Below are 272,259 nucleotides of genomic sequence, written 5' to 3' on the forward strand. Positions count from 1 at the left end.
CTCCCCTCTCCTCAGGGACCCCTGTCAGCTCTAGACAGACCTGGAACCTCCCTGCCTGCCGCAAAGCTCTGGGATCCCCTCTCCTTCTTCTCGATGAACACCGGCCCAAGGTGTTCATGACAAAGGGGGAAGGCGCCCTCCTGACTGCTGCACACCTCCTCGCCTCTTCCGCCCGAGTTCTCTCCACTCACCATTGTACCTGGGCAAACTGGAAGGAACATATCCATGGAACGTGACATGCTCTGAGACCTAAATCTTTCCTGGCCGCTTTCTGAGGGCTCCTTATGCAAACAGAACCAAATGTATCCTACCACAGTGGGTTGGAAAAGGATCATCGACAGAACGAGAGATCGAAAATCACTCCATGTTTACCTCACTCTTCATGAAGTACAACATGGTCTTCTTTCCTTGCCTTCCATTCCAATTTCTTTCCAAGCTGTGTTCGTTCCTTGGCTTCGCGGGTAAGATTTCATGATTTCTCACCTGCATAGAACACCCAGAGCTCATCACAGCAAAGACCCTCCCTGCCTGCCACCCAGGAGGAAACCATGCCATGGGAGGCTATGCAGAACCCTAGGAATGGAACAACCCGCATGCCTCCCTGAGGACACCCCCAACCTCAACGCCAACCTCCCCAGTCACAAACTCACAGCCTGACGTGCTTCCTGACCCCTGTGTTTGACTCAGCTCCCCGAGTTCTCACCTCAGCATGGGCAGATTGGGCCTGGATACCCCTAAACCCTAACCCAAACCCTACTTTGTGTGTTCAGGCTTCTGTGCCCAGAGAACTGGCCTACGAGCCCTCCAGATTGGGAACCCCTGAGCCACACCTGAGGACTCCGCCAGCCATCCGGGAGGAAATCCTTCCATGGAGAGCTGTCCAGAACCCTCGGACCATGAGAGACCCACAGGCATTCCTGAGGCCACCCTCACCGCAGAGGGCCCGCACGACAACAAATCCTAGAGTCTGACGTGCCGCTTGAGCCCATTCTGGACTCAGCCCGACAGGGAATCTGACTCAGCAGTGGCAGGTTGGGTCTGCCGTGCCCCTAGGCCATAACCCTACGTTGGCTTTTCTGGCTTCCATCCACAGAGAACTGGCCCCCGAGCCCTCCAGATTGGGGACACCTGATCCACACCCCAGCAGTCCACCTGCCCCTCAGGAGGAGACTGCAGCCACGCAGAACCCTCAGAAAAGAACAAACCCGCATGCTTCCCTGAGACCACCCCCACCTCAGGCAGCCCACCTGGCCACAAAACCACGAGCCTGATGCACCACTGGACCGGTGTCCTCGACTCAGGTACCCAGGGATCCTGCTTCAGTGTGGGCATATTAGGCCTGTCATACCCCTAGTCCCTAACAGTAACCCTAGGGTGGATTCTCAGGCTTCTGTCCCCATAGAACAAGCCACCAATCCCTCCAGATGGTGGACCTCTGAGCCACAGCCCAGGACTCTGCCTGCCATTCAGGAAGGAACCATGCTGCTTGGAGCTGTACAAAACCCTCAGAGTGGGAGAGACCTGCATCCTGAGGCCACCCCCACATATGGCTCCCCACTAGACCAAAAACATGCAGGCTGGTGCTCAGCTGGACCCTCTCCCTCAACTCTGCCTGTGGAGCAGGGGAGCTGCATGGGCCCAATCCATGTTCCTGGATGGCCACAACAAACACCGAGAAAGAAAGAGCTCTAGACTGCATGTGCCAGCATGGCCTGAATCACCACCCAATGCTGACCAATTCTCACAGCTTTCTGCCCAAATCGATATCAATGTGGGCAGAAAAAAATGTCAGATTTAGCCAGAAAAACCCAGCGAACTTGCATTTGGCAGCAGAGGCTGGCAGGGCCACTGCCTGAGCCTGGCACGGGGTCCCAAGTAGTTGTGGTCCAAACCCTGCTAGAAAGCCCTCTGTGAGGCAGGTGCACATAATGCCAACCACTCCCGCTACTCAACCCCTGAGGTGTGCACCCTGGCACTGGCATATCATATCTGCGATGACCCTAGGCCCTTGCCCTAAGCCTTGGTTGGGGTTTCAGGCTTCCATCCCCAGGGGTCTGTCCCCAGAGCCCTCCAGATTGGGGACCCCAGAGCCACACCCCAGGAGTCCCCTGCCACCCAAGAGGAAACCGTGCTATTTGGACCTGTGCAGAACCCTCAGACCGTGAGAAATCCCCATGCCTCCCTAAAGCTAACCACACCTCTGGCAGCCACCCCTGGCCACAAAAACCAGAGTCTGGCGCACTGCCTGACCCCCGTCCTCTACTCAGCACCCCTGGGATCCCACCTAAGAGCCATCAGATTGGACCTACCATGCCCCTAGGCCCTAATCCTAACCCTACTTTGGTTTTTAGACTTCTGTCCCCAGAGACCTGGCCCCCAATACCTCCAGGTTGGGGAACCCTGAGCCACACCCCAGGATTCCACCTGCCACCCAGGTAGAAAGCATGACGTTTAGAGCAGCGTAGAACCCTCAGAGTGTGAGAAACCTGCATGCACCCCGGAGACCACCAACACGTTCGGCAGATCCCCTGGCCACAAACCCGGAGCCTGAGGTGCCGCCTGACCCCCATCCTCAACTCAGTCCCCAGGAAATCTCACTTCAGCACAGGCAGATCAGCCCTACCATGTCCCCAGGCCCTCACCGTAACCCTAGGTTGGGTTTTCATGCTCCTGCCCCAGAGGCCTGGCCCCTAAGCCCTCTCTCTACATTGGGTACTCCTGAGTACATCCTAGGACTCCACCTTCCCTACAGGAGGAAACCATGCTGCTCAGAGCTGCACAGAGATCTCAGAGCGGGAGAAAACTGCATGACCCCTGAGACCACCCACTTTGTGCCCCCCCCCCCCGAGCACAAAGCCAAAGCCTGATGCCCAGCCTCACCCCCTTCCTAAACTCTGCCCCTGAGGAGCAAATCTCAGCAGGGACCCTCAGGCAAGTCCTGTGGGTCTGGCCCTTGGTTCCAGATGGTCGCAACATGCCCTTGGCAAGAAAGTGCTCCAAACACCATGCACGCACACCCCAAATCACTGCACAATGCCGGCCGATTCTCTTAATCTTTCTGCACAAATCGATATGGACTTGGACAGAAACCTCGTGAGAATTGGCCAGAAACCCCCCGGCAAACTCGCTTCTGGCACTAGGAGCCCTCAGGAGAGCCGATTGGGCCTAGCCGGTGGTCCCAGGGGTCACGGCCTGAACCTTCTGAGAAAGCCTCTCAACGACAGGCACTTGCTGGCCTGAATCACCCCAGAACGCTGGCGACCCCTGCCCTCTACGCAGGCCCCTGAAAAGGTCATCTCAGCACTGGCAGATCAGGCCTTCCAGGTCCTTAGGCCCTAACCCTAGGTTGAGTTTTTAGGCTCCATCACCAGAGGCGTGGCCCCCAAGCCCTCCTGACCGGGAACCCTGAGCCAAACCACAGGACTCCACACATTCCCCAGGAGGAAATGGTTCTGTTTGGAGCTGTGCAAATCCCTCCAAGTAGGAGACTTGTGCATGCCCCCCTGAGATCACCCCCACATTCAGCGCCCCCCCGGAAGAAAAGCCTCATCCTGACAGTCTGCTTGAACCCTGACCTCAACTTGGCCCCCCAGGGATCTTGCCTCAGTGATGACAGATCAGGCCTGGCGGGGCCCTAGGCCCTAACCCTGACCCTATGTTAAGTTTTAAGTCTTCCATCCCCACAGGCCTGCCCCCAAGCCCTGCAGATTGGGACACCTGAAGCATACCAGAGGATTCTGCTCGCCACCCAAAAAGAACTGTGTCATTTGCAACTCCATAAAGGCTTCAGAGTGGGAGAACTCCGCATACCACATGAGACCACCATCCACCTTCAGCCGCCTCATGGACACAGTCCTGGAGCCTGACACTCTGCCTGACTCACGCCCTCAACTCAGCACCCCAGGGCCCTTGCCTCTGCGCAGGAAGATCTGACCTTTGTGCCCCTACACCCTAACCCTTTCTCTAGCTTGGGTTTTCAGGCTTCTGTCCACAGAGTCCTGGCCCTCAAGCCCTCCAGACTGGGGACACTTGAGTCATTCCGTGGCATCGCCTGCCACCCAGATGCTAAGCGTGCCATTTGGAACTGCGAAAACTTCGTGGCAGGAGAAGTCAATATGCCCACCAGAGGCCAACCCCACCTTCACTGGAACCTGAGTACGAACCTGGAAACGGACATTCAGCCTGACCCATGGCCTCAACTCAAGCCCCTAGGGTGCTCCCCTCAGCACCAGCAGACCCTAGAGTCTGTGGTGTTCTTAAAGGTCTGTCCCCAGACACCTGACTCCCAAGGGACTACATACACAGGAACGATACCAGTGGACACCTCCTGCCACCCAAAAGGCATCCATGCCGTTTGTTGTTCCAGAAAAGATTCAGAGAGGGGGAAATATGTATGCCCACTTAACCCACCACACCTTCAGCGTCCTCCTCTGGACACAGAGCCTGATACTCACCCTAACCCTTGCCTTCCACTCAAGCCCTCGGAAGTGTCACCTCAGCACTGGCAAATCAGGCCTGCCATGCCTCTAGGCCCTAACCCTAACTCTAGGTTGGATTCTAAAGCTTCCCTCCCCAGAGTCCTGGCTCCAATTCCCCAAAGCCTAGAATATCTGAGCCATGCCAGAGGCCTCAGCATGCCTCCCAGAAGGACACCATGCCACTTTGAACTCAGCAATGGATTCAGAGTAGGAGTTATCTGCATGCCCCCTTGAATCCACCCCCAATTCAGCGGCCCCCTGGACACAAACCCTGTTCACTCCCGTTGACCCATGCCCTCAATTCAGCCCCCTGGGAAGTTCACCATACTGATGGAAGATCGGGCATACCATGCCACTAGACACTAACCTTAACCTTGGGTTGGCTTTTTCAAGAACCACTCCCACTGGTCTGGCTCTAAATCCCAGGGAATAGGACACCTGCGGGAAGCAGAGGACTCACCCCACAGCAAGGTCAAAAATCATACCTTTTCAGAACTCCAGAAAGGATTTAGAGCAGGAGAAATCTGAATGAAATCTTGAACCGATCCCTGCTTACTTCTACTTTAATACCATACTGACCATAATATGGAGACTCATACCCTCCTTATCTCTACACCTCAATTCAGAGCTTGTGAAGCTCTCCGTACCTAAGCAGATCACACCTTCCATGCTCCTGGGCCTACCCCCATCCCAGCTTAAAACATGGGTATATACATGAACACACCTTTCCACAAAGAGGACATTCGAGTGACCGACAGACACACGAAAAAGTGCTCAACATCAGTGGCCATGAGGACAACGCACACCAAAACCACAATTAGATACCAGCTTACAACATTTGGCATGTTTAAATTTATCAAGACAGGGAGCAACAACGGTTGGCAAGGATGCAGTGAAAGAGTAGCCCTCTTGCGCTTTTGGTGGGAATGCAAGCTCATACAGCCACTCTGTAAAATGGTATTGAGTTTCCTGAAGAAGTTAAAAATAGAGCTACTCTACGAACTGGCAATTGCACGACTAGGTATTTACCCTGAAGATACAGATTTAGTGAAAAATGGTTACACCTTCTCACCAAGGTTTCTAGCAGGAATATCCACTATAGCCAAACTACAGAAAGAGCCCAGATGTTCACGGGCAGATGAAAGCATAAAGATGTGGTTCATATCTACAATGGAATAGTATTCAGCCATCAGAGAGGATGAATAATTACCATCACATCGACCTGGATGGAACTAGACGGAACTATGCTGAGGGAAATAAGTCTATCAGAGAAAGACAATTATCATATGGTTTCACTCGTATATGAACTATAAGAAACAGCACAGAGGATCATAGGGGAAGGGAGGAAAAACTGAATGGGAAGTCATCAGAGAGGGAGGAAAACCATGAGAGACTCTTAACTACAGAGACAAGCTGAGGGTTGCTGGAGGAGATCACTGGGTGATGGGCATGAAGGAGAGCTTAGGATGCAATGTGCACCGGGGGTTATACACAACCGATATATTACTGACCACTACATCGGAAACGAATGACGTACTATAAGTTGGCTAATTAAATTTAAATTAAACAGAGAGAGCTCAAATAAACACTCCTAAAATTTGTAGGGAACCACAAAAGATACTGAATAGTTAACACAATGTTGAGACTAAAAAGAAAGCTGGAAGACTCACGATTCCAGATTTCAATTTCTACTACAAAGCTGTAGTCATCCTAACAGTGTGGTACTGGCACAAAAATACAACGACCAAGGGAATAAACCCACAATTATGAGGCCAACTAATCTTCCACAAAGCAGGTAAGAATATCAAAAGGGGAAAGGACAGTCTCTGAAACAAATAGTGTTGGAGAAACTGGACATCTATGCACAAAAGAATGAAATTGGACCACTTTCTGACACCATACAGACAAATAAACTCAAAACAGTTTCTGGACTTCATTGGGAGACCTGAAACCATAAAAACCCTACAAGTCAGCACAGACAGTAACTTCTTGACATGGAATAGCAATATTTTTATAGACTGTCTCCTGAGGCAAAGGAAGCAAAAGCAAGAATAAACTGTTGGGACTATATGAAAATAAAAAGTTTCCACACAGTGGTAAAACAATGAAAAAGTAATAATAAGATGACCTATGGAAAGGGAGAAGATATCCTATGCAACAAAGAGATACTGCCTAAAATATATAAAACTGATACTACTTAACACCCAAAAAAACAAATTGTCCAGTTGAAAAATGGGCAGAAGATACAAACAGACATGTCTCCAAGGAATACAGATGGCCGACAGAAAAGATGTTCACCACCACCCATCATCAAGAAGATGCAAACCAAAAGTACAATAAGATATTACCTCATACTGTCAGAATGGCTCACATACAGCACAAGAAACAACAGATGTTGGAAGGATGTGAAGAAAGGGGAACTCTCATGCTCTGTTGGTGGGAATGAACCTAGTGCAGCCACTCTGGAAAACAGTATGGAGGTTCCTCAAGATGTGGAAAATAGAGCTACCCTAGGATCCAGCAATCACACTATGAATATGAAACAGTAACTCAAAAGGATGCATGCACCCCTATGTTTCTTGCAACATTATTTACAAGATCACAATATGAAGGCAACCCAAGTGTCTGTTGATAAAGCGATAAATGAGATGATAGATGAGTACACACATACACACACAGAGAGAGTAGACTATTATTCAGCCATAAAAAGAATAAAATCTTGCCATTTGCAGCCACACGGGTGTAGCTAGAAAGTATTATCCTAAGTGAAATCAGTCAGTCAGAGAAAGACGGTACTATAGGATGTCCCTCTGGTGTAGAATTTAAGAAACAAACATACATAAATAAAGGAGAAAGATAGAGTACAATAGATCTATGCCTGGAATTCAAATTATATTGAATTCTTATACTATTTTTTATTTTATTTTTATTTTTTCAGTGTTCCAAGATTCATTGTTTATGCACAACACACAGTGTTCCATGTAATATGTGCCCTCCATAATACCCATCACCAGGCTCCCCTAAACCCCCACCACTTCCCTTCCAAAACCTTCGGTTTGTTTCTCAGAGTCCACAGTCTCGCATGCTTCATCTCCCCCTCCGTTTTCCCCCAATTCACTTTTCCTTTCCTTCTCCTAAGGGCCTCCATGTTATTCCTTATCCTCCACAAGTGAGTGAAACCACATAATTGACTCTCTCTTCTTGACTTATTTCACTCAGCTTAATGTCCTCCAGTCCCATCCATGTTGATACAAAAGTTGGGTATTCGTCCTTTCTGTTGGAGGCATAGCATTCCCTTGTATATGTGGACCATATCTTCTTTATCCATCAATCTATTGAAAGCATCTCAGCTTTTTCCACAGATTGGCGACTGTGGCCATTGTTGCTATGAACATTGGGGTATGGATGGCCCTTCTGTTCACTACATCTGTATCTTTGGGGTAAATACCCAGTAGCACAATTGCAAGGTCACAGGGTAGCTCTATTTTTAATTTCTTAAGGAATCTGAACACTTATTTCCAAAGTGACTGCACAGACATACATTCCCACCAACAGTGTAAGAGGGTTCCCCTTTCTCTGCATCCTCTCCAACACTTGTTTACTGTCTTGTTAATTTTGGCCATTCTAATTGATATAAAGCTGGGAGCCTGGGTGACTCAGTGGGTTAAGGCTCTGCCTTCGGCTCAGGTCATGATCTCAGGTTCCTGGGATCGAGCCCTGCATAGGCTCTCTGCTCAGTGGGGAGCCTGCTTCCCCCTCTCTCTCTCTCTGCCTGCCTCTCTGCCTACTTGTGATCTCTGTCTCTCTCTCTCTCTGTCAAATAAATAAATAAAATCTTTTTTTTTTTTTAAGGGAGATGTGGTTCATATAGACAATGGAATATTACTCAGCCATCAGAAACGATGAATACTTACCATTTGCATGGACATGGCTGGAACTGGAGGGGATTAAGCTAAGTGAAATAAGTCAAGCAGAGAAAGACAGTTATCATATGGTTTTACTCGTATATGGAATATAAGGAATAACACAGAGGATCATAGGGACAGGGTGGGAAACCTGAATGGGAAGATATCTGAGAGGGAGAAAAACCATATGAGACTCTGGACTCTGGGAAACAAATTGAGGGTTGCAGAAAGGGAAGCGGGTGGGGGATGGGATAACTGGGTGATGGTCATGAAAGAGGGCACGTGTGGTGAAAAGCACTGGCTGTTGTACTCTATAAATCAGGGAACTAATTGAATCATGAATAATGAATCATTGAACATTACATCAAAAACTAACGATGTATTATAACTTTGCCTAATTGAATTTAAATTTTAAAAAATAACGAACTTTAAAAAAAGGAATGAAAGATGATCCATGACGATGAATACCACAAAAATACAAAGGATCATCCCAGTACTATGAGCAAGTAGAGGCCAACACACTGGACAGCCTAGAAGAAATGGGTAAGTCCCTCCCAACAACCTAGAAAGACAGAACCAAGAAAGGGAAAAATCTGAACAGACTGATCACTAGTAAAAAAGATTGATTTGATAATCAAAAATCTCCCAAGAAACAGATGTCCAAGACCGAAAAGTTTCACTAAGGTGTTCAGCCAGACAGTAGAAGAATTAATACAAATCCTTCTCAAACTCTTTAAAAAATAGGAGAGGAGGGCATCCGTTCAAACCCATTTTAGGAACTAAGCATTATCCTGCTACCAAAACAGTTCAAGAAAAGGATTCCAGAAACATACAAGAAAAGGAAATGCCAATATCCCTCATGAACATAGATGTCAAAATCCTCAAAAAATTAATCAGCAAACTGAATTCAAAGATGCATCAGAAGAATCCAACAACAAGGTCCAGTGGGATTGATTCCAGTGTTGCAAGGACGATTCGACGTCTGCACATCCACCAATGGGATACACCACCTCAACCAAATAAAAGATAGAATCACATGATTGTTAAAATAGATGCAGAAAGAACTTCTCACAAGATTAAATATGCATTTATGATAAAACTCTAAACCATCTGGGTATAAAAATCCCTAATGATTCCACCAAAAAAACTGTTACAAAAAAACAAATTCAGTAAAACTGCAGGATACAAAGTTGACATACAGAGACCTGTTGCATTTCTTCTTTTAAAAGATTTTATTTATTTATTTGACAGAGGAAGCATGAGCACAAGCAAGGGGAGCAACAGAGGGAGAGAGAAATACAGGCTCCCCACTGAGCAGGGAGCCCGATTAGGGGCTCCATCCCAGGACCCCAGAATCATGACCTAACCTGAAGGCAGATGCTTCACAGTGGAACTACCCAGGTGCCCCAACTTGTTGTGTTTCTATATACTGAAGACAAACTTTCACAAAGAGAAACTAAGAAAGCAATGCCATTTACAATTACATGGAGAAAAAATATCTAGGAATAAGAGTAAGCAAGAATAAGAAAGACCTGGTACGGGCGCCTGGGTGGCTCAATGGGTTAAGCCGCTGCCTTCGGCTCAGGTCATGATCTCAGGGTCCTGGGATCGAGTCCCGCATCGGGCTCTCTGCTCAGCAGGGAGCCTGCTTCCTCCTCTCTCTCTCTCTCTGCCTGCCTCTATGCCTACTTGTGATCTCTCTCTGTCAAATAAATAAATAAAATCTTTAAAAAAAAAAAAGAAAGAAAGAAAGACCTGGAACACTGAACACATGGTGGAAAATAAAGGAAGTGCATGTGTGCATTGGGGTGGGGAGAAATGCATGGGTCAAAGAAATGGAAGATGACGCAAATAAACAGAAGTGTATGCCATGCTCATTAACTGGACATTAGCATGTTCATCATAGCCAAAGCACTCTAGAGATGTGATGAAATCCCTATCCGAATCCCAATGACATTATTCAAAGAAATAGAAGACAGTTCTAAAATTCAAATGGATTCACAAAAGATGCCAAATACCCAAAGCAATCTCGGGATAGAAAGCTGCAGTCGCCACACTCCCAGATTTCAAACTAGAATACAATGTTATAATCATCAAAACCGTATGGTACTGGCATAAACACAAATACACAGAATAGAATAGAACAAAATAGAAAGCTCAGAAACTAACCCACACATATATGGTCTTAACTTACTATACAGGAGCAGAAAATGTACAATGCGGAGAAGACTGTCTCTTCAGTGAATGATACAGAGAAAACTGGACACTAAATGCAGAAGAATGTAACCAGATCACAACACCGCACACAGAAATTTTAAATGGATGAATGACTTGAACATGAGACCTGAATCCATAAACCTCCAAGAAGAAAACACAGTAGTAAGTTTCTTGACATTGGTTTTGGCAAAGTCTTCAGATCAGACACCAAAAGCAAAAGCAACAAAGGCAAAAATAAACAAGTGGAACAACATCAAACTGCAATCTTCTTCACGGCAAAAGAAACCAACAAAAACTTAAAAGGCAACCCAGCCAGTGACAAAATCATCTGTAAATCATACGTGTGAGAAGAGGCTAATATCCAAAAGACACAAAACACACATACAAATCTAAACAAAAACTAAATAAAAATGGGAAGAATATGTGACTAGATACTTTCCAATGATAACATACATGTGGCCAACAGACAGAAAAAGATGTTCAGCATCACTAATCGTCATCAGGGAACTGTAAGTCAAAACAGGAGTCAGCTGTCACAGCTGTTGGAACAGCAATTGTCCCAGAGACAGACACCAGGTGTGGTCAAGCATGTGTAGATGAGGGGACCCAGTGGGCTGTTGGTGGGAATGTACATTGCTGCAGCCACAGTGGAAAACAGTAGGGAGGTTCCTGAAAATAATAAACACAACTGCCATGAGACCCAGTAACTGCTCTATCAAATATTTTTTGGAGCACACAAAAATACTCCCTCAAAAAGAGAGATGCACTCCCAAGTTCACTGGAGCATCATTCACAATAACCAGACATGGAAACAAACCTTGAGAGCATTATGCTAAGGAACGTAGACACAGAACGACAAACCAGATGCTCTCATGTCCAGTCCACATGGGCACAAAAACATAATGAACACATACATACTGGAAACAAATTGGTGGTTTCCAGATTCAGGGAAGCTGGGGGCGGGAAACAGATGGAGGTGGTCAGAGGCGCAATGTTTGCGTGATAAAATCTGCAGGTCATGGAACGTTCTGTGTCACTGGGAGACTAAAGCTAACCCTGCGGGAGGGGTCCAGGTTCCCCTGTTCTTTGAAAGTACATTTTTCCTAGGAAACCTTTCACAGCAGAAATTGTGTAAAGAATGAATTACCGTTAAAACGTACAGAAAAATTAGTGAGTATGATCGGACTCTAAAAATTTCTTCTCTTTGGCCTTTCTTCGGCCTCAGCACACAACTTCCTAATGGATACCCAAGATAAATGGAGATAAAGCACAACAGATATTCACAGACACAATTCAAAGCACTGGTGGCTGGATACAGAGAGCAGTGCCCAGGTTGGGGTGCATGCTGCCTCTGTAGCGGTTCCCCACAAAAGAGATGCTGAACGCAATGTCCACTCTTTGACTTTTTTCATAAGAAGGAAATCCTCTTCAGATTTCTTCCTGCTACTGAAGCTGGGTGAAAACGTAGATCTTTCAAAAGAGCCAAGTGTCTTACTATGAACTTTGAAAAAGTGGGGGAGACTTGTACTTGAAAGTTGCTGATGGGGTAGAAGTTCAGAGTTCTCCCAGACATGAACATCGGCAGGTCCACTGTGAAAGGCACCTTCCTCGGCATGTGGAACACAGACTCCCTCCTACTCCCAGAAACCTCCTCCTTCCCCTCACTTGGGGCAACCAACAAGAGCTGGGAGTTCTCTCAATTCCTCCTTTCTCCCATTCCCAATATCCAGGCCATCAGCAAATCCTGTGAACTCCATCTTCAAAATGTACCCAGAATAGGATTAACTACTCCTTCCAAGGCCACCTGTCTGGTCCACACTAGAACCTATCTCTTGCCTGAGTTCCTAGAAAAGCTTCATGATTGACCTCCCTTGTCTATCCTCAACACTGTGTTATCTATTCTCAACACTGTGGCCAGGATGGCCCAGTGAAACAAGGTCCCATGGGATCAAAGCCCCATAATGGCTTTCTATCACCCTACTGTCACCTCCCGGAGGTCATGTCCTAAGCTGTCTCCTGTGGCCACAGGGCCTTCTTGCTGCTCCTGGACATACCTGGTATGCTCCTGTCCCAGGGCTTTTGCACATGCTTTTCCTTCCATTTAGAAGGCTCTTGATGTGATATCAGTCACCTTCTTTAGATCTTGATTCAAGTATCACCTTCCTAGTGAAATACCACTTTCCCCCATGTGAATATCAACCAACACCCCACCTCCCTTTCATCACCCCGGCCCTGCCTCCTGCTTTATATTTCCAGAGCAGTTATCACAGTAACCAGTCCATTTTGGCAAGGGAGAAACAGAGGCCTACATGGATGGTTTCACTTCTGACTCACTCCAATTTCCGACTCCAGAGCCCTGGGGGAAAAGGTGACCAGAGCTCTTGCACAGTCAGGATGCCTGGGCCAAGGAGTCCACCTAATGCACCCTCCACACCATCAGGGAAATGAGCCATAAGGGGAATCCACTTGCACATGAAAACTGAAACCAGACACCTTCCTCGATTACAGGTGAGCACACACACTTCCTCCCCTTGCCTGATGAGCTCACCTGAGAAAACTGAGCAGAAAAGCATCCCAGGGCCTCAATCTCCCTCTGGTCCACGTCCTGGGAAACAGACATCTCTCCTCCCTACACCAGCTACCTGTGACCACAGCATCCTCCTGTGGTCAGGCAGAGCGCTGCACCTATCCCTCTTTCCTGGGATGTCATCACAAACCAGACTTTGGTGCACAGTTTTCAAGAAGGAACCTGCAGCACAGGAAAGTGGAGGATTTCTCAGGGGTGTGGTTTTGGAAGAAGTTCTTCTGCTGGTTGAATTCATAGACACCAGGCAGAGGACACCTGCTGCACCTCGTCCAATAAAGCAAGGGGCACCCGGGCAGGATCAATAAGGTTACCTAGGGACTACTTCCACCAACCACCCTGCTGAGCTGAGGGCATGAGAACCAAAAAAAGTAGCTTTCATGGTACATCTGCAGCAGTAGGGCTGGCCAGGAAGCAGAGCCCTGTCCCTGGAGCAGGATGGCCTGCCCTCAACAGTGATGGTCCACCACCATGGCCTCACAATCTCCCAGATATCTGATCTGACAATGCTTCCAGGCTCAGACCTGCTCACATGATGAGTCATAAGATCCAGAGACTGCTTTTCACCCTGGCTCAATGCTACTCACAAAGAAGCAAACTCCAGCCTCAGAAATGTGTTCATCATTAGTTCTGGAATTCCCTGGGTTTGTCTACACTGGCCCACCCAGGTGTCCCATCATTCCTCAAGTGACCTAGGGTTTCAAGCCACTTTCAAGCTGCCCTTATAAAGGCAGGACCTGGTCCGAGTAGAAAGACCAGCCAAGTGACTCTGCGTGCTGGAAACTTGGACAACATCCTCCCTGTACACCAACACCTCCAAGTCCAAGCTTCAAACCTTTGCTCACTGTGCACTGAGGACCGTGTCAGCGTGAACACTGCGCTGTCAAATCTCTCATCTCCCATTTCTTCAAATCGGAAACCAGGCTCCAGTCACCACTTCCTTGTCCCTTCAGAGAAGTAAGGAAAATGATAGAATAAAACACTACATGTGTGCGGCGCCTGGGTGTCCCAGTGGGTTAGGCCTCTGCCTTCGGCTCAGGTCATGATCTCAGGGTCCTGGGATCGAGCCCCGCATCGGGCTCTCTGCGCAACAGGGAACCTGCTACCCCTCTCTCTGCCTACTGCTCTGCCTACTTGTGATGTCTCTCCCTCTGGGTCAAATAAAATCTTTTAAAAAACACACACACGCGCAAGATGGCGGAGAAGTAACAGGCTGAGACAACATCGGCAGCAGGAGACCAGCTAGATAGCTGGTCAAACCATTGCGAACACCTACAAACCCAACAGGAGATCAAAGAGAAGAAAAGCAACAATTCTAGAAACAGAAAATCGACCACTTTCTGAAAGGTAGGACCTGCGGAGAAGCGAATCCAAAGCGATGGGAAGATAGACCGCGGTGGGAGGGGCCGGCTCCCGGCAAGCGGCGGCGGAACAATGGAGCACAAAGTCGGGACTTTTGAAAGTCTGCTCCACTGAGGGACATCGCTCCAGAGGCTTAACCGGGGTGAAGCCCACGCGGGGTCAGCGCGGCCCCAGGTCCCGCGGGGTCACAGAAGGATCGGGATGTCTGAGTGTCGCAGAGCTCGCAGGTATTAGAGCGGGGAAGCCGGCTACAGAGACAGAGCCGACAGTGAGCTCGCAGCTCGGGGTTACCTTGGACCGGTCGCAGGCTGGGTGAGCTCGGAGCATGGCTGGAGACCAGGGAGACGGGAGTGATTGAGCACTTTTCTCTGAGGGCGCACTGAGGAGTGGGGCTCCGGGCTCTGGGCTCCTCCAGGCTGGAGACCAGGAGGCCGCCATCTTCGTCCCCGTCCTCCGGAACTCTACAGAAAGCGTTCAGGGAACAAAAGCTCCTGAAAGCGAACCCAAGCGAATGACTTAGCCTGGCCCCGGCTAAGGGCGGTGCAATTCTGCCTCAGGCAAAGACACTTGAGAATCACTACAACAGCCCCACCCGAGAAGATCAACAAAAAATCCAGCCAAGACCAAGTTCACTTACCAAGGAGAACAGCAGAATTCCAGAGGAGGAGAAAGCAAAGCACGGAATTCATGGCTTTCTCCCCATGATTCTTTAGTCTTGCAGTTAATTAATCTTTTTAAATTTTTTTCTTCTGCTATTTTTTTAACTTTTACCCTTTCCTCTTTTAATGTTTTTTAACTAGTTTATCTTAACAATACCTTTCATTAAAAAAGATAATCATAATCTTTTTTTTAAAGATTTTATTTATTTATTTGACAGATAGAGATCACAAGTAGGCAGAGAAAAAGAGGAGGAAGCAGGCTCCCTGCCAAGCAGAGAGCCCAATGCAGGACTCGATCCCAGGACCCTGGGATCATGACCTGAGCCAAAGGCAGAGGCTTTAACCCACTGAGCCACCCAGGCGCCCCAATCATAATCTTTTTGAACCTTTGTTATTATAGTCATATTTTATCCTTCATTGTATCTAACTTTATTTTTTTTTTTTTTTTACACAGAGGATTTTTTCTTCTAAAAAAATTTGGGGTACAACTTCTTCTAATAGATCAAAATATACCATAAATCTAGCTCCAGGCCTGTTCTAGTCTTCAGCCCAAGCAAATTCTCTCCACTTTCTTTTTCTTTATTCTCCCAACCAACTTACTATATCAACTCTTTTTTTAGAAATTAAAAAAAAATTTTTTTCACCTTTATGGGCATGTTCCGTCCCTTCATTGTGTTTACCCTTAAATATGTTCTTCATTCTTTAAAATTTAGAAAGGCAGTTTCTTCTAATAGGCCAAGATACTCCCAAAATTAAATGGGTGAACCTGTTCTAGTCACCAGTCTAGTACATATATATTTTTAATCCAGCTTCCAGGCCCCCAACTGGGGAAGCTCCTGCAGGGTCCTGACCGGCTATGACCACCAACCCCAGGGCATGAGGCACAGTGCTGAAGTTGGGGGACTACTCTGAGGATTGTTGCCACCACACCTGTGCCTGGGGGAACAGGGACCTGGAGGACCCTTCTGCACAATCCTGACAGCCTATTGCCACCATCCATGAGGGACACAGGGAACAATGCTAAAATTAGGAGATGCCTCTGGGGCATCTACACCTGTGCCTGGGGCGGGAGACAGGAACCTGGAGGACCCACCTGCATGATCCTTGCGGGCCTTTACCACCATCTCCAAGGGACACAGGGCACAATGACGTTGGGGGTTGGCTCTGAGGCTTGGTGCTGCCACACTTGTGCCTGAACAGGGGGGCCCTGCTGAGCTGAAGGTGCTGCTCAAGGTCCATTACCTGCACTGTGTCAGGGACCAGGGTGCAACCCACTGACGTGGGGACTGTGTGCCATCCTGGCATCCCAGTCTTCCAGGGGAACACTGGGACACCTGAAATGTCCACAACTCATCCCACAAAACCAGGGGTGAGTGGGCGTCCTAGAGTTCAAGGATCTGGGGGGTATGGCCAATTAAGGGATATAGGGCAGAAGGGACTTTCGAGGGAAAAAGGAGAACTCATCTGAGTTCCCAGGATTAGCTCATTCCATGCCCCCTTCCAGTACCACCACTTCCCACATGGAGCTCAACCTACCACCCGCGTCCCCACCCCGGCCCACAGCGTGTACTCACCCACCAGGGAACCCCCACAGGTCAATCTCACTTTCTCCTGCCTCACTGCTCTATCCAGGGGCAGCTGGGGGCCCACCCACAGAGAGGTAGCTCCACCCCCACATGGTGACTGGTCAGGGAGGGTGGTGCCCCAAGCCCATTGGTGGCTACACCTGCCTGCATCCAAGCACCAGAACTTATGGGTCCTGGAGGCCCTTCCCACCTGTACAGCTGGCTGCAGCTGGCTGGGCCGCACAGGCATTGGCGGAGTTTGGGGCGGGGCCCCCACAAACAGGGCCCCTTCCCCGGATTCCTCAGGCTGCAGACCACCCTCAGAGCCTTGCCCCTTCCCTTCCTGCACCAACACTTCCTGAGGAGCTGTGCCTGGCTCCTGACAAGGTCAACTGTTCTCAGACCTTCTGAGGCTTGGGCTTCAGGAAATGCAATGGTTTCCCACATTTCCAAGACAATTTTAAGACCCAAATAGTAATGCTCCAAGTGGGAAGAACTTCATTTTCTGGTCTAACCCATGGAGTGGATAGTGCTTCTTAGACCTTCAAAACACCCTTCTAGGATGAGCCCATTTGTGATGGAATATATATTCCCAATTAAAACTCTTCAGAGTGTAGGGATAGAGGAACATTCCTCAATTTCATAAAAAAACACCTATGAACAGTCCATGGCACATGTCATTCTCAATGGGGAAAAGCTGAGAGCTTTTCCCTTAAGCTCAGGAACACAACAAAGATGCCCCATTCTTGCCACTATTTTTCAACATAGTACTAGAAGTCCTAGCATCAGCAATCATAAAACAACAAGAAATAGAAAGCATTCAAACTGACAAAAAAAAGTCAAACTCTCTCTCTTCACAGATGACATGACACTATATGTAGAAAACCCAGAAGACTCCACCCCCATATTACTAGAACTCATACAGCATTTCAGTCATGTGGCAGAATACAAAATCAATGCACAGAAATCAGTTGCTTTTCTATACACTAAAAATGTAACTGTAGAAGGAGAAATTAGGGAATCAATTCCATTTACAACAGCGCCAAAAACCATAAGATACCTAGGAATAAACCTAACCAAAGAGGTAAAGGCTATATACTCTAGAAACTATAGAAAAGTAATTGAGGAAGACACAAAGAGATGGAAAAATATTCCATGTTGATGGGTTGGAAGAATAAACATTGTCAAAATATCTATGCTGCCCAGGGCAATCTACACGTTCAATGTCATCCCTAGCAAAATACCATTGGCATTTTTCAAAGAGCTGGAACAAACAGGAACCAGAAACGACTCCACATAACAAGGGAAAGGTTGAAAAAGAAAACCAAATCTGGGATCATCACATCACGATGCCCGACGTCCAGCTGTATTACAAAGCTGTGAGCATCAAGACAGCATGGTATTGGCACAAAAACAGAACATAAATCAATGGGACAGAGTAGAGAACCCAAAAATGGATCCTCACTTCTATGGTCAACCCATCTTTGGCAAATCAGGAATGAATATCCAATGGAAAAAGAACAGTCTCTTAAATAAACTGTGCTGGGAAAATTGGACATCCACATGCAGAAGAATGAAACTGGACCATTCTTTTACACCATACACAAAGATAAAATCAAAATGGATGAAAAACCACAATGTGAGACAGGAATCCATCAAAATCCTAGAGGAGAACATAGGCAGTAACCTCTTTGACCTCAGCCACAGCAACTTCTTTAAAGACACATCTCTAGGGGCACCTGGGTGGCTAGGTCATTAAACGTCTGCCTTCAGCTCAGGTCATGATCCCAGATTCCTGGGATCAAGCCCCACATCAGATTCAGCAGGAGGCCTGCCTCTCCCTTTCCCACTCCTCTTGCTTGTGTTCCCTCTCTCCCTGTGTCTTTCTCTGTTTAATAAAAAATAAAAATCTTAAAAAGAAAAAGACTTGTCAAGGGAAACAAAAAAAGAAATAAATTTGGGGGACATCATCAAGATGAAAAGCTTCTGCACAACAAAGGAAACCGTCAACAAAACTAAGAGACAACCCATGGAATGGGAGAAGATATTTGCAAATGGCATTACAGATAAAGGGCTCGTATCCAAGATCTATAAAGAACTTATCAAACTCAACACCCAAAAAAACAAATAATGAAGTCAAGAAATGGACAGAAGACATGAACAGACACTTCTCCAAAGAAGACATACAAATGGCCAAAAGACACATGAAAAAGTGCTCATCACTAGCCATCAGGGAAATTCAAGTAAAAACCACAATGAGGTGCCACCACATTCTAACACCAGTTAGAATGGCAAAAATTAACAAGACAGGAAACAACAAATGTTGGCAAGAATGTGGAGAAAGGGGAACCCTCTTACACTCCTGGTGGGAGTGTCAGCTGGTACAGCCACCTTGGAAAACAGTATGGAGGTATCTCAGACATTAAAAATAGAGCTACCCTACAACCGACCAATTGCACTACTGGGTATTTACCTGAAACATACAGATGTAGTGAAAAGAAGGGACATGTGCACCCCAGTGTTCATAGCAGCAATGTCCACAATAGCCAAACTGTGGAAGGAGTCGAGATGCCCTTCAACAGATGAACGGATAAAGAATATATGGTCCATGGGGCGCCTGGGTGGCTCAGTGGGTTAAGCTGCTGCCTTCAGCTCAGGTCATGATCTCAGGGTCCTGGGATCGAGCCCCGCATCGGGTTCTCTGCTCAGCAGGGAGCCTGCTTCCCCCTCTCTCTCTGCCTGCCTCTCTGCCTACTTGTGATCTCTCTCTGTCAAATAAATAAATAAAATCTTTTTAAAAAAAAAAAAAGAATATATGGTCCATATATACGACGGAATATCACCCAGCCATCAGAAAGGATGAATACCCACCATTTGCATCAACATGGGTAGAACTGGAGGGGATTAAGTCACAGAACTGGAGTGAAGTAAGTCAACCAGAGAAAGACAACTATCATACAGTTTTACTCATACGAGTAACGTAAGGAATAACATGGAGGACCACAGGGGAAGGAGAGAAAACTGAGTGGGAAGAAATCAGAGAGGGAGACAAACATGAGAGACTCTGGATTCTGGAAACCAAACTGAGGCTTACAGAAGGGAGGGGAATGGGGTACCACAGTGATGGGTATTAAGAAGGGCACGTGTTGTGATGAGCTCTGGGTGTTATACACAACTAATGAACCATTGAACACTACATTGAAATCTAATGTACTACATGTGGCTAACTGAGCATAATAAATAAATAAATGTGCTTTCTACATGAAAAACAACAATGGGAACAGAAGTTCAGATTTGTAAGATGTAATGTTCAGATTATAAGATGAAACGTTCTCAAGATCTGTTTCACAGCAGTGTAAACACACTTAACACTGCCAACTTTATACTGAAAATGCTAAAAATGGCAAAATCAATGTTCAATTCTTTATAATTTTTTAAAAGTACATTCTGTACGATGCCATTTTATATTTTACTCATTTATTTCGGAGAGAGAGTGTGGGGCATGAGAGTGGTGGGAGAGGCAGGAGGGGAAGAGAGAATCATGAGCCCAAACTACACTGAACACAGACCCTGCACTGGGCTCGATCCCACATCCTGAGCCAAAATCAAGACTCCGTGGCTTAACTGAGCCACCATCCACCTCCACAGGCACTAGCATTGTTTACTCCGCTGCTATCTCCACCACCGCTGTGTTGAACTCTGTTGAAAATACATCTATGAGGGGCACGTGGGTGGCTCAGTGGGTTAAAGCCTCTGCCTTCAGCTCAGGTCATGGTCCCAGAGTCCTGGGATCAAGCCCCATATCGGGCTCTCTGCTCAGCAGGAAGCCTACTTCTCCCCACCCCCCCAACTGCCCCTCTACCTACTAGTGATCTGTCTGTCAAATAAATAAATTAATCTTTTAAAAAAATACATCTATGAAAAACTGTGCCAGAGCTTCCAGGGGTGAGTCGGAGTATAAGCACTGCCAGGTGACGGGTGCACCTGTGGCCTAGGAAGGGTGCTGCTCACCATTCTCCCAGACAGGGGTGTCCGTCACCCTTCTCTCCAGGGGAACTGCAGGAGACCCCCTGTCCTCAGGCACCTGAGGTCCACCTGACCCAGGAATTCACCTTCTCTAGCAGAAGACAGATGGGGCTTCCTTCTCTGGCTAAGAATATGAACCTTGGGGGCGCCTGGGTGGCTCAATGGGTTAAAGCCTCTGCCTTCAGCTCGGGTCATGATCTCAGGGTCCTGGGATCGAGCCCTACATCGGGATCTCTGCTCAGCAGGGAGCCTACTTCCTCCTCTCTCTCTGCCTGCCTCTCTGCCTGCTTGTGATCTCTCTCTATCAAATAAATAAAAATATTTAAAAAAAAAAAAAAAGAATATGAACCTTGATCCTGCGAAAGGAGAGCTCTGCTGGGACTCCAGGCCTGGTAAGGAAGCTGTGCCCGCTGTGTGTGTGACAGAGCCAGAGCAGCTGGGCATGGAGGGAATGAGTGCCTTAAGTCAGCCTTGTGTGCGGCAGTGTGGGAGCAGCAGCCCCTGGTTCCTGGGTAGCAGTGATGTGTGCAAAAGGAGGGAGGCAGGGGCACCTGGGTGGCTCAGTGGGTTGAGGCCTCTGCCTTCGGCTCAGATCGTGATCTCAGGGGCCTGGGATCGAGCCCCGAGTCCGGCTCTCTGCTCGCCGGGGAGCCTGCTTCCTCCTCTCTCTCTGCCTGCCTCTCTGCCTGCTTGTGATCTCTCTCTGTCAAATAAATAAATAAATAAAATATTAAAAAAAAAAAAAAAGGAGGGAGGCAAGGGTGGAGGCTTCTAAGCCACACCAGTCTCACCCTTGGTCCTGAAACCAGCAGGAAGAGAACGCTGAAGACAGAGACTCCAGGGGGATTCCCATCCAGGGAAAGGGGGTCCGCTGGAGGGCACTGAAGCTGCCAGCCCCGCCGACCACAGGCCATTGGCACAGGATCACCTCTGACACTTCTTTAGCATGTTGTCCGTGTTCATGTGTGGATAGTGATTGACCCACTGGTGCACTTCCAGAGTCAGACTGGAAAACTTCCAGTGCCTGCTCATGGGTCAGAGGACCCCACGCCCAGAGAAGCAGAGGATGTCCCTCTTTCTCCAGAGCTGGAGAAGGCAGCCACCACCCTGGGGCAGGACCCGGTCCAGGCATATGTTCTTTCTGAAGCTCCCACTTTCAGTGGGCATTGCTGCACCTGAGAAAGACCCCCTCAGCCCCAGAGTCAGGAGCTGTAAGGGGCTGTCTCCCATTCTGGCCCAGGATCATGACTAGAAATAATCCTGTCTTTGAGATGACGGGTCTTCTTCAGGAGCCAGAGAGGACTGGCCCCTCCCCCTTCCCAAGTCCAGGACGCCCAGGACCCTGCGAGAGCTCTTCATTCAAGGAGGAGTCATGGAGAGCGTGTGTGTCTTGTCAGCCCAGCAAGTGAAAGAACCAAACCCCAGTTCTCAGGTTCTAACAGAAGCAGAATTTCAATGTACTGCTAGGGGGCAGCCACCTCCCCTCTCACATGGCCTTGGGGGACCCCAGGGGAAGTCTTCCTTGCTCTCCTGCCCTCAGAGTGAGGAGATGACCCCGTGTTCCAGGACTCCACCCTGTCCCACTGATGAGGAAGAGCCACACATAGGGACCTGGTGTCAGGAGTGTGGTCTCCAAGGGGCTTGACAGCTGCGTAGAAGGGCTGAATGGCTTTGGGAGGAGGGGTGCTCACTGGCAACACTGTGCACCATCCCCCGCAGCACTCTGCAATCCAGACTCTGTGCCCACAACAGGTCAATCACCAGCATCCCACATGTTCCTGCCACGGGAGTGATTGATCATTCGGGATCACTGCATTGCACAGAGGCAGAGTGAGGCCCAGAGAGGGGAGGCAAATGATTCCAGTCACAGGGCTGCTCAGCAGAGGGGCTGGAAGGCCAGCCCTCCCGAGCCAGAGCCACCGTTAGCCCAGCCAGGGATTCCCTGAGCCCAGGGCGAGCTCTCCCCTGCCTGCCCGGCCACACACCGGCCCCTGAGCTGGATGATGGGCTGTTCTTGGCTCTGAGGGTATTGCTGACCAACTAGGAGAGGGAGTCCAACTGGCAGGACAGGCTGTAGCTATAGGACAGAGTGACAGTCTGAGCTAGCACAAGCCACACTCTGGTTTCCCTCCCAGAGCCTGCCTGGGAGCTGGAGTATGGGTGCCCTAGGGGCCAGCACACAACAGGGTCTGTGCAGACCAGGGAGCCATGGCCCCCAGGGAGAGTCCATTCTGCCCTCTCCCTGCACCTGTGCCACATAACCTCTCCTCACTGTGGGACTCCAGGACCTAAAATCAGGCCCCATAGGGCTGGCGCGGCTCCAGCTTGTAAGGAGTTTCAAGCCTCCTGGAGCAGCAGATTTCCTGGGGCTGGAGGGAGGTCTGGCTGTAGACGAGAACTGGGCTGGGGGAAATGCGGCCTCATGGAAGGTGAAGGAGGGGGCAGGGGCCGAGTCCTGGGGCCACAGCTCACGTCTAAAAAGGGCTGAAATCCATGCATGTCCACAGGGCCCCTCATTACGGTAACAACACCCTCAAACTTGGGCATCCTGGTGGTGACCCCCTCCTGCCTGCCCTCCTTCCCACCCCTCTGACTCTAGCCAGGGCTGAATCCAGGGACAGGCTAGAGCTCTGTCCCAGGGCACAGCCGGGAAGACAAGCAGAAGGAGGAGAGGAGAACTGAACGGGGCGGACTGATCTCCCTGCCCTGACTAGGCCTCCACTGATGTCTCCAAGTCCTCTGGCTCAACCCCGCATTTAGCTGGACCCTGTAATGGAGTCTGAATTCCAGACCAGCTGGGTGGGGGGAATTCAGTGACTTTCGCATCCCCAGATGTCCAACCCATCTGGCCTTGCACCCTGAGCCTTGCTTCCCAGGGTAGGCATGGTTCTGGTGCTCAGCAGACTTCGGGGCCACAGAGCACCTGGCAGTGATGAGGGAACATGGGGGACCAGTCGGGGACAGTGCCATGGTGGGTACGCATCCACCACAAGGCTGGGTCAGGGGACAGGTGCTGTGTGCAGGTCTCCTGGGCACACCTGGCCCTCTCGGAATGGAGGTCTGTGTGCCTGGTGCACCTTTCCTCCACCTCCACCTACGCCTGGAGGAACAGCCATGGTTCAAGCATTTCCATGTCCAACCCTCAGGGACAGTTGGGAACCTGGGCTCAAGAGAGGCAGCGACTGGCCCAGGACAAAAATCGGGTACAGAGTCCAAGGGGCAGTGCTTCCCTCCAGGCCTAGGCAATTCCTGACCCTCCCAGGAGGTTTGCTTTGAGGGTGAGAACTCCTCAGATCCTTGGGGAGAGCTACCCACCCCATCCCATGTGGGGACATGACCTCGGGCATCCCCAGACATCTACAGGAATATGTGTCGGAGCGTGCATATGTGTCTGACCCTAACACTAACACTAATCCTAACCCCAAACCCTAAGCCTGACTCTGAACCAGAACCTAACCCTGACCCTGACCCTAAACTGGAACCTAAACTGAATCCTGACCCAGGCCCTAAGCCAAACCCTGGCCGTGACCGAAACCCTGACCCTGACCCTGACCCAGTCCCTAAACCTAACCCTGACCTAACCCTGACGCTGACCCTAACCCTAACCCTGATCCTGACCCTAAATTGGAACCTGACCTGAACTCTGACTCTGACTGATCTAACACTAACTCTGACCCTGACCCTAACCCTGACCATAACACTGACCACGACCCAGACCCTAACCCTAACCCTGACCCTGACCCTAACAAGGACCCTGACTAAACCTAACCCTGATTCTAACCCTAACCCCAACCCCAAACCCTGCCCTAACCCTGACCCTAAACCTGTCTAACCCTATCCTAACCACAACCCTAACCCTAACCTTAACCCTAACCCAAAACCCATCCCTGGCCCTACCCAGACCGTGAACCTAACCCTAACCCTGACCCTACCCTAAACTGTCACCTAAACTACCCTGACTTTGACCCTAAACCTAACCCTGGCCCTGACCTGAACCGTCCCCTGACCTTGACCCAGTCCCTAAACCTAACCCTGACCCTAACCCTGGCCCTGACCCTGACCCTGACCATAACCCTAAAACTTACCCTAACCCTGACCCTGAGCCTGACCCTGACCCTGACCCTAACCCTAACCCTAAGCCTAACCCGAACCCCTAACTCAACCCCGAACCTTCCCTGTCCTCCTTCCCACCCACCGACTCAAGCCAGGGCTCTATCCAAGGACAGGCTGGACCTCTGTCCCAGGGAACACCCAGGAAGACCCAGCAGAGGGAGAGAGAAGTGGAAGGGGCCCACTGAGCTCCCTGCCCTGATTTGGCCTCCACTGATGTCTCCAAGTCCTCTGGCTCAAGCCCACATTGAGCAGGACCCTGGGAGGGATCCTGAATTCCAGGCCAGCTGGGTGGGGGGTACTCGATGACCTTTGCATCCCCAGATGTCCAACCCGCCTGTCCTTGCACCCTGAGCCTTGCTTCCCAGGATAGGCACGGTTCCGGTGCTCAGCAGACTTTGGGGCCACAGAGCACTTGGCAGTGGTGACGGAACATGGGGGACCAGTCGGGGACAGTGCCATGGTGGGTCCGCATCCACCACAAGGCTGGGTCAGGGGACAGGTGCTGTGTGCAGGTCTCCTGGGCACACCTGGCCCTCTCGGAATGGAGGTCTGTGTGCCTGGTGCACCTTTCCTCCACCTACCCCTGGAGGATCGGCCAGGTTCAAGCATTTCCATGTCCAACCCTCAGGGACAGTTGGGAACCTGGGCTCAAGAGAGGCAGCGACTGGCCCAGGACAAAAATCGGGTACAGAGTCCAAGGAACAGAGCTTCCCTCCAGGCCTAGGCAATTCCTGACCCTCCCATGAGGTTTGCTTTGAGGTTGAGAGCTCCTCAGATGCTTGGGGAGAGCTACCCACCCCATCCCATGAGGGGACATGACCTTGGGCATCCCCAGACAGCTAGAGGCATATGCGCACACACACACACACACACACACACACACATACCCCACTCTGCCCAGCTAGGGGTCAGAGGGGGAGACACCCTGGGAAAATGGTGGGTAACAAGGGGGAAAGAAGAAAGAGGTTGGAGACAGCTGGGCCATGGGGTCGGGGGCATCAGGACTCCTGGCAAGGGCCGAGATCCAAAGCATGGGGAGGGGAGACAGGACAGGCTGATGGTCAAGGGGTCCCCAAGGGGCCCAGGGGCTTTGCCAGGGCACTGGGTGATGACAGGGTCTGGGGCCTGGTGTCCATCACCACCCTGGACTACTGGAAGTAGGAAGAGGCACCCCCCCCCCAGTGTGGACAGGGCTACAACACCGAAGGCCTCCCCTTCCTCTTCTACCAGTGGGGCCATAGAGACAGGGTGTCCCTAGTCTCCCTCAGGCTTACAGAAGAGCCTGTTGGCCTTGAATCTCTCTCCCTGACCCACTGTGCTCCCAGTCTTGGGAAAATGCTTTGGACTCCCTCAAGGTCCTTCTGAGCAGTAGACAGCATGGGGACTCGGGGGGCTGACCTTGTGGGCTTGCAGAATGTGGCAGAGCACTGGACCCCTGGTCTGGGGACCCAGGGCAGGACCCTCCTTGTTGCAGCCTCAGGGTCCCCACTGGGAAGAGGTTCCAGAGTCAGAGCTCTGCTCGGGGTGAGAAGGCCTTACTTAGCAAGGAACCGAGCACCAGCCCAGGAGAGGGAAACAGGGACAAGGGAGACTTCGGAGGTTTCTCCCCTCAGCCCTGGAGCCCCCAGATCCGGCTCCTGGGAGACACCCACGAACAGAGACAGACGCAGGCACAGAGACAAAGACAGAGGCAGAGACAGACACTGAACCCAGGAGAGAGGGAACCAGGAGAAGTCCCAGACTTTCCTCCATCGGCTGGGAAATGACAGCCACACATTGTGTCCCCTTCTCAGTCCCACGGGCCATCCACCCTGGGAGGACGGATTCGGGAATGCCCGGGGTCCCCCGTGGGGGCTGGCCAGCACATGGGCGCAGACGAGGCCCTTGGACCTCAACCTAATGGGAGCCCCGGGAAGCCTGTGTCACCAAGGTCAGAAGCCATGCACTGCCACCTTGCCACGGGGGATGGGACCCAGGCAGGAGGACGGTGGCTTTGCCTGGATCCCAGAGCAGATGCAGGCCCCTCGGGGCCGTGTTCCATGCCCCCGCCCAGCCCCTGGCTCACCCGTGCCCGGCCAAGTGTGTGCACCAGCCTCCTGGGAGAGCGGGGATGGAACGTACGCAGGGGTCCTACCCCTGATGCCATCCCTAGCGGGAGAAGCCAGGACACCCCCAGTGTGCAGACGGGGAGCCTGGGGAGGCCCTGAGAGCCACAGGGTGTGTGCGGGCTCACAGTCCTGGGCAGGAGCAGGAGCCCGGTCTGAACCCAGCGCTGGGCCCTCCCAGCGGGGACAACAGCTGCACCCAGGCCGCCCAGGGGCTGTGGGGAGGCTGTGTGGGGGTCACTGGATGGACAGGGCACGGGGTGGAGGGTGAGCCTTGAGCAGCTGGGGGAGGGGCACCCTCAGGGAGCTCTGGTGGGAGCAGGAAGTCCGGTAAGGAGCCCCCAGGCAGTGGTGACCTCACTTCCCTGACGACAGAGCCCAACGGACTTGGAACCCACGTATCCAGGCACCCACATTCCAGAGAAAACCCCCCTGCCCAGCTCATTTCTGGGCAGATCCTGAAGGAAGCGACATGTTCTGCTGCTGCCTACCGAAGCCCAGAGGATGCAGGCAGAGGAGAGCTCGCCCGCCAAACACGTCCCCTCACTGGGCAGGTCGTGTCAGGCTTCCCCGACGACTCTGGCCCTTTGGCAAAAAGAATCAAAAGGTGACACCGGGAGGCTCAGAGTCAGACGGCCCCACACCTTCTGACCGACACGTGTAGGCCTAGGTCTCCTCCCCGTGTGTGTGTGTGTGTGTGTGTGTGTGTGTGTGTACAGAGAGCTCATCGGGGATGGAGATGCCCCGAGCAGGAGCAGGCTGATGAGGGGTCAGATGCCTGGTGGGCAGGTCATGTTCACACCCCAGGTTAAGGCTGGCTAGGTGGGACGGAGTGTGGGGGCTGCACCCTTCTGCCCAGGGTTGATCCCGAGACCCTTCAGGGACGGGTCACTGACCCAGGTGCGGGGCTGGGCACGCTCAGGTCTGCGTGAAATCTGGGAGAAGCAGGGGCACTGGGCAGGAGCACGGTGGGTACGGCCGGGCAGGGCTCTGACGCCTCTTGCACACTCCCCGTCTCTGTCTTGGCAGGCCACGGATGAACTAGGAAGGAGGCGGGAAGACACACACCCCTCCCCGACCCCGGAGTCCCCGGTCCTGGGAAGGCACCCACTACCTCCCAGACCACTGTCTGTGGTACTCCACTGGATTGTGGTCCTGGACACAGAGCCCACAGAGGCTAAGTCCAAGGGTGAGAAGGCTGGGGTGGGGTGCCTGTGGCTGTGCAGGGAGGGGTCAGTGCTGGGCCCCACAGGGAGAAGCCCCCACAGGCTGGTGTGGGGCCAGGAGCCACGACTTGCCTGGAGCACCCAGGGGCTGGACTGCAGTCGGGGAGACGTCCCCGGGAGGGTTCCTTCGTGGCTGCGGCTTCTCTGGGAGGCCCCGGTCTGTGCTCTGACTCTGCAAAGCCACAGGGAGAGGCAGGCCCACGGGTGACCTTCTCTCCTCTCCCAGCTTCTCCAGTGGAGGAGCTAGACCCACTCCCAACTTCAGCAACTCCGGAGGGGCACATGGTGTCTGGAGTCACTTCGGCGGGAGACCGGGAGCCCACAAGTGCCCGGGCGCCTGCCCACAGAGATGCTGATGCTGTCCGGGGAGAGCTGGCTCCTGCTCCTGCCCCCACCCCTGCTCCTGCCGCTCCCCCTGCCCCTGCCCCTGCCAGAGCGACTCCCACTTACCCTGCTCCTGCCTGTGCTCCTGTTCTGGGCCTTGACCCAGATCCTCCCTTCGTCCCTCCCCTTCCCCGACCCCTCCCTGGGCCCCTGTTCCTGCCCCAGACCCAGCTCCTGCCCTTGACCTCGCCCAGGCCATCACCCCTGCCCTTGCCCCAGCTCCTGCCCCTGCCCCTATGCCTTCGCCTTTCCCTGCCAGGGCCACTGCCCCGGCACCTGCCCCGGCACCTGCCCCAGACCCAGGTCCTGCCCATGCACCTGCCCGTACACCTGCCCCAGACCCAAGTCCTAACCCTGTTCTTGCCCCTGGCCCTGCCCCTGACCCTGCCCCTGCCAGGAAGGCCTCCACGTTCCCCGCCTGGACCCCTGTTCCTGCCCCAGACCCAGGCCCTGTCCCTGCGTCTTCCCCTTCAACTGCCGTCACCCCTTCCCCTGGCCCTGCCAGGACCACTGCCCCTTCCCCTGGCCCTGCCTAGGCCCCTGTTCCCGCCCCAGACCCAGTCCCTCTCCTTTGCTCCTGCTCCTTTCCCTGCCCTTGCCTGGGCTCCTGTTCCTGCCTCTGACCCAGCTCCTGCTCTGGATCCTGCACTGGCCACTACTGCTGACCCTGTCCCCGCCCCAAGCCCAACCCCTGCCCCAACACCTTCTCCTGCGGGCCTCCCAGACCTGCATCCAGAGCCCACAACTCTGCGGGGAGATCTTCCCAGAAAAATGCCGTCAGTTCCATCCCCTGACCCCGACATCCCCCCAGAATCTCTCATCCCCTCCCCTTGTGTCCTTCCTCTCCTGTATGGAGTCACCGTTCTCGTCGCCGTCCATCTCCTCTATGCTGTGTATTATTTATTTTAAATAAAAGTTCTTGTTTCCCTTGAACACGTCATGAGCATGAAGTGCATTCCCAACGCTGTGCCACCACGCCCCAGAACATCGTTGCAGGCTATCTCCTTCCCCAAACGAGACCCTGAGCCCAAGCCCTCCTGCCCATTGTGCCCCCAGGCTGGCCCCTCGCAAGCCCTAAGCTGCTTTCTCTGTCTGTTCCTGCACGTGTTCTGGAGGTTTCTGGAAGTGGAATCCCTCAATAGGTGACTTTGTGTCTGCACCTATTTTCAAAGGGCACTCGTTTTGTTTTTTTCTCTGTTGGACATAGAATTGCCCTTATTGGATGTTGAAGCGCCCAATGCATTACAGAGGAGATGTCCTCCTAGGGACCCCTTGATGAATTCTGGGCACAATCTCGGGGCCAACGCCCCTGCTCCTGCTGGGACACCACAGTCGGTCCCCAGACAGGACACGGCTGTTTCCTCCTGTGGCCCACACAGAAACCAGGGAAATGCAGAAAGCTGGAAGACACACCGCGGAGGGCAAAAGCATCGCTCACAACCCTAGGCCAGAGAAAGGTCTCCCATGGGTCTGCTCCACTCCATGCTCCAAGTCTCTGGGTCCCACAGGGACAGAGACAGGGACAGAGACTAGACACGTTCAAGTTCAAGGGGGAGGAGAAGCACACAGGGAGTGTGTGTCAGGAGATGCGGGAGCTCCCGGGGAAGGATTCAGGCAAAGGAAACCCTGGGGAGGCAGTGCTGGTCACCCTCAGACTGGCAGGTGTCTGGTCTGGGGACCAGCAGCCCTGGGGAGAACGTGAGGAAGCAGAGGTCCGATGCAGGGCCCCTGGAGAGAAGGCGGACAGGCACCCCTGTCTGAGACAACCGTGAGCGGCACCCATCCCAGGCCACAGGCCCACCTATCACCTAGGAGGGCTCAGCCTGGGACTCACCCCCAGAAACTCTGGCTCGGTGGGCCACGGATGTGTTATCAGTAGGATTGGGCACAGCAGTGGTGAGACAGCAGGGAATGGAACAGTGTTCGTGCCCAAGGAGATGGAGGGGACCCTGATCCCCGTCCTCCTGACACAATGTCCTGGGGCTCCTTTCTCAGTGGTGTCTGGGGCACAGGATCACGGCAGGCCCTCTGAGACCTCACTCCTGCCCCCCTGCTCCTGGGGACATTCATAATAGTTTAAGGAGGACGTAGAGAGGATCCAGGATGACAGACGGCCAAGGACAAGGAAGGGCAGCACTGGGAGGACAGATGGACCAGCCCCGAGCCACCACCCAGGGCCTGAGCTGTGGTTCCCTCACGTCTCACCCAGAATACCGGCTCCTGATGTGTGACCGGCTTCCGTGGATTCACTCCCTCCCTCCCTGCTCATTTATTCGCTCCATCACTCATTCCCCCAAATTCCCTGCCACCAACCCTTCCCTCCCTCAGCCCATCCCCCTCCCTCCCTGCCCCCGTCTGCCTCCCCCTCCCCCTCCTCCTCCTCCTTCCCTGTCTCGCCCTCCTCCCCCCTGCACCCTCCCTCCCACCCTCCCCCTCCCCTCCCTCTCCCCCCTCCCCCCTCCCTCTCTCTCCGCCTCACTCCCATCTTCCCTCATTCAGCAGAGGACCTGGGGTCCCTGCTCTGTCCTGAGCACTGGGGCTTCATCAGTGCGCCCCCCTCACCCATGGGGTCATATCCACTGTGGGAGGGGACAGGGGTCGTCCTCAGGGCTCGCAGCGGTGATGAGCACCAGGAATCTGCTCCTGAAAACGAGGCCCATTTCACAAAGAAAAGAATGGAAATACACATGCTTAGCATTTCCTCAAGAATAACCTGGTCCTGAGAAATGATGAAAAGTCAATATATCCCAGACTTCATGCAGTGTGAGTTCTACTGGCTCATACATACTGATTCCTAGAAGCAACAAAGAGTAACTCATTCATTATTGACTGGGGGTTTGTGACACAACTTTTCTGCCCAAATGACAGCATTTCAGCCCACATCTCCAGGGCCTCTGAGTTTTCCCAAGAGTCTCTGTGATCCTCTGACTCTTCCTTTGACCTCCGGAGAAGCTCCGTCCTGTTGCCTTCCTTGTCTCCTGCCTCTTCTGGGACCCTTCCATGTCCTCCCCCACCCCCCGCCAGGGCCTCCCCTGCCAAGACTCCCAATGCCCTGTGGCCAGATGCCTGAATCCCGTGCTGGGTGCCATGAGCCTGGTGCTTTGCACAAGGCCTGTGTGCTCCCTCTGGGGTCACTTGGCATTTCCCTTGCAGTGCCCTACATCTTTCTGCACTGGGTCTCCTCAGACAAGTCTGTGAGGCCAGCCTGTGCCCGTGCCTCTGACATGGAAGCTCAAATCTGGAAGGTCCAGACGACCTGCTCCCAGTCCCAGCCTGTGGAGCCCGGGACAATGATGGTCCCCAAGCAGAGGAGAACTTGGGTCCAGGGACCCTGAGGGAGGACGTGGCACCGTGAGCCCACAGGAGGACAGTGAGCACTGTGAGGGCCTGGTGCTCGAGCCTGCTGGGAGACCATGTTCCACCTGCACCGGCTCTGTCCCCTGGGCTGGAGGTCATCGGGGTATCTACCCTCTCAGGCTGCAGGTCAGCAGTGACCGGCAAGGGAGGAGGCACCACTGGAGCAGGAGAGAGCCCTCCGCAGAGAGCAGGGGTCAGGGGCTCTCCCAGCAGCAGGTGCACTGGGGTGGGCTGAGGGGGCATCAGGGGACAGCAGTGTCTGCAGCTGGGGTCTCCACACAGACCCCCTCCTCAGGCTCGGCACAAGCTTGTCTGGAGGCCTTTGTGCCCCATACGCCAAGTCTGGCCCAGGACCTGCCCTCAAGCTCCCACTCCCAATCCTTTGTACTCAGCTCAAGTGACAAGAAAGGGCCAATAGTTTAGGTGGTGTTGGGTGCACAGAGACATGTGTTTTTCTGGCCCGTGTTCTAACGCTGCTGGCATTTGAAAGATCTCAGGGCTTTGATTCAAACACGGTAGGATGCTGGGGACCCCAGACACCTTTCGGGAAACCTGCCTCATGCCTTGAAGTCCCCCCAGCTCTGCTCAGAATCCCTCAGACCACAGTCCCACAGTCTTGGGTCCGCAGATGGCCCAGATGATGTGCCTCCTAAAAGCGATCCAGGTGTGGCAGCAGGACACGCTGCAGATTCCAGCAACTCCACCTCCCAGAAAGTGCGGGTACTGCTGGATGAGACATCCCAAAACAGCCAGGTCAGGGTTCCAGGAAGACACCACAGGCTCAGGAGGCACTGAAATTGAGGCAGGGACAGTCAGAGCTTCCAGGCCCTTCTTCCCTAAAGTTCCTCATCACTCAGCCTTTCTTCCAGTGATTCTATTTGCCCCAGCTGGTATCCATGGCCCTAGGCAGCAGAGACTCACAGATGCCTTTAAATGCTTTGGTTATTGAATGCCCTCCAGTAGCCACCTGACTACTGGGAGAGTTGGTGGCAAGCAAGAAGTCACAGAGGACTCCAAGGGTCTGGACTTGGTGTTTCCCTCTCCCGAAATGGGGACACCTGTGGGAGGAGCGGGGTGGCCAGCTGGTGGGGGGTGCAGGCACCTGACATGGACAGATGGGGTAGGTGAGGCCCAAGACCACCCACATCTGGACTGAACAGTCTTCAAAGCTCAGATTGGTTGGGATCACCTTCAGGCTGAGGAGGAAGAAGAGAGGAGCAGAGGGGCTTGGCATAGACAGGAAGGGGCTGAGCCACGCCTTTGGGGGAAAGTGGGTCAGCTCCAGACTCATAGGACAGACCTTGAGGCCACTGTGCTATGTGAAATAAGCCAGTCCCTAAAGGATGATACTGGAGAAAGCCACTTGTGAGGGATTGGGAGCAGGGAATGGAGGGTTAGGGTCTCATGGGTAGAGGCTCCGTTTGGAGTGATGACAAAGTTGTGGCAACGGATGGAGGTGGCAGGTGCAGAAGAGTGAATGTACTTACTGCCACTGAACCGCCCCTGAAACATGCTTAATGGTATCAGTTGTATGTCTGTTTTGCCACAATAGGAGAAATTAAGGAATTGGTCCCATTTACAATTATACCCCCAACCATAAGATCCCTAGGAATAAACTAACCAAAGAGGTAAAGGATCTGTACCCTGAAAACTATAGAACACTTATGAAAGAAATTGAGGAAGGAACAAAGAAATGGAAAAATGTTCCATGCTCATGGACTGGAAGAATAAATATTGATAAAATGTCTATACTACCCAGAGCATTCTACACATTCAATGCAATCCCTATCAAAATACCATCAACATTTTTCACAGAGATGGAACAAATAATCCTAAAATTGTATGTAACCAGAAAAGACCCTAAATTGCCACAGGAATGCTGAGAAAGAAAACCAAAGTTGGCGGCATCACAATTCTGGACTTCAAGCTCTATTACAAAGCTGTGATCATCAAGACAGTATGGTACTGGCACAAAAACAGACACACAGGTCAGGGAACAGAATAGAGAACCCAGACATGGGCTCTCAACTCTATGGTCAACTAATCTTCAACAAAGGAGGAAAGAATGTCCAACAGCAAAAAGACAGTCTCTTCAACAAATGCTGTTGGTAAAATTGGACATCAACACGCAGAATAATGAAACTGAATCATTTTTTTTTACACCATATACAAAAATAAAATCAAGATGAATAGAAGACCTAAATGTGAGGCAGGAATCCATGAGAATCCTAGAGGAGAACACAGGTAACAGCCTTGATATTGGCCACAGCAACTTCTTGCTAGACACGTCTCCAAAGGCAAGGAAAACAAAAGCAAAAATGAACTTTTGGGACTTCATCAAGATAAAAAGCTTTTGCACAGTAAAAGAAACAGTCAACAAAACCAAAAGACAACCTACAGAATGGGAGAAGATATTTGCAAATGTCTTATAAAAATAAAGGGTTAGTATCCAAGAACTGTAAAGAACTTATCAAACGTAACACCCAAAAAGTAAATAATCTAATCAAGAAATAACCAGAGGACATGAACAGATAGTTCTGCAAAAACATATAAATGGCCAATAGACACAAGAAAAAAGTGCTCAGCGTTACTTGGCATCAGGGAAATACAAATCAAAACTACAATGAGATACCACCTTACACCAGTTAGAACGGCTAAAATGAAAAAGTCAGGAAACAACAAATGTTGGCAGGAATGTAGAGAAAGGGGAACCTCCCACACTGTTGGTGGGAATGCAAGCTGGTGCAGCCACTCTGGAAAGCAGCATGGAGGTTCCTCAAAAACTTGAAAATAGAGCTATCCTATGACCCAGCAATTGCACTCCTGGGTATTTACCCTAAAGATAGAAATGTAGTGATCCAAAGGGGCATGTGCACCCCAATGTTTATAGCAGCAATGTCCACAATAGCCAAACTATAGAAAGAATCCAGATGTTCATTGACAGATGAATGGATAAAGAAGATGTGGTATATATACACAATGGGATACTATGCAGCCATCAAAAATGAAATCTTATATTTGCTACAATGTGGATGGAGCTAGAGGGTATGACCCTAAGGAAATAAGTCAATCAGAGAAAGACAATTATCATATGATCTCACTGATACGAGGAATTTAGAAACAAAACAGGATCATAGGGGAAGAGAAGGAAAAATAAAACAAAATAAAATCAGAGAGGAGAGAAATCGTAAGAGACTGTTAACTCTAGGAAACAAGCTGAGGGTTGCTAGAGGGGAGGGGGATGGGGGAATGGGGTAACTGAAGGGCAGGCATTAAGGAGGGCATGTGATGTAACAAGCTCTGGGTATTATACGTAACTGATGAATACGCATTCATCTACCTCTGAAACTCATAATATACATTATGTTAATTAATTGAATTTAGATAAAACACAATTTAAATATTTAAAAAAACAAGCCAGCTCACATATTCCTCCCCCACTCCCAACACAAATCTAAACCTGACCTTTGCCTTAATCGTCGCCCTCAAACCGTGGCCCTCTGGGGAGGTTGCCACACTGCTGGCAGATAGGACATTCCAAGCTTCTGGGCTAACCCTAACATTAGTCATGGCTCTGGCACTAACCAGGCCCTAAGCCTAGGTCAGAAAAACAGAGGACTGAGGACACCAACCCAACACCAGAAGACTCAGCCAGCAATGCATAAAGAAGTCCTGTCATTGGAAGACTGGAATGGAGGTGGCACATGAGTGTCCTGAATGAAAACCCAAGCCAGCCAACCCGTCCACCCACGGTACCTTCACACAACCCCTAACCATACCCTATTCCCTAACCACTAACCCTAACCCTAACCCTAACCCCTGACCCTGACCTAGATCCTAGCCCTGACCCTGCTGCCCCAGCCCACGACCGTCAGCCGTCCTCTCAGGCCCAGCCGTGCCTTCTCTGGCCCTCTGTCCTCCCTGCACCCCCGTCTACCACGTCAGGGCAACGTTAGGTCAAGGCAAACTGTGTCCTCACACAGCCCCACCGTGCCACCTCCCGTCTCACCCACCTCTGGTCTTGCTGGGCCCAAAGCCCCAGGGGAGACCCCCGACCAAAGACTATAACTGGCTCCCAGCTTTTCAGCCCTCCGGGGTCCCCCCAACACACCCCGACAGCGGAGATGGAGATGCAGCTGGGATGTGAGCTACGCCGTCTGCTCATCTCACCTTCGCTGAGAAGGAAGGAACTCGACCCATGAAACATACTGTGCATTTACGCTCTTTAAAAAAAGAACCAAAAACATTTTCTTGGGAACTTTTATCCCAAAGTGTCTTCTCTAAGGCCAAAGTTCAGTAATGAACTTTCAGCACATTTTCCTTTTACGCGAGTCCTTACATAAGTCCTTAGAGCAGGTTGTGCATGAAATGAGGTGTGCAGCTGGCCATTTCTCTGAAGTTCGGGCCGCCGGGGGCAGAGCACACCTGACGTTCAGCATTGTTGATTTCGCACCAGGTTGAGTTTTCCCGCCGTTATCTCAGACCCAAGGACAGTGAACAAAGGCAAGATGAATCTACACACTTCGAAGCCTCTGCAGCAATCTTAAACCAGGTTCCCACGGAAGTGAGCTGCAGGTTAGAGACCTGAGTGATGAATATGGGGGGAAGATAGCAAGTATCCAAAAGAAGGTGTCACGGTGTCTGCGACCTTCCCCACCTGCTGAGAGCCAGCCACACCCGACAGAAGGGAGCCACACCTGGGCTTCCCCCTCTGTCTGGGCGGCACTCAGTTGTCGCAGCGGCTGCACGGAGCCAAGGCTGGAGGGAGCCAAGGCTGGAGGGAGCAGCTGGCCATGGAGGCCACCTATGGGACCAACTCCCAGTCCGCAGCTGAGGTTTGACAATACTTGTAATTATTTGTGTATTTACTGTGACTGGAAATGTGCTCAGTGTTTTGACTACATTCTCTCCTATTTTATCTTTTGAAACCACTTTATGAAGGTATAACTGACATTAAAGAAAACCTGTAGATAGTTAATGTATGCACTGATGAGGTTGGAGGTGGGTTCTACCTGTGGAACCGTCAGCGCAGTCTATCCCATTAACACACCCATCACCTCCAGAAGCGCCCTCCTGCCCTGTTCATCTTCACCAGCACCGTCACCTTCATCATTGTGTGCGTGGTAGAACTCTCAACACAAGATTCATCCTGTTAGAAAACTTTAGCTTTGCAGCCCAGCATCATTACCTGGAGACGCCCTGTGGTACGGATCTCTCAGGACTTACTCATCTAGCCCTTGCAGGCTTGGCCGGCTGGCTCCTCTCCATTTCTGCGGGACCTGGGGTGGAGGAGGGGCTGCTTCTCCCTGTCCTCACAGCGGGGACGTAGCAGAGGGCTGTGTCCTCCTGGTCTGCGCAGAGTTACACGCCGGTTGGGAGCTGCTCTTCTCCTGCCCCTGTTCCCTCAATCACACACCCGACCTCAGCCTGCCACGTAGGACCGCCCGGGGGTTGCAGAAACCTCTGTCCCATGGGCCTCCCTCTGTCTCCTTTCTCTTAGCACTCTCTTCTCCCTCGTTCCAGTGCCCCTCCTTGCCTTCCCGCTGAAGAAAGAGTCGGGCGGCAGGAGTAACGACACGCCTGCAGGTCCCTCTGGCTGCAAGGGGGCTGCTCAGAGCGCTGACTGCTCCACACATTCAAGCCTCCTAACAACCTTGGGTGGGCAAGTACCACTATTATACAGCCTTCACTTCACAAATGAGGACACTGAGGCAGAGCGGGAGGCAAGCGTCCAGCCGCACACACGATGAGTGGTCAGAGCCGCAAACAACCCAGGTATTCTTAACCCATGCGTCACCTACAAGGAAGGTTCTGGTTCCAGCCACCCCCCCCCCCCCCCAGGAAACGCAGCCACATCCCATCTCAGGTCCTAGGAGACCCTGCTGGATCCTTACCATAATTCCACTCAAGGCTTTAAGTCCTCTACACAGCCGAGTTACTCCAACCTAAGACGGCAGGTCTGCGAAACACCGCGAACAGACTGGGAGAGCCCGCGGGAAGGAAGAGGAAGGAGCCGCTGCCTAGCACAACAGTGGGAGAACTCAGGAAGGGAGGAGATGCGTGTGGCTGGGTCGGGAGAGCTTGCGGACCCTCGCCTGCCCCTTCTGCACTCAAGCACAGACTCTCACCTAGTCCAAAGCAGCACCAGGACTCTCCTCAACCAACGTCTGCCAAAGGAAAGGAACGGAATGGCTGGTGTGTTTGAATCACTGAGGCTGAGCTGTCAGAGGCAGACACCTGCACCCTCTGCTCTTTTCTCCAGCAGGTGTGTGCTCCGGGAGCCATTCTGGACACTTGTAGACGTTATCTGCCCTTTCTCTCCACAGAGGAGGGAACTGAGAATCCCAGACCTCAAGTCCCCCGACGAGGATCACGCCCAGTCTACAGTCAGAAGTTCGGAATGTCAGCGTCCTAGGGGGTTACCACTGCCGATGAAGCCATGGCTGAATGTCCTGGTCAAGAGCCAGACAGGACCCTTTGGCAAAGCTGGGAACCTGCAGTGAGCTGCCTCATTAGTAGGTTAGTCACTGCAGAGATGCATACTCAGGACAGGCACTGCAGAGTGCAAAAGGCTATGGGGACGGCAACCCCCCACCCGGAGACTCCACCCCAAGAGGTGCCCCCGGCTCACCTACGGACAGGTCTCCTTCAGCCTCGAGCTGAGCTACTCTGACCAGGAGCTGCCTCTGGAGTGGACACCAGGCCACACACTGCGTGTGTCTGGACCTCCTGGGACACAGCTGCACAACACGCTGACAGCCCAAGGGGAGGTGTCTGTAGCAGGGTGGGGGGTGCTTTTGGGGATGCGGACAGGGTTTGGAGGAGGAGTGCGAGGCTGTGTCTTCACCAGCCTCGGCCATGCATCAGCTCCACCGCTCAGGGACGGGCACAGAGCCGCCGCTGCCTCGTTGGTAATTGCTCTGCTTCGTCTCTTTCTAACCCAAACACCACAGCCTACACCACCCGTGAGACCGACGCCAAACCTGCTATAGCATGAAAGTATTAAAGGCAGCGGCCACTTGACAAGTTCTTCAGACCCCGCTGCACAGCTGAGGGGGGAGGGGTGGGGGGTGCCTGCAGACCTGGCCTGGCCACTTGGCTTTGTCTACACCCAACCCCCACACAAGCCTGAAGCCAAAAGAATCACCTTCAGGTTCAACCTGGAGACTCGGGCTCCTTCCACATGCATGTCCTCCTGCTGATCATCTCAGTCAAGTTTGTAGAAGACTACAAAGTAGGGGCACACAGACCATGGTGGGGAGGGTGCTTTTTCAGGTGCAGATGCCGCTTCAGTGGGTCTGAGTGGGGTATTAGTAACAAGCGCTGGGCCTTGGCCTGCACTGGGCCCCAGGCGTGAGGGCAATGGTCTCACTTCCACCAAGGACAGAATTTCGTAGCTTCCCGCCCTCCCTTCTCCCCATCTCCAAGCCCTGAGCTGGCCAGTGGTGCCCTAACCTGCCCCATTAACTCCCATGCTGTTCACCTCCATCAGCCCCTTGTCCCTGCTTCTTAATAAACCCTGGGGGCTCTCCCACTACATGACTATTCTCAGCGACGGGCAACAGCCACAGACCTCCGTGTGGTTTAGGGGACTTCTCTTTGAAAGAAAGTCAGCACCTCTGTGCACAGTGTGTATCTCTCTGACATTTAAAAAAAAATTCTACTTGAGGGGCACCTGGGTGGCTCAGTGGATTAAAGCCGCTGCCTTCAGCTCAGGTCATGATCTCAGGGTCCTGGGATGGAGCCCTGCATCGGGCTCCCTGCTCAGCCGGGAGGGGAGCTTGCTTCCTCCTCTCTCTCTCTGCCTGCCTCTCTGCCTGCTTGTGATCTCTGTCTGTCAAATAAAGAAATAAAATCTTTTAAAAAAATTCTCCTTAAAATTTATTAAAATTTGCATTGATAATAAACCACTATACCACGTCTTTTGGAGCTTTCAGAGCAGAGGACATCCTAAACCTTTGGTCTGGAATGGCTTTTTTACTGACTTTCTGTGGGAATGTCTTGGCATTTCCGCCTTAATTTGGAATTTGGTCTATATGTCTGGACCTCTGGCCAGACTGGTGTTCCTCCTATGGGCAGGGCTGTAACTGTGTGTCTCTGCGGTTGTAGTCCCGGGCAGGTATGTAACAGGATATTTAATGAAATGAAGTAAAAATCAGATTCAGAGTGTCATGGTTTGGCAATCTGTGTTAAAGGCTGTGTGTGCTCCATGGCATAGCAATTCCATTTTTTGGCGTCAGTGCTAATGAAATAATTAGACATAAGTGAATTCAAGAAACACAATATTTTATAAAAGCCAAACATCAGAAATATCTTGTTTATCCAAAATGGAATGATTAAAAGTCCATACATGCAGCTCTTAAAAACCGTATTTCTTGAGAACACTCAATGAATATGCTCCTTAAATAACAAGAGATGAAAACAGCAGGTCACAGAACTGGTTAAAGAGCATGATCACAATTTTGTAAAATATATGAATATATACACAGAAAACGGAACAGAGAGATATATACCGAAAGTTTAACAGAATTGATTGCTGACTAGTATGATTATAGGTGACTAACGTTTGTCTTTCAATCTTGGTATTCTCCAGATCTCTTACAATGAATGTGTAACAACTTTACGATTATATAACGTACTTACAGTAAACTTTGTAATACTTTTAGGTACCTAATGGTCCTGTCTTCTTAGCTTCATCCCAAATTCCTGAAGGAGTTTCAGAACCCTCTAGGAAAGAGGTTCTCCGTGACGTTGCTGACAACCGACCCCATCTTTCTCCGGAGACACTCTTTCCAGCGGCCTTGCGGAAGGCTTCCCTGGGCATCAGCTCGGCCTTGAGGTGCTTCCGACCGGCTCCGCATCCCACCTGTGCGGAAGCGCGCCCGAGCCGTTCGCCTCTCCGCAGAACCTTCGTCGGGGACCATCTACCGTCCGGCGGCGGGCACGGAGGGTGGCCCGAAGGAGTCCGTCAAGCCTACACTGGCTCCCGCATCATCCAAGAAAACAGCAACGATCCGCCCAAGTCAGCCTCCGGCCCCGGCCGCTCCGGGCAGGTGAACAAAATCAGGGCGGAGGCGAGCAGGAGAGAGAAGTTTTCAGCACCCGGGGGGGAATGAGACGCCCGGGGTTGGTCCAGGCTGCTTTCCCCTGCTCGGGACCGCGCAGACCCGAGCGCGCACCCCACGGGGCCTCAGCCGCTTCGGGGGCGGGGCGCGGGGCGGGACCAGGGTCCTCCGGACTCGGGAGGCGGGTCCTCGGGGAATGGGGCGGGGATGGGGGGGCGGGTCCTTGAGGCGCGGGACAGGATCGGGTCCCTGAGACTCGTGGGGTGGGTCCTTAGGGCTCGGGGCGGAGATTGGGGAGGCCGGGCCCTCGGGGGCGGGTCCTCGGGGCGCGTGGCGGGACGTGGGTTCTTAGGACTCGTGGAGCAGGTCCTCGGGGGCGGGTCCTCTAGGCGCGGGAGGGACAGGGTCCCTTGGAGCTTTGGGGGCGGGTCCTGGGGGGCGTGGAATGGGGGGGGGGGTGGGCGGCCGGTCCTTGGGACGTGGGGCGGGACCTGGGTCCTTGGGGCTCGTGGGGCGGGTCCTCGGGGCGCGGGGCGGAGACTGGGGGCGGGTCCTCGGGGCGGCGCGCGCGGCGTCCCCAGCTCCTCCCGCGCGCGGCCCCTGGAGTCCCGAGGCGCGCGGCCAGCCCAGCTCGGGCCGCCGCACTCGGAGCGGCGGGGCGGCCGAGCGAGCGCGGCTTCTGGCTGGGTCGGGGCCTGGGCCGGGGCCCGGGCCGGGGCTGGGGGCGCCGCCCCCAGCATCCTCCTGCAGCCCCCGGAGCGAGGAGCCGGGGCGAAGGCGAGGCTGCGCGGGGCCGGAACCATGAACCGGAGTTTCCACAAGTCTCAGACCCTGCGCTTCTACGACTGCAGCGCGGTGGAAGTCAAGAGCAAGGTGAGCCGTCGCCGGCGCTCTGCACCCCCGCGAATGAATGGGCGCCCCGCGGGGGCGGCTGGGCGCTGCGGGGGGTACGCGGGCTGGCGGCAACTTTGGAGCGCGGGCGCGGCGGCGGGATGTGCGGGGGTCCCGCCGCCCTTCCCGTCCCCGCACGGACACAAAGCCCGGCGGCACGATGGGTGCCGCTGGAGCCCGGCGCTGGGAGGGCCGCGCGGGCTCCGGACCCCCGCAGGAGCGGCTCTTTTGTTCCACGGGCGGGAGACGACCCGGCGCGCCGCACGGTGGAGGGGCGGCGTTTCCGGGGCGACCCGCGAGCTGCTCCGAGTGGGGCCATTGGGGATCCTGGGGGGCCCGGGCCGGGGGGAGGGCCGGGCCGCGCCTCCTCCTTCGCCGCGGAGGAGCCTCGGAACCCGCGAGGGGTGAGCGGCAGCCGGCCGGGACCCCCAGCCCCGCCGGCGCGCCCCAGGCCCAGGCTCTCCCGGCGCGCCCGGCCGGCGGCCCCTCCCGCTGCCCGCGCCCCGGCCCGAGCGTGCCCCAACTTGCGGTGTCTGTGCGCGTTCGGCTAATTGGCTGATAGGATCTGGCGCTTCTGCCCTTTGCGGGGGCGGCTTCTTAGAGGCTGACGCTTTTGTCTGCGAGGGTCTTGGTTGTAGTTGTTCAGGGTCCCAGAGGAGGGGGCTCCTCCGGCCCTTCGCTGCTGCTGCCTGGAAGTCGGCCCTCTCGCCCTTTCTCTGTGCCTCCCGCCTCCTGGAAGACAAGGCGGAGCAGCCTGAGGGCTTGGAGGGGGCTGGGCCAGAGGGTGGGCTCAGAGCCCCCACTCCGTGCGGGGCGATTGAGCCTAAGGAGCTGAGTCGAGCTACCCCCCTGCGCAGGCCGCCTCTGCGGGTCAAGGGCCGTAGGGTTCCTTTGGTAAGGGGTTTACAGGGCCTCCAACGAGGACCGGGGCCGGTTTCTCCGCAATGAACCAGTGAGTTGGATTTCATTCCCATCTTGGGGAGAAGGTCTTTCTATGAACTCCTCCTCACAGCCTTCTCCCTACGCTAATTCTGTGACCCTTGCCCAGGACTCATCTCCTCTGCAGCCCGAGAGTGCCCCCGCCCTCCCGCATCGCATGTGAGTTTGGGGAGGAAAGAACCACAGGCATGAGTGGGAGCTCCAGACAATTGTTGGTGTCTTCAGCTGGGTTGGGAATGTGGCTGATCAGAGTTCTTTGACCACTCTCATAGGCACTGAGCACATGTGGTGGGTCTTTTTAACTTGTTGAAATCATCATGGCGTCACAGGCAGTTGTAGGAAACAATGTAGAGTGCCCCAGGAGGGTCCGTTTTTATACTGGGGACGTGGTCACACGCCTTGTTGGGTGTGCATTCCTGCCATTTCCAGCAAGCACAGTGGACACACAGAGCACTTACAGCAAGGGGCCCTCCTGCTGCCTCTCCAGTGGCCCTTTGATTCTAAGTGTAGATTGGCTGACATTAAGCACTTTTCCTGAGTCACACAAGCCACATTCCTAGTACTCCAAAGCCACATGCACCTTGCGGCTGTCTGATGACAACAAGCTCCAGACCATCTGTCTAGAAGGGTCCCTCTGGAGGCTGGGCCCACAGCAGGGCTTATGCCCCATTCTGGGCTGGTGGCCTCCCATGCAGGCTGCTGGGAGAGGGAGGGGAAGAGCCTTTGCGTCCCCTCCAGGAGGGCAGTGGGGGGCTGTGGATGTCCTGGCTGGCCCGTGGGCTGCCCCAGACTACCCTACCCCTCTAACTTCCCAGTGAAGAAGGGTGCTTGGGCTCAGGTTCAGATGTATTGACTGTTTCCCTGGAGGTGAGGGCGGAGCTGGAGTTTTGGTTGAACTTTGGGCACCCCTAGGAGAGCCACACCACCCTGGGTGGGCCCGGCTGAGCTGGCTGGTTCAACACACACACACACACACATACACACACACCATTTTGGGTGCTGGGACTTGCCTTGTTTGTTCCGAGAGTCCACTTGGCTCTTCCCTCCGTACACAGCCTCCCACTGGCCCCCTTAAAAATTAATATTTGCTACCATGAACCCATTTCTGCCAGGAGCCTTTACTGCAGCTGCTGTTGTCAAAATACAGGAAGCAAAACTTGATGACAATGAGGTCTCTGTTCATGTTCAGTGAAGCACCAGAACACCAGGGTTTTCAGGTGGCGAAAATGGTGCTGGGGGCTGAGTGCAGCCAGGTCTGCCGCCTCCTACTCTTTGGAGCCTTCAGGAAAGTTATTTGACCCTTCAGAGCCTCTGTTATTCTATCTGTAAAATGGGCACTGTTCCTGTTCCTCTCACCTCCCAGGACAGAATGAAGTGATGACTACAAGAGCGTGTGGAAGGCCACAGGCTGCCCACAGGCGGAACGGTCCGTCCCCACAGTTCAGGGTTCTGTGGCGTTTCAGAATATTGGGTGTGAAACTCACCTCTCCTGCTCCCAGAATTTCTGGCCATGTGCCACAGCCACTCAACTTCCAAAGCCTCAGGGACATCGTCTTTACCCGGTGGTTCTCCCCCATCACACAGGCCCTTACGTTCCCCAAACATTTCTGCTTTAATACTTGTGAGTCATCTACTCCTCCCCAAACCGGCGGAATGCACTTCTGCCTTCTCAGTTCTGGCACCGGGGCTGCCATTTGCTTGACTTTTGCCTCTCCTCCCATTAGAACTGCCGTGGGGAAGGAGGGGCTGTGCATAGGTCTCGGGGAGCATGCCTCAGGCCCAGGGGAGCAAGTCTTGGCCCCTTGTAGGGTTAGCAGGAGGACTAGTGCTAGGGGAGGCGTCTACAAGGGGTGGAGTCATCACAGGTCTCCAGCTCTGTGAATGAGCACGCTACCCCCTGTCCGCAGGGTGTCCCCTCCGAGCCTCTGCCTTCTGGCTGGGCCTCACTCACGTTCCCTTAACCTGGTGGTCTGTTGGCCCTGGTTATGTGGCTTTCCCCCACCTGAAATGCTCTCTGAGAATCCGCCCTGGGCGCCGACCCTCTCCTACCCAGCCCATCAGAGGCTGTCACTGGGCCGAGCTCCCGCCGTCCTCCAGCCCCTGCTCATCTCATGGCCCTTTCCCAGCGCTGGCACAGGGTGACTGCTCAGGGCAGAGACCGAGGACCATGTGTACAGCCCCAGGTGTGCCATGTCCATTGTGTCTGGGGACAAGGTACTACTGAGGGTTTTAGTCTAGTGTGCTGCTTTGTTGAAATCATGTTGGAGGCTGTTCTGTACTCTTAAGAAACACTGTCATTGCTGAAAATTTAGAAACCACATCAGGCACAAAACGGGGTAATTCTCTCATCCGAAACTGAGCCTCTCTTGAGTGTGGCAGCCTGCCCTCTGGACCCTCTAGGTGCACACTTTTGTCTTCTGTAGAATCAGAGTCCTATTCTACAGGCATGTGACGGTCTAGCCTGAGTCCCCCTTCAAGTGTTTTGTCATGTCGTTAGTGTTGCTAAAGAACGCATTTTTAAAAATTACTACCTGTGTTCTATCTTGTGTGTAAACCATAATTAATTTAACCAGTATCCTTTTGGGTTCATCTCCAGTGTTTTCTATAATAAGCAATGCTGTGAAAAACATCTCTGTACTTACACGTCTACACAAACACACACAGAGTGGAGGTTTGTTACGTACAGGATGCGAAGAGCTCGCCTTTCGGGACGGATCCCAGAAGCGCACTGTCTGTGCTGGCGGAGCTCATGCTCTGAAGACTTGGACTACATGTTGCTGAATTTTCCTGCAGAAGGGCTCTTGCACAAGTTTCCCTACCGTCTCCTGTCTGTCCGTCCTCCTGTCTCCTGTCTGTCCGTCCTCTCTCTGCCCTCCTGCCCTCTAGCCCTGGGTGTTTTCTTATTCTTTCCCAGTCGGTTAAGTGGAACCCTGTCCCGTGGTTTTACTTCGATCCTCAAGTTATCAATGAATTGAAGATTTTTGTATTTGTGGACCACTCATCTGTTTCTGGCTGCCTCTCTCTTCCCTGCAGTGTTACTGTTCTTACTTTTTATGGAGTTATGGGACCTGCTTGACAACAGGTTTTCCAAGCAGTGATTTATGCCTGCGTGTTTCCCCGGGTCCTCAGACCCTGTGTCTGGCTGAGGCTCTCTGCTGCTGGGTGCTGCAGGGACACGTCTCTCCATCTGGTGGGCTGGGGCCTGGGCCAGGCCCTCCCCACGGGGTGGTTGAGCACTTGCCTCCCGTGGGCCGTTGAGAACCGCCTCACGGGGTTTGACTCACCTGTGCGTGTCAGCTACACCCTTTTAAGATTCTGGTTTGTACGTGTGCATATCTGTTCAAACAGGTTGGGTGACTTGAGGGAGGCTGCTGCTGGAGGAGACTCTCACCAGGGACCCCAGAAGCAGTTGGCAGGCTGGTGGATGCCAGTGGGGTTGATGTGGACCCCTGGCCTCGGAGCAGCAGAAAGCCCGATGAACTCTCCCGGGACAACTAGCCAGGGGTTCAAGCCCGTTCCTGGGACTCATGGCACTGAGCTAGAGTTCTCCCACCTTGAGGAAAGGGGGGTCAAGATTGGAAGGTGGAACCATTCACGGCATCAGAGGCTCTCACGTTTGTGAGCCATGTCTAGAATCAGCCTGACCCTTTCCCAGTGAAGGGGCTTCCCACACTTTTAGAGACAAGCAGGAAGCTTGGCATAGCAGCCACAGAAGCCGCCATGACCCCAGTGGTGAAAGGGAGCATCAGGGGTGGTGTCAGACCTGTCCAGCTGGCTGTGGACATGCTTACTGGCCCACCCCTTCCTCTTGACACATTTCTACTCTTCTGTGAACCTGGGGACCAATGGCAGGGACCGTGACCTTTTTTAGCCCCAACACAGCCTGCAGCCTTCCTCTGAGGCTGCCCCGGTCACGCTGGGGGGGTACAGATGGTCCGGGCTGAATGCTGCCTCTGTCTACAGGTTGTGCTCAGAAATATTTAGGATTATTTAACCGTTCTTCCCAGTGTATAAGCGTGTACACCTGCAGACGCTGCTCTAATACATTGCACTTGCAAATTTTAGTCATTAACCTCCGTCACAGCCCTGCAAGATGGGTTCTGTTACCATCACAGTTATACAAGAGGAGCACTGAGGTCCAGGGAGCTCTGTGAAGCCGCCCGAGGTCAGAGAGCCTGAGCAGTCTGGCTCCAGAGTGTGTGCTCTTGGCCATGAACTCTCAGTGGCCGCTGGGGAAGGAGGGATCCTGGTTCCTCCTCCAAGGACAGGTCCCGAGGTGCAGGTGCCGGTGTTGGTGCTGGTGCCGGTGTTGGTGCAGGTGCCGGTGTTGGTGCAGGTGCCGGTGTTGGTGCAGGTGTCTTTAGCTTGCCCCAAGTACAGTGAGACAGACCCCTCAGCTGCCTGCAGCTAGCGCTGCTAAGGGCAGCTCCTGTGCTTTGTGGGGGAAAGTTCTAGTCTTACGTCACCACAGCGGGTTCTGTGGCTTGGTCTCAAGGGACATCCTCTATTCGGTAGGTGTCCTTAAAAGTCGGATTCTGCCTTGGGCTCCGCCGTTCCTTTATTTTATTTTATTTTATTTTAAAGATTTATTTATTTATCTTTTTTTTTTTTTTTTTTTTAAAGATTTTATTTATTTACTTGAGAGAGAGACAGTGAGAGAGAGCATGAACGAGGAGAAGGTCAGAGAGAGAAGCAGACTCCCCATGGAGCTGGGAGCCCGATGCGGGACTCGATCCCGGGACTCCAGGATCATGACCTGAGCCGAAGGCAGTCGTCCAACCAACTGAGCCACCCAGGCGTCCCTTTATTTATCTTTTTAACAGACAGAGATTACAAGTAGGCAGAGAGGCAGGCAGAGAGAGAGAGAGAGGAGGAAGCAGGCCCCCCGCTGAGCAGAGAGCCCGATGCGGGGCTCGATCCCAGGACCCTGGGATCATGACCTGAGCCGAAGGCAGAGGCTTTAACCCACTGAGCCACCCAGGCGCCCCCGCTCCACTTATGAAGCGACCACTCTGCCGGGTGTAGGGCTTGTGCTGGGGGATGAAGATAGGTAAGATAGGTAGAGATATAGGGTCCAGTGGTTTGCTCTGGCAAGTGAGAAGACTGGTGTCCATAGTGTCCATAGTGTCACCAAACCCTGCTTCACATTTCCTGGAGCCCAGAGGTTTCCCCTGCCTCCCAGCCGGCCTGCTCGCCCAGCAAGGGCCCTCATGATGTCAGCCTCCAGGAATCGTTCCTGTCTGTTTCCCAGCATCAGCAATGTTGAAGTTGGCCATGATTCCTCGGAGATAAATCAGAGCACCTTCTCCCCTCATTGCCTGCACTTTTCTAGTCTGGGGGCTCTCCGCTGTGCTAGACTGGGAAGTCAGCTCAGAACACTAGCTGCATTTCTCAATAGCATGGTTCAAGGAAACCCTTGGCACCTACAGTGTGAAGAGCGGTGTTTTGCATACAGGAGGTACCCAGTAAATGCTGGCTGAGTCAAATTCAGGTAAGGAACAACTCCATTTTCCCAGGAGCTACTAGGTCAGAAGTTATTAGGGTGCTTTAGAAAAGAACTACTTTTTGAGGAAGGTGAGCAAAGCTTGACTCACCGATGGGATTATTTCCAGGGCACCTCTGAGAGGGGTCAGTGGCCTTGTTCATTCCCTGTGAGTGCCGTGGGGGACAGAGCAGACAGGAGCAGGGGAAGGATGAGCCGAACAAAACAAGAGAAACTTTGGAAGTCAGAAGGAAATGGACTGAAAAGTCCATGTTGCTCTTTCTGCCGGTGTGTGTGCTGACTTCCTCGGTGTTTGATTACAGGCCTCAAGCACAGCGCAGGGGGGCCCAGCCCACCACCCCTCTCTCTCTCTTCCCCAGGCTGCGTTCCTCACTGGGGCTCTGGGCAGGAGCTCGCCAGCAGGCTCCCCTCCTCACCCCCAGCCAGAGTGTCGGCTCTGTATTTTGCAGGGAGTGTGTTGCATTTCACTTGGAGGGAGGAAAAAAAGTTTTGTTGCTTACAGAGTTTGAAAACCACCCCTGGCCACATGCAGGGCCCAGCTGTTAAATCCCTGGTTTGTCTCCTCCGGAGCCAAGCTTCTTCCAACCCGCCCGGTCCTACCCTCGCCCGGCCTCAAGGCCGAGAGAGCGACTGTTCCAGGAGGCTGTTGCGGACCTCGTTCACGTGGTGGCCTCTCTCCCGTGGGATAGGAGCACACCCTCATCTCGGGCAGCTTGACGAGCTGGTGCGTGTCTGTTTGCACACCAGGTGAAGAGGTCATGGACGGAGCGCTCCCGGATCCAGGAAGGTTCCCTCATGTCCTGTGTGGTCAGCATCCACCCCTGGTATAGCCACTGTCAGGGTCTCTGTCACTGAAGGGGATGGTGCTGGTTCTCGGACGTGATGTCACGGGTTAGCCTCGTGTCCACAAGGGACACTGACCTGTGTAGATGGCGCCCCAGGCTGCGTGTGTGTCCCTGGGTGGCCGCCTCCGGTTTGGTTTAACCCCCACCCAGTGAGGCTGTTCTCGGCTCTAGCCCCAGACTCCACGGGGTTTAGTTGAAGTGGCTGTAGGAGGTCTGACCATTTGGGAATTCTGAAAGCCTTGAACCACAACTTATTAAGGGTTTATTGATTAAAAAAATAAATCAGGAAGAGATTCTTTGTCTTGTAGAATTTAAGGCCCCACCGCTGGTGTGTAAGGGGCTCTTACCCTCCGCCCTTTGGCTCTGTGGTTCCAGCTGCTGCTGTCTTCCTTGGCTTCCCTTTAGTCCACACCAGCTTCTGCGGGCCCCTCTGGCGGGCCTGGCGTCGTGGGAGAAGCTGAGACTCCAGATGAGCACAGGTGGGCCTGGGGGCTGCTCGACGGGTCGCAGGGCAACTGGTGCGAAGGCTCTCCCGTGAGAAAGGGAGATCTCGCCCCCGCGAGAATGTCTGAGCTTCGTGGCCGGAGCGAAGGCCTCATAGGCCGCCTGCAGCTTGCGGGTGTGGACCTGTGCGGGGCCAGCGTCAGACCGCCCGTGCCCTGGGACGTCTGCCGCCTCGCACACCCGCCCCCTCGGCTTGCTCACACACCCGCAGGTGCTACCGTCACCTCGCAGCCCCCACCCAGGGCCGTCCCACTGAGAGCCGCGAGTCTGTTCTCCGTTTTCTCCCATGGGCCCGCTTGCCCCAAGGCAGCTCAGGCGCCGGCCCGCCTACAAGGCAGAGCTCTCTTGGCACCTTTGCTTCTGAGACAGGGCAGGGACAGACAAGAGGCCTCTTTCTGTGGACACATGCTTCGCGGAAGGACCCCGAGGGCCCTGGGTAGGGGTTGCGGGAGGGAGACTTGTGAGGGCCATGCTGGAGGGCTTCGGAGACGATCGTCATGTCTGTATCCTGTTTTCCACGGCATGGGGGCCCGAGCCACCCGCTCCCCACCCACGGGTCCTGACCTCACTTCCCTCCCTGGTCTGTGATGATAATGGGGTGTTGCTGTGGGACAAAACAAACTTCTGTGTCTGTGTGATGGTCCCTCACGTGAAGGAGGAGGTGGCGCCCCGCCTCTGGGTTCTGGTCCCCTTGGGCCCATGGGCCACTGTACCCATGCAGGGTTAGGGGCACAGAGCCCGGGCTCCTCGGAACATGCTTCCGTGGACTAGAAGGTGACGGAGGGTCTCTGCAGGTCTGGGAGACCCTCCTGCAGGAAATGGTGTGTTGAGGACTCTCGTCCAGTCCTCAGGAGATGAGCTGCCCCAGGATCCCTTCTCCCCACGAGCTTGGCGTCTCCGGCCCTGTCTCTCCACCACACAGGCTGGGAGCAGTCTCCCCGGGGCGTGGCCCCATGGCTTGTCGGTCAGTGATGCCTCTCCTCAGCCCAGGCAGCAGAGGACTAGTCACGGCACGGCCTGGAGAGTGGCCCAGGGCTGTGCCACCGTGAATGCCCCACACTTGGCCTTGATTGTGTTTCTGGGAGGCACGTAGTCTCTGGGCTCCCTCCCAGCCCTGGGAGCCTCCACTAGCCCGGTGGGAGCAGCTGCCACTCGGTCACCACCCAGAGGAGAGTCCAGGCAGTGTGACCTGTGTTGAGCTACAGTGAGGTCTCGCGGTTACGGCCCCCTTTCCTGGAGCACCGGCTGTGTGCCGCTTTCTGCCAGCATTTGCACGGGCTGGGGAGAAGAGGACCCCGGGGACTCGCCCAGCCTGTCAGGTCACCTGACCAAGGGCCCGCCTTTTAAGTGGCAAAACCAGGTCTTAAACCCTCAGTTGCTTCCGATGTCTTTCATGTCATTCCCTGACTCCACCTCTGGAAAACAGACACCACCTGCCTGCCCGGCCGCACTCGGAAGTCATCTCCTCTACCCTGCACCCCCGGCCCCGCACCTCCTGGACACTGGCTGGGGGCTGTGCGACTCCCTCAGCGTCCAGCACGTACCTGTGAGAACCCCTCTCCCAGGCGGCCCTGTGGGTTCCGACTTTGCTGCGGAGACGGCAGGGACGGGGTGAACCTGACCAGCTCTCCCACGTCCTCCTCTTTGGGGCTGTGAGCAGAGTATCATGGCAACTCCCCTGCTCCCTGGCACACCTGGACATGTCCCTCAGCAGATGCCCCTTGAGTGGTATGACTACGGGTGCACAGCGAAAGGGCTGCCTTACTGTGTTGGCAAGTTTTGGTCTTTGAGAAGGGCTGAGACCACAGCCCTGTGAACGCCCATGTGTGATGCGTGTCTCCAGGCACTCTGGTGAGCATCGGCCCCTCTGCTTGGGACCGCACTCGCTCAGCATGCACATATATTTGAGTCTCACAAAAGCCCTATGAAAAATGTGTTTTTGTCCCTTTTTTTTTTTGAAGGAGGAAATATGCTCAGAGAAGTTTAAATTATCCAGAGGCACAGAGCCAGAAAGGGACAGCTGGGAACTTGCCCTGCAGGGCCTTGTGCCTCCTGACTCTGCTCTCCCATCTCTGTGGGTGAGACATAACTGGTCCAGACCGCATCCCACCTCAGCCCATCCCCGTCCCTGGAAACGGCCCCGTTTTGTAACTCTTGAGGTCATACTAGGATGTCACCTCGCTTCCTTAAGGGGCTTCCACTGGAGTGGATTTCCGCGTCCAATAAGTCCCATGGAGGCAGGGACAGGTGAGAAACCTGGCCTTCACCTCCTGCGTGCCTCCAGCCTGCCAGCTCCACCTCTCAAAGCCGCCAGGTCTCCTGCACCGTGACCCTCAGCTCCGGAGCAGCCAGACCCGCCCTCACGGTTCGCACCTGCCGGCAGCCCTTCTTCAGCCTGGTGGGCTCAGGCACCGCTTCCTACCTGGGGAGTCTGCTCCCAGTGGGGTGTCCCGGGGCTTGACTTCCGCCGTGGAGTCCTCAGCTTACCACTGGAGCTCGGTAGCTCTTTTCTGCATTCTCTCTGGCATCAGCCCCAGTTCTTCTGTTCACTCCCCTTGTGACTGTGGTCAGGGACCAAATCCTTCCAGGTCTCAGTCTCCTGGCCTTTAAAATGGGATCAGCGACACTCCTGGACGGTGGTTAGGGTTAAAGAGAGCTTGCACAGAAGGCATGGCACTGACCACGCCTGCTCGACCATACTGGAAGCCCCTGCCGGACAGAAACCATGGACCCTGTCCCTAGATCTCTGTGTCTTCCACTCACAGCCCTGCCCCACATCTCTGTTACGCAGGGCTGGGTCCATAGACACAGATCATGTGTGTGAGCAGAGGAGCACACGTGTGACCTGTAGCACACACACGTGCTCACTGAGGTGACCCAGGGGCATTGGGTTCTCCATCCCCAGCGCCCTCACAGGGATATTCCCCTGAGCCGTCCTGTGGCTGCCGGCAGGCCATCATCCCTGCAGGTTGGGGTAGGTGGATGGGGCCCAGGAAGGGGCCAGGCTCTGCTGTCGGCTACACCCCATCTGACTCACAGGTCTGTGGCCTGATTTTAAACTGTTCCAACACATCAGCTCAGGAAGTCATCCCACGGCAGGTCCCACGCTCCAACAAATGCCACATGAGAATAACAGCCTTTGCTTCCAGATCATTTTGTGAATGGAAGTCTTCCACCATTTTCTCTGGGGCAGACGCACGCACTCCTGCTCCTTGGCCCTGTCCCCAGCGGCCTGCTACGGCTGCATCACTGTACAGACAGGCGTCTGAGATCTGTGGCGTCTGGGCCTGCCTGTGCTCCTAACACCTGTGCTGCAGCCAAGCCGCTCCGTGCCTCTCTTCACCTGGGTGTTTCTTTTCCTTAGACACACAGTTCGAATCAGGGCCTGCGTCCTATAGTTTCCTTGTGTGCATTTCTCAGTTTGTAACTACACATCCACATGTGTGATCACCGCCCAGCACTGGGCTCTCAAACAGCCATCGGCCCCATGAAGGCCCTCGGCCCTGGCACCAGGTACCACGCACACCTGGCATTCAGTAAGGGTTTGTTCAAGGCACCAACCCTAAACAGCAGCCCCTAGCAGTGACTGGCGAGATGCCCCCTGGGATGGGTACAGCCCTGCTTTCCAGACTGATGTGTGCCTGAGTCACTGGGAGTCTAGTGACTCCCTTCTTAAGCCTGGGGCCTGAGGTCACGCATCTGTAGCCGTTCCCAGGTGGCAGTGATGCTGCTGGCTCAGGCACACACGTTGGGGAGGTCCAGCCCCAGAGAGCCTGGCTTCACTGGCGACAGGTGGGCCCGGAGTGCTTGGCTCCCTGGGCTCTCTTGGCTTAGGCAGGAGTCACAGCTCTGGGCTGGGCCTTGTGGCTTTGCTCCATGCTGCGCCCTAAGGATCACGCTAGATTCAACAGGGCTGGAACTCAGGACCCTGGGATCCTGACCTGAGCTGAAGGCAGAGGCTTCACCGACTAAGCCACCCAGGCGCCCCTCTAAGACAGCATTTCTTTTGGCTTAATTACATTTCATCCTGGGAAGGTGCTTCCTCTGGTGAAAATTTAACATTTTTGACAACTAAATATTTTGGTGAATGTTTTCCCTGAACATCTTTCTGATGGCTTCCCCCTTTGCTCTCACCTGAGGGGCCTGGAGGCCGGGCCTCCGGGGTGTGGTGGGGTCGGGGCCTCCGGGGTGTGGTGGGGGCGGGGCCTCACTGGTCACCGTGGGGAGTCTCCGTTGGTGGTGGCGGGGGGGGGGGGGGGGGGGGTGCGGTGCTGGCCTAGGACACCGGGTCCCTAACGCTGGGCCGGGAGGTGCCCCGCAGAGAGAGCTCGGGGGCGCCGCAGGGGGAACGGGATGGATAACCAGGGAGGCAGGGGTGCGTCAGCTTAAGTCTGCGCTTGTCGTGCGCCAGAGGACAAAGGAGTGTCTTTTACCCAAGACGGCACGTCCCTCCGGGAAACGACTCTAGGGACTCTGAGGCTTCGGCCTCGGGCCCTGGTCAGCGGGAGCGGGGTCCGAATGAGGCTCAGTGTCCAGGACCCTCCCGGACCCCTCAAGGTGACAGCAGTTTCAGGGTAACTGAGGCGTCTAGGCCTGGAGGGCATTTTTTAGGTAAAGCAAGTCCTCGTTGGTCAGTGCCGCGATCAGGAGCGGAGCGGGTGTGCGGGAGCCTACCCGCGCGCCGCTTCCTACAGCCTCTCAGCGGCCGGTCCTGCGGCCTGCGGGGATCGCCCCGTCCCCAAGCCCGGCCGCAGCGGTGCGGCCGCCCCCTCCCCGGGCTGTGTGTGGGAGACTCCGCGGTAACCCGCCGGAGCTGCGGGGAGACAGCAGGGGTGACCCGCCGGGGCCGCGCGGAGACAGCAGGGGTGACCCACCGGGGCCGTGGGGAGAGACCCGCCGGCTGCCTTCCCCGTGCGCGTGGCACCGACCGACGCGGGCGCTCCGGCAGGTACCACGTGCCCCGGCTCCCTGAGGCCGGTCCTCCCGCCCGCGCGGTTTCGGGGCCTCTTCTGGGCTGGGCTCCCCCGCCGCCTGGTGCCCAGAGCCGCCCCGCGCGCACGGACCCGCCGGCGACGCAGGAGCCTCGCGGGACCCTGGTTACTCCGCAGGTGGGTCTGGGGCCGCCGGACTGCGGGACCTGGGGACGGCGCGGCACGACCACAGACCCGGTTCTTTGCCTGGTGTGACTGGTGTGAGGCCCAGTGCAGGAGCGCGTCTGCGACGGGGACACCAGCTGCTTCCGCGCGCGCCTTCGGGCGAGCCCCGGGTCTCCAGCACCGGCGCGGACCGCCGCGCCGTGGGAAGTGGGGTCACAGGCTGCTTCCCGCACAGACGGCCCACATGGTTGGGGACCCTTCCCGGTCGCCTGTCCCCCGCTTGCGTGCAGATAGTCGTCGGGACACCGCCTCCTTGGGTCTGAAGGTGACCACGCCGCTTCGCAGTGACACCCGGCGTGGGGGAGGGGCGCATGATGCTGCGGTTCCGCCTCAGATCTAACCCGCAGACCTGGGCATGGGACCCGGCTTATGACTTCATGCTCCCTCTCCTCCTGTGCTCTTGTTTTGATTTAATTAAAACTCTAGAATTTTATTTTAAAACCAGTTAATAGAGGTTTAATTCCTCAACTGAGTGAAGACTTGCGTGCAGGAGCAATACTGGTCTAGAACAACCAGGCCTGCTCTGGGGCTGGTACCCCAGGCGGGAGCGGTGCTAGTTTGCTGCTTTCACTCAAGGGTAATTACAGATCGGTGGCTGCATTGGGTTTGGGAGGCATCTTAGAAGTGACTCGGTTACTAAACAAACTTCAGCTGGTAAGGAATCTACCTTAATGCCTGGCTCCCGTGGCCTTGCGGGGTGAGTCTGACAACACCCCGTCACGTCCCTGTGGGCCCAGTGACTTACCCTTCCTCACTCAGGGGCCTCTGACAGCTGGAGATGCCTCCTCCACAAGACCGCAAGCATCCAGAGAAGGAATGTTTTCAGATAAGTGAAAAAAAGCGCACAGAGAGGGCCAGTGTAGAGCGTGTATTACTGTGTGTTTAGAAAAGGACTGTGGATAGAGTTCACATACAATGCCTTCACATGGCTTTGAAGGGCACAGACAGCTGAAATCACTGGTTCCTGTAGGGAGGGGGCTGGGTGGCTGGGAGACTTTTTACTGAAAACCTTTTGAATTTTGAGCTATGTGGTTCTATCCCTATTCAAACCATAAAGAAAAACATACCAAGCAGTGTGGTTCCAATTCTTTCTTAAAGCATGCGTGTTGGAGGTATGCAAGTACACATCCTCACACACGGCTCAGGTCTCGGTCAGACAAGGGCTCTCACGAGCCGGCCCGGGCGCTGGACCAGCCCCAGAGCGGGTGAGCTCCGGGCTCCAGCTGGCACCCCAAGCCTCATACCAGATGCTAGACCCCGATTTTCCTCTTTTTTTTTTTTTTTTTTTGGTCTTGTATGAATCTTGCTGGTTTCCCCATGGTGACTGTGTTCACAGGCATGTATGGCCAACTTCTGTGCTATTTCAGAGCAAAGACTACCTTGCTTAAAATGCATAAGAAGGAAGAATGCTTTTTTTTTTAAAAAAACAGCCAGTTTTTTGAGGAAATGATGAAAGAGAGTAGACCTTGAGAACTAGAGAACTTGCCCTTCGATTCCCGTTTCTGTGAAACCCACCTGAAGAGGGAGACGAGCCGGGGGCAATCGAGTCGGACGCTGTGGCAAAGAGAGACCATGAACCCGCAATCGCACCCCCAGGATTTGAGCTGCCTGCCTCCGCGAAGGGATAAGACCTCTCTCCCAGGCGGCTGGAGATTAAAGATGGTGTATGCGCCTCCCCACGAAACTGTCAGAAGCACAAATATGAGTGAGGCTTCAGTCTTCAAGTGAAGTAAACAGAGAGGAGTCAGCCTCCCTGTCCTCTCTGAGCATGCAGGGACCTCACGAGGGGTTCAAGCCCCTAAATGCTGCCCGGAGCTGGAAAGACAGCCGTGGAGACGGCCTCAGGGAGAAGATGGTGCTCAGCTTGCTTTTCCTCTTCCCTGTGACTTCAGCCCTCGCAGCAGGGATGACAATGAGCCAGAGCTGCCTCTCGGTCATCAAAAAATGTGCCATTTTAGAGTTTTAAGGAAAACAGCACCTGAGCGAGTTTAAGAGGAAACCTGGGGACCATGTTTTCCATCGTAGGAAGAATGACTTTTCGGTTAGCTTGGAGTGGTAGCCACTTAGTGCTGCAGATGTGAACTGAATCAGAGTCAGGAAATGGGGTCTTTTTTCCAGCCTGGAATCCAGGTGCTCCGTGACCTTGGGCAGACGTCTCACCCTCTCTGAGGCCCTCAGTATGGAAGTTGGAGGGGCCCTTCCAGTGGGGAAGCTTAAAATTTAATTGTGCACATGAAGACAGGCAAGGCCAACATGTGCTCCGCCATGTTCTACAGAAAACAGATTTTTTTGTAACATACAGAAAGTGTACAGAGATCTCATTAGCTATCAAGAAAAAGAAAATTTTACATTTTTAGTATTTTTAACCTGGAAAATAAGAAATAATCCTGGTAGCGCTCCTGGAGTCCCGTGACACTGAACGATGAGAACAGACTGGAACTGTCTCTTGTGGCTCCAGAAGTACCATCTGAACGGAGTTTTAGTTTCTGAAGAGAAGAGGGACTGAGGGCCCTTTGCAGTTTGGAGCAAGGGAGGAGATGGGTGTGAGGGAAGGCAAGTTCTACCCTGCTCCGAATGCCCGCCTTCTGTCCTTACCAGTTCAACACCGCGGGACCGATCCAAACTGGAAAATCCTGCCCTACCAGCTTGGACTGTGTCTCACATCCTGTTTCTGTTCTGCAAACCCAGCAGTGATGGGGAGGGGGCTTCTCTGAGTTCTTAAGTCTTTATTTTCTAAACTGGTGTAGGCTGACAACACATGCCTGGTCACTTGGTCCCTTAGGGTTTCCTATGTGCCAAGAGCAAAAGCAGGGTCCTCATTGAACCCGTCTGATGTCACTCTCTGGGCTTTCTGTGTTTCCGAATACAGCTTCCAATCAGCCTTCAATTGGCTATTTTAAAAAATCATTCTTTGAGGTGAAACTTAAAAAAAAAAAAAGGCTCTATAAGCTATAACTCATGTGAAATAAAATTCACAACTTCAAAGTATAAATTTAGAAGTTTTTAGTATATTGACAGAGTTGTGCAGTCATTACCGCTATCTAATTTGGGAACATTTTCCTCACCCCTAAAATAACCCTCCTACCCATTAGCAGCCATTCTCAATCCCGTCTCTCCCCAGCCCCGGGCAACCAGGGGTCAGTTTGCTCTCTGACTCTGCCTATCTGGTACCTTGCACGTAAACAGGCTCATACGTGAAAAAAACCTGTATCTGGTCTTTTGTGTCTGGCATCTTTCACTTAGCATGTTTTCAGGGTTCATCTTTATTGTAGGACATGTCGGTACTGCATTTTGGGGGACAGTGTAAGGCCAGGATCCACTCAGGAGAGCCTGGCACTGTCCAGGGAAAGCCTGCGGCCCCATACCAAATGTTACTGCTTCAGACCCTAGTCTTGCTGCAGGGTCAGTGTGCCTGGTGTAGACCAATAGAGGCTCCCAGCAGGTAGGAAAGCTGACTGCCTCTGGAGTTGTCTTTTAATCAGAAGAAACAAGTTACAAGCAAGCAAAAATACACTCGGACTCCCATTTATGTCCACCTCTGTAGTTCCATTCAGCGGTGCTGCTTGTTTTTACCGTGGATTCAAGTTCACGGGTCGTGTGCTGCTATTGCAGCCTGAAACATAGCTTTAGTATTCTTACAAGACAAGTCTGCTGGTGGCAAATTCTCTATTTTTGTGTGTTTCAGACTCTCTCATTTCTCCCTCATTTGTGAAGGACGGTGTTGCTGGGTACAGAGTTCTCACTTGACATTCTCTCCCCCAACCCCCGACGTGACATCCCACAACAGTTTAGCCTCCATGATTTCAGACAGGACGTCATTCATACACTTGCGGACCCTTTCTATGTAATGAATTGTTTTCCTGCTTTTAAGATTCTCTCTCGGACTTTGGATTTTGACAGTTTGCCTATGGTACGTCCAGGTGTGATCACCTTGAGTTTATCTTAATTATAGATTGGACTTTTCGGTATGTAGATTAAATCAGATTTGGGAAGTTATGGACTTTGTTTCTTCAGATATTCCTTCTGCCTTTTTCACTCTAGGTAACCATCCAAAATAAAGACTTAAAAAATCTTTCACTGAATGAAAACTGTTTAACACTCCACGAGGCAAGTGTGGCGTTGGCTCTTTCGCTCCTTCTTGCCATGAATGTCCACACTGGGAAGCCTTCGCTGGGCAGTGAGTTGATGCGACTGAGGGCTCTGAAGGCACACCAGACCCCAGCTCTTGGACTCTTACCAGGTCGTGTCTTCCTTGGGATGCATGGTAGCCGGCCACAGATGTCTGAGACTCTGTTCGTTTTTCTCTTTCTGCTCTGTAGACAGTACAGTCTCAAACGACCCATCCTCACATTTGCCAATTCTTTCTTCAGCCTCGTCTAAAAGTCTGTTGAGTCCCTCTAGGGAATGTCTTCACTTCAGTTATTATATTCTTCAATTCCAGAATTTCCATCCAGTTCTCTTTTTTTTAATGATTTTCATCTCTTTGTTTATAACGTGTTCCTTGCTTTCATGGTTTCTGTGAGCTCTGTAGACGTGGTTTCCTTCAGTTATTTGAACATAATTATAATAACTGATCTCAGACCTCTGTCTTGTGAGCACAGCCTCTGGGACCCTAAATGACTGTTTGCTGCTCACTTTCCTCTGCATGGAGGCCGTTTTTTTCTCTTTATAGATCACATAAATTTGTTGAAAACTCAACATTTTAAATAATATGATGTGGAAATCAAACCCTTTCCTCTGAAGGATTTGTGTTTGTTGCTGCTTTTTATTTAATGACTTCCCTAGAGTAATTCTGTAAAGTATATTATTGTCATGTGTGACCACTGTTAGGATCCTGGTCAGTTGGTAATTGAACCAAGATTTCCTGGAAGGATTTGAACTAGAGGCTGTGCTCTGAGGCTCTTGGGGCACACCTTTAACACTCCAGCTGCTTACAATTCGCCTTAAAAGCCTTCACTCCTGACTCACAGAACCCCAAGATCGGAGAGATTAGAGCCTTCTCGGGGCTTTCCTGATCACACTGACAGCCCTGCCTATGTGAGTGGCTCTCCGTATCATAGGGATGAATCAGAGCTTGTCACAGCCTCCTGCAGAAATCTCATTCCCCTCCATTTCTTTTACTGTAGTAAAACACACATCACATAAGATTTGCCACCCAATCATTTTATGCATGCAGTTCAGTGCCCCTAAGTACATTCACGATGCCGCGCAGCTGTCCCCACCATCTCCAGAACTCCTTTGTCCTGTGAAACCCAAAGTCTGCCAATTAAGCAGTGACTTTCCAGTTCTTTGCGCCCACCACCTGCTTTCTGTCTCCGGGATCTGACGGGTCCAGTGACCTCATCTGCGAGGATCACACAGCCTGGAGTGCTCCAGGCTCGTCTGTGCAGTAGCAGGGCCAGAACAGCCCTCCTGTTTGAGGCTCAGTAACACGTGTTAAGCCGCTGTGTGGGCGCATGCTGCATCACACTTAGCAGTTCCATACATTCTGAGCATTCTCCCTTTTTACAGGTTTTTATACTCCGTGGATCATGTCCTTTTTTTTTTTTTTTCCTTAAGACTTTATTTATGAGAGAGCGAGCAAGTTGCAGGGAGGAGCAGAGGGAGAGGGACAAGCAGACTCCATGCTGAGAGCAGAGCCCAATGTGGGCATGACCTCAGGACCCTGAGATCATGACCTGAGCTAGAACCAAGAGTCGGACGCTTCACTGACTGAGCCCCCCTCTGTGGACAATGTCTTTTGATGCAGGAAAGGCAGATTTCCCTAAGTACAATGTCTGTTTCTTCTTTTGCTACCTGTGCCTTTGGTGTCATATCCAAGAAACCATTGCCAGACCCAGTGTCCTAAAGCTTTTGCCCTAAGTTTTCATCTAACCATTTATAGTTTTAGGTCCTACATTTAGGTCATTTATCCATTTTGAAAGACTTCTGGTAACGGTATTGCCCAAGAATCCAACTTCATTGTGATAAAAGCATCTTATTTAAAAAACTAAAGGCACGGAGTACAAATCTTATATTTTTACTTGCCATTTATATCAGATCACACAGGTTTCCTCTAGACGTAATAATTAGCAGGTAGGATTCATTGTTATGTAATTCTTGGTGTCCTTACCAGAAATTGAGAAAGTGAATTGTGCCAAGGGTTTGGATAAGAAATCATACAAGCCAGTTTTTTCTAGCGCTTTGCTTCTAACAGCATTCAAAGTTGTCCTCATTAAATTGTCAGCTAATAGATTATCAAAAGTAACTTTAATGATAGAGCACTCTGTGATTATTTATCTTTGGCACACGACCTGGTGAGAGTCCGAGGGCTGGGGTCTGGCGTACCTTCGGAGCCCTCAGTGCCATCTCCTGGCACAGATGGTCAGTTTTATGTTCTGTGTATTTTGCCACAATAAAAATGTAGGGGAAATGCTAATATCCCATTTCATACCTCTTTTTGTTAAACTTGGAGGTTCGTTCCACATGTGAAGCATGTTTGCCATTCTGCGGGACCAACAAAGCCTCGTTATCAAACGGGTCAGAGTAGCTTTATCTGCAGTTTCATTTCACGTCAGCACAGTAGGAAGTATTTTGAAGGAAACTACTAGAAGTGAGAAGCAGCTTAGCTGTGTCTAGACCACATGGGCTTGTCCAACGTGCTGACTCTCCCTGCTCACGCTGGGATGTGGCCTGGGCCCCACAGGGGTGACAGGAGGAGAGGCAGCCCGACTGGCTCAGAGCACGTGCGTGGCATCCGGTCTGGGGACAAGGCGCGAATGTCACAGGTGCTCACTGCTCTCATCAGACGGGAGCCAACTCCCTTGACGTGTTTACTGAACGGGGGCGCATAGGGTTTCGGGCCACTCTGCAAGTTAACTGGCGTTGGGCCCGAGGTGGCACGGGGGTGCAGCTGCTGTTCAGACACACGTTCGTGATGGGACGGCATAACCCAAGCTGAGAAGGACCCCCCGGAGCGCATGCCGTAGGCTCGGCCCTGGGTGTCCTGATAAGTCTCGTGGCCGCCGGCTGCTGTCCCCGTGTGCAGAGGCCAGCCCGTGCAGCGTGCGGGGACAAATACGAAATCACACCTGTCTTTAAAGAACGCGGGGTGGGACTTTCAGGTTTGCTGGGCTGTGCACCCCGTGGCAGCAAGGGGGGAGCCCCGCCACACCCGCTTTACCCCGCGTGTGGGAGGCAGACCGGAGGAGCCGTGCTTCCTCACGGAGGGTGGCCGCTCCCAGACCGACGTTTTCCGATGTCCCGCTGTTGTGTGCCTGGAAGTGTTTTATTCCTGGGGCAGTGCGGGGTGGGTGAGGACCTTGTTTCCTTTGGTTTTTTGCTTTTGCTTTGATTCTCAGAGATCTGTGGGTGAGGAGATTGGGAGACGGACTCCCCTAAAATCGTGGGTTCCGTGTGTGCAGTCCCCAGCCCGACAGCACCCGCTTCTCCCGAGAACTTGTTAAAAATGCAGGTCTTGCGCTGGCCTCCAGGTCAGCACAGTCGTGACCTCGGGGGGCCTCCAGATGGTTCTGACGCCCACCCAGTTTGAGAGCCACACAGACCCATGCGGTGGGAGCGATTTGCCCTGATGGCTTGACATAATGTCTAGATGACGGAACGACTCGTTCAGTCTAAACTTCATTGGCCGTTTTGTTTATGTGTATTTTGGAATCACTGTAATGAGTTTTCAGTTACATTGGAGAGCACTCGTCTGTCCTGCCTGATGAATAAAGGCCTCTGTGGCCAAGTGAGGGACAGCAACCCACCCTAATCCGGAAAACCGTGGGCCCGACTGGCGGTGTCCTCAGAGGCCAACACGGTGCATCTGTGGGAGGTGACCTGCGGTCCTCTCCCCCGAGAGCTGCGTGGGCACCTGAGCCAAGACCAGGGACAGTCAGGTGTTCCCCAGAGCACACGGTGAAGACCAGCGTTTCTGGGGACAGACCTGCTCTGTCCTTCTGGCCAGTGCCAGGCCCCTCCCGAGACTTCTGAACCCTTTTACCACCTTCCTCCAGCCCTTCACCTTGGCTTCCGGCCTAACCCTTTTGAGGCACAGTCATTTGGTCCTTTAGAAATGCAAACCCTATCCAGTCCGTTCCTAGCCTAAAGTCCTTGCAGGACTACCCGCTGTCCTCAGGCGAATGCAGAGCTTCCAGGGGGCTCTTGCTTCTCTCCTGCCCCTGAGGGTCTGACCCTGCCTCAGGGCTGTCCGGACCCTACCCTGGGCCTGCAGGGCAGCCGTGGGTGGAGGCCCTCACCGAGGCTCCTGTCATTTCAGCCACCGTCCTGTGATTAGTTTTGACATTGCTCTTCCCGTCAAGACGGAGCCCCAGTGCCCATCCTGCCCACAGCGCTGGTGGAGCTGCTCCCCACACTCTTGTCTTTGCGCAAGCTCCGTGAGGACAGGGATACTGTCACATGCTTGTCTTCCAGGGAACAAGCCTTATTTCGGGCACCCTTCCCCACCACTCATTTACTCCCTGTCTCTCGCGCTGTAGTTTGGGGCTGAGTTCCGGAGGTTCTCCTTGGACCGCCACAAGCCGGGGAAGTTTGAAGACTTCTACAAGCTGGTCGTGCACACACACCACATCTCCAACACGGACGTGACCATCGGCTACGCGGACGTGCACGGGGACCTGCTGCCCATCAACAACGACGACAACTTCTGCAAGGCCGTGTCCAGTGCAAACCCTCTGCTCCGGGTCTTCATCCAGAAACGAGGTACGGGGCGGGGGTGCTGCCTACAGCACCTACACCTACACCTACACTGGTGCAGCACCCACTGTCGTCTGTCAGGACAGAACCACATGCTTCTCATGTCTAGCCCCTGGGCAGATGAAAGAAAGTGATGTTTGTTTGGTCAATGTTAATTTGTTACACGATTCAAAGATTTTTTTTTTAAGATTTTATTTATTTATTTGACAAAGATCACAAGTAGGCAGAGGCAGACAGAGAGAGAGGAGGAAGCAGGCTCCCCGCTGAGCAGAGAGCCCGATGCAGGACTCGATTTTAGGACCCTGAGATCATGACCTGAGTTGAAGGCAGAGGCTTTAACCCACTGAGCCACCCAGGTGCCCCTTGTTAGACAATTTTAAATGCATTTTCCGTCTTCACTAGTGTTGACTTCTGACGTCCAAATACTGAGGAAGGAATAATATTGACGCTGTCATATTTAACTGGAAGCAAGGAGTTCACTAACAAGCAGGCTTTAGCCGTAGCGCGAAAGTGAAGCTGTGGCTGCCGGTGTGTTCTCCACCGTCTTCTCAGAGTGGGAAAATGATGCGAGCTGTAAATTGTAACTTTGGTTAACTTTTCGGGCTCAGGACCTAGCTTTGCTGTAACAGTATCATTTTATGGGAAAACAGCTGCTCATGTAGGTTTCTGGTTAGGAGGGAGGAGCCCCTGAGCCACTCCCAGCTGCATTTTAGATGTTTGTTTCCATCTCAAACCTGGGAGAAACTTCCATTTCCCAGTGAAATACTGAGGAGAACCCCTGCAGGTGAGGCTCGACATTTGGAAAACGGTGCTTCCTGGGCGACTTGGTCATGACCAGACCTTCTGTGCCCCCAGCGAGCACCTCGGGGACCCCGCTGGCCGCCTGCACAGGGCAGAGCACCTCGGGGACCCTTGCAGGGGGACAATAGCAGCTCGCAGTGGGGACGGGGGCTGGGCACACCCTGTAGCCGTCACAGGGTTGGGGGCAGGAGGAGGCTGGGACCCTGGGCCATGTGTGGGGCCAGGAGCCCGGCTCTAAAGGCAGGCAGGGTCCCCGCGGCGCGGACAGCCGTCAGGACGTAGGTGCCGTCAAGCGGCCACACATCCAGGTGCCTGAGCGTGCTGGCCGGCAGCCCGTGCTCCGTGAGGACTCGCTGGGGCCGACTGGTTTGTGGGCTGGAAGGGAGCACACAGAGGGGGAACCACAGGAGATCTGCCGACCTCCCTTTCCTACGGGCCCTCTGGCATGAGATCACACAGCTTTGCCTCTGCCGTCTTGCTGAGCTGAGTGTCCCGCTGATGGTTCCCAGAAGCCCTCACAACTGTCACTTCCTCACGATGACGTCAGCTCCGTCCCAGCCCCCAGCGTGCTGGGCCCCCAGCTCAGCCGCCGCCTCCGGGGTCCTCCTGCTCTCATCCCCTTCCCTGGGACCACACCTGCCCCCCCCCCCACCTGGCAGCCTGTGCCGCCCGTGTCGCCCCGCAGCTCCCTCACACCACCCTCTGCCAGCGGCCCGAGCTGCTCTGCCTCATTCCCGCACGTCCCCCAGCTTCCCTGTGTGGCGGGTGGCTTCTGTCAGCTGTTCTCTGAAGGCCACACTCCACACCCCACGGCTCCGCCCTGGCCGCCCCAGGTCAGGGTGGGTGTGCGAGCTGCAGATCTGCACACGGCCCCGTCAGCCACCACACAGGCTGCCCTCCAGCGCGCGCGGGCCTGGGGACCGAGGCCCCACCAAGAGCACCCTTCTGGGCTGAGGGCTGGTGGCGCCCGGCACCCCGCGCTGCTGATTCACTGAGGCTGAGATGACGCGGGAAGCCCCGGGGCTTGTGTGTTTGCAGCTGGGCACGCGTCCGCTTCCCGAGGGAAGCTCCGATTTCTTTGAGGCCCTCCATCCTGTCTTAATTGTTTACTGTTCCTTCTCCACTGTCCTCGGACAAATAGCCCAAAGTTTAACCCCGCTGGCTTCAGGTTTCTGAGCCCCTGGGTTTGCAGTGTGAGCACGTTCCCTGCAGCAAGGAGCATGGGGGACCTCAGTTCAGACCCTTGTCACCGGCTCTGTGACCAACTGGTCCTCAATGTTGTTTCTGGTCTGTAAACTGGACAGCTGTGCCCACCTCACATAGCTGTCAGACTTGAGTAGGAACGTGCCCCTAACATTCATTCAGCCCAGCCTCGTGGTCCCATCTGTGGGGACACTAGGGCTCCATTCTTACCATCCTCAGTGGACGGTCACTGTGAGCACTGTGTCCCGGTGGGAGAGGCAAGGAGCTTGGGTTTTTGTGAACGGCAGGAAGCAGGAGCCATCTTCATGCCCTGCGTGTTCAGGATGGACTTGATGACCGGGGGAGTGTCCATCCGTGGGCAGGGCCTTGCTGAGGCTACCCTGCGAGGGGACATCCAAGTCCCCTGTCCTTTCCCTGCAGCACGGGTTCCAAGATGTCCGTCACATATGCTGTTCTCCTGGCTGGGCTGTGGCCACACACTCTGTCCGTCACATCCTGACCTTATGCACCTGGATGCGTCCTGTAAGAAAAAGCTCATTACTGTCCCGCGTGAAAAGTCCTCAGTTTTCCAACAGCTGTTGAAGTGAACCCACAGTTCGGTTTGGGAAAACTGCTTTGCCACTTACTAATCTCTTCCCCCAAACCTACACAGATGTCACAGTAAAACTCCAGACCCGTGTCCCTTCACCAAAGCCCCAGGGTGTGGGACTCACCTTCCCACACCAGAACGTGTGGGGGGCTGTTCACGGCAGCCATAAGTGGACAGCCTGGATGTGCCACGGGACAGGACAGAGGGGCTGAGGGGTCACGGACACAGCACACAGGCACCTTGGAGAGAACGGGAGGCGAGAGCAGCCGGGCGTCCAGGCTGCTGTCCTGGGGCTCTCCCACCCCCCTCCCGGTGAGGTCGCCCACATTCAGTACTCAGGGCACCCGTGGGGCCGTTCGCAGACGTGCAGAGCAGGGAACAGTCAGCGGCCGATGCGGCTGACGTCGGAAGGGCTCCGCTCCACCTTCCTGCATCTGCTCTCAGGCGGGAAAACGTCCTTCCCGTGGTCCACGCAGTGTCCTCTTTGTCACTTTCTTCTGCGTTTTCTCTTCTTTAATTGTGGCAAAATCCATATGACGTAAAATTTGCCATCGACCCGTTCAGGGACTTTAAAACATTCCCAGTGATGTACAACCAACGCCGCCCTCTGTCTCCATGATGATTTTCATCTTGTAGGACTGAGTCAGTCTGTCTTATAACGAACTCCCCAAGCTGCCCTCCCTCAACCCCCAGCACCCGCCACCCTGCTTTGTGTCTGTATGGTTGTGACCCTCCGAGAACCTCGTAGAAGTGGAATCCCACAGCATTTGTCTCTGTAACTGGCTCATGTCGCTGAACACAGTGTCCTCAAGATTCATCCACATTGTCATGTTGCACAATTTCCTTCCTTTGTGGGGTTGGCTACCATTCTTCCGTGTGGACAGAGCACATTTCGTTCATCAGTCATCCATCAGCAAACATGGGGGTTTCCTCAATGTTTTGGCTTTGTGAATAATGCAGCTATGAATGTGAGACAACATCTCTTTGAGACCCTCCTTTCAATCCTCCTGGGAACACACCCTGTACTACGTATGCTGCTGCTTCATGTGGTAGCTCTAGTTCTGATATTTTGAGGAACTGCCCTACGGTTCACCACAGGGGCTGCCCCAACTTGCATTCCCACCAGCAGTGCACAGGGGTCCAGTTTACCTACATCCTCTCCCATACCTCTTGTTTTTAGGATTTTCTTTTTATCTTTTTTCTCCCCCCCCCCCACAATGCTGGGCTTGAACTCACAACCCCCAGATCAAGACCTGAGCTGAGATCAAGAGTGAGCCACCTAACCGACTGAGCCACCCAGGTGCCCCTCCGATTTCTCAAGAGCAGCCATCCCAATGGGTATGAGGTGGGATCTCGTACTTTTGACTCCTAAGTCCCCATTATTTAGGGATGTTGAGTATATTTTCAGTGCCTAATGGCCACTTGTCCATCTTCTTTGGAGAGATGTCTGTTCAGGTCCTTTGCCCATTTTTGCACCAGATTCTCTTTGGTTGGCGAGCTTCAGGCGTTGTTCATATTCTGGATGCTCATCTCTTATCAGATGTATAACTGGCAAGTATTTTCTCTCATTCTGTGGGCTGCCTCTTTCCCCTGTGGGATTATGTCTTTTGATGTATGACATTTGTAATTTTGTACGAAGTCAAATTTGTCAATTTTTTCTTTCAGTAACTGTGCCTTTGCTGTCAAATCCAAGAAATCACTGCCAAATCCAACGTTCTAAGGCATTTGTCCTAAGTATTCTTCCAAGGCTTTTATAGTTTTAGGTCTTACATTTAGGTTTTTAGCTTTTATAACTGGCCACGTGTTAGCCTTCCCTGAGACCTTCCTCCATGCACAGCTTCCCAGGACTGTCTCCTGTCCTTCCCTTGCGCCCGTCCGACTCCCAGGAGCAGCTCTTGTAGGAGAGGCTCAGTGGGCACCCGACAGCCACTGCTTTGTCTGTCTGGCCACGTCTTGGTTTCTCTCTCACTTTGCTGCATGGTTTTGCTGGATAGAGGGTTCTCTGCTGACTGGTTTTTCTTCTTACAGCTTTGACCGTATTGGTACACCTTTGCTGAAACCAAAGTTTCTGATGAAAGGTCTGCAGATAATCTTACTGGGCATCCTCTCTTAGATGTGAGGACTCTCTTGTCTCTCGCTGCTTTCACGGCTCTCTCTTTGTCTTGAAAGTCTGGGTGTAAAGTATCTCCAAGTGGGTCTCTCTGACTTCATCTGACTTGGAATTTGCTGACCATCTGGAATTTTATATACTTGTCTTTCTGACAGTTAGGAAGGCTTTCTGCAGCCATTATTTCTTCGAATACTCTCTCTGCCCTTTTCTCCTCCTTCGATCCCCACAGTGTGTACACTGGTCCTCTTGATGGTGTCCCATGGGTCCCTTGGGCTCTGTTTGTTTTTTTTTTCATGGACTTTCCATTCCACAGTGTTAATCATTTCCACTGTCCCCAAAGATGTCCTGTCTTTGAGTTCACTGATATTTCTTCTGTCTGCTCAAATCTGTTTTGCGTCCCTCTAGTGAGCTTTTCATCTCAGTTACTATACAGCTCCAGACCTTTTTTTTTATGTTCATTCAGCCAGCATATGGTACATCATTAGTTTTTGATGTAGTTTCGTTAATTTCCTATAACACCCAGACTTGTTTGGGTTTCTTTTCTGATTTTTCAACTTCTTTATTTATATTTCCATTTTGTTCATACTTTTTCTTTAATGATTTTACCTACATCTTCCTTTAGTTCTTTGAACATCTTGAAGACAGTTGTTTTAAAGCCTGTCTAGTAGAGCTGACTCAGGTCTTTTTCAGGGACCGATTCTGTTGACTTCTCCTTTTCCTTTCAGTGGGCCAGACTCTCCTGTTGCCTTGTGTGTCCTGTGATTTTTTTCGCTGACTGACCACTGGACGTTCAAGTCTCATGATGTGGTGACTCTGGAAATCAGATTCTCCCCCTTCCCCAGGGTTTGCTGTTTTGCTCTCGAAGTTCTCTGGATTGTCGGCGGCGGGCTGTCTCTGTGCCGAGAACCAGCCTGAGGTGTAAGCTGCTGTCTCCTTGGGTCTCGTCTGAGCCTTTCCGTGGGCACGCACAGTCCCTCTTAATTCCCACCTGTGCAGCTGTTTCTGAATGTCCTAATGTGTGGCTCCCAAAAGGGGGCCAAGGGGGCCCTTGCCCTTTCAATGCCCTTGGCGTCGCTGGAGCTGGAGCTGGAGGGGTGACAGCGATGGCTGCCAGGCTCGGTGTCGGCACCTGTGTGATGGGAAGCCACCGTCCGTGTCAGAGCGTAGACCCTGCTACTGGGAGGACAGGTCCTTGCCCACCTGGTGTCTGCAGGCTGTTCCAGAAATACGTGCACAGCTGCCTGCAGCGTGGCTGGGTGGCTGCGACCATGCTGAGAGCTCGGAGAGACCCACACTGACAACTTCCCCTGCCTTCGGCAGATCCCACAGTCCCCAAAGAGTCCCATCAGACAGTCTGCCCCTGGGGTCGTTGCCTGGGTGGGGAGAGATTCCTGGTGCTCCCTGCTCTGCCCTCTTCCCAGCATCCTCTGTACTTTTCTTATGATGTCCCTGTTGAAAATGACCCCAGGCATAGTGCCAGAGTGCTAGTCTTCCTCAGTGCAAGAGGGATAGCGTGTTCTCTATGTAGAAAGTGCTCTTGGCTGTGAGCATACAATGAATTTGTGTCTTTAAACAGACACACACATAGCACAAGGATTTGTGTTGCTCCGTGGATAAAGACATGATCAAGAGGCTCACAGGAACCTACCCCTATATTTTCCCAGGAGTCATGGTTCCATGTTCCAGAGACTTTATAGAACATAACTACCGTGAATAATGAGAATCAACTCTATACGAGAAGTCCAGAACGGGACGATCCACAGAGACAGACACAGATTCGCGGTGCTGGCAGAAGGGGTATTGGGAAGGTTAGGGTTTCTTTACCGTACACTGGAAATATTCTGGAATTCAGCAGTGATGTTGACTGCTGGGCTTGTAAATATACTCAGGACCATTGAATTTTACTCTTTTTTTTTTTTTTTTAAAGGTTTTTATTTATTTGACAGATCACAAGTAGGCAGAGAGGCAGGCAGAGAGAGAGAGAGAGGAGGAGGCAGGCTCCCTGCTGAGCAGAGAGCCCGATGCGGGGCTCGATCCCAGGACCCTGGGATCATGACCTGAGCTGAAGGCAGAGGCTTTAACCACTGAGCCACCCAGGCGCCCCTGAATTTTACTCTTTAAGTGGGTAGATATATGGTACGTAAATTAAGCTTCAATAAATATATCTCAGTATCTCTGTTTGAAAAGTATGAGATTTAAACCAGACTCTCCTGGGTCTGAGCTTGGACCCTGGGTGATGTCTTTAGCCTTTGTTTCCGAAATTCAGCCATTTTCAATAGGTGTGAATACTTGCACTTTGTGATTAATTTCTGTGGCATCAAAACTCAAGACAGTGCTCAGGACCCTCCAGTTGGCTCCTGAGGGGCATGTGTTTTGGGCCCATTGGTAACCCTATAGGAACGTGACCAACCCTGGGCAAGGTCAGCCAGACCTGCCACGGTTGCCCGTAGAAATCTTGTTCGTTGTAGCCGATGTCTGAATGTGACTTGCAGTGATTGTCATTTTGAAGGAGTGGTACAGGTTGTTATTTAACACATTAAATAAGTAAGAAAGCACATATAGTGTTGTATCACCTATTTGCTGTCGGATTTTTATCATCTTCAAAATAACTTATTTCCTTTGTAAATACATGTGTTTTACTTACTGCTTTTAAGCATGTGATTCTGAGAAGCAGTTTCCCAGCACTGTCAGATTCCTGAGGGCCCATGGAGTGCTCAGGGTTAAGAACCCAGTTGTGCATAGTCTGCCCTTGGGAGCTCAAATGACAGGCCAGGAATGACTCAGACTTTGCCCCCCTGGGACTGAGTTGGGGACATCTTCCTGAGGGTGTGAGATGGCGTTTCTACCCTGCCTGCTAACCCTGCCTGTGGCCTTCACGTGCACAGGCTTCTCTCTCCCAGTATTTACCAGACATCTGCAGTCCTCTCTGTGGGGCTGGACTCCTGCTAGAAACTGGGGCTTCTCCCCATGGGTATATAACAGATGTCCTTACGACTTTCACTTGAACGCTTTGCCCATTAAATCGGTTACAGAATCAAGAGGGCACAGTGGGAGAATCTGAGCTCAGGTTTGGGTAGCACACTCAATGTTGAGGAGCCACTTTCTCTGTCCCTGTGGGCTCCTCTGGCCCTCCCTGAGGGCACAGGAACATTTTGGAAAGCTGGCCCAAACCAGAGAACATGGACAAGACCCACAGAGATCCTCAGAGTATCTCTATTTTTAGCAGAACAAACAGGAAGTGCAAACACTAACTTTTTACCACTTTCCATCACATAAATCCCCAACAGCAGCATTCCTAGCACTCTCATTATTTGAGAGATGGGCCTTTTGCCTCCCAGGCCCCAGCCCAGATCTAGAGCTTGAAGCCTTGTTGGATTTGGGGGCTCCTTTGTGCCGCAGGTGACTAGCTTCTGCAGACGCCACAGGAGGCTTGTGCAGACTCAATCGTGCCACAAGATTTTCAGCATGATTGGAGTGTTCTGAAATATCTACTTTTAAAGTACACGTAAACACTGCACATTTCCATGTGTCTGGTAACTGTTTCTGGCCTTCTGGCCTTCTCCTCGGTGCCTGGAATGAGGAAGACATGCACGTCTCATCTGTCAGAAGTTGCACGCATGGGGGTGGCGGGAGGTACTTGCTCATGATTTCACTTAAGTGAGTTGCCGGAGAAAGTACCTAAGGATGTTCTTCAAAGTAAGATGTATTTAATCATTGCGCATTCGGTTATACGCACTGGCAGAATCTTAAAGTGTTGGGCATAGGAGTCCTGCTTGGGATTGCTTCTCTCCACTTCTTCATGAAGTAGTAGGAGGCACGTGCGGCTTCTCGGCCTCGGCTCACGGCTCAGCAGGAGGCACTCAGTGTCTCCCACTTTTTCCAATGCTGTAGTTCTCTTTCCGCAGACACTGCCCAGGGTTTGAGGCTGTACGTGGTGAGGGCAAGTGTGGTTTTGCTGAGTTAACCTCATCATGTCCTTGTGCTCCTAGGAAGGGACTGACACGCTCCCACTGTGGAAGCTTTCTCATGAGACACATTTGCTTCTTTAATTGCCACTGATTTCTCCAAGTTTGCATATTTGGAGAATTTCCTTTTTTTTCTTTTCTTTTCTTTTTTTTTTTTTTTTAACTAAAAGAGGGCACACACTCTCCCACTGCTCCACCGTGGGAACATGCAGAAAACAAAATGCCTGGAGCCCGCATTCACCCCCGGAGTGGGAGGGGGTGGGGGAGAGAATGTGCTGATGTAGCTCATTAAAAAGAAAACAAAGCCAGAGCCACCCACCATCCAGAAGAATCCAGGGCTGGTCCTGGCAAGGCTAACCGTCCGTGCAGGGAGTCAGAGAGCATGCGGTCGGTGTCCCCAGATGCGGCCGGCGGGGAGCACCTGGGCCCTGGGCCCTCCTCTCCCCGAGCTGAGCCTTGGGAGAGAGGCGAATGCCCCGTCCCAGAGAACCTTGTACGTGAATGGTGAGAGGGAACCGGATTCCGCTCTCTTGTTTGTTGTCTGGTCCTGTTTACTTTTACACAGTCAAGCCCATGGTGTGCTTGTGATTTGGACTCATGCGTTTAAAACTCTAAGATATCATAAGCGTACCCTCTCATTAAACTCTTTGTAAGCCTTTTTGTTTTTAAAAAGACTTTTCTGCTTATAACACACTTGTAAAAGATATGTCAGACAAGGTGGAAACAAACACCACCGGCACCCCCAAGGAACCTGCAGTATGTTCCGGTGAGCCCCTTCCAGACTGCTACATCTAGCTAAACCAGCGGGTTTGTCTCATAAATCAGCTCATAATACACAAATGCTTTCAAAGTAATTTCAATGTTTAAATACTATTTTAAGGTAGTGTTGTATTTTTTACTTTTTTGTGGGTGTGTATAGATACACACTAGCCTTTTAACAGGAGATATCAGCTATATAAATATAACAAAACATAACCAGTCCCTTATTTTATATTTAAACTGTTCCAACTTTCTATTCTTAGAAACTGTGTTGTGCATTTTTACTTTGTGCTGAATTCTCTCTGTTGGTAAATTAGGGGAAATGTCTCGCCAGGTTAAAGGCGTGCATACTCTGAACAAAGGTACCTCGTGCCTGCGGTCTTCTTGTTAGCAGGGCGTTCGATGGACATTTGAATGGAATCTTTTCATACACATCTTTAAAAACTGTCCTTTTGTGGCATGAAAACTCGTGAGCTTTGACTCTACCCTCTTGAAGGCTACAGTGAAGGCCAGTGAGGGTCTGGCCAAAAGTGTGGGCTGTGGGCTGCTCTCCCATTAGGACAGCACCCAGGTGGGGACCCTGCAAGTCTGGGACCTCAGCTGGGACCTCATGGGGCAGTTATCCTACTCCACACACCTGGTGTGCCCCTCTCAGCCTGGCCTTGCTGGGTGGGAGTGGCAGACCCCTGGGCCTGGCGCTGAAAGTGGAGAGCGTGGTAGGTGCTCAGGCCCCACCATGCCTGCTAGAGCCTCCGTGCCCAAGTGGGGTCTGGCCAAGGGAGACTGTCTCCCTGGTTCTGATCTGTCATATCCCAGGGCTGGTCAGAGGATGACCAACATGTTTATATCTCAGCCAGTTCTCAAAGAGGGCGAGCTCACAGATGGCCCACGTGAGGCGGGAACGGCCAACCATGGAGGCACAGCATGGGGCTTTCTTTGCAGGGTTAGGCTGACAGGCCTGAGCCGAGTGACTGGCTGCCTATGTTAGCAGGATTTCTCTTTGAAACAGATCTTTTTAAACAAAAAGCAGCAAACTCCTCAATTAATAGAGCAGGACTTTTTCTGTTTCCAGGGTGACACAAGGTTCTGTACCATAGTCTAGGGTTAGAAGAAAGGGGTTCTTCGGCACTTTGGATGGCCTCCCGCTAAGCTGCACACCCTGACCCAGCCCTGTCTGGGTGCCTTTTTGGAAGTTGTCAAAGCTAGGAACTTAAGCACTTCCCATGGGAGGTGCCCCCGACCACAAAGACCCACACTCCAGTCTCCCCAACCTGGATTCACCAGATCTCAGGCTTCCCTTTAGCACCGTGGCAAGCAAACTGGAGACTCTTCCCAGTGGCTGAGGGCAGGTGTCTCCTGGAGCCTGTGGGCCGTGTAACAGAGCCCGAGAAAAAGGCCTGGCCCTGTGGCAGCCTGCAGGTTGTGTTGGGTGATGGAGAGCCGAGGGAAGAGTCAGCAGGGCCTCTGTGGGGCCGGACCCAGGTGTTGCTCTCGGGGGTGGTTTACGGGAAATCTGCCTAGCTTCCTTCTCCGAAGCTCGGGGATAACCACAGGCACCTGCTTGTCTTGGACCACACACACTCTGGGAGACAGAGGTGTTCTGAGAAGTGTCTCCCACATTAGGACCTAAGTTCACTTGGAACCTGCTTGTCTGGAATGGATAGAATCGAAACCTGATGGACTGTGTTAGGAAACGTAGCCAAAGGCTGACCGAATGAACTGCCAACTCCCTCGAGGCTTTGTGAGCAAGGGGTTAAGTCTGAGCTTTCTCGTCCGTGTTCGGGGGTTGGCTACCGAGGGATAACCTGGCCTCTAGTCCCTCCTGAAAGTGAGGTCCTTGCTACTCCCCTTTGACCATGACAATGGTACTGGGGGAAGTCAGCCAGCCCCAAGCTTTCAGCATGACTTATAGAGCCTTCCACTGAAGACTCACTTCCCGAACGTCACTCACAGCATCCCAGAACGACCAGCCCTTTCCAGCTAGCCAGTGTATGGACAGGCTCACCTCACTTATGGGCTTCTGCAACCCCACGTCCTGTCCAGGGACACAGGGACCACTCAGGGGAGCGTGCTGCGCAAGCCGGAACAGAAGGTCCAGGGGCTACGCGAGGAGGTGGTGACAGGCCAGGCATCAGTGGGCAGACCGAAAAGTCTTTGTGCAGCCCCGGGAGAAGCACGAGGCTGGGGCTCGGTCCAGAAGTGCCGGGCTCAGTGAGCAGTGGAAGAGAGGGTGGGAGGGCCCCAGGGGCTGACGTGCCCCCAGAGAGCCTGGTGATAGTTTCCTCACCTGCACACACACTAAGGAGCTGGGGAGCCCCTGGCAGAGGGCACCGTCGGCCACAAGGCCCTGCCCAGGACAGGCGGGCAGGCGTGGAGGACACACAGGGAGAGCACCCAAAGTGACGGGCAAATTCTGTGACCAGCGGCACGTCCCACGGGGACTCGGTGCCCGGATTACCGTGAGCTGAGACGTGTTTCAGCGTGTTTACGAAGTGGCTGCCCCGAGCGTCTTGCATAAGCGAGCGGATGCTGGTGTCCGTGTTAACTTGTCTTCTCTTCAGCACTCTGCATTTTGCACTGGAAGCATCTTTGCTGGAAAAAGGCACCAGGGTACTGAACACAGTGAAGCTCTTCTTCGTAGCCAAAGGCCAGCCCGGTGGGTCTGCCCCCAGATTGTGGTCTGATGCTCACAGCCCTGTACAAGTCATTTTGAACCCAATCAAATGCCATCCATTGGGACAAAACCTTCTTGGGAAGGAGTGAAGTTGCTGAAGGAAGTCGCTGTTGTCCCAGGAGGGCCCCCAAAGAAGGGACCAGACTGGGACGTGGTCCACCCAGAGGTGCGCACAGACGCTCTGGGGACCGGCAGCCCCCACTCGGGGTCACGGTGTCTTTTTCCAGGGTTTTCTCATCACAGGGGGCAGGTGTGGGAGGCCAGGAGCTGGTAGAAATCCAGGTGGGCTTGTCAAAGCCACACTCCCACTGAGATGTGGCCTCGGCAAGGTTCGCACGGGAGAAGAGGGAGTAGTCTCCCATCGGCAGTTAAACAGGGAAGGTTGTGTTTTTAAAAATGGTTTCCAAAGCCCGGAATGAAACGACAGGGGACCCGCCGTCTAGGCCCTTGGACTCCCAGCTTGGAGCGGGCTGCCTGCTTCATTCCTTTCTTACTTTCCTCTCTTTGTTACTCTTTCTGAACGCTGGCCTGTTTCCCTGCTTCCCGCACCGGCAAGTGGCCTCAGCCCTTCTGTGTCTGCAGCCCCGCTGGACGGGCCGTCAAGCAACAACTTACCTGCCCTGGCTGCGAGGCCAGAGATAAAAATTTCCACTGTGAACTTTTCTCTCCCAGAAGCGTAAGCAAGACTTGGATTTCCTCCTGCACAGTGGTCTGTCTTCCTGTTTTTGCCCGGTATCTCTATTTTCCAGCTCGTCCTGTGGGAAGGTGACTCAGCATGGAGGCCAGCAGCCCCAGGGCAACGCCGGCACCCCAGTCTCACTCTGGGCCCCGAGCCGTTTCATGGCACCTGACCCTTGCAGACAGAGCTGGGGTGAGGCTGGTGGTTGGACTGGGGAGCGCCGGAGCAGAAGAGCCCCTCAGGCTGCCCAGCCCATCCCCTGCCAGGCCGCGCTAACCCTAACCCTAACCCTCGTTAGACCAGGAAGGGCTGATACCACAGCACATGCTGACCGATGACAAAGGCTAATCTTTTATTCTGGAAAAACATACATAAAATAAAATTGACCATTTTAACCACGTGTAAGTGGGCAGTGCAGTGGAGTCCAGGGTGTTCCCACTGCTGTGGTCACCACCCGCCCCCCGAGCTCCCCAGCCCCCGCTGAAACTACACCCGTCAGAGCCTCATGTGTTGGCCAAGTTCAGCTCACACTCTGCCAGGGTACGTTCCTGTAACACGTCCACGGATGTCTGATGTCTGTCTGTCATCTGGTCAGAAATTTCAGGTCACAGGCCGAGAAAGGATACTTTTACCAAAGCAGCTTGTCACGTGCTGCTGGGCCACCACATCCTGCAGAGGCCCAGGGCCTTCCCAGGCCAGTGTCTGGGGCCCGCCCTCCTCACGCCTGGGTCTCAGGCACAGACACGCCAGGATCGGAGGCCGGCAGGGACAGCCGTGTTTCTTGGACTCTCAATGGCATGTTGTGAGTCTCAAGTCCCCCCAGGAGGAAGCACCTCCCGGACTCCCCGGACATACAGGGCATCGCAGGTCACTCAGAAGGGTTGGTCATCCTATCCCCGTTGGCTACCTGCTCGCGACCCCAACGGCGCTGGGCTTTCTCTGCCTCCTCCAACAACATGCTGCCCGCTGCCCGCGTGCTTCCCTCCGGACGTGTGTCCTTCCGCCTCCCAGACGCGGGGGCAGGGACCTCGAGGCGGCCAGCTCCCTCCCTGCCCCTAACAAGCCCAGAGGCTGTGCTGACAGACATCAGTGCAGGAAAACGGTGCGGTTTGGGACCAGAGACGGTCCTTGCCTCCATCCTGCGTCCTGCCCAGCCTCCTGCCGTCCATCCAGCCTCCTGCCCTGGCATTGCTGACCGCCGTTTGTCCAAGCAGCTTGGGCCTGCTCTCCCCTTGGTCCGGGTAGGCCCTCTCTGTGGGCCTCGGCCCACCCCTGTGTGACCTCAGCGGAGAGGTCAGCTTCTTCGGCCACCGGGAAAGCATGTGTTAATGCCCCTTGCCGGCAGGAGCACCTGGCCTGGGACAAGGCGCGTCATGCTGTCTGTGCTTAGAGGGCCATCTCCCCTGGGACCCGAACCCCTCCTAGGACCCCCCGTCTTCCCCCAGCGATTGCACAGAGGGGCTCGGTCCCAGAAAATGCACTTTCAGGTTCTGAGTCAGCAGCAAAAGCGAACAGCTTTGACCACCTTTAGGGTTCGGGCTTTGGGTTCTGGTTTCTCAGCATGAGGAGGGGACCCCGCCTGGAGCAAGGGGTCCAGTGTAAACTGTGCCTCCGGCAAACGACTCTTCCGGTGACTTAGCAAGCACTCACAGACCACTCACAGGGCTTCGACATTGCCGTGGGCCCTGGGGCGGGTGGTCCAGCCCCTGACCTCCGGGTGAAGACACACAGCCCCGTTATGCTGCGGGTCCTACAGAGCCGATTCCGCAGGAAGAGTTCTTGAGGGGACGAGGCTCCTGCAGATGCCCAGGTGCTTCTGGCGTTAGAGTAAGTCCTCTCTGCCCTCTGTTGCTGCAGACCCAACCGGATGTCCCCGTGCTGCCAGGCCTGCGTGGGGCCTGGTAAGTACTCCCAGGACGGCGGGACAGGGCCTGCAGAATGCCACGTGGTTCTCGGGTATCGGGGGTCTCTGATCGGCGGCACAGTATGCACACCCGGGCCCAGGTTCCCGCACGCGGATGGCGTTTTTGGTGGGTGAGCTGCAGGGGACAATGAGCGTCCCAGAGTTGTGCCGCTGTCACAGAAGCATCGGGCTGTCCTGGTCCACAGACCCTACAGCACCCTGTCCCCCTGCCCGCTGCCCCCCAAGCCCAGGAAGGCAGGGATGGACTGTCCCTTTCACAGAGGACAAACCTGAGCCCCAGGGAGCCACCAGGGTCAGGGTCCAGCCTGTGCCCAAGTCTGCCGCCAACGTCTTTGTGCTGGCGCGTCCACCCACAGCCCGAGTTGTGGGTGAAGCCGAGGGATGGCCTGCGGGTCAGAGTTCCCTCTCGCCCGAGGCGGAAACATCAGGAAGTGGCCAGGGCAGCACACTCCTTCAGACGGTGACGTCTGGATGGCCAGCGGACGCACAGGGTGGTTCCGGCCTGCAGAGCTCTGCCCACCGTGGGTGACCTACCCGGGACCCGAGGAGTGTCCCGGCCCCAGTGGCTGTTCCTGTGCTGGGACAGTGTCTCGGAAATGCCAGGAAGATGACGAGTTCTGTGCTTAAAATCCAGGGTCTTCAAGACGTAGTAAGTGGAAGACACTGGATTTGGAGGAGCATGTGTGCCCCATTCCCGTCTGGGGTAGAACGAGAGGGCGAGAGTCTGCATCCGCATTTGCTCATTTTTCCATAAAGAGACTCTAGACACAAAACCTACATGAAACAGCGCAAACCACAACTTTGGGTGGAGAGGGAGAGTGGCTCTGGGTCTGGGGTTTCCTTTCGGGTGACGGAATGTTCTGGAATTCGGCAGTAGTGGTGCTGGTCACACAGCTAGGCGAAGGCACCGGGAGCTGTCGATTTGCCCACGGGGAGCACTCTGGGAGATACACCGCGCCGCGAGTGATGTCAGTCCAGCCGTTGGAAACGTCTCCGGAAGCAGCAGAGCGTCTGGCTCGGAGCCAGGGACAGTCCTTTAACTCCAGCTGGGTTCTTGGTGCTTTGTCCCCCCAGAAGGAGACAGAGGTGAGAGGGGACCCCCGGGAAGCCGCGTCTCTGCAGGAAAGGGTGCGGACAGGGGCTGTACCCTGAGCACAGTGAGGACGGGGTGCCGAGCGGGGGTGCTGGGGTCCTGCTAGTATTTGCGTGCGGGGGCGAGGGGGGGACGCCAGGGACTGTCTGGGAGGAACGGAGGCGTTGGCGCAGGGGCTGTATTGAGGAGGGCTGGGCCTTGGTGGGGGCTTTGCCCACTGGCCTCCCTGGGATTCCTGTCATCTTCTCCGAGCGGAAGGAGGTTGGTTGGCCGGCGCGCCAGCCAAGCCTGGGCCGTGGGACCCCGGCCACGAGAAGCACGGAGGAGGTCCGCCCTAAGTACAGGCTTCCCTGCCAGTGGCTATTCTGGGCCCTTTGGATTATAGCTCTTGTCTCTGGTAACTGCCACCGTGTCCTGTAAATACAGCAGCCAGGCCCAGAGGGAGGACGCGGGGACAGCCCCACTCCTCCATGGACATGGTGACCCTGTGAGGCTTTTGGTGGCATCTCAGAGAAGGTGAAGGGGGAGCGCTTGGCGCAGCGCAGCAGAGCGCCTGACACGGATCCCCACACCCCTCCCCCGCTCCACGATCTGCGGGTGCGCAACGGCACGCAGCCCTGACTCCCGGGACAGCCCCGCCAGGCCTAGACGGGTGTCCGATAAGCAGGCTCTCAGCCCTGGTGGTCCCAGCATGGATGCCATTCTCCTCCTGAGCCGGGCTCGGAGAGGCTGTAGGAAGCCCGTCCCGCCCTCTCACTGGAGACGGGTTTCTTCTTTCCTTTCGGTTTTCCCAGCAACTTTCTCCGCCACCACAAATCAGATTTCAGCATGAGGGGTGGAAAACAGGGTGCTCCTTCTTGGAGAGGGGCGGGGGCCAGACGGGAGCCACTTCAGCCCCCAGCAGGGTTTGGTGGTCCTGGGGGGCCAGACCATGCTCTCATTCCCTATCCCCACTGACCACAGGCCAGCGGCCCTTTACCTGCCCTGGTTGGAACGGAGCTCCGGAGGGTGGTGTCCCAGCCGGGCTGGGGGTCACATGTCCAGCTCTGTGTCCTGGTGCCCCCAAGTTGTGCCAGTCCAGCCGGGGCCCAGAGGCCGTGGGAGCCCGCACACCCACTTCTCTGTGGTTTCTGAGTCTGGGTCGGGTGTAGGATCAGACAGTGCTCTGTGAGACAGCAGCCCTCTGCAGGGGGAGGGACAGACGGAGTCCAGGATACCCGCTTCGGGTTCTGGTACCTTTTGTGAGGTCTCTTGTCTGAGGTCAGCTGCCAGAACGCGAGTTTTTCTGAGTCTCGCTCCCTGGGAACGCCTGTCCTCCACCTCCTGGCCCAGCCATGGTCCTCGGAGGCGAAGGGGAGCCCCAGCCTCTCAGCCCGGAGCCACGCAACCCTGGGTGGCTCTCGTTTCTCCCGTACCTTAGCGTCCTCACCCATCAGACCTCGCAGGACAGCGCATCGGGAGGCGTCATGAGGGGCAGCCACGCTCCTTCCTCTCCCCGTGGCCTCTCGGGCAGTTGGGGCAGGGCTGTGGGTGCAGGAGGAGGGGTGCAGGCACCCCAGGACCTCCCTGAGTGCGAGCGAGCCACACTCCTGCCACAGCTGGTCCCCGGGCCTGCATGTGCACGTGTGTGCGTGCACATGTGCCCTGTTGGGACCCAGGGTCTCTGGTTGTGTCTGGAGTGACTGCGTCAGGATGGCCCGACGTTCAGGTAACTAGCTGTACGTTCAGCAAGATAGGAAAGACAAAGTTCGTTTACTTTAATTAATATTTGTTTTTAAATCACTCCTTCCTAACTTCTGACTTCCCAAATCCTAACTTCCTGTTGGAAGTTAAAACACCTTCTGGGACTGTCCCTGGCCCCGGGAGTAGAAACTCCATGCGTTTGCCCCTGTGGGCCCGAGGTACCTCGTTACTCACCCAGCGAAGCGGACCAGCTCCCACTAGACCTCCCCTAGCCCGGGTCATTGCCGGAAGCCGTCGGCTGCGCAGCGGAAGCAGGCAGGACCTTCCAGCCGGGTGATTTTCTAGTGACAGTTCGGAAGCAGCTGTTTCCTTGGGTCCGAGCAGCCCCTGGGAGGGAGTGAGCTGGCCTGGTATAGGCTCCCGTGCAGCCTCATCCAATTCTGAGCGTCTGCAGGGTGCCCACAGCCCCAGAACCAGGTGCCAATGGCGACAGGAAGTCCCCAGAGCAAGCCCAGCCAGGGCATCCGGGTTCAGCCTCTTGGCCGAGCCTCTGTCTTCACAGCGCCGGTGGACGGCTCGTCGCTGAGATCCTGCTCGTGCCTCTGGCTGCCGCCCAGAGAACTAGACCGTGGTTCTGACCCACGGGAGCCTGGCCCCCTGTGCCCCGGCCACCAGGAGGTGGGGTCTCGCCTGTTGAGTGGAGCTGCTCCCTGCGGGCCTGAGGAGGGGCACAGGCTCTTGGGGCTTGCCGGGGCACCATGTCACCGAGTGATGGTCGCCAAGGCAGCTCATCTCTTGTTCTCTGCACCTCGTTCTGGTCTCTTGCTGTAGCTCCTGGGTTTCTGCCATGTGCAAAATGGGGATCATTGTGCTTCTCCTGGCTTCTCTGATAGACGTGCCCTTGTGTTACCACAATATTGGCAGATGACTGAGAAGCAAGATCCAGTAGTTTGAACATCCCCCAAGCAGTGCCAACAGGGGTCCGTCCTGCTGCTCACCTGTCTTCTGGGGACAGAAACTAACGGCAGGCATTTGGGATCTCCTCCGCAAACCCTATTGTCTTCACCATTGCCCCCGAGACCCACACAGGCTGGGATGGAAGAGTCTGAAGGAAGCAGAGCTCCTATTCTGCCCCTTCATCACAGGGGATGTCTGCTGAGGTGGCAGAGACGCCCCCGTGCTGCCGTCCGGGGTGGCAGCCCCGTCCCTGTTCCCACGAGACCCTCATTCTGGGAATGGGAGGCGTGTGTGGAAATGGAGACACAAGCGTGCCCCGGGCGGCACATAGCCTGCGCTGGGTCCCATGGTGTGACTCAGTAGCAGTGACTGTTGTCCACTTGGGAAGGACCAGAGATGACCACTCGGGGAGCGTCAGCATCACTGGCAATCTCGTATGGCCAGGAGGCGCCCTGCCCAGGCCGCAGCGGGGGAGGACGCCCTGTTAGGCCAGTGGGGCCTGCGGTCCCCGGAGCAGGAAGGGACCGTCTCATCTCTCAGTACAGGTTGTTGAATAAAGACGCTACTGAGGTGTAGCTTATGTATCACAGAACTTACTGCTTTCAAAGGTGCAAGTCAGTGGCTTTCAGGATGTTCACAGAGCGGGGCGACCTCGAGCAGGTCAGCAGGACACCTCTTCTCACCCCAAAACAGGCTCTGCAGCTGTTCTGTCGTCCTGCCAGCCCCGGAAGCCCCAGCCCGCGCTCTGTCTGCAGGTTGGCCTGTCCTGGGCGGAGCACGTTACTGGAGTCTTGCACCCTGTGGGCTTTCGTGACGGTGGCTTCCCCTCCCCACCGTGTTCCTCCGGGGGAGCCGCGTGGCCCTGCGTGTCCGTGCCACGGTCCTTCTGTGGCGGGTACGTTCCGTTCCGTACGTTCCGTTGTGTGGATGGGCCAGTCTGTTTGTCCATTCCTTAGCTGATGGACACGTGGGGGGTCCCACCTTCCAGCTGCCGTGAACATTTGCGAACAAGCGTCTGCGGACGTGTGGGTTCCGTTCATTCCGGCTGCTCTCAGACGGGTAGACCCGCACTCTCCACGTGGCCCAGAAGCCCAGCTTGAGGGTTAGGGTCACTTTCCCGTCCCGTGCTGCTTCGGTCCTTTCCTCAGCTACCCGCCTGCTAGAAACCCCCGTGGGGCATCCTTGTTCTGTTCTGAGCTGGAGTGGGGAGCACTGTGGGCTCATCTGGCTGCACACCTAGCGTTTCTTCCTTATTCAGGGGCTCCATGCCCTGGGGGCAGTCTCTTGATTTCATCTTGTTTGAGAAATAAAATGACCAAGGAAGACAGAGCTACAGGCACTAATGTTTACCCAAAACATGACCATAAAAGCAGGAGTTAAAGCTCTGAGTGTTGACGCCCCTGGGGTTAGAGCTTGAGTCCGAGTCTGCACCTGTGGTGCTGTCCTCTGTGTGCTCAGCTCAGACCAGGATGTGTGAGCGGATTTCCTGACTTGGAGAACTTTAACTTTATGCCATAGCTTTATTTACAGGAGTTTGATTGGGGGGGGGGGGTATTTTCTTTTCTTTTTTACTTAAAAGTTATGTAAGGAGTCATCGAGGCTGGTTTTGATACAGAAAGCTCACTGTGACTGGTTTGCTAAATTCGGCTTCTGCGGCCTGGGCACCAGCGGGAGCTAAGCCAAAGGAATGTCTGCGTAAGAGCGCGGGTTCCTGTGTGTGATTCACAGCATGGGGACGGGGCACAGGATCTCGGGGTTTGTGTGTGAGTGGGGCTTCCCTGGGGTCGCTGTCCCATGCCCGCAGCCCCATGAGAATTGTCCAAAGGATGCTGGCTCTTGTTCGCCTTAGTTTTTATGGGAACCTTTGGGGACCCATGGCTTTGCCCCACGCTCATTCACATCTGGTTTCCCGGAAAGTCCTCAGCGCCACATCTTACCGACTGCCTGTCCTGCCAACAAACCCATGTGTATATTATGTCCAAGTGTGGATCCGGAGCCCATAGCTCCTCTGCCTCTGGCCCCTGGCCCTTTCCTCCAGGGCAAGCGGGAATGGGAAGCAGGGCTGCTATTTCTCGGAGCTGCTCTGCACGGGCTCCGAGGGGCCCAGGCGTTGCGGGAGGGACGCAGCCATGCGGGGTCAAGGCCAGCGTCACGGTGTGGATGCAGAAGGACCTCCCGCCCCAGTTTCCCTCCTAGCGTGGGTGAGGATGGGGGAGGCACACGGGTGTGTGAGAGCTCCGGGCTGCATGTGGGCCTCCCCCCTGCAGTGTGCACATGGCCTGCTTAGATGGCAGGTCCCCCTCCCTGGACAGCTTCACAGACGGGCACACCCAGCACAACCCCAGTGCTCCCCCAGGGCTTGCTTCGCGCATTTGTTCCACCCGGGGTGGGGGAGACCAGACAGGAAGGAAGGCCAAGGGCAGAAGGCAGCTCCCAATAGAGGCCACACCAGAACAAGGAGAACGGTCCAACCTCCTGCCCTGTCCTGCTGTGGGCCTGGGCCCTGGTCCGACCCCAGTGAGAACACCAGGGTGAGAGAAGGAAGCCCCTCTGGGATGCTCAGCAGGTGCTCTGGGACCCCCGTCAGAAGCAGGGTGGCTGGGGGTCCGTGCTCACAGAGGCTCCAGGCTCCGGGCTGTCCTGAAGGCAGCCTCCTGCCCAGGTGTGCGTGTCCCACTGTGTGTCATGGGACTCCCACAGACCAGCCAGGGCAGAGGCCAGCCACACCCGTACCTGTCCCTGGCCGAAGCCGGCCCATGCTTCGCGGACCGCGTGCAGGCCGGCCCATTTCTGGCCGAGCTCACACGTATCCTGTGGTGGCAATGCTGTCGCAGGTTCCACCATCATGGGGACGTCCTGTCTCAGGGGAGGACTGTCAGGACAGGCTGCCTGCTTCCCACCTCCCACCCCACAACTTGGTATCTCCAGCGCCCGCGGTAGCCTGTCCGATCTTCTGGCCCTGGCCCGGTGTGTGGCCTGTAGTTCCTGCCCAGCCTGAGACGGGCCTCCGCGCGCCAGCCGCCAGAGGCAGTGCTGGGCGTGCAGGGGGAGGAGGGAGCATCTCCAGGTGTGGTTCAGGTCAGACACTGTGGAATTTAGGGAAAGGGGGTGTGCTCACGTGCTCTTTGGGAGCAGAGAGAGGTAGTGGAGACCTTCCGCGGCAGCCTGCGGGCTCCCTGGGGCTCACGGCAGCATTTCACCCAGTTCCCTGGGGCCCTGGCAGGCCGTCCTCCTCGGGTACATGCAGGACATAGCCAGGGTGAGGACTTGAGCCCGTGACACCCCAAAGCTGAAGCCCACACCAAGTCCCGGAGGGGCTGCCCCTGCAGGACCCAGAGTGCCCGCCTGCATGGGGCCCTCAGAGCAGCCCAGCCCCACGTGGGTGCTGTGGGCTCACGCCATCCCCACAGGGCCCTGGTGCACATAGCAGCACCTCCCCTGGGTTCAGGCCAGCCTCTGGGCAGCTGTGTCTGCGGGGGCCGCACTCTAGCCCCAGGAGTGTGTGTGTGTCAGGCACTGCCCCCTGAGTACTCCTGACTCCTGAGGAGGCACAGTTCTGTGCCTTGTGGTCTGTTGGTTGGCACCCCTCACTGTGACAACCACAGGTGTCCCCTCATCACATTTCCCCTGGATGTCATTCTGCGTGCCGTGGGGAGGCTAGGGCTAGGCTGGCTGCCGAGGGGCTTGCTTCCCCGGGAGAGGCCCGGCCCCGGGTCTCAGGCACATGCCGCTGTGCTGGGGGACAGGCCAGAGCTAAAACTAGCCCAGTCTTGCTCTTACAGAGACCAAGAGTCCCCACCACACGGCACCCGTCAGTGCAGCGCGGCGGAGGCAGGAGGCTGCAGAAATGAGGTGGAACCTCGGCCGCAGGCTCTGCTGCACGTGAGCCTCACAGGGCCACTGGAGGAGGACAGGGACCTCGTGTGCTGGGGAGGCTGGCCCACTCAGTGTCCCAAGGGCCCAGCGTCTGTGTCTCTGGAGAGCACCCGGCCAGGCCTGGGTGGCCCTGGAACAGACGGTGGTGTGGCAAAGGGGTTCCTCCCACTCTCTGGACCCCTGGGGAGCCCATGTGAGGCCAGAGCCCTGTTCCCCGGGTAGAGAGCTGAGCAGGGCCCAGGCGGCCTGCTGCCCCCTGTACCTCCCTGCAGGTCCGCCCCACACCCCACCAGGGGCTCCCTGCACAGGAGCAGGAGGCCAGTGGGCCAGCTGGGACCATACCTCCCAAAGCCCAGATTGTGGGACCACCACCCTGGGCCTTCGGGTCCCTACGCATGGGCTCTGCACTCTCCCTTCTCGAGCATGACATCTGTCCCTGCCGAAGTCACAGCAGGCACTGTGCTCAGACATCGGCCCTCATCCACAGGGAGACAGCCAACCCAGCCCTGACCTGGTTTGTCCCAGGGTTGTTAGGTGGGGGCCAGGAAACCTGCCTCCACTCTGATGGTGGGAGCATCTGCGTCAGAGCCGCATTCCTAACCCTAACTCGCCGTGAGTAACATTGTTTCAGAATCTGTGTTGTCCCAGCCTGGGCTCTAACCGGGTAGCACCTGGGCTTGGCAGGCTCCCAAAGGCATACACCCTGTGGTAGCAAGACCACTGGACTTCCGCCACTGAACACACAGGGCGACCCTGCGTTGGTGTTTAGCCCTGGACTTGTTTACCCAGTGGGAAAGCGTGGCCTTGAGGGGGAAGCAGAGGCCGCCCTTTGGGGCCGCAGCCGCATTGAACCCCAAGCCCCTGGGGCGCCCTGCGCTCCTCTCCAGCCACCCCACAACCAACCCAGGCTCTGCTCCCTGCTGCTGGCTGGCTTCCCCCTAGATCGAAGCCCTGCTGGGAGCTGTGGCAAGCACAGCCACTGAGGAGACCAGAGCCATACCCGTCTCTGTGGACAGTGGAGGGGAAGCACAGGGCCTGTGGCCCTTGGCAGGGGGTGTTGGGGCTACGACCCACTAACAGCAGGACACAGCCCTGGCGAGGAGAGGAATCCCCCTGCGCCGGGCGACCAGGCCGGGGCGTGTTGCTGCAGCTTGAGGCCTGTGCCTGAATGATGTCATCCCACCCCAGCCCAGATGTGATCTCGGCTGCTTCCCTGATACACACCTGAGTGCTCCCAGCTCCCAGGGATTACTGTGTCAACACATTCCCCTCTACTTAACAAACGTGGCCCTAGTCCTCCTGCAGGCCTCCCTTTCAGAGGCCCATGGGCTGGATGCCTCGAGGTTTGGCGAGAAATTCTCCCACATGGGCTTGAGGCGGGAACAGCCAGTTCCAAGTGGGGCTTTGTAATCAGCCTTTGTGGCTTCTGCAAAAATGTAGGAAATTGGGTGGTTGCCTCTTTCCCTTGACTCTGCATGTTCTTACCGAACAGTCGGCCCAGACTGGACTCTTCCTTTGGCTTCTGGGTCTACCACACCTTCCCAGGGGGAGAGCAAGCAATGTGAACCTTGAAGGCTCTTTGGGGACCAGGAAGCGTTGGGGCCGAGGACAGGGAGGGAAGAGAAGACACTGCCCTGTTCGCGGCATTGGCAGGCCTGGCTCAGGGAAAGACGCTGAAGGAAAGCATGGTGAACGCCCAGAAGGCCCCGGAACCGGTGCCCCTCACCCCCTTTGTCTCAGATCCATGTCCCTCTGAGCAGCACAGAGAAGCCAGTCCCCAGCACCTTCCCACAGACACCTCTCTCCAAGGCCAACTTCTGTTTTCTGCCATGAGATCCCTGTAAATAAAGACCCTTGGGTTTTCCAGAAGGGCGTGACCAGAGAGCCCCACTCCCGGAGCAGCGCTGGCTGGGGCCTGTGTGTCCCTGCTGTGGGAGAGGCCCCAGGGCCGCCTGTAGGGCCAGTGGGGAATCCGTGTGTGGCCTTACCAGTATCCCCGGAACCCAAGGCTCTGGAGTCTTCCTGCCTAAATGCAGCCCCAGGGAGGGGTGGGGCCCCCAGACCACGGAGCTTGCAGACAGGCTCTACCACCCTGACTCCGGGGCAGGCCCCGGGACTCTGCAAGGTTGGGGTTTGTACCCACATGAGCAGTAATGTGGAGGAGATCGCCTGTGTTCAGCCCAGGCTCCCCAGCGGGGACGTCCTAGGGGACTGCAGCAGGACAGGATACCTTAATGCTGTCTGCCCACCTTGCTCAGCCCCCTGACTCCACTCACAAGTGTGTGCCCTGTGGTTTCTTACTGCGAGTCTCAGTGCTATCTGGTCAGATCCCACACACAGAAAAATCACCGTTGACCCTCAGTGGCGAAACATGCTGTGGCCTTGGACGGTGACTTACCCTGTGCCGGCTTCCTGGGCTCCTGGGGCCCGGGGCAGGGCCGTGTGCTTAGATCATGGTTCGCCTACGGCCTGTATCTGACACCTGTCAACACTTGCTCTGCCCTGGGGAGCTGCTCTGGGGCCTGGCTCCCCCAGTGAGTGGGATCCGCCTACCCAAGAGAAGTGGCAGCCTGGGCCGTGGGCCTGTGCTTTGAGTCCTTCCTGCCAGTCTCCTCCCGTTTCCTCCCGCCCAGGCCCCTGGAACCGGCCCTCTTCAGGCCGCAGCCCAGACCAGCCATGGCGTGTGCTCTGAGGCTTTGCCGCCTTGTGCTCTCAGTGTCGATGGGAGCAACAAATACACTTTATAAAGAGGATAACTGCTTCTGGAAAATTCTCCCATTTTCTGCATTCAGACTTAACCTATCGGGTGTGTCCATGAGTGTCTTCTCTGCTTGTGGGATTTTTCCAGGTGGAGATGTTAGGAAAAACTTGATGTATTTAGGCACACACTTCACTTTTTTATTATTATTGATTAAATCATCAGCCATTGGTGATTATACTCAATCTCCAGGCCTGCTGCCCTCACTGGGTGGGGGTTGGGAGACGGTCCAACCTGCTGGGCACATGGTTGGCTTCCCTGGCAACCAATCCCCACCTTTACGATACCTGAAGGCTTTCTTACCTTTCTTTTTTCATTTTAATTTTTTTTTTACATTTTTTAAATTGAGCTGATTAACATATAATGTATTGTTAGTTTCAAGGGTACGGTCTGATTCCCAGGGCTCATTACAACACTAACCCGCCCCCTCCGTCCCCGGTTCCCCACACCCTCCCCTCAACAACCCTCAGGTTGTTTCCTAAGACTAAGAGTCCCTATGGTTCATCTCCTCCTCTGGTTTCCTTGATGATGCTTTTCCTCTTTTCCCATATGATCGTCCGCTCTGATATCCGCTTCTCCTGTCCCTTTGGCCTTTCCCTCCTGCTTCCCGTACTTCTCTGTTAGATTCTTTCCAGGTGAACTGTGAGTTCCAACACTTGTAAGACGTGTCCCTTGGGCCCCCACGTCCCTCTGCTCTCCTCCAACCTTCTGTCTTCGTCATGACATGTGGCCCCTCTGTGTCCTCCAGCTTCTAGGCCATTCCTTCCCACAGACCCTCAGGGTAAAACAACAACAACCTGTCCTTCCCGAACACCTCCTCCAGGAAGCCTTTTGGGATATGCTGTCCTCTTATCAGAACAACATCACAGCAGGCTGCTGGTGGGGCTGGGCTGTGGGGACACTGGAATCAGATACATGGACTGTGGAGCCTTCAGGGAAACAGGCTAGAGAGCAGCGTACCATGTGCGGGCTCAGAGCTCAGCTTCACCCCCTTCTAGGTAAACATGGATGCTCAGGGGAGAGCGGTTTTAGGGTCAAACGGAGAAACAGAGGCACATCCCTTCTAAGTGAGGTCGAAACTGCTACGGAGTTAAGAGGGGTCTGTCCCAGGCAGACGGCAGAATAAGGGAGCCAGCTGTGGCCATGGGCATGGGCCGGGACGGCACTGCACCCCAGCTCCACACAGTGAAGACCTAAGCCCAGTGGGAGGGACTGTAGGAGGCAGTTAAGGCAAACTGTTGTTGGGGGCGGTCCTGGTCCTCACAGGATGAGAGGGAGCGCCATCGCCCTGACCAGAGCCCCTCCTCTGCACGAGCGTCTCGGGCAATCTCCAGAACAGACCAGCAGGTGTGTCAGCGGACCCAGGGCACAGATGCCCTCCCCGTGGGTGGGCATCGATTTTTCTCTCTCTGTGAGCTGGAGTGACCCTCTCTTCCCTTCAGACGTCAGAGCTCCTGCTTCTCGGGCCTTCAGACTTGGACTGAATCTCCCCACCCTCCACCCTGGGTCTCCGGCTCCCCTGCGGTCAAGGCTGGAGCCAGTTCCCAAGTGAAGCTCCACTTCCCCATGAGAACCCATTCCTGGGGTCTGTTTTTCTGGGATCACGGACTCTTGACACACAGGCTCCCTGCACCAGACAGTCTAGGGAACCAGGCACTGGACTGTGACAGGGGCTGGGTGACAGAGTGTGACGGGGCAGGATGACGTCCCCTTTGTGTACATGACCCCTGACCCATTCTGAGAGCACATGGTTGAGCTCTCCCTCCGCAGGTTGGTTGTTTGTTTTCATGAGCAAACAGCTGAGCGGAAGGTAAGGGGTTTTCAGCGAGGTCTTCTCTCTAGCACAGGCGCAGGTCTGACCCGGTGCTGGTGGCCTCAGTCGAAGGAGGCGGTCATTGGCTCCAAGGGCAAGGAGGACCCTGGAGAAAAGCTTGGGAAGCTCTTGTTTGGGCCCAACTTTCAGGAAGGGGTGTTCTTGGCCAGTGTGGCCCGTGGAGGCCTCAGGAGAGTCCCCCAGGAGTGGCTGCCTGGCCCACCGAGTCTGCCCTTTGTCTGTGGCCCTCAGGGATGCCAGGTTTGAGGGACTGGCCCTAGCACAAGGCCAGGCAGCCCCAGCAGGCATGAGGACAGCCTTGGCACTGAACTGCCTTCAGGCACGGTGTGTGCAGCCCTCTTTGTGTCCCCTGCTCAGGGTCCCGGGGAGCTGTGGGCCAGGGCTCAGGAAGGGAAGGTAACGCGCCTTCGGTTCCCAGGGCTGGGCTGTGGGCCGGCGACTCTCCCTGTACCCTGAAGCCATGAAATGGAATCAGACCCAGCGATGCACTCGTCACCCACTCCATGGCCGCATTAGTAACCAGGACCCTGAAATCGCCAGAGGGTGTCGGGGGCTGCCCAGAACTAAGGAAACAGGGGCTTCAGCATCCCTCACTAGGGGCTTTGAAAGTCCAGAAACCCCCCCAAAATGTAGACGTGGCAAGTTATTTCAGAGCTGACTTAACTTTTACTTTGAGATGCTTTCCAGAATGATGTGTTGTTTGAGGAAACTTTTAGCAGGGAAAAAAAAGTTGCTTCGTGCTTTCCCTCCCCACTTTTTTTTAAAATTTCATTTGTTTATTTGAGAGAGAGCATGAGCAAGGAGGGAGGGCCAGGGGTCAGGGTCCGGCTGAGCAGGGAGCCTGATGTAGGACTCGATCCGAGGACCCCAGGATCATGACTTGAGCTGAAGGCAGACGCTTCACTGAGCTCCCCAGGCACCCCACTTTCTCTCCCTTTTGCTCTGGGCATCTGCCAGAGCCAGGCCACCTTTTTCCAGGCAGGTCCAGTTAGTCTGGTCTGCGTCTTCTGCTCTCCTCCATGATAGAATTCTCCAGCATCTCAGAGCAATGCATTTCCTGGCACACATCACATTCCTGTGAACTTGGGGAACCTGGTAGCTGAGCTCAATGGTACTTAATTCCTTAAATGAGGACTGAGCACACCGCATAGCTGGTTGGTTCATTTCTACATCGTGCCGGTTCCAGACAGCTACTCTAACAGCTTGGTGTCCAGGGTTGGACCTCTGCTCCAGGGCAGACGGAAAGAGCTTGTAAGACCAGACCCCAAGCACAGGGCTTTATCTGTGTTTCTGTTCGTCTAAACTAGTGCCCTGGCTGCCTTGCTTAGAAGTGACCTGGGGAGGGACGCCTGGGTGGCTCAGTTGGTTAAGCGGCTGCCTTTGGCTCAGGTCATGATCCCAGCGTCCTGGGATCAAGTCCCACATCGGGCTCCTTGCCCGGCGAGGAGCCTGCTTCTCCCTCTGCCTTTGCTGCCACTCTGTCTGCCTGTGCTTGTGCGCTCTCTCTCTCTCTCTCTAACAAATAAATAAAATATTTTAAAAAAAAAAAAGAAGAAGAAGAAGAAGTGACCTGGGAGCAAAGAGGGACATGACTTTGGATTAAGTGATGACTTCCTAAATAGGACACTAAAAATGACCCCAAAATAGGTAAAATCGATTTCATCAGAATTTGAAACTTTTGCATCAGAAGATACTACCAATAAAATGAAAACAACCAGCAGAGTGGAGGAAGATATTTCCGAGTCACATATCAGTCTTCTATCTAGACACGTAGCGAACACTCACATGAGTATAAAAGGCAGAGAAGACATAGGGACGGTCCACAAACCCAGGGAAAGGGGAAAGGCCCGTGAAGGCCGAGGAGGAGAGATGCCAAGACGGTGCAGCCCCTGGGGAGAAGGGTCTGGACTTTCAGACGTGACACACGGAGCTTCCATCTGACCGGTGACTCCGTCCTGGGGAAACACCTGAGAAAAGCGAACACACAGCCCCACACCGACGTCCACGCAGCGTTCTTCACCATCGCCACGAAGTGGGAACAACCCAGCCCGTGGTGCCACGGGGTGAAACGTGGCCCGTCCACATGGCAAGTGCGGTCACTACAGCGTAGATGAGTCGTGGGGACATGGCACCGAGAGGTCAGACGCGAGAGCCCCGAGTGGTGTGAATATTCAGTTGGCAAAGCTGTCGAGACAGGAAGTGGTGTTTGCTCAGGGACGGAGAGAGGAGGGTGTGTAACGCGTGGGTGTCTTTTGGGGATGGTGGGGGTGATTATTGTGACGGTCCCACAACGTTGCTAATGCATTAAAGACAGGAGCTCCTGGGGGGCTCAGTTGTCAAGCGTCTGCCTTCAGCTCGGGTCATGACTGTGGGGTCCTGGGGTCAGGGGCTGTGATGGGCTCTGCGCTCAGGGGGAGCCAGCTTGAGATTGTCTCTCCCCCTGCCCCTCCCTGGCCTGCGCACGTGTCCTCTCTCTCTAAAAATGAATTTATTTATAATATATATGTGTTTGTATGTATACACACACACCAAAAACCATTGAACCATACAGTTTAAAATCGTGTGAATGGTGAATTTTACGTTGCGTGAATTTTATCTCAGTAAGTCTTGAAGGCAGATGCAGGAGGGCGCATGTGGGCCGGGACCCGCGTCCCAGAGGACTCCGCGTGCTGTGCTGACCTCCCCCCTGGCTGGGGCTGGGAGGGGGCCTGCACGTCCTCTGCCACAGAGATCTTCCGGGGAGCTGGAGACACACTGTACAGCAGGGGAACTGGGAGGAGGGGGCGGGGGAGCAGGGGGGCGGGGGGGGGTGGCGTGATCTTCCCGGGGAACCCAACGTGAAGGGATAGAGCAAAATGGTGATGGTGGTAACCTTGGGGTGCAGCTTTTAGATATTTCCATTTGTTTTTGTAGTAAATATGGATCCACAGTAAGTGGGGATCCTTTGAGTTAACTTTTTTAATAGAGGAAAATAATAGAGGATCAGAACCAAAACAAGATGCTTCTTAAATGCTCTCCGCTTCCTTCCCTGTGTGTCCTTGCCTGGGGCTGGGGGGGGGGGGCGCATTCCAGAAAGAGCACCCGGGGCTATAGCTCAGGACTAGAGCATTTGATTGCAGGAACAGGACCCTAATGTAAGTCAGGAATTTCGTGCCCTGAAATAAAGTGTTCTTTAGAAGTTACAGAAAACACTCTCTAGGTGAAAACTGGTATTGTGTGGGTTTTGTTTTCTTTTGTCAAAAGGAAAGCTTGTCATCAGGCCCCAGCCGTGAGGAGAGTTTATCTTGAAAGACTGTGTTTGAAAGTGAGTGGGAAGGAAGGCTCCAGGACGGGATCTCAGTGGTGGGTTCACTCTTTGTGACAACCAGGGCAGAGCTGCCTCCCCTCTGTCCAGCTTGGGAGTCCCCGGAGCACACCTGCATCCCAGCCTGGGGTCAGGTGCCCTTTGCTGTTTGGGCAGACAGGTGTGTCTCAGCCCAGCTGCCAGGCCGTTCCCTCTGCGGGTGTCCGCGGGCCCCGGCCTCTGGGCTCTGTCCTTCAGGGTCTGTGACACCTGCAGGCCCGCCCTGGGCTCAGAGTGGACCCGCCTCCCCTGACCCCACAGGCGGGCCTTGGTGACCCAGAGCCACCTGCTCCCTCCCAGATGGGGGTGGTGAGCTGACGGACTTTCACGCCTGCTGAGCGGCCCTCTGGGGCCCTGTGGCTGTGCTGCCGAGGGCAGCAGGTGTCCCGGGCTGAGAGCCCTCCATGTCCAGCCTGTGGCGCACACCCTAAAGCCTTGTGTTTGCCTTCAGCAATGGCCTCCATCACTCTGGACAGGGTCCTGGGACCACAGCGACAAGGACCCCGGTGGGCCTGCATCACAGGACCTGAGGGAGAGGTAGGCTAAGGGGTGTGCAGGGAGAAGTAGACTGCCCTGTGAGCGCCAGGCCCCCAGCTCCCGGCTGCCGCCACCGCACATCTCCTCCACTTTGAGTCGTTTTGTGAAAATGAATCTGGCTCCGAGCGCAGGGCCAGCCCTGACGAAGACCAGCACCGGTCCGGGACAGGTGCCAGAGCACACGGGCCACTGGGGGCAACGTGGCACCCGGCCCCTTCTGGCAGCCCGGGCTGGGGGCTGGGAGAGGACACAGCTGGCAGGAGGGCCCTGTGCCCTGGGGCTGGGGGGGCGAGGGACTGACCCCAGGAGCAGGGTGGTCCCCTGGAGCACAGGGTAAGCTGGGGGGGACCCGAGTCCAAGTCGGGCCCAGAGCCTCAAGGGGAAGTCTGGAGAAGGAGCCCTGCTGGGAGTCGTGGGTTCCTCTGTAACGTGGGTCACGTTTGTTTGGCAACTTAGGTAGCAGACGTTAACAATGTTGACGTTTCCGGTACCTTCAAGCATGAAGCCTTGTTCTCACTTGTTTCTTGATCCAGTGGCGCAGTTCTCCGGAGTGTTTGTTCTGTGTCTGCATGTTTGTTTCATTATGGAAAGGGGAGCTCTTTGGTCTTAGCTACCCTTGGGCAAGCGGGCACCGGAAGAGCTGTTTGCACACAGCTGTGCGATGGCTGGTCAAAGTCAGCCCTGCGTGTGCATCTGTCCCCACCAGAGCGAGAATCCCCCGTCCTGTCCCCGCCGCCCGCCGCCCCCCGCCCCCCCCCGCCGCCCCCCGCCGCCTCTCTCTCCTTCATCCCGTCGGCCTCCCTGTCCCCTCCCGCCTTCACTGTTTATTTCTAGAAGCTTCACCCTGAAGCCGGCAGGGCTTGTGCCTCCTCGATGACAAGTGGGGTCAGGGTTAGGGTTGGTGGCTTGTCCTGTGATCCTGGTATCGAGTCTGGCTGGTCAGTGAGCTCTTCTCTTCATGTCGAGAGAGGGAAAGAGCTTGTAGGGACACCTACAAGCCAGCAGCAGCACGAGGTTCGCTGTGGTAGGAAAAGCCTTGGTTTCTGTGTCTGTCTGAGCATGGCTGGAGGCCCCACGGGCCCAACCCCAGCCCTCACCCTGGCTGGTCCGTGCTTGCCCACGGTGTCCGTCCTGCTGCACGAGACCCTGAAGACATTCACTGCCCGGGGGCTGCTTGGCAGTGAGGCCTGTGCATAGGCCACAACCCTAACTGCTGCCAGCAGCTGCCCTGGGGCGTTGGCCCACGTTTCTGTGTCTGTGTTTGGCTGTGAGACCTGAGTGAGTAGGGTTATGCTGGGCACAGACACAGTCTCTGGCCCCTGACCCCACAGGCCCTTGGGACGCGCCCACCCTGCAGGTCCAGCGCGGGAATCTGCCTTGAGGAACAGAGATGCGCGCCGTGTCTTCCCCCCACCACCCCTGGCCATTCGTGAGACCGGGAAGGAAGAGCAGACGTCTGCCTGCAAGGGAGTGGCTTCAGTGAACTCCGTAACGTCTTGCGTTGAACCTTCTGTCATCTTGAAAAGTATCTCAAAGCAGTGTATTCACTGCAGATGTTTGTAAGCCATGACGTTAAGGAGAAAAACATCACCCCAGACCCAAGGTGTGAGCCCCCCCCCACACACATAAAAGGCAAACAACAAAGGTCAGAAAAATCACCCCAAATTGTGGGGCAGATGATCTCGTGAGGTCATGTACCCACCCAGCGTGGAAACCCAGCAGCGAGCCCGCGCTGCTTGCCCTCGGGAGGAAAAGAGCAGCGGTGGGGGAGACGTGCCCCCCGAGAAGCAAGGCCTCACGCCAGTGGGGGAGACTCGCCCCCCGAGAAGCAAGGCCTCACGCCAGTGGGGGAGACGTGCCCCCCGAGAAGCAAGGCCTCATGCCAGTGGGGGAGACGTGCCCCCCGAGAAGCAAGGCCTCACGCCAGTGGGGGAGACGTGCCCCCCGAGAAGCAAGGCCTCACGCCAGTGGGGGAGATGTGCCCCCCGAGAAGCAAGGCCTCACGCCCTTCGTGGGGCTGGAGCCGGGCGTGTGACCTGCCGGCTGCTCCCCTCAGGCGTCCTTCCACGTGATGGGGGGGCTCACACGGCGACAGCACCGGGCAGCTGTGAGGGTGCATGGTGCGCACGGGCGTGGGAGCCCAGCCCCAGGTCCCCTGTACACCAACGGCGCTCGGGCTGTCCGAGCCCAGCTCTGACGGGGGACACGGCCACTCAGAGGCCTTTCTGGGTGCCAACACCCAGGCCCTGCTCTTGGCCACTGTGTCATCCCGACGCGGGGCTCTTCTGGACCACACATCCCCCTGGGGCCGCGGGAATGGCTGAGGTACCTTCTGAGGGCACCAGGCTCTTCCTCCTCAAGTGCAGAAGAGCCCAGCTGCTTTGCCCTGTTATCTCCTTCCTCTAGATTGTGGGCGTTCCTGCTTCTAGGGACGCCCAGAGCAGCCGAAGCTGAGTGGGTCGCACACGTGCTGGTTACGTGGAGCATGGCTTTATTTTTGTGGATGACCAGCAAGACTGGTAACATTCACTTTGTCTGGCAGCCTTTCCGCCACTGCCTGCTGCCGGGGCCGACGACAGATGGGAGGCCCGTGTGGTTCCTCCGGGGAGCGGGTGCAAAGGGTAGGACTGCCCGGGGGCCGTGGCCGCGGCCCCACCATCATCTGGGGCTGGGAGGCAGGTGGACGGGCCCTGTGGTCCCAGGTAGGGTGGAGGGTGGGCAGGACGCTAAGGTAAGAAGCTGCCTGGCTGGACCCGGGCCGGTCTGTGCCCCAGGCCTGCTGCCCCGGAGGCTGTCCCTGTTTGCAGGGACCCCCTGTGCCCACCGTGTCCTGTCCACACCTCCAGGCTCTTCCCACCCTGGCACTGACCCTTGCTCAGCTTCTCTGCCCCCTGCAGACCCTAAAATCACCTTGTGGGGCCTGAACAGGTGGCCAGGATGCGAACGGCATGTTTTATCATTCTAGGCTCACGGATTTATTGATGGGGATTCAACAAGCGATTACTCTGTTTTGTAAAGTTCAAACTTTGACTTTCCAGTGAGGTCCTGCTGTCGCTGATTATGAGATAAATTCTTAATTAAGCGTGCCCAAAGGGGCTGTATGACGGATAGCTGGAGAGCTGGGTCTCCAGGTTCTTTGGTGGCTGAAGGGTGTATTGAGGGCCGAGGGCCCCCGGCAGACAGCTGTCCCTGCCCTCGGGGGACGAGCTCAAGGCAACTCCTTCCTGGGCCCCAAGGTAGCTGCTTCGTGGGTGAGGGGAGCAAGGTGCTTTCCATGGGCACCCCCCAGCCGTCCCGTGTGTGCCCGTGTGTGCGGAGTCCACCGTGCTGGGCAGAGGGAAACACGGAGTGGCGGGAGCAGCTGGGAACTCTTCAGGGGCCCAGGGACTGAGCCACCTGGGAGGGAAGGCCACCAGGATGCACTGGTGGGGAGGGGCTGGGCGCAGGGTAGTGACGGGACAAGATTCAGGGGCTCCCTTGAGGGACTGGAAAAAGTGTATGGTGACTTCTGGGCCCTCCCAGAGTCTCTGTCTGTCTGTCCCCTGCCCTCCCACATCCTGGAGGACCACTGCGCGTTACGGAAGGAGGAAGAAAGGCCGTTGGGTTGGCCCGTCTCCAGAAGCACTGAAGTGTATTCGTCTTGCGGTGCTGCCGGGCCCTCGGCTGTTCCCCGTCCGTTCCTGGCACGTGGGAGCTCTGGTCCCTCCCCAGGGCACGGGCTGCTCACTGCTGCTGCTGGCTGCTGGTCTGAGGCGGAGGCCCCTCCTGTCCCGGGCACAGTGGCCACAGAGGGGCAGGTGCTGGTGTGAGTGCCCATCCTCGGGCCTCTGGAGCGCCCTACAGCCCCCAGACAAGTCCCTGAGGTCCTGAGAGCCCGCACCCGGCCTGCTGCTTCCCAGCTCCTGTGTGGGGAGCTCGCCGGCATGGGTGGGTGTGCAGGGTGACACGTGGGAGCTGCGGAGACCTTCCCGAAGTTCCTCCCGCCGCTCTAGGGTGTGTGGCCGTTGGTGCCGCATTAGTTACACTAAGGGGATCGTTTGTTGTGTGTTCGTACTGTTTCGTGATCTTAGCCTTTTATGTTTTCAGGTATTTTAAAATTCTGTAGACTTAACTTTTTCAGTGCAGTTTTAATTTTATAGAAAAAATTGAGCAGAAATCACAGCAGGCCCAGTTTACCCCCGTCCTGCGCACACGCTGCTGCTCTCCTGCGACATCTCGCTGCTCTCCTGCGACATCTCGCGTCCGTGTGTGACCTCCTTGAGTCGATGAGCCCACACTGATGCATCAGCATTAACTAAAGTTCGTCGTTCACACCAGGGCTCACTGGGTGCTGCGCGTGCGTGCGGGCTTTCCCGAGTGCACGAGGTCACGCGTGCCCCGTAACTCTGCGGACGGCCCTGGAGACCGTCCGTGCTCGGCCCGCACGGCCCCCCTTCCCCTCCAGCTCCCGGCCACCACGGGTCCCCACGGACTCCATGGCTCCGTCTTCCCCACAGCGTCTTAGAGCTGGAGTCCTGGAGGACGTCGCCTCCTCAGACCGGTCCCTGCACTTACGCTACACGTGCAAGGTTTCGGTGGCTGGCACTCGTTTCTGCTCTGTGCTCGGTGCCGAGCGACACCCCGTCGTCCGGGTGGAGCCCCGTGCGTGACCCCTGCCTTCCGAGGGACATGTGGGGTGCTTCCGGGGTCTGGCAATTAGGAAGAAAGTGGCTTAAACATCCCTCTGCAGGTTTCTGTGTGGACATGGGTTTTCAGTTATTTGGGTAAAACCAGGAAACAGGCTTGCTGGACCGTACGGCGACAATCTGTCTAGCCTCACCAGAAACCGCGAGCAGTCTCCACCGAAAACTGTCTCCCTTCCTCGGCCTCTCTGTTCGCCGTCTCATGGCTCTAGGTGACTGCGCGCACCGGGACATCCCTGCCACGCGTTTCCCAGCACACGTGTCCCTTGTCCCCTGGGAGGGTGCACCCCTACCACAGCGCTGCTTCAGGATACATCTCCGTTGAATGGAAAGGACCCCCCTCCACCCTGCCGGTCCAGGGGGTGCCTCCTCTCGCAGGGGCCCCGGACAGGGTCCTAAGCCGACCTGCATCCTCCTTGCGAGGTCCCCAGGTCTGCAGAAAAAGGGACCCCCACACTCTGCTGCTGCCTCTCCACGCCCTGTGACCAGGAAGGGGGTGGGGGGCACTGACTCAAACAGCATTTTTGCAATAGTCTTTCTGTAATAGCAAGGAGAGAGCGAGTCTGCTTGTCGGCCAGTGATTCTCAGGCGGGCGTCTGACTTCATCTCCTGGATGCAGCAGGGAGCTCCTTCCCCGCGGCCAGTGGCTCGCCCAGCGGCTCCAGGTTGTATCCTGGCCGTGGTGTCGGCGTGTGTCTGTGGCCATGCTGGGCTTCCTTGGCCACGGCTGCTGGGCTCACCTGCCTGGTGTGCCTCCCAGGAGTCGGGCCCTGGCAGGAGCGAGTGCGTGCCTCTCGGCTTGCCTCATTTGCACTCATCCCTCAAAAGCTGTGACATCAGGGCTCTTGTCCACCTGCGGGGCTCAGTGGGTTAAGCCTCTGCCTTCCGCTTAGGTCATGATCTCAGGGTCCTGAGATCGAGTCCCGCATCGGGCCCTCTGCTCCGCAGGAAGCCTGCTTCCCCCTCTCTCTACCTGCCTCTCTGCCTATTTGTGATCTCTGTCTGACAAATAAATTTTAAAAAATAATAAAATCTTAAAAAAAAAAAAAGCAGTGACATCAGACATTTTCAAACTAAAGATGATTTCTGAGAAGCCTCTTCTCCCAGAGGAGTCCCCATGTGTGATGTATGTGTGTTCCACGTGGGTTGAAGCAGCTCCTGGCTCTGAGCTTGTCTCCTCGCCTGCGAAGGGGGCTGGGAAGTGGCGAAAACCTGACTCTTGCAAGGTTTTGGTGCCATCCTCACGACAGAACCTGTCGAGCCAGCCCTGGGCAGCGGGAGAGAGACAGGCAGGAGGGAAAGCCAGCACCTGCGCCCGTCTTCCCGCTCTGGCCTGCTCGGGAAATCAGGGCCAACGTCTCTTTCTCCTTCTGCCGAAGATCTCTGGAAATAGAAGTAGACAAAAGAGTGTAGTTTTGGTGGAAACGTGGATTACAATGGGGGGGGTGGACATTTACCTGAATCTGTGGACGCCCTCCGTCGTCGCTTTGTGGAAACCGGACGAGATACTGCTTGACAGAAAGAAGCTGTGGCACTTCTGCTCTTGGAAGAGGAGTTTCAGGGACGGGGTATTCTTTGTAACGAATTCTGTTCTTAAGATACTGGGAATTCTTGACCAATGAAGTGCAGATGCGATGGTCTTTGTGTGAAAAGGGGACGTCTGCACGGAGCTGGACGCCTCCTGACTGCGGCTCGCTGGAAAGCGGACGGACAGTCTGTCCCTTGGTGCTGAGAAGGGGGCCCGGGAGAAGCTGCAACCGGCCCACCCTCGACCCCGTGCTCTGTCCCTCCCTCCTCTCCAGAGGCTGCCTGCATGTTTGCACCGTAGGACCCTTACTCTCTGACCAACACCCAGAGGCTCATCAGCTCTTGGTTTTAACCATGGTTTGCCTACCGTGGAGGCACTCCTGACCGCATCAGCTCCCTTGTTCCTCCGAATCAGCCAGTGAACTGAGAGCCGCAGCCACCCGAGGGCTGAGGGCTGCATCCCAGACCCTGTGGGCAGACTTGCACGAGGCCCAGGCTCAGTGGGAAACACTGCATCGGCCCATTTACAAAGCAGGTCCTTGAAAATGCTTTGAACAGCCTCATCCTGGGCCACACGCCGGTACTCCTCACCTCTGGATCCAGGTCGCAGATGAGCCGCATCCTGAGAAAGAAGGTGGGAGCTCCTGAGCCCCAGGAGCCTTGTGGCGGCTGACCAACTGCCTGAGCGGCCTCAGATGCAGGCAGCTGCAAAGCACCTTTCTGGGCATGTCTGCCAGGGTGCTTCTGGAAGACTGAGTCAAGCAGATCTCCCTCTCCCATGTGCGTCGCCTCACCGGTCCCCGTCCGTTGGGGACCTGAATGGAACAGGAAGGCGGAGGAAGGGCACACTCCCTTTCCGCATGCCCTGGGACATCAGTGCCCCGGTTCTTGGGTTTTGGGGCTTGGTCCGCTGTTGGCTCTGCCCGGTCCGCAGCGCACCAGCGCAACTTGTACGTGACCCGGTGCTTGGTAAACCTGTGTATCTGTGACCTCCCCGCGACGCACTGGGGGCCCTGCCCCCGACACGTGCTTAGGGAGAGATGCCTCCCTTCCAGAGGGGGGCTCACGCTGGGTGAGGTGTGCAGGTGGCCACCACCCATCGTGGGGGCCGCTCTCGGGGTGCTGTCCCACCGCAAGGAGCATTCCCAGGTCTCTGGACCCATGCTCGCTGCTCACACATGTTTCCCGGGCAACGGGGCACTCCTGGAAGGGGAACCATAGCAGAGAACCCACAACATGGTAAGGGCCGCTGCTGGATCTGGGTCTTGCCAGCGTGATCAAGGTCAGAGGTAAGGAGGCCACCATGTGTCAGGAAAGAACCCCCGTCCGCCACTCTGCATATGTGACCAGGAGGATCAGTCTGGCTGGAGCGAGCACAGCCTCTGGCTGAGAGTTTTCAAGCCTGGCGCCCGCGTCCCAGACCTGTGCTTGTGCACAGCCCTGCTCCCCGAAGGTCACTGAGGACAGAGACGCGTTTTGTAAATGGGCAGGTGCCTGGGGGGCTGCAAGAAGCAGACACAGGCGGAAACGGGCAGGAGTCTTCCCCAGTCCTGGGCAACCTCCACTGAGGACATTTAACAGAACGTTTGGTTTTTAATTACTAAGCTGGCCCTGAGCCGTTGTGTTTTCTCGTCCAGCAGCTAATGACATCTCGTGATCAAGGGGCGGGGACCAGGGTCCCGCCTGGAACAGGGGGGCTCTAATTAATCGCTTACTGTAGGAACCCACTGGTCTTCAGACTGGAACGGAGGAGCAAGTATGTGTAAGTGCGCGTGTAATTGGATAATTAATACCAACGCTCAGTTTGAACATTCACCTGGTGGGGCTGGAGGACGTCACCATTGAAAACAGGTTAAAACACTGCAGTGTACAAGACGCTGTTCAAGGAAAAGTGTCAAAACCAAAATTGTGCCTAAAGAAGGATTAGAAACTCAGAAACTGCCAACTTCATGCTGATTAATAGTATTCTGAACAAAAAACTATGTGTATTATGTGGAAGTACAAGTTGGGTTTTGTGAAAGTAACTTTCTGACTGGCGGTCAGGTGAATATGAGAAATGGTTGGTATTTCTGTGCAGGAAGTGCTAGAAAGAGCAGCTCTCACTGACGGGCAAGTCTCCCGCTGATGGACAACACCACATGGCTCCAGACCGTGGACACGCTAGTGACTGCCCGTGCTGAGACCGCACGGTGCCCTCGGCCTTCCTGCCCATCTCAATAAAACCCAACGCCAGAACTTCCCACCGAGATGAGGAGTCGTCCGGGTGCCCCCCAGGCTGAGGGGTGGGTCCGTTCAGCAGCATCTGCCACACTCAGGTCCCCCAGACGGCGCTGTCTCAACGGCAGAAGGAAGCAGGGTTTCCCACACTCGGGGCAGGGACCGCCGGGCGCACGTCACTTGAGTGGGGGAGTGCGGCGGGTGGCAGAAGCATAGGAGTTAGTGACCAGGGCCAACTGAGCAGATGGCCTCGGGGAGCCGGGCAGGGCCTTGTGGGAGCGCTGTCAGCAGGCCTGTCTTCATTTCAGAGCAGAAACACACCAGAAGACTCAGGATTTGTTTACAAGTCCAGATGGTGACAGGGTGGTGGCTTTGTCACTCAGGAAGTAAGTGGGAATAAATGGTCACGTTTTCTGGCAGCTTCCTAGAGGGTTAGCAGTTCAACACCACTTTTTAAAAAGCACTTATTAAAATGTGAAGTTGGCTGGCGTTACACTTCGTATTGTTGTCAGGTGCATAAACAGCTCCCACCCAGTCGTCTGTTAGCATCCAAGAAGGCCCAGGGCTCCCCACTCAGGCACAAGGCTAGTGAAGAACAATATGGACCCAAAAGTATCCAAATATGGAAGTTCCATAAGCTGTATAGCCCTTGAGACGAGGAAACATCATGGAGGGGATGCCGCTTGACGTTTGACAGGTGTCCACTCCCAGGACGAGAGAACACGTGTCAGCAGTCTCGGATGTCATGCGGCAGGGAGTTGGGGTGGCTCCGTGAGCGCGTAAGGCAGATGGGGAGGAGAAGCCCCGGTGGAGCTGGAAGACTCGCCCTGCAGGGTTAGTGCTGGAGCAGCAGAGATGGTGCGCCCCGGTGGACCAGGAGCACAGATGGAAGCACAGCAGAGCAGCAGGGGCCCAGGACTCAGGGGAGGGACCAGGGGCCCAGGACTCAGGGGAAGCACCAGGGGCCCAGGACTCAGGGGAAGGACCAGGGGCCCAGGACTCAGGGGAAGGACCAGGGGCCAACGACCCAATGGAAAAGGACCATGGACCCAGTGGAGAAGAAGCAGGGGCCATGGACCCAGTGAAGACAGACCCAGTGGAGAAGGATGAGGGGCCATGCACCACTGGAGAAGGACCAGGGGCCGTGGACCCAGTGGAGAAGGACCAAGGACCCGGTGGAGAACGGCCACAGGATGACTGCGCCCCCAAGAGACTGTAACAGGAAGACCAAGCTCTTAATTTCACTGATTTTTTTTCTGTTGTTTCCCTTTCACAGAATCACTTCCTGTCTGTATTATTTCCTTCTTTCTATCTCTCCTGGGCTTGCTCTGCTCTCTGGGCCTGCGAGGCGAGATGATCGCACCTGGGACAGTGCCCCCCGCAAGGGTGTCCCACACACTGTCTAGTGCTGTTTCATTCTCACGCTGGTCAGTGGGGGTCTTTCCCTTGGAGATCATGTAGAAGAGTGTTATTTTCCACGTGTCTGGAGAGTCTCCTGTGTTCTCTCCGTATGGATCTTGCGTTTGAGCTCAGGAATCCGAAACGCAGTCAGAAAACAGCACAATTTCAGTTTGCAGGCGTGTGTTGCTGTGCGCCAGGGTGGGAGCGGGTCTGCCCTGGCATGTGTCCTGCAGGCACTTAGGAGGAGCCCCACTCCTTGGCTGCTCTGGAAATGCCTGCCCCGTCGGCCAGTGGCCCTGTGGGGTCACACCATGTGGCTGGTCTGCTGTGGACACGGGACGTCAGCCGCACATGAGGGTGGCGGTGTCCCCCCGACTCCCCTTCTGGTGCTGGCGCGTTTGCTTGGTCGTTAACTGGGTTGTGCGGCTCTGCGGTGCACGCGTCCAGCCCGTCCCGGGGGGTTGCCATTCGGGGGTGGGCCGCCCTCTGCACGACTCCTCTCTCCGACATCAGCGCAGCTTCCCCTGCCTGCTCGTGCCAAACGGCCGTGTGGTCTCACCTCTGCGCTGTTACTCTTGTGACCAGGGGGGCCTCGTGACCACCGGCCAGAAGGGGGCTCCCATGGGTCCAGGGAACTTTCCCATCACGGCCTTCACTGACCCCACAGGGGTCCTCCCGCAGCCTCTGCTGTGGAGCGTGGCTGTGGCTGTTTCTCCGCTGCATCTGGATGGCAGGGGTGCGCGGGGTCGGAAAGTCTCCCTTTCCAGCTGCCCTTTCCTGGCCTCTGAGAGCAGGCTCGTGTGGGTTCTCGTCTGCAGCGACTGGTACCCACGCCCAGAAGCGGGGCTTGGGCTCTGCAGGGCTCCCCGGGCCCCCCCGGCCTGCCGTCCTGTCCCTGGGCGTCTTCTCACCCAGGAGTCCCATGTGCAGCCCAGGGTTTTGGTGGAACTCAGCAGCAGGGGTGGGGAGATACACCCCCTCTTCTGGGAGCAGAGGTCCACGCTGGCTTTTCTGCTGTCAGGAGGCCTTGTCTGCCTAAGTGGGGAGCCCTGTTTGCCCCACTCTGTACCCCGACTTCCATGCTGGCGCTGGACGCACAGGTGAGGGGTCTGCAAGCCTCAGTCTGGTCAGCCACACACCACACCCAGAGTGTCCACACGCCATGGGCCCAGCCCTGGTGACAGACCCTGAGCAGGCCACATGGGGGGGATGTGCCCATCCGTGGGAGTCGGGTCAGCAGGGGCCCAAAGACAAGCAGCTTTGAGGGAGTGGGGGCTGCTACAGCTCTCACTCTGCCCGTGTTTGTGCTTAAACCCTCCACACACACCCATGCAGAGCTGTCGGGTGTCCTGGTCAGAGCTGGCCGGTCCTCCCTGCAGCTGGGGCCGGCCAGCATCCCAGCGAGGGCTTGGCCTCCAGTGCCGGGGTCCTGGGCAGCACCGGGGTCCTGGGCAGCACCAGGCCCTGCTCCCAGCTCCCCAGCAGCTGGGGCCCCCACAGGAAGGGACGCGGGCCAGTGAGCCTGGGCAGCACGCAGCCCCCCAGAAGTGTTTCTGGAGCCCCCGCACCGGCAAGATGCTCTGATCCGTTGTCCATGGAGATGCAGTCCGAGCCCCCGTCCATGAGAGCTGCTGTGTCCAGTGTGTGGTCGCCAGGAGCTGCCGTGAGGGTGAGCTGAGGCCCGCACTGGGGCTCAGGTCTTAGTCTGGGAGAGCACACCCTGTCCCAGGCCCGGAACCACACCCCAGCAGCAGCTTCAGGGCCCCCTGTGCTCCCAGCTGCATGTCCACCCCTACATCCCCCCAACCCCGCACGCTGCTGCCCTGGGAGCTGTGGCCGGGCTCTTCTCAGGCGCTTATGGAGCAGTTGTGCGTGGGGTCCCGCCGGCCTCACTAGTTCCACCGCTTCCTCAAGGCAAGCAGTTCCCTGAGCATCTGCTGACGGCGTCCGGTTCAGACAGGCCCGGTGACAGCGGGCACACACGCTGCCCGTGAGAGCAGCCGAGACCCTGCTGCACGACGACAGAGTCCAGGGCAGTGTGTGCAGCGGGACCCTTTCTATCAGACACCAACCGCACAGACGGCACAGGTGTGCCCCTGCGATGGGGACCCCAGCCATCAGTCCCGTCGCAGCGGACAGCACCACAGATCCAGCCTTTGCAAATATGACTGCAAACTCTCCTTTTCTCGGAAATCCTGGCCCTTGGCATATCAGTGTGGGTAAGAAATGACGGTAACTCGAGTGACTGACGGACTTGGCCATCCAGCTGGTGCCTGCCATGGCCTGGCGGAGGGCTGTCCCTGCTCAGAGGGCCCGGGCCTGTCCCTGCCCAGGTCCTGTGCCTGCAGCTCCGTGAGGGGCGCCGTGCCTGCCGACCACTGGGGTCCAGCTTGGAAGAACTGTCCCAAGCCGTCCGCCAGTGTCCGTGGCCCCCGGAAGATGTCACACGGTGCGTGCGGGCACTCAGCAGAGCCACCGTGCAGACCGTGCGGACCGTGTGGGCCTGTGGGCAGGCAGCCAAGCATGAGGGGGCCTGCCGTCCTCTCTGGGGCACCTGGCAAGGGGTGTGGTGGGCTCCTATAAATTAAGAGAAGAACTGCCCATGAAGAGAAGCGGTTTGACAGGCACGTACAGGCGCTCTGCTGTCAGCTCCCACAGCTGATGCTGCTCCTTCCTCGGTTTCTCTGACCCGGCTTTTCCACTCAGGTTCCTGGGCTGATTTCCTTCTGATCGGTCCGTATTCTGTTTCTCAGCCACGCGCAGGAGGAAGGGCCCAGGTTGACGTGCGGACTGTTGCGTGGGTGCCGGTGAGAGTCCTCACCACCACGGTGGGGAGGGGGCACCCAGCGGGGGAAGCAGCGGCCTTCTGCCAGGGGAGGGGTGCGGAGACGTTAGGGGAGCAGTGGCGCCCGCCCCCAGCCTGAGCGGCCGGACTGTCGGGTGCCGCAGAGCCCCGGGGATCAGGGTGCCCAGCGCGGACACAGCTGTGTGGACAACAGCTGGGAAGAGATACCACTTCCCTCTGGTCCCAGAAACACTTGCCTTGTGGAGCCCCACGTCAGAAACAGAGAGGCCTGGTGTGTGTGTCCACGTGTGTGTAAGAGAGAAAGAAAAAGCAAATGAACCAAGCTGTCTGACAGGAGGAAACACTTCCTTCAGGGTTTCCGAATGCCACCTGCCTGCTTCCTTCCTGTTCTTTCAACTTCTAGAACCTTTCCTGGCGGGTGATCCCCTTACTGCATCTCCCTGGCTGAGGAACCACCCCTCGGCCTTCGCCATGGCTGCCACGACCTCCTTAGGGTAAAGCACGACCCTACTCGGGCCGACCCAGCAGGTGCGTGCGGCCAGGTGGCCCCGGGGGGCCTGACCGCACACGCAGCCCCTGGGGCCGTGGGAAGGGGTGAGGCAGAGCACCCGGGCGGGCAGGAATCTGCCTCCACCTCCACGCAGGCCTGCAGGACTGTCGAGAGGAACAGACTTTTCCTACTAGTGCTGCTCCCGCTGCCCCCCCACCGCGTCCTGTCCCCGGAGTGAGGAAGGGCGGGCCGCGGGCTCTGCCGACTGCGGACTCCACCCGCAGCCCCACCGAGCTGCCGGCTGGCCAACGCCTCCGTCCTTGGGTGCTTGTTTCTGACCCCAGAAAGAGGATGGGGTCTCGGATTCACAGGTGAAAGACAGGACGGACATAGAATGTTTTCAGGAACTCAACTGGGTGAGTTCAGGGAGTCCTCGGGGCCAGCCTCCTGCCCCCGCGGAAGCTCCTGGTGCCAGAAGCCCTGCTGGGGTCAACGCCGTCCTCTGCGGGAGCAGTGGGAACCCGGAGGCTTGAGTGGGGTCCGTTCAGAGCGTCCCTGCGCCCCAGAGGCCCCCCCACCGCGCCCCGGACGCTCCTGGACGTGCTCCTGCAGCCAGGGCTGGGGGCCACCTCACGCTCAGACAGCCGCAGGGCTCCCCGTTCCCGGCACACGTGGCTCACAGCACAGACAGAGCCCTTCCCTGGCCGTGTGCAACCAGTGATAAAAACCCATACTGCGTAAGAGCAAAGGGAGTCGTGGCCACTGGCTGCCCCCCTGTAAGCCCACCCAGGGGACTCCAGGGGCCCAGGCTGGAAGGCAGTGACATGTACCGCTGTCATGCAGGAGAATTTTGTGGATTTTATTCAGGTTTTCTTGTTGTGGTAAAATGCCCAGAAAATTTACCATCTTCACCGTCTTTTGGTGCAGGAGGGAGTGGACTCCTGATTGTGCCACTGTCGTCACCACACCCCTGCTCTTTTCCTCTGGAAAAACTAAAACTCCGTCCCCATGAAGCCCTAAACCGCCTGCCCCAGCACCCCCTCCTGGCTGTCTGTGTGACTTGGACTCTCCTCGAAGGGCTTCGTCCACGCGGTACCTGCCGTCTCTGTCTTTCTGTGACGGGCTCGTTCCCCAGAGCACAGGGTCCTCCAGGCTCAGCCGCGGTGTAACAGGTGTCAGAATGGCCGTCCTTGTACAGGCTGAGGGCTTGTCCCTCTCCTGGCTGCAGCACAGGTCGGGGTGCTTCCACTCTTTGGCTATTGTGAACAATGACACAAGGAACATTTCCCTAATTATTAGTGATGTTGCGTGCTTTGTGGCCATTGGTGTGTTCTGTTTGGAGAAGTGTATTTCCCAACCCTTTGCCTTTTGTTGTTCTTGCCGTAGCCACGGCTGTGTCTTTCCGAGTCTGGAGTGCTCACCATGACACATGGAACTGCCGCAGCTGTGCTTTTCATTGAGCAACAGTCGACATACGTTTTATTAGTTCAGTTATACAGCTGGTGCACCATATGTGCATACTAGGTATACAGGAGTTCTTTGATATTTGTACAGATTACAAACTTTGCTTATTCCTGAATTGGGGCCCTGTGACTGAGTTTCAGGAGTTTTCTGTATTCTGGATATAGATCCTAGTCACACGTGCGATCTGCAAGCATGACCTCCCATTCCGCAGGCCACCTTTTTTTACTCTGTTAATCGCACTTTTGATGCACAGAATTTTAAAAATTTTTGTGGAGTTCAGTTTGTCTTCTTACTCTTGTTACCTGTGCCTTTGGTGTCGCATTCAGGAAACCACCGCCAAATCCAGTGTCCTGAAGCTTTTCTGTGCATTTTCTCTTGAGTTTCAGAGTTCCAGGTCCTACATTTAGGTTGAGTTTCGATCCATTTTGAGCTAAGTTTCGTGTGTGGCATCAAGTGGGCGTCCAACTTCACTTTTTGCCTGGGGATACCCAGTTTTCCTGGCGCTGTTAATTGAGAAGGTGCTCCTCTCCCCGCTGACCACAGCTGTGAGGGCTTCCCTGTGGGCTCTCCGTCCCCTTCCACTGGCGAGTCTGGCTCTACCCCGAGGGTCTGCTGTGTTGATTAACAGAGATTCGTGGTTAGTTCTAAAACCAGGAAGTGTAAGTTCTCCAGTGTTTCTCTTCATCTAGGGAATTATTTTGCCTGTTTTGAGTTTTCTCGAGATTCAGTATGAATTTTAGGGTGGGTTTTACTGTTTCTACAAAAAAAAAAAAAAGTCATTGGATTTTGAAGAGGTTCCCCTGAATCTGCAGGCAATTAGGGTAGTCCTGATGCAGAGCCATGTAAGTCTCCAATCTCGGGCCATAGGATGTTTCCACTTATTTATGTCTTAATTTCTTTCAGCTCTGCTCTGTAGCTCCCCTGGCACAGTCTTCACCTCCTTGCTTGAGTTCATTCCTGAGTCTTCTGTTCTTTTTGGTGATATCTTAAATGGAATTATTTTTCTGATTTCTTTTTCAGATCATTCTGCTCCTAATGTGTCGGCTTTGTACCCTGCTGCTCTGCAGAATTCATTTATTGGATCTAACACCTTTTTTATGGGGTCTTTAGCATTTTCTACATGTAAGATCATATCACCTACAAACAGAAATGATGATTTTACTTCTTCCTTTCCAGTTTCAATGTGTTTTATTTCTTTTCCTTGCCTAATGGCTCTGGCTAGGAATTCCAGTACTGTGTCGAGTAGATGTCATAAAAGGAAGAGTCTGTGTCCTTTCTGCTCCTAGAGGAGAAGCTTTTTTTCACCATCGAATATTGTGTTTGCTACATATGTTTCATACGTAGATGTAGATTTTTTATGTGGAGATAGTTTCCTTCTACTCCTATTTTGTTGAGTGTTTTTATAATGAAAGCGTGTTGTATTTTGTCAAATGCTTTTTCTGCATCAATTGAGATGGTTTTTCCCTTCATATTGTTGACGTGGTGTGTCACCTTGATTTTCACATTTAGAACCATCCTTGCTTTCCGGGGGGACATCCCACTTGGTCACATCCTTTTAATATACAGGTAAACGCTAAGTATTTTGTTGAGTATTTGTGCATCAGTGATCAAAGGAATATTGGTCTGTGGCGTTTTCTCCCTTGTGGGATCTTTGTCTGGCTTTGGGTAATGCTGGCCTTAGAATTAATTAGAAAGTGCTCTCTCTTCCTTGAATTTTTGGAAAAGTCTGGGAAGGATTGGTATTATTTCTTCTTTAAATGTTTGGTTAAATTCACAGGGAAGCCCTCAGTCCAGGGTTGTTTTTTGTTAAGAGACTACTGATCACGGATTCAATCTCCTCACTAGTCACGGAGCTATCCAGTTTTTCACTTCTTCGTGAATAGGTGGTGGTAGGTTTTGTGCTTCTAGAAATGTGTCCATTTCATCTAGATTATCCAATTTATTGGCATGCAGCTATACATAGTGCTTTCTTAAAATCCATTTTATTTGTGTAGAAATGGTAGTGATGTCCCCACTTTTATTTTTGATATTATTAATTTGCGTCTTCTCTTTTTCTTAGTTCATTTAGTTAAAGGTTTGTCAATACTGTTGATCTTTTTTGAAGAACCAACTTTTTGTGTCACTGATTTTTCTCTACTGCTTTTCTGTTCTGTTCTTCATATATCTCTGGCCTAATCTTCACTATCCCCTTCCTTCTGGGAGCTTTTACTTTAGTTTGTTCTTATTTTTCTAGTTCCTTAAGTTGTAAACTTGGGTTGTTGATTTGATCTTTCTTGGTTTTAATGCAAGCACGTATCACCATAAATTTCCCTCTTAGGACTGCTTTTGCTCCATTCCCTAAGTTTTGGTATGTTGTGATTTTGTTTTCATTCATCTTTCAGTATTTCTGATTTCCCTGTGACTTCTTTGATCCACTCATGACAAAGTTGTGTTCGGTTCTCACATTTTAGAGAATTTTCCAGTTCTGCTCATGCTCCTTATCTCTACCTCATCATGTTGTGGACCGAGAAGATACTTTGCATATAAGATATCTAGCTGTTAACATCTGTTGAGGCTTAATTGGTGGCCTAACATTCGGTCTATTTTGGAGCATGTCCCATGTGCCCTTGAGAAGATCACGCGTGCTCGTCTTGCTGCGTGCACTGTTCTGTATTTCTCTACTAAATCTACTTGGCTTTGCTGTGTGAAGCCCTCCTTCTGCCGACTTCTCTTGTCTGGTCTTTCTCTCCATTCCTGGGAGAGGAGTACTGAAGTCCCAGCTGTTACTGGAACGATTTCTGCCTCCAGTTCTGACAGGTTCTCCTTCGTTATTTTAATGGTCTGTCACTAGGTGTGTCAATGTTTGTAACTGTTCCATCTTGCCCAGTTGAACGCTTTGTTAGTCTATAATTCCTTTGCTTCTTGTCTCACGTGAGGGTTTTGTTTGGAGGCTGTTTTGTCCGGCGTTAGGAGAGCCGGGCCGGCTGTTCCCTGCATGAGCCTCTTTCCTTCTGTCACTTTCTACCTGCGTCATTGGGTCAGAGGTGAGCCTCTGGCTGATAGCATATTGTTGGCTCCTGTGTTTTTACTCATTCTGCCAATCTGTTCTTTGATTTGAGAGTAAAATTCATTTACATATAAAGTAACTGCTGATAAGAAGGGACTGACTTCTGTCCCTGTGCCCTTTGGCCTCTATATGCCCTGCAGCTTTTTTGTCCCTGAGTGACTGCATTTCTCTCTTCTTTCCCGTTAAATCTTCTGCAGTGTTAAGTCCCTTCCTAATCTCCTTCCTCTCTGTTCTGTAACTGTTTTCTTGGTGGTTACCAAGGGGATTCCATCTCACTTCCCATGGAAATAACATTTGAATATTAATTTATCACAGCAGAACTTCAGTAACAAAAGAAAACAGTTCTACCCCTTCTCTTTGAGTTGTTGGTGTCACAGAATTACATCTTTATACATTGTGTGACCAAGAACATAAACTGATAATTCTGGTAAATGCGTGAGTCTTTTACATTATGTAGAAGACAAGATTTGAAGTCACAAACCAAAGTCACAGTAATGCCAGCTTTGAAACGATGTTTCTCCTTAAATGTGTTAGACTCGAAGTCATGGAGAAGGAAGAAGAGCAGACTAGATTCCTGCATATTAGTTTTGTTCCTTGCACTTTTATTGACTTCATTTTCTAATAGTTTTTTGGTGGGGTCTTTTGGGTTTTCTATATATATGATCTTGTGATCTGCAAACTGTGACCGTTTTACGTCTTGCTTCACTACTTGGATGTCCCTTACTTCATCTTCTCGTCCGAATGCTCCATCTGGGGCTTCCAGTACTGTGTTGAATGAAACTGGTAAGTGGACATCCTTGACTTGTCTCCTACCTTACAGGGAAAGTGAAAATGTGACGTGAGCTGTGGGTTGTCATCTCTAACCTTCATTAGCTTAAGGTATATCCCCTCTCCGCCCACTTGGTTGAGTTTTTATCATAAGCAGAAGTTGAATTTTGTCAGATGCTCTTTCTGCATCCATTAAGGTGATCATATGGCTTTTATCCTTCATGTTGTTAATGCGGTCATCACATGGATTGATTTGCAGATACTGAACCCTCCATGCATCCCTGAAACAAAACTTGATCCTTTTCATGTATGGTTGAATTTGGTTTGCTAATATTTTGTTGAAGATTTTCACATCTATGTTCATCAGAGACATCTGTCTCTAATTTTTTTTTTGTTTGTTTGTCTTTGATTTTGGTATTAGGGTAATGCTGGCCTCAAGAATGAACTTTGAAGTTTTCCTTCCTTTTCCGTTTTTTGGAAGAGATTGCAAAGGACAGGTATTCACTCTTCTTTAAATACTTAGTAGAATTCACCTGTGCCATCTGGTCCTGGACTTACCTGTTTGTCAGGAGTTTGGTCATCAATTCAATTTCATTACTAGTAATCCGTCTATTCAGATTTTCCATTTCTTCCTGATTCAGTCTTAGAAGATTACATGTTTCTAGGAATTTATCCATTTCTTCTAGGTTTTCCAATTTGTTGAAATATAATTTTTCATAACAATCTCTTATAATCTTCTGGATTTCTGTGATGTCAGTTTTAAATTCTCTCATTTATGATTTTATGTATTTGAGTCTCTTTTTTTCTTGATGAGTTTGACTAAAGGTTTGTCGATTTTGTTTATCTTATCAAAGAACCAGATCATAGTTTATTGATCTTTTCTATTGTCTTTTTGGTGTCTAATTCATTTATTTTCACTCTGATCTTTATTACTTCCTTCCTTATACTAACTTTGGGCTTTTTTTAAATAGTTCTTTTCGTTTGGGGTGGTTTTTGTTTTGTTTTGTTTTGTTTTGTTTTTTGGTGAACATTTAGATTATTTGAGACTTTTCTTGTTTCTTGAGGTAGGGACTTCCCACATAGAACTGCGGGAATAGGGGCGCCTGGGTGGCTCAGTGGGTTAAAGCCTCTGCCTTCGGCTCAGGTCATGATCCCAGGGTCCTGGGATCGAGCCCCGCATCGGGCTCTCTGCTCAGCAGGGAGCCTGCTTCCTCCTCTCTCTCTCTCTGCCTGTCTCTGCCTGCTTGTGATCTTTGTCTGTCAGACATTTCTCATTAGACCAGTTTAGTGATTATGAACTCTTACTTCTCCTTTGTCTGGGAAACTATCTCTCTCCTTTAGTTCTGAATGATAACCTTGCTGGATGGAGTATTCTTGTTGTAGGTTTCTTTTTTTCCCTTTCAGCACTCTTACTCTGTCATGTTACTCCCTTCTGACCTACAAAGTTTCTGCAGAAATATCCCTTGTATGTAGCCAGTAGTTTTTCTCTTGCTACTATTAAGATTCTTTCTTCAACACTGTCATTTTAATTATCACATGTCCTGGTGTGCACCTCCTTGGGCCCATCTTGTCTGGGGCTCCCTGTGCTTTCTAGACCTGGATCTCTTTCCTTCCTAATTAGGGAAGTGTTTAGTACTATTTCTTCAGATAGGTTTTCCGTCCCTTTCTCTAGCTCCTCTCCCTCTAAGACCCCATACTGTGAATTTTAACGTTGTTGCAGAGGTCCCTTAACCAGTCTTATCTTTGTTTGTTTGTTTATTTAAAATTATTTTTATTAACATATAATGTATTATTTGTCCCAGGGGTACAGGTCCATGAACCATCAGGCTTACACATTTCACAGCACTCACCATAGCACATACCCTCCCCAATGGCCATCACCCAGCCGCCCTCTCCCAACCCTCTCCAGCAACCCTGTTTGTTTTGTGAGATTAAGAATCTTTTATGGTTCATCTCCCTCACGATCCCATCTTGTTTAATTTTTTCTTCCCTACCCTCCATGACCCTTCCTGATATGAGGAATCTGAGAGGCCCCGCCGGCCTCTCAGATTCCTCATATCAGAGAGATCATATGACAGTTGTCTTTCTCTGACTTATTTCGCTCAGCATAATACCTTCTAATTCCATCCACGTTGTTGAAAATGGCAAGATTTCATTTCTTTTGATGGCTGCATAGTATTCCATTGTGCATATGGATCACATTTTTTTAATTTTTATTATTTTTAATTTTTTTTATTTTTTTTATCTTTTATTTTTTATTTTTTACTTATCTTTGACCAGTCTCATCTTCCAGTTCTTTTTTCTTGTTGTTTTTCAGCATGGGTACTTTCCATGTCTGTCTTCCAGACCAGTGAACCATTCTGCATCCTCTAATCTCATTCATTTTCTGTGATATCATTTTCATTATACTTTCCATATTCATTATATGATGTAATTTTCTATCTCATTATTGAAGTTCTCAGAGCTTATCCACTCTTCTTTAAAGTCTAGTGAGTATCTTTATGACAATTACTTTGAATTCTTTATCAAGCAGGTTCTTTATCGCCATTTCTTTAGGTCTTTTTCTTTCTTTTTTTTTAAGATTTTTTTAATTTATTTGACAGAAATCACAAGCAGGCGGAGAGGCAGGCAGAGAGAGAGAGAGAGAGAGAGGAGGAAGCAGGCTCCCCGCTGAGCAGAGAGCCGGATGCGGGGCTCGATCCCAGAACTCTGGGATCATGACCTGAGCCAAAGGCAGAGGCTTTAACCCACTGAGCCACCCAGACGCCCCTCTTTAGGTCTTTTTCTAAGGCTTTGTCTGATTCTGTGCTTATTTCTATGTGTTAGGGTCCACCAGCTACATCTTCTGGTCTTGAAAGTAGTAGCCTCACATAAAATGCATCCTTTAGGGCCACAGTCCCCTCTGGTCACCAGAACCATGTGCTTCAAGGCTGTCCCCCGTGTGGCCTGCGTACCCCCTCCTGTTTCGATGGGGCCCTGACTGCTGCGAGTCTGCTGGTAGGTGGAGCTGAACCCCCTCCTTGGGGCAAGAGTCCCTCTGGAGGGCTGTCAGTTCCAGCTGGTGACTCCCCCTGGGGTGTAGCAGGTGGGGGCTGCTTGGTGGGGCAGGGGGGCCTGCCAGGGCAGAGGAGACAGAGCCAGCAGGTTAGACGGAGAGTGCTAGAAGTGGTGCCTGGCAAGCCATGTGGAAGGAGGCAAGCACAGTAGGGCCCGTCAGCACGTCCGTTCCCAGAGCAAGCTCCCGCAGATCCCCGCCCCTCCGGTACATGCCCTAAAACTCGTCCATGAAGCTCCTTCATGTGTGCTCCATGCACTTTTCAAACTGCTGTCTCTGCGCTGGTGCTGAGTGACCTAGGGCACTAACCCTTTCAGGGCAGTGGCTCGGCATCCTCTAGCTCTTGCTCTCCTGAAATGAGGCCCCACTTGTTTTCAAAGCTCCCAGGGTTAAGCCTCGCTGGTTTTCAGAGCTGGGCATTATGGGGGCTTCCTTCCTAGAGCAGGTCCCTAGTGCCAGGGGTGCCCCTGGGGCTTGATGCCCTCCGTCCTCAGAGACGAACCCTTCCGCCATGCTCTTCCTCACATTGGTGGGTCACGTGCCAGGAATCGGTTTCCTGGTCTGCCCTTCTTGGCTATGGAAGAGCCCTTCTGCCAGCCTCCAGTGGTTCTCAGGGTGAGTTGCTGTCTGTGTGGTGGATGCTCTGGTGTGTCCCTGCGAGGAGGTGAGCTCAGGGTCCTCCTACTCTGCCGTCTTACCCCACTGTCCCAGGGCATTTGTGTCAGAACCTGTCTAGTAGAGCTGACTCAGGTCTTTTTCAGGGACCGATTCTGTTGACTTCTCCTTTTCCTTTCAGTGGGGCAGACTCTCCTGTTGCCTTGTGTGTCCTGTGATTTTTTGGCTGACTGACCACTGGACGTTCAAGTCTCATGATGTGGTGACTCTGGAAATCAGATTCTCCCCCTTCCCCAGGGTTTGCTGTTTTGCTCTCGAAGTTCTCTGGATTGTCGGCGGCGGGCTGTCTCTGTGCCGAGAACCAGTCTGAGGTGTAAGCTGCTGTCTCCTCGGGTCTCGTCCGAGCCTTTCCGTGGGCACGCACAGTCCCTCTTAATTCCCACCTGTGCAGCTGTTTCTGAATGTCCTAATGTGTGGCTCCCAAAAGGGGGCCAAGGGGGCCCTTGCCCTTTCAATGCCCTTGGCGTCGCTGGAGCTGGAGCTGGAGGGGTGGCAGCGATGGCCGCCAGGCTCGGTGTCGGCACCTGTGTGATGGGAAGCCACCGTCTGTGTCAGAGCGTAGACCCTGCTACTGGGAGGACAGGTCCCTGCCCACCTGGCGTCTGCAGGCTGTTCCAGAAATACGTGCACAGCTGCCTGCAGCGTGGCTGGGTGGCTGCGACCGTGCTGAGAGCTCGGAGAGACCCACACTGACAACTTCCCCTGCCTTCGGCAGATCCCACAGTCCCCAAAGAGTCCCATCAGACAGTCTGCCCCTGGGGTCGTTGCCTGGGTGGGGAGAGATTCCTGGTGCTCCCTGCTCTGCCCTCTTCCCAGGATCCAATCAGGCACCTTTTAACTTTCCATCTATTGTCAGTTCTCCTGACTGCAGTTTCTTATTTCTGCTTCTAAGCCTTTCGGTCATTTTGTTGGTTTCCTGTGGGTGGTTTTGGAGAGTTCCAGAGAGCTAACTGTAGGGAGGCGATGGGACTTGAACCCTTGGGGCCAGCTCAGCAGATGCCAGGATTATTTGTGGACTCCGTGAAACAACTCAAAACATGACCCCAGCATACCATCCTGGAGGTTGAGGCTTCCCCAAAAAGTGAGGTTTGGTGACACAAACTGGCACCCCGTAGGCAGGGGGTGAGCGCCGCAGGGAGTTAGCGGACAGACGGGACCAGATTGTGGCGCGCTCCGCTCAGCGCTCCGCGGGGCCACAAGGCCGGTGCGGGAGCCCCCCTCGGGTCCGCGGCGGAGGCCGGCCCTGCGGGCACAGGCGGCCCCTGCGCGCAGGCGTCGCGGTGGCCCTGAGGGCTTCCCCACCCCTGTGGCCCCGTCCTGACCGCCCCGTCCGCCGTTGCAGAGGAGGCCGAGCACAGCAGCTTCGGGGCCGGCTCGCTGTCCCGCCGGAGGAAGGCGCTGGCGCTGCGCGAGGACGGCCCCCGCCGGCGCGCGCACCTGCACATCGGCCTGCCGCACGACTTCCGCCCCGTGTCGTCCATCATCGACGTGGACATCCTGCCCGAGACGCACCGCCGCGTGAGGCTGTACCGGCACGGCTGCCAGAAGCCGCTGGGCTTCTACATCCGCGACGGCACGAGCGTGCGCGTCGCCCCGCAGGGGCTGGAGAAGGTGCCGGGCATCTTCATCTCGCGCATGGTGCCGGGCGGCCTGGCCGAAAGCACGGGGCTGCTGGCCGTGGACGACGAGGTCCTGGAGGTGAACGGCATCGAGGTGGCCGGGAAGACGCTGGACCAGGTCACGGACATGATGATCGCCAACAGCCACAACCTCATCGTCACGGTCAAGCCGGCCAACCAGCGCAACAACGTGGTGCGCGGCAGCCGCGCGTCGGGCAGCTCCGGCCGCTCGTCGGACAGCGCGGCCAGCCGCCACAGCCTGCCCGCCACCCCCGCGCTGCTGCCCCTGCAGCCGGACGATGCCGACAGCGACGACGAGCCCGACGTGGTGCTCGAGGGCGTCCTGGAGCCGCCGCGGCCGGCGCCCCGGCCCCCGGTCAACGGCGCGGGCCCGGCGTCCGCGCGGGACGGCCCCGCGCACCGGCTGCTCAGCTCCCTGCGCGCCGACCCGCGCCACAGCCTGGCGCTGCCGCTGCCCCCGGGCGCCGTGGAGGAGCATGGCCCGGCCGTGACGCTGTAGGCCCCAAACGGGCTCGGGGCACTCGGGGCACGCGCGGCCGCTGTGCTCCAGGGGCGGGACAGGAGCCGACCGCAGGCCGCGGCGCCTCTCCCGCAGCCGGCGCGGCCCGAACCCCTGCGGAGAACCGAAAAAGGCTGCTTTCCTTCAGTTTCTCCGCAGACCACGGGAGGCCAGAGGCGGGGCCCGGCTCCCCTGGCCGCGCGCAGGAGGGATTTCAGCGGACTTTCATAAATGAAGCTTTAAAATGACCTTTTTTAAAGAAGAGTAAATCCGCGGTTTCCGTGTGACTCTGCAGACACAGCCCGGAGGTCAGCCCTGGGGGCCCGGAGCAGGCCGGTGCATGTGGGTGGTCGCAGGCAGCCGGTGTCCAGCCTCGGGCCGCGCCAGCGCCGCAGGACGAAAACACTCGTGTGGCCTTTCCCTGCGCCCCGACGGAGCCCGAGGCCGTTGTGAGGTGTTGGCCGTGGGCAGGACGGACGCGCCCCCACGTGCCTCCAGGGGCCCGGGAAGCTCGCGGTCATCTGGATGTACAGTCTCTGTTGTCTCTGGTTTTAAATAACAAGCCGCTTGGAACCTGATTTTTACGCAGATTAAATTCATTGTCACTTCGCTTTGATCTTCAGCAATATTTATAAATTTAGTCATTGTAAAGGTTTCCTCATTTGATCCAGTTTTATACGAACTCGGTTTGTTCGAGTCCAATGTCCAGGAAGAAACAGGACACCTTCACTTGGAGAACCGGGCTCGGGCCCAAGAAAGCTTTCCTACAAATAACGTGTTTTTCTAGGAGCCTCCGGGTGGAGACGCAGCGGCTCCTCCTGTGGTCCGGCACCACCTGCTGCTCAGTGGCAACTGTCCTGCCTCGGGAGGCTCAGGCCACCAAGTGGAAAACACAATCTCACCATCTTCATTTTTGCTGAATCCATTAAGTGTAAAAGCCAATTATTTTTCTTTTGGAAACTATTTATTGGGCAGAAATACTTTTTATTGAGTAATTTTGGTCTGCCACGCCTAGATTTGATTTTGCTATTTGTGCGCTTTTGTTCCTAAACACAGGAAAGACCAAAGGTGCTCTCTCTTTGTGGTCTGGGGCAAGAGCTCAGATACACCCAGATTGATGGGCGCCAGTGAACGTGGGAGCATCTTTTCTGGCACCCAAGCAGTCAGAAGTGTTTTTGTGGTTTTGGTTGTTTTGTTCTTTTGGTTTTGGTTTTTTGTTTTTGTTTTTGTTTTTTGTTTTTTTACTACAGTAAGTATTATAGAACCAAAAACCTAATGCTACTTACTATCACAATGAAATGTTCTTTTACTAAGTTATTGCTGGTTATTGAATATCTTGTTGAGTACTGGGATCTGTTACCAAGAAGGAAATTACGTTTCTTACCATGTTTGAGCTAAGCAAATGTGAATAATTTTTTAAAGAAAGAAAAAAAAAGAAGCCTCCTCTGAGACTTGTATTCTGTTGTTCATAATTTTAGGAGTTCTGAATTTCTTGGAACAGCTGCTTGAGTGTATTTTTGTACCCATATCTTCACTTCTGCCTTTTTCTTCTTAAATAAAAAAAAAAAAACTATGATGTATTACACATTAAAGTTTTCTTGGTTTTATATATCAAAGAATAAAAACTTTTTCATTACATTTAATATTTTTCACTTGTGTTCTAAGTACTGGAGAGATTATTAGTGTTAGTGATGAGGAGAGATACTTGCCCCTCAGAATGGAATTCCTCTAATATTTACCAAGTGCCTGTCATGTGCCCTATTTTTTTTTTCACTTAATCCTCACATGTGCTCCATGAGCCAAGCAGCATTACAAATGAGAACATGAGCTCAAACTCAAACAGGTAGTAGGTCATTCCAAAGAACTAAATTATAATTGTATTTGATGGGAGATGGATGTGTCTTAGGTCTAGGAACTTCTTAAGTCCTTTTGAAAACTGTTTCTAAATATTTATTATCAGCTCTTCCTAAACACACCCAGGCTTGCAAAATGGCCATTCAAGCTTTTTCGCTCTGACATCAGTAAACATACAGCGCATAGCATCATGATGTACTCATTCAATCATCCGATGCTATGGTGAGAGCAGCAAGCACCAGGAATTCCGGGAAGAAATGTGCTTTCTACAGGCATTCATCAATTTAACCCTTTCAGTGCCTTCTCTAGTTTATAGTTGGGGAACCTCCAAAAGCTGGCCCATCCCCCCGCACATTCCAAGGAGATGGAGCTGCCCGTGCGGGGGGAGTGGACGCAGGGCTTGCCTGTGTGTGAGGCGCACACCCCTGGGTGCACGGGGGGAGTGCAGGTCTCCCTGACCCAGCAGTCCACAAGGCCAACCCTGGGGCATATGGTGCTGTCCAGAGGAGCCCACCTGGCAGCGGGTGATGAAGCTGTCCAGGAATCAGAAGTTAGGTGGCATCTTGCAGAATGACACAAAGTGACCACACGGGGGGGGGGGGGGGGGGGGGTTCATGGCAAGCTGCAAAGGTACCTGGAAAGTACTGATTGTTTCAAAATCCAGTTGAGCTGAAGTCTGAGACAAGTCTTCCAAAAGAAGGCCATTACGTTATTTTCATGTCCCCATCAAATGTTTTTTGAAAACTCTGATCCACCTCCGGGGTCCTTATTTCCAAGATGACCAAGAAAAGGAGGCATCGCTGTCATGCTCGAAAGTGCCAGGGCTGCACATGGTCCCCCTGCGGCACCAGCTGCACCCGAGGACGCAGGAGGAAGTTGGCCGCCGTCGGCAGCGTTTCTGGGACGAGCAGGTACCCCCAGCCCCGTGAGCCTGCTTTGCTGTGGGAGCCTGCACCACAGTGAGGTGGTCAGCCCTGCCCCTCAAAGCACTGAAGGACCCGACACCCTGCTCCAAATTTCCACCTGCAGATGCTACCGCAGCGCCTCCACCAAAGCCCACGCAAGGAGCGAGGTCCTCAGGGACTGAAGGAAAAGTGTTCTCTGGAAGCAGGTGAAATGGAGATTGGACTTCAAAAAATATGTAAATGAATGAAATCTCTGATGCAAGTATGAACCAAACAAGCACTAGGCTTTGCTCCAGTGTGTTCTATGCTGGCATGGAGACCATTATGTGACACCAGGTGACCTGCATGTGTCCTTCCCACTGTGCAGAAACATTTCCTCTTCCCACCGTGCTCTACCCTCCATCTTGCCCCAATGTCTGATTCCCAGGTGTCCTCAGGATGCCTCGTTCCAGAAGACGCCCGAAGCCGACTTACAAGTTCTTTTTCCCTTTTTCCGTCTCCTCTCTCCTTGCCTTGTTTTCTTCCCCTTTATCTTCACAAAAAGAGGACTTCCGGGGACTGAGAACTGTTCGTTACTGAGCCAATTTCCCAAAGAGTGGAATAAAGTCTAATTATGTTAATAAAAAGCAAACAAATGATTTAACGTTGGTCTCTCCAGCCCAGGAAATGACTGCCACCTTCTAAATGCCTTTCCCCAGGGAGATTTGAAAGTGAACACATTATTTCTTGACCCAAACCCTCTTAGCCTCAAGCAATCATCCAGGGCAGTAAGGGACCCCTCATGGCTCTCATGGCTGAGCCAAATCCGGTCACTCACTCCTATGTGGCTGAGACAAACACAGGGCTTTCTGACTCAAAAGTTCATATCCCTGCACTGCACAGAACTGACAGGGTACCCTAGAAAAAGTCTACCCGACACCCGATTTCTCCAGGGCCTCCAGGTGTTCGGCGGGAGCCTGGGGACACCATGAGAAATCAGAGCCACGTACAGAGCTGACATCAAGTATCTTCATGTACCAAAACAGAATCTCCACCCTCAGACCCTGTTTATGGCCCCTCGTCTTCCCGGATACCCGTCCCAGCTACCCACAGAGTGCTCCAGAAACGCAACTCACAGACACACAGTTCCTGAGGAGGGACAGCTGTGTGGACATCCACATGGGTCGACACTGAAACAGTGTTAGGCAGTGTGACGTACAGAGCACAAAATATGGGCCGGAACCAGCTGTCTGGGAATGGGGCCGCAGACTTTTCCTTTCTGACTCTTGGAGGTTTTCAGAAAAATGCAAGCAATCCATTCTGAAGTCAGAAAAAGTGCAGAATCTCTCACTTAACAGGAAAAGTAAAGTAAGTGAAGCAGATGAGAATCGTCGATAAATCCTAGGACTGCGGTATGCTTGGAGGACCATGAGTGCTCTCCTTTGAAAGGCTCCTGGGAGACAGTGGGATTGTGTGGGGATTTTTTAAACCTTTTCCTCTGATTATAAATAAGTATATACACACACACACACACACACTCACACACATACATACATGTATATATATATATATATATATATATATATATATATATACATGTATATGTATATATTCTCATTCTGGAAAATCTGAAAAATAGCACGGACATGAAGAAGAAAACCACCCACAGTGATCCCAGCAGACAAAATCACGCTGACGTTTGAAGGTGCTTCCTTGGATAACTCAAGAGACGCTAGATAAACGAGAGACCCCCCAGCACGTTGCATTTGACTTTTTCCTGAAGCAATAAAAATTGTTCGAAGGCAGTATTTTTAATAGCTGCAAAATAGGAACTAAACCTAAGTTAAGTTGGCCATTTTCCTGATAGATACTACATTACTGACAGAGCTTAAATCACAAAAAGTATGTAAGCTTAATACATAAATTTTAGGTTGGGTTTCTGATTATTTCCTTAGGGCAGGTGGCTAGAAATGAAATCACAGAGTCAAAGGTTATGAACAGGGATGCCTGGGAGCCTCAGTCTGCTGGGTAACTGCCTTCAGCTCAGGTCATGATCTCGATCCTGAGAACGAGCCCCACATAGGGCTCCCTGCTTTGGGGACCCTGCTTCTCCCTTCCTCTCCGTCTCTCCCCCATTTGTGCACTTTCTCTCTTTCTCTCTTTCCCTCTCTCTCTCAAATAAATAAACTTTTTTTTAAAGTGGGGGGAGGGGGGTATGAACACTTTTAAAGTTAAAAAAAAAAAACCCTCACAGGAAAATTACAGCAAAATAGCTGAAGAGTAAACTGCCAGACCCCTGTAAACCCTCCTAGAGAACTTAGAAGGTGGCTTCTGTCTTTATGCTCTCTCTCTGCCATGCTCCAGAGTGCCAGCGTCTCTAGAGGGGAGCTCTTACACAGCTCTGACACCCTAGTTCTTCCATCTAGTGTCCCAGTTTTTGTGGCTGCCACCCTGGGACATCCCCATGAATGACTGGCTCTAGCGGCCAGGGAGCTTGCATTCCTGGGTCTCATGGAGCCATAACAGAGACAGTCCTTGGTAGGCTACCATGCGCAGGGCCCTACAGGCAACAGACTGGCACACACCCTGAGTCTCTCTGTAAAAGAGGCCTATCTGCTTGTCCTGGAGCTTCAGCCTTAGGGCAAACTTCAGGCTTGCCACACGTCTAGAAGCTACAGAGGTGCCCTCAAGGAACATGGGCCAGGAGACCTCCAGATCACCTGTTCTGGTGGCCAGCAGGGCTTATGTTTGTGGCCCCCACAGGACTGTACAGATTTGTATATTTTTAAAGCTGTTGCCTGAGTATCTGGCTTCCAGTCAACCTGGATCTAGGTGCTGACTGAGATCTCGCCCACTGGGACACTGATGAGCCTTGGCACACCCTCAGCAACTTGGAGCCATGAAAATAGGCTGCATGGATAATCACAAGGTACTAGACACAACAAAGAACTAGGGCAAGTTTGAATGATAATGTTCATCTCCCACAGAAGGCCACTCCTCAGAACTGAGACAGATGGCTGTTTCATCTAATACATAGAAACACGCGGAGAGAATCAAGGAAAATGAGGAAACAGAGGAATATATCCCCCCAAAAGAACAAGATAACACCTCAGAAAATAACCTTAATGAAATTGAGACAGGTAGTTAACCTGATGAAGAAGTCGAAGTAATGCTCACAAAGATGCTCACCAAACTTGAGAGAAGTGTGATGAACACAGTGAGAATGTCAACAAAGAGAGAGAAAATATTAAAAAGTACCAAACAGAAGTCACAGGCTAAAGAATAAAGTAACTGAACATAAAAATACATTGTCTGGGTTCAGTAGTAGGCTAGATGAAGCAGAAGAAAGGATCAATGAACTCAAGCACAGGGCAGTGGAGCTCACCCAATCAGAGCAACAAAAAGAAAAAAAAATGAAAAAAGTGAAGACAGCTTAAGGGACTTAAAGGATAACATCAATGGAATAACAGTCACATAATAGAGCTCCCAGAAGGAGGAGAGAGAGATTATGGGGCAGAAAATCATTTGAAGGAATAGTGGCTGAAAACTCTCCTAAACTGGGGAAGGAAACACATCCAGGTCCAGAGCCTAGAGAGCTCCAAATAAGGCAAACACAAAGAGACCAACACTGAGATACTGAGACACATTATAATTAAAATGTCAAAAGTTAAAGACAGAATCGTTAAAGCAACAAGAGAAAACTTGTTATATACAAGGGAACCTCCACAAGACTATCAGCAGATTTGCAGTAAAAACTCTGCAGGTCAAGGGGGGATGACACAGCATATTGAAAATACTGAAAGAAAAAACTCCAAACCAAGATTACTCTACCCAACAAAATCATCATTCAGAATCGAAGATAAGACAAAGAGTCTTCCAGACAGCAAAAGAACTAAAGGAGTTCATCGCCACTAAACCGTCCCTACACGAATGTCGAAGGGATTTCTTTAAGCTCAAAAGAAAGGGTGCTCATTAATAACAAGAAAATATATGAAAGTATAAAACTGACTGTAAAGGTAAATATATAGTAATAGTAGTTAATCACTTATAGCTGGTATGAAGGTTAGAAGACGAAAGTAGTGGGGTGCCTGTGTGGCTCAGTTAGTTAAGCATCTGCCTTTGGCTCAAGTCATGATCCCGGGGTCCTGGGATCAAGCCCCCCATCAGGGAGCCAGCTTTTCCCTCTCCCACCTCCCTCTCATGCTCTCTCTCATGCTCTCAAATAAATAAAATCTTTTCAAAGAAGACAAAAGTAATAAAAATTACTATAACTACAGTAATTAAAGAATACACAAGATAAAAAGATGTAAAATGTGATATCAAAAACAAAACGTGAAAAAGATTCATGATCATCTTAATGGAATGAAGTTAAGAAAATTAAGTTTTTAAAGTTTCTAAAAAACATAAAATTTGGTAGGGACTAAATATCTACAGCTTTAGAACATGTGTAAACAAATTATTTTCAACTTAAATTGTTATAAATATAGGTGATAATTGTTATAAATATATGTAAGCTTCATGGTAACCACAAAGCAAAGACCTGTAATAGATAAAGAAAAGAGAAAGAGAAAGGAATCTAAACATACCACTGCAGAAAAAAATCATCAAACCACAAAGAGAGAAAGAGAAGAAGAAACAGAGAACAACAAAACAGCCAGAAACCAATTAAAATGGCTGTAATTACATACCTATAGATAAATATTTTCACTGTAAAGGGACTAAATTCTCCAAAAGATATAGAGTGGCTGAATTCAAAAAAATTTCACTTGACAGAAATGTGGGTTCAAGTGCAACACAAGTCATGCACAAGAATGTTTATAGCAACCATTGCTAATGGTCCAAAACCAAAAGCATAAAATGCTCATCAACAGTAGAATGGACAAATAAATATATTTTACACATCTATGTATCTATATTTTATCTGTATTTATATGTCAATGTATAAGAACAATATATTCTTATGATGGGAATTTTTACAGGAGTGAAAACGAACCACAGCTATCTACTGCAACCCAGATGAATCTCCAACCATAATGTTGACCAAAAAGAGCTAAACACAAGGAAACATACTGACATATTCCATCTACACGAGGGTCAGCAGCACTCACTGATGGTGTTGGGAGGCAGAACAGTACAACCACCGAGGAGCAGGGTGGGGAGAGCGTCTGGGAGGCATCATGAGGACTTCTGGGGACTCATGTTCTCTTTCCTGTTCTTGGTGTATTTGTTTTGTAAAGAACCCACTGCACTGTGCATTTGTGATTTGTGTACTTTTCTGTATTTGAGTTTGACTTCAATAAACAGATTAAAAGTGATTTTAATGGTTAAAAAAACCAAGATCTATTCATAGGCTACCTATAAGAGACTCACATCAGATGTAAGGACACACACAGATTGAAAATGAAGGGATGGAGGAATGCAAACGGAAACCAAACGAAAGCTCGGGTAGCTCTGCCTCTATCACAAAAAATAGACTTTACAGGTGGCCTGGGTGGCTCAGTCAGTTAAGCATCTGCCTTTGTCTCCGGTCATGAACCAGGGGTCCTGGGATCCAGCCCTATGTCCGGCTCCCTGTTCAGCAAGAAGTCTGTTTCCCCCTCTCCCCTTGCCCCGTCCCCTCCCGCTGGTGCTCTCTCAAATAAATAAGTAAAAAAAATAAATATTTTTAAAAAATAAAAAATGGACTTTAAAGCACACTAATAAGAGACAAAGAAGAGCGCTACATAATGATAAAGGGGTCAATCTAACAAAAGATTATGTTTGTAAATATTTATGTACCCAACATAAAGGCTCCTAAATATATAACACAAATATTAACAGACTTAAAGAGAGAAATAGACAGTAATGCAAGAATAGTGGAGATATTTAATACCTAACTTTAATCAATGAATAGATCATCCAGACAGAAAATCAAATAAGGAAACATCAGTCTTAGATGAAACATGAGACCAGAAGGATTTAACAGATCTATACGAAACATTCCATCTGAAAGCAGCAAAATACACATTCTTCACATATCTTTTCTGAACACAGTGGTACAAAACTGGCAATCAATCACAAAATGAAACCAGAAAATTCACAAATGCTACTGAATAACCTAACAGTCAATGAAGAAATCAACAACTTGAGACAAATGAAAATGGAAATACAACATATCAAAATTTATAGGATGCAGCAAAAGCAGTTCTAAGAAGGAGGTTCATAGCAAGATATGCCTGCCTCAAGAAACAAGAAACATCTCAGACAACCTAACTTTACACCTCAAGGAACTAGAAAGAGAACAAGCATCGGAAGACTTCGTAGAAGGAGACAAAGTACAAAGATCAGGGCAGAGACCAACGAAATAGACTAACAAGACAAGAGAAAAGATCAATGAAACTGAGAACTGGATATTTGAAAAGATAAATTTGACAAACCTTTAGCTAGACTCCCCCAAGGAAAAGAGAGAGCTCAAGTAAATGAAATCAGAAATAGGAAAAGTTAAGATGGCCAAGGATTGAGGGGACCTAAGCTTGTCTTTTCCCTCAAACATAGCTAGATAGTTATCAAATCATTCTGAACACCCGAGAAACCAATCTCAAAGAATAAAAGCTGCAAGTCTACCAGTAGAAAAGCAACCACATTTTGGAAGGTAGCGGTGCAGAGAGTTGAGCTGGGGGAGATGTAGCTGTGGATACAGAATCAGGGAGGGGCCTGCTTATGGAGGCTACAGTGAAGTGTTATAAGCAGCAACGCACAGAATCAGAACGTTTAGATGTCTACTACAGTGGGGCACAAGCCTGGCTTAAAGGCACTCAACTGGCGAAGTGGGGCAGAATCCCAGGTATGACAGCACGGCCTCAGGATCCCCAGGGTTGCAAGAACGGGTGATGCCTAAGTGCCACGCTGTCCCCAGGCACAGGTGCAGGGAAGCCACTGAGAGCAATGGATCTAGGAGGGGCTTTCTCTTCTGTTTTGCCATAAAGTGTGAACCACTGCACAGGCATGTGACCACTTTCCAGGGACTCCCCAGCAAATGGCAAAAGTACAGCAAGACACACCGCACCCCAGCAGGAACAGCAGGGGTCCTCACCAGGAGAGTCCCTAAAATTTGCATTTTTGAAATTCCTGTGCCTGAGATAAAAAAAAGTTCAGATAAGGCAGGGTGAATGCAGGGTTCTCATGGAAACCAGGGACACAGAGTGATTGGCTGCTCTTCTGTGAGGGCTCACTGAAGAGTGGAGGGGGTGCATTTTCAGCTCCAAGGCTAGAGGACAGGTACAGCCATATTCATCCCACCTACCCATGCTGAAAGGCTTCAGTAAGCAAAACACTGCCACCTAGTAGAATCTGGAGCCATGTACACCAAGGCCTGGTTCTCTGTGTCCTGGAGGCACATTTCTACCAGGGCAAGTCCACCTGAGAATCAGCTCAGCCAGCCCCAACCCCAGAAGACCAGCACGAACAACTAGCTCGCACCAAGTTTGCTGATCATAGAGCGCTGCAAAGCTTCAGCTCTAGAGGAAATAGGATCTACTTCCCTTTATCCTTTTTTTTCCTTTTTTTTTTCTTATTCAATTTCTTTTCTTATTTTTATTAATCTTATTTAATTTGTATATATAGTTTATTTTTTATTTTCATTTTATTCTTTTATTTGGGGACCAATATTCTTTTTATAAAGATTTTACTTATTTTAGAGAGAGAGAGAATGCAAGCGAGGGGAGGAGCAGAGGAAATAGAATTTCAAGCAGACTCCATGCTGCACATGGAGTCTGATACAGGGCTCAGTCCCACAACCCTGAGATCATGACCTGAGCCAAAATCAAGAGTTGGGTGTTTAACCTACTGAGCCACCCAGGTGCCCCTGCGATCTAGATTCTTTTAACAAGGAGACCAAAATACACCCAGGATCCAGGTTTTTGTTTTGTTTTGTTTTGTGGTTTGTGGGGTTTTTTTCCTTCTTCTTTTCTCTTCTGGACAAAATGACATGACAGAGAAATTCACCCCAAGAGCAAAGCAGGAAGTAGAACTCAGTAGGAATCCCAGACAAACAAAACCTAAAGGCGATTTCGCACCAAACCAGCCCTGTAAAAAATTGTAAGGAGAACTCTGAGTGGAGAAAAGAAAGACAAGAGCAACAAAGACTACAAAGGACCAGACAGCATCATCAGAAACACCAATTCTACAGGTAACACAATGGCACTAAATTCATATCTTTCCACAATCACTCTGAATATAAATGGACTAAATACTCCAATCAAAAGACATAGGGTATCAGAATGGATAAAAAAACAAGATCCGTCTATATGCTGCCTATAAGAGACTCATTTTAGACCTAAAAACACCTGAAGATTTGAAAGTGAGTGGATGGAGAGCCATCTGCCATGCTAATGGACATCCAAAGAAAGCCATACCTATATCCAGCAAACTAGATTTTATTATTTACTGTTAATATTTTTGCATTTATTTATTTATTGAGAGAGAGAGAGACAGCACATGAAGGGGAAGGAGCAGAAGGGGAACAGAGAGAAAGAACCCCAAATAGGCTCCACATCAAGCACAGAGCAGGGTACAGGGCTCAGTCCCATGACGCTGAGACCACAACCTGAGCCAAAATCAGCAGTTGGGAGCTTAAGAAACTAAGCCCCCAGGTGCCCCAAGCAAACTAGACTTTAAAACAGACTATAACAAGGGATGAAGAAGGGCATTATATCATCATTATGGGGTCTGTTTACCAAGAAGACCTAACAATTGTAAATATACATGCTCCCACCTGGGACCACCCAAATATATAAATCAACTAATTTTAAACAAAGAAACTCATTGATAATAATAAAATAATAGGGAACTTTAACACTCCACATACAGCAATGGACAGATCATCTAAGCATAAAATCAACAAGGAAACAATGACTTTGAATGACACACTGGACCAGATTGACTTAACAAATATGTTAACAACATTAACATTAACAACAACATTCCATTCTAAAGCAGCAGAATATGCACTCTTTTCAAGTGCACAGGGGACACTTTCCAGAATAGATCACATACTGGGTCACAAATCAGCCATCAACAAAGTACAAAAATACTGAGATCATAACATGAATATTTTCAGACCACAACATTATGAAACTTGAAGTCAACCACAAGAAAAAATTTGCAAAGAACACAAATACATGGAGGTTAAAGAACATCTACTAAAGAATAAAGGGGTCAACCACAAAATTAAAAAAATAATAAAAATAAAAAAATACATAGAAACAAATGAAAATGAAAATATGTTTGTCTAAACCTTTGGGATACAGCAAAGGCAGTCCTAAGAGGGAAGTATATAGCAATATAGGCCTACCTCAAGAAGCAATAAAAGTCTCACACAACCTAACCTAACACCTAAAGGAACTAGAAGAGGAGCAGCAAAGAAAGCCTAAAGCCAGCAGAAGCTGGGAAATAATAAAGATTAGAGCAGAAATAAATGATATAAAAACAACAACGATATAAACCAGGAGAACGGATTAATGAAACGAAGAGCTGGTTCTTTCAAAGAATTAATAAAGTTGTTAAGTTTTATTCAGCCAGAGTTATCAAAAAGAAAACAGAAAGGACCCAGATAGATTAAATCATGAATGAAAGAGGAGATATTATTACCAACACTACAGAAATACAATTATAAGGAAATATTATGAAAAACTACATGCTAACAAACTGGGCAATCTTGAAGAAATGGACAAATTCCTAGAAACCTATAAAATGCCAAATTTGAAACTGGAAGAAACATAAAAATTTGATCATACCCATAGCCAGCAAAGAAATCCAATGAGCAATCAAAAATCTCCCAACAAACAAAAACCCAGGGCCAGTTGGATTCCCAGGGGAATACTACCAGCCATTTAAAGAAGAGTTAATACCTATTCTCAAACCATTCCCAAAAAATAGAAATAGAAGGAATACTTGTAAACTCATTCTATGAAGCCAGCATCACCTTGATTCCTAAACCAGACAAAGACCCCACTAAAGGAGAGAATTACAGGCCAATAACCCTGATGATTATCAGGGTGATTATCAAAAATTCTCAATAAAATACTCGCAAATCAAATCCAACAGGACATTAAAAGAATCATTCACCATGATCAAGTGGGATTTATTCCTGGGCTGCAAGGGAGTTTCAATATTCATAAATCAATCAATATGGTATACCACATGGATAAAAGAAAGGATAAAAACCATATAATCCTGTCAATAGATGCAGAAAAAGCATTTGACAAAATACAGCGTCCTCTCATGATAAAAATCCTCAACAAAGTACTGATAGAAGAAACATACCTCATTATAATAAAGGCCATATATGAAAATCCCAGAGTTAATACCATTCACAGTGGAGAAAAACTGAGAGCCTTTCCCCTATGGTCGGGAACAAGACAAGAATGTCCACTTTCACCATTACCATTTAATACAGTACTGGGAGTCTTAGCCTCAGCAATCAGACAACAGAAAGAAGTAAAAGGCATCCAAATCAGCAAGGAAGAAGTCAAGCTTACACTGTTTGCAAATGACACGATACTCTGTAGAAAACCTGAAAGACTCCACAAAACAAAACAAAACAAAAAAAAATCACTAGAACTAAAGCATGAATTCAACAAAGTTGCAGGATATAAAATCAATGTGCAGAGATATGCTGCATTTCTATGCACCAATAATGAAGCAGCAGAAAAGCAGAAGGGAAACCAAGGAGTTGATCCCATTCGCAATTTCACCCAAAACAGTAAGATACCTAGAACTAAGCCTAACCAAGGAAGTTTACCTGTCCTCTGAAAACTATCAAATTCTTACGGATGCAACTGAAGAGGACACAAAGAAATGGAAAAGCATTCCATGCTCAGGGACTAGAAAAGCAAATATTGCTAAAATGTCTATGCTGCCCAGAGCAACCTACACGTTTAATGCAATCCTTGTCAAAGTACCACCAGCACTTTTCGCAGAGCTACAACAAGCAATCCTAAAATTTGTGTGGAATCAGAAAAGACCCTGAACTGCCAAAGCAATTCTGAAAAAGAAAAGCAAAGCTGGAAGCATCACAATTCTGGACTTCAAGCTGTATTACAAAGCTGTGACGACCAAGACAGCATGGTACTGGCACAAAAACAGACACACAGATCAGTGGAACAGAATACAAAACCCAGAAATGGACCCACAAATATATGACCAACTAATCTTCAACAAAGCAGGAAAGAATGTCCAATGGAAAACAGACCAGCTCTTCAACAAGTGGCGTTGGGAAAACTGGACAGCGACATACAGAAGAATGAAGGTGGACCGCTTTCTTACACCACACACAGAAATAAAATCGAAACGGATGGAAGACCTAAATGTGAGACAGAAATCCATCAGAATCCTACGGGAGAACACAGGCAACAACCTCCTTGATATTGGCCACGGCAGCTTCTTACTAGACATGTCTCCCAAGGCAAGCGAATCAAAACCAAAAATGAACTCTTAGGATTTCATCAAGATCAAAAGCTTCTGCACAGCCAAAGAAACCATCAACAAAACTAAAAGGCAGCCTATGGGGTAGGAGAAGATATTTACAAATGATGTATCTGATAAAGGGTTAGTATCCAAAATCTATAAAGAATTTATCAAACTCAACACCCAAAAAACAAATAACCCTGTTAAAAATAACCAAACCAAAACAACAACAACAACAACAACAACAACAACAACAACAAAAGCCCCGGCAGAAAACAGGAGCAGACATTTTCCCAAAGAAGACATACAGGGGGCCAACGGACACATGAAAGATGCTAAAAGTCAGTCATCACTAGGGAAATACAAACCACAACCACGATGAGATCCCTCCTCACACCTGCCGGGCTGGCTACAGTGAACAACACAAGAAACAACAGGAGCTGGCGAGGAAGCGGAGAGAGGGGGGACCCTCTGACACTGCTGGTGGGAGTGCAAGCTGGGGCAGCCCCTGTGGAGAACAGTGTGGAGGTTCCTCAAGAAGTTAGAGCTACCCTCGACCCCGCGACTGCGCTCCTGGGTACTTCCCCGAAGGATACAAAGTGCGTTTTGAAAGGGCACCTGTACCCCAGTGCTTACAGCAGCAATGCCCATGAGAGCCAACCTGTGGACAGAGCCCAGACCTGCGTGGACCGATGACCAATGACCGCTGGAGAAGAGGCGGTGTCCCCACCACGGGATACTGCGCCGCCGTCAGAAATGAAATCCCGCCATCTGCAGCGACGCGGATGGAGCTGGAGGGTGCTGGGCCGTAGGACACGGGTCAGGGAAAGACAAATTTCCGATGGCTTCACGCGTAGTGGAAATTAAGAGACGAAACATGAACAAAGCAAACCCTAGACAGACTCCAGGACAGACAGAAACCGAGGGTGGCTGGGGAGGAGGAGGCCGGGGGCGGGCATGAGGGAGGCGCTTGTGGCGAGCACCGGGGGTCGTAGGGAGCGACGGACCGTGAATTCTCCTCCTGGAACCACGAGGGCACCGGAGTGTCAACGAACACTGGAAACCGAGAAAGCGCAGACGCGCGAACCCGGGCGGCGAGCACTGGAGCGGCTCGGGGGACCCCGGCGCGGCGTCCGCGGACAGGCCCGTCCCGCTGCCCCGCGGTCCGGGAGCCCGTCGACCCCGTGCTTCCGCTGGGGGTCTGTGGGGTCTGTGCTCGAAGGGCCCCGGACGGCTGTCACTAGCCACGCTGGTGTCCCCACAACGTGCCAGGCTGCGCCTTCGCCGACCCGAGCGCGGTCCGGGGCGCGTCGGAGGGGCGGGGGGCGCAGGGACCTTGACGCGGACTTCGGGCCCCAGGGGAGCAGCGCAGACGGGACCCGGCCCTTCCCGCGGACGCAGAACCTGTGCGGCCTTCGGGGCGCAAGCCCAGCCGGCCCTCGCGTCACCCACCTCGCAGGACTGCAGGGTCGCGGGACGGAGGCGCCCTGGGGCTCGGTGCCCCCGCGGAGACGCGCGTCCGGCCCGACCGTGCGCAACGCAGACGCCCGCCCAGGTGGACGTGGGGACCGGCCTCCGCGCTCACAGGGGCAACCGCTGGGGGTTCGCGGGCTTCCACGGCGCGGGCGGGACCCCGAGTGCCGCGTCCGCGACCGCAGCCCTGCCGCGCCGCCTTCCCTCTGCCGGGCCGCGGGCGCACGAGGACCCCGTCTTCCTCCGCGGGGTCGCCGGGCTTTGAAGCCGCAGGCCCGAGCCCGGGTTAGGGTCCGCTCCCGGCGCCGCCGCGGTTCTCCTCGGGGAGGGCGTCGTCGTTTCGGCGGGTAGAGGCCAGACTCTGATTTCAGGGCAGGGCGGTGGCCCCCGCGCTCACCGCGCAGCCTGCGGGTCCCGGTCGCCCCCGCACCGTCTGAGCGAGTGAGCGGAGACCCGCCCGCCTCGTGACCAGCCGCTGCCCTGCCCGGCGACAGGCCGGCCGCTCCCGGCTGCGTGCGGCTCCCGCCACGGCCCCGCAGGAAAGCCCCGGAGCCCTGCGCGCCCGCCGGCTCGTTCGTGCGGACAAAGCGGCGCCGCTTGCCCCGGACGGACGAGGCCCCGCTGGGCGCGCACGGGCCGCACTGGCGGCAACACCGAGCACCGCACCGACGTCTCGCGGCGGCTCTCGGGAGTCGTCCTGGGCGTTTCCCTGCGCCGCGGTGCCCCCGGCCCGGTGGTGCGTGTCCTCCCTCCGCCCCGGCGGCGATGCAGGCGCGCGCGGAGCCGTGTCTGTCGCCCCGGCTGTCGCCCGCCCGCGCTGCCGGCGCTCCCGAGGCGGCCGCGGGAGAGACACGGGGGTGGCTGTGCCGTCCACACGGCCCGCGCCGGGCACTCGTTCAGGCCGCCCGCACGCAGCCCGGCACGCCGCGGAGGCTGGTGATCCGCGCTTGGAAATGAGCGGGTGACGGGGGCGCCTGGGGGGCTCCGTGGGGTGAAGCTCTGCCCTCCGCCCGGGTCGTGGTCCCGGGGTCCTGGGATCGAGCCCCGCATCGGGCTCTCTGCTCGCCGCTTCCCTTCCTCTCTCCCTGCCCCATCTCGGCCTACTTGTGATCTCTGTCCAATAAATCATAAATAAACCCTTTCAAAAGAGCTCGTGATGGAGAGCACCCCAGCCCCTGCTCCCCCGTCCCCCCGAGGTCGCACACATGGCAGTAACGAGGAACAAGAAAGGAGCGAACCAAGTGGTCGCTTCTGTGAAGCAACTTCTGCTCTTGGAATTATCAAGCTAGTAACCGACGCCCTTTCTCTCCGGTCATCACAAGCTTTTCAGCAATTCAGTAACCAAACGCACAGCTTCAGTTAACCCTGAAGTCGTTTATTTCAGACCAAAGCTCTAGACGGTCTGGAAGCTCTTCGGATAGAGGCGACGAGAGTGCGGCTCGGCAGACGGTGGACACGGCCCCACCTCCCGCGCTGCCGGATTTAAACACGAAGACATGGAGTGTATTTGAATTACAGGCTATATGGAATCCAAGCTGTCTCCGTTTTCACGCTCCAACTGAATTTTCAAGGTGAGGAAAAACCTGTTTGCTCTATTTACTTTCGTCCCGTCTCAGGCTAGGAGCACCTGGCCAGAAACCACGGTTAGAATGTACATCTCTAGGAGCCTCCAAGTGGGTGGGTTGAGTCTCTGCAAGTTTTTCAGTCCAGCATTAATGACTGATTCTCACATATTTTGGAAGCCCACGTCATGCAGTAATGAAGACCTCGTTCGGCCAAACTTACATAGTCAGAGTGACTTCTTCTGGCCGCACCCTTGCACATACGGACCTGCAGCAGCTGCCGGTCTTGTAAATGGAAGGGTACCTTCCCCTGACCCGAGTGAATGAAGCAGACACGGAGAAGCCGGGCGCCCGATGTCCGGAAAGAGCCTGTGGGAAACCCACACAGAGTGTGTTCAGCAGCCGAAGCCCTTCGTCTTGTTTTACTGGGCTTCAAGCCACCCTTGGCTTCTTTCTTAGCATCTTGCTCCGCCCAGACATGTCATCTAAGTCAACATAAGCCTTGCGAGGCAGACACATGTATACAGCATAGACCCAGGGACATTTGGTCCAAATTTGCTTTAGGAAGAAGAGATGCGATATTATGCCTATAGTGAAATATTTACAAAATACTGTAACATTGCTGATAATCTCAAAGGATGCCCACAAAGTTTTAATGAGAAAACACCATTGGAGGAATAGAACATTATCACATTAAGGGTAGCAGCATAATTTTTAAAATAAATATTAAATTTTAGTTATTTTTTAAAAGACTTTCTCTTTCTCTCTTTCAAGGTAGAGAGTGGAGGTGGGAGGGAGGAGCAGAGGCTCAGATACCGAGCTGAGCCCAGAGCCCAACTCTGGGCTTGACCTCACAATCTGAGCTCATGACCCATCTGAAACCAGGAGTCAGACACTTTGTCACCTGAGCTGCCCAGGTCCCCCCTAAATATTAAATCTTGAAGGAAGGAAAATTAACCATTCTGACCCTCTTCCTGTACACTGTTACCGTCATAGGCGGGCAGACCTGGTCAGTGAGGGGGTGCAGAGAGGAGCAGGGAGAGAAATCTCCTTGATTTTAATGATTTTTCCAAGATTTTCATGCTAATCCAAGTAGTTTGATTTATGCAATGCAACCTGACAACCTGGACTGAGGCAGACTCAATGTCAGAGAGCAAGACGACTGTTACGGGGCCGTCTGGCTGGCTTGAGGGGAGAGCATGTGACTCTTGATCTTGGCGTCCTGAGTTTAAGCTCCACGTTGGGCACAGAGCCTGCTTTAAAAAAAGCAAAGCCACAAACATGGTTATGGAGAATATGCCATGTTCCCAACTCTTTGCATCTGCCTGTCTAGTCTATTATATTTTGTATATAATATGTAATTCTTTTAATACTTTATTTGAGGGAGAGAGTACACACAAGCAGGGGGAGGGGCATCTGAAGCGGACGGCACAGAGCGCAGAGCCAGACGCGGGCTCCACCCCACCACCGAGACCATGATCTGAGCTGAAATCCGGAGCTGGACGCACAACTGACTGAGCGCCCCCCACCCCCCGCCTCGTGCCCTGTGTCCAGTCTTTTTGTGCAGCCCCTGGCAATCCTGTGGGAAAGCAAGTTACAGGCTGATTTATCCTTACGCAGGGCACTGCAAGTAAGCAGCTTGCTAATGAAGGTTTAGGAAGTGACAAAGACCCATTTGCTATTTCTAGTGCATGGAAAACAACTAGGATTATACTGAGACCGTTTCTGAAGAAACACAGAAGGCAACACTGTCCCTTCCCTTGCCATTTTGTAAATGGAAAATCCCACATACGGGACAAGAACTTGGCATCCGTTCTCACATACAATATGATTAAAGTAAGTTCATTTTCAGAACTTCTTAAATATGGAGAAATTAGACAGGGGATATTGTTTAAGTTATACTAAGTCCCTCAGACATTATGGTAAGTATTTTGGATCCAGTTCTAAATGTACATTTAAGGATTTCTTTCTAAGTGGGAATCAAACAGATTAGAACTTACACATAGGGTAATGTCCCAAAATCATTAAACTTTTATTACTGAGTAGGTCTCACATTGAATTTACCAAGTTTTTCATTTTAGTTTTTAAAACACTGAATTGACTCATTTAATATTTCAGTAACAATAAATCTATTCTTAGTATCTCCCACTTTATCTCTAGTCATCAGATCAGTCGGCGCAGACTGTACGCAGACACCAGAACAGCAGGAGCTCGGCTAGGAGGCGGTGGGAGCGTGTGCCCGCATGTGACTCGCGCTTCCTGCTCACCTCGGGGTCAGAACCTTCCTGGGTGAAGCGGCCACGACCACCACATGCAAATAAAAATGAAGTCCACAGTGAAATAGACTGAGCCCCGGCGACGGAACCCTCGAGCCGCTGTAGAAGCAATGTCAGTTCATACAAGGTTCTTAATTTTCCTTAAGATTTGGTTTATTCATTTGACAGAGAGAGTGAGGGCGAGCACACAAGCAGAGAGGGAAGCAGGCTCCCCGCCAAGCAGGGAGCCCCATGTGGGGCTCAATCCTGGGACCCTGAGACCATGACCTGAGCTAAAGGCAGACGCTTCACCGACGGAGCCACCAGGCGCCCAACGTTCTCAGTTTTCTAAGTCACTACAAGAGCACCTTGGAACTGAATGTAGCTGAAAGGCCTTTGTGGGTGCAACATGGTGTCGTGTCGTGTGACCGGAGTGGGGCGGCCTGTCCCAGGCTGGGACTGACCAGGGGCTCCTCCAGTAGGTCCGAAGCTCCCGCGTCCATTAGCAGGCTTCCACTTGTGCGAGCTACCTTACTGACACATCTTCGCTGCACTCAGTCCTCTGAGAGCACATATAAACCCTAGACAAAGTGTGTTTTATTCATCTGAGAGAGCACGTGCAGTGTGTGCGAGGACACAAGCTGTGCAGAGGGAGTCCGACCGGGGCTGGATCCCAAAACCCTGGGAACATGACCTGAGCTGAAGGCAGGCGCCCAAGCCACTGAGCCACCCAGGCGCCCCATAGTTTTCAAAAATAACCAGAAATCAGCTTCCCTCCAAAGTGCGTAATTCCCTTCAAATGCCCTCTTCTGAATATCCCATTTTCAGAAGTCCTCTTCCACAAACAGCCAACTTTAGATGTCTCCTGCCCTTTTTAGGACCGAAGACACTTTCCTCTAACAAGACCCTAAACCAAATCTGCTTGGAAGCTCTCTCCCACGCCCACGGACACCGTCTGGGGCGGTCACACTAACACACGCGTGTGGGTGCTGGGAGCGTGGGCGTTCCTGCTTATTCTCCGAAGCTTTTCTCTGGGCCACTGTTTCATAGTGCAGGAAATTCCGTGTCTTCAATCTCCATTTCTGAAAGCTGCTTCGGAGGAGGTTGGGAAGCAAAATGAGACAACTTATCTGTAAACCGGCAAACTTTTTTCTGGATTTTATAGCTCAACTAACACTATTCTCTTTTCAGATAGAACTGCATACCTATATGCAAAAGTTGTCTTAAGAAAAACTGAGCCATTAAAACCTTACTATCCGTTGCTATTAGTCATTCAATTTTCTCTAGCTTACTTGTAGATAAATGGTAAATTATTTAACATTATATCAAACTTCCCAGATCATGGATTGTAAGCTATAAACAACCGATTTCTGAAAAAACATATTCATTCATGACAAAGAATTCTGAATTTGTATTTGAACAGAAGACCACACAATCTTAGTTTACTTGTAGTAAATATGCTTATATGGTTGCCGAAGTTTGGTTTATAATTTCAATTTTAATAAAATTTTAAATTTTTATTGGAAAACTTCCCTCCTGAAAAGGATTCCGTATATTTCTTTTATTTAAAAATAAACATAAAGCTCACGATTTTGAGTGGGACAGAGAAGAGCGGTCAGGGAACACCTTCTTTAAAGGCTATGAAAAGCTCCCCTGAGCTACTACTTAGCACCTTCTAGACGGTCGACCCTCAAAATGTGTCCGCAGATCACCTGAGCGAATGAATGGCTGGTATCAGCGTTCGTTCTCAGTATGACAATACGGTGGACACACACAACATGTTTTTAGTCTGATTTTGGTCAATTTTCTAAGGTTTTTCTACTTTACCAGGATGCCCTAGAGATCTCGGGACACGAAGAGCCAGGCCTGCGTCTGCAGACAGTAGGCAGAGTATGAGGCAATGTGGCACTACTGTTAGGGACGGGGCACTCTGGGGAGTAAATGGGGCTTCAGTGGGGTGATCAGCTTGTCCATGCTTGCCCGGAAGGGACCGCCAGAGCAAACTGGGCCAGCGGGTGCCTCCACCTCTGACCCCACTTCTCGGCTGTAAAATGCAGATGAAGAGGCGACAGTCTCACCTCCCAGCACGACGGCTGCCCTTCTACCATCTGGCTCCCTCCCTACGCGTGGCCCCCCATAGGCGCCCGTCTCCGCGTAAGACGCAGGGGTGCCGTGAGGACCAACCGTTTAGGGCGCAGAGTGCCCTCCAGCAGAGCCCAACACAGTGGCGCTATCATGGGCGCTACCATTCAAGAGTTCAGCCCATTTCCTAGCGATAGCAACAGCTGACAAGTGTCTAGAAACACGGCTTAAAAACTAGAATAAAAACCAGGCTGGAGTTTGAGGCCTCATTTCTCTTCTTTTTCTAAGAGTTCTGTGTCGCTTTGTCTAGTGAGCGATTAAGAATCTAGACCCACGCGGTAATCACCGGGCGCAAGGGGCTGTCGGAGGAGGGCGGGAGAGCAGGTGGGCGGCTGCCCCACGGCTGCACTGGCCTGGGAGCCTGCCAGGGCCCTCGCCCGGGCCGCTGCCTCTGCGAGCAAGACCCTCAGAACTTGACAAAGAACAAGAACTGCGCGCACCTCTGCAGGGAGACTGAACTGGCCTGGATTTGAGGGAAGGAGGCGTGCACCCAACACCCACGAGGCCGGTGGCACCAGCCCTTTCCTGATGCAACGTCCTAGGAGAGCTCTGGGAAACCATCTCTGCCCAGAAATGCCAGTCCAGTGTGGCGGCACAGCAGCTCTGCAGGGTCTCTGTTTCTGGGGTTATCTGCTGGCGTGTGGACAAGGGTCTTCCAGCTCCCCACTGGCTGTCTGGGACCAGACCGGCTTCTTCACCGCTCCGTGATGGGGGTGAAGGGCCGGCGTCCGTGCCACGGGCCAGCTCCTCCTCTGCACCTGCGGCACCCGTGCAGGGACCGTCCCTGGGTGCTGCCCTGGGCTCCTGCCCACCTGGGCTGTCGGGCCCAGCCCTGCACGCTCCCAGCACGGTGCCGCCTGCCGTCAGAGGTTCGCCCCAGGGCCCGTGTCATAGAAGCAGCTAAGGGCAGCCCCTCCCTACAACCCCGTGGCCGTCGCCCTGCCTTCTGAGCTGGCAGCCCTGGGGGGGCTGCCGTGCCGCAGTGCTCTGGGCCTCCTCCAGCCCCCTGCTGCGTTCCAGCCCACGCATCTGCCCTTCCCAGGCCGTCCACTCGCGGCTTTTTGACGAGAACGTTCGTGAGCCTTCTGGTGAGGCTGAGACCCAAGACATCGCGTCCAGTTCCCTCAGCTGCGTGAGAAGCCGGGAAGCGGACCGACGTGCCTCCAGAGAGGGTCTGACCCGGAGGCACACAGTCCCCGGGGGAGGCGGCATGCTGATGGGGGGGGGCAGGGGGAGCGATCATAGGAGCGTCCACCAGCAAAGCGACCGGCACAACACCCAGCACACGGACCCTGCCCGGCGCAGCCTCGACAAAGCCACGCTCGTGGCTCCCCGACATCCGCTTCGACCGCTGGAGGCCAACATTACAGAAGCATCAAGAATCTCTAGCCACGTCTCTTGTGGGGACAGAGGTGGCTCACTGGCCCTTCTGGGTTATGCTTTCACAGTGACAAGTAATGTTTTTAGCCAATAAAGATTGCTCTTGAGTCACAGTGACGTACCTGTTGAAGAAATTAAACGGTTCTGTTTGCAGTGATATAACAAATTTTAATTCAAAATAGACACTCTGAAACAATAGGTTAAAAAAAAAATAAACTTCGACAAGCTCTTTTTGGATTTACAACAGAGCACACCAATCACAGACCAGTTTCACAACTGCCTCAAAAATGCACATTATAGCAATTACATGCAAGTATTCTATGTTTTAAAATCCATATGGTGACATCATCTTATTTCCCAGAGACTGTCACATCCTCTGAGTATGCTGGACAGGTGCCTCTGCCGGGTGTGACCAGGAATAGGACTTAATCTACGCTGGCTGGTCTCGACTGCTGGTTCTGGGCCTTTCAGTTCTTCTGCGTGGGGAGGGAAAAACCCGGGCAGCTTGACCGCGCATAGGACAGCAGCACCGCGGAGATCCGGAACGACGCCGCATCCCGTCGGGCCAGACCCCTGGGCTACAGGAAAGCCCATTTCTCCAGTACAAATGTGTTCACCTCTAGGAAACGGTCCTAAGATGTAATACACCAACACGGACACAGCCCTCCCTCTACTCATTTCACTTTGTCCCGCGAAAACCTATGTCTGCATTTCAGTTAGTAGCGCACTCAGGGGTAAAACTGGATTCCTGAGTAACGTGGTCCTTCCCTCCACTGGTTCTGTCCACGTCCCGGTCAGGAGGAACGTGTGTTCAGCATTTATGCTAAAGGCACTAAATTTATTGTCTTACTTTTGAATGGAAAAATGACTCATCACCATATAAAAAGGGGGAGAAGTCTACACCAAAAAGCATTTCTGCACCCACCGAATTGCTTTATTTGTAAAATTACTCTTAGGGGCTAAATAGCGGGCTTCAGATTCGGCACAATCTTAACAAAGGAAACATTTGGTTTTCTAGGATTTATAACAAAACGACAGCTGCTAGGACAACCCTGAAGAAGTGTAAATCAACATCACCACCTAGGAGCTAGCCAGTACCTCGCGAAGAAGCAACCAGCGTCAGTTACTGCGTCTCAGCATCAGCGGGTGTGAACTCGCTTCTCAGCACGGACGCTCGCCACTGGCCGCCGCGCGTGAAGCTCACGGAGGCAGCTCCAGGCGGTTCCTCAAGTCCCTTCAACGGAGACACAGACAGATTTCCGCTCTCATCCTACCATACTGACACTACTGGGAAACAAGACGTGCATGAAAGATCCAAGGATTTAATTTACATGACGGGGAAGAACTAAAAATACTTGTTACAAAATCAAACTGCAGGAAACAACAAATCTGAAAGAACTATTGGCTTCTCTTACGCAGAAGTCTTTCCGAGCACCTGAAATAAATCTACAGAGCAGCATAAAGACCACTGAAGTTGATTAATTTGACATACAGTGAAGAAAATAACATTTTAAATCTCGATTGAGAAAAACCACTAATTATCTAGCACTTTAGATTGCCTAATTTGTTTTTTTACAGGTTTTGTGGCTCATACTCAAAGTTCAACCTGTGTTTAACATTTTTAAGTTCAGACATATCAAAGCCTAAAAGTACAGAAGGCTTGTGATTTTTTATTGCTTTCATGCAAATGTATCTTCTTTTTCCAAAAAACGAAGCCACGTCGATTTTCCACACCCACAAGAGTGAAGAAAGAAGTTCGATTTCCTTTTTACTAGGATATGGTCTCTTGTGGAAATAGTCTCTAAGAAACTGCTTTTTTTCTTCATAGGAACGGTCTTCGTATTTCTTGGGGTTTAAAGCTAAAATCTGGAGCGCGTCTTCGCTAACGAGCGGCCCCTCTGTCCTCACCTCACTCCTTTGTCTTTTCAAAGGCACCGCACTCGCCACCTTCTCGGGGGCCGGGGCCGCGTCGCTGCTGACGGCGGGAGGTCGCTCCTCCGCCCCCCTCTGCTCTTCCGCCCCAGAGTGGCCGTCGGGCAGCTTTCTCTTCACGGAGAAACTGGAGTCGTGGACCACCTCGCCGTTGACTAAGAGCACCTGGCCGTTCTCGATGAAGCCGGGCTGGACCTGCAGGTCCGAGCTGCTGTCCTTCGGGGCACTCCGGCAGCGCAGCAGGTGGATGGCGATGGCGGCCAGGGTCATGTTGCCAGTGTAGACCCCACAGCAGTGGATGCACTTGAACGCCGGAGACTTCAGGATGGTGTGGACCGTTGGTGTGATGTGGTGCCTCTCCTTCAAGTGCAATTCATACGCCTCGGTCGTCACCAAGGTGCCAAAGCAAAAGGGACAAGTCAGCGCTTGTTTGCCGGGGCTCCCGGCGGCGGCCTCCGTCTGGGGCCTCACTTTTATATACACGGGCACAAGGGACTTGGAGTGTATCCCCGCCAGCACGGCCAAGTAGACTTCCCGCTCCCCAAGCTCTTCCTTCGGCAATATGGTAATGAAATCAAGATGGGGGAACATCAGGTTGCCGTTAGCGTCGAGATCCAACTGGAAACCTCGGTTGCTGTAATCCACAGGTAGCTTCTTCTTCCCTCGGTGCACAGTCCGACTGTGCTCAGAAAGGCCTTTGATGTCATGGAAAGTGCAGGGACAGAACAAGCAGCCCAGGCCATGCATTAGCAAGTGATGGATGAGCTCTTCCTCGGACACCAAGCACTTACAAGAGAGACACCGGACCGCCTTCTCTCTCATCCACTTTAAAAACGGGGCACACGCGGCCAGCTTTTCAGGCTCCAGTTTCTCCACAGCCTTGGACTCGCTGTGCTTGTGGGCCACCTCCATGTGAACCTGGTAGACGTTGGAGGGGAAGAGCTCGTTGCAAACCGGACAGGTTTTCCACTGCTTCGCCTGTTTGAGCGCCTGGCTCGCTTCTGCCGCCGACGGAGAGGCCTGAACAAACATACTCTGGGTGGCGCTGACCACCACCGGAGGCGACGGCATGCTGGCCATGGAGCCAGCCATCTGGGCAGCCGTGCCCGACTGCAGGAGCTGGAGGGGCACCTGGGGCGGGGGGACAGTGGCAGCGCCTCCCGGAGGCACAGGCAAAGTGACAGACACGGGGGCAAGCGTGTACGTGGGAATCCCATTCACCTGTTTCCCTGTAGGAATGAGCTGTCTGAGGATAGAGCCCGACGTGAGGAACGTGGTGTTCTGAGAAGCGCCCGGTCTCACCGGCTGGTTTGTAGGCAGAATGCTGGTGCTCACAGACTGGTTAAGCTGGAGGACCCCAGGTCTCACTGGCTGGGCCACAGGGAGCACACCCGACACGACCGGCTGACTAAGCTGAAGAACCCCAGAATTGACACCCGGGCTCACAGGCAAAACACCTGACGAGACTGTCTGGTTGGGAGAAAGGAGCCCAGGAGGGACCACCTGGCCTGCAGGCAGCACCCTCAGCGGGACGGTCTGGCCGGGAGGGAGAACCCGTGACGGGACCGTCAGCCCAGTGGGGAGAACCCCTGAGGGGGCCGTCTGGCCAATGGGAAGAACCCCTGACTGGACCACCTGGCCAGCAGGAAGAACCCCAGAAGTGGCCGTCTGTCCCGAAGGGATCACTCCAGCAGGGGTCATCTGGCCTGCAGGAAGGACCCCCGATGGGACCGTCCGGCTCACGGAAATCACTCCTGGTGACACTGCCTGAAGAACGCCGGGGGTGACAGACGGATTGACAGGAAGGACGCCGGGCCCGGCAGGCCTGCTGACGGAAAGAACTCCAGGCCCAACAGGCTGGCTCAGGGGTAAAGCCCCGGGGCGGATGGTCTGGCTTACGGGGAGGACGCCAGCTCCAACACGCTTACTGACAGGCCCCACTGGCGGACTCAAGGGCAGCACAGGAGGGTTTGCTGACTGAGTAAGCGGGACTCCACGAGAAAGAAAGACGGGCTGCGGGGCGGCGGGAGGCAGGGGACTGGAGACCAGAGTCACGTGGGACTGAGCCGCGGCAGGCGGAGAATGGGTGAGGCTCGCCGAAGTGCCCACGGCCACCGTCCCTGGCGGGACCGGGCCCGGCACAGGCTGGACCACGGGCTGGCCCTGGCTGCTCCGAGGCACAGAGAGGCGGAAACAAGGGGATGCGGCCGCGAGGCCCGGAGCGCTGCCGTTTGGCGGCACAGCCAAAGGGGCCGCTGGTTTGGGAGCGATGTGCATTTGCTTCAGGAGTCCAGGCTTCTTAATATGCTCGGAAATCACAGATCTAAGCTTATTCTCCAAATCCCTGTGTGTGTCCGCTGTCAAGATATGATACATCAAAGCGTCCTGGCTACTGGCCTTGGCGCAGCACTTTTTACAATAATACTTGTCGGACGGGGGCACCTTCTCGGCAGCAAGGCTGTCCTCAGCTTTCGGCTGCTCGCCCGTTTCCTCAGTCCGCAGGCCAAAGTAGGAGCTAATTAAGTAGTGGAAGTGAGCCACCAGCACGTGCTTCTTCATGCTGTAGTACAAGGTGTTCGAAAAGTTACATTTTAAACATGTAAAACTTATCACATCACTCCTCGAAGATTTCGTTTCCCCTAAAATATTCACTGTGTAGTTCTGGACTTTCCGAACAGGTGCATGGAACATTCTGAAGTGCCGTCCCACGGTTTTGGGTTGAGAAGAGAATACGCAGTTCGGGCAGGGGATCACCAGCTCCTGGTCGATGTCATCCTCGTGGCACCGATGTAAGTGGGTCTTGAACGAGGCGAGCACTTTCGTGGAGTATTTACAGAGGCTGCAGCAGTACGGCTTCGTGCGGTATCTCTGTTTAAACAAAAAAGACAGTCAAGCAGACGTCAATAAAAGTCAGGTCCTACACCCTCCAGAGGTCAAAGCCTAGGGTTCTTCTTCACTGACTGTGCTGCGTAACACGACACGATCACCCCTCCGGGAAGAGTGCTTCTGTGAAACCAGGGCAAGCTCTTTCTTCAAGGACCAGAGAGTAAACACCACCTCTACGCCAACTCCTTGGTGTTGCCATCGTGACCCCAAAACTCCCACAGACGACATGCCAACCTAGGAGCGTGGCTCTGTGCCAATAAAGCCACAGACACGAATTCCAATTTCATGGAGTTTTCACGTCACAAAACTATTCACTTCTTTCTTCTCGAGCATCTAAAAACGCACCAGCTATTCCCGGCTGCCGACCGTACACACAGGACCCGGCCCCCCGAGCCTGGCTCCGGACCCCTTCCATGCCATCTCCTGAGCCACAGTCTCGTCATCCCAGGACAAGAAACCCACTCCGTTCTCCGGGACAGAAAGTTCATTTCTCCCCTTCTCATCCCCTTCCCACAGTTCCAATGTTGTTTTTACTCCCAACTCTAAAACCTTTAGAATTCACCTGCAAGTAACCTAACGTGCCAATGGTTAAACCTTCATTACCTTTACTTCGCTCACTCCCAGAGGAGGTAAGAGCCAACCACATACAGGTGTCCAGTAAACTACGTGACGATGGGAAGGAACAGGGCTGTACCTAAGGCACCACGACAGTCCTGAGCGAGTTCCAGGCTGGAACACAGACCACGAAGGCGAAGTCCTCTCTAGGGCGAACGGGGGATTCCACAAGCTTGGGGTATGAGGACACACGTCTGGACAAGAGCCGGCCAGCTAAGAAATGGGAAGTTAAACAGCCAAACATTTGCACGTTTGTGAAGGTTTGAGAGTCACAAAGTCTCTGGTCTCGAGGCTCCAGACCCTAGAGCTGGTGAACCACAGAACGCCTGGCTCTGGCTTCATGGAGCAGAAAGGGAAGACCTGGGCCCACGGAACGCTTCACCTAAGGTCCCGCCATGGGTGGGGGAGAAAGACCTCCTGCGACACCGCTGCTTGCGAGCACAGCGACTCTTCCCTCCTGCCTAAGCCTGTGCTCAAGGCCCCCGCCCAGTGGACCTCAGCGGCTTCTGTCTCTCTCTTTGCTATTCATGCGGTTTCCCTCTTGCCACAAGTCAAGAAATCACCCAAACGTGTTCAGACGACATGGAATCACCACTTCATTCCACCATTTCTCACAGGGTCTAGAATAAACCTACGGTAACGGCGGATACTAGACCACAAACCAAAACAAACAATAACCCATATTTCACTGTTTCTAAAAGACCTTTTCCCCCTATTTTTCCAGTATCTTACTATCTCAGAAATCTGAATACACTTTACAACTAATACTTCAGTGTTACCAGAGTAACACAGCTTAAATGAAGTATCGCTTTAGCTTTATTAGAAGTTCGTTAGAAAATGGTGTCTCAGAACATGGTCAATAATTTAGTAGTAGCGCATGGCAGCAGACGGTAATCAAACGGATCGTGGACAGCACTGAGTTCCTGAATCACAGCTGTACATCTGAAACTAATACAACACTGTATGTCAACTATACTTGAATTACACATTTTTAAGGGTTATTTATTATTTAAGTTATCTCAACACCCAAGGTGAGGCCCAAATTTACAACCCAGAATGAAAAGCGGCTCCACCAACACGGCCAGCCAGACCCCCATGATACCTTTTTCTAAATGGTGTGTTTTACACTCAATGAAATACTAGAGTGAAAAACCAGTCAGTCAATGAAAATTACACTCCATGAAAGAGCCAACAGAAATTACTAACAGGTGTATGTTACTGTTAACGCTGAACAGATCTTTGGGTGAGGGAAAGAGGTTTCAAATATGAAAACATCAACATGATCTACACAAGAAAAAAATCGATAAACTGGGTCTCATCTAAGAAAGCTTCTACTCTGTGAAAGACACTGTTTAAAAAATAGACAAGCCACCAGCTAGGAGACCGTATTTGCAAACGTCACACCTAATAAAGTATCCAGATACATGTAGGCATGTTCAAGTCTCAACACGAACAAAGAACCCGATTTTTAGCAAATGGGCCAACGATCTGAACCTTTACCGAAGAGGGCCTCTAGAGGCCAAATAAACAGGAAAAGATGCTCAACATCCTTAGTCACCAGGGAAACGGACACCAGAGAAGGGGCCACTACACACCTACTAAAATGGAAATGAAGCGGGTGAACCCGTAAGCACCACAACCCAGCAGAGCTGAGTCCAGCCGGGCCCTGGAGGCAGAGTAACCAGGCCTCCCTCATCACTGGGGGAAAAGCAAAACGGTAAAGCCGCTCTGGAAAACAGCCGGCAGTCTGTTCTGCAGGTAAACCGTGTGCTTACTTACCACGGGCCTTCCAGCACGTTCAAGCCCAGGCACTCACCGACGAGAAGTGACAGCCTGTACTCCCCTTAGAGCGCGCTGGGAAAGCTCGGGGATGAGCGATCGCTCGGGAGCGGGGCGATGCGGGCAGCAGGGGAAGCACAGCCCGCGGCGGACCGGCAGAGCGAGGAGGACCCGGTGCTGCCAGCAATCCTGCCCCGGACGCAGCGCCAGCCCCCGCCCGCCTGTCCGGCCGCTTCCTCAGGTCCACACTAACAGAGCTCCACAACCGTCTCTGTCCCCAGAACCCAAACGTCTAACAAACGTCTGCTCTCTTGAACCCTGGAGGACCTCGCCGCGGCACGAGCCCCGCACTTCAGCCTGCGGCACGAGCCCCGCACTTCAGCCTGCGGCGCTTCCGCCGTCCGGGAACAGCGGGGAAGTGAGGCACGGTCTCTGCCACACCGGGCAGCGGTGCTCTTCCTGAGCACAGCACCCAATCAACAAATTCAATCTCTACCATTTCAAACGGTTATGCCTGCGCCCTCTTCACCCCAACACAAACAACCTCCTTAAGCGAACTACCTGCGCTGTACCATCTGCTCAGGCGCGCAGAAAGCTTCACCTGGCTTGTCGCAGGTACTCCAGAGGTGCTTCTTGGTGAAAAGCTTATAATCGTATATTATACTGCGTTTTACTTTATAGGATCTTCCGAGAATTCACAAGAGAAACATCAGTGAGACATGAAAGATTCAAGAAGTCAAGGTCTTCAAAGCAAGGTGTAACGGAGCAGCCACGTGCTGAGTCTAGCGGAACAACCGAATCCGTGGTTTCGAGTCATCCTGTGTCTGCCGGTAGAGGGGAGTGCTGGAGCAAGGAGCACAGGAGACCAACAGGCGGGACACAACACAAAGGCAGAAGTGGAACTCGGGAGGGCGGCTGGCAACAGAAATGTGAAAGGGGCACCTGGGTGGCTCAGTTGGTGAAGTGTCTGCCTTGGGCTCAGGTCATGATCCCAGGGTCCTGGGATGGAGCCCGGTGTCCGCCTGTCTGCTCAGCGGGGAGCCTGCTTCCTCCCTCTGCCCCTCCCCTGCTTATGTTCCCTCTCTCACTCTGTCAAATAAATATATAAAATCTTTTTTTTAAAGTGTTTTTAAAGAAAACTGTGACAGAAGAATGACTGACTAGTAACAGGAAAAATGTTTTTAAAGCCAAAAGTTCCACAGCCAACACGGCTTGAACAAATGGAGGGGAGAGTGGAGAGGGGCAGCGTGGTGGAGACTGGACAGTTATGTCAGATCTGGGACATGCTGAGCTTGATACTGAGGGGCTCATGTTACGGCGGCTGGGTGGTAGGAAAGGTTTTCTAGAAGAAAACACTTTAATAAGGAGAATTTAGCTTCAATCTGCTCAGGTTTGAAGTCTCAAATTATTATAAATTGTGTTCCTCATCTCGAAGAGCCATTCTTTTTTTTAAAGATTTTATTTGAAAGGGAGAGGGCGAGCGAGCGAGCACATGTGCACATGAGAAGGGGGAGGGGCAGAGGGAGAAGCAGCGGACTCCCCACTGAGCAGGGAGCCTGATGCGGGGCTCGATCCCAGGACCCAGAGATCATGACCTGAGCTTAAGGCAGATGCTTCTCCACTGGCTGAGCCCCCCAGGCGCCCCACCAAAGATCCGCATTTTGAATGAGCTTTCCGAAACCAGGATGAACCCTCAGCGCATATGACAGGGCAATCCCTTTTACTCAGAACAGTCATGAATCCAAGGCCCTTCTTACACGAGTGGCATCTTATGATCAAGGACAAACAGCAGTTTCACTCCATCACATTATTAACTTTATACACAGAAAACTCTCAAAGTAACAACTTTATACTATACAGCGTTTAACTTGGTTTTTCTTTCTCCTTCCCTGAATGTCTGCATGACAAGCCTCCCCCGTATTCATCAGTGACCCCAGTGTGCGTGATGCTCCTCAGAACTGGAGTGACACGTAACCCCAACTTCTGAGGAAATATAAAAATCAAATACAAAAATACGTACCACTTTCTTTCCAGAAGGTTCCCAAAGAGAAATATCTCCCCATGATGTGTTAAAAAAGTACTTCTCTCCTGGATCAAAGCCTTTAAGGTCCTTTTTAAAAACGGAGAAAAAGAGAGATCATTAAGCAATTTCAGAAGGTGATATTTAATAACCCGAAGGGATCACTTAGCACCTATGAAACCCGCGTGGGAAACTCAAGTGAGGACACAGCCCAGGAGCAGACTGTGGCGGAGCTCCCAGAAAGCAAGAGAAAGGAGGAAAAGGCTGAAACAACCCAATTAAAAATTCAAGTTTTAAATTATAGTTAAATATTATAGTTTTATAAGAAATAAAAGAGATTTCCCACCCATAATTTTTATTTACTTATTTATTTTATAAAGGTTTTATATATTTGACAGAGAGTGACACGGCAAGAGCGGCACACAAGCAGGAGTGGGCAAGGAGAAGCAGCCTTCCCAGTGGGCAGGGAGCCTGATGAAGGGCTTGAACCCAGGACCCCGGGACCTTGACTTGAGCCGAAGGTAGATCCTTAAGGACTGAGCCAGCCGGGTACCTCTCCCAACAATAATTTGTAAAAGAGCAAAGTTGCAAGAGTGAACGTCGTCTTCTCTCCGTGGTGAGCACACGGGAAGATCTGCCAGCGAGAGTATGAAGTGGGTGCTCCTGGTGTGTGCCCGACCGAGGACACCTGAAGTCCACCCTGCGGAGGACGGCGTGGACAAGGGTGTGGCTAACCCAACAGAAAGGGGGTGAGAAGGGGGGTGTTGGACACCGAGAACTGAACAACCAGATGCAACGGGGTTCACGCTGAACCCTGGGTTAGACAAACCAAGTGTAAGACATCTGGCGGCAACTGGAGCTACGAGCATGGACTGGGTGTTAGACAAGAAGGATGAACATTTAATGGACAGAGAAAGATGAAAGTAACTGAAAAGGCAGTAAAAAAGCATGACGGATATGAGCTGTGGAGACCACACCCGCCCACGCGCAAGCAGCTGCTGAACGAGATGTTAATAGCCGTGATCTCTGATCGGCAGGAACGTGACTTTTTAAATTTTATTTCCTAAAGAAATGACTACCTGTATTTTCTAACTTTCACAGTTTATATTGCTGTTTAAAGATTTATAATATAAAAAGGAATTAGTTAAGCCAGATAATAATACAACAATTGCCTTCAAATATGCCTACGCTAATACACTGCTTAACAAGTCAATTCAGAACCAGAGAAAAGTACAATTAGAAGGACTTAATTTGCAAATAACGTATTCTGAGGTTCGTAGCATACATAGAAATAAAACGCACGGTAACAGTAACTCAAAGGCTGGAAAGGGAAACAAAAGCCTAGTATTGTAAGGTTTTCTTTTTTTTTTTTTTTAATTTTGTTTTTTAAGTAATCTCTACACCCCACATTAGGCCCAAACTCATAACCCCAAGATCAAGAGTCGCACGCTCCACCAACTGAGCCAGCCGGGAGCCCCTTGGAAGGGTCTTGTACGTGAAGCCGTACATTAGAAAGGCAAACAGAAGCAGATAGCTAATAAGTTAAAAGTGGTGTTAAAACGGAATCATAAAAAATATTCAATATTTTTATGTAGTTTTTAAGTAGAGAAAGAATAAAAAAAAGAAACAGAAAAGACAAGTAAAAACAAACAGCAAGATGGGAGATTTAATAGCCATTAATTACTAGTAAGTAACAGGGGCTGGAATCTCCTCAAGTAAAGGCCAGAGAAGAACTGGTTAGGGCTTTGCCAGCCGTTCAGGCTCTCACACAACTCAAAGCCACCAGCATGCATAAAAGCAGCCATAAACACGAACAAGCATGGCTACATTCCAAGAAAGTTTATTTACAAAATAGACATCAAGCCAGGTTTGGCCACAACCAGTCTGCCTACCCCTGGTCCAAACATTCAAATTAAGAGGCAGACTGGGCAAACAGAAGGTCCAATTACATGCCGCCTACAAAACTCTCCCTGTAGGGGCGCCTGGGTGGCTCAGTGGATTAAGCCTCTGCCTTCGGCTCAGGTCATGATCTCAGTGTCCTGGGATCGAGCCCCGCATCTTTGCTCAGGGGGAGCCTGCTTCCTCCTCTCTCTCTGCCTGACTCTGCCTACTTGTGATCTCTCTCTCTGTCAAATAAATAAATAAAATCTTTAAAAAAAAAAAAAAAAAAAAAAAACTCTCCCTGGAAATACAAAGACAGGTGAGCGGTAAGACAGAGGTGTGTCATGCTATCCCTGTCAAAAGAAGGCTGGAGGAACTACATTAGCACACAAAGGAGATTTCAGGGGTAAGAAAAGAATACTAACGTGGACAGAAATTCACTTCCTACCGGTAACAGTGTCAATTCATTAGCAGAACAAAACAATCCAAACACGTATGCACTTTAGAAAGTACATGAGGCAAAAACTGAACTGAAAAGAGAAAAGTCAAATTTAAATGTATAGCTGGAGACGTCAACACACCCTCTTCCTGCAGTGAGTGGCAGAACGCGCACAAGAATCAGGAGGGCAGAAAGGACCAAACACAATCAACCAACCTGACCCACCCCCGACAGCCTCTCCACCCAGGAAGAGCAAATACACAGGAAATACTCACGAGCTTCTAAGTCCCAATAAATTTACAAGGACTAAATACGGTCTCTAACTAAAGCAAAATTGAACAGAAATCTGTAACAAAAGCTATCTAGAAAATTCCCAAATCCTAGGAATGAGACAACATACTTCTAATCCCTGGATCAAAGAAATCAGGAGCAAAATCAGACAGTATTTCAAAACTGAATGAAAGTGGAAACTTAGGAAATAAAATCGGTGGGACACTTCTAAAGCAAAGCAGAAGTACTGAGAAAACGAAGACCTAAAAAACAAGATCACTACAGCTCCTACAGAAAAGGAAATAGTATGAACTTTATGCCAATGAATACTACAGCTTAAGTTGAAATGGTTAAATTCCTCAAAAGACAAACTATCAAAGCCCCCAAATAATTAGGTAACATGACAGCCGATATCTAGTCAAGAAACTGAATTCATTCTTAAAATCCTCCCGCAAAGTAAGACACATGGGTGGCTCGGTCAGTTAAGTGTCTGACTCTCTATCTCCGCTCAGGTCAAGATCAGGGTCATGAGATCGAGTCCCCACATGGGATTCCAAGCTCAGCGGGGAATCTGCTTGAGATTCACTCTCTGCCCCTCCCCTACCTCCTACTCCAGCCTTGCTCATGCTCTCCCTACATACATAAAACATAAAACTAAAAACCAAAAGCAAACCCTTCCCACAAAACAAGTAAGAAACATTATCGGGGCGCCTGGGTGGTTCAGCCGTTTAAGCGGCTGCCTCTGGCTCAGGTCATGGTCCCAGGGTCCTGGGATCGAGCCCCGCATCAGGCTCCCTGCTCAGCGGGGAGCCTGCTTCTCCCTCTGCTGCTGCTCCACTTGCTTATATTCTGTCAAATAAATAAATAAAATCTTTAAAAAAAAAAAAAAAAAAACATTATCAATTTATGAACTTCCATAAAATAAAGAGGAAGAAGCAACTCCCAGTTCATTCCACGAGGCCAGAATGACCCCGACACCAAACCTAGACAAAGAGATTACAAAAAATTAAAACTTCAGACTACATCACTCAAGAATATAAATGCGAAGATCCCTAATGGAAATTGTACAAATCAATCCAACATATAAAAAGAACGAAGTAGCACTTCTCCCACAGATACAGACTGGTTTAAGAGTTTATTTTTTAAAAAAGAAAATCAAACCACGTTGTTCACTGTATTAGACTTAAGAAAGACAATTATCCTGATACAGAAAAATCACGTTCACAAAATTCAACATCCAGTCATAATTTCTGCTCTCAGCAAGGCAGGAATAAGGGACTTGCTCAATCTGGAAAAACAACCTGCAGAGAACACACAGCTGGCAATCACACCGTATGGTAACATAATGACACTCTGCTACTGTAATACAGCTTTTTTCCAAAAAATTTTTTAAAAATTCTATTTATTTATTTGACAGAGAGATCACAAGTAGGCAGAGAGAGAGAGAGATGGAGAAGCAGGCTCCTTGCCGAGCAGAGAGCCCGAAGTGGGGCTTGATCCCAGGACCCTGGGATCATGACCTAAGCCGAAGGCAGACGCTTAACCAAGCCACCCAGGTGCCCCGTTATTTCAAAATTTTTTAGAAAACCAATTCCAGGAGTGCCTGGGTGGCTCAGCAGGTTGAGCCTCTGTCTTCAGCTCGGATTATGATCTCTGGGTCCTGGGATCGAGCCCCATATTGGGCTCTCTGCTTGGCGGGGAGCCTGCTTCCTCCTCTCTCTCTGCCGGCCTCTCTGCCTACCTGTGATCTCTGTCAAATAAATAAATAAAATTTAAAAAAAAGAAAAGAGAAAACCAATTCCACAAATGGTAAGGGTACAACTGAAACCCTCACACAGTACCGACAGGAGTATAGAATCCTACATCAGCCATTTCCTATAAAACTAAACAGATGTTCACAAAAATTCTTTTATAAGGAGTAACTTACTCATAATAACCAAAAACTGGGAACAGCCAAGGTGTCCACCATCAGAAGAAAGGACCAATAAACTAACCCATCCATGTAACAGAACACTGTAACCACAGAGAATAATCTTCCACAGGAGCACATAAAATTCCACTTACATCAAACTGTAAAACAGGCAAATCTAATTCATAGTACAAAATTTCACAACAGTGGTAGCCAGTGGGGTGGGGACAAGGACTGACAAAACAGGGCTTGAGGAAAACTTTCCAAAGCAATGAACAGTCCTCTACTCTTCATTTTTAAGATTTTATTTATTTGTTTACTTGACAGAGAGAGGACACAGCAGGAGGGAGAGGGAGAAGCAGAGTCCCCGCCGAGCAGGGAGCCCAATGTGGGGCTCGACCCCAGGACTCTGGAATCACGACCCAAGACAAAGGTAGATGCTCAACCCAATGAGCCACCCAGGTGCCTAAGAACTGTCCTGTATCTCTACGGGAGACTTGTATTACTGGAGGACACGCACATCAAAAATCATCATTTGGAGAAACTTAAGTGCATTTCACAGCATATAAGTGTCTTTCCCCCGGGTCACCTGGGTGGCTCAGTGGGTTAAGCCTCTGCCTCCTGCTCAGGTCATGATCCCAGGGCCCCGGGATCGAGCCCCACATCGAGCTCTCTGCTCAGGAGGGAGCCTGCTTCCTCCTCTCTCTGCCTGCCTCTCTGCCTACTTATGATCTCTGTCTCTCTCTCTCTGTCAAATAAATAAAAAAGAAAGAAAATCTTTTTCAAAAAGTCAAGAGGCTCTGCCAGAAGGGCGTGGCAGTGACCCCGAGGGCTAGGGCGGCTGCATGGTCAGCGACTCTGTCCCCGGAGGCGGGGACACCAGTGCCCTGGCACAGGCCGCCTTTCCCAGCAGTTCCCCTACAGAGGAGCAGCGGTCCAGGGTCGCAGAGTCCGACAGAACCACCCGTCAGAGACCCTTGGGGAGGAAGAGTCGCGAGCGGAGACAGAGTAAGCCCCCAGGGTGGGTTCTGCGACCACTGCTAGCCCCGCTCACAGGAGGGACGAGCCTGAGACCGATGGCGCTGGGGTGACGAACAGAGAGGAGGAAGGTGTGGAAGTTACCGCCAGCTTCACAAGGAAAACTCTGGAAGTCCTGCACTGTGGACGGGCATCATCCCCAGCGAACAAGCCGACCCAGAAGGCATGACGGACCCGCAGAAAGATGCTAGACGCAGACCTCACTATAAACTGATTTTAGGTTCTGGCGATACCTTAGACTACTTCAGTGGTTATGAAGATTTAAAAAATAAGAAAGTCAGATTTGCTGGGCATGCTAAACGGAGGCTACAAGAACTTTCTCTTCAACTTTTACAATATTCCTGGTTTCATGGGACAATGACGGACAAACCTGGTGACCACGACCCCAAGACTCTGGAAGCAACCGCAGCAAATGCAAAAGGCTTGGTGGGACTGTCGGGGGAGAGGGTTTGGGAGGACCTGGACAAACTTACTGGTAACCACGCGGATCACTGCATTCAGCTATGATCTTGTCGTGGCTCCTTACACAGGCTAACCTACTAAGCCAAGTTACAAGAGTTTCACAACGTTAGGAAAACGTTGCTGGTTCTTCACCAAAGCCAATGACTCTCTTGGCCTGGTTATTCAAAGTACAGGCTGAGGTCACCAAATTGGATTTGAGGCTAAGACTTCAAAAGACGAGAAGAACCTTGGTATATTCATAGTTAAAAACAGGAAAGACTGAGTTAAAGCAACAGACAATTCAGAGCCGCTGAAACCCATCAAGACGGCATCGCAGGTGCGAGGGAACCTGACGCAAGGACCCGCACGTGGGAGCTCCTGAGGTACCAGGGACAGCACGGTCTTCCGCAGCAGACGCAGCAGTGGCGCATCCCTCCACTTCCTGCAAGTGGCCATGACATCAGCAACGTGGGCATTTCTTCAGGAAAAGAAACTAAGCCTGTTGCAGCAGCTGCAAGAACCGGGGAAAAAAGCAGCTACCAAATGGAGAAAGATGAACTCCGAAGTTACCTAAGAAGAGTGAAAATTGACGAGGGCTGGCACTCAACAGCAGAAAATCTGGGGTTAGGTCAAGCTTTCTTCTCTCCCTCTCAGTGAGGTTTAAGAGACTTCAATACACAGCGGAACGCAAGCTCAGAGGACCTTCCCAGACAACAGGGCTCTTCCGTGGTGAGTTTCGGGCAGGAAACTCAAGTCTACCTCCTCTTAATCTCACGTACACACTTGCAACCTTGGGATTCTTCCGGGATAGTTCTGCTGTGAACTGTCTAATTGGCTTCCCCTGTCTTCATCTGGGTAGGCATCCCCCCGCTACCCACGGCGCAGTGATCTACTGATCTTAAAAGGTGATAGTTATCACTTTATCTTTATCTTTATCACTTTACTTTATCTTAAGAAAATAAAGTACATGCCTGGGAGGCTCAGTCATTAAGTGTCTGCCTCTGGCTCAGGTCAGGAGCCCAGGCTCCTGGAAGCGAGGCCCGCATACGACTCCCTGCTCCGCGGGAAGCCTGCTTCTCCTTCTACCCCCCCAGCCCCCACCCCGCTTGTGTTCCCTCTCTTGCTATGTCTCTGTCACTCACTCTCTGTCAAATAAATAAATAAAATCTTTAAAAAAAAAAAAAACTGTTTAATGTTTGCAATTGAGTAAAAAAGAAAAATAAGTGAAATAAGCCAGACACAAAAAAATTCCACTTCCATGAGACATCTACAGTAGGCAAACCCACAGAGCGAGGGGAGATTGTAGGTTACCAAGGGCGGGGGTAGAGAGGATGGAGTTACTGTCTCGTGCTCAGAGGCGATGAAAATGTTGGAAACACAGTGGACCCTGAAACAACACAGGTTTGAACTGCATAGGTCCACTTAAACACAGATTTCTTTTTTTTCTCCAAAAAAAAATTACTATAAATGCATTTTCTCTTATTGTTTTTTCTCTTATGATTTCTTAACATTTTCTTTTCTCTAGCTTACTTTAAACACAGTCAGTATATAACACATATACTTTTGTTGACTACTGATGCTGTCAGTAGGATTCTGCGCAAGAGTGGGCTATTAGTAGCGAAGTTTGTGGGGAGTCAAAAGTTATACCCAGGTTTGACTGTGCAAAGGAAGGGGGGTCGGGGCCCCAACCCACCATGATATTCAGGGTCAACTGCAAATAGAGCAGACAGTTGCAAAACAGTGTGAATATTATTAATGCTAATGAACTGTGCACTTAAAAATGGGAAAGATGACAAATTCTTTATTATATATTTTATCATAACAAAGAATATCTTTCAATATGCTTGGAACATTTATGAGAAAAAAGTGCAAAATATTTCATTACTTACTTTATATTGACTGCATACTGAAATATTTTTAATGTATGAGGTTAAATGAACTAAATTATTAAATATTTTTAAAAATCTGGGGGCACCTGGCTGGCTCAGTCGCTTTAGCATCTGCCTTTGGCTACGCTCATGATCCCTGGGGTGTGGGTTCGGGGGTTCGCTCATCCCTCTCCCTCTGCCCCTCCCCGGCTCGCTGGTCCTCGCTCTCAAACCCGCTCTCTCCCATACGCACGCACATCCGCACACACCCTGTCAAATAAAGTCTTAAAACAAAACAGCCTGAGAAGGTCTTAGAAAATACCAGCGAGGGCTTCTCCAGAGGCACCAGACTAGTGAAGCCACACAGAGCCCTGTGCTCAGAAAGGCCAGTGCTGGGGTTTAACGCTCCCTTGTCACCGTATTGAAACTGTTAATAATTTTAAGTGTGAATTTGTATTTTAGAAAAGTAGTCTGATAGGACAGTGGGCCACAGGTCAGGAGCCTGGAGCTTCAGCTCACACAGGGTCCTACCTCCAGTGTTCCTGGGAAAGATTCTGCCCCGGCTCTCCATCTCCACTCACCCCAACCTCTCTCTCTGCCCTCATCCTGAAACCCCTCCCTCTCCCCTGCACCCCTTGCCACGGTAACCAAGCTGTCACATCCCGTCACCACCTCCACTGGAAGCCGAGCACAGACTGAGGGAGAGAAGGGGCAAGGTGAGGACCTCGAACCCCGCGCGGGTCCAGGCACCATGAGCACAGCACAGGTACCACAGGTCCCAGAGCACCCCAGCATGGAGGTGCTGTCCCTTGGGACTCCCCACATGCTGTGGGTGGGGACGGGACAAGAGGCCTGGGGGCCAGCCCGGGTCCACATTTTCACTGTGCACAGTGCCGTACAAATTCCATAGCCAGCCCCTACTTGAACTGGTCAAATGTTAGCTTTCAAAAAAATCACTCTAAAAAAATTACTCTAATGAGTAAGCAGGGTTTAAATCTACTTTTAGAAAAGAAGAGTCTTCTTTGCAAGAGTCTGTCTTCCCACAAGTTCAATTTTTTCTCAGACAGGCTTTCAACAAGAACTCTATAGCCTAAAATTTGAGGTCGTAACACTGGGGACAAAGAGAGTCCCGGACACTTTGGAAACTGGAGAAGGCAGAGTGACACCTCGCTGAAATCTGACTCGCTGGGTGAGGAAGTGGACAGGACCACGGAGAGACGTTCCCTCAGCTCCTTCAGGCTCCAGGGAAGGCTCCAGAGGCCTTGGGTTTCCAGAAAATTCCCTTTTGCTTAAGTTGGTCTAGTGTCGGTTTCTGTTGCTTGAAACCAAGAAATTCTAAGTACTATGGGGGATCAAGAATAAACGCATCTGACGTGGGAAAGAATTCTTAATATGAGATTCATGAAAAGACAAAACAAAGCTAGTCGAGTATCTCAGTTCACTCTCCCACTTAAAAAAATCTAGAAAGACACACAACAATGTTAACAATGGGTATTTTGGGTAACGGCTTACAAATGAGTCTTCTTGTATCTAAGTTTCTGCATATATTTTCTAAACTGAACTTCACCACTGCTTGAATTTTAAACAATTTAATAAAATAGAGAACTACAGATTTTAAAAAACAAAACTTCTCCCCCAAAAGAATCAGTAACATTTAACCCAATAGTTAAACTAACTTAACAGTTGTAAACCATTCAAATCTCTCAATTTTCCGTTGAGAAGTATGTACGTATCTGTGTCAGCACAGTCCAAGCAAATAAATCTTGAACAAATTCAGATGAATAGACACATTCTTAGGCTGACTAAGGAAGCGGAAGTTAGAGAGGACACTGCTCTATAGAGTCAAAAAAAAGGCTACCAGGATGAAAACTTTCAGTTATTACTAATGTTTTATCTAAGAACAAAACAAAACGAATTTCGGAACAGAATTCCATTTAAAAAGTCAATTCACGTTCAAGAGATGAAAGCAAGCGAGACGACAACTGAAGGCCATGCCTGGTCCTAGACTGGGTCCCTCCCAGACAGAGCAGAGCTATAAAGGATCAGACAAGATAAAAGTACCAGCTCACCTCAGCTGATAACCATTCCGAGGCGATGTAAGAGACCATCCTTACTCTGAAAACACACACTTGAAGTATCTCTCTCACACACACACAAAGTGAGAAAATGTTACAGCAAACAGAATAAAATAAGAATGATTGGTTAATCTTGTTAAAGGGTAATGTGTTCCTGAAATCACTCAGCCTGGTTGGATGAGGGTTAACCAACTGGGTTGTGGTTTTAAATTCCATGTTCCTGGAATACCCTTTCTAATTCTTTCTACTGGGTAAACCTACCCATTCTTTATAAACAAACAAAACTGTGGGCGCCTGGGTGGCTCAGTGGGTTATAAACAAACAAAACTGTAAAGGCTACTCTAGGGGTGCCTGGGTGGCTCTGATGGTTGGGTCATGATCTCTAGGTCCTGAGAACAAGCCCCGTGTCATCTCAATCCCACTGCGGAGGCGGGGGCATCCCCAGCTCAGAGGGGAGCCTGCTTCTCCGTCTCCCTCTGCCTCTCCCCCTGCTTGAGCTCTGTCTCTGTAGCTCTCTCAAATGTATAAATTTTTTTTAAAAACCTTTAAAAAAAAAAAAAAGGCTACTCTAGCTTCCCCAGCTAGAAGTGATCTTTCCCCATTTCCCACCAGTATTAAGTTTGTCTCTCAGTTCCTGCTAAACTGTCATCTCTCTAACAGGGGAGAGGATCCTAGTCCCTAATTCTCTCTATCCCTTCACTGTAATAAGGACACGCGCCCAAAGATAAACTGATTTGTCTAAAAGTACATAATTAGCTAAGAGCCAAGATTAAGATAAAAGGCATCTCTTTATCCCCCCCCCCCCCCCGTGACCCACGAACATTCTCCGTCTGTCTACTGAGGGGCAGCGCGATACCTTCAGGGGTCATTTTTGGAGCATCTACCACACGCCAGGCATCACTGTAGGGGGCTCCCATATATTACCACTTGAAATACCCTGTACCTACATACATACACTTGGGTTCTTAGCTTATTTATAAATATTCTCTACAAATACTACTTAAATACATGTACTTACTGTAAGAAAATGATTTATAAGAAAGTTGTAAGAAATGATTTATTTATAAGGTCATTCAGATGACCTGATATGTATTTCTCAGATAAATTTGGTCTTCATTCACAGTTTCTGAAAATGCTTCAAAGCCATAAAGGTGCAGTGGAGGTCTTGTTATTCATGACGGTGACTTGTAGATCCCACCCAAGAGCGCAAGTGGTTCCCAGGGGGACCAATCATGTGATGAGAGGGCTGGAACCTTCAGGCCTACCCCAACTCCTGGGGAGGTACAGGGGACTGCAGGCTGGATCAGTGAAGGACTTCATCAACCTTGACTATGTAAGGAAAGCTCCATAAGAACTTTATTCCCCACTTTGGAGAACTCCCACACATGGGAAACCAGGACTCCTCTTGTCGTGACAGAACTGGGTCCAGGAACTTTCCGCTTAACCAACTGAGCCACCCAGGCGTCCCAGGGTCCAGGAACTTTCCAAGAGTTAGCTCTTACTGATGGACTATGTCTATACCCACCTGCCCAATCTTATCTCCAAATAACTACCTTGCTTTCATTCTCATGCATCAACTATGACTTCTAAACAGATGCAAAGAACTCTGCGGCTCTTTTGCTTCCAGACTGTTCCTGAGCAGGAGGGCCTACCAAGAGCTTCCACTCTGGGATCTCCCCACCCTTTTATTTGCAAAGGACTTTCAGTAATAGTCTGTTATTAAAAGTACTGCTCTACTTGGGTTTCTACTTTTGTTCATTCATTCAAAACTTACCTGTTTAAATATATATATATATTTCATACAAATATTAAAATATGGATATACGTATATATATGACATATCTATGTGCCAGACCTCAGCTCTGATCACAGGTAATACAGTGGATTAACAAAACAAAGAGGTCCTTGTCTTCTTACATTGTGGGGGGGGGGCGGTTTGGAGACAGAAAATAAATACTGTGAGGTACTAGGAGAGCTTTGAAGCAAAACAGAGTAGTCAGGACAGCAGAGAGCGGAGAAGGAAGAGCTCTCTGAGGCGGCAGTGTCTGAACAGAGAATTACCTAAGGTCCTTCAGCCAGAAACTGGTACTTGTCCACTTGAGCACAAACATCAATCCTGGCCATTAATGAGGACCGTGGTAAGTACGAGCCTTTCAGTATCAGACCACCTTTTCATAAATAAAATCAATCTGGATGAAAGTCTGATATTTGAAAATTAAGAAACTGAACCTTCCCAGGCCAATACTATGAACTGAACTGTTCACAAGTCTAAAAAAAATTTCAAAGCAGACATGGTCCTAAACATGTAAAGAATCACCAATGGCTTTAAAAATGCACACCAAGCCTTACTTAACAATTTCTGACTCTTTACTCTAGATGCCAGCCATATATTCTCAAGTTATAAGGGAAAAAAAATTATGAGAACACAGCTTATCAGAGTATGTGAGTGTGACCTTAATTTTAAATTTTGCTAAAACTGCATACATTAAGTTCACAAGTCACACCACATGTGCACCCCAACTGGGTAACTACTCCCAACAACCCGGGGGTCACGTTAGGGTCTTCTTTTGACAAAATAACAAATAATATGACACATTCCCTTTGAAGAACAAAAACAAATATATCTGATAAATAAGAACTATAAAAAGACTCACGTAAAAGTAACTTTGAAAATTTGAACAGCTTCAAATAGCTCATTTAAGTCAGAAAGACATAAATAAGAACTAATTATGCTCTCATGCCCTCATCTGAAATATTAGCAATCTCCACCTTGAGGAGCACGCCCAGCTCAGCTCTCACCTCCACAAAGCCAACCCCGCGTCTCCAGTGTCAGGGTCTTCTCCCCATCTCCCACGTGTATTCTTACCTTCAGCAACTCCTTGCAGCTGTCAAGCCCAATATCCACAAGAATGCCTTTCACCTTTTTTCGTACCTTCCTGATGTTGTCAAGATTTTCCACAGGAATTTGAAACATTTTTGAATTTTTTCCTGAAAAAAAAAAAAGAAAAAAGAAAACAAAATTGAGTACCTACACTGACATCTAAATATTTAGCTGAGCCGGTAAAACACTAAGGACAGAGTAATTTTCAGGGCGCCTAGGTGGCACAGTCAGTTGGGCGTCTGACTTCGTTCCGGCTCAGGTCATGATCTTGGGGCCATGAGATCAAGTCCATCACACTCCACACTCCACACGGGGTCTGCTTGAGACTCTCTCTCCCTCTCCCTCTGGCCCTCCCCACTCGCCCTCAAATAAAGAAATTTAAAAAAAAAAAAATGAGAGAGAGAGAGGGAGAGAGAACAGAGTAATTTCCAACAAATTATGCTAGGACAACTGTGTATCAACATGCCAAAGAATGCAGCTGGACTCTTTCCTTCCATCACACACAAAAAATAACTCAAAATGGATCATACACCTCTCTACATAAGAGCTTAAACTTTTAATCTCTTAAAAGGAAACAGACATAAATCTTCATGACCTTGGATTTGGCAATGGACCCTTAGATAAGACACCAAAAATCACTAACAACTAAAGAAAAAGAGAACTGGAGTTCACCAAAATAAAAACTTGATATTTTTATTTATTGATTTGAGGGAGAGAGTGCAGAGAAAGCCAGCGCACACACACATGAGCAGGGGGAGCAGCAGCAGGAGAGGGAGAAGCAGGAGCCAGATGCGGGGCTCAATCCCAGGACCCCGGGGATCGTGACCTGAATTGAAGGCAGACACTTAACCAACTGAGCCACCTCCAATAAAATACTTTTATGCTTCAAAGGAAATCATCAAAAAAGCAAAAAGAGGACCCACAAAATGGGAGGAAACGTGCAAATCTCATTTTTAATAAGGAACTAATACCTAACATGTATAAAGAAAAGAACTCTTGTAACTCAATAATTAGAAGACAAATAACCCAACAAGAAGACAAATAACCCACCTTAAGCAAATTCCCGCAACCCAAGCATGGGACAATTCGGGCATCAAATAAGTGACAGTAATAGACTACAACCAAACACAATGCCACAGTACCTCCCACCTCACATGCTCTTTTATAAAAGAGCAGAATAGGTACGTGATCTCCAAGCACCTCCCTAAAAATTACTTAATAATAACCAAAGGAAAGGGGAGCCTGGGTGGCTCAGCCAGTTAAGCACCCAACTCACGATCTGGGTTCTGGTTATGATCTCCAGGCCGTGGGATCGAGCCTCGCGTCATGCTCCACATGCACCACTGTCCAGAACAGACAAACTTACAAAGACAGACAGAAAGTAGAATACTAGTTGCCTAGGGCTGTGGAGGAATGAAGGGGCTGGCTAAGGGGAACAGGACTGCTTTCTGAAACAATCACAATGTTCTAAAAGTCAACTGTGAATATATTAAACACCAGTGAACCATATACTCTAAACAGGTGAACTGTATGGTATGTAAATTACACCTCCAAAAAGCTGTTTTTAAAATATCTAAAAAGGCATAAAATTAAACTAAACCCTGTGGTACTTGGCCAGAATGGGAGGTACAGGGGTGACCTCACTGTTTTTAATACATGCATATACAAAGACCCAGTTGTCAGTGTGCGGGTATGTATTCCACAGCTTTGTTCACGAACAGTCCAGAAGCACTTACACCACCCTGGGCACCGAGTCTGCTTCAGGTTCTCTCTCCCTCTCCCTCGGCCCCTCCCCACCCACCCTCTAAATAAATACATAAATACATAAGCGAAGAAAAAGTAATTCACAGAAGTCTGGTAGACTTCTTAGCCCAAATTAATAGACACTCTACACAATAACGAGCCTGTAACATTCAAGGGTCCAGACCATACAAGGTAGCACTATCCACAGCAGCCAAACATGGAACAATGCTAATGGCCTTCGAATGGTAGACGGGAAGACAACACGGTGAACCCTTACAAACGACCGCTACTTGGCACGAAGCACGAGGGAGTGATGCACGCCACAACACGAATGAACCTCAAACCATTAGGCTCTGCCAAAGAACCCAGATGCAGCAGCTCTCACTCTCTCGGACTCCGTGTATGGGAGACGCTCAGGAGAGACAACTCCGCAGACACAGAAGCTAGGTTAGCAGTTGGCTCGGAGTGGAAACGGGTTTTCTGGAGTGTGCCAGAAATGTTCTGTCATTAGACCGTGGTGATGGCTACATAACCCTACGTGAATTACACACTTTTGAAAAAAAGATCATGGAAGGAACACTAAGGAACTAATTCCCACTGGAAGAGACTAAAATAAACGCCATGCGAAATTTTAAGTTCGCTCTTTCACCAGAAGTGTTACTGAGCCCTGGCAAAACTTCAGTGGGACCTGAGGATTTGATGATGACGACGTGCTGATTTCCTGATTCTGACAACTGCCCTCTGGATATGCGGGTGGACGCTCTTATCGTTGGAAACAGACAGTATTTGGGGTAACGTGGCATCTTGTTTGGCAAGTTACTCTCAGATGTTTCAGGGGGAAAGTTCTTCCCATTATACTTGCAATTTCTATGAATCTGCAACTATTTCCAAGTTTTTTTTAAGTGTAAGCTACCAAAGCTACAAAACCGTCAAATCAGATTAAAGAGCACCAGGTTAAAGTAACGAATGCCAACTTTTTATTATCAGAATGATAACTTGTAAAGACTGATCATCACGGGCAGTGAAACTAAGTAGAAAAATCATAATTTCTACATGCGTAGAGGGAAGCTTAGCCCTATCTCCCCAGATTTTAAATGACAACATCCGTGAGTCAGCACTTCCATTTCTGCAGCCTCTAGCGGCCCCTCCTCCCCCAGCATATACCTGGTGCCCCTCCCAGTTTATGCTGCTTGCATGGCACCGTGTTCCAATGTGTTCCAATGATCTATTTACGTATCTAGTTCTCCTATTAGACTTAACCCTTTTAGGGTAGGAATCATGTTTTCTTTGCACGTCTGGGACCCATCACCCATATGGGACCCATCCCATATACACCAAGTGTTCACAACAAGGGAACAAAAGCGATAAAATGAAACAGGGTAGAAATCGTAAGACATGCAGAAAGTGATGGGGCGCCTGCTGCCTTTGGCTCAGGTCATGATCCCAGGGTCCTGGGACCGAGCCCGACATCAGGCTCTCTGGTCCGCGGGAAGCCTGCTTCTCCCTCTCCCACTACCCCTGCTTGTGTTTCCTCTCTCACTGTGTCTCTCTCCGTCAAATAAATAATTTTTTTTTTTTTTTAAAGTGCTAAAAGGTTCAAAAAGGCTACGGGACCATTAGAGTTGGAGCCCAAAACAGTCTAGGCAAACAGATAAGCATCAAAAAATTACTTAGGTAAAGGAAAAGTCTCCCTATATTCGGCCAAAAGTAAGCAAAACCGAGAAAGGTATACTGGAATCAAACGGGCCGCTGGGGGGAGGGAGGGCCAACAGGTGAGAGAGAGGAATCCCCGCCAGTGCGAAGGAAACACAGAATTTCTTAGCAGCTCCTTGGGAAGGAGTGTTCCGAATCTCATTCTATGTCAAAAGCAGATCTTGGGCTCAGGAGGAGGAGAGACTGAAGGATCGTTCAGCGAGTTGTAACTGAAGAGTATTAAATCCTAGTAAATAAAGTAAAAAATTAATAAAATTACTAAAAATGAAATGCACCGAATTAGGTTCTGGCCTTCAAAAGCCCCACCGAGGGGGCTCTGGACGCTCAGTGGGTTGGGCCTCTGACTCTTGACCTCAGCTCAGGTCTCCACACAGGGTCACGAGTTCAAGCCCCAAAGCCTCACCTAACAGCGGAGCTGCCAAGACCGTCCCGAGGGTGTTCCCAAGGTCACCCTCCAGCTCACACTGGCTTCTCCGCCCGAGGAAGCCTCGGTAAGAACTGCCGCCGGCCGCCTTCCGCTCCACTCGACCCGGCTCGCTTTCCTGGCCTCCCCGCAGCCCCATGACCCTGTCTGCGCTCTGGGTTCTTCCTGCCCAGGGGGCGGTTACACAGAAGCGTCCAAGGTCACGACCATCACCCTCCTGCTCCGCAGCAAGGGGCTGCATCCGCGGCTTGCAGACCACAACGGGGCACGGGCTGGGCCGCGCTCTGGGGACCGCGACCTGAGCGGCGGGGCACGCGGGGCCTGGGCACGCGCAAGGAGCGGTCCGGGGCGGGCTGCCGGGCGAGGCCGGCCCCCGGGGCCGACGCAGGCTGCCCGGCTCTCGGGAGGGCACTGACGGGCGCCGTCCGCGGCGGGGCAAGCGGCCAGCGGCCCAGAGCCCCTTGTCCGGGGCTTGGGCCCGGGCCGAGGAGAGGTCGGTCCTCCTTCTCGAGGCCGGAGAGCGGGGCCGTCCCGGCCTGGGGCGTGAGCGCGCGCGCGCCCTCGCCGCTGACCCTGCGGCCCCGCACGCGCCGCTGCAGACGAGCCTCCGGCGCTCGGGCACCGCCGACCGCCGACCGCCGACCGCCCTCGCCCAGCAGCCTCGGCCCGCAGCCCGCGCGCGGCTCACGCGGACCGTCCGACGCGCGAGGACGACCCCCGCGGGCCCCGCCGGGCACGGCGCCGCACTCTGCAGAGGCCCGCACGCCGACGGCTCCCGCGACATCGAAGCCGCCCCAGGGGCTCCCGCGCGCCACCGCCGCGTCACGCCGCCGGCCGGAACGGTTCAGCGACGGCCCGTCCCGGTGGCGTCCGCCCCACAGCGTCCGAGCCGCGCACCGTCCGGCGGGTCACAGGGCGGCCGCGGGGGCTGCGGGGGCCGAGCGCGCGTGCAGAGCGGCCCGGCGGTGCCCGAAGACGCTCCGGCCCCGACTCGGGGAACGCCCCGACCCAGGCCCGCAGCTCGGCGGCTGAAGAACACCCGGGGCTCGCGGCGTCGACGCGCGTCCCGGACCGTCCCCCAGACACGGCCTCGGGCCTGCCGCGGGCGGCAGCGGCGCGGACACCGCGACCGGCAGCGCGGAGGGGCCGCCCGCAAAACGCGCGCCGCACACCGGGGTCCAAGGCGCCAGGGATCTCACGCCGCTCCCGCCCCGAGTCCGCCTCCGCGGCCGGGACCCGACGCCGCTCTGGGTCACACAGCGCGACAGGCGCCCGCGGTCCCGGCCGGCCCTCCTGCGCGCGGGGCGACGCCGGCCCCAACCCAGCGGCGGTGGCGCGCATCCCCGACCTCCGACCCGGGGGCGCCGGCGCTTCCACCGCCGGAGCGCGGCGGACCCCGAGGCGCAGCCCCGCCGCCCGCAGCCCCGCCGCCCCGCGCCCCCCGCGCCCCCGCTGACAGCCCGCAGACGGCCGCCCCGCAGCTCCCGCCGTGACGGCCCGGGAACAGCCGCGTCCGGGGCCACACGTCGCAGCGTCGGCGCCGCACACCCCCGGGCCCGCGCGCGCCGCCCTCCCCGGCCTGCCCCGGCCCGAGCCCCACCGGAGCCCCGCGCCCGGCGTCGGCGGCCACTCCCGACTGCTCCCCGCACAGGCTCCGGGGGCCCGCCCGCCGCCCGCCCCGCCCCGCCCCGCCCCGCGCCCCGCGCCCGGCCCGCCCCCCGCCCGGCGACCACCCCCGACGCCCACGTGACGCGGACGGTGACGGGCGCCGGCCGGGCCGCCAACCCCGCGCCCGGAGAGCGTCGCGGGCTTCGCGAGCGGCCGCGGGCCGCGGGCTGTGGGCGGGGCGGGGCGGGGCCGCCGTCGGGACTCCGCGGGCCTGGGCCGGGCAGGGCCGGTGGGCGTCGCCGCGGGACTGGGCCGGGGTCGTACCTACCGCTGGGCGCCCGGAGCGCCGCCGCCGCGTCCCCCGCCGCCTCTCGCCGCGCCGCTGCGGCCCGCCGGGGCCCCGCGCCTGCGCCCGCCTCCGCCCCGCTCGGCGGGACCCCCGCCTCGGCGCGCGCCCACCCCCGCGCGACCCCGTCCCCTCCTCCCAGCACGGCCAGAAAGAGAAAATGGCGCTCGATTTGCCTCCGGAAGTGACGCGCGCCCTCATTTGCATGCCAGTACAGCCAGCCAATGGGAGGGGAGGGTGCATGGGGCCCCTCCTCCGGGCGCTGCCCCACAGGACCCTTGGGGCCCCTGTCTGAAGCTGGACAGGAGGCTCGGGAGTGGGAGTGGGGAGGGTCCCCTGTTGCAGACCCCGCTCCTAACCCCCTTCCCGCCACACTGGGCGGGGATGGCAGCCTCTCCCTCTTATCCCTGCAAACTCTCGAGAGAGTTTGAGTGGGTAATGACGTCATTGGAAGGGGCGGGGCAAGGGCGTCGTTCACCACGTGACCAATCACGTGGGCTCACCAGCACTTTGACTTCATTTGCATGGCATGGGGGTGGAGCTAGTGGCCGTAGCAGGACAGGGTGGCCCCGCCCACATCTCAGAGCCAATAGGAAGGCGGTTGCGAGGAGCACGCCGCGCTGCCATTGGACAGCGCATCCCGGGCTCCGGGAGGCCGGGCCAGTGCGCCCGCGGAATTGACGCCTCTGGGGGTAGGCCTGGCGGGGGCCCCGACCTCCGGCCCTTTCCCGAGGAAGCTGGCCCGCTCTCCGGAGAAGTCTGTTTCCGGCGGGGGCCGCGGCCCGTCGCGGGGGAGAGGGAGAACCGCGCGCCGGTCACCCGCCGCCGGCCCGCGGGCCCCACCGCGCACAGCCGCTCCGGCCGCCGGGGCGCCCGCGACGCGCGCACGTGGCCTGGGCCTCCCCGCGGGGTCGGCCTCGCGCGCCGCCGGCACTCGTGCACCGCGACGGGGTCGGGCGCGCGGCCCCTGCAGACCCTGCCCTCCGCGTGCACGCGCCCCGGCGACGCCGGCGCTCCGCGGCCCACCTCGCCCCGGGGCACCGGGACCAGCGCCGCGGGCTTCCCCAGCCTCGCCCGCGCCCGGCACCCCCGCTTGCGCCGCCGCCGCGCTGACCTTGGAGCGGCTCCTGGGACGCGTCTGCCGGTGCTGCCCCGGCGCGTCCTCCCCCGGCGCGGCCCGGCGCGGCCCCTCGTGTTCGGTCGTCGGCCTCGCACAGCGGCAGCCCGTCCGCCCCTCCCGCGACCTCCTCCTCAGCACGGCCCGTGACCCGGAACGCGGCGGGCCCTGGAGAACCGGGTGAACCGGAGACGTGCCGGACTCCGGACTGGCCGCCGCGCTGGGCTCCGCCGTGGGGACACAGGTCGCCGCTGGAGGACAGCTTGGTCCTTCCGTGGAGTCGCGAGTTGCATCCAGTGGGAATCCCAGCCCACGGCGCGAGGACCCCATGTACCACCCTGACGCCGTGGCTGGGCTCAGAAGTAAAGCTGAAGCCTTCGGGGGCCTCTCGGTCGGATGCAGGTGCTCCCAGCAGAGCAGCGGGTCGCCGTCGTCCGCGGTTGCTCGCCCTCCCGGACTGCACAGCCTCCTGCGCTCAGCCATGGCCCTCACCACTCTGTAGAAACTCCTGGGTCACCAGCGACCCCAGAAGAGCGGGCAGTCCTCACCCCTCGTCTGGAATCCGTCTCCCCGTCCGGAAGCCCTGCCCCCCCGACCGCGCCCGGGCGTGCCCTTTCACCTCCAAGCGCTGACTGGGCCTTACCTCTTCCCCAGCTCCTCTCCCTCGGCCCACGCTGGACTGCGGGTCTCCAGGAGGACGCCCGCTTTCACTCCGTTCTCAACACATACTCACCCGCATCCTATGTGCCAGGCACTGTGCCAGCACAGGAAATGCAGTGTTACTCTGCTCTCCCTTCTGGATGGCAGTGGTAGATTCAAATGGCATCATGTCAATTCCAAGTCACTGTGTGCACCTCTTTCGTAAGCTTCACTTTTATTTTTCTAGCTGCCAGTGGGGCAGCCCCACTTGGGTTTCCCACGGGCACCTCAGATGTAGAATGTCCCAAACAGCCCATCAACCGTCTTTGTGTTACAGTAAGCGGCGGGCTTAACTGTCCTTCATGCTGCCATCTACAGTTTTCCAGTTTTACATCCTAAACATTCCTTAAATCTGTTGTCTCACCAGCACCTTGGAATTCAGGTCACCCCCTGACGAACACCAACACGAGCAGCCACCTTATCTCCAGCTTTGGCTCCTCAGGTTCATTCTCTAGGCAGCCATCCCAGAGACGTACCTAAGACTAACGGAACCCCGCCAACCCCTTCCTATCTTCAGCCATTCCACATCCTCCCAGGATCAAGCCCAGTGGTCAGCATGGCACCCAAGCTCTCCAAGCTTGACCAGTCCCAGCCCATCTCCTGCCATCAAAAATACCACACAGTGTCCATGGAGTGCCTGCCCTCCCCAACACCTGAACCAATTTTCATTCCACTGCCATGCGAAGCTGAGTTCTGCTGCCCTCTTTTCCAGGAAGATCTCCCTGACCGCCAGCACTCCACACAGAAACATCAGAAAATGTGCCAGGCACTTCTCCTTGCTGTTCCGGGACATTCTGTGTGTCTGTCACTGTACTTACTGGTTGTCCCATCACCATCTGCTAATGTGTTTGTGTCTCAGGAAGTCTCTGCCAGCAGGAACCATGTCTTCTTCGCCATTGTACTCCTGATGCCTAGGTTACCTGAAGAAATAACGTAAGTAAATATTTTAATAAATACAAGACAACTTTAATAAATGTTGAACAAAAGTTTTCTCCCAGCTTATTATTAAAAATTTTAAACATATTGAAAAGTTGAAATAAGTATACAGTGAGCACCATCACCAAGATCTTATCATTAACATTTTGCTCTATTTGCTTTACTTCGCAGCTACGTACCTCTTGATCCATCCTCTCTTTTCTTACATATACATTCAAAAAAAAAATTGCCACCATCAGTCCACTACATCCCTAAATACCTCAGCATGGGTGTGTAATGAATGATGTTTCCAACTACAGTCCACAGCTGTGAGGTTGAGAGGACTGTCCCTCCCCACCACAGAAGGAATGAGCAACGAGACCCAGTGGGACTGGTCGAGATGATGTCCAAAGAGTCGGGAAAGTGCCCAGCGGAGATGACAGCAACTCATTTCCCAGCACACGCATGTTTGCTTTTCCTTCAACCACTTGCCATCAGTACAAGGACAGATGCTTTGATTTTCGCTCTTTAAAAGTGAAGGCGCTATGCTGAGTCCTTCCTACTCTCTTATCTCGTGCACCCCATAAGCCGAATCAGCATTTGTGATGGAACTGTCCAGCATGACGAGAGCAGTCTGGGTAACCAGAGAAGAGAGGAGAATCATGAACTAGCCCCAGAGCCTGTGCTGCCCTTGTGCACATTTAGAAGCAGGGAAACCCTTGGGTCTTGTGCTGCCCAGAAGGTCCTAACCTGGGGACAGAAGTGTCACTATAAAGTGGCTTTGTATGTAAAGAGAGGAGGGGAAGCATCCTTTCCTCTGAGACACAGACCCAGGTGAAGACAGTGGGCTTGATCTCAGCCGCACCCGCTCCCGTGGCGGCTTGTCCCCACGTGGAGTCCGCACAGTGCCCAGCCACACCCGGCACCACTGGCTGATCTACGAACATGCTGTAGACAAGCTCATCTACGATAAAATATATTGCTGCGGTTCATCCAAAACCACTGGAATTTCTACAGAAAAGAGGGCAAGTTACACTTTGTGAACAACTTACATCTAATTATGCCTTTTTTGCCTATGTTCTATGTATACTTTTTGGGTGTCTACTGGGTGCCAAGGAGACAGTGATGAGCCGAAAACAAAAGCTTGGAATCCCGTGGAGGAGAACATCACTAGTGAAATGACTACAGAGTGAGACTTTAATTATACACTGAGGGAGGGGCGCCTGCGGGGCTCAGTCGTTTAAGCGTCTGCCTTCGGCTCAGGTCACAATCCCAGGGTCCTGGGACTGAGCCCTACATCGGGCTCCCTGCTCAGCAGGGAGCCTGCTCCTCCCTCTCCCACTCCCCCTGCTTGTGTTGTCTCTCTTGCTGTCTCTCTCTCTGTCAAATCAGTAAATAAAATCTTTAAAAAAAATAAGATAAAATAAGTGGAGGTGAACACTCCTGCAGCAGGTAAGCTCTCCACGAGTCTGCAATGCAGAAACCCGACCTAGAGTAGCAGCCTTGCGGGGGCAACAGCCTGAGGTCAGAAGGACGAGAAAACATTAGTGGATCAAGGCAGTGAGACATGGTGAGCGGAGGCCACTCCAGCAGCAGGAACAGCCCCTGCAAAGGCCCTGTGCCTGGGCAGACACGCCCCCGGCATGCTGATGAGAGAATCCAGAACGAGCAAAGTGCAGAGCCTGGGAATAAAATCACTACGAGAGTAGGTGAGGGACCAGATCATGAAACCACTGGTCCTAAGACCAGTGAGAAGCCCATTAAGGGTTTTCACCGGATGGGTTGATAGAATGAGATTTGGATCTGAAAAGTACCGGTGGCTACGGCGGAAAGACCCGAGGTGGGAAGATGTGGGCACAAGAGCCAGGAGCTTGCTGGACGGGCCCAGGTGGGAGAGCGGAGACTAGGGGAGGGGGAAGACCAAGAGAAGCAGACAGCTGTGAGAGATATTGAGGAGGCGAAGTGAGGAGGGCATGGTGGTAGTTTGGACCCTGCCGTGAGTGAGGAGTCAGGAAGGATAGCACCGAATAACTTCACACTAATCAGCCTGACTGAGTATGGGCAGAGGACCTGACCAGACATTTCTCCCAAGAAGACATCGCAACAGCCAACAGATACATGAAAAGATGCTCAGCTTCACGAATGATCGGGGAAATGCAAATCAAAACCACAATGAGCTATCACCTCACACCTGTCAGAATGGCTAGAATCAAAAAGACAAGAAATAACCAGTGTTGGTGAAGACATGGGGAAAGGGGAAACCCCGTGCACTGCTGGCGGGAATGCAGACCGGGGCAGCCCCTGTGGAGAACAGCATGGAGGGTCCCCAAAGTGTACAAATTAGAAATACCACATGACCCAGTAATTCTACTGCTGGGTATTTACCCAAAGAAAACAAAAACACGAACTTAAAAAGATATATGCACCCCTAGGCTTACAGCAGCATTATCTACTATAGCCAAGATCCGGAAGCAGCCCATGAGCCCACCCACTGACGAACGGACAGAGAGCATGTGCTGTAGATTTGCCTGCAGTAGACGTCAGCATAAGAAGGAATGAAACGGTGCCGTCTGTAACACGGATGGACCTAGAGGGTATGCTCAGGGAAGTAAGTCAGACAGAGAAACACAAATACTATATGGTTCTCTTACACCTGAATCTAAAAAGCAAAACAAATGAACACATCCATAAACACGGAGAACAAACCGATAGTTGCCAGAGGGAAGGAGGGGAGGGAAATGAGCAAAATGGGTGAAGGGGAGTGGAGACACAGGGCTTCCATTACAGAATGAATAAACTACAGGAATAAAAGGTACGGCACAGGGAATACGGTCAGTGTGTCATAGCTCTGCATGGTGACAGACGGTAGCTATTCCTGCACTGAGCACAGCCCACTAGAGAGGTAGTCCGTCATTACCACTGGAGAGATGGTCTGTCTTTACCACTGGAGAGATGGTCCGTCATTACCGCAGGAGAGATGGTCCGGCTTTACCACTGGAGAGATGGTCCGTCATTACCGCTGGAGAGATGGTCCGTCATTACCGCTGGAGAGATGGTCCGTCTTTACCGCTGGAGAGATGGTCCGTCTTTACCGCTGGAGAGATGGTCCGTCTTTACCGCTGGAGAGATGGTCCGTCATTACCGCTGGAGAGATGATCCGTCTTTACCGCAGGAGAGATGGTCCGTCTTTACCACTGGAGAGATGGTCCGTCTTTACCGCTGGAGAGATGGTCCATCATTACCGCTGGAGAGATGGTCCGTCATTACCGCTGGAGAGATGATCCGTCTTTACCACTGGAGAGATGGTCCGTCATTACCGCTGGAGAGATGGTCCGTCATTACCGCTGGAGAGATGATCTGTCTTTACCACTGGAGAGATGGTCCGTCTTTACCGCTGGAGAGATGGTCCATCATTACCGCTGGAGAGATAGTCCGTCATTACCGCTGGAGAGATGATCCGTCTTTACCACTGGAGAGATGGTCCGTCATTACCGCTGGAGAGGTGGTCTGTCTTTACCGCTGGAGAGATGGTCCGTCATTACCGCTGGAGAGGTGGTCCGTCATTACCGCTGGAGAGGTGGTCCGTCATTACCGCTGGAGCGGTGGTCCGTCATTACCGCTGGAGCGGTGGTCCGTCATTACCGCTGGAGCGGTGGTCCGTCATTACCGCTGGAGAGGTGGTCCGTCATTACCACAGGAGAGATGGTCCGTCATTACCACTGGAGACATGGTCCGTCTTTACCGCTGGAGAGATGGTCCGTCTTTACCACTGGAGAGATGGTCCATCATTACCACTAGAGAGGTGGTCCGTCATTACCGCTGGAGAGATGGTCCATCATTTCCGCACACCTGCAACTAAGCTGTGTGCCAACTGTGCTCAAATAAGACAAGTAAGTACATATTTTTTAATGCAAAACCTCCAAAGAGAGGGAAACAGACCGTGGAAACAGGAAAGAGAATGAGGGATCACAGATTGGTCTTGACCATGTTGGGTGTGGCTGTGAAGACCTCAAGGGGCTGGATCTGAAAGCCTGGGGGAGAAATATAAATTTAAAATCACCATAATGTAGTTGGTAATTAAGTTATAAACATGGAGGAAGAGAGCAAAGAACGGACACAAAGATTCTAGTACAGAAAAGGCACTGGTGGAAGGTTGCCTCTTGGAGTCACTTCTACCCTGGGATTCTATATTTTAACACAATAATGAAGGTAAAATACAAATCACTTTGTAGACACCCACCTTCCCAGGTTTATTATGACAATATAACAATAGGATAAACTTATAAATTACATGGTTGGTGTTGGTGGGGTTTTGGGGGGTGAAAAATCAGGATTTAAGGTTAGATTTCACTGGATGGACTCAGTTTGGATGATCCCAGGTTTGCTGGCAATATGCAAATCTTCACAGTCAGGAGCCGGGGGACACCTGCCTTCTGCTCTCCATCAGCCCTGACGGGGTGCAGACCTTGGCCACGTCAGTGTCACAGAGCTTCCTCACAGCCTGTTTGATGAGGGGCTGGTTGGCCTTGACATCTGCAGTGAACACCAGGGTGTTGTGGTCTCCAGTTTTCTTCACAGCTGACTCAGTATAGCAAAGTGATCCAGCTTGGTTCTCACGTGGGCTCTTTGGAGAATATCTGTGCTGCTTTCAGAGATGCTGCATCTTGGGCCGTGGGAATGTAGGGAACACACAGACCTTTTGTGTGTGTGACTGTGGATGCCTTTCAGCAGTGAGTTTTTGGACTTCAAAGCTCCTTTTCTTTGGCTCTGGCTTTGGAAGGGGCAGGGGATTCCTTCCTCGCCTTTCATGCCGTCTTCCTGAAAGGCTGATGTTGGTATTATTGTGTAATAGGTAAAGCATTAGATCCCATGCCAATGGAAAGTCATCCCATCATAATTATTTCTAGAAATCATTTCCTCCTAAGAAAGTTTTCAGATATGTTAATATAAATTATATACATGAACTACTGTAATCCTACAGGGAGGGTTGACAGGGTCAAGACTGGTGTGGTGCATGACCAGTAGGATTCAGCTTCCAGTGGTCTGGAAAACATAACCAAGTAATCAATGGGGTAATAACCAGTGGAATGGTGGTGTGGTCTGGTAACAACAGGAGGAGCAGCTTCCTCTCCATTGGGAGGAACTGGAGGGGAAGTCATGTCTATACTGAAGACGCAATCCAGTGAAGAGAGAAACAGATTGTTCCAGGTAGAAGAAATGGCCTGTCCCAAAGCCCAAAAGGAAAAGAGAGCAAGACGTGTTCCAAAAAAAAAAAAAAAAAAAAAAGTCAGTTTGGTTACAGATGCTAGAGAGAGAAGGCTGGAATACAAATCAGTGGTAGGTCATGTCCAGTTACAAAGAGCAGATTTATGCCAAGGGCAGTGGGGAGCCATGGAAGGTTTTAAAGTAAGGGGGTGATCTAAACTAGTGTATGCTTTGGGAGGTCACTCCAGTTTCAGGTTTTAGCACCCATTTGTCGCACACGCTCTCATAATCGACATAAATCCAGCTTGTCATGTGACATACATGAATGTCTCCCAAGTGAGAATGCACAGCTGCCTTTTACCCAGATCCTCCACTGACGAGCGAGTCCGCCACCACCGCTTGCGTCTGGTAGAAACTCAGTAGTGGGCAGGAAAGGACGCTCCGGTTGGAGGCTGTTGGCACAGGGAGGCTGGAAGTGGCTAAGCAGAGCTGTGACAACTTGTGTCTGGGGGCATACAGGTGTGGGGAGAATACGTTCTCCGGTGGCCCTAATTTGGAAGGGGAGAAAGCAGGGGATGCTGGCAGCCATTGACCAGGTCCTGCTCCTTCTGGGCTGATGGCTGCAGAGGCGATTTTCAGTGTCCATTTGTATGTTCAGTCTCCCAGTTCCCCTGCCCCCTGGGTCTTTCTGACACCTGTGAGAGGACGACCAGTTCATGGGAGGCTGGGGACCTTCACAGCTTGGGGACTGTCTCAGAACCTCCACAGCCAGTCGCATCTTGAGACGTGCTCTCTCTGTCACTGAGTCATCACGGCAACTGTCTAACCTGAGAGAGCAGCTGCCCAGAATCGTTCAAGGCCAGATAGGGTGCGACAGATCAGCATCATGACCACCAGGATAAAGACAAGAACAATTTATTGCCTTTTTTGCCTTTTTTTTTTTAAGAGGCAGTGGAGGGACAGAAGGAGATGGACAGAGAGAATCTCAAGTAGTCTCCACACCCAGCATGAGCCGGACACGGGGCTCAATCCCATGACCCCAAGATCATGACTGAAATCAAGAATCAGACACTTAACTGACTGAGCCCCCAGGCGCCCCCAATTCATAGTCTTGTAGGCTGCTTTGGAGCTAGGAACCCCATGTGCCCAAGCTAGACAAGAGAAAAAAATCCCATAGGCCATGAGGATTAACGTTGAAGAGACAAGTGGCTTTTCCTTATGGCAAGGCACGGTCTGCTCTGCTTCACACACTTCAGTGATGCCGGTAGAGCAAGGAGGACCAGCATGCACAGACACTGCCCTGACCAGCCGGCAGGGATGCTAGAGCAAGCCGTCACCACCTATGCCAGTCTGCAGCTCTTCAGGACAATGGTGGTCACAGCTCCTCTAGGGGAAACAGTAGCCTCCTTCTCTTTGTAGAGTTCCCACCTTCGAGAAGACTGCTCTGGTTGTTGACATCACTGTGAATCAAAAAGCCATCCAGGGAAAGTGCCTGAATAATCAAGGCACTCAATTAAGTGCCTCATTTGGATAAAGCCTCATTTTGGAGCTCATGTCTGAGTTAGGGTTTCCAGCCTAGTGGTCTCTAAAATTAGGGCCTCGGTGCACAGACAAGCCTCAGAGTACTTTTCCTAAAGTGAATAAGTTATTAGTCTGAGGAAAGCAACACCAACTGTCCTGGACACCCCCCAAAAAGTATTATCTAGCCAGGGCACATGGAGATCCAGGGACAGAGGGCTTGCCTGTGACATGGGGGGGTCTAGGGACAGAAGGCTTGCCCGTGACGTGGGGGATTATATACTATGAAGGCTACTGAATTAAAATTTAGAATTAGCTGGAGTTTGATCAACAGAGTTTAAATGATTCTTTATCTGGGCGAGAGGGACATGGGCAAAGTCACAGGCTAGGATGATTTATGATAAGGAACTAACTGATTCTCACCATTAAGGAAGCTGAGAAGTCCCACAGTCTGTTGAGTGAGCTGAAGACCCAGAAAGCCAGCGGCGCAATGCCAGTCCACATTCTGTTGGTAGGAATCCTGGTCTGAGGCCGGAGAAGACTGTGTCCACCTCACACAGGCAGGCAAGAAGGAAAAGAAGCTAATCTTCCCTTCCTTTTGTTCTACTCAGACCCTCAGCGCCCTGGATGGTGCTCACCCGTCCTGGGGAGGGCATTCTGCTTTACAGAGCACACCAATTCAGGAGCTAATCTTATCTGGCAGTACACTCACAGACACACACAGCACTCATGCTTGGTCTGCATACCCCATAATCTCCAGACATAAAATTAATCATCGCATTGGAACATCACCTGGAACCAAAGCCCCAAGGGCCTTTTAAATATCTTCAATGGGTTTTATCTGGCTTCCACCCTCTATGGGATCTGAATATGTTTTAGTTATTATATGAATATTTGCAGGATGGGTGGAACTATTTCCTTGCCAAGAAGTTTTAGCCCTTTACAGTGGCTAAAAACTTTGATTTTGTTTCCAACCAGGGGCATCCCAACTTTTATATCAAGTGATCAAGTCACACACTATAGGAACCATCATGAAAGAACTCTGTAAAGAGATACTACTTGCTCAAAAACTATATGGTCTCTGCTATCCGCAGTATTCTGGAAAGGCTGAAAGAGTCAAAGGCATCCTTAAATTAAAACTAGCAAAATTTTTGAAGCCCTGAGTGTCTTTGGCCAAAAGTATCCCACTAGTCCTTACAGCCACACAGGTTAGTCCCTCAAGGACACATCTGTCACCCTATGATCTGGCAATAGGGAAAGCCCAGACAGTTAGGGTCTTCACCTCACACACCAAGTCCTGCCCTGCTCCACACACACATGGCACAATAGTGCAAGGGTCCCACGTATTGGCGTTTCTGTCACTGGCAGGTGAAGGATGCCTTCTCACCAAATCTTTCTCAACAGCATCTTCATGACCCTAACCCAGAGGTTCTGTCCATGGGAAGACACATCTGAGTAAACTGCTCCTGAACTCTACTGGGGCGCCCTTACCATCGGTCACTAACAGCAAATCCAGCAGTAAAACTCAAGAAAGTCCAATTTCACAACTTGGTTCATGATTCACAACTAAAGAAGCAATCCAGAATTCCATCCAGCTAGAAGACTCTCTCAGTAAGGGACCTTGAACTTCACAGAGTCCCTAGAAGCAGCCTATTTTCAGAAGCAGGCAGTGGACCAGAAACCATTAGAGCAAGCTGATGACCTCACAGAGGGGAGGGCTTCCACCCAAGGTTGTAGTAAGTGTTGGGCCTTGCTGGAAGTTGAGTTAAAATGCCAATGGCTTGTCTGGATTGCTCTTCCATGAAGAGAGGATGGGGAATTTCATAGTCAGGAATGCCAGGGAACAAGGCTGGTGAAGAACCTTCCTCAGGTTCCAGAACGCCTGATCAGTTTTAAGCTCTAGAAGAAAAGGTCCCTCAGTCCCTCCCTGAGAACATAGTCAATTCATAAAGGAGGCATCACAATATCAGATAAAAATGGCCCCCATTGTCTGTCATATCCAGTTACACCTGGAATCCTCCCAAATGTCATTTCGTGAGGGGCCTGCTTTAAGATTGGCTAGTCTTTAGTCTATCAGAAGAGTGTCTTTTCCCTCCTGAGACAGGTCATGCTCTAAATAATGGACTCTGTTTTTCCAAATTTTAATTTATCTTTTGAAACTTTATGTCCCTTTTCTCGCAGGGCCTTTGGGAGAAGGAGCAGAGGAGAATGGAGGCCTTTTCACGGGCGTTCTCTGAGCAAATGTAAATGATGATCATCTACATATAGTGTCAGCAGTGACTCATGAGAGTGTGACTTAGGTCCTTTGAGTCTTGATTAAGGACCTGAGCACAATAGGAGGAAGGTCAATGAGCCCCCAACACATAACCGTTCAGGGGTACTATTGTGCTCCCCAGGTAAAAGTGAAAGGCACTGCATGTCTTCATCAAAGGGCACACTAGAAAGGGCAAAGACCCACCACATTGAACAAGTGGCTTCAGGAGGAACTGACAACAGGATGGTATTTGGGTTGGTGGGAAGGGGAAATGACAACTTTATTGATGCCCAAAAGCCTTGAGCATGTTGATATCCTCACCCATTTTGTTTCTTTACTGAAAGAACAGGAGTATACTCGGGCAAGTGTTTGGCACAAGAAGCCCATGGATGAGAGGACTTCAGCAAGAGGCAGGATATTTCCTTAGCTTCTGGCTTCAAGGAATATGAGGGAAGTTCAGATAATGGTTCTAGTTGAGGTAGGAGCTAGTTGAACTTTAATAGGTTCTGGTCCAATTATTTTTCCTATGTCCATGTCCATGGAATCTTCATACTTGACCGGTACAGCATCAAAATCCTTCTCAGGGTCTGCATCAGATATCACAGAGAAGGCAGACACAGCTTGGTGATGAAGACAAGAGTTGTCTGGGATTCAAGGAATAGTCCCTATAGTGTGCATTTATGGTCCAATTTTTACAGGAGATGTTTCAAGTATGGCTTTCAGGAGACGTCAACCTACTTTTCTGACTATCTTTGGACTGATTTATCATGTAAAGGGGGATCCTGTAGGTCCCTTTCCAGGTTAGTCCCATTGGCTTTTGCCATATAGGGTTTAGAACATGAAATTCTGTTGATATAGGTCAGACAACCCTGGGTCATATGGATCAAAAAGAATTCAAAATCATATGAATATTTGCTGGTCTTACTTGGGTTCAGAGAAATCCTTAATTACAGTTTTTAACTTGTCTTAGGTCCAAGGATTAATTCCATGGTTTCCTACATATCTGGCTTATGGAAGGAAAAATCTCTAGAGGCAACTGGTAATTTGGGGTTGTAAGAGAACTGTTGGGAAAGTGTAGGGGATCTGGATAACAGGAAGAAGAGGGCAGAGTCAATGGAGATGCAAATGGAGAGCAACCAGGGACAAGAGGGGACCTGGGCATAGGAGGTCCTCCCCGGGGTGACAAATTAGCTGGTTGTTGCTAAAGTGTGTCAAGTTGTTCATTAGCTTTGGTTAGATAATCTTCTAGTGAAATAATTTTCTATTCAAAATATAATTTGGAGGGCACTGCATACTAATCAAGCAAGGCCGCCCATTTGGGCCTAAGGAAACTTACCTCTTTTATTTTCTAAATACTTCTTAAAAGCACAATTTTTTTTCAAGCCATATGTTCCTCAGGCTGCCCCAAACCAGCCTTGGTGAAGTTACATCATTGAGAAAGACAGGCAGGTTATAAACAAGAGTACCTATAAGAAGTAGGAGTTGTCCTAGAGGAGAGGCTCTAGACTCAGCACCTGAGACCTAGTGAAGGCTGGTAGGTACATGATGGCCGTGCACCTTGAGTTTCAGCCCCCAAACTAACAGTTGACCTGGCAGGTAGAAAACCAGAGAATACGCTCTCTGAATCAAAGCCAGGCTCTCAGGACACAAGGTTGGCAGAAGGACAACCTCATCTGGTTTCATTGGTGACCCACAGCAGTCTATCCAAGAAGACACCAGTCCATGGGAACTACAGACCAGTGTGGTCAGTGAGGCTGGCTCAGACCACAGTCGCATGGGCCTATCCTGGAGTTCCACTCTGCAATTCTTATCATTATGACCAAAACACTTTTAGATAGCACAACACAAAGCCAGAATGCAGGGGCACATGGCTGGCTCAAATAGTTGAACACCTAACTCTTGATCACTGGGTTGTGAGTTTGAGCCCTTCTTTGGGTGTAGAGATTACTTAAAAATAAGGTCTTTAAAAAATAAAAAAGAAGAATGCAAAGACAACAAAAGGGAAGGAAAAGAATGGTCTGATCCCACCAAGGATGCCATACAAATAGGAATAAATAACAAGATCTGGGAAGAAACATGAGGCTAGCTTAGAAATTCCAGTCAAAGATTGCAGAGTTCAGACCCTCTGCCAGCTTACCACAGGGCCCTCTGTGGGGACTACACTTGGTCAGAGGTGGGGACTGCAGTGACCGTCAGGGCAGACTGGACCCTTGCAGAGCCTGCATAACTGTGGAAGTAAATGGAGACCAGGCGAATGGGAACACACAGAGGTTATTCATTCAAAGCTTGCTATGGCCAAGGGGTCAACCACCATCACTCGGTTTATCAGAGAACAAAGGACACCTCAGGTATGCCCCAGTGGAGTCTGTGGACCTGGGGATGCTGTAAGTGGCTTCTGGAAGTGAGGCATCCAATGTCATGGTTTTGGGGAGGAAATATGGCTTTCTCTGAGCCAGAAGCAGGCATGGAAAATGGGGCAGATGTAGTCACTGACCAAGTCCTATTGTCATATATGCTCTGGCCACCATCATTTGTGTGTATAGTCTCTCAGTCAGGATCTATAGCCATTGTTTCTGTTGATGTTGTTGTTGTTGTTGTTAAAGATTTTATTTATTTATTTGAGAGAGAGAGCATGATCAGGAGGGAGCCAATGTGGGATTCAATTCTAGGACCCTGTGATCATGACTTGAGCCAAAGGCAGATGCTAAACCAACTGAGCCACTGAGGTGCCCTACAGCCACTGGTAAAAGGACAAAATAAGCAATTTCTCAGAAGCACATAAAATCTCAGCAGCATGTGTGAGGAGGATACAGAATAATGTGAAGCAAATGAAGATGTTGGAGCACATGCCCCCCTTCCTCTCTCAAAGGCCCTCAAGTCCACGGGCTCCTTCCCACACCGCCACCACCATCCATCTCACTTCTGATCTTTGCTTTCCCCTAATCTGGGCTCAGGTAGCAGATGGTGAGTGAGGGTGAGTGAGAATGACCCAGGTATTAGTTAATCACACTTCTTCTTGAGGTCTTTACATTCTAACCCAGGGAAGTCTCTAAGACAAAAAGAATGAAGTGATAATGGCGGTCTAATAGTTTGAGATCTGCTTGTCTGAAATAAGGGGTTACATCTCCTCCCCCTAAGGCGGTTCCAACCTTCCTGACTGCTCACTAACATCCAGGAGCCCAGCAGCACTGTGCTTCTTCTGTCATGGACCTGAGCTGGGCAGTAACTGCTTGTGAGCTTGTGACTGCCATGTGCCAACTCTGCATCCTAGAGAGGGAGCAGCGGAAGGCTTGGCACACCTGCCGTTACCACAGAACCTCTTCTCAAAGTGATGGACCTGCAGATTTAGAAGTTACTAATGCCAATGCATTTCCCACAATTGAAGAGGACCAACTGTAAAACAAAGGTTTTTGTCATTAAAAAAACTTTGTCAGTAAAAACAAACACCACATTTTAAAAAATCTATTCACCCATTGATGAACATTTGAGCTGTTTCCATATTTTGGCTATTACAGACAATGCTGTTTTAAACATTCATGTACAAGTTTCTATGAGGATATATGTTTCATATTGTTTGGAGATGTATGTAGGAGGGAAACTGCTGAATCACATGGTCATTATGCCCTTTTTTAATTTTTTTAAAAATATTTTATTTATTTATTTGTCAGAGAGAGAGAGAGAGAGAGACAGTGTGCACAAGCAGGCACAGTGGCAGGCAGAGGCAGAGAAAGAAGCAGACTCCCCACTGAGCAAGGACCCCAGGATCATGACCTGAGCTGAAGGCAGCAGCTCAACCCACTGAGCCACTCGGGTGTCTCTCTCTCTTTTTTTTTTTTTTTTAAGACTTTATTTATTTGACAGAGAGAGAGAGAGAGATCATGAGTAGGCAGAGAGAAAGAAGAAGCAGGCCCCGTGCTGAGCAGAGAGCCCAATATTGGGCTCAATTCCAGGACCCTGAGATCATGACCTGAGAGGAAGGCAGAGGCTCAACCCGCTGAGCCACCCAGGCGCCCCATGTGTTTCCCTTCTTGAGGAACCCCCAAACTATTTTCCATAGCAGCTGCACTGATTTTCAGCAATATATGAAAGTTCTGATTTATTCATATCCTGGCCAATGCTTGTTATTTTTCATTGCAATAATAATAATAATAATAATAATAATAGCCCATAGCAATATTCTAAATGTCCAGTACCAGTTTTTGATGGAAATTTACAAAGCATACAAAGAAACAAGAATATATAATACATTCAGAGAGGGAAAAAAGAAATTGACAGTAAACATCCCTGAGGAAACCAAGGCACTAGATTTACTACACATAGACTTTAATTGTCTTAAGTGGGCTCAGGGAGCTTAAGGAAACCATGAACAAGGAACTAAGGGCAATCAGGAGAATGATACATGAACAGTAGGAACTATAAATAAAGGGACAGAACGTATAAAAGGAACCAAATAAAAATTCTGGATCTGAAAATACAGTAGCTCAAATTAAAAAAATTCACTAGCAAAGTCCAGCAGCAGATTGGTTCAGATCCTTTTGAAAGGATCAGCATACTTGACTACAGGGCAATTGAAATGATCCAGAAAGAAAAAAAGAATTAAGAAAAATGAACACAGTCTAACAAATTTATAAGACATTACCAGCTGTACCAATATACAAATTATGGGCATCCCAAAGAGCAGAAAGAGATAGGGAGCAGAAAATATTTGAAGAAATAATGGCCCAAAACGTCCCAGGTGTGATGAAAGACATGAATCTATACATCCAAGAAGTTCAATGAACTCCAAGCAGTATAAACTAAGAAACATACAATGGAACATGTTATAAACTATTAAAAGACAGAGAGAATCTTGAAAGCAGAATGAGAGAAACAAACCACAACATACAAGTGGTCTTCATTAAGACTAATACCCAATTTCTCATCAGACACCATGGAAGCCCCAAGGCAGTGGGATAACATATTTAAATAATGTCAACTAAGAACTTTATATCCAGCAAACTTACCCTTCAAGAATGAAAGAGAACTTAAGACATTCCCAAATAAACAAAAGCCAAGTGGATTCATTAGTTGTCCTACAAGGGAATGCTACAAGGAATTCAGGGTGAAACAAGAGGAATGGTGAAACAAGAGGATGGTGACACAAACCCATTCAAAGAACTAAAGATCTCTGGTAAACATACAAATACATATAAAAGCGGGTACAATTGTACTGTTGGGTTATAACACCTCTTTTTGTTTCCTATATAACTTAGAACCCACAAGCATAAAACAATAATTATATATCTATGTTAATGGATACACAACATATAAAGATGTAATTAGTGCCAAAAATAGCGTAAAGGGTGAAATGATGCTTGACAGGAGCAGAGCTGGTGCATACCATTGAAACAGTTTATTTCTATTCAATCTAGAGTCATATAAATTTAGGATTTAACTCTAATCCCCATTTAACTAAAAAAAATAACCAAAAAATTACAGAAAAGTAGGTGAAATAAAAATCAATCAAATATAAAAGGAGGCAGTATTGAATTTTTAAAAACACAAAAAACAGGGGCACCTGGGTGGCTTAGTTGACTTAGCATCTGACTTCAGCTCAGGTCATGGTCTGGGGGTCTGGGATGGAGTCCCGTGTCAGACTCCTTGCTCAGCGGGGAACCTGCTTCTCCCTCTGCCTGCTGCTCCCCCTGCTTGTGCACTCATGCTCTCTCACTCTCTCTTTCTGACAAATAAATAAAATATTTTAAAAAATTGTTACGAGAAAGAAAAAATGGCATTACACATTGATAAAAGGGTCAATTCATCAGGAAGATACAATAGTTATTAACACATATGCACTAAATAGAGGGAGCCAAAAACATACATAAACATTGATAGAATCGGAGGGAAAATAACTCTACATTAACAGTTAAAGACTCCAATAATAGAACATCTAGACAAAAGACCAACAAGGAAACAGAATTTGAATAGCACTTAAAAATTAATTAAAGAACAGGTATAGAGAACACACCACTCGCCAACAGCAGAATACACATTCTGAAGTGTATGTGGATCATCACATTTTCAATCAACAATGAATGTTTGCTCTTTGGATAAGTTGGATATTGGTAAGAAAAAAAAACCAGAATTACTTATTTGGGTCTTTGGAGCCATGTGCAGGCCTTATTTCTAATACTTCCAATGTGCTTTGAAGACTCAGCATTCAGTCTACTGTTAAGCGCAAACAAGCATTCCCTTGGGTCTACAGTTTCTTGATGTGCATGAAACCCATGTAGAATGAGTGTTAAGTAGAAAATTACATTTGAACTAAAATTACACTGCTGTTTTCCCAGCTGCCAACCTTCCAGGGGGAGAGGTATACCTCTCACATCTGGGATGGGAAAAGTTTTGTCTTTGACAAGTCCACGGTCTCTACTGATACCAGCATATTGAAGAAGCTCAATGTGACATACATTCCCATTGCTCATAAATGTTCTCCTCAAGAGCAAATGTTGATTTTGATATGACTATATTTATTTAGTCTACATTACTAGAAAGTAGGTCACAGGAGGAAAGCAGATTAGAAGATTTAAAAAGGAACAAAATAGAAGCTCTTTTTATCACTTTTGCAGTCATCCCTGTTTATTAGTTTCCAATAAACTGTGAAATATATTTCAGAGACTTCACATCTGAATCTTTTACCAAAAGAGTAAAACAAACAAACAAAAAAGTCCACCATTTGCTGAAATATTCACCTTTTTGTAATTGAGAGTTTGTTATATCTTGTTAAGCATCCAGAGCACAATTACTGAGCACCAGTAGCCCTTGTCTTTGAGAAGGAAGTCAGCGTGAAGGACAGTCAAGAGAATCCATGTTGACAACACACAATGATAATCTGCTGATAAATCTTTATACTGTATCTTCTGGGAGAAGGGCGCTGTAGGAAAACTTCCTGGAGACTATGAGGTCTGACTTGAATCTAGAAAATAAATGAAGGTTTAGACCACTACCACCAAAACAGGAGGGTAAAAGCCTTCTAAGTCAAGTCTTAGCGTGTGCGAAGACGGGAGGAGACCGCTTGTCTGTAACCACTCACACGGACACACATACACATGCTATCGCCATGGTGTCAATTCTCTAGATTTTTTAGTTCACCTACATCTCAAGAAAACCTTAATTTTTCTCCTTTTCATGTGTGCAGAAAAACCTTACCACCTTTTTTGGTTATATCCAAAATGAGCATCTTCTCCAGGATTTCTGGTACCCAAGGACAAAGCACTAACTAGGCTTGACTCTGGAATGCTGGATCAGGGATGCCCACCTCAGGACCACAGTCAGGCTGGGCAAGAGAGGCACCAAATTGGACATGCCCAGCAGCATTCCACTACCAAGTAGAAAATGGTTTATATAAGTTCTTCAAGGAGACTAGTGTTCCTTTCATTAATATATTTCTCCATACTTCGGTAAAAAGAATGTTTCAGTGCCCCCTTAGCAGAACCAAGAGAGAAAATGCATGAAGGGTATCACTCCATTCCATTATTATCATAAATCTATTCCATCATTTCTAACTTCTTAAGCCTGGAGATTCCTTCCTTTACAATAAATCAAGGAAGTTATGGATCTCAGATTCATTTAATGTGGACACCAAGCTATCAGTCAACCACAAAGCAAACCATACGAGTCACAATCAACTGCTCATGCTAACAATGAATCCCAAGTATTTGCTAAGTACATCTGTATCAGTAAATTCAGCTCAAGCCAACACTCTACTCCTTCTCGTATAATGTCAATAAAATCACTTCCAAATGTTTAATCCAAGATTCTTCTGATAACTACAGAAGAAAATATTCGTCCATGCCTCTTTACCCAGTTTAGATTTTGTCCTCACCTCCCATGGTGCGCGGGGAAGCGGTGCGCGGGGAAGTGGTCTGGAGGCCGCAGAAGGTGGGTGGGGTGGGCCTTGAGAGCGGCATTCTCTTTCAAGCTAATTGCTTCGATTGGAACATTGCAAAGCCTTCAGCAACGGAGGCCGACCTCAGGTGGGGAACAAGCACTGGATTCTAACGGAGAGAGAGGTGCAGTGGAATTGGAAGTTAGGGCTCTCGTATTCATCAGAATCCTCTCAAAGATCCCCACTCCAAGCGTAGGGCTCCACACTTCCCCAGTCAACATCCTAACTTTTGGTAAAATGCCTGGAGAGGCTGGGTGTCAACTTGTGTTGTTCTTCAACAGCTTGAAAGATAAGATTTGGGTCGAACACAAGCAGCTTGGGGTCCAGTCCACTTGCCCTTGACTATAAATGAGAACAGCTTATGAAGGTGTCAGCAGCTCGGTGTCTTCCGGCCTCCGTGCCCAGGAAATCCCTGCCTGGCCTGCGGAGCCCCTCACCCCTTGGCACTTGCAAGGCTCTGTCTGCCCAGCTCACGTTCCCTTTCGGCCCCTTTCGACAACCCCTGCTTTTATTACTCTGAGCCTCTTGATCTGAAGTCTCCTTTCTAGGTCGTTCCCCTTATTCATGTCCTCCGGTCTCCACCGTACCAGAGAGTCATCTGAGACAAACCTGAAGTTCCCTCACCCTTGAGGGGGGTCCTCATGGGGCTTCTCTTAGAGGTGTGTAAAGAGTTTCTCTCGGAAGCTCAGAGAAAACACACTTTTTTAATGTTGTCAGTTGAAGTGTTAATTTGATTTGCTTTGTTTGATTTCAAAAGCCAGAATAAAGGTCTGACCCTTTTAGGAAGTGAGATAGTAGACAAATTTGAGAAGAGGGGAAATTATGCTTCCCTTTAAAAGGAATTACAGAGCCATTCAGAGAAAAGAGGGAGCAGAGAGGTTCCAAAGTGGAACAGTGTTTCCGTCATCAGCAGTGACGGCGGTGGGGGGAGCGGCTAAGCATGAGGTGTGATGTTCGTAGCTCAGGGACGGGGAGCAGGTGATCAGCTCCCGCCTCACAGTAACAGCAAAGCTGAGCTGGAGCACACGGAGTAACATTCTTTTTTTTTTTTTTTTTAAGATTTTATTTATTTATTTGGCAGAGAGAGCTCACAAGTAGGCAGAGCAGCAGAGAGGAGGAAGCAGGCTTCCCGCCGAGCGGAGAGCCTGATGCGGGGCTTGAACCCAGGACCCTGGGATCATGACCTGAGCCGAAGGCATAGTCTTAACCCACTGAGCCACCCAGGGGCTGTGCTGTGACATTCTTAACAAGCATAGGGCTGAGCCAGGTTTGGAGAAGCAGCAGAGCTAGAGAAGAGCGCAGTCTCTCCGGCTTCTCGCAGCCCGACTTCCGTGGGCATGAACAGAAGCTGAGACCCGCTGCCGTCCACAGAAGCCTTTTAGCAGTGAGGCACGGGACGCTCATGAAGCGGCAGCTCGGAGAGCAGCAGCCCGTGTGTGCTCAAGGGGGCTTAGCCGGCTCCGCAGCCGTCAAGCTCGTCAGCTTCACCCCTCGGCTCACAGGGGATCGCTTCACGGCGCCCACCGGCCGCTGCACCAGTGCCCCAGCCCCGCAGGCGGAGCAGGCGGACTCTGCCTTCTTGGTCCAGCCGCGCTGGGACGTGCTCTCCCTGAGCTCTGATCAGAGCCGTGTTTCTTGTTGCTGTGGTCACAACACCTCTGTGCCTTTTCGTGGCATTCTCAGCGTTTAGAAAGTGCCCAGGTATACGCCAGGAAGGCGGCCCCTGCGGGAGAGCGTGTGTGCTCGACGGGCTGCGTTCGGGGGCTTAGGGCCCTGCTGGCTGTGGGTCCAACGTGGATGAACGGACGACACACGTTACTCCGGCTGTCTCCGAACGAAAACACCAAGAGATGGAGTCTGGTGCGGACTGCTTGCCCAACACGCGGGGGCCAGAGGCATGCGGGAACCTGACACGGCTTCCAAGGAGCAGCGGTGGTGACTCCCTCGTTCAGCGTGGACGGCTGCTTTAGAGTGGCGGCAGCCCAGCATTGCGAGAATCAGGTGTCTCCGTCTCCTCCTCCATCTCCAGAAGGATGCCCTCCCCTTTGGCGGGAGAGAAAACAGGGGCCGATGTCCAACCGCAGGGCAAGCGGGGGTTCATGGAAGCACAGGGCCTCGCGGGCTGTCACAGCCTTTTCTCCAGTGTTTCTAGTCTCTCTTCCAGGGATTCCCTTCTGCGTGGGCTTTCCCGAGTTCAGTCTCCCGGACGCTGTGGACCAGATTCACTTGCCTTAACAGAAAAATAACGGAACACCTGGAGTCGCTGGCCTCCTGGTGATCTTCTTAAGGTTTTCTTAGAAGAGGGATACAAATGTTTTCAGGAGAAGAAGGTCATCGTTTGAAAATTGGTTCAGAGACTCTCAAATCCAGGAAACACACTGAGGGTGTGGGGGGGTGGCGGGCAGGACGGACGCACACGAGGGAGGAGCCCTGGGAGGTGTACGACTCATCTGCCTCTGAAACTAGTAATACACTGTATGTTAATTAACTGAATTTAAATTTAAAATAAAAATTGGTTTACACTTGGGTTGTCTGGATGGCTCCATTGGTTAAATGACCTTCAGCTCGGGTCATGATCCCGGGGTCGGGTTCAAGCCCCGCATCGGGCTCCCTGCTCAGCAGGCGAGGCTCCTTCCTCTGTCCAACGCCCCCAGCCCTGCTCATGCTTTCTCTCTCTCTAATAAATACAGAAAATCTTCTTAGAAATTGGTTTACACTCAATATATGCCTGATCCCCAAAATAAAAAACGAACACATAGTTGTCATATAGTGTAGAGAAAGTAGAAGGAATTAACATTTAATTCTTGTCTGATTTTACAGAGGAGGAGCGTGCACCTCCGACCCGATGGCCCTGGGCCTCCACGCGCCCTGTCTTCCCACCTTTCCCGGAGAACTGCCCTTCCTCGCTGGGCTTGGGCCCCGGAACCGAGCCCGGCGCGGCGGAGAGCAGCAGGACTGCGGGCAGACCACGCACCGGGCGCCGAAGGAGCAGCCACCCGACACCCCAGAGCCCACAGGCTCACGTCACGCACTCTCGGTCTCCGATTACTGTGTCTTCCTCCCCCAACAGCGCCTCGTTTCTGGGTTTTGGACACGTTCTGAGCCACCACTGGATGACGTGGGGACTTTCTCACCACACCCATGCTCTCTTCCCTCCTGCCATACGCAGTTTCACATCATGACGCCGTCTGCGCCATCAGCCGCTGGGATTTCAAGAGTTTTCAGCTTCCCGCACCCCAGCTCCCTGCTCTGCCCGCCTCACCCCTTTCCTTTCCTTCTATCAAACGCTGGCCTCAAGCAGCTGAAACGGGGGAGATTTCTGTCCATTTACATACGACACACTTTGAGTTTGTTTTTAAACAAAAACAAGAGGGTACCTGGGTGGCTCAGTGGGTTAAGCCGCTGCCTTTGGCTCGGGTCGTGATCTCAGGGTCCTGGGATCGAGCCCCACATCGGGCTCTCTGTTCAGCAGGGAGCCTGCTTCCCTCTCTCTCCGCCTGCCTCTCTGCCTACTTGTGATCTCTGTCTGTGAAATAAATAATAATAATAATAAAAAACTGACTTCTGAATTATTTAGGGGAAAAGTTTATGATTTCATTTTAAAATTAAATATAGGGGAGGTTCACTTTGAGAACTCGCTCTGAACCTCAGCTAACTGTGCTCTTTCCACACGACACCACCCAGCTGCGTCCACACCCGCCTCTGTCTGCAGCACATGAGACACACAGGACAAGGAACTGCAGGAGCCCAGGAGATTACCTAATTCACTTGTCCCTTGTTTATCCTTTATTTTATTTGTCCTTTATTATGATTGCCGTGTTTTAATCAATTTTACTCCTTTTCCTACAAAAGCAGAATGCTCACTGTACTTCAAACAGGCCCCAAGCTTAAAACCTAGGCTTTAAGATGAAAACCACTTCCCCACATCCGTCTCCAGCATTGCGCATTTCACACACAGGCTCGTCTGCACTATTTCCTTCCTTACGTGGACAGTGCGAGCAGGGGAGGAGCAGAGAGAGCAGGACAAGCAGACCCCATGGGAAGTACGGAGCCCAACGTGGGGCTCGATCTCATGACCCTGAACTCAGGACCTGAGCTGAAATCAAGAGTCGAGTGCTTAAATGACAGAGCCACCCAGATGCCCCTCCATGCAATGTAATTTTATGTTGAAGTCTGTTCATGTCCTTTTGATTTCCGAGATTTTATCCTGGTCTTCTCTTTGGGCTTTACTGCCCTTTATCTAATTATAAAATTAGAAGTGAGAATCTACCCTGGCCTTGTCCTGGTGCACAGCTAGTGCTCAAGAATAACCAGTATGGGGCGCCTGGGTGGCTCAGTGGGTTAAGCCACTGCCTTCGGCTCGGGTCATGGTCTCAGGGTCCTGGGGTCGAGTCCCACATCAGGCTCTCTGCTCAGCAGGGGGCCTGCTTCCCTTCCTCTCTCTCTGCCTGCCTCTCTGCCTGCTTGTGATCTCTCTCTGTCAAATAAATAAATAAAATCTTTAAAAAAAAAAAAAAAAAAAAAAAAAAGAATAACCAGTATGAACAGACACTGTCCACTGTCCACTGTCCACCCCTTGTAAGGTTAAGGTTTGTAGTACTTATAAGACAGGAAAGACGTGCGTCTAATTTTGTGAGACAACAAACAATGAAATGACACGTGCCCAAGCATGACCAATGCAGCCAAGGAATAATTCTTACTGACGTCCCTCTCACAGAGCTCTCCTCTGGAAGACGGGCCCCGGGTCCCACGATCACGGGGTGTGCAGGGCTGAGCCCACGCTGCTGATCTGGCGGAGCAAGGACGTGGGCAGCCGCTGCCTACACCCTGCGTGCACCCTGCGTGCACCCTGCGTGCACCCTGCGTACACCCTGCGTACACCCTGCGTGCACCCTGTGTACACCCTGCCTACACCCTGCGTGCACCCTGCGTACACCCTGCGTACACCCTGCGTACACCCTGCCTACACCCTGCGTGCACCCTGCCTACACCCTGCGTGCACCCTGCGTACACCCTGCCTACACCCTGCGTGCACCCTGTGTACACCCTGCCTACACCCTGCGTGCACCCTGCGTACACCCTGCGTACACCCTGCGTACACCCTGCCTACACCCTGCGTGCACCCTGCCTACACCCTGCGTGCACCCTGCGTACACCCTGCGTGCACCCTGCGTACACCCTGCCTGCACCCTGCGTGCACCCTGCGTACACCCTGCCTACACCCTGCGTACACCCTGCCTACACCCTGCGTACACCCTGCGTGCCCCCTGCGTACACCCTGCCTACACCCTGCGTGCACCCTGCGTACACCCTGCGTGCAGCAGAGGCCCATGTCTGGCCCCCGTGGGGAGGGCAGCAAACGCCTTCCCCATGCATGGAGCCCACCTGACGACGAGTGCGGCCGGGACTGGTGGGACAAACCGGTGTTACAGTGATGCTGCACTGACTGCACGGAGGACAGTCACGGTGACGTCCCTGCGGACATGGCGGGTCTGTGACGCCCTCCCCAGCCGTCAGACCCGAAATTCCCAATCATACTCATGTCATCCCTGCCTCCTGATTTTAATGAACACATTTTCACTCAGAAATCCTGAAACTCAACCCTCACATAATTCTCCTCGGAGAACGTTCCAAGCAGCTCTTTGAATCCGCAGACACCGAGAACAAAGAAGGCGGCCTACCCCAAAGCTGCCCCACCTTCGCCGTCAGACGGCCCCCTTCTCGCTTCCAGCCCACCGGAGGGGCGGGGGGCAGACCGCAGACTGGAAGCTGTGGGCTCGGCAGAGGCGCGGGTGAGGACGACACAGCCGGGTGTGCACAGCTGCAGATCCCGGGCGCCACGGAGAACACGTCCCAGGCAGACATCAGCCTCTCCGTGAGAGTGTGGCGCACAACCGTCCGTCTCCACCTGCCTCTGGCCCGCGTCCCCAGACGCCAGACATCAGAACCCTGACCCTCAGGGGCACGTACGGTCTATTTCCACAGGTTTCAGACCAGACTTCTGCCTTTCCGTTTAAACTGAAGACCTAGGGGCGCCTGGGAGGCTCGGGAGGCTCGGGAGGCTCAGCGTCTGGCTCTCGGTTTCCACTCGGGCTGTGATCTCGGGGTCGTGAGATCGAGCCCCACGTCAGGCTCTAGGCTCAGTGCGGACTCTGCTGGAGCCTCTCCTTCTGCCCCTCCCCCCTCACGCACGCTCTCTCAAAAACAAATTAAAATCTTAAAAATTAAAAAACAAATTTAGGAGGTAGGGGGCTCACAAAATCTCAAGACAAAGTTCTAGTCTCGTGAATTCCACTGCCTTCAGAGCTACCCTTGGGAAGCACTTAAGGTCACGTGTTCACGAGAGTGGGCTCGGCTCCCGGACGCCAGTGGAGAGCGTCACGCGTCTGCGGTGGGACACGCTTCCACACACCACACTCTCCGCACCCCAGAGGCATCCTGAGCCACAGACCACCGTGCGCGGCTCAGCTGTCTTGCAGCTGACTCCTGACTGCACACAGGGCGGGCGCGCTCTAAGAGGAAAGCCTAATTTCAAAACACGAAATTGCTTTGGAGGTCTTGACAGTTTTTCTCTGAGCGCAAGATTAGGGAAAAAATCCTGATGCAGCTTACCTAATAGGTCCCCATATTTCCTGATACTCCTGATAATTTTTTAAAAATTCATCTGGGGGTGCCTGGGTGGCTCAGTGGGTTAAAGCCTCTGCCTTCGGCTCAGGTCATGATCTCAGGATCCTGGGATCGAGCCCTGCATCAGGCTCTCTGCTCAGCAGGGAGCCTGCTTCCTCCTCTCTCTGCTGCCTGCATCTCTGCCTACTTGTGATCTCTGTCTGTCAAATAAATAAATAAAATCTTTAACAAAAGATTCATCTGTTCATTTACATGGCAGCATTCTCCTCACTTCGTATTAGAAAACCAAGAGAAGCAGAAACTTTTCTGATCACCCACACATCTTTGGAGAATGCACGTCAACTCCCCAGCTCCCTCCAGCTGTAATCCCAAGTTATTTTTATGAAACGACCCATTTTCCATTATTTATTGAACGACACCCAAGCAAAAACTCCAGCGGCGTTCTCGGTCCGTTTTCGTCCCAGACTTGGAACAGACGTTTCGTCGAACACGCTGCTCATGCGAGGCCCGGAGACGAGGAGCCGCTCCACCTGCCCCTTGAGCGCTGGCGGACTCGGCGACGGGCTCTTCCTCCACGTTAGAAAGACACCGGGGAGGGGGCGGCCGGGACCCCGCGCCCCGACCCAGAGGCCCCTCCAGATGCCCTCGCACGTGTGGCCTCGCTGCCCGCAGACTCCTCTCCTTCGACTTTCGGCTTCACAACACGAGCGCACATTATCTCTCGTTTAAGAAAAACATGCCGCCTGGAAGAAAAAGCTCTTCTGGGAGTTTTCTGTGCTGGGTCCACCAGCCCACGGGACACAAGCAAAGCCTATGAGGCCCGCAGAATTCAGCCCTGCCTGGGTATTAGCTCTAGTACCAGTTTCAGATTTGACTCTTTATTTATTTATTTTTTTATTATTTTGTTTAGAGAAAGAGACTGTGCAAGCTAGGGGCAGAGGAAGGGGGAGAGAGAATCCCAAGCAGACGCCACACCCCACGTGGAGCCTGACACGGGGCTTGACCCCGAGATCAGGACCCGATACTCTTCAGGGCAGATGCCCATGTGCCAGGTGGGGGTCACGGAGGCGGCATCTGTGACCCCAGCAGACACGGGCAAGCTGCCCCCACAAGGACGGCCACCTGCTCCTCACCACCTCCTCCGGTGGGAGAACACATCCCCAACAAAGGTGCTTCCGCACATTTTAGTTGATTTTAAATTCAGTTAATTTAATCTAATTGATTTAATTTTAGTTGATTGTAATTGATTTAAAATCAGTTAATTTTCACTCTGTGCATTCCTAGTTTCGGAGGCAGAGTTCAGGGACTCATCCGTCGTGTCTGGCGCCCGGTGCTTGCTACATTACCTCCCCGCGCCCATCCCCCGTCCCCTCCCCCACAGCAACCCTCAGTTTGTTCCCTAGAGTTGAGAGTCTCTTACGGTTTGTCTCCGCTCTGATTCCGTATGATTTTATTTCTCCTTCCCTTCCACTATGACCCTCTGTTTTGATTCTTCAGTTCCACAGGAATGAAATCATAGGATATTTGTCTCTCTCTGATTTGCACACATTTGCATGTATCCTGTCCAACAGGAGAAAAATCATTCCGTTTCCTTTTCTTTAACTATGTCCCCTCCTGAAGCATTTACTCGTTAGACCAGGCCTACCACCGGCACTTGAGAGGTTCTTGGGCTGCCTGTCCTAAGCAAGCATCACCCGGACCTGCCTAGGGGGCTCATCCCAGCCAGCATGGGCAGGTCCAAGGGTAGGGCCACCCCACAGGCTCCAGCAAGCCTCCGACATGGACCAGGACACCGGAAAGCAAAGACAGTAACCACTTTGGAACTGGGGGAAAGGTCAGGCCGGTGCAGAGGAGAACCTCCACCTGTGGTTTCCATGGTGACTACAGAGAGCAAAACACGGACTCCTGATTTCAGCGTCCCCGCAACCACACTAAGGAGGGGACTGTCGTGTCCTTGATGATTGTGTGAAGTGGTAACATGGTGGGTCTTTTTGAACAGTATGTTTGGATAGGAGAAAACCATTTTAAATATTTGGTTTCGGTTAAATGAATATGTATTTAATTTAAAAACACAATGTCCCATCTGCTTTTCATCCCTCAAACGGAGCTCTTTACATGAAGAAAACAACACTTGACTGAAAATTCATCACTTTCCGAGCCAGACTGTAGAACATGACCCCCCTTCCCCACCCCATGTACAATCTCATCCTCCAGAAACAGCCCCTTCAAGGCTTCCCGAATCTGCCTCCAGACCCTCTTGTCTCCGAGGGAAACATCTCTTGCTGTGCCTCTTATCTGACCCCTTCCACCTTCCCGCCACCACCCCCAATCCCAGACCGACACATTGGGAGCTGTCGCGGGTCAGTAGGAGCTGCTGACCCCCACCCCCACCCCAGAGGCCGGCAGATCTAGCTCGGGCAGCAGCGGGAAGCGTACAGGCCACGTGTTTCCATTACAGGAAATCCGGGTTTCTCATTCCCAGGTCCCAGGATATACAGTGGCAAAAGAGATTTCAAATAAATAGTAAAATGGAAGAAAAAGAAACTATCATCTCCCATCATAAGGGGATTATATTTAAAAAAAAAAAAACGGTCTTTAAAATGTTGACTTTCAGAAATTCAGCCTGTGCAAAAACCGAACAGATTTCCATACGTTAGCAAGCCTGCAGGCACCACCGACCAGAGAGGGGCTGCCTGACCCAGTGGGTCCCGGCCAGAGAGGGGCTGCCTGACTCAGTGGGTCCCGGCCAGAGAGGGGCTGCCTGACCCAGTGGGTCCCGGCCAGAGAGGGGCTGCCTGACTCAGTGGGTCCTACCTCCGGCCCCTCGTGCTCCCCACTCCTCCAGTCCAGCCCGGGTTGCCCTGCCCTTCCCATCGAGCACCTGCCAGCTCTGCTGGCGGTTGTCTGCGCAGAGCTCCAGACCCGCCCTTCCCCCCGCCAGACAGCCTCCCCCACAGTCCGTGTTCTGCGCAGACTGCACGGCTCATCAGCGGGGGCTGGGCCGACCCCCTCCTGCATTCCCGTGGCCCCCTGTGCACCGGTGCGGCTGAACCCACACCAGTGTCATGACTGACCCTGGACTGTGTTGCTGGGGCAGGAACACGCGCTCCTCTCGCAGCCGGTCCTTCCTGTCCAGCCCCACAGGGGGTGCCCACGACGGCCCGGTGTTCAGTGCCCGCACATTCTCCAGTTTCTAAAGCAGTGGAGGGTCATCATGCAAAACGAGAAACGAGAAGGAGCGCCTGGCTGGCTCAGTCGTGAAGCCTCTGCCTTCGGCTCATGTCATGATCCCAGGTCCTGGGATCCAGCCGCTGCATCTCAGCGGGGTGTCCCCTGCTTCTGTTCCCTCTCTCTCGGTCTCTCTCTCTGTGTCAAATAAATAAATAAAATCTTAAAAATGATGATCGCACATGATCGTCAGGTGCCTTGGTGAACTGTGATTGGACTCAGGTAGGACGGGCCGGTGAGCTAGGGTAACGTGTGAGTCAATCACAGAGTCCTCTGAAAACACAGCCACGGGGCGCCTGGGGGCTCAGTCAGTTAACCTCGGCTCAGGTCACCATCTCAGGGTTGGGAGACTGAGCTCCCCACCAGGCGTGGAGTCACTTGAGAGTCCCTGCCTCTCACTCCCTCAAGAACAACCCCCCCCACCCACACACACACAGAAAACCCAGACAGGGCTGCCATGAGTGAGGACGAAGCTTCGGGAGCCGGCCAGCCCTTACTCCCTGGAGGTTCAGGCACTCTGCCAGCCCCGCCCAGGGCTCTCCACGAGCACAGACACCTCAGGGACCCCAGGTCAGTGCCCTGTGTCCTCTGGGTCACCCCCTCCAGGGTTGTCCGCTCCACAGTAACTTTCTATAGATTTTAATCATTTTAAAAACATCGCTTATTTGAAGCATCATCCTGGGTAAAGGCCAAATATAAAATATCACTCCCTCAACCCGTGCCACAAACCTGCCCAGGATCCGAATCCCCCAGCGAGGACTCCTGACCCCAAGAGGACTGACTCCTGACCACCAGCGAGGACTCTGGACCCCACGAGGACTCCCGACCACTGTAAACCCCCTCAGAGTTTCCCGTTGCGCGGTGCTGTTCAGTGGCCAGTTGGTCACCTTCGCGGTACCCGAAGCACCTGCAGGCAGGGTGGGGATCCCGAGGCCGCAGCAGGTGAGTCCTTCCACAGTCTGGGCCCTCCGCCCTCCCCGTGCCCCCTCGCACCCCGCTGTGCTCTGTCGCGGGTCCCACCAGCAGGACACCCAGAATCCCACCACTGACCACCTGCGCCTCCCGGCCACACTCCCGCCGGGGTCCACCTCCTCCTGCGGATCCGCCTGGCCAGACCCTCCGCCCCTGCCTCTGCCTCGCTCCACCAGTGAAGGCTCCGCCGCGATCCCACCTCGGGGCCTTTGTGGTCGCGACCCCCTCTGCCCGGGACACCCCAACACCGGCCTTCGCCACCGTGACCTCGGGGCGGCCCCCTCCCGCACACAGCACGGCCGTGGACCGGCGCCGGGCCTCCACCGTCTCTCTCTCCTCCCCGCACGGTGTGGGGGGCGCCCACGGCTCCGCTCCGCCCCCAGGGCAGGTGGTCCCGGCAGGCCAGCGGCTCTCGGGGGAGGCACCTGCGGACCTCAGCGCCCCGCGGACCGGGCCTCGGTGGGGGTTGGGGCCGGGGTCGAGAGCGAGTCTGGGGCGGGGGTCTTCCCACGGGGAGCCCCGCGCTGCAGCCCCACGGGGACGGCCGTCCGTGCGCACCTGCCGGCCGCCTTCCCGGGGCCGCCACTGCTCCTCGGAACGGCTCTCCCTCCCGTGACAAGCAGGCCACCAGCGTGTGCCGCACAGAAGAGGAGGGAAAGCCCCGCTTCGTCTTCCGGGAGCTGGGCGGCCACGGGAAGGCTGGCCAGGCGCGGGAAACAGCTTCCCGACGAGGATTTCCTCTGAGACCCGCTCCCTCCCGCCCCTGCACTCCTGCAACGCCCGCGCCCACCTGGCTTCACCCCCTGCCTCTTGGCCTGGGGCTCCAGGTCCCGGACCCCCAAAGCTGGGGGTTTACAGGTACTTTTGGGGACGCAGATGCGGGCTCCCAAGGCACTGCCGAGGGGCTAGAATGCCGAGCTCCACCCAGAATGGGCCGGCAGAGGCCACGGTTGGGAGCCCTGGGGTGCGGCCTCCTGCTCCCACAGCCCCACGACAGGAGAGGGAGCTCAGCTCCCCCCCAAACTCCCAACAATCCCTTTCCTTCTCCTTTACACTCTGAACCCCGTGTGGCCCCAGCCCAGAGCCTCACAGAGCAGGGAGGGGAGGGGCCCGGAGATGGAGCCGGAGGCGGGGCCTGGGGCGCTTCCACATGGGGCAGGGCGGCCCACCCCAACTCCACGGGGGCAGCAGCTCCCCTGCGTGGGACCCCAGGTGGCTCTCCGTCTGGCTGTTCATCTGTCTGTCACGCTCTTTATTATGTAATAAGCCGGTAAAGGTAGGTATGTGCGCAGCAGCCCTAGCGAAGCGTGGGACCCCAGGAGCGAGTGGTGGGAACCCTGATTCACAGCTGGTGGGTCACCCGTGGGGGCAACAAGCCAGGACCCCCCAAGTGTGACTGAGAGTCAGTCTGTGCGTGGGCACTGATTCTAGCAGTGAGCGTCAGCTCAGAAGTCAAGGGCAAGATTCCCAGATGGGTCAGAGAGTTGCAGGACTGGTTTGTGGGAGGAAATCCCAGACGGTGGTTGTCAGAAGAGCTATGAGTGCAGGAAACGGTGTGCCGCCCCACGCTCCCCCACGCTCACCTGGGTTCCTGGAACGACCTCAGACCCCATTCTGCTGCACCCACGCCTGCACCCCTGGGCCCTCCCCATCAGATAGAAAGATTGTTCAAAATAAAAATGTGCATGGACACAATGCTGTCCTTCTGAGTGTTCTACGAAGGCCTTCCTTTTGTCAGAACCTACCCAGAGGCTCCAACACGTCCCAGATGGAGGGTTCTAGACTTAGCCTTGGGGGGAGGGGGTGCCCCTCTCTGTAGGGAAGGGTCCAGGCCATAAGCTAGGAGTACTTCAGTAGTTTGAGCGAAGGGAAAGGCCTGTTCCTCCTGGGAGTTAACATCCCCAGATGCTAGGTAGGAAAGAAGACATTTCAGGGAGTGCGTCCTGCTAGGCTTACGTGGCCTGGTGCTACCTACACCTGCCAGGGTGAGCCCTGAGCTCTAGCCTGGAAGGGACCACAGAAATCTCAGGGTGTGCAGAAGCTAGGGCTCTTGAACAGAAAAGCTGCTCTCAGGAAAGCTGAGGAAAACACTCCAGAGCATCCCCACAAACCTTCCGTAGCCGGAAAGGGCCCTGAAGGAGCAAGACAGGGGATTGTGGGCTCTTGAGGCCAAAGTTCAGACCCACAGACCTGAAGTGCATCCCAAGCCCTGGGGGCCGGCTCCGATGTGGCAGGAATGGGGTCCCCCCTCGCGAGTGCCTGAGGGCTGAGCAGGGCGCTCACTTCCAGACCCCCAGTCGGACGGGCTTTGTGAGGGTAGAGAGACAGGGTGAGGAAAGTAAGGCAGATTCTCAGAAGGGTGGCGATTTGACAGCGTTACCCAGGCCCAGCGGGAAATCCGGGGGAGTTTTAAGAAGGATGCTCTGGGGAGAAATCCTTCAAGCTGACAATTGGGTTGCTTCCCACTCTTTCATTTAACTAGGGAACCGCGTCGTGAGGGCTCAGGAACCCTTAATGACTTTCCCAAAGCAGTGCTGGCCCCCAGCGGAGCCAGTGCCCTGTCTGCTGGGGGTGCCCACGCTCCCGAGGACTAGGGAGAGCTGCCGGGCGTGCGGGGAGGGGGAAGCCCAGGTCCAGCCTTGTTTCTGCTTATCTGATGCACCTACCTTGGTGTTAGGGGCTGGGACCCTAGGTGTTAAATGTTGGTTAACAGCTGATGGGTCCTGGCTGCCTCTAAGACAAGGAACACAAATGCTTTCCCTCATCCCTTAGAAACACACAAAGCAAAACATACCACCAACACCACAGTTTTCCCAAACTGGCCGCTGCTGCCCGGACGCCTCCGCTGTGCGGGGCCGGCGAGGGCCTGGAGTTGTCCCCGCGACACTGGCGACAGATGCAGGTTTGCAAGGGAACGGGGCTCGCTGAGCCCTGAGCCTGCTCAGATCACAGGTGCTTCTGGTCCCCTGGCGGCGGCCCTGAACCCCCGCGCGTGTCCACACTGAGCCCCCGGGGACGGGGGGCGTAAAGGGGAAAAGCGAGCTTCGCTGCGCCGGTGGGTGGGAGGCGTCTCTTTGCTCAGGTCACCTCTGTGCATGGGTGGCTGATCTCTGTTAGCATCTGGGGGTCTTGCCCTGGCCCACAAGGTGGGGTCCAGCTCCTGGATCCTGGCTCCGTCATTCTGCAGCGCCCACCCCGAGCTCTGGCGGGTCCCCTGCAGCGGCGGCGGCGGCCCGCACCTCCCCTGCCCCGAGCGTGCGGCCTCCAGTTGGGACGCCCGGGGTCGGGAGTGAGTCTTCTCCGGCCCCAGGACCGGGAGGGCAGCTGGAGGGGGTGCGCAATGTCCCGGCCGCGGGCTGCAGCCCCCCGGGCCGGCGCGGCTCCGGGCACCACGCGTCAGTGAAGTGGAACGTGCGAGGCTGATGGAAAACGCGACCGTCTTGCTTCGGAGAGAGCAAGTTGGCAGATCGCTTTCCCCCACCTCGGGAACGTCGGCCACGGGGTGCGGACTGGAACCCGCAGCGGCGAAGCCCATGGTTCGGTTCTCCGCCTGGACTCCCGCAGGCCCGCGCAGGGCCCGGGGTCACCAATACGCGGGGATGCGCCCGGCACAAGCCAGGGCGCGCTTCTCTGACCTGGAGATCCTAAACCCGGACCATCCATCGTGCCCCCGGGGCCGAGCGGTCTTGACTCCCGAACGCGCTGAAACGGTCAGTCCCGGGATCCAGCGGAGTCTGGGGCTGTGCCGGGAGCGGCGCCGCGTGCGGACCGGCTCTGGGACGGGTCAGGCAACACTCCTCGGGAGCAGAAACCAGTCCTCGCCGACTGAGTTTCACCTGACGCCAGGGCGTGTCCCCGGCCTGGGTCTGGGGCTGGGCGGGTCCCGCACTCTTCCCTTTAGGCGGGGCCGCAGGAGGGACAGGAGGGGCTGAGCCCACCCACGAAACGCGAAGACAGAGACTGGGGTCCTCCCGCTCGGGCCGGGAGATGGAAGCGGAACCAGATCAGGAGACCCTCGGGATTCTGTGGTTTTCCTTCATTGCTGCACTGGGAAGTAGTCATCCCTTGTCTTCCCCTAATATTAGCAGTCAACCTCTTCCAGAGAAAGACCTTGGGAGGAGGCGGGGGGCTTCTTTCGTTGTCAGCTTGAGTCGGGAGGTTCGGCTGAGCGGAGAGCCCCTAGGACCCCAGCTAAGAAAATGACTCACACCATCCAGAGCCCACCCAAGCCCCTGGCCTGCGTCGGCTCAGAGCGAGGGCGCCACTTAACAGGCTGTGAACAGGAGGAAAGGACTTCGTGGATGCAAATGAACAAACTTTTTAAAATTTTAGAAAATCAAAAAGTTTTGTTTGAGCCCAAGGAGGACGGCTGCCAGGAAGACACCACAGAGCGGAGAGGCTGGGACTTTCTGGTGCAGGGTCCTACGTGTCGTTGACACAGAGCTCCCAGTCATCACGAGGAAGGACATTCCCAGAAGTTACCGGCTTAGTTTATGTTTCTAGTACCTGCAGGGCCGTGTGGCTGTCATCTTATGGGGACCAGGGAGAATTTTTCGTTTTATCTTTATGTCTGGAATGGACCTTTTGGGTCATTTTTTAAAAAGATTTTATTTATTTATTTGAAAGAGATCACAAGTAGGCAGAGAGAGGCAGGCAGAGAGAGAGAGAGGGAAGCAGGCTTCCTGCCAAGCAGAGAGCCTGATGCGGGACTCGATCCCAGGACCCTGAGATCACAACCTGACCGAAGGCAGAGGCTCAACCCACTGAGCCACCCAGGTGCCCGGGTCTTTTTTTTTTTTTTTTAATGAAGCACAATGTGTGCTTGGGGCAGAAACACAGCCCACGCTTTCAGGTTCTGCTGAGAAATCCTGACCTCGGTCACGGTCAAAGTGCAGCCCCCCGGGGAGACCAGGAGCAGAAGGTTCCCTCGACCGGGTTGGCGAGGGCCGAGGGGCCGCAGGTGTGCTCCCTCCTTTCAGCCGAGCCTGCGAGGCCTCTGCTCCCTCACCTGGATCGTGTGGGCCTTGAGCCTTCTTCCTCTGTGTCTTCGCCCTCCCCCTGTCCGAGGTCGGTGCCCTCATTCATCCCTGAAGATACACCCGTGCCCTCTCCTTCTCAAGGGCACTGACGGCTTTACGAAGGGCCATTAACACCTGGGCTTTCCTTCCTGGAAACACAGTGGGCTAGAAAACTAGACTTCTGTCTCTCTGAGAGTGTCAGCCAGCGACTCTGTCCCAGAGGGGACAGGGAGACACCTGTCCAAAGCAAGCCCCCCCCCCCAGCAGGGACTCTCCACATGGCCCTGCCCTGAAGATGCCATTGGTGTGGGAGGGGCCCAGGGCCAGGGTCTTCACAGAGCTCCCCAGGGGGTTCGGGCACAGGTGCAGGGCGTCCAGGGGCTGACGAAGCCCCCCTCCTCCACCTCGGGGAGCCAGCGGCAGCTGCAGCACCCAGAGCACAACAGAAACACTGGTGAGCGATCCGAACCTGCCGAGGCAGCAGGGGCCAGGTCCGCCCCATTCGGCTTTACAAGCCCCCAGGACCCGGGGCTGAAGCTGGAGAACCCGACCTGCACCCCCAGTGACGGGGGGGAGATGAGAGACATAACCAGGGTGCCCCGAGCAAAGCCAGGGCACGGAGCGCCCGGCCTCACACTGACAGGCACTCGGAAGACCTAAGAGTGGAGAGAATGAGCTCATTAACACGTGCGGCTGGTTTGAGGGTTTCCCTAGATCACTGCTTCCCCAACTTCTCATGCATCCCATGGAAGTGAGGCACCCGGGGAGCCCAGAAAAGCCCCAGGTGTGGACTCCCTTGGGGCGGGGCCCCCCGGGAGTCTTCTCTGAAATGAGCCCAGGCATTGCCTCTTTGGTGGCTCTGTCTGGGTGTGTCTGCTTCCTGTTTGGAAGACGAGGACTGATCTTTCGAGCCGGCAGCCCAGCATGGTCGGGGCGCCTGGCGCTGGCTGGCCAGGGCACCATCTGTTTTCCCACATCCTCTGCCCGTCCCCTTTGTCTCTTCCCGAAATTTCTCCAGCGTGTTGTCCCCCTACTGCAGACCCACCATCCAGCACGTACGGGAAAGCTCCTGGAGAAAACACGAGACAACCACCTCTTTCGGTAACAAGAAAATTGCTAGACAGTAGCTCATCGGTGGGCCACAGACACACTGGACGCGAGGTTCCCCAGTTCCGGCTGCGGCCCGGCCCCTCCCCTTGCCGGGAGCCCCTTCCCCACGGCAGCGGGCTGGCCAGCGGCCGGCTGTAGGAGGCGGGTGTATGAGCCACAGCTTCTCCTCGTGAGGGGCTCCCTGGCCCACAAGTCGGGGGGTGCAGCAGAAGTGAAGACCGCCGGCTGACCCTGCCTCAGCATCCGGTTACACAGCAAGTCTGATAATGGTGGCACCTGCCTCCCAGCGCCAAGTAAGGCAGTGGAAGGGCTTCGAGTAACGCCACAGGCCCGGGGACATTAGCAGGTGCTGTTACTGTTCCTCTGGCACCGCACACATTGCTCTAGTCTGCTTCCCCAGATGACAGGCAGGCTGTCTGGACGCATCACCATTGGGCTATTAGTGGCTAACAGTGAGCGAGCCGAAACCCTTGCCGCCACAGCTGGGTTCCAGTCGGGGAATTCTCGGCTGTCGGGATGCGCTCTGCCGGATCCTTACCCGGATTAAGTGACGTTAAGATTCTTATCTCGCTGCATCTCGCCCATTAGGAGAGTGAAGGGAGTTCATTCTTGGTTCACACCCGTCCAGGCACTGTTCCCCACGCTGCCTCCCACCGACCAGGCTTGTCTCAAGCCACGGTGTCCAGAGGCAGGAAGGGGGGCCTTCTCCTCTCGCACCCTCACTTCTCACTGGCCAAGTGCCCGTTTCTAGACCCTGGCAAGGACAGAGCTGCCTCGATGCCTTGGCTCTAAGGAGGGACACGTGCTGCCCCAACTGGATTCTGGTTAGCAAGGGAGCAGGTAGGGGACCCCAGCACCCCCACTCGCTGGGATGCCTCAGCCCCAAGGAACACATCGTGAACGGTGCAGCTACGAACTGGCGGACAAGCCCAGACCCTCCAGCGGCCGAGAGCGCGGAACCTCGGCAGCGTCATCTGCATCTGGGCAGCTGTGGGGCCCACACGAGGTTGTCCATGGGAAGCGCCACCTGCACGGTCATGCCGCAGTCAGCAGGAAATGTCAACGAGTGTGATTATCACCCCCTCCTTTCCCCGGAGGTTTGCCTCTGGCTGAGCTACTTAGCGTAAATATTTCAGGGCTCAAGTGCATAAGTACTGATGGTCCTGATACAGCGTGTGGCCTCAGACCCCAAGGAGTCTGGATAACAGACCGCAGGCCTGCGTATTTTTTCCCAAAGTGCTTGCGCGTAAATAAGATGAAATGTTGTCTTCCTTTAACCACCGTATAAGAGCTATTTGTACACTTTTTCCATTTCTTTTTCTGCAGCATTTTTATTGTGGTAAAATACACGTAACAGAAACCTCACCGTTCTAAGCATTCTAGCATCCGGTCCAGTGGTCCCCGCACACCCCACAGTGCGGCCGTCAGCATCATCGTCCCCAGAATTCCTCCCATCTCGCAAAACCGGCCGCCTCTGCCCACCGAGCCCTCGCTACACCCCACTCCCCAGCTCCTGGCACGGCCACACGCCGTCTCTGACGACGGCTCCTGGAAGCACCTCACGTCAGCGCAACCCTACGGGACTTGTGTTATTGCGACCGGCTTATTTCACTTAACGTGACCATATCCTTGCCAATACTTGCATTTTTTTTTTAGTTTTTCAAAATTTTTAAATAACTATATTTTGTCACAAATATTTAGCAGAGAATATGGTTCCCCATGACCTCACATCACTTCTACATACAAGTTTCATGTTATGTGTGTCTGTGTTTAAGTTCTTCCCCCGATGTGGGGCTGGAACTCAGGACCCTGAGATCAGGAGTCGCATGCTCTTCCAACTGAACAGCCAGGGGCCCTTCTTTGCTGTTTTCTAAATAGTGGCCCCAATGGGTGTGAGATGGCACCTCACTGTGGCTTTGATCTGCACCCCCTGATGATGAGTGATGTAAGCACATTTTCCTGTGGCTGTTGGCCCTGTGTGTAGCAGCTTTGCAGAGATTTCTATTCAAATCTTTTCCTGTTTTTTAATTGAATTGTTCATTCATTGTTGCTGCTGACTTGTAGGCATTCTTTGTGTATTTTCAATATTGATTAGTTACCAGATCTATGATTTGCAAATATTTTTGCCCATTCTGTGGGTTGCTTTTTTACTGTGTGCCTAGTGTATCTGTGTGACATTTAAAATTTTTCATGAAACTTGTCTTTTTCTTTTGTTGCCTGTGCCTTTTATATCGTATCTGAGAAATCATTGCCAAATCCCAAGTCCTAAATCTTTTGACCTGTATTTTCTTTTAAGAACTTTATATGGTGAAGTCTTATATCTACGGCTTTGACCCATTTTCAGTTGCATTTTGTACATGGTGTGAGGGAAGGGTCCCATTTCCCCAGAACCACTTCTTGGAAAGATTCCTTCCCTGTTGAACGATCTTGGCGTCCTGTCAACACATGTGCAAGGGTTTATTTCTGGTCTCCTGATTCCAGTCCGTCAGTCGGTCAGTCTGCTTTTAGGCCAGAACCACAGTGTCTGATTACTGTAGTTTTCTGCGAAGTTTGAAATTGAGAAGTGTAAGTTCTCCAGTGTTTCTTTTCAAGATTGTTTTGGCTATTCAAGGTCCCTTGAGATTCCAGATGAGTTTTAGGAAGGGCTTTTCTATTTCTGCAAAAACATCATTGGGATTTTGATAGGGATTGGACTGAATCTGTACATCCCTTTGAGTAATACTGACATTAAACAATATTAAGTCTTCACATCCCATGAGCACAGCCTGTGTTTCCATGTATCTATGTTTTAATTTCTTTTTTTTAAAAAAGATTTTATTTATTTATTTTGACAGGCAGAGATCACAAGTAGGCAGAGAGGCAGGCACAGAGAGAGGGGGAGGCAGGCTCCCCGCCGAGCAGAGAACCTGACACGGGGCTCGATCCCAGGACCCTGGGATCACGACCTGAGTGAGCCAAAGGCAGAGGCTTTAACCCACTGGGCCACCCAGGCACCCCTGTTTTTATTTCTTTGAGTAGTGTTTTGTAGTTTTTATTGTACAAATCTTCACCTCCTTGGTTAAATTAATTCCTAAGTATCTTATTCTTTTTAATGCTACTGTAAATCAGTTATTGCTATAACTTCCTTTTCAGATCATTCATTATATACAGAAACACAACTGATTTTGTGTTGACTAAATCCTGCTACGTTTCAGAATTTGTTAATCAGATCTAACAGCTTTTTGTGAGGGCTTTATGATTTTCTACATTTAAGACCAGATTATCAGCAAACAGATAGAATTTTACTTCTTCATTTCCAATTTGAAGGCCTTTTATTTCCTTTTCCTGTTTAATTACCCTGGCTAGAACTCCCCACACTGTGTTGAATAGAAGTGGCAAAAACAGGCATCCTTGACTTGCTCCCGATCTTCCAGGAAAAGCTTTCTTTCACCATTGTTTGCTGTTTTCTTTTCACATACGGCTTTTGTTAAGTAGTTTCCTTCTATTCCTAGAAGGAAATGTTGCATGAAATGTTGTTGAATTTTGTCAAATGCTTTTTCTGCATCAAGATGATTGTGTTTTTCCCATTTTGTTCGATGGGGCATTTATTGATCACATTTATCAATTTTTGTGTGTTGACTCAACCTTGCGTCCCAGGAAAAAATGCCTCTTGGTCATGGTGTATGCTTGTTTTAATATGCTACATTGCTTGCTGATCACTTTATTGAAGATTTCTGATCAATCGATGATCATATGCTACATTGCTTGCTGATTACTTTATTGAAGATTTCTGATCAACCGATGATCATAAAGGATATTGGTTTGTTGTCTTCATTCCACGTAGTGTCTTTGTCTGGCTTTAAGGGGGTAATGATGACCTCCCAGTGTGAACTGGGAAGTGTTACCTCCTTCATTTTTCTTTTTTGAAGTCTGAAGACTGGTATTAGTTTCCGTAAATGTTCAGAATTCACCAGTGAACCCGTCAGGTCCAGGACTTTTCCCTGTAGAGATTTCTGGTTATGGTTACTGACTTAATCTTACTAGTTTTAGGTCTGTTCAGATTTTTTATTTTATTTTTGTGACTTGGGCTTGGCAGGTTTTGTCCTAGGAATTTGCCATTTCACCTAAGTCATCTAATTTGCTGGTGTATGAATGTTCATAGCACTCATAATCCGTTTTATTTCTGTAGAATTTATCATTTCTCCATTTTCTTTTCTGATTTTAGTAATTTCAATCTTTTGTTCTTCATCTGAAGTTTTGTCAGTTTTGATCATTTTGAAGAACGTACATTTAGTTTATTGATATTCTCTGATTTCCTGTTCATGACTTCATTTGTCATAGCTCTAATCTTTATTTTCCTACTTCTGCTAGTTTTGGGTTAGGGTTAATTTTTCTGTATTTCCTTAAACTGTAAAGCTGGGTTGTTGATTTAAGATCTTGGTTTTTTTTAATGTAAGCATCTGTAACTATAAATGTCCCTTCAGCACTGCTTTTGCTGTATTCCGTTAAGTTTTGACATGTTGTTTTCATTTTCATTCATCTCTAAGTATATTTTAATCTCCCTATGATTTCTTCTTTGATCTATTGGTTGTTCAAGAATGTGTTGATTTAATTTCGACATATTTGTGAATTTCCCAATTTTGTTACTGATTCCTAACTTCATACCATTGTGGTCATAGAAAATGGTAGAACAGCTGTTTTTAAATTCATTGAGACTTAATGTGTGGCCTAACATATGATCTATCCTGAAAAATTCCCCTACGCCTCTGAGAACAATGTGTGTGCTCTTGCTGGGTAGTGTCCTGACGTCAGGGTTAGTTAGCTTATTCTGTTAAATCCTCTATTTTCCTACTTCTGTCTGGGTTTTGTATCCTTTAGTACACGAAGGATATTAAAGTCTCCACATATTATTTTAAAACTATTTCTCCCTTCAGTTGTGTCAAATTGTGCTTCATGTATTTCAATGGCCTGTCATTGGGCATGTAAATATCTGTAAGTATGGATCTTGTTTTATGGACATTTTTGTTAACAGGCAGTGCCCTCCCTTATCTCTTGGAATTTTTTAAAATTTAAACTCAATTTTGTTTGATATTAGTGTAGCCGCTCCTGCTAGCAACGATTATTTGCATGGACACATTTTTATATCCTCTCAATTTTCACTCTATGTCTTTGGATCTAGAGTCTCTTGAAGACAGCATGTAGTTGGACAATGGTTTTTTATCCATTCTGCCAATCTCTGTCTTCGTTGGGAAATTTAATCCTTTTATATTTAAGGCAATTACAGATAAGGAAGGACTTCTGTTATTTTGCTATTTGTTATGTGCCTTACTGCTTCATTTTGTCTCTCATTTCTTGAATTACTTTCTGTCTGTTGTTTATTTTGGTGCTGAAACATTTAAATTCCCTTCTCATTTTCTTCTGTGTATATTCTGTAGCTATATTCTTTGTGGTTAATGTGGGGATTATATTTAACATCCTGAAACTGAAACACTCTAATCTGAATTTATACCAGCTTAATTTCAGTAACACTCAAAAACTCTGCTCCTTTAACATCTCTGTCCCCAGCCCTTTCAGTTGCTGATGTCACAACACATAAATTAACAATTCTGTTAAATGCACTAGTCTCTTACATCCCGTAGAAAGCAAAATGTGGAGTTACCAACTGCTACGACAATACTAAATTTTATGATCGGCTGTGTACTTTTCTTTACGGAGATCTTTCTCCCCCACACAGCTTGCAGTTGCTGTCTATTGCTCCCCGCCCCGAACCCTGCGGGAGCCCTTCACACACTTCCAGAAGGCAGGTCTAGCGGTAAAAGCACTCCTCAGCTTTTATTTAATGACCAACGTCATAACTTCTGCCTCACTTTGAAGGACATTTTGCTGAGTACAGAATTCTTGGTTGGACGTTTCTCTTTCTGCACTTCGCATGCGTCAGCCCACTGCTTCTGATCTCCAGTTTCGGATGGAAATCTGTTAACCTTACTTGTGACCCCTTGTATGTATTGACTTGCTTCTCTTGCCGCTTCAAGATTCTGTGCATTTGGCTTTTGTGTTTCTTACTGGGGGTCTCTGCGTTCATCTTAACTTGGAGTTCATAGAGCTTCCTGGATGTTTCCTCAAACTGGGGAAACTTTCAGCCATTTCTTCAAATACTTGCTCTACCTCTCTCCTCCTTCTGGCACCCCATAATGCATAGATTGGTCGGCCTGGTGGAATCCCACAATCCCTTTGGTCCCATTTACTTTTATTTTTTTTCTTTTTGTTCCTCTAACTCAAATTCCTTTGTCTTATATTACAATCCACTGTTTCCTTCTTGTGCTTAAAACCTGCCTCTGAATTCCTCTAGTGAGTTATTTCATTTCTGTTACTGTACTTTTCAGATCCAGAATTTCTTCGTGGTTTCTTTTTGCTTTCTCTTAGTGGATGGTTCCATTTTGTTCATTGTTTTGTCGACTTTCTCTACATCTTTCGTTAGTTGAGAGTCAAGGCAGTCGCTTTCAAGTGTCTAGTAGCTCTGCCATCAAGTCTTTTTCAGGGACAGATTTTCTTTTCTTTTCAATAGGCCATACTTTCCTGTTTCTGTGTGCCTTGTGGCTTTTTTTTTTTTTTGAAAACTGGATGTCTGAATCTAACCATGCAGGAACTCCGGAAATCAGATTCTCCCCTATCCCCAGAGTTTGTTTCTCCCTGTTGTAGGCAGTCTCTATGCCAAGGAGCCGCAAAATCTCTTCCCCAAGCCCTCTTTCAAGTCTGACACCCTCATGGCCTCCATTTACCACAAATGCACAAAGACCCTGTAAGAGGAGCAGTGTTGTGACCCAGGGATCAGGACAGACTCCAAACCCAACTTGTTACCACAGAGCCTGGGGAGGGGGAGGCGTGTCTAGACACTGCCATACATCAGAACATTTTCAACATTATTTCATTACAGAAAAGGGTTAGAACCCTCCAGTGTGTTGCTACCCAAAAAAAGTACAGCTTTTTAACCATAGAGGACCTGGTCTTCAAATCCTGCCTCCTCCCTAACCTTCATGGCTCTGAGACTTCGTAAAATGGAGCCTAAACCACAAGACAAATGGCAATGGCAACGGCCAGATAGCCCTGTTACGATGTTGTGCCTGGAGACCTCACAGTCTGGGACTCCTGGGTGGCTCAGTTGGTTAAGTGTCTGCCTTCAGCTCAGGTCATGATCTCAGGGGTCCTGGGATCGAGTGCCATGTCGGGCTCCCTGCTCAGCGTGGGGTCTGCTTCTCCCTCTCCCTCTGCTGCTGCTCCCCCTGCTCACGCATGCTGTCTCTCAAATACTGGGGGGAAAAATACCGCCTAGCCTAATGGCTTGTGAACAGGCATTCACACATCCATGCACTTGCACATGTGCAAAAAGAAGTGCACACACAGGCCTCCAGACACGGGCACACTCAGGCATGCACACATGTTCAGGACAGTGCTGAGGTTTCACGTGGCACACTTCCCAGCTCTGCTGGTTTCTATCAACAGAATTCAGGCAAGAATCTGCCACAGACCTTTTGTCACTTCTCAATGACATTCCTTATGATTCTTCCTCTGCTTTTCTCCTGGTAACTAAAATACACTCAATTACTTTTGGCTTTGTGACCAAGATTAACATGCTCTAACAACATGCTCTAAGAACACCTGCTTTGAAGACCCAGGAGCTGAGCATGGGGGTAGAATGGGGCCACCTGCCTCCTCACAAACCGTCCTGACCCTAAGGACGCGTGTGTGATGCGGCCCGTGCACCAGGCCTGTGCAGACTCCAGGCCTGAGCAGGGACCAACACCAGGAATTCAAAACAGAATCTAAACAGAAGGTCCAGCCCACAAACGCGGACACCACCATCCCGTCGGGCACTCTACTGGCTCGTTCTACAGAGCCTGCATCAGGCACCTTCCCAAACCTGTGTGCAAGCCGCCTGCACACAGTATGGCAGCACGGAGGCAACTGTATGTTTGGGGCTGAGCCGAGAGGACTGACGGGACACCGCAGAGTTTCCTGCACACACATTCTTCCTCAAACAGCCTACTTCAAAAGGCTGTGCCTCATCTCGTGGCTCACGGTGAGAGGTGCTTTCCTAAGCAAACTTGAAGATACACAGAAAATGGTGTTGCAGGGACATGAACTCTAAACAAAATGGTATAGGCTACAACGTTTTGTTCTGTCTTCGGTTACTGAAAACCCACTTTAAAAAATAAAAGGAAGGACGCCTCCTCGGTGGCTCAGTCAGTGACGCATCTGCCTTCGGTGCAGGTGGTGATCCAGGGTCCTGGGATCGAGCCCCGCGTCGGGGGTCCTTGCTCAGCGGAAGCCTGCTTCTCCCTCTCCTTCGCTCGTGGTTTGTCTCTCATATAAAATCTTAGAAACAAACGGAAACTAGACTGCTCCCCTCTGCAGCAGGTACTCTGGGTTTGAGCTCAGTGGCGTCTGTGTCCACTGCGTCCACTCTGTCCACTGCGTCCAGACGGCGTGTCATGCCAGCTTACTCTGCGGGAGACGATCCATGTCCACCTCCCAGCACAGGCCGCGCTGAGCTGAGACGGGCAGTCGGATCCCTGACGCCGTCTGGGACCATGTGTGCCCAGACAGGAGCAGAGTGAGACACCGGATGCTGGGAGCCACGTGTCTGCTGCGTGTGGTCGTCCCAGCAGGTGCCTGGGTAGCAGAATTCGTCCTTTTCCAGGGAAAGAAGCAGCATGGAAGCTGTGGCTTTTAAATTTTAAGGGACAAGTTCTGGGGAACTGGGTGTACCTATGCCCAAGGGAGACAGAACATCACTCCTGACATCTCACTTTGCCACAGTCTTGCGAGGAAACAGGCCTGTTTGTGCGGATCCTGTTCTAGGACGGAATGTTTGTGCGGATCCTGTTCTAGAATGGAAAAACCAAGACCCTGGCATTCGTCTCTCCCAGATCTGAAGTTCCAGAAATCAAGGCTCAACGGCAGGACGGCCACCAAGATTCCTGCAGAAACCACACAGACTAGCAGGGGCCAGGAGGTTGAAAAGGGAAGCTGCCCTGAAAGTCTGTTAGTGCGGACAGTTGGGGCGGCCGTGACTGCTGCGGACATGGGGGCGGCCGTGACTGCTGCGGACAGTCGGGGCGGCCGTGACTGCTGCAGAGGAGGCGCTCCCGGTGGGAGCCGCAAAGACCCAGCTCTGCAGTCAGGACCCAGAAGATCCAGTGAGCCTGTGTTCTCCCTGATTACGTGAAACCTCTTAAAACCTCAATTTTCTGCTACAACCCCAGGGACCAGTGGCTCCTTTGTGCTCCTGTTTCCGGTCCTGTGTCTGCCTTGCCTCAGTTTTTCTCGGGCCCAGAGTGAAAAGGGGCCCCAGCTGCACCTTCGTTCACTGCTCATGTGCCCCCCTAAGCCAGCAAGAACACCTGGCCCTGACCTTGGAGCAGACCCCAACAGTCCATTAGTCAGTCGATCAACACGTGCCACACTCTGGCCTGAGAAATCTTGAGCGAGAGGCAGGCAAGAGGCTGATTCAGCAGTCTGGCCGTGAGGCCTCAGCTGTGGGAACGAGACCTGCGGGTTCACAAAGGCTTCCCCAGGTAAGGCAGGAAAGGGGAAGAGAATGTGCCAAGATCCAGTCCGAGGAACAGGACTGAGCGCCGCACAACACCAAGGAAGGCCGCGGCACCTGTGGCGCCATCAGGGTCATAAGAGCAGCTGGCAGGGAGGCTGTGCGGCCGGGGGCTGGGGCTCACGTCTGAAAGGGGAAGGGGCGTCAAGCGTGAAACGTGAACGATTAGCAAGGAACCCGACTTGAACAGAAGGAACATCGCACGCAAACCCGCGGAGGCGAAGCGGACCGACGGGGGGCGGGGGGCGTCCGGGCTGAGAGTTCGGGGAGGGGGGCCTGGGACTCTGCCCTGCACTTGGCATCAGCGGCCCAGCCCTGGCTCCCTGCCAACACGGAGTAACCTCGCCACTGCGGGGGCCCTGCCTCGGCGTTCCCCTCCAGCGCCCCCAGGGCAACCTTCCCCACTACAGGGTCCTCCAGAATGCAGCTCCACAAACTGAGCGTCGGGCGCCCGCCTTGGGCACCGGAGTGTGGGCTCGGGCCAGGCCCCCAGCCACACCCCACAGAACCTCCCGGCCCCAGCCACGCCCCCGCAGCCAAGCCTGCCCCAGGCTCCGCAGGGGCAGGTGTTAAGCCCCATCGCAGGAACTTACGCAGATCCTGTCCAACTTCACTTGGTTTCGGTTCTTTCTCTCAAGCTACGGAAAGGCAACTTGGAGCTCTACTTGGTCGTAGGACACACTGTCCCCTGGGCTGCACTTTACATAATTCCAGTGACTCTCAATTAAGAAACGAGCAACCTGGGGTGCCTGTGGGGCGGGGGGCGGGCTAAGGCCTCTGCCTTCCACTCGGGTCATGATTCCGGGGTCCACATCGGGCTCTCTGCTGGGCGGGGAGCCTGCTTCCTCCTCTCCCACTTCTGCCTGCTTCTCTGCCTACTTGTGACCTCCGTCAGATTAATAAATAAAATCTTAAGAAAAAAGAAAAAGAAATGAGCGAACCCTGGGACACGGGATCTCAGCACCCAGTCCCCACGCCTCAACAGGCTGGTGCAGGGCCAGGAGGCCCGGGACCACACAGAGCAACGAGAGCCCTATTTCCCTCGAGAGCTCAGATGCGTCACGTTTAGCTGCGGTGCCCTGAACTTGCTCTGTGACAAATACTTTTATTTTTGAAAAAGCCCATGGATCACAAACTCTTCAACAGAAAAGATGCTGTAAAGAAGCAGATTTCCAATTCTCCCGATAGGACCCAGAAGGCCAAGACGGCAGACGGAGACTGAGGAGCTCCTGCTGGAGATCAGGGCGCTTCCAGACACGGACAAAGCTGTCCCCGAGGCCCCTCCCAGGGAAGCCTGTCCCCTTTTCTCCCCATTAGGTGCTTCAGTTGCTTAACGGTCCATCATCCTCAGTGGCTACTCGGTCCTTTCCAGGATCTCCAGTCGCTCCGCAGCAGGTTGGAGGGCTGGGCTGTGGTCGCGGCCAGGCCCCTGGGCAGACCGCAGCGTCCTGTGCAGAGGAAACAGCGAGACCAGCCAGAGGCAGGGCTGGGGAGGGCGCTGGGGAGCCACGCCCGCTCCCCAAACCTCTACGCACACCGACGCAGGAACTCTGTGAAGGGGACCTCCAAGTCCTCTTAAAAGCATCAGCGGTGAGGGGCTCCCAGGGGGCTCAGTGGGTGCAGCATCTGCCTCCGGCTGAGGTCATGATCCCGGGGTCCTGGGGTCGAGCCCCGACTCAGCGGGAAGCCTGCTCCCCCCCCGCCTCTGCTCTTGCACCCGCGCGCTGTCTAGTAAAAGTTCTGAAACAGCCGAACAGAGAGGGCCGCGTGCCAGCTATGTCCGAGTCCCTGCCCAACCCGTACACCCGGTCCACGCGGCCAACGGCACCTGTCAGGAAGTGCAGAGGTGGCCCGGCGGTCACGCCCCCTGGCCCTCAAGAACACAAGTGCTGGCGCTGCGGGGTGAGGGTCTGTCCCTGGAGGACCAGTCCGTGGAGGACACCAGCTCAAAACCACCACAGGCTGCTCCCGGCCTGAAAGCTCTGCTCCTTCTGCCTCTGCTCCAGCCCTGGCCCCAGTTCTGAGACGCAGCGATGCCCCCCGATGTGTGTGCCACACAACTCACAACCTCACGATCCCACTGGCCCTGGGGCCCCGGCACTTTGGGCAGCGAGGACGCACAGTGGCCATCAGTAAGCAGGCTGCTGGACGCCGCAGGGTCCTGGGTTAGTTTCTGATGCTCCGTGTCTGCAATGTTTTAACATCCTGGGGGCCTTGTTGGCGGGATGCGGCCCCCACCCTCCCAGGGACAGTCAACAGCTGACCCCAGAGCTCACCTTGGCGTACGCAAACCCACCAACCCACAGCCCACACTCCAGCCCCTCCTCTACCTGGTTCTTGCACGCCAGAGAGCACTTCCTCTGCCCCGCGTCCCCCAGGCCCAGCACCGCCCCCCCCACAGCCCGGAGCCTGCTGAAACTCCACTCCCCAGCCCACTCACGCCCGCAGAAGCCCCGGCTTCTCTCTGCGTCCTGACCAGGCCTGGGGCTTCCCCGAGGAGCCCTGAGCGGCGCGGCACGTCTCCGCCCCTGGGAAACACGGTGTGCGGCCCACTCTCCTCTCCAGGCAGCTGTCTCGAGGTCTGTCGCCCAGCTCCCCTGACTAGAGCCAAGCACACATATTCAGACAGGTGCAGCACGTGGCTTCTCAGGTCAGAAGAGGAGTCTCGTCAGCAAGCGCACTCCCGAGTGAAATGCTCGCTAGGCATGGCTACCTGCGTGCCGCGGGACAGGTGGGCTCACGCAGAACCCACCCCTACACCACCATGCCCCGCGCTTCTGAGGTGATCCTGCCTGTGACCTGTGACGTGTCCCTTCCATGGGGCCACTCTGCGGGCAAAGCCAGCACTTCCTGGTGCCACCTGCCTGCACACAGAGCACGGGGGGGGGGGGGGGGGCCGTGCCCACACGGCTAGGGGATCGCATGGCTAGGGGGATGGCACAGAAGTGCAAGTCATGCTCCCCAAGCAGCCAAGCCACCAGCGCCCTCGCCCCGTCTCACTCCCGCGAGTCTGACTGTGCGAGTTCCGGGGACACCCCATCAGCATTTGACACTGAGGACACCCGGGGAAGGGAGGGACCCCACACTCGGAAGACTTGGTAAGGGTTTATTCTACGTCCTTCCGACAGCACACACCTGACAGGGCACACCACGGAGCTCCTGTCCCAGGGACACTGGACCCTTCAGCAGACCGACTGTGAGGATGGCGTTTGGGGCACGATCAGACACCCGTGCAAACAAGGGGATGATGCTCGGCCGTCCCACCCATGAACTATGTGCGGGGGCTACACAACAGCCTCGAGTCCCCACGAGTCCCTCGCACGTCCGAGCAGGGTATGCACGTGCAGGCACTCGTGAGAAGGACCGACGGCGTCCGGCGTGCTGACAGACTGTCCCACGCTTCCCACGACCACCGCCCTTCTCAATGCAAGGTCCAAGTGCACCTGTGTGGGGGGCAGCACAGCCCCCGTGGAGCCCTGGGTTCTGCCAGCACGGCTGACATTCAGGACCCACCCCCTCCCCACCCCCCGCTCTCTGCCCCTGGCGGCCGCCTGCCCTGTTGCTTGGGGCTGCTGTCCATACCCTGGCGGCCCCCCAGGTCAGGGCTGGGGTTGCCGCCCGCTGCCCCCAGCAGGTGATTCCTGGGGCAGAGGTCCCCGTCTGCACAGGGTGTGGCTGCCACCTTCCCCTCTCTCGTCTCCGCCGCCAGACCAGCCGTCGGCCGCGACTCCTCAGGACTCACAGTCCTGTGCCCTTGCTTCCTCTTGTACTCCATGATCTGTTTGTGGAGCGCCTCATGATCGATCCCACACAGACTTGAGCACATGGCAGAGGTCGGGGTGCCTCGCGGAGCAGGAGTGTCCCAGGCCCTGGCGCCGCTGGAGAGAGAAGAGGCACCCGGTAAAGCACGAGAGGCGGCAGGACTGTGAGAGCCTAGGGCCACTGCTCCTCCCCTTCCCGCCTCCACTTGCCAGTGGGCTGCCCGCATGCGAGGGAAGCTGGGCCGTAGGGCACTGGGCTCCCCGGCCCAGAGCCCCTCTGCTAGTGCTGCCGGAGCCCGCGGGCGGGACAGGCCAGCACCGTCCCACGCAGCCCTTCCACGAGAAGGGCTTTCCATCTCTTTCCCCAGTTAGACACGGCTAGTGTGTGGGGCCCATTTCACAGAATTACAGCTGCAGCCTTTTAGATCTACCCCGCCGGTTCCCCGAGAAACCAAAGGAAAATATCTGACCTGGTATGACCCTTTCAAAACCCAAATTTGACCAAGTCATGCCTCTCACCCCTTTCCTGATCAGCTCTGGAAGGTCTCACCCCCACAGGCTGGGCTCCCCATGGCTTGGGGCCTTCACTCCTGCTCCATGCTCCTGAGGCTGGAGCCTGGGGGTCCCGCCCAAGGTCCCGACAGGCCCCCGGACACGGAGGCACTGGTATTAAGGAGCAGAGGCTGAGCGCCGGCGAGAGCTCTTCCCTCGCCTGCAACAGCCCCCAGCTCGATCGTCACATCTCTTTCTCAGACTGGGGGGGCCTGACTGAAAACCAGCGCTGCCCCCACCCACCCGCCTACCAACCCGCCAACCAGACCTTCCAGACCCACGACTGTCTGTGACTCCCCGGAGGCCTCGTCCAGCAGAAGGCGAAGAGCCCACTACGTGTTCCCAGACCCTGGGTGCTAGGACAGGACATAGTGCACCCAAGAAAACCGTGCTGAGTGGACAGAGAGGCTGAGGGAGGGCCAGCTGCCCTCCCTTGATGAGTCGCTGCGGCGACCAGAGGCCTTCCCAGCCACCATGCAGCTGCTGCTACTGGGAACGGCCACAGGCCTCTGACAGGCTGGAGGCCCCGGCAGGGTCGGAGGGCGTAACACACCTGCTGCAGCAACCCGCAGCCCCACACCCGGACATCTGTCCGAAGAACCAAGGTCACGTCCCCACGTACCCGATGTCGTCTTGCACGGAGTCTTCTTTCTCATCCCGGGGTCCCAGATCGGCCACAGCCAGCAGCCGCTCAACCTGAGGAGGAGGGACAGAGGGTGAGCCGGTGAGCCCCACCGCCCCACCCCGGCACCAGAGCCCGGCTCTGGTGGGCCACGCGCAGCCGCGCCGTGCTGGCTCGGACACGGGCCTCGGCCGAGACCTCCCGGCGGTGGTGCTTTCACACATCGCCCACGTACCGTCCCGTGTTCTCTGACGACCCACGGGAGCCTTCTTCAAACTGCACTTAGAGCCTGCGAACGTCGAACTTGTGAAAAAGTCAGGTAAGCGTTAGCTCAAATACCTAATTCCTAAGGAAGTGCAGAATAGTTCAATTTTGCCACAGAATTTGTGTTTGCAGAAAGAAAGCTTCCCGGCCCAGTGATAAAGTCACAGTCACGCAACTCCCAGCTCCACGGGGGCCGAGGGGACTCAGTGGAAATGAAAGCTCTCCTCGGTCGGGGCAGCGCTCAGAGCCCAGCTCCCTGGACACGGAGGGCAGCTCACCCCCTCACCCGCCGCCCTGCACACCCAGGACGTGTGCCCGAGACCCCACCCTGCGGTGCGGCACGCCCAGGGCGGGACCAGGGCCCGCCATTCCACAGCAGCACAAAGCGCCATCACAAACCGAGGATGCGCCAATAAAAATCACAAATGTGAAAAGCAGAACCAGGAGAAAAAGTCAGTCCACAGAAAAGACAGAAAAAGTCAGTCCACAGAAAAGACCAGAAACAGGACCAACAAAGCCACAAAACAAGCACTAACTGGACGTCTCCCGGGTTACTGCTCGCACCTGCCAAGGGACCTGTGCTGGACACACGGGCGTTCTGCACAACTCCACACTGCATACCTTCAAGAACGGGCCGAAGCCTGGAACAGACTTCACCAAACAAAGAATGGCCGACAGGCGCATGGCCAGATCCCCCCAGTACAAGTCGGCACACACACGCACGTGTGGCCGCCAGAGGGGCCACCACAAACGCAGCAGGACTCCTGATGTCTGCCGGGAGCTCGCGGTGGCCCAGACGGTTCCATCCCACCAACAGCTCCGGAAAGTCAGGCACGCCCGCCACTTCTACACACTGACCTAAACACGCAACGATGAACCATGTGTACACACGGTTCCCAACACCTTTACTCACCGCTGCGAAAAACCAGAAGAGACCAGTGTCCACGAAAGTGAACGGGTCACTTAGCAGTAGGGAACCCCTTACACGTTACACGTTACACGTTACAGCGCTGAGCAATAAAACCCAGTGTCGGGCGCCTGGGTGGCTCAGTGGGTTAAGCCGCTGCCTTCGGCTCAGGTCATGATCTCAGGGTCCTGGGATCGAGTCCCACGTTGGGCTCTCTGCTCAGCAGGGAGCCTGCTTCCTCCTCTCCTCTCTCTGCCTGCCTCTCTGCCTACTTGTGATTTCTCTCTGTCAAATAAATAAATAAATAATCTTTTAAAAAAAATAATAATAATAATAAAACCCAGTGTCTGCCTCTGTCTGCAGAGCTCCAGGAATCTGAACAGGAGAAACCACCTGACAGCCGCTGGTTGGGGGGGCCCCGCGGGCAGGGGTGTGAGGGCAGGGGCGGGGCAGGGCACAAAGGCACGCCGGCGGCCATCCCTGCACACTGCCTGGAAATCAGGCGTCACCAAAACTTCTCTTTGAAGCCTTTACCGAGCACCCCATGTGAAAGCAACCAAATCCCGACGTGTCCCCTCACGCTGCGGGGACGGGAGGCTCCGTGCCGACCTCTGAGACAGGACATGGGCTGCTGGGACACCCTCTCCAGGGAAGGCTCAGGCCCGACTGAACAGGAGCTGGCAGCCCGCGTGGGCTCTCCTGACACCTGCTTCTCCAGCCGGAAGACAAGCAAACGCGTAATAAATCACAAAGCCACTATCACAGTTTACGCATTTCAAGATTTTACGTTTTTCCCTTTAAAATCGTGGTAAGATCAACCTTTTTTTTTTTTTTTTAATTTATTTATTTGACAGACAGAGATCACGAGCAGTCAGAGAAGCAGGCAGTGGGGGGCGGGCAGTAGACTCCCCACCGAGCAGAGCCCGATGCGGGACCCCATCCCAGGACCCTGAGATCATGACCTGAGCCAAAGGCAGAGGCTTCAACCCCCTGAGCCACTGAGGCGCCCCTAAGAACCTTTTGAAAACCCTCTGATTGGAATGGAAGACACGGGGAAGCACACCAGTCGTTATGTGCGGAGCCCAGGGACACCTCCCCAGTGGACTGCACCCCCGGGCGTCCCCAGCGTCCCAGAGACAAACCCAGGAGCCTCTTCACGTCCCCCCCACTCACTTGCTTCCCCAGATGCAGCCCCCAGTTTGACTCCCGTCACCAGAGATGAGCCACACTTGGCTCAACATCCTGGAAACAGAACTGCAGGGAGCACGGCCTGTTCCCTGGCTCTGCATCACCTGCGAGGTGAGGGGAGCTCGTCCGCCCACCCACCTGTGCCCAGGGGTCTGACCCGTGCCCAGGGGTTCCGACGCATACCCGGGGATCTAACCTGTACCGGGGAGTGTGACGCATACTGGGCGTCTAGGAGCCTGACGCATACCCAGGGGTCTGACGGAGGGATTCCTGTCGCTGGCACCCTGGGTGCGTCTCTGGGGGCACACAGTCAGTTTAAGCGGCAGCGTGAGCGTGCCCTCAGCTCCCACTGCTAGCTGCTCGGCCCACAGCACGGAGGGGGTCCCGCGGCGTCTCTCTGGCCCGCTGTCTGCTCACTAGTGGAAACCCCTGGGGGAAGGGCGAGCCCGGCCTCTGTGAGGTTTTCTGTGCCGCTGGGCACCGCTGCGTGTGTTTACGGCACACCGGCACCCTGAGCACGCTTGAGGCAGAGCTCATCCCTGCTCTCTCCCAAGTGTTCCAGAGAAGGCAGAGTAAGCTGCCGCAACCACGGCCCGCCCCCCGCGCCTGCCACCACCGGCAACTTTTCAACGTGTGCAACCAACACAAGAGAGAAATAAGCTGACAGATACAGAACTCCAAGTTTCATCCAATACCCCCATTCCAAAGGCACGCGTCTATCCAAACTTCTTTACTACAGACTGACTTTAACCCCTATTTCAAAACACGCGGCCCTGACTTATGCTAGAGCCGATCATGACCGTGCCCTCAGTGAACAACCTGCCCCGGCCAGAGACCCCTCACGGCCCTGCAGCCTCTGCTTGCTTCTGACTACAGAACACGGACACCTGAGGACAAGAAGAGCAGAAGCTTAACCTTCTCTGACCCTAGCGCAGCAAGGACACAGGAGGACAGGCGCTGGGCAGGCCCAGGTGGTCTCCGTGGCAAACAGCCCACAGCACACTCTCTAGGGACAGAAGGGCTCTGGGGTGCTTGGGGCACTCCCTGCACCTCCCTCCTTCCAACGACTTTTTCTACAAAGGAACCCACAGAGCCAGACGGGCTCTACCTCCCCAGAGAGGGACCAGCCATGAGGGAAAGGACTCCCTGTCGCCGAGAGGTACCGCCTTCTGCCAGCTCCGCCAACCGTGCCTGGGTGAGTCCTGTGCGCGTACAGACCCAGCGCACCCCACGACCTGGGTTCTGCCCGGCTCTCTGAAGCTGGCGCTGGCCACGTCACTCTTCTCGTGAGAAAACCACGCCTCTGTCAAGGGTTTAACTTGTACGATACCTTCAGTATTGCTTAAATCACGAATAACAAAAAATGAAAACATCCTGTTAGATTGGTTTTCCTCTGTGGATCTAAATACCACCTGGTCCTGGGGCGCCTGCGTACCTGACTCTCGGTTTCGGCTCAGGTTGTCATCTTGGGGTCCTGGGACTGAGCCCCGAGTCAGGCTCCGCGCTCAGCGGGCAGCCTGCTTAGGATTGTCTCTCTCCTTCCGTCCTGTCACTCCCCACCCCCGCTCACATGCACCTGCCCTTTCTCTCAAGTAAATCTTTAAACTAAATAAAAAATTAAAAGCAAAGAAAAAGACACTATTTAGTCCTGTGGCGAGTAACAGCTACCTGGCTATACCATCACGATTGCTACTGACTGGGGTTTTCATAAATTTTTTTAAAGTATAACACACCTTAGTAACTACCGTTAACTACCACCCAGAAAGAAAGCACACGTAACCTTACAGCCTGTAACCTTCGTAATTAACTTACAATTAACAGAATGTAAATTCAGTGTAAGTAACGTAGGTCAAATCCGGAGAGAAAGGCAGTTTGTAAGTCAAGAAGCGGACACGTGGTTTCCTAGCTAGAGATTTAGTGGTAAACATTAAAGACCAGGAGGAGTGGTTACCGCTGGGGAGTCTGGCTGGGACAGGGGCCTGGGAGCCTCACTTTCCGCTTACACTCTTGGAGACTGATCACTCCTTGTAACTACACCCACGGTCGTTCCAGCATCTGAAGATGAACTACAACATCTGACTCGTCCGGTCAGCTTGTTCCTCGCAGGGAGTTCCTGCAGAGCCATACCTCTGCCAGAGCTGCGTTTCCCTTGTCCCGAATGAACACAATTGGCGGCACGTTCCTCAGGGTCTGCTGGGACATCAAAAGGTGCCTGGAGAGAGACGGTGCAAACGGTGCGGTTTAGCAGAAAGGAAAATACACATTCATCTCATGGAATAAAACAAGGGATCTACTATCACGTTATTCAAACCCGAAAACGTCAGCACCAGACACCTTCCTTCGCCCACTGCCACACCACACCAGGAATACGGAACACATCATAACTGCTTCACTGCCCAAACGCAACTCCTGAGAGCCTTACGAGCACCCTGATGTTGGCCTGGATGCCTCCTGGGCATCACAGCGGCCACGGGCTGCGTGGTTTGGGCGTGAGCAGTGGGCCCCGGCCTCATTCCTCCACTCGGTGGACATTCCCTGGCAACAAGGCCAAGACTCAGGCTCTGAGGGAGACGTACAGCCCGTGTGCACGGCCGCTCGTGCAGGCAGACGGACGCGAAGCAGCAGCATTAGCACCGGGTGAGGGCACTGCTGGGACAGCCTCTCGGCAGTGACAACAGGTCCTGGGACGCAATTATAGCCAAGCCTTTACTCTAAACCTCAGCTCAGCACAAGAGCCGGGAAAAGGGATGGTCTGTTCAGCTGGGTTTTCTGATGACCTAAAACTAATCAGAAAATAATACTGTTTTCGCCAACACTTGTTGGAGATCTTTCTCCTGTTACTGTTAACAAAGGAAAAATCAGATGAGCGCTCTCTGATGGAGGAGACTCCTCGGGCCTCCTGGGACAGACGTTAGGAGAAATGAAGCAGACGGTACGTAAAAACACCGGTTCCGCACAGGACTCCTCCCCTTCTCCGAAGAACAGAGTGCGATGGACTCGGGAGAGGTGAGGGGCAGAGAACGGGGAGAGCACGCATTCTGAGCGCCGGCTGGTTAGGTTTCTGCGTTTCCTCAGACCGAGGACACAGAGTCACCCTTTACTGCCGCCCAGCGCCACAGTTCTCCAGACGTCTGGTCTCAAGACCTCTTCCTACCGGTAAAGATCACCGAGGACAGCAAGGAGTTTCTGTCAACGTGCGTCGTATCTGTGCACGTCTAGCACACTATAAATTAAAACTCAGAATGTGAGGGGCGCCTGGGTGGCTCTGTGGGTTAAGCTGCTGCCTTCGGCTCAGGTCATGATCCCAGGGTCCTGGGATCGAGCCCCGCATCGGGCTCTCTGCTCGGCAGGGAGCCTGCTTCCTCCTCTCTCTCTGCCTGCCTCTCTGCTGCTTGTATGTGCTCGCTCGCTCTCGCCAACAAATAAATAAAACAAAAAATAATTCAGAATTTGAAAAAATATGCATTAGTTCATTTCAATAACAAACTTACAAAGTGGTCATGTGGATTTTTTTTAAAGATTTTATTTATTTACTTGACAGACAGAGATCACACGTAGGCAGAGAGGCAGGCAGAGAGAGAGAGCTCAACCAACGGAGCCACCCAGGCGCCCTCAAATAAGTAACTCTAAAAAAAAGGGGAGGGGCTTGAACTTTATCACTGGCGACAAAACAGTCCATTGTTTTCCCTGAAGTGACAGTTTCACTTTGCTCATTTTAGAGGAAACGTCTGCCAACTGCCCACATCTGAAACCACGCAGCGAGCCCCTTGTTCCCGCCAGCAAACGAGTGTCTGCTTCAGCTCGGGGGCAACCGCGCCTTTTCCCGAGGCGACTGTGCCATGCCAGCACGTGCTGTGAGCTGGTGCTCACTCTCGGTGACACAGGACACTGAGATGACATGTGCCCAAGGGTCAGGACAGAATGAACTCAGTCGCTTCTGCTTATTCAGGCTGTCCTTGCGAAAAACTGCGCTGCTTTTCCCCGCGAGCAGGTAGCAGGAAGCTGCAAGGACCAGGGGGCCGTCGGCGGCCGGGAGCCCCTGGCGTCTGGGCCCACACCTTGAGAACCACTGTCCTAGGTTATGTCCTGCGTGAAAATGTAAATTACACTTGGAAATTTAAGAGTACGCTTCCCAGAGTTTGCTCAAAACCAAAAAGACGCAGGCACCACGGGGAGACTGGAGAGGCAAGCAGAAGCCAGCGGGCTCAGGACAGGGGGTCTCACCTCATGTGGGCGGCACTCCTCTGCAGGACGGCCTCCGTGCTTGCATTCTGCTCGGTGGGGACCTCGGTCCTCCAATACACACGGCAGGCAGAGAAGTCTGCGGTCAGAGACACCTGAGACCCCCCACCGCAGCCGCTGGTCACCTCCAGTGGCCGCGCTGGCCTGCACACGGCATGCAGGAGCAGGAACAGCTTCAGGCACCCACCACACCCCTCCCCTCTCGCAGGTGCTCCAGCCCGTCCCCTCGCCGCAGGCCACCGGCTCCTGCAGCCCGAATACAATTCCTCAGCGTCCCCAACCCGCTCCCACAGCGCACATCACAAATGCCTGACCTGCGGCTTCTCAGCCTCCGTGTGTCCCTCTAGCTAAACTCAGAGCACAGGAAGGCAGGCGCGGAAGTGGCCACCCTGCACACCGAACAGCACTGTGGGTGCCCGCACCCCACACCTGGACACGCGCACCCCGTCGACACTACATTAAGTGGTGACACTTAACGGGGCTCCTGAGCTCTAAGACCTCAGGACCGACGCGGGGCCTCCTCCCCAGGCACCAGGCTGCCGGCCTCGCCCGGTCCCCACCCTCTGGCCCGAGTCTACCTTGGAGAGCTGCACGTTCAGGTCACAGATCTCCTGGCTCACTTGCGGGGTGCACAGCAGTTCCGTGAGCGCTTTGTAGAGGAGGCCGTTCAGAGCCCGCAGGCGCACGTGCTCGTCCCTCCTGGTCTTCTTCGCGGTGCTCTTCGTTAGGAACTCCAGCCGGGATGGCTTGTACATCTCCGTGCGGAACAGAAAGGGCAGCGTCACCACTGCGCACGGAACTTGCTCTAACCGAGGAGAAGGGGGCTGGGGAGGACTGCACACTTGGACCAACGAGAGCCGGCGTTAATGTCAGCCGTCTCGGCGTGTCACGCTGCGGTCCACAGACCTGGCCCCTAGACGTTACTCGCGTCCCCCCAAGGTAAAAGGGCTGTCATACATGTGTCTGCACCTAAAACAATCTTACATGGTATGAAATTCTCCTGCTTAAACAATTCAGGCTTAACATACGATGCACTTTTTCGAACAAAAGCCACTTAGTACGTAAACCCTCATGGTCTATCCGCACGTACAGACGCTGCCACCAAACGGACGTTTCCGCACTACTATTTGATAACACAGACGGCGTTCCAGGATACTTCAGGATAGTTTTTTTTAAAGGGCACCGGGTGACTTGGCTGAGCGTCCGACTCTTGGTTTTGGTTCCAGTCATGACTTCAGGGTTGTGACATGGAGACCTGAGTTGGGCTTGATGCTTAGCGGGGAGTCTGTCTGCGATTCTCTCCCTCTCTCTCTCTCTCTGCCCCTGCCCCCTGCTCACTCACGCTTTCTCCCTCTCTCTCAAATAAATAAACTCTTCTAAGAAGTAAAAATCCACACTGGCAGTGTCTCTAGTCCCGCCCCTGCAGACCCAGAGTCCTCAGATATGGAAATGGAAGGACTGCCAGGCTGGGGCTCTGCCCACTTCTGGACGCCTACGCCCACGCCCACCAGAGCCTGAAGCAGCCCCTCCAAGCCGCCGGGCACTTACCAAGTGAGACCCCAGGGAAGGACCTTCGTACCAAAACTTCTTTCTATGGGGAGAAAATAAACGGTGACACTGGTGGCAAATTGAGGAAAATACAGATCAACTCAACAGTACGATACCCCCATCCTTCCTAAAGGGCTAAACTTGCGCACAGAAACGGATGTTACCGCAGGACTAAGAAATTCAGAATTCGAATCAACACGGGCTGCGGGGGAGACAGAAGATAATTTTAGTTCAACCTTCTAACGTTCACTCAAGGTCTACCTCCAATCCCGAAGGCAGAGAGAGCACCTCAGAACACCTGCGAAATCGCAGGCGAGCCCCATACGCGGGGTGTGCGGCCCGCACTGGCTGGGCTGGACCAGGACAGCAGGTGGGGGGGGGGGCGGTCACTACTCCGCGGAGAGATTACAGATAAGCAAGGAAAGCTAGCTGCCCGAGCCCTGTGGTGTGGACTGGGGCTGGACATCAGGGTGGACTCCGGTGTCCCTGAGTAACATATACAGAGACCTTTGCAGCCGAGAGTACGTGCAGAGTTAACAAAAATACATTTTCTGCTTTGTCAGCTGACAAGGCCTAAGGGACAGGCACCCCAGCTCTCAGATTAACCTTTTTGTAATTTAAGATTTTATTTATTTGACAGAGATCACAAAAAAGCAGAGAGGCAGCAGAGAGAGAGGGGGACAGCAGGCTCCCCACTGAGCAGAGAGCCGGATGCCAGACCCCATCCCAGGACCCTGAGATCATGACCTGAGCCGAAGGCAGAGGCTCAACCCACTGAGCCCCCCAGGCGCCCCCAGATGATCATTTCTGACGCGTCCAGCAATAACAGCGCTTCTCAGAGCACTGCCGACTGCGGGGCTGGGAAAAAGTTTCTAGGGGAGCCTGGGTGGCTCCGTCAGTGAAGCGTCTGCCCTGCGCTCCTGCGCTCCGGTCATGGTCCCCGGTCCTGGGGTTGTCCTGGGGTCGAGCCGTCTGCGCAGCGGGGAGCCTGCTTCCGCCTCTGCCCCTCCCCACGGCTCCCGCTCGACCTCTAACAAACTTTAAGGGAAAAAAAAAGTTTTTCAACTGAAAAGCCACCACAGAACCCCGAAACGATGAGCGTGGCACAGAGCACAGGACCTGCACAGAGAGCTCCCCGGGGTCGGAGACCACCGGAGCGCGGCAGGGTTGCTGGCTGGACACGCCACGTCCAGGCGCACGTACGCACCCGCAGGGCAAGACCCGCACACGCGCCGGAGCACGACCCCCGCCCCGTGCGGCTGCCCGCCGGGCGTCCCCTAGAGCAGACAGGACGCCGCGCGCTGGGGGGCTCGACTCGGTGCGCCCGACAGACGCGACCTGGGGCGGCCGCCCTGGCCCGCAGCGACCGCCCGCAGCAGGCTCCGTGGCAGGAGCACGAGACGTCCCGCAACCCACACGGGGCACGCGGACAGCCCCCAGGGCCGCGGGACCGAAGCCGGGTCCAGAGGGCCTGACAGCCGGCTCGGCGGGACGCGGTCCGGAGGGGCCCTGCGGCGGGATCCGGGCTCCGGTCACCGAGCGGGCGCGGGGCCCCGGGAAGCCGTCTCGGAAAGCCGGTCTGCGGCGGGAGAGGCCGCGGACGGCGGCGCAGGGACCCTCCGCCCGGGACCCCCCGAGCCCGCGCCGGGCGCTCCGGCACACAGAGCCGTGCCCGGGCTGCCCTCCGACGACGCCCCGCGAGGACGGCTCTCGGGAAGCAGCGGGCGGGACCCCGGACCCGCGTCCACCAGCGACAGCGCCGTTACTGCCGCTCCTCCGCCGCCGCGACCGAACGAGCCGGAGCGGGGCTGCCCGCCCCGTGCGGCCGACCCGACGCCGCGCCCGGGCTCCGGCGGGGCCGCAGAGACCCCGCCCCGCCCCCGGTGAACCCCGCCCCGCGGACCCGCCCCGCCCCGCGAGCCCCCGTGACCCCGCCCCCTCGGGCCCCGCCCCTCACGACGCGGGAACCCCGCCCCGCCCCGCCCCGCCCCGCGGAGCGTCCCCCTGCACAGTGGACAGACCCCCCGCAGCTGCGACCTGCCCCCCCACCTGAAGTGAGTCGCCCTCCGCCACAAGGGCGCCGCCCCCCCCAGCGCCCCCGCGCGGACTGGGCGCGCATTACTTGGTTTTCGAAGCGAATTTCTTGAGCAGGTTCTTGCCGCAGGAGACCGGGGAGCCACGCAGGGCCCGCGCCCCGGCCGGAGGGAGAGCCGCGTGGCCACCGCGGAGGAACGCCCGGAGCCCCTCGCCAAACCCGCACCGGCGGGGCGTCACCGCCCACATGGCTGCGGCGGCAGAGCCGGCAGGGGCGACGCGGGGCGACGCAGGGGCGGGGCTGTGGGTCCCGGCGGAAGCACGCGGCGGGAGGGGCATGCGGCGCGCGGGGTCCTCGGGCGCCGGCGACCCGCGTACGCAGCGACGTCGGGGCGGGGCGACGTCCCCTCCCGCGAGGTGCGCACGGGGCGGGGCGCGCGGGGCGACGTCGGGGGGCGGAGCCTGCAGGCCGGGAGGGCGGTGCGAGCTACGGCGGGTCCGGCCGACGCGCGGGACAGGACGGGGCGGGACGGGGCGGGCGAGCCGGGGCTCCCGCAGCCTCAGCAGCCGCCCGTGCGCGCCGGACGGAGGCGACCCGGGACCTGCGGGGCCCCAACCGGCTCGACGCCCCGCGCCGCTCCCGCCCGCACCCCCGGGGCCGCCGGCCCGGCGCGAACGTGGCGCGCGGACGCTGGCGCCGGCAGGTCGGAGGGTCGGGGACGCTGGCGCCGGCGGCAGGAGGGAAGGCGGCCCCGGGGGTGCGGACCAGCCCGGGGTTCACCCGGGGGCGGACGTGGGGACGGGACCCCGGCCGCCGGCGCTACGGGGCGACCCCCCGGAGCCGCCCGGAGGCCGCCGCGGGAGCGAACGGCGCGCGGAGCTCTCGGCGGACCGCGCCCCCGTGCGCTTCCGTGACCCCCGCGCCGGCCCCGACAGCCTCCGACCGAGCCCGCCGGCCCCCGCGGCCGAAAGGAAACCTCAGCGGGCCGCGCGCCGGCGCCAGCCTCGGAGCCGACCGCGCACTGACCAGCCACGGAGAGCTTCGGCGGGCCCGGGGGGTGCCACGGGGACGCTCTCGGCGCCCGCGCGCGGCCCTCGGGGCGCGGCTTCACCGCAGGGCGCGGCCCTGGTTCCCGGGTGTCTCCGACCCCACGTTCCGGTCGGACGGGAGGCTGTGGAGGTCTCAGGGCACCGCGCCTCCTCCAACCCCCGTACGTGGGGGCGCGGCCCGGGCTCTCAGCACGACGGCTCGCCACGGGGCCGCCCCCACGACACCGGCCAGGCCGGCAGAAGAGGCCCTCGGGGTGCCGTGGTGCAGGCGCTCGTCCCGCAGCACGGGCCGGGCTCCCCGTGACGAGTAGCGGTGTTCCTTGGAGAAGGGACAGCAGGGGACTCCGCCCAGAGAAAGGACTGGTCGAAGGGCCGCAGAGGGTCTCAAACACGGACGCTGACCCTAGCCACCAGCACGAGGAGAGGGCAGCAGCCTGACCTGGCAGAGCCTCTTGAATTCTTTTTTAAGGTTTTTAAAAATTTATGAATTTGACAGAGAGGGAGAGATCACAAGTAGGCAGAGAGGCAGGGGGAGGGGGTAGCAGGCTCCCCGCCGAGCAGAGAGCCCCATGCGGGGCTCGATCCCAGGATCCTGGGATCATGACCTAAGCCGAAAGCAGAGGCTCAGTGGGTTAAAGCCTCTGCCTTCGACTCAGGTCATGATCTCAGGGTCCTGGGATCGAGCCCCAGATCGGGCTCTCTACTCCGCGGGGAGCCTGCTTCCCCCTCCCGCTGCCTCTCTCCCTGTGATCTCTGTCAAATATATAAATAAAATCTTGAAAACAAATACTAAGGCCAAAGCCCACACGCAGCCGTCAGCCTCCATGCTCTAGGAATCTTAGGGACCCCAAACCTGCAGGAATTCTCTGGGGACACTTGTAATTTATGTCGATGCGCCATGACTGTCCTTGCCTCCAGGCCTGACCCACGTGAGGCAGAGCCTGGAACACCCTTAGCGAGGGTGGGACCTATTCAGAAGGACACTCCAGCCCTGCCAGCAAGGAGGTGGGCCCTACCATCCCACAGTGCGAGGGACACCAGTCTCAGCGGGAGGTGACCCCACGACTCAGACTCAGAAACAGTCGAGTCCTGGCCAACTGCAACGGCCGGCCCACAGAATCTGGTGCCGGGCTGGACGAACCTGAACTGCACCAGCACAACATGGCAATGGCGGCGTTGTTGGTACTGAGGTAACAGGATGACCCTGATGACCTCTGGGGCAGACCCCTGGACTTGCCCTGTGACTTGTTAGTGAAGCCACCAAAAAAGCTGATTCGGCAGCAGACGAGCCCCAAGCTTCTAGGTTTCTGAGTAAGTTGATAACGGTCTAAAATCCTTGTGCTTCTTACCGGGTACGGACACGCGTCTGTTCTACGTTAGTGGTTCTCAAACATTTGGTCTCAGGTACACTCTTAGCTCAATCTTTTTGTTTTATTAAATTTTCTTTCTTTCTTTTTTTTTTTTTTTTAAAGTAGTCTGCGTGCCCAGTGTGGGGCCTGAACTCACAACCCTGAGGTCCAGAATTGCACATACTCCAACGGAGCCAGCCACGGACCCCAGGACTTCCTTACACTCTTCTTTAAGTTTTTTGAGATTTTGTTTGTTTTTTTTTTTTTTTTTTTTTTTTAAATTTTATTTATTTATTTGTAAGAGAGAGAGTGAGAGCGAGCACAGGCAGACAGAGTGGCAGGCAGAGTCAGAGGGAGAAGCAGGCTCCCTGCGGAGCAAGGAGCCCGATGTGGGACTCGATCCCAGGACGCTGGGATCATGACCTGAGCCGAAGGCAGCTGCTTAACCAACTGAGCCACCCAGGCGTCCCAAGAGATTTTGTTTGTTTATTCGAGAGAGAGCAAGTAAGGGGAAGAGGAGAAGCAGACCCCCCACTGAGCAGGGAGCCCCACCGGGGCTGACCCCAGGAGGCAGATGCTCAATCGACTGAGCCACCCAGGCCCCTTCTTTACACTCTTAAAACTGAGAACCACAAAAAGCGTTTTTATGGGTTTTATCTGTCCACATGTGTTGTATCGGAGGTTACAGAAACAGGAGCACAGCAGCACGCGCTGCGTTGGTTGTCCGCGACGCTGCCCGCAGGGGCACTGCCCTGCCCGTGAGGAGTGAGGAGGTCGCACATACGTTCAGTGAAGATGACGCCGACTGTACAGACCCTCAGAGCGTCTCCAGACCACATTCTGAGAACATATGCTAAATAAGCTTTTTTTTCAGAAACGTAAGTTCTGTGGTCAGTCTTGGTAAAGTTAGATATTAAATTCGGTTGTAATGTCAGACTTCCAACGGACAGTAATTTGCTTACTAGACACACAGCTGGAGGAATCAAACCTGAGAACCGCTACCTTCATAAACGACCCCAAGATTCGAGATAAACGACGTGACGAGACCCCGGATCGATGGGTCAAACACAGAAACATGAGCGCCTGCGGGGCTCCGTCGGTGGGCCCTGGATCGAGAGCCCCGATGGGCCTCAGGCTCACAGGGAGTCCGCGTGAGGCTCTCTCCCTCGCATCTGCCCCGCCCCCGCGCCCCCCGCGATGCTCCCTCCCTCTCCCTGATAGACGGACAGGGCGCCCCTGTGACTCCGTCAGTAAAGTGTCCGCCTGCAGCTCCGCTCACAGTCCGGGAGTCCTGGGATCGAGCCCCGCGTTGGGCTCCCTGCTCAGCGGGGAGCCTGCTTCCCCCTGCCCACCCCTTGCTTGTGCGCTCTCTCTCTGACAAATAACTAAAATCCTTTAAATAAAAATAAAATGTCCTTAAAACAAGACACAGAAGCAAATTGGGCAGAAATAAATGTAAAATTCCACGCATAAAAGACAATTGAGAATAATTTCGATTTCTGCTAACTAAAAATCTAACACGCTGCGCGTGAACGGGCCCGCCAGCAGCACAGGCCGCGGAACGCGCTCGCGTGCAGACCACAACACGGCCCGTGCGCGGGTCCTGCGAGCACATCCTCAGAGGACCTCCCGGACCCGAGCGCTGGAAGCGGGGCCGGGAAACGCCGCCGTTTCGGCTGTGACCGAAGGACCTGAGACCAGCTCAGATACACGGAGCCGGGGCAGCGGCTCTGAGGCTCCGGGAGGCAAACCAGGGCCACCGGGGAAGGCGAGGGTGCTTTGGCTGGACAGGAGCCAGGCCGGCCCGCCCCACGGGGGCCGCTGTCCGAGAGCCCAGAGCCCCCCCCACGCAGACGACTGGCCTTCTGCAGAACCGGATGGGACAGCGGAGGCCTGCCCCGGCCCCTGCACAGTCCAGACCCCCCCCCCCCCCCCCCCCGCCGCCCAGTCTGTGGCTTAACGGCTGCAAGGGCAGAAAGCAGTGACTGTGCAGAGCGCCCGAGCCTCGGGGGAGACGGCCATCCTGCCCGGCTCGCTCACGGGGCAGGGGCTGTGGGCGCACCACGTCCAGCGCCACCGCTTTGATGGCCCCGGTCTGGAGAGCTTCCACCTGTGCATCCTGATGCACCGACAGACCTGAGTTAATGGGACGAGGCCTCTGTGTCACTACGGTCGGGCAGGACCCGGGAGGGATGCCTTGGTCACTGTCGCTGCTACTGCAGGCCCGTCTCGATCCTGCCAGCGGCTGACCAGGAGCTTTATTCTGCCGGTTCCTCAGCAGATGTACATCAGACATAGCTCGGTGACGACAGGACGTCGATGAAGGGAAGTAGGTCCCAGTACAAGTTAGAGCACAGGCACCTGCTTCTGGGACCACAGAGCACCCCGATGTGGGCAAACGCATCTGGGTTTTGCAGAAGACATACCAGCAGAACCGGGGGGTGCCTGGGAATGCTGCTTCTCACACAGGGAGCAAGGCCCCCAGGATATGATAGAGGGAACCTTTGTGTTTTGCTTTGGTTCAGTCCTAACCCTGCTCTGGTCCCCAGACAGCTGGCTGCTCAGAGGGATTCCAAGGCCCAGAGGTTATAGGTTCCCGGGAAGCTGCCACAGCGCTACAAACACAGAATTCCAAATTACCGAAATTCTCCCCTAACAAGTGTTTGGGTTAAGGGACAGCCCCGAGGCAGGATGGTTGCCATGCCCACATCACACAGGAACCCTGGCGTCTCTCTCTGTGTGCCTGTGTTCATTGCCCTGAAGTCTCTCCACTGTCTATGGTGCAAACACTGGCTGGACACCCCATCTCCCAGCTCACCAGGCCTCCACGAGTTTCTCACCAGCTGGGAATGTGGCCCACAGGCAGTGGGAGGCCACTGAAAGGCTGTAAACAACATCCGTCGTCTGGCTGGTTTGCACGGAGGGCCGGAGGTCAAGAGCAGCAGGGAGAAGCCCCACAGAAGATGCATCTCAGGTGAGAAAGGACAGGGCCAGAGCCCGCGGCATCGAAGAAGTGAGAGAGAACAAGCGGGTCTGCCGCTGTGTGGAGACCATCGTAAGCCCGGGCACTGACGGAGGAAGGAGCCCGCGTACGTCATGGAGGGCTGACAGGACCTTCCGTATTACATGGATCAGGCGAGTTGCCCGGTGCTATGGCCCGCTTCTCCCTTTCACTTCAGAAATTGGAGCCTCTTTTCTGGTGAATGTTTTCAATAAAAAAAGTCTCAGCCACATTCCCAAGTACGCACAGCCACTTTCTCGACCGTCGTTCTTATTTTTTGGAGAGAAAGAGCAGGGGAGTCTTGTGACTTATGGGGGGATCCTACGTCCAAGCCATACTGAAGGCAGGGATGGTGTGTTAATCTCAGGTCCCTTCTGAATGTTCACCTGCATCTCCTGTTGCGGTACAGAATCCTCGTGTCCAACGCTCTGGCTCCCTGAGCCCCCTTATAGCCACTGCTGCCCACACTGACGATTCCCAGGGTGGCCCCGGTCACGTCCTGGCCCATCCAGTTTGTAGAAAATGTCTCTGTATCTGGCGCACTGGCCAACATATGACCTAAAATACAGAGGGGACAGAGTGAGCCGCGGGGCCAGCACCACACACAGAAAGCCGCGCCACACCCTTCCCACACCACAGACAAGGCTTCTGCAAGGCTGAAGGGACAGACGGAAGCTTCCTCCTAACAGCACCGGAGCGTCTTGGTAGAACGCCAACTTCTGTTACGCTAGGGAAGGCCTTCTGGTAGAAATGTCCGTGCCGGCACCTGTGTGCCCACGAAGGGCCTGGTTCTCGCTTCCTCTTTCCTCAAGCGCCTTTGCACCCAAGCTCACCAGGAGGGTGGGGCACCCTCCCAGGGAGGGCCAGGGCGTGCAGAGGCCCGGTGCTGCCTTCTCACTTGGAGGCCTACACCCCAGGACAGCTGCTACGGACCAAGGAAGGACCCCAAGGGCATTTCCACAGAGATGCTGAAATGACTTCAGGGGAACCATGGAAGCTTGTGGGGGGCAGACGTGGCAGCTGTCGGACAGACTGCCCGTGCCAGGTGCAGGCCAGCCGGGCTCGAGTCCCGGGTCGGCCGAGAGTGGCTCCAATGCCCAAGTGCAACCAAGCCCTGAGTTCAGCGTGCGGAGGTCAGGCCCCGGGAAGGCAGGAGCAGGTCACCGCGCCCGGGACTGTCCGGCACGCGCTCCTTGGAAAACCCGCAACTCCAGTGGCGTCCCCCTGCCGCGACCCTGCGAGCCGCCAGCAGTAGGGCCATCCCCATGTGGGCCCTGGGGCCGCACACGCCCGTCGTCCGTGGCCGCCTTCGCACCGAAGCCGTCCGGGAGCTTCAGGTCCGGGATGCAGACCTCCTCGGCGCCCTCCCGCCCCGGATATACGCGGTCTTTGGGCCAAACTGCATTTCATTTTCCAAAAGTTCCTGCCCGGTCACAGAGCAAAGCGTTTCCGCAGATGTCCAGCGCGACCTTCACGCGCCCCGCAGCACCTGCCAGTGCGGACGCCGCGGCCAGGCCAGTCCCCATCCGCCACGGCCTGCGGGACGCCAAGCGCCACGTCTGCTGCGCCCCCCCCCCCCCCCGGTCTCCAACGGGACGGTCAGGGCTCCCGACGGCCCTTCCGGGTTCTGAGCGCCCAGTTCCCAGCACGGCGGCGCCCCCGCCCTCAATTCCACGCCGTCCTCCGGGCACCAGCTGAGTGTCTGAGTGGGCAAGGGTCCAGCAAGTCCCTACGAGGACGGCGACAGCTCCCGCGGGCCGAGGGCTGAGTCCGCCGCGGCTGCCCCGCCCCCCCCAGCCCGCCGCTGCCCCGCCCCCCCCAGCCCGCCGGCGCCCCGCCCCCCGCAGCCCCGCCCCCACCGCCGGCCCCGCGCAGGCCCCGGGCCGCTCCCCGCGCTCCCCGCCGGCAGTTTCCGACCAGCTCCCCCGCCGGTTCCTGGCCCTCGCGAGAGCGGCGCCCGGAGCTCCGGGACGCGGCCCCCTGCTTGCAGGTCCTCAGGGGCGGCGACACAGGACGGGGCGACCGAGACGCCGACCACCGCGTTTCGGTCCCCGCGGAGCAGCGCCGGCCCCCGAGGGACAGTTCTGGCTCCCTCAGCGTGGAAGGTCTCCAGAAAGGCCCCCAAAGCTGGCCTCTGGGGGTTTACGGAGGCTTCGCCGCGGAGCCGGGACTGGTGAAACCACGGGCCTCTCCCCGGGGTCGGCGCGGTGGTCGCGAGGGGCCCGGCTGTCCCGACCCGTCGTCAGTCCCAGGCAGGCCCCGTCGGCCTCACCGCGGCGCCACGGTGCCCCGGGGGTGCGGAGGGGGCAGACCGAGGAGGTCCCCACCCCGGCCCAGGGGTCCGCTCTGTCCAGTCCCCCGCCCCGTCCAGGGGTCCGGTCAGGTCGGACGCGAACCCCACCTCCTTGGTCCGCCCAGCCAGCTGCCCCCTCCGCACCCCCGGGGCACCGTGGCGCCGCGGTGAGGCTGGGTCTGTCCGACGGGGCGAGTACAGCCGGGCCCGTCGCGACCACCGCGGCGCCTCGGAAAAGCGAGCCCGCGGGGTTCGCCCCCAGACCACCTACCGCACGCGCGCCGCGCGCCTGGAGCCCTGCGCCTCGGGTGTCGCGCGCCTCCCAGCGCCGGGCGCGCCCACCCACGTCGGCGGACACGCGCACGCTCACGTCGGCGCGCACGCTCACGTCGGCACGCACGCAGCGTCCGGCACGCGTCCACGCCCGGAAGGACCGCAGCGCGGGACGCTCTGGTCGGCAGAGGTGCGAGCGGCCGGAGCTGGGGGGCCGGGAGGGTGGTGGGGCGGGGAGGGAGGGGGCGGGAGCCGAGCGGGGCCCCCCCCCCCCGGGTTCTCCGCGCCGGGGCTGGGGTCCGCGGGGCGTCCGCGAGGTCCCGGCGCCCTTCCAGGGGCCGAGCGCGGGGTCCCGGCCGCCCGCGGTGGGGCCGAGGCCCTTTACCCCGTGCGCGGCAGCCGCGGGAAGGAGCGGGTGCGCGCACTTCTCCTCGCAGGCCCCGCCCCCGCGCCGCGATGTCGTACATGCTCCCGCACCTGCACAACGGCTGGCAGGTGGACCAGGCCATCCTGTCGGAGGAGGACCGCGTGGTGGTCATCCGCTTCGGGCACGACTGGGACCCCACCTGCATGAAGATGGACGAGGTGCTCTACAGCATCGCCGAGAAGGTAGCGCGGCGCCCCGGGGTCGGCCTGGGACCCGCGCGCGGCCGGCCCCCCGCCCCCCGCCCCCCACGGCCCCCGCCTGGCCCGCTGGCGCGGGGCTTGGAGGTGCGCTGGTCTGGTTCGCGCCCCAACTTCGGGCGCGGTCGGCAGAGGGAGGAGGAGGCTCCCGGACGCGTTCTTACCCTGCGACCCCGGGGGTGTCCGCGCGAGCTTGCGTCGGTCCCGGAGAAGCTTCGTGGTTCCCCGGTGTCGACGCGGTGGGCGCGTCCTCGCCGCAGGGTCGCGGACCGGACACACTAGTGAGCCGGAGCTTCGCGGACGGGGACGGTGCGTCCCTGGGGCCTCGTTTCCTGGCGTGCGAGCCCCGCGCCCTGCCGGAGCGCGCCCCCGGCCCCCGGCCCCCGGCCCTTCCGTCCGCCCCACGCTCTGCGGCGCTTGGCTGCGTCTCGGGGCGAGCGCGCTGCGGGCGGCGGCAGGAGAGGAGAGAATCGGGCTCCGGGTGTTTCCCATCCGGACTCCGGCTCGTGCGTGGTGGCGACGGGGCCGGGGCTGCGCGCTTCTCGGTAGCTTGGAGGTAACCTGGATTTGGATTTTTGCAGCTGTAGCCACAGGACAGAGAGCCAGTGGTAGGCTGTTAATGAGACTGCTAACTTACCGATATTCCAGAAATAATTTGAGAGGCCACTCGGAGGAAGAGTGACAGCCGTGGGGACATGGAAGCCGTGTTCTCTCAGGGTAAGGGGCAGAGGAACGCATGTAAGAGTGTGTCTTGCACTGAGGACAGGAAAACTGACCTTCTGGGACATCTGGCGGGCTCAGTCCGCAGAGTGTGAGATGCTTGCGGTCCTGCATCCAAGCCCCACATTGGGTTAGTTTACTTGAAAACAAACAACTGACCTTCCGCTGCTGATTTTTACTATCTCTTCCTGGGTAGGAGAGGCAGACTGCGGCAGGGGTGGTGGCACGGGGACACTGGAGACCGATCTGTGTCAGTCATCATGAGCGTCCCTTGGAATACTTGCTGAAGTTCTGCCGGTCTGGGGTGAGGTCCAGAAACAGCCCTTTTCAGAAGCCGTCCTGGCAGCTCTGATGGGACTTTGGAAACCCCTCAGCGGCGGTCAGGATCAGAGTAGGTGCGCTGTGGCTGCCCACCTCTCCCTCCTCCTCCTCCAGCAGCTTGAGAGCGTGCCCAGTTTCCTGACATGGGGATCCTCCCCAGCTGGGGCCCAGAGTCATCCGTGGGATGCCAGGACATCTCTCTCATGCCTTTGCTTAGGTTGTGGTGGTCAAGGGCAGACACAGCCGAGGTCCGTGCTGCCTGGGAGCACCTCTCTGAGGAACACATGGCAGCTCCGCTGACTCTGCAGCAGCTCGGCTGTGTGTTCTGAGTCCTGCGTTGCAGCTGGTGGTATGCACACCAGGCAGTGACCGGCTCCTGCTGCCCTCGGCACAAGGTCAGGATACTTAGAGATGGCAGGGTTGTTTTCATATCTGAGCAAAACCAGCAAAATGCTCTTAGCTAGAAGACAGATTTTGTGTGTTGATGTAAGCTTTTAGGGACTTGCGCAGTTCTTTTCTCATCTCTTCCTGTTGGTTATAGACTGAATCCCTGTATCAGTAGATGCCCTCTTTTTTTGGTATTGAACCTATTGATAATAGCTTAACTGGGCTCACTTTGAGTGTTTTTCTTTTTTTTAAGATTTTTCTTTTTTGTCCAAAAATTTGGATTTCTATTTATATTAATAAAGTTTCAGTAAAATATTACATAGTACAGTTATTAAAAATGCAAACTTGAAATGTGTCCCAAGATTATTGCTTAATTTTTTTCTTAGGATAAAGGCAGAATACGAGTTTATGATTCTGGAAGCCCTTTTTGAGGAAGCTCAAGGGGAATTTTTGAAATTTAAGGTTTTAGTACAAAGAACAACTTAACTCTCCATTTAGAAATCTCCCTCTGGGGGCGCCTGGGTGGCTCAGTGGGTTAAGCCTCTGCCTTCGGCTGGGGTCATGATCTCAGGATCCTGGGATCGAGCCCCGCATCAGGATCTCTGCTCAGGGGAGAGCTTGCTTCCCCCTCCCCCTCTGCCTGCCTTTCTACCTACTTGTGATCTCTCTCTGTGTATCAAATAAATAAATAAATCTTAAAAATAAAAATCTCCCTCTGCAGAAATGGCAGAGAGTGGGGGATCTTCCTCATATTCCCTGTTTGGGTACCCCAGCTGTTGTAGAGTGAGTAAAAGTTCCACTGTTTAGGCTGGACTTGATGCGATTGTTTCTCCTGGAACATGGTGCGTTGACTTCCCGCCCCCCACCTCGTGTGGGTTAGTTTTGAGCTGCACTGAAAACACAAGAGATCTGTGTGACGGTTTCACAGACGTCTGGAGTTTGGTAGAATGAGAATAACAAAGTTTCCTGTTCAGCTGGGTTTTTTTTTTAAGATTTTATTTACTTATTTATTCGTCAGAGTGCACAAGCAGGCAGAGAGAGAAGCAGACTCCCTGCTGAGCAGAGAACCCAATGTGGGACTCGATCCAAGGACCCTGGGATCATGACCCCAGCCGAAGGCAGCAGCTTAACCCACTGAGCCACCCAGGCATCCCTGTTCAGCTGATTTTATGCACAGCCTCAAAGAGAGACTGTTGTGTACCTCTGCTGTCTTGCCACTTTTTACGAACAGTTTGTCACAGCTCATCCCGTGATGGGAAAGAGTAGTTGGGACATTTAGATTTTTTGTGTTAAAAAAACTCATACAAATGAGTTTAAAATATGCAAAACCTCAATGGTATCATTGATTCATGATCATACATTCTGATATAGTTGTAAATAAGACAAATGTATGTATGGAACTTTTAGAAATGATTTAAGGGATCATTCTTAAGCTTTGCATAAAGTAAATTGAACCTTACTGGAAGTTGATGTTCAGTCAAACGAGATATCTTATGAGTCAGGAAGAAGCGTATGTGTGCTGTGGATTTGCGTGTCGGGTGTGACAGCCCTGAAGCTGGCAGCAAGCTCTAGGGGCCGTGTGGAGTGCTGGTTAAGAGCAGGGACCAGGCTAGCTCCTGCTACTTACTCCCTGTGTGATCTTAAATAACTTGTCTCTGTGCCTCATTTTACTCGTCTGTAAGAAAGGGACAGTAGTGTCTAAGTAGGGTAGTTGTGAAGATAGAATCACTAGAACACACTTCTGAACACTTTGGTCACACAGCCGGTCACGTATTCAGTAATCATTTGCCGCTCTTACGGCATCATCGTGCGCATCGAAACACTTGCAGGAGTTGCTGTGATGGAGCTACTCAGGCAAATAGTTGGGGAAAATCAAGTTATCATGCAGGTTTTTGCTGGCTTCTGCACGAATGACCTAAGCATTGGTTCCTCTGAAATAAAATACAGAGTGGCAATTGGCAGTCTAGAACACGTTTTTCCAGCATTTTACGTGGGTTCTTAGCTGGAGGAGGAGCTCTCTTACAAGGCTGGAAGGGTGGTTGGTCTCCTGTGCGGGCCTTCAGGATCCCTGGTTCGAACGAGTGACTTTCACTTGTGGACACATCCTGTAGAAGGGCTGCTGGGCAGCTTAGTGGCCTGCCGGAGGAGAAGGAGATGTCCGGCAGCAGGGCTGGAAAGGATGTTTACTGTTACAAATGATCAGCAGAGTATATACATTAAGAAACAACTTGAAAGTAGAAATGAAATTTGTACATAGAGTTCTTGGCTTTCTGAAAAATGCTAGGAACAACCAACTAAAATTATTGCAAATAGAGCTGGCAAATATTACTTTAGATCTAGAAGACTTAGGCAAGTCAGTTTGAAGTACCATTTAAGAAGATGACTCCCATGGGTAGAGAGGCAATGAACTTTAAAAAGAGGAAATTCTAATGGTCGAGTGAACTTCAGAGCCGTGCGCATGAGAACAGTACACACTGCTACTTGGACTCCTCAGAGATGAGAAGGTGTTTACTGTGGCGTGGAGAACGTTAATACTGATATTCCTTTGGCAGCTTGGCCTTGTTTGAAAAGCCTTAAGAACTCAGTTGTCCAAATTCTTCAGTAGGCAAAGTTTTATGCTCCACAGGACTTTTGGTATCATTTCCAGCAAAACTGGGAGCAGCGACTACGTCTGACGGTAGGAGAGCGTGGTGATGGCTGTCGTCTCTGGTTTTGGAACATTTAGATCAGTCACCTGGTCTGGTGGGACACAGACCTCGGCGTAGTCGTTGTGGGACCCACGGAGTAGGTGTGCCAAGTGGTTTGTCCAGACTCGGAAATGGAGAGTTGGGATTTGAACTGGGAATGTCCTCTTCACCGGATGCAATATTATGTGGCCATTAAAAATGATTTTCTAAGCTTTTTAGATACCGTGGGCATTTGTTGATGACGTTAGCTCGAGAAAGCAGAACGTATGTGATTTCCTCATGAGTGAACATGTGTGTCTGGGGAAAGGGAAACACTTTTCACTGTTAAGACACTCCTACTCTGTTAATTTTATTTGTCATATATTTTTAAGTTACATAACTTGTTAGAAGAACACAGGGCTGGAACATTGGGTTGGCTTAGTCAGAAGAGCACGCGGCTCTCAGTCTTGGGGTCGTGAGTTTGAGTCCCATGTTGGGGGTAGACTTTACTTTAAAAAAAAAAAAAAAAAAAACTGGGCTGGTCACAAGGCAGTGGATTTTCCCTTCCTTTTGTATATTTCCAAAGTGAGCATTTTTTAAATGGAGAGAATATCGTAGACACCTAGCTCCTTTTCAGTTTTCTTAAAAATACACAGGGTTGTAGTTAAGCACGGATTCCTTAATGGGTGCGAAATGTTGAGTAGAAATAGTTCGGGCCGTGTGGAAGGCGCCACGGCAGAAGCCACGTGGCCCGCGTTAGGAGCAGTTTGGACAGGCGGAGGCTTTTCCAGAAGAGGGAGACAGCAGGGAGGCAGAGGGTTGGTGGAAGGCCCCTGGGCACCGCCCGGCTGGGCCGCGGTACCTGCGCGGCGATTCCTCGCCAGCCTGTGTCCGGAGGAGGTGGCACCACCCCGGCTCTGAAGGCCAGTCTCTCCGAGCCCAGGGTTACGTAATTAAGCTCACGCTGTTCCAGAACACATTTTTAGTGACAATAATGTGTTCCTTGCATTTCAAAATACGAGTTTCTTGTTAGGAGTTCATGCAGCGAACATGACTCGTGCTTGTGAGTCGGGCTCTGCATCTGAGGGCACGTCGGTAAAGACAGACACGGCTCTGCAGGGCCATCGTGTAGCCCGCACGGGGGGAGAGAAGAACTAAGACCAGGGCACCACTTGGTTGTCTACTTTTGTTTTGAGAGGGCCTGTGAGGGGGGGAGCGGCAGGGGCATTCTCGGGCAGACCCCACTGAGCCCAGAGCCTGCCGCGGGGCTCACAGCCTGAATGGGATCGAGAGTTGGAGGCTCAGCCCAGCTGTGCCACCAAGGGGTCCCTGTCCTATTACTTCTGACGGAGCCAGTTCTCTTACTCCGCGTGGGAGGCAAGAGGAAATTGGGCCTCTCCTAAAGTCTCACGGTAAAGACCAGCATTTACAGTGTGACAGTTGTCTCGTCGAGCTGGGGTCGTTGAATGTCCTCGTACGTAAAATAGATGCGATGAATCTTGATCACTTTTAGGAGGATGTGGTTTCTCGTGTCAGTCTCTGCTCTAACTTGGGAGGTTTGGAGGTTCCAGGAACCAGAACCCATTGGCTAAAGAATCCACGTCAAGCCAGGAAGGTGCCCGGGCAGGGGATGGCTTGGCAGCAGGAGGCAGGCGTGCATCTGTACGCGTGGTTACACCGGAACGTAAACACCGTTCTTACGGTGCCTTTGTTTTATAAGTAAAAAGTAACAAAAGGAGGAATCTCTGCTTAGTGGAATTCAGGTGCAGGCAGCAGGTTAGGGACTCGCAGGGTCTGGTTTGCTGGGCCGGCTCTGCAAGGAATGCTGCCGCCCAGGGGCTGTGGGGACGTGGCGGGAGCTCTCCGCGCAGAGGCTGTTTGGACCAGGGCCGCACGGTGCACGTCACCGCACAGCTGCCTTCTCTTTCACCTGGAAACACGGGGATTGGCAGTGGCCGGGGAGGACCTGCCTCTCCAGCTGAGACCCTCGGTCACTCCCTCTTTTCACAGCCAGGCTCTCTGCAGGGCCTGTCTATCCTTCATACCTTGTGCGGGTCTTGCACGGTCACTGATGACCTTCCAGTAGCCAGAGTCACAGAACCACAGGCTTCGTCTGACGTGAGCTCTCTGGTCCCTGACCCAACTCCCTGTCAGGTGGGTCCCTTGACTTGGTTTGTGAGTGTGCCTCTCTGGCCACCCCTTCTGCCCTTGGCCCTCCCGTGGAGCGGCTGGACTGGCCGCTGTTGGATGCAGACGGCAGTGGTGCTCCGAGCACAGCCATGCCAGCGTTCCTTGTAAGTAAGCCCTTCTCCCTAGATGCTCCTCAGTTTTCCCAGGTCCCCGACCCCTCCTTGCTTGGAGACAAACAAGTAAATGACCCGAACTTGGGCCTCGAAGGGCCCTGTCTGTGTTTCCAGGCTCACGTTCCACCTCTGACCCCGCATCCCGGGCGCTGCCGCTGCCCTTGCCTTGTCCTCGCCGGCGTCTTCCTCTCGCACACGCTGCCTTTCTAGCCTGGCCCGTTCCCCGCCCCCCTCAGGGCCTCCTGTCCCCTTTGGGCAGCCTAATTCCTTCGAGACTTGGGTAGGAATCCCATCCAGAGGTTGCGCTCTGGAGCCAGACGGGGTGAGTCTCAGCTTTGCCACTTGCTTCCCATGTAGCTTGCGGTCTTTCTGACTCATTTCTTAGGGTCACTCTGTCTTCCTGAGTCTTACTTTCATTGTACACAAAACATTAACCATGTCTTCATTCGGGGGTTAGAGTTAGAAGTAAGGAGTGAGGAGTCCCTTGTAAGTGAGCTTGACGCACTTTGCTTCTGCTGGAATTCAGAGTGGGGGTTTAGACCAGACAGATCGAGACTTGTATCTATTTTTTTTTTTTTTAAGATTTTCATTTATTTGATAGACACAGCAAGAGAGGAAACACAAGTGGGGGGGGGGGGGGGAGAGGGAGAAGCAGGCTTCCCGCCGAGCAGGGAGCCCGATGCGGGGCTCGGTCCCAGGACCCTGGGATATGACCTGAGCCGAAGGGAGAGGCTTAATGACTGAGCCACCCAGGCGCCCCTAGACTTGTACCTTTAAACAAGTTGCTTTTATTAGTTGCCTTCTGATTATGAAATGTCCATTGATGCAAGTCCTTATGCTTTTAGAATTTTTTGCGTACAGCAGTTTGTCATGGCTCATGGATTTGCCCGGCACCTCATGTGTTCCGAGTGTGTTGACAGAGCACAGAGGCAAGAGAACTTCGAAGTTCGCTGTCGTTTACGTCGTGACTCGGGAAGTCTGTTGTGTCGCGGGCAGGACTTCAAGTCCACACACGATACTGGGAAGTTCGTGAAAACCAGGCAGTAGCCAAAGTTCCTGTCCTTGGGTACTCATGTGCTGAGGCTGACAGACCCTGGAAATGCAGTTTGAGGCCTCTGGGAGGGGCAGGGAAGGGGAAGCTTGAATTTGCAGAGTGGCAAAGCGAGTCTGAGGGACGCAGACGCCAGAGCCTCTTGGAGGAAGAGTTTGGTGACTGTGAAGTGGGCGGCAGTAATAATTTGTAAATTATTGCTAATCTTTTACGATTCTTGGTTTCTGGAGAATTATCAGTAAAGCAAAATAAAACAAAATTTTTTGCATACAATAAAAAGGACAAATTTATGATTTTACTTTTCTCTAAATTACATAATTTATAGCCCTGCCCATCTGATTTTTAGACTAACTGAATATTTACATGGTGATTCCCTAAGTTAATATTTACTCACTGTTACTGGTATCTATTTTGCACATCAGTCAACAAAGCAAGGCATTGAAGGGATAAAAACGGGTCAGGGTTACTGCCTGACGACTTTGTGTGTATTTGTACACGCTGACTGTTTTATAGTCTGAACTTCTGTGCTGCAGTTTCTGTTTTATTTTTAAATAAAATCAGAATACAGTTGATGAGTTAACCCGGAAAGTAAAACTGGGTTCTGGTGACCTGACCAGCACGTTCCCACTGTTGGCACCGGAGACTGGAGTTCCAGGACGGGGCTCGGCCACACGAAGGTGCTGCTTCAGGGCTTTCAGGACACAGTGTGTAGACCGCAGCGCGTGGCAGCGTCAGAGCCCTCGGGCAGAGAGCCGGGGCATGGTGGTGGCCAGGGTCTCTCCCGACCAGCACAGAGGCCGAAAGGAGTCCTTATGAGATGCCAGCTTTGTTTGGTGTTGGTAGCTTAATTTTCTGTGTTAACTATTGGTTCATAGTTCTCAAAGCAGAGAGAAGGTTGTAGTGACCCCTCTGCGCCTCTCGCTCGGGTCTAACAGTCCCCAGTACCTTTCCGTCTTCCGTCAGCTGGCCCTGGACGTTTTTTCTGCTGCAGCATTTAAAGCAAATCCCAGATACTGCATCATTTCATCTGCAGATTATATTCAGAATTTTAGAATTAGTTTATGTGCATTTCCTGGGGCTGCAGTAACAGAGCCCACAACCTGGGCAGAGAAACGAATAGAAGTCTGTCATCTCACAGTCTGGGGGCCGAGAGTCCCAAGCCAGGGTGTCCGCAGGACGGTGCAGCCTCTGAAACCTTCTCGGGAGACCACCTGGCGCGTCTTCCTGCTCCGGGGTTGTCTGCCGTCTTTGGGGCCCTTGTGTTGTGGGTGTCTCCCGCCCTAGAAGTCAGCCATAGCCCGTTCTCTGAACGACACCGTCTGGAATGGCCAGTCTCCCCTAGCGAAGGCATGCGCAAGGACCCTCTGCCCAGTGAGGCCCCGCCCTGAGCACTGCAGCGCACCTCTTTCTGGGGGGCGCAACCCGGCCCATAACACACAGGGTTGCCTAGCTGCCTGGAAGGCACCAAGACCGCGCTTGCAAGGGTTTAGAACGTCATGTCCTTTGTTGTAGAGATTACGTTTTAGAAGTTTATCTTGGGAAATAATGAAATATGTACACAGACTTAAGGGTAGCAATGGTCACAGGTGAATAATTGGTATTGATGAAAAAAATCTGAACTATTTTCATGAAAAATCAGAACATAATATAAAAAGTAAAATAATGACCTGTTTGATAAAGCAATTATGTAGCTGTAAAAATTGTGTTTGGGGAAAGTGTATAATTTGTATAAGAGACTGTCCATAGTTAAAGCAGGATATAAAATACTGTGGTATGACCACATTTTACTTAAACAGCATAGACACGTGTATGTGTGTAACAGAAAAAGTGGTTAAGAATTTACTAAAAATCTACTTGTAGCAATTAACTCTGGTCATTGGGATCGGAGGTGTATTTAGTGGTTCTGTTTTATGGACCGTTTTCTGAGTTTTCTAAATCCTCTGATGCACTTGGAATCAGGGAGCAAGAGGAAGGTGTGTGTTGCGCGGCACCACTCACGGTGCTGGGCTCTGAGCCCGGCGGGTGTGCAGGGCCATGCGGGAGGGGCGGCCGGCCGACTCCTCAAGGCCTGTTTTCCCGCCGCTCCTGGCGGTGCGCACGCACTGTTGGGAGAAGCTGGTGTAGGTGGTTGCTGATGGGCCTCCGCTGCGGGGGTGGCGCAACCGGCTCTTCCAGAAGGGGTGCAGCGGGTGGGACCCCGGGGTCGGCGCCTGTGTGTCAGCGTTCCTGCGGACTGGCGTGGGGGGGTTGGTTCGGAAATCGTCCTGTTCCGCACAGATTCTTGTGCTTGCTTTTCAGTGTGCTTTTGCAGAGAAAAAACTGATCGTGACTTTATAGGGCTTTTTCAATCTCTTACTTTTAGGTTAAAAATTTTGCAGTAATTTATCTCGTGGATATCACAGAAGTGCCTGACTTCAACAAGATGTACGAGCTGTACGACCCGTGTACTGTCATGTTTTTCTTCAGGTACGTTCTCTTAAAGCTCTCGCCTCAGTTGGATATTGTTGGTCCGGGATTTTGATGTAGTCCAGATGGCGTCATGTCCAATGGTATTTCTGTAATAAAGTTGGGTAACATGACTCAAAAAGAAGTTGTGAAGATTTAATTCGGAAAGAAATCACCATATGGCGTTGTTTCTACTTGTCAAAATTTCTGTGTATCGTTAGTAGAAAGGTTGGTAAACGGCAGTATTAAGCCTTAGACTTGCTCCGCTCCTGACAAGTGAGGGACGTCTGGGTGGGTTGTATGTGTGTGCTGTATGGGGCGGGTTTGGCTTCATATCCCGTGCAACAGGTAGCGCCGTGCGAGTAGCTAAAAGCCTCATGGATGAGCTCAGTGTTCTGTTGCTCCGAGTTTGGGCCGGCTCAGTGGGTTTCCTCTCGGGGCCTCACGAGGCTGCAGTCACGGGCTGGGCCTTTTCGGGCCCGTCCGTCGGGGAAGAAGCCACTGGCTCATTGGGTCGTTGGTGGAATCCAGGTCCCTGGTCACAGGCTGGGGCCGTGGACTCCTGGCCTGCTGGCCGGCTGTGTGCCGGGCCCTCCCTGCTGCCTGAGGCCCTTCAGTCTGCACAGCCTGCACCATCTCTGCAGTTTCCTGTTCTGCTTCCCCGAGGCTGTGAACGGAATAGACCCATCAAATAATCCAGGATTATCTCCTTATTTTGAAGTCAGTTGATGAGTAATAGTTGGGGCATCTGCCAGTCTCCGGCGTCTGCACTGGGGGCTGGTGTCTCATCGCAGACAGGCCCGGGGATGAGGGCAGGAACTTCGCAGGCTTGAGTGTAGGGTTTCCCACTGTCTGCCCTCTGGCTCCAAAGAGTCACATCCTTTGGTTGTACAAAAGCAGGTATGCGTGAGGCTGCGTAGGCCGGTGGGCACGGCTTACCTGTGGCCCCAGCTCGGCCAGCACATCGTGGGACAGCACAGCACACAGGCCGGGCTTCTCAGGGGGACGTGAGGAGGAAGGGGCTGACTCCCCAGCCCTGGGAAGGTCTGCCCAGGCTTTCCTGCCTTTTCTGGGAAAGGCATGTGCAGCCAGGCCGTTTCCAGCCGACTGCAGCAGTAGCATTTTGGGGTTCTCCTGCCTCCTTTCTCTGCACCGTCATCCTCTGCAGGCCGAGTGCCCGTCCTGGTGCCCACGAAGACCCAGGAGGCGCGCTGCTCCTCACTCGCGACTGAACGTTCCGCCTAGGCTGCAGCACCAGGTCGTGGGGCCTCTTCTGTGTCCCCGTGCCCTTCTGCGTTGCAGCGTCTTCTGCCATCTGGAGGGGCCAAGAATTTCTTCTCTTTCAGCAGCTCTAACCCCGCATAGTGGGTCGTCACCATCCACAGCAGGGAGAAAGCAGGTGGCTGCTCCAGGGCTCAGCAGCTCCTCAGGTGCACGTCCAGGCGCATCCCGATGACTTCTGCAGGACCATGTCCCCGAGGAACAGGGGCCCCTCCCCGGCGGTGTGCTCCTTCCTTCCTCTGGCACCTGCACCGGCCTTGCTCCTCGAGTCCGCGTGTCCATGAACAGGCTCTTCAAGGCAGTCCGGGCCTTTCCTGTCATGCTGCTCTCAGTGTCCCCCACACCCTTAGGGTGCGACTCATGAGGGCCGTCTTCAGGCCAGCCTCCCGCCGCCGGTGGCCAGCCCGACCAAGCCACGGAGGACGCTGTGGCCGACAGGGGGCCACAGAGAGGGGGATGGTGGGGCGGATGCCGGGGCACTAGGCTGAAGAGAAGACCAAGTGCCTTCCGCTCTTTCTGCGACGCCGGAATCCAAGACGGGCGCCTCTGCTTGAGTTCATGTTTTCACCAAGTGCGTGTACTGAGTCCCGCCAGGTTTCATGGTCTAGTGCCCGGACGTTAGGTCAGACAAGACAGGGTTCCTGCGGTCACCGGACTTCGCGGATTGGCAGCAGTGGAGTAGATGAACCAAGGCGAGCAGGTGTTTGTAGAGACACGAGTGCCGGGTCGGGGTGGCGGGCAGCTGAAGGACAGCCGGAGGACGTTTAGACTGAGCTCGTGCCTTCACGGGGGCGGGCATGCGGGCGCAGATGGTCAGGCCGTGGTGGGGAGACTGTAAGAGGCCGACAGGGAGGGACGGGGTCCAGACCCCCGGATTCCTGGGCCTGAGTGCGGATGTGGAGAGTTACCCTGGAAGTAGATGTTTGCAGCAGAGGAGAAACGTTGCGGCTGCCTTTTGGATGCTCCCTGTGGTTGGACAGACGGAGACTGAGGTGCTGCTCTTCATTCCTATAGAAGTGAAAACTTGAATAAATGAAAACTGTCTCCGACAAACTTGGAGAAATCAGTGCACCAATGACTGCAAGGGTTAATATCTCTGTAAAGTGTACATATCAATTCGTTTTTGAAAGTAGCCTCTTAAAAATAAATTTGTAAAGTATCACCTATTCCCTAATTATAGAAATGCAGACAGACTAATTTCACAATTAGGACTTTGGATAAAGTGTACGCTAGGGTTGGGGTATTGTGTTTCCTAGGTAAATTGGTACAGCCCTTTGGGAAACAGTGTCACTTTCCAAGTGACTCACACTGTGTCCTATAGGACGTTTGTCCCGAGGGACAAACCATGCAGAGGGAGCTTGGGCCATGCATGGTGTGTGCTTTTACTCTAGTGTTCACCTGGTTCTCCTCTTCTAAGACGTGGTAGATCCTCCTGACTGGGTATGTTTTTGTCTTAACTGATTTTCTTTTAAGATTTTGTTTATTTATTTGACAGAGAGAGATGACAAGTAGGCAGAGAGGCAGGCACAGAGAGAGGAGGAAGCAGGCTCCCCGCGGAGCAGAGAGCCCGATGCCGGGCTCCATCCCAGAACCCTGAGACCATGACCTGAGCCCAAAGCAGAGGCTTGACCCCCTGAGCCACCCAGGCGCCCTTAACTGATGTTTAACAAGAGCTTGTGAGGGTGGGAAACAGAACGCATTTTTTCGTGGAATTCTTAGAAGGCTGTTGGTGAACTTTGACCCCGTCTCCTCTTTGCAGGAACAAGCACATCATGATCGACCTGGGTACCGGTAACAACAACAAGATCAACTGGGCCATGGAAGACAAACAGGAAATGATAGACATCATCGAGACTGTGTACCGGGGCGCCCGGAAAGGCCGCGGCCTGGTCGTTTCTCCAAAGGATTACTCCACGAAGTACAGATACTGAGCTCGGCCCAGTCTCTGTGCGCAGAAGTGGCGTGGAGTCGTTTTCATGTGGAAATATTGGAAACTATTTAAAGCCTTAGAGCCAGCGTTTGGAAGAGAATCTGAAGATCACAGGGTTGGTTGGAGTGCTGTAGGGCTTGCATGGCCTCAACTCTGCCAGCCTGGCTGTTGTATTTTTTTTCTTTTTTTTTAAGATTTTGTTTATTTACTTGGCCCAGAGAGAGAGAGCGAGAGATCACAAGTAGGCAGAGAGAGGGGGAAGCAGGCTCCCCACTGAGCAGAGAGCCCAATGTGGGGCTCGATCCCAGAACCCTGGGATCATGACCTGAGCCAAAGATAGGCACTTAACGCACTGAGCCACCCTGGCACCCCTGGCCGTTGTATTTTTATATTAGCAAATACCTGTAAATATCTAGCCAAAATAAATAAAGCACTCAGTGATGGGAAGTTGTAATTGCTGTTTCTTACAGATGGGCCATGCAGGGGTGCCTGGTGGCTCACTGGGTTAAAGCCTCTGCCTTCAGCTCAGGTCATGATCTCAGGGTCCTGGGATCGAGGCCCCGCATCGGCCCCTCTGCTTAGCGGGAAGCCTGCTTCCTCCTCTCTCTCTGCCTGCCTTTCTGCCTACACGTGATCTTTGTCAAATAAATAAATAACATCTTTTAAAAACAATTGCCATGCAGGTTACTGATTTTGGCAGTCAGAGTTACTGGACTTCTTTCCCATGGGAGTGGAGTTCAAGTGTGTGTTCTGTAGGACCCTGTGTTTGATGCGTCCTGTTGGGGGCGGGGAGTGGCGTGTGAGCCTCCCAGGGCTAACCTAGCAAAGTAGCCCAGACGGGAGTGACATCGGACAGGAGCAGGCTTCCAGATCTGAAAGCAAGAACTCTAGATCCAGAGGTGGTCAGGGCTGGGTCCTTTGGGGCTGTGCTGGAGAATCGGTCTCTTGCCCCTCTCCCAGACCCTGCTGCTTTCTGGTGATCGTTGCCTGCTTCGGCCTGAGGCTTCGCCCCAATCCTGGCCTTCATCTTCACATGGCCTTCTCCCTGTGTGTGTGTCTGTGTCCACGTTTCCTCTTCTTATAAGGGCACTGGTCACTGGAGAGGGCCGTCCTATCTCCAAATAAGGTCACATTGTACTGGGGATTGGAACTCCTGACACAGGCAGGGTGCGCCTGGGTGGCTCTGTCGATGTGAAGTGTCTGCCTTCGGCTCTGGTTATGATCTCAGTCCTGGGATCGAGCCCCGCATCAGCTCCCTGCTCAGCAGGAGCCTGCTTTTCCCTCTCCCTCTCCCTCTGCCCCTCCCCTGCTTGTGCTCTCTCTGTCAAATAAATAAAATCTATTTTTAAAACTCCCGACATAGGAATTTATGAGGAGGCAATTTCAACCCACAGCAGAATCCGAAGACTTGAGTTCAGAAAGAATACACTTGAGGGAGAAAGTGTCTTTTATTCTGGTTATAAAAACAGTACAATAAAATAATGATTCTAGGAGTCCTCTTTTTTTTTTTTTTTTTTTTAAGATTTTTATTTATTTATTGAAAGAAAGACAGAGAGAGCATGAGCGAGGAGAAGGTCAGAGGGAGAAGCAGACTCCCCGTGGAGCTGGGAGCCCGATGCGGGGCTCGATCCCGGGACTCCGGGATCATGACCTGAGCCAAAGGCAGTCGTCCAACCAACTGAGCCACCCGGGCATCCCTAGGAGTCCTCCTTTTAAATACGAAGTGTAAGTTGTTCCTCCTTCCTCCGAAGATGGTATCCCACGTACTCAGGCTGCATCTTCGTGGAAACCGCACGTACAGCTGGTGGCCTCATCTCAGGCTTGCGCCTCTCTTGCCCCACAGCTCGGCGGTGGGTGGGCGGTCGGGAACTTCCCCAGCACATCTCGTCCATACAGGCTCTGCTGTGACAACTCCCGTTTTCTCTCAGGTGAGGAGGTGGCGGTGTCTGCTGTCCCATGGGTGTCTCAGAATAAAGCCTGGTGGGCCTCAGTGTGCGAAAGCCCCGTCTGGGTTGTCTGTGCTTGAGACACGAGGGCAGACCAGCAAATGCACATGAGGCGTGCTGGAAGTTGATGTAATACTCCGAAGCAGGCTCATGGCGTTGCTGCAGCCTTGTTTTCCGTCCTGTGAGATAGGGAGTACAGGCCCTGACTGGTGAGGGGCGAGGGGGAAACTCACCGTGACCCCAGGCCCGGCACATGACAGACATTCAGTGTTCCGCTTCTGATGTTTCTCCACGAGAACAGCCGAGGATCCCCTGACAAGCTCTGTTTTGTCATCGAGGAAAACCTGCAGATGCCACTGCCCACGCATCGGGGTGCTGCGGCCAGATCCAAAGGGTCTGATTTTGTTTTTTAAGATTTTACTTATTTATTTGACAGAGAGAGATCACAAGTAGGCAGAGAGGCAAGCGGACAGAGAGGGGGAAGCAGGCTCCCCGCTGAGCAGAGAGCTCGATGCGGGACTCGATCCCAGGACCCTGAGATCATGACCTGAGCTGAAGGCAGAGGCTCAACCCACTGAGCCACCCAGGCACCCCTAAAGAGTCTGATTATTGCAAGAGTCAAGGCCACGGAGAAACTGGATCCCTCAGACCCTGCTCAGGGAGAGGAGTACGGGCAACCCTTTGGAAAACGAGATAACTTGCACGTCCGTCACCTGCAGAGTGGGTAAACAGAACGTGGTCTGTCTGTACAGTGGGATGTGATTTGGTGCCGAGACACAAGGTGCTGATGCACGGTATGCTGAACCTTGAAAACGTGAGGGTAAGTGAGAGACTAGGCACCACATCTCATAGGATTCCCATTTTTATGAAATGCCCGGAATAAGCAATTCATGGAGACCAAGTAAATTAGTGGTTGGGGGAGGGGGACAGAGGGAGGTGATGCTGATGGTGTGGAGTTTCTTCCTAAGATAATGAAAACATTCTAAGCTGGTCATGGTGATGGTGGCACACATCTGTAGATACACCAAAAACCACTGAATTGTGTTAATTGGTTAATTGTGTAGCATGTGAATTACATCTTATTGATAAAGCTTTATTAGCTGCCGAAAAATAAGCAAAGAAAATGACATCCCACATTTCTAAGCTTACCCTGTAGTAGTGCTATAAATGTGTTGTGTTTATAAGTTTATGTCTTATTTTGTACCTACTGTCTACCTCAGCCTGAATTAAGTGATTTACAAGCCATTTTCTCAAATCCTTCCAACCCCCTGCCAGTAGCTAGCGTGCAGAGAAGGAAGGTAAAGGTTAGGTTGCGCAGAGTCCCACCTCATCCAGAGAATGTGGCTTCAAGGCTGGATCTGTGTGGCTACCGGCCTGCCTCATTGCTGCACACATTGCTTTATTCAAGTGGAAATTAACTAGTGCAGAAGGTGCACCAGTACCCCCGGTTCCCTGAGCACTGAATGATTTGTTTCTCATCCTCCCCAGGGCAGCTTGCGCAAAGTGCAAGAGCTAGTCTTGGCAGCTTACACAGAGGCAACAAGCCTAGAAGGTACAGCGTATATTCAGGGGGGCAGTAAGTAATCAAGTACCCCAGTTTGGGCTCCCTGCTCAGAGGGGAGTCTGCTTCTCCCTCTGCCTCTGCCTGCAGCTGCCCCCACTTGTGCACACGTGTGCTCTCGCTCGCTCTCTCTCTCTCTCTCTCTGTGTCAAATAAATTAAAAAGAGGAAAAAAAATATAGGATGTGTCCATGACCTCACCACGTTTCTGATCTGAAAGTTGAGGTGCTAGTTGGGAAAGTCTGATATCTTGAAAATCAGAATGGGGAACTTTGGGAGAACTCACTTATATGGTTGCCATTTTGAATAGTTTTTCTACATCATCTTTACTAAAGGCTTTTAAAATACATCTGGTTTTAGTATTCTTTTGTGACATTTTTACATTTATCAAAAGCTATACAAGGAACCCTAATGGCGTCTTAATGAGACTTGAACTGTCTTGTACTGTTGGGGTGACATCCCACTAGTCTCCCCAACCACTGCTGTAACCCCAGCCTCCAACTGCGCTTTGATTGTCTTGGTTAGTAGAGTAGTTAAGCTCTCACACATCTCCATGGACAAAAAGCACCATATAAAGGATGGCAAAATTATTTTGAAACTCTAGCAATTCAACTATTAATTTATTTTTTAAAAATTATGAGTAGCTCCTGGACCCCAGGACTGAGCAAAATCAGTCTGGTTGCTTGCTGCCTTGTGAAGATAACCAAATGATCATGTAAAAAGTGAAATTACGACTGTGAGTCAACAGCAGAGTGCCAGGAGATCATATACCAAGTAGATCTGACCCAGATGGGGATTCAGGGAGAGAATCTCTGAGGAGATTATTTTCAAGCTGATATCAGATATTAAAAAGCTAAGTGGGTGTAGGGGTAATTGCATTCTAGAAGGGGACCTGCAGGAACAAAGGCCCATGGTGGGAAGGAGGCGGGCTCATCTGAGAACGGTGGTGGCTTAGGTGTAGTGGGCACAGGATGCTTTGCCTTGGAAACCAGGTGTAACATCGGATTTTTATAGACTTTTATTTATTTATTTATTTGATAGACCGAGAGAGATCACAAGTAGGCAGAAGGCAGGCAGAGAGGGGGAAGCAGGCTCCCTGCTGAGCAGAGAGCCCGATGTGGGGCTCGATCCCAGGACCCTGAAATCATGACCTGAGCTGAAGGCAGAGGCTTAAACCACTGAGCCCCCCAGGCGCCCCAACATCAGATTTTAGTTCTGAGATCTTTCTGTCCCCTTGGAAGAGCTAAAAGGGGATTGGGAAGAGAGTTGAAAGTCTGTGGTGATAGATCAGGCAAGAGACTGTAAAGAACAGAAGTTAAACGTGAGAATTTAAAACTTCACACAACTGCTTCTAGAGCTGCTGACTGACAGATTTAGGCCTTTATTATTAAACTTGAGGTTTTCATAAGTTCCCTAATTTTGAGGTAAATGAGTTTTAAGTTACAAATTTATGAATATAGCATTTGATACTGAATTCACAACATTTACTTAAGCATTCTGTGAGTAAATTGCTTGGTGCTAAAAATCATGTTTGTCCAGTTTATGTTTGAATAAGTGTGTTTAAGCACATGTAACTCCATCTACGACTTTCCCCCTTTTCCCTTATGGAAGCATTTTGATTTCATTTAAATGTATGTAACATGGAACTGGAAAATACCGATCCTTTAGGAATATGTTAGGGCACCAGATGAGAAAAATATGCAGCCAAGAATATTATATCCAGCTAGACTGTCATTGAAAGTAGAAGGAGAGAGAAAAACTTCCAGGACAAACATAAACTAAAAGAATTTGCGATCACCAAACCAGCCCCACAAGAACTACTGAAAGGGGTCCTCTAAGCAAAGAGAGAGTCTAAAAGTAACATAGACCAGAAAGAAACAGAATACACAGTAACAGGCAATACAGTGTCACTAAATTCATATCTTTCAATAGTTACCCTGAACATAAATCGCCTAAACGCCCCAATCAAAGGACACAGGGTATCTGATTGGATAAAAACCAAGACCCATGGTGGGGCACCTGGGTGGCTCAGTGGGTTAAGCCTCTGCCCTCGGCTCAGATCATGATCTCAGGGTCCTGGGATTGAGCCCCGCATCAGGCTCTCTGCTCATCAGGGAGGCTGCTTCCCCTCTCTCTCCTCCTCTCTCTCTGCCTACTTGTGATATCTCTCTCTCTCTGTCAAATAAATAAATCTTTAAAAAAAAAAAAAAAAAGGCCCATCGATTTGCTGTCTGCAAGAAATTTGTTTTAGACAGAAAGACACCTCCAGATTGAAAATGAGGGCAATAGAAAGCAATTTATCATGCTAATGGATATCAAAAGAAAGCTGGGAGGCACCTGGGTGGCTCAGTTGTTAAGCTTCTGCCTTTGGCTCAGGTCATGACCCCGGGGTCATGAGATTGAGCCCTGCATTGGGCTCCCTGCTTGGCGGGAAGCCTGCTTCTCCCTCTCTCACTCCCCCTGCTTCTGTTCCCTCTCTTGCTGTGTCTCTCTCTGTCAAATAAATAAATAAAATCTTTTTTTTTTAAATGAATGAATGGGTCAACCAGGAAATTAAAGAATAATTGAAAAAAATCATGGAAACAAATGATAACGAAAACACAATGGTTCAAAATCTGTGGGATGCAGCAAAGGCAGTCCTGAGAGGAAAGTATATAGTGATAAAAGCCTTTCTCAAGAAACAGAAAGTTCTCAAATATACAACCTAACCCTACACCTAAAGGAGCTGGAGAAAGAACAGCAAAGAAAGCCAAACCCCCCAGGAGAAGAGAAATAAAGATCAGAGTAGAAATCAATGAAATAGAAACCAAAAGAACAGTATCAACGAAATCAGATCAATAGATCAGTTGATCAACAGATCAACGAAACTAGGAGCTAGTTCTTTGAAAAGAATCATTAAGATTGATAAACCCCTGGCCAGACTTATCAAAAAGAAAAGAGAAAGGACTTAAATTAATAAAATCATGAATGAAAGAGATCACAACCAACACCAAAGAAATACAAACAATTACAAGACCATTTTATGAGCAACTATATGCCAACAAATTAAGTAATCTGGAAGAAATGGATGCATTCCTAGAAACCTGCAAACTACCAAAACTGAATGAATCAGGAAGGAAGAACTAGAAAACCTGAATGGAGCCATAACCAACAAGAAAATTGAAGCAGTCATCAAAAATCTTCCAAGAAACAAGAGCCCAGGGCCAGATGGCTTCCTGGGGGAATTCTACCAAACATTTAAAGAAGAATTAATACCTATTCTTCTGAAACTGTTCCAAAAAATAGAAATGGAAGGAAAGTTTCCAGACTCATTTTATGAGGCCAGCATTACCTTGATCCCCAAACCAGACAAAGACCCCATCAAAAAGGAAAGTTACAGACCAATATCCCTGATGTACATGGATGCAAAAATTCTCACCAAAATACTAGCCAATAGGATCCAACAGTACATTAAAAGGATTATTCACCACAACCAAGTGGGATTTATTCCAGGACTGCAAGGTTGGTTGAACATTTGCAAATCAATCAGTGTGATACAACACATCAATAAAAGAAAGAACCAGAACGATAGAATCCTTTCAAGAGATGCAGAAAAAGCATCTGACAAATCACAGTATCATTTCTTAATCAAAACTCCTAACACTGCAGGGAAAGAGGAAACATACCTCAATATCATCGAAGCCATCTATGAAAAACCCACTGTGAATATCACTCTCAATGGGGAAAAACTGAGAACTTTTTCCCTAAGGTCAGGAACATGGCAGGAATATACACTATCACCACTGCTATTCAACATAGTACTAGAAGTCCTAGCTTCGGGACTAGGACAACAAAAAGAAATGAAGGCATCCACATGGGCAAAGAAAAAGTCAAACTCTCACTCTTTGCAGATGATACGATACTGTGGAAAACCCAAAAGACTCCACTCCAAATCTCTAGAACTCATACAGGAATTCAGTAAAGTGGTAGGATTTAAAATCAATGCAGGAAATCAGTTGCATTTCTTTACACCAACAACAAGACAGAAGAAAGAGTAATTAAGGAGTTGATCGGCACCCAAAACTATAAGATAACTAGGAATAAACCTAACCAAAGAGGCAAAGAATCTGTACTCGGAAAACTATAAAGTACTCATGAAAGAAATTGAGGAAGACACAAAGAAATGAAAAACCATTCCATGCTCATGAATTGGAAGAATAAATTTTGTTAAAATATCTAATGTACCTAGAACAATGTATACATTTAATGCAATTCCTATCAAAATACCATCAATTTTTTCCCACAGAAATGGAACAAATAATCCTAAAATATGTAGGGAACCAAAAACGACCCCGAATAGCCAGACGCATATTGATAAAGAAAAGCAAAGCTGGGAGCATCACAATTCTGGACTTCAAGCTCTATTACAAAACTGTAATCATCTAAAGACAGCATGGTACTGGCACAAAAACAGACACAGATCAATGGAACAGACTAGAGAGCCCAGAAATGGACCCTCAACTAATCTTCAACAAAGCAGGAAAGGGTGTCCAATGGAAAAAATACAGTCTCTTCAACAAATGGTGCTGGGAAAATTGGACAGCCACATGCACAAGAATGAAACTGGACTATTTCCTGACACCACACACAAAAATAGACTCAAATTGGATGCAAGACCTAAATGTGAGAAAGGAATCCATCAAAATCCTTGAGCAGAACACAGGCAGAAACCTCTTCAACCTCAGTCTCAGCAACTTCTTCCTAGAAACATCGCCAAAAGCAAGGGAAGCAAGAGCAAAAATGAACTATTAGGACTTCATCAAGATCAGAACCTTATGCACAGCAAAGGAAACCGTCCACAAAACCAAAAGACAACTGACAGGATGGAAGAAGATATTTGCGAATGACATATCTAGATAAAGGGCTAGTATCCAAAATCTATAAAGAACCTTTTACTCAACACCCAAAGAACAAATAATCCAATCAAGAAATGGGCAGAGGACATGAACAGACATTTCTACAAAGAAGACATCCAGATAGCCGACAGACACATGAAGAAATGTTCAATGTCACTCGGCATCAAGGAAATACAAATCAAAACCACAGTGAGAAACCACCTCACGCCAGTCAGAATGGCTAAAAATAACAAGTCAGGAAACGACAGATGTTGGCGAGGATACAGGAAAAGGGGAACCCTCCTACACTGTTGATGGGAATGCAAGCTGGTGCAGCCACTCTGGAAAACAGCATGGAGGTTCCTCAAAACGTTGAAAATAGGGGCGCCTGGGTGGCTCAGTGGGTTAAGCCTCTGCCTTGCACTTGGATCATGATCTCAGGGTCCTGGGATCGAGCCCCGAGTAGGGCTCTCTGCTGAGCAGGGAGCCTGCTTCCCCCTCTCTCTCTCTGTCTGCCTCTCTGCCTCCTTGTGATCTCTCTCTCTCTCTCTCTCTCTCTCAAATAAATAAATAAAATCTTAAAAAAAAAAAAAGAAATTGAAAATAGAGCTACCCCATGACCTAGCAATCGCACTACTGGGTATTTACCCTAAAGATAGAAACGTAGTGATCCGAAGGGGCACGTGCACCCAAATGTTCATAGCAGCAATGTCCACAAGAGCCAAACTATGGAAAGAGCCCAGATGTCCATCAACAGATGAACAGATAAAGAAGAGGTGGTCTATATACACAATGGGATACTACGCAGCCATCGAGAGAAACGGAATTTTGCCATCTGCAATGACATGGATGGAACTAGAGCGTATCATGCTTAGCGAAATAAGTCGATCAGAGAAAGACAATTGTCATATGATCTCCCTGATACGTGGAATTTAAGCAACAAGGCAGAGGATCACGGGAAAATGGAACAGGACGAAACCAGAGAGGGAGACGGTCCATAAGAGACTCGTAATCTCAGGAAACAAACTGAGGGTTGCTGGGGTGGAGGCAGGGGGGAGGAATGGGGTGCCTGGGTGACGGACACTGGGGAGGGTCCGTGCTGGGGTGAGTGCTGTGAAGTGTGTAAGACTGATGATTCACAGGCCTGTACCCTGAAACAAATAATGTACTCTATGTTAATGAATTTAGAAATCTAAAAGATTAAATAAAATTGAAAAAAACTGTTAGGAAGATGTTAAAACAGGAATGATATTATGAAATGCCAAATAACCTCTAAAGGCAGGTGTCTGTGGTTTGAGTAGATAATTGAGATATTAAATGTCAGACTATGAGAGGGGATCAGCTTGGAACTTTCCTTAGAAAGAAGTTAGTGTTTGGGAGAGCATAAATGTTTCTTTTTCATTTCTTAAGTAGGCTCCACAGCCAATGTGAGGCTTGAACTCGTGACTCTGAGATCAAAACTCACATACTCTACCAGCTGAGCCAGCCAGGCACCCCTAATGTTTTTATTTTAGTTATTAACTAATAGAAGCTTTCTCCCACCTCCTTTTTAAAAGATTTTCTGTATTTATTTTGAGAAAGAGTGTGAGCAGGGGGAGGGGCTGGAAGAGAGGGAGAATCTCAAGCAGACCCCTCCTCTGAGTGCAGAGCCCATCTTGGGGCTCCTTGGGGCTCGATCCTGTGTCCTCGAGATCACACCCTGAGCTGGACTCAAGAGTCAGACGCTCAACCGAATGAGCCCACCCCCCCCCCAACCAGATGCCTAGAAGCTTTCTTTTCTACTTACTTAAAAATCCTGGATTTTGAATTGTGGTCCGTGTTATTAATGAAGACTCAGATCTGTTTGGTTTACTTCAAATATCCACTTTAATTTCTGCTGAGATTATGATAGGAGCCAAGATGCTTTGAGATTGCTCACATACTCTAATGGAACTACTATGATTTTAAACCACCAAGAATACTGAATCTAAATGATGCCATTTTAAAACCTTGGATTAAAAAAAGAAAGACATGGGGACACCTGGGTGGCTCAGTCAGTGAAGTGTCTGCCTTCAGCTCAGGTCATGATCTCGGGGTCCCGGGATTGAGCCCTGCGTCGTTCTTCCCGTTGATTGGGGAGTCTGCTTCTCTCTCTGCCTGCTGCTCCCCCTGCTTGTGCTCTCTCTATCTCTCAAATAAATAAAATCTTTTTAAAAAATAAAATAATGAAACGAAAGACATGCACCCCTTTTGGGAGTATAACATGACACTCCCTTTCTTAGATGCGTTTGACTAAATGTACTTCTGACCCTAAGGAAATGTGCACAGAATCCATGGTAACAGCGCTCCCCACGGCATTATTTGTGACAGCGGGAAAATGGGAAGCAGCCTCGGTGTCCGAGGGGTATTATAGGAAAGTTCAGATTATTACATACCATAGAATAGTAGTTGGACATTTTTTTAAAAAAGTATGAAAAGTGTATGAAATTCTCACAAAATGTTTATGATATGAAAAGAACAGGATATGAGATTATAAACAGCATGATCAAGCATATATAAAATAGTATATGCACAGAGAAGTGCTTACAGTGGTTAATTCTAAATTGTAGAATTCTGGGTAATTTTGACTTTTATATGAAGAATAAGTTTTATTCATTTGCAGATATAAGGTTATTTTATACAATGAGAGCCTATTATCAACCCTTTTTAATTTTTTTTAAAGATTTTGTTTATTTATTTGACAGACAGAGATCACAAGCAGGCAGAGAGGCAGGCAGAGAGAGGAGGAAGCAGACTCCTGGCTGAGCAGAGAGCCCGATGCGGGGCTGGATCTCAGGACCCTGAGATCATGACCTGAGCCGAAGGCAGAGACTTTAACCCACTGAGCCACCCAGGCGCCCTTATTATTTTTTTTTTTTTAAAGAATTTTTATAGGGGCGCCTGGGTGGCTCGGTGGGTTGTGCCTCTGCCTTCGGCTCAGGTCATGGTCTCAGGGTCCTGGGATCGAGCTCTCCACTCTGTGGGGAGCCTGCTTCCCCTCTCTCTCTGCCTGCCTCTCTGCCTGCTTGTGATTGATCTCTCTCTCTCTCTGTCAAATAAATAAATAAAATCTGGGAAAAAAAAAAAAGATTTTTAAAATCTATTTGACAGAGCACAAACGGGAAGCAGTAGAGGGAGAAGCAGGCTCCGTGCCAAGCAGGGAGCCTGGGACCATGACTTGAGCTGAAGGCAGATGCTTAACTGACTGAGCCGCCCAGGGACCCTGAAAAAGAACTACTTCCAAAAAATGATTGGAAACAACTGGTGTTGTTTGCATAGTTACCACCTGCCAGCCCCTTTCTAGATGATCATAGCTCTATTTTACTCTAGCTTAGAGAGGCAAATCACACAATTACTTGATTGTCTCTCTATAACCTACAAAGTGCCCTGAAGTACGTCTGCTTCTCCTGGGTAACTACCCTCCAGGAGCGGGGCGGGCGAGGCTGACCGAGCTCCCGGACAAGCTGTTCTCTTGGGTTGGGTCGGGTCTGGAGAACACTGCTGACCGAATCTATTTGGACTGGACAGATTAAAATGAGTTTTCCCGAACACCGTGGCAGTGGAAAAGCTGTGTTGGAATGCAGTTATTTAAAAAGCAATCTCAATCAGAAAACAGCTTATGACGCTTTTTAAAAAGATCTATGTAGAACTTAATTCAGGAAAAAAAAACATTGACCTAATGTAGCTTATGCTTTTCTCCCATGATTTATAAATACAAGGTATATACTGAAAAAATTTTACAACCATTTTTGTTAATCATTTCCTGAATTATGTTCTTCCTGGATTGTTTATTCTTTTAATCTTTCTTTTTATTAGAATGAATTTTTAAATTAAGTAACAAAAGTCAGAACTCATGCAAATTATTATTTTAAAAGTACAGTTTTGACTTTATCACATTTTCAAGTGACTGGTCTACCGTCCTCAGGTCTGTAAAAAAAAAAAATATTGAAAGAGGTAATGGTTGATTTATATATCAATCAATGTACAGTTAAATAAACAGGAAGCCAAAGCTTTCAAGAAAAATACCCTAATTTCCTATAATTATTAAAAGATTTGTGGATAAGAAAAATTCAATATATAGAAGAATGTACATGTTAAATGCTTTTCCTTTTCCACTGATGGAGTCAGACGGAAGGTGAGGAAACAGTGTGTTTTCTTGAAACAACAAAACACTGCTTCTCATCCGTGTCCCACCGCCGTGACCGACCCTCCCAGGCAGCCGGGACAGAACCCCCGTGAGGTACACTGTGTTTCTGCATGGAATTAACTGCAGGAGGGGGCCACAGTGTCGTGCCTCAGTTTGGGGACACTGACAAACTGAGAACGTCTCCGACATTTTGGGTTCACCGACTCTGCCTCCTCCCATCACCCCTCCCCAGGACAGCAACACGGGTTTCAGAGGTGTGCAGAGTCCCCCCCAAGTCCCCGGCACAAGCCCTCTGTGAACCCTGACCTAGTGCAACCGGCAGACCCAGATTTATCCAAACATCTCTGTTTAGGTCTTCCTGTTCGTCTCAGCAGCAGGACCCCTTTAAACGAACTTGGGTGTCTGACCTCTCAGGCCGCAGGCGCCTCCAACAGTGAGGCTTCCACATCTACTCAATCATTTAACTTGATGCCTAATAGTTCGTGGTTTTGACTAAATTTAAAACAGCAGCTGCATCTGGGTGACGAAGGGAAGGACCGGGTTCCTGGGCTGCCACCCCCAGCCTGGAGCGGGCAGTGTCCTCAGCCCTATCTTACCACCAACTCAGCCCCACGGGAGGAGGGCTTGGCTGGGAGGCTGGGGGCCAGCTGTGCCCCGAGTGCACCTGCACACAGAGCGCCCCTGCAGTGTTTTGCTCCCCCGGGCAGCAGGGCGCGGCCTCGGGCTACCGTTTTCCCGGAAGAGGAGACACAGGTATTTCTAAGTCACTGGGAGGTGAACCAGCCCTGATTCAGCAGGTCAAGTACAGATCATTTGCCCTGACCGAGGACAACAATTGTAAAAGAAAATGGGAAAACAAAGACACCTTAACTATTCGATCAAAATTGGCTTAATTAACCAGAATATTTTGGAAACAAAATATGGATCAGTATCTTCATAAAATAAGGCTGTGTCTGTCCCCACGTCACACGGGCGTAAATCTGGTCTGAGCCCTGAAGTCAAGTACGGGTTTGCAGCTGCAGGATTAAGTGTGACATTTCGCGGGAAAAGAAATGTTTGCATTGTGGGGACAGGCGCGGGACCCTCAGGAACCACCATGAAACTGAGGGCTTAATGCATATGCATTTTCTTTAAATGGTCATAGAAATACATGGTCCCCACAAAAACTACTAGTTCTACGCCCCAGCCTCTATTCTGTCCTAACTTGTGCTTTGATTGAAGACTAATTTGAGGGGTAGTAGGGAAAAATACTGTAATAAAAGCCAACTGTTAAATAATAGAGCCTGTGATTTTAAAATACACTTTTTAAGGAATTATGACGAGGAGCATTCCAGTTGGTCTGTTTAGAAAACAACACTTGTAAACGTCTTCTATTATTCCTGAAGGTTTTCTATGTAGGATGAAGGCAGTAATCCCCACAGTGAATGAATATGGGACCGTATTTTTCAAGATGAAAGCAATCAAAAGATAATGCAAAAGGCAAACATATTTACCTCCCTACTGATGACCACTTGTTCTTTAATGGAATTTTCGATCCCAGCTCGCACCATTAGGTCACTGACATTCTTCTGGAGATCCTCAATGCGACTTCCCATTTCTTCCAGTACAAGGTCAAGGAGACTTCAAACCACACCTGCTCCTCAAGGAGCAGGTTTCCTGAAGAAAACGCCCAGGGCTACTGATGCAACTCTTAAACCCAGGCACTCACCTCTGGGTCAGCGCAAATTAACCCTTTCTCTGAGGGTTTCGTGGTGTGTCTTTACCCTTCGAAGTGTTAGCTCGGTTCTGAAAACTTGGCTCCCTTTGTGTGGACACAGATTCAGACGCATGAGATGGTCTTTGTAGGTTTAACTATGTTTTAACCAAACTCTAATGAATGAGTTTGTATATATAATGGAAACTAATTTTGTTTAAAACCAACTGTCCTACAGTTTAATTTTACCATGTTTAAGGATAATTTTTCCCTATGAGAACCCATCTGCAGAATCAGAAGTCGAAGTAAGTGATTCCATATGCAAATACTTTACATATAATTCCTAAGGAATGACCTTAATGTTATGAAGTGATCTCTAGCTCCCCAGGTCTTAGGGCAGAAGTTACCATTATCCAGGTTTGCTTGAAGTGGAAACAAACTTGGTATCCTAATTCTGTTTGAATTCATGTCCTAACAAAGCAGTAAGCTGACATTCCTGCTTACGTTTGCAAGTTTCTGATTGGTGGAGTACAAATCTCATTCAGATTTATTTAGGGCTCGGTGGAAAAGCCCCATCTGGGCAGGACTGTGCATTGTGTCCTTGTATTTTATCATTGTCGTACAAAATGCCCTGTTTTGCTGGTCCGGCAGGAAGTAATTACCTGTGAGTGGTAATTGCTACATCAGGATACCAGGGACAGACGCGAATGTAAACCCCAGGCAATGGTAGGTCAATCATCCATTAGTAGCAGACAAAAAGATGTCCCCTGATCATTTGAGTTCAAAAGCATCGCAGTATTTGTTATAAGAAAAGGATATCTCTGAGGTTTAATGTTGCAGTCAGAGCTTGAAAATGTTCTTGAAGTTCCTGAAATAGATTTTCTGCCTGAAAAAGTGAACCACAAAACTGAATGTAATATATATATGCCCCTAGATGTCTGTAGTTAAATTAGATCTATCGCCTTCCTTTTTTAAAATAATATTTACTGTCGATGTAGGACATTTTAGCCTCACGGATAGAATCATCCTTAGTTAGATTTCTGACAAGGCGCCGCGGACTTTCCATTCAGCCGGTGCTGGGATGAAGAGCCCAACGCGTAACAGGGTCAAGCCGGGCTGCCCTCCCGCTCCCCGCAAAAACTAGCTCGAATCGATCCCGCACCTGCATGTAGGCGTTACACCTACCGATGGGCAGCAGGGGACGCGGGAGACTGTGACAACTCGGGGCACCCCCGCGAGTCCCCGCGGAGCGCGGAAGCGGCGGCCGCAGCACCTGCCCGCGGCCTCCCTCGGGCCGCCCTGAGCGGGGGTTGCGGACCGAGTCCACCGGCCACAGAGGCGCGGGTGCGGTCCCTGAGACCAGCCCTGGTCCTGCGGCTCCGGGGCTTGCAGACCCGCGTGCGCAGTGCGGGGCGCGCGTGACCTCCGCGCGGGTTCGACAAAGCCCGGGCGGGGGCCGTCTAGACTCTGCATCTGCAGGTGGAGACGCTGCGGCGCCCTCCCTGCGGACGGGCTCGCCTCCGTTCTTCCTCGCGGGGTCAGGACCGCGCGGACCAGGAGGAGAAGACAAGCCCCGGCCTGTCAGCCTGGCGTCCCGACGCGCGCCGGCCGGCGTGGCCACGCGGGCTCCTCCTGCCAATAGGGAGCGGGAAGGGGTGCGGCCCGAGAGGCTTGCAGGGGAGGGTCGGGGGGAGCCTGCCTGAGTCCCCTCCCGCCACGCCCACCCAGGACCCGCCCTCGGTCCCGGAGGCGGTGCCGGTGTGGAGGGACACGGGGGAGGGAAGGGTCGGGACCCCACTTACCGCGTCGCCCAGCGCGTCCCCGCCGGGGGTTTTGGGTCCCCGCGCGTCCATGTCCAGTGGGTCCCGGTGTCCCGGTGGGTCCCAGTGGGCCAGGTGGTTCCCTGTGGACCCGGCGGGCCCTGGGCGTCCGCTGCGCTAAACCCTACAGGTCCCCACGCGGCGCAGGGCTGCTTGGGGGGGCCGGTCGCCGAGATGCTCAGCCTGGGGGGGGGTTTGGGGGGCCCTGGAGGAGCACCGATGTAGGAGGCAGTGCAGCAGCTCGGGTCCCCAGAAGTGAATTCCCGGGCCGGCGCGGCCGCCTGTGTAGGGACAGGCAAACAAAACCGGGGCGGTTCCCGGGAGGAGGCCGGGGGAGGTGCGGGCTCCTCCAGGCCTGACGGTCAGCTTCCCCGCGGAGGGAGGGGCCGCCTTGTGCAGGGAGGGGCCTCTGCACCTGCTAGGCCGGCGGGGCCAGCCCGGCCTTCTGGAAGACAAGACGCACCTCCCGTGCAAGGGCGGGTCCCCTCGTGCAGGCAGACAGCCGCAGGGGGCCGGATGCGCGCCCTGGGCACTGGTGACACGCTGGCTGGCTGACCTGGGGGGGGGGGGGGGCAGGCAGGCCTTGCTCACCCTGCCAAGGACTGATTGCTTTGTTTTCATTGCATCAGAGATGAAAGAGGCAGGCAGAGGGAGCGCCGCCTTATTACTGTGGTAAAACGCACCCAGTAGCAACTTTACCGTCTTAACAGGTCTGATGGGGGTCCCTCTGGGGTCCGACTGCGGGTCCTACTGGGGGTCCGACTGAGGGTCCGGCTGGGGGTCCGGCTGGGGGTCCGACTGGGGTCTGGTGCGGCGGCCCTGAGCACATACAGGTGGTATTGTTGTGCCATGGTCCCCACAGCCCTCCTGCAGGGCCCCTTCATCTCCCCAAAGTGGAACTCTGCCCCCACTGCTGGTGACCTCCACCTCCCCCTGCAGGACCCCTGGCACCCACCATCCTCCCTTCTGCCTTTATGTTTCCTGGTCACCTTTCTAAGGAGCTCGGGGAGATGCTGGGGTAACTCAGCTGCTGCCCACACACAGCCCGAGCGTGCCCCCCAGCCCCTCCAGAGGACGGCCATCTCTATACGTCTCTGCCGTTCCTGTGGTCAGCCTTAAAACTGAGACGTGACCAAGTCCTGGCACACTGCCAACACGCGCATCCCTGTTCTGATTTGATTGAGGGGCTGGAAGGAAGATCTCATGACCCGTTCCCTCCTTCCAGCGCCCGTCAGGCCTGTCTGGATTGTGGCTCTTGGGTCACTTCCTGGGTGACCCCCCCACAGGACTCTGTTTTTAGCCGCTCCCTCAACAATAGGTGAACACCCAGGTTGTTGAATGTGTGTGTGAGACACGTGCAAAGATGCCCAAAGTCGTTAATCACCAGGAGAATGCACATCAGAACCACGGTGAGATCCCAGTTCACACCCACTGCTAGGCTAGAACTGAAACAATGACAGGTGCGGGCAGCAGTGGAGAGTTCGAGCCCTTACAGGTTGCTGATGGACGGCAGCCAGCGTGGAGTTAAAGTTACCGTGGAACTGGATCTCCGCCTCTGGATATGTGCACAGGGAAATGGCAGCATACGCGTAACACAGATGTTCACAGCAGCACTGTTAGCAATAGCTAAAAAGTGGAAATGGGCACCTGGCTGGCTCAGGCCGTGAAGTTTGGGACTCTTGATCTCAGGGTTGTGAGTTTGAGACCCCAATTCAGTGCAGAGATTTAAGCATAAAATCTTAAAAAAAAAAAAAAATGGAAACAGCCCAAATGTCCAATACATGATGCATGGACAAGCAGAATGTCGTCCACCATCCAATGGGCTGTTACTGAGCCAAGGGAAGGAGGCTGGAGGGTACGCAGGGGTGAAGGCTGGGAACGGGGTGCTGAGTGACAGGAACCAGTCACAAAAGGTCATGCCCTGTAGGGTTCCAATTCCATGAAATGTCCAGAATCAGTGAATCCAAGGGGGAAAGCAGACTGGCGGTTGCTGGGGGAGGGAGAGGACGGGCATGGGAGACACTGCTCGGTAGTTAAGAGCTATCTTTGGGGGATAATCTAAAATTAGCTTATGGTGGTGGGCACATAACCCTTGCAGTCAGCTACAGCTCACTGAATCGTGTACATTAAATGGGTGGGTTTATGGTATGTGAATCGTATCTCAGTAAAGCAGCTATTAAAATAATAGCTTTTTAAAAGCATGGCTGTTTTGCTCCTTTTCATGTCTTTCCAAGCATCTTCCCTCTAAGAGGAGCTGAGGAGGAAAGGTGTGCAGTGTGAACACTGGGGTGTGGGAGATGGAGGGGCACCGTCTGGGCTACTCCAGGGAAGGGAGGGTGCGGCAGGGAGCTCAAGGGCCTAGCCCTGCGTGAGGGATCCACCGCTTCTGGCCTCCGTTTCTCTTGGAAGAAGGCAGAGGTGGGGAACTGCCAGAAGGAGAGGCCTCGTGCAGGCTGATCCGCGTCCTCTCTCAGCCACTGAGCACCCAGCAAACCCTGCTAGGCCGGCGGGGCCAGCCCGGCCTTCTGGAAGACAGGACGCACCTCCCGTGCAAGGGTGGGTCCCCTCGTGCAGGCAGACAGACGCGCGGGGCTGGCTGTGCGGCGCTGGGCACTGCTGACACCCTGGCCGGCTGACCTGGGGGCGGGGGCAGGCCTCGTGAGCATCCTGGGAGTGTGGATTGGGGGGTGGGGGACTCTGGATGCTAATAACCGGTCCTAGCTGAGGTTCCCATTCCTGCGCACCCCATGCTTTTAATTACCGGCAGTAGACAGAAGGCAGTGAGCTTGGCCTGGCCCACGGGAGCCTGGGTTGGAAAGGCAGACAAGCAGAGGCTCTTGTCTCTGAAGCCACTGGCCTGTCTCTCCCCTGCATGTGCTTCTCTTCCCCAAGGAGCCTGTCTGTGAGTCTACCCAGCGGGGCCTTAGCTCATCTTTCAGTCTAAGCTTCCAGAACCGGCTGACCAAGGCAGTTAGCACCCATGTGCTCGGCAGGCCCCTGGGGAAGCAAAGACGGGGTGGGGTCCCCTGCCCGATGGTGGCTGGAGGTTTGTGGGGCGGGTGGACCTGATACAGGTGGCCCCGGACCCCCCTTCAGGAGGTAGAGCCTCAGAAACTCCCATCAGAGTCCAGGGTCTTAGGCCTGGGAACCAGTCTCCTCACCAAGCTGGGAATGGTGAGAAATGGTGTGAGGTCTCCAGGACAGAGAATCCTTAGGGTAGATGGGAAGGTTCTAGAAGTGGAGCTGGTAGGGGGGTGGGTGGCCAGGAATTGAGGCAGGAGTAATGGGAGCTGGGCGTTCAGAGCACACTCTCGGGTGGCCTTCCAGCCACAGCACCCACAGCCCGTGGTACCCTTCCTGAGCCCAGGAGTCTGTGTTTCGGCAAACACATCAGTAATTCTTCTGGGCAACCGTGATGTGTGTGGTGTTGGGCCAGGATCCAAGTGGCCTCCACGGCTCCAGGACTTTCGGGGAGATGAACAGGCTTAGTCTTGGGGGGAGGGTGTCATCGCAACTGAGAGACAAAGCTGTGTGTGCAGACCTAGGAGGGCAGGAGAGGCGTCATAGAAAGGGGGCAAGCCAAACACTTTCTGGAAGAGATACCTTAGAATATAGAATAAATATAGAATATTTAATACATAATATAATTTAATTAGCAATATAAAATAAATATAATATATAATAAGTAATAATACTTATTATTTCCACTTTTGT

General features: G+C 52.7%; 5 protein-coding genes, 1 long non-coding RNA gene and 1 pseudogene across 14 annotated transcripts; 4 read left to right on the plus strand and 3 right to left on the minus strand.

Annotated features, from left to right (window-relative positions):
• Nucleotides 1-41,714: 41,714 nt before the first annotated feature.
• On the plus strand, nucleotides 41,715-120,279 carry PARD6G (par-6 family cell polarity regulator gamma). The gene is made up of 3 exons (XM_059139291.1): nucleotides 41,715-41,919; nucleotides 63,365-63,587; nucleotides 117,840-120,279. The coding sequence occupies exons 1-3, from the start codon at nucleotides 41,848-41,850 to the stop codon at nucleotides 118,634-118,636; spliced, it is 1,092 nt and encodes a 363-aa protein (XP_058995274.1). The 5' UTR covers nucleotides 41,715-41,847; the 3' UTR covers nucleotides 118,637-120,279.
• Nucleotides 120,280-141,773: 21,494 nt separating this feature from the next.
• Nucleotides 141,774-169,604, minus strand: ADNP2 (ADNP homeobox 2). Of its 4 annotated transcripts, none has more exons than XM_059138999.1 (4): nucleotides 169,482-169,604; nucleotides 163,651-163,772; nucleotides 150,864-150,953; nucleotides 141,774-146,431 (listed from the first exon to the last, which is right to left on the minus strand). In XM_059138999.1, exons 2-4 carry the CDS (start codon nucleotides 163,756-163,758, stop codon nucleotides 143,204-143,206), a joined length of 3,426 nt encoding a protein of 1,141 aa, XP_058994982.1. In that variant the 5' UTR covers nucleotides 163,759-163,772; nucleotides 169,482-169,604; the 3' UTR covers nucleotides 141,774-143,203. The 4 variants fall into 4 exon arrangements, with proteins under 4 accessions (XP_058994982.1, XP_058994985.1, XP_058994984.1 ...); XM_059139002.1 differs by having other exon boundaries at nucleotides 169,478-169,581; XM_059139001.1 differs by lacking the exon at nucleotides 169,482-169,604 and adding an exon at nucleotides 167,525-168,074.
• Nucleotides 156,281-157,983, plus strand: LOC131811014 (CCA tRNA nucleotidyltransferase 1, mitochondrial-like; annotated as a pseudogene).
• Nucleotides 169,605-216,760: 47,156 nt separating the features above from the next.
• RBFA (ribosome binding factor A) lies at nucleotides 216,761-231,310 on the minus strand. Of its 3 annotated transcripts, none has more exons than XM_059140516.1 (10): nucleotides 230,882-231,167; nucleotides 228,760-228,802; nucleotides 227,790-227,966; nucleotides 227,194-227,306; nucleotides 225,097-225,181; nucleotides 220,611-220,684; nucleotides 218,811-219,553; nucleotides 218,116-218,276; nucleotides 217,744-217,862; nucleotides 216,761-217,123 (listed from the first exon to the last, which is right to left on the minus strand). In XM_059140516.1, the coding sequence occupies exons 1-7, from the start codon at nucleotides 231,130-231,132 to the stop codon at nucleotides 219,178-219,180; spliced, it is 1,119 nt and encodes a 372-aa protein (XP_058996499.1). In that variant the 5' UTR covers nucleotides 231,133-231,167; the 3' UTR covers nucleotides 216,761-217,123; nucleotides 217,744-217,862; nucleotides 218,116-218,276; nucleotides 218,811-219,177. The 3 variants fall into 3 exon arrangements, with proteins under 3 accessions (XP_058996499.1, XP_058996498.1, XP_058996500.1); XM_059140515.1 differs by having other exon boundaries at nucleotides 217,741-217,862; XM_059140517.1 differs by having other exon boundaries at nucleotides 216,761-217,862; nucleotides 230,882-231,310.
• Nucleotides 231,311-232,433: 1,123 nt separating this feature from the next.
• Nucleotides 232,434-235,112, plus strand: LOC131811730 (uncharacterized). Its single transcript, XR_009346089.1, has 3 exons — nucleotides 232,434-233,154; nucleotides 233,316-233,441; nucleotides 233,668-235,112. It is a non-coding gene; the product is annotated as an uncharacterized LOC131811730 (long non-coding RNA).
• Nucleotides 235,113-238,709: 3,597 nt separating this feature from the next.
• TXNL4A (thioredoxin like 4A) lies at nucleotides 238,710-253,842 on the plus strand. 3 transcript variants are annotated; one of them, XM_059140520.1, is made up of 4 exons: nucleotides 238,710-238,949; nucleotides 239,197-239,368; nucleotides 249,194-249,297; nucleotides 250,445-251,719. In XM_059140520.1, the coding sequence occupies exons 2-4, from the start codon at nucleotides 239,216-239,218 to the stop codon at nucleotides 250,506-250,508; spliced, it is 321 nt and encodes a 106-aa protein (XP_058996503.1). In that variant the 5' UTR covers nucleotides 238,710-238,949; nucleotides 239,197-239,215; the 3' UTR covers nucleotides 250,509-251,719. The 3 variants fall into 3 exon arrangements, with proteins under 3 accessions (XP_058996503.1, XP_058996501.1, XP_058996504.1); XM_059140518.1 differs by lacking the exon at nucleotides 250,445-251,719 and adding an exon at nucleotides 252,317-253,842 and having other exon boundaries at nucleotides 238,802-238,949; XM_059140521.1 differs by lacking the exons at nucleotides 238,710-238,949; nucleotides 239,197-239,368; nucleotides 250,445-251,719 and adding exons at nucleotides 239,965-240,100; nucleotides 240,300-240,498; nucleotides 252,317-253,159.
• A 168-nt stretch (nucleotides 253,843-254,010) lies between these two features.
• On the minus strand, nucleotides 254,011-269,168 carry HSBP1L1 (heat shock factor binding protein 1 like 1). 2 transcript variants are annotated; one of them, XM_059140523.1, is made up of 4 exons: nucleotides 267,911-268,306; nucleotides 267,552-267,611; nucleotides 266,526-266,642; nucleotides 254,011-254,612 (listed from the first exon to the last, which is right to left on the minus strand). In XM_059140523.1, the coding sequence occupies exons 1-4, from the start codon at nucleotides 268,196-268,198 to the stop codon at nucleotides 254,475-254,477; spliced, it is 603 nt and encodes a 200-aa protein (XP_058996506.1). In that variant the 5' UTR covers nucleotides 268,199-268,306; the 3' UTR covers nucleotides 254,011-254,474. The 2 variants fall into 2 exon arrangements, with proteins under 2 accessions (XP_058996506.1, XP_058996505.1); XM_059140522.1 differs by lacking the exon at nucleotides 267,911-268,306 and adding an exon at nucleotides 268,528-269,168 and having other exon boundaries at nucleotides 254,012-254,612.
• Between the last annotated feature and the right edge of the window lie 3,091 nt (nucleotides 269,169-272,259).

This window comes from Mustela lutreola, chromosome 11, assembly GCF_030435805.1.
Source record: "Mustela lutreola isolate mMusLut2 chromosome 11, mMusLut2.pri, whole genome shotgun sequence".
Taxonomy (NCBI): domain Eukaryota; kingdom Metazoa; phylum Chordata; class Mammalia; order Carnivora; family Mustelidae; genus Mustela; species Mustela lutreola.

Bases quoted from the DNA above. Each gene is read 5' to 3' on its own strand.
- TXNL4A (XM_059140518.1), top strand. From the start codon at position 239,216: ATGTCGTACATGCTCCCGCACCTGCACAACGGCTGGCAGGTGGACCAG. The intron at 239,369-249,193 runs GTAGCGCGGCGC...TCTTACTTTTAG, and splicing joins TCTACAGCATCGCCGAGAAG to GTTAAAAATTTTGCAGTAAT. The intron at 249,298-252,316 runs GTACGTTCTCTT...TCCTCTTTGCAG, and splicing joins ACTGTCATGTTTTTCTTCAG to GAACAAGCACATCATGATCG.
- PARD6G (XM_059139291.1), top strand. From the start codon at position 41,848: ATGAACCGGAGTTTCCACAAGTCTCAGACCCTGCGCTTCTACGACTGC. The intron at 41,920-63,364 runs GTGAGCCGTCGC...CTCGCGCTGTAG, and splicing joins CGGTGGAAGTCAAGAGCAAG to TTTGGGGCTGAGTTCCGGAG. The intron at 63,588-117,839 runs GTACGGGGCGGG...CCGCCGTTGCAG, and splicing joins GGTCTTCATCCAGAAACGAG to AGGAGGCCGAGCACAGCAGC.
- ADNP2 (XM_059139001.1), bottom strand. From the start codon at position 167,786: ATGCAGCCCCTTGCTGCGGAGCAGGAGGGTGATGGTCGTGACCTTGGA. The intron at 163,773-167,524 runs GTGAGGCTTTGG...TTTTTTTTTCAG, and splicing joins CTTGGCAGCTCCGCTGTTAG to GAAAAAATTCAAAAATGTTT. The intron at 150,954-163,650 runs GTAAGAATACAC...GTTTTTAAAAAG, and splicing joins GCTGCAAGGAGTTGCTGAAG to GACCTTAAAGGCTTTGATCC.
- RBFA (XM_059140517.1), bottom strand. From the start codon at position 231,132: ATGCCCCTCCCGCCGCGTGCTTCCGCCGGGACCCACAGCCCCGCCCCT. The intron at 227,307-227,789 runs GTAGACTCGGGC...GGGGGGTCTCAG, and splicing joins TGAACGTGCAGCTCTCCAAG to GTGTCTCTGACCGCAGACTT. The intron at 220,685-225,096 runs GTATGGCTCTGC...CCTCCTCCTCAG, and splicing joins GAAACGCAGCTCTGGCAGAG to GTTGAGCGGCTGCTGGCTGT.
- HSBP1L1 (XM_059140523.1), bottom strand. From the start codon at position 268,198: ATGCAGAGTCTAGACGGCCCCCGCCCGGGCTTTGTCGAACCCGCGCGG. The intron at 267,612-267,910 runs GTAGGTGTAACG...TCACTTTTTCAG, and splicing joins GCGTCCCCTGCTGCCCATCG to GCAGAAAATCTATTTCAGGA. The intron at 254,613-266,525 runs GTAAATATGTTT...CCTATCTCACAG, and splicing joins AAGTGGTCATCAGTAGGGAG to GACGGAAAACAAGGCTGCAG.